Source organism: Oncorhynchus tshawytscha, linkage group LG08, assembly GCF_018296145.1.
Source record: "Oncorhynchus tshawytscha isolate Ot180627B linkage group LG08, Otsh_v2.0, whole genome shotgun sequence".
NCBI classification, from domain to species: Eukaryota; Metazoa; Chordata; class Actinopteri; order Salmoniformes; family Salmonidae; genus Oncorhynchus; species Oncorhynchus tshawytscha.
Window position 1 is genome coordinate 19705813 of NC_056436.1, and position 288358 is coordinate 19994170.

Below are 288358 nucleotides of genomic sequence, written 5' to 3' on the forward strand. Positions count from 1 at the left end.
TTGTGTGGGAGAGAGAGGAGGCAGGTAAAAGAAACTGCAGGCTTTATCCTCATGTATCTCTCAGCCAAGCCAAACACATTGAAAGTGGTTATATAACAGAACATGTTTTGTTTGCTATACCCATTTCTGATTCGTTTCGAATGATGTCATTTCAAGGATATCATTCTGCCAATGTCACATGCATCACCTGTGTGAGCCGGGGATGATGAAGCTGTGACTGTCTTTCTTTTCACCACGTCTTTAGAGCCGTCTGATTTCCCCTGCTGATTCATGTCTGGGGAGGACATCAAAGCCCACAGAGGTCATACCTAAATGGATTGAAAAGAGGACGGAGAGAAAGAAAAAAAGAGAAAAAGTTTGTCTTTAATAGAAACCTCTGAAGCAGCCTTAGAAACATGGGGGAGGGGAATCTGTGTGAGGGCGAGAGATTGAGAGAGAAGAGGGGGGTGGCTTGCGTTGGTGTTCAAATAAGAGACCATTTGTCAAATAATCAGTGCCTCTGAGCAGACGGATGATTTACATGGTTTCTTAAACCTTTAGTTTCTTCATCTCAGAAATGATGTATTCTGGAGCGCAAGCAAAGAGATGGATTAATCAGCTGTCATGGCAATGACAAGTTTTTGACTCATTTATTGATGGGGACAGTTGAAATTGATGACAGCAGAGACTAGTATGAGGAGAAGGTGATGCGGAGATAGACAAAGGGAAATACTTTGGAGGTTCTGAATGAACCAACACAGAGAGAACAGTGAGTTATCCAGCATCATGTTGAAGTCGTGTGTTGTTTTTTTGAAGCTGCAACTCTATTCAACACCTTTGTGAATCTGTTTTTGTGTTGTTGGCTGCAGTTCTGTCAGAGCAAGCGAGCAAAATTGTTCTTGAATATGCCTCTATGACAAAAATAATTTCTCCAAGCTCCTGTACTGGTATTATTGAGCGGAGAGAGAGAGAGAGGCAGTTTTAATAGACTTTACAGATGGCACTCAATCTGAATATTATTTGTAATTGACTATTGCATGATGAAAAGGAATGAGCTGACATGCATTATACTCATTTTTAAGTTGTCTCACTGCACTTTTATATCTAGTATATTTCAATTTCCATCACTTTTTAGACTACTCTTTTTGGAACATTTACTGACAGTAATTTTTGCTGGTGGTGGGTAGAACACCATGGGGAAGCCTCTTAGTCGACCGGGTTGCTTCAGGCAGTGTCCCTGCTGCCTGGAGAAGAGTGTGGATGGGGATGGCTACAATGAGGACGGTTACATCCCCCAGCGCTCCATCTACGACACCATGTGTATCAATGAACAGATTGACCATGGCTCTGCTCAGAGCACCATAACCTCCAGGGGAGGCCAGGACAACAACTTCTCCAGCAACGGCAACCTAGGGGTAGGGGCAGGTGCCTGCGGGGACATGATCACGTTTGAGGCACGATCCACAACTCCCATACCTTCCATGGGTAGGAGGCTAGACGAAAGGGTGATATTTGACCAGCTGAAGCTGGTTGAAGCTGGCCAGAGCAGCCGTTCCCCAGGGGGGTTTGGGGGGAGGTCAGTGTCCCCCAGTGTCTCCTTGATTTCAGCCCCTGGGGGAAATTCCTCCTCCAGTGGCAAGAGACCTCAACACCAGCATGACAGCGGCAAGAGAGGGGACAACGGCCAGCGCTCCTGGAAAGTCCTAACACCCCCTAAACATCTTGAGCATCTAGAACTCTCATCTGGAGATGTAATGGAGAAGAATTTCTTAAATCCTTTCTACTCACAACACAACATGACCTCCCCTCTAATCTCACCCTTCTCTGGGTCACCCCTTTCCTCTGGCTGTCACACCCCTGTGTTCTGCTCCCCAGCCAAGCCCCTTCCGTTTCAGTATCAGAGCTTAGTCTTTGAAGAATCACCCCCCTCTCAGCCTTGTCACCCCCCTCCCAAACCCCCTCTCGCCCAGCTCTCTGTCACGGCCCTCCAATGTGTTCAAGAGGATCTCAGAAGGATAGGAGGAAGAGAAACAGAAAGAAATAATGTGAAAGGGGGAGAGATTGAGAAAAAAAGGGCGGTATCCCACTCAGTGGGCTCAATGTCTCAAGAGGAGAATGTTGGGGTTTTTGGTTTTGCGCCGAGAACGAAGGCACTGGACTCAGCCATTGACAATGATTCTCCCTTCTCCCCAGAGCCACCCCGTGACACTACCCCCCTCTTGCTCAATCAGATTTCCCCAGGACCTGCCCCTGCTCGTGCTGTGAGCCCCCAGCCTATGGAATCCACCTGGCCTCGCAGGCTGATTGTAAGGAAGAGAACTGTTAGACAAGGTGGTGCAATCCATAACTTTCCTATCCTTCCCCCTCTGCCCTCCCTGGTGGTGCTTAGTGCCATGGAGAAAAAAAATCTTCCCCACCTCACCCCTTTCTCTGAGCACCAGGGTAAATTGGTAGGGTTGATGGGTAGGGTGGGTTACTCCTTGAAGGAGCAACACTTGGAAAATTGGAGGGTCTTCTCTGCAAAAAAAACTCTCCAACAACCAGGGAAGGAAGGGGAAGGAGGGGAGGAGCCAGAATGTAAAAGCAGCGATGGCACTGAGTCAAGTATAAAGGAGGGAGATCCAGAAAGCAATGAGCAGGAGAGTGGAGCAAGAGGTGGCGGTGCTGAGGTGGAGGAGGTGGAGGAGTGGGACACAGTGCTCGGTATGGTGAACACACTGTGGGATGAAGGCTGGGGGGATGCAGAGTCTTACACTGGCTCACTGAGGCAGTGGCCTCTGCTCAAACCCCCTTCTGGGTTTGGAGGATCTCACCCACCCTCTAGTGCTGCTTCTGAACTCTCTCTCCTGGAGCTGGAGAGAAGGGCCAAGGATGTAGAAAGTGAGCTTGTAGCAGAACAATGTCTGACAGATTCTCTGAGAAAGAAAGCTTCACAGCTCACAGCAGGGCAGTCTGTTGTTTCTGGAAGTGTCTCTGAACCTGAGCAGATCAGTACCCAACCCAGACTGGAACTCCTCGCCATGGGGTGCTCAACAGGGACAAAAAATGTCAAGGAAGATGGTTCGCCTGATTTCAACCTGACCTTGGAGTCAGACTCAAGTGGAGTCTTCATGTCGAACCCCAGTCAGACAAGCCAGGAAGACAACGCCTCAGATGGTAGTGACAGACCCTTGACTGAGTCAGACTTGGGGAGCAACACATCTCTGGATGAGGATAAAGACGAGGTGGCATTTAAAGACTGGGGGAGGGAGGAGAGCACCGAGCTTCAGTGGTGCTACCCATCACTCTTAAAGAGCTCCTCTCACTGTGAGGGATATGGAATTGAGGAAGAAGCACCTTTGATGAAAGACACTGAAATGGGTGACATGCAATCCACCAACAATGAAGGGCCTGATAACCCAGATCTACATGAAGGTTTCACCCCTTTAAACCAGGCAGAATTGAAACCGAGGAACAAGAGTGTTAAGATCATATCTGGCACTGACTCCCCACTCCCCTTGTCCCCCTCCAGACATGAGATACCACGGAAGAAGTCAGGCCTGGACAGCAGTGACCTGGATCCGTTTGCCACTACAGATAGTTTTGTATACCTGGCTGTGTCTGTGCTCCCTGATGTCTCACTGGCACAGGAGGAGCCCCCCTCTCTCCCCACTGAGTCTACACCCCCAACCTCCCTTTCCAGACCCCTCTGCCCCAACGTTGAGGAGAGTGACTTCCTCTCAACAGATAGCTTTGTGTATCTGGCGGGTCCTGAGTGTCATCTGCTTGCCACAGAAGGCCACTCTTCCTTTATTCGTTGTTCCAAGGGGTCCGACTCCTCCGATGACAGCGGGTCCGGAGTGGACTTTGTGCTCGGCTCCATGGTTGGAGACAGTGACTGGGATTCTGATGAGTCCGAGTCTGGCTCTAAGTCTAAACCAATCAAACAACCGACATGGGATCTGTGGGAGGAATTAGAGCAGGAAGTGTTGTCTGATCTATTCTGTGAGGAAGTGAAACCAGTGACAGAGGAAATTACAGTCCCTGTAACCGATCAACCGAGGAAGGTTACCTGGCAGTTCAGGGCTGCTGAAGGTTCCACTCGTCAGACGAGTAAAAAAGATACGTCATCCTCTTCATCTTCCTCTTCATCCTCTTCATACTCCTCAACCCACACAGAGGTGTGAGGGGAGAGACACACTGACTGCGTCTCACATGGCACCCTATTCCCTATATAATTCACTGCTTTTGACCAGGACCCATTGGGAATAGGGTGCCATTTGGGACACAGACAAAGTTTGAGTCTGGTTCATAGTTGTTGATCTCACAGTGATTAAGGCAGCCCGTGACATTCTTTTCATTAAATTATACATTTGTTTTGAAGGTTTTAAACACCATAACCAATTGATTCAGTCATACGTTTTGGTATTCATGCTTCATTTAAGTAAAGATAGTCATAGTAAATACTACCTTAATAAGAGCTTCATTCTTCATAGATTTCTATTACCATATAAGCAAAATTGAAGAATTCTCCTTCTACAGTTGCTTTATTTAATGTATTTTCTGTTGCATCAAATAAGTTACATATCATTTGTCAAGTTGATTGATATTGAGATACTGTTGGCTTTTCATTTACAGTATTTATGTTTCATCTGATTGTTAGACATGCCTACACATTTGCTATATACACTGAGTGTACAAAACATTACAAACACCTTCCTAATATTGAGTTGCGCATCCAATTTTGACCTACAAGGTGTCGAAAGCGTTCCACAGGGATGCGGGCCCATGTTGATTCCATTGCTTCCCACAGTTGTGTCAAGTTGGCTGGATGTCCTTTGGGGGGTGGACCATTCTTGATACACATGGGAAACTGTTGAGTGTGAAAAACCCAGCAGCGATGCAGATCTTGATTATTTGTCTTGCCCATTCACTCTCTGAATGGCACACATACACAATCCATGTCTCAATTGTCTCATGGCTTAATTTAACAAGTGACACCCATAAGGGATCATAGCTTTATCCTGGATTCACCTGGTCAGTCTTTGTCATGGAAAGATCAGGTGTTACTGTTTTTCAGTATATTTAATTTATGAAAAGTGTTGATTGGGTCTTGTATAAATGAAAATCATGAGTGAATGTGGTGTATTTTATCATTGGTATATTTGATCATTTCCCAGCGTCGCCCGGGTTGGGGTTTGGCCGGGGTAGGCCGTCATTGTAAATAAGAATTTGTTCTTAACTGGCTTGCCTAGATAAATAAAGGTTAAATAAACATTTTTTGCCAAATATATAATAAAGTGCTCTGAAATAAATGTTGCATTGTAAAGCTATGAAGATTTCTTGCAGTTAACTATTGATCTACAGTAGCCTACCTTGCCTGGTTCTTGATGGTGTATAATACTAAGTGATACATATACATAAAGGGAGCTATTGTAAAGCTTTTATGTACAACTTGTTATTGAAATGCATAAATGTGCAAATAAATACCTTGACTTGGTGGCTCTAATGGGGATTCTGTGTCACCTGCATTTTGTCTGTTGGGAAAAGTAAGCCCCACATTTATTTTTTCTACATTTTTATTTTACCACTGCAAGTGAATACATCCAAGGGCAACACCCCTCTATTGCAGAAATGTAGGACTCTGTCGGTCTATTTCAGGCAAAATTAATTAGATCATTGTGAACCAGGCCAGTGAGGTGGCAGTGGATGTGATAATGGGGTGGGGGCTGTCGTAATTAATAGTTAATTTGTATGTCAGCTATAATTCACATGAGGATCAATACCCACATTATGTGAGGAGACTGACAGACAAACTGTTGTGTTTGTGTCTGAGTAGGAGTTCATTGGGTTTGTTTGTGCCATCTTGCCACTCCTTGTCATTCCAAACATTACAAGGAGTGGCAAGGAGTGGCATGATTGCACGAACAGACTAGTATGGAAAGAATTGAAGGCCGGAAAACACTCATCTTTAAACCTTGCTTGAATAAAACAATGCATTTTTAATGTTGAGCGAGCTTTGCACCTTTTCATTGAACAGACTAGTACCCAGGCTAATAGTATACGAATGGCCTTTCATCACAGCCACAGTGTTTGTCTGGGTGACTAACATCTCAATACCATTTTACTGTCACTCACTCATATGTGACACTGTTCTTTTTTGTGTGTCTTTTTGTTTGAAGAAGGAATCATTGTTACCCCAACCCAAATAAGTGGAACAGTTGACATTGAGCTCTGGCGCATTGAATGACAGAGATGACATCAACCTTTTGTTTGAGCATCTTGAGGAAGGAGACTTCTCCAGTAGGTTTGACAGGGCACCACATTAAAAAAATACACCTCACATGTTCAATATTGTGGCTTCGGGGTGCTTCAAACACACCAGACGTGGTTATTGCATAATTGATTGATTCTGTTAAAGATTATTGAGAATATCTATTCTACAGAGCCTTCAGAATGTATTCACACCCCTTTACTGTTTCTATTCTACAGAGCCTTCAGAATGTATTCACACCCCTTTACTGTTTCTATTCTACAGAGCCTTCAGAATGTATTCACACCCCTTTACTGTTTCTATTCTACAGAGCCTTCAGAATGTATTCACACCCCTTTACTGTTTCTATTCTACAGAGCCTTCAGAATGTATTCACACCCCTTTACTGTTTCTATTCTACAGAGCCTTCAGAATGTATTCACACCCCTTTACTGTTTCTATTCTACAGAGCCTTCAGAATGTATTCACACCCCTTTACTGTTTCTATTCTACAGAGCCTTCAGAATGTATTCACACCCCTTTACTGTTTCTATTCTACAGAGCCTTCAGAATGTATTCACACCCCTTTACTGTTTCTATTCTACAGAGCCTTCAGAATGTATTCACACCCCTTTACTGTTTCTATTCTACAGAGCCTTCAGAATGTATTCACACCCCTTTACTGTTTCCACATTTTGTTGTGCCTGAATTTAAAATTAATTTAATTGAGATTTTTTTGTCACTATACACAATACCCCATAATGTCAAAGTGAAATTATCTTTTTTCAAATTCAATTTAAATAAAAATGAAAAGCTGAAATGTCTTGAGTCAATAAGTATTCAAACCCTTTTTTATGGCAAGTGTAAATAAGTTCAGGAGTAAAAATTGCTTAACAAGTCACATAAGTTCCATGGACTCACGCCATGTGTTTAACATGATTTTTTTTATAACTACCTCATCTCTGTAACCCACACATACGATTATCTGTAAGGTCCCTCAGTTGAGCAGTAAATGTCTAACACAGATTTAGCCACAATGACCTGTTAGGTTTTCCAATGCCACGCAAAGAAGGGCACCTAGTGGTAGATTGTTTTTAAAGCAGACATTGAATATCCGTTTGAGCATGGTAAAGTTATTCATTGCACTTTCGATGGTGTATCAATACACCCAGTCACTACAAAGATATTTCTGTATTTCATTTAAAAAAGATCGCAAACATTTCTAAAAACATGTTTTTGCTTTTATTCAGGCTGTAACACAACAACACGTGGAATAAGTCAAGGGGTGTGAATACTTTCTCAAGGCACTCTATATTAGCCTGGTCCCAGATCTGTTTGTGCACTTGCCAAGTCCATTGGCATGACAACCCACATGAAAAAATACTATAGTATACTATGGTATACAGTGTATTCGGAATGTATTCAGACCCCTTGACTTTTCCCACATTTTGTTACATTACAGCCTTATTCTAAAATTGATTAAATTATCAATCTACATCAATCTACACATAATACCACATAATGAAAAAGCAAAAGCAGGTTTTTAGAAATGTTTCAAAATGTATTAAAAATAAAAAAACAAATACCTCATTTACATAAGTATTAAGACTCTTTGCTATGAGACTCAAAATTGAGCTCAGGTGAATCCTGTTTCCATTGATCATCCTTGAGATGTCTCTGCAACTTGATTGGAGTCCACCTGTCGTGCATTCAATTGATTGGACATGATTTGGAAAGGCACAGACTTGTCTATATAAGGTCCCACGGTTGACAGTGGATGTCAGAGCAAAAACCAAGCCATGAGGTCAAAGGAATTGTCTGTAAAGCGCCAAGACTGTATTGTGTCAAGGCACAGATCTGGGGAAGGGTACTAAAAAATGTCTGCAGCATTGAAGGTCCCCAAGAACACAGTGACCTCCATCCTTCTTAAATGGAAGAAGTTTGGAACCACCAAGACTCTTTCTAGAGCTGGCCGCCCGGCCAAACTGACCTATTAGGGAGGTGACCAAGAACCTGATGGTCACTCTGACAGAGCTCCAGAGTTCCTCGGTGAAGATGGGAGGACCTTCCAGAAGGACAACCATCTCTGCAGCACAATGGCTTCCGTCTGGCCACGGTGGAGTGGCCAGACGGAAGCCATTCCTCAATAAAAGGCACATGACAGCCCGCTTGGAGTTTGCCAAAAGGTCCCTAAAGGACTCTCAGACCATGAGAAGCAAGATTCTCTGGTCTGATGAAACCAAGATTGAACTCTTTGGCCTGAATGCCAAGCTTCACGTCTGGATGAAACCTGTCACGATCCCTGCGGTGATGCATAGTGGTGGCAGCATCATGCTGTTGGGATGTTTTTCAGCGGCAGGGACTTAGAGACTAGTCAGGATCGAAGGAAAGATGAATGGAGCAAGTACAGAGAGATCCTTGACGAAAACCTGCTCCAGAGTGCTCAGGACCTCAGACTGGGGTGAAGGTTCACCTTCCAACAGGACGACAACCCTAAGCACAAAGCAAGAGTGGCTTCGGGACAAGTCTCTGAATGTCCTTGAGTGGCCCAGCCAGAGCCCAGACTTGAACCCAATCGAACATCTCTGGATAGACCTGAAAATATCTGTGCAGCGACACTCCCCTACCAACCTGACAGAGCTTGAGAGGATCTGCAGAGAAGAATGGGAGAAACTCCCCAAATCCAGGTGTGCCAAGCCTTTAGGGTCATACCCAAGCAGTGGTGGAAAAAGTACCCAATTGTCATACTTGAGTAAAAGTAAAGAAACCTTAATTAATACACAATGACTCTAGTCAAAGTGAAAGTCCCCCAGTATTATCCTACTTGAGTAAAAGTATAAAAGTATTTGGTTTTAATTATACTTACATATCAAAAGTAAATGTAATTGCTCAAATATACTTAAGTATCAAAAGTATAAATCATTTCAAATTTTGGGCTCGAGGCTGTAATCACTGCCAATGGTGCGTCAAGAAAGTACTGAGTAAAGGATCTGAATACTTATGTAAATGGGTTTTTTTCTCCATTTTTTATTTGTAAAAAGCAAGAATTTCTAAAAACCTATTTTTGTGTTGTCATTATGGGGTATTGTGTGTATATTGATGAGAGGGGGACTATTTAATCAGTTTTAAAAGAAAGGCTGTAACAGAACAAAATGTGGAAAAAGTGAAGGTATCTGAATTACTTTCCAAATGCACTGAAAATACCACAGTTTTCACTGTAGTCTTTTTGCGGACTAGAGTACAGTTAATTCCTGCAGTATTTACTGTTATATACTGTAGTATTTACAGGTAACTATAGTATAACTACTGTGGTTATCACGGCTGTTGAAAGAACTGGACCAAGGTGCAGCGTGGTGAGTGTACATATTCTTTTATTTAGAAAAGACGCCGAACAAGTCAATAAACACAACAAAACAAACAGTGACGCTAAAGGCTATGTGCCATAAACAAAGTCAATCTCCCACAAAGACAGGTGGGAAAAGGGCTACCTAAGTATGGTTCTCAATCAGAGACAACGATAGACAGCTGTCCCTGATTGAGAAGCCTACAAGGACAAAACATAGAAATACAAATAATAGAACATAGAATACCCACCCCAAATCACACCCTGACCAAACCAAATAGATAATTTTTATGTCTCTAAGGTCAGGGTGTGATGGTACACCCCCCCCCAAAGGTGCGGCCTCTGGCCTCAAAACCTGAACCTATAGGGGAGGATCTGGGTGGGCATCTATCCGCGGTGGCGGCTCAGGTGCGGGACGCAGACCCCACTCCACCACTGGCTCACCCCACTTTGGTGGCACCTCTGGTGTGGGGACCCTCGTCTCCGACCCCGGACTGGGAACCCTCATAGCGGGCCCCGGACTGGAGGCCATCTCTGGGGGCCCAGGACTGGAGGACGTCGCTGGAGGCTTCGTGCCATGGATCATCACTGGAGGCTTCGTGCCATGGATCATCACTGGAGGCTTCGTGCCATGGATCATCACTGGAGGCTTCGTGCCATGGATCATCACTGGAGGCTTCTTGCCATGGATCATCACTGGAGGCTTCGTGCCATGGATCATCACTGGAGGCTTCGTGCCATGGATCATCACTGGAGGCTTCTTGCCATGGATCATCACTGGAGTGTAGAAGCACACAAGGAGGCCTTGCTCTGGGAGCAGGCACAGGACTCACCAGGCTGGGGAGACATACAGGAGGCTTAGTTCTTGGCAGAGACACCGGATATACTGGGCCGTGGAGGTGCACTGGCGGTCTCGAGCACAGAGCTGGCATAACCCGTTCTGGCTGGATGCCCACTTCCACCCGGCAAATGCGGGACGCTGGCACAGAGCACACCGGCCTGTGAATGCTCACTCGAGACACCGTGCGCATCACCCCATAGCACGGTGCCTGACCAGTCACATGCTCGCCACGGTAAGCACGGGGAGTTGACTCAGGTCTGAATCCTGACTCTGCCACACTCCCCGTGTGCCCCCAAAAAACATTTTGAGGAGTGGCCTCCCAGTTTTTGGTGCCAGCCGTAACCCTGTGTAAACCTGGGCCCTCTTTCTCGCTGCCTCCACCTTCCTCTCTGCTATCAGCTGCTCCCACGGCAGGAGATCCTTTCCCGCCAGGATCTCCTCCCATGTCCAGGATCCTTTGCCATTTAGGATGTCCTCCCATGTCCAGTCCTCCTGAACACGCTGCTCCTCCTTACCACGCTGCTTGGTCCGTTTGTGGTGGGAAGTTCTGTCACAGCCGTTGAAAGAACTGGACCAAGGTGTAGCGTGGTGAGCGTACATATTCTTTTATTTAGAAAAGACGCCGAACAAATCAATAAACACAACAAAACAAACAGTGACGCTAAAGGCTATGTGCCATAAACAAAGTCAATCTCCCACAAAGACAGGTGGGAAAAGGGCTACCTAAGTATGGTTCTCAATCAGAGACAACGATAGACAGCTGTCCCTGATTGAGAACCCTACCTGGCCAAAATATAGAAATACAAATAATAGAACATAGAATACCCACCCCAAATCACACCCTGACCAAACCAAATAGAGACATAAAAAGGATCTCTAAGGTCAGGGCGTGACAGTGGTAAAAGAAAACTGTAGTACACACCATGGTAATTAATGTAGTGTTTTTTTGTGGATTGTTGTATACTGCAGTAATCACTGTTTTGTGGACTGTACTATACTGTAGTATTTACTGTAGTGTTTTAGTGGACACTACTGTAGCATTTACTATAGTGTTTTTATTTTATTATAATTGACATAGAAGTGGAAGCTTTCTCCTTCTGGAAACCTATTGGAGAAATACTAAAAGAGCACATTTTCCATAACCTCTAGGTAGGTAGGCCTGAACAGATAGTTCAGAACTGATGTGGTTTTCTATAAACTTGTGGGTAGGTCTGAACAGATAGTTCAGAGCTTCTTCTCTTTCAATAAACTGTAGTTATGTAATTATATGGTCTATACTTGTAATTTAGGATTCTCAATTTTGTGTGGCAAAAATTGAGATTTGGAGCAGGGGAATGAATGGGTAGGGTATATGCAAATTAAATACTGTAGTATTTACTAATATCATTAGAGAATAAAGAAATGAACATTTTTCAGATTTAACATGTTCATTTTCTCACTCAATTTTTTTCAAGGAGTATGTGGGGGTGCATGCTGTGTGCTTGTTTCTACAGTGTGATACGTAGCCAGCTAGGACACTGCATGAGTGGGTGTAGCCGAGTGGGTGAATCATGCAGTAGAATATCTGCCAGGTGCTACACTTGTTGAATCGACATTGTTTCCAAGTCGTTTCAATGAAATAACGTTGAACCAACGTGTAATAGACGTCTGTGCCCAGTGGGATCAGACCATACTAGAATGAGGGACAATAAGCAGTGTGAGCCATGGCAACGAGAGAGCACTAAAGGAAATTGTTATTGTGGTTAGATGACAGAGGGAAGAATAGAGTGAGGGAGAGGGTGTGTTGATAATGGAGAAATGGAATTGTAGGAGGGAAGTACAAGTAAAAGGCTAACAGGTGTCACTTATGTAACGTTAAGGCAGGCAATGTGCTGTGCTGTGGATGGAGTGTGCTATTTTAAAAGGCGTTGTAGCTGAGAGAGAGAGACCGTGTGGGCTGAGGCTTTAGAACACAGACGGGGATAGAGTGAGAGAGAGTGAGAGAGAGAGAGAGAGAGAGAGAGAGAGACCGTGTGGGCTGAGGCTTTAGAACACAGAAAGGGATAGAGTGAGAGAGAGAGAGAGAGAGAGAGAGAGAGAGAGAGAGAGAGAGAGAGAGAGAGAGAGAGAGAGAGAGAGAGAGAGAGAGAGAGAGAGAGAGAGAGAGAGAGAGAGAGAGAGAGAGAGACCGTGTGGGCTGAGGCTTTAGAACACAGAAGGGGATAGAGTGAGAGAGAGAGAGAGAGAGGAGAGAGAGAGTGAGAGAGAGAGAGAGAGAGAGAGAGAGAGAGAGAGAGAGAGAGACCGTGTGGGCTGAGGCTTTAGAACACAGAAGGGGATAGAGTGAGAGAGAGAGAGAGAGAGAGAGGAGAGAGAGAGAGAGAGAGAGAGAGAGAGAGAGAGAGAGAGACCGTGTGGGCTGAGGCTTTAGAACACAGAAAGGGATAGAGTGAGAGAGAGAGAGAGAGAGAGAGAGAGAGAGAGAGAGAGAGAGAGAGAGAGAGAGAGAGAGAGAGAGAGAGAGAGAGAGAGAGAGAGAGAGAGAGAGAGAGAGAGAGAGAGAGAGAGAGGAGACAGAGAGAGAGAGAGAGAAGAGAGAGAGAGAGAGAGAGAGAGAGAGAGAGAGAGAGAGAGAGAGAGAGAGAGAGAGAGAGAGAGAGAGAGAGAGAGAGAGAGAGAGAGAGAGAGACCGTGTGGGCTGAGGCTTTAGAACACAGAAGGGGATAGAGTGAGAGAGAGAGAGAGAGAGAGAGAGAGAGAGAGAGAGAGAGAGAGAGAGAGAGAGAGAGAGAGAGAGAGAGAGAGAGAGAGAGAGACCGTGTGGGCTGAGGCTTTAGAACACAGAAGGGGATAGAGTGAGAGAGAGAGAGAGAGAGAGAGAGAGAGAGAGAGAGAGAGAGAGAGAGAGAGAGAGAGAGAGAGAGAGAGAGAGAGAGAGAGAGAGAGAGAGAGAGAGAGAGAGAGAGAGAGAGAGAGAGAGAGAGAGACCGTGTGGGCTGAGGCTTTAGAACACAGAAGGGGATAGAGTGAGAGAGAGAGAGAGAGAGAGGAGAGAGAGAGTGAGAGAGAGAGAGAGAGAGAGAGAGAGAGACCGTGTGGGCTGAGGCTTTAGAGCACAGAAAGGGATAGAGTGAGAGAGAGAGGAGAGAGAGAGAGAGAGAGAGAGAGAGAGAGAGAGAGAGAGAGAGAGGAGAGAGAGAGAGAGAGAGAGAGAGAGAGAGAGAGAGAGAGAGAGAGAGAGAGAGAGAGAGACAGGAGAGAGAGAGAGAGAAGAGAGAGAGAGAGAGAGAGAGAGAGAGAGAGAGAGAGAGAGAGACCGTGTGGGCTGAGGCTTTAGAACACAGAAGGGGATAGAGGAGAGAGAGAGAGAGAGAGAGAGAGAGAGAGAGAGAGAGAGAGAGAGAGAGAGAGAGAGAGAATTTCAGAAAAGGGAGAGCTTTTGAATTGATCTGTTTAATAATTTTTGTTGTAGCTTTTGAACCGTGCAAAGATTGTTGTGACCTTTTGAATTGTATAAAGGTTGTTGACTTTTTATTGTGTAAAGCATACTGCAGGAAAAGGGGTTTTGAATTGTCTGTGGTGGCGATGCAAATTCCCCTTTGTTGAAGAGTGAGAGGTGATTTCATTTGCATGGCTTTCTGAGTGAGTGAGGTGAACGTTGCACATTTGAGAAATGAAAGCACTTTATGTACCCACAGTAGTCCCCCCATTTGAAGATGTCATACGTATTTGGACAAATTCACTTAAAGTGTATTCAAGCAGTCAAAAGTTTAGAATTTGGTCCCATATTCATTGCACACTATATCTACATCAAGCTTGTGAAAAGAAACTTGTTGAATGCATTTGCAGGACCGGATTAAGAAATCATAGGCCCCGGGGTTACAAAACCTTCTATGGATTATATGTTTAGGGCCACCACGCAACAAGCTGTAGCCTATATTTGGCGCACATGCTGCCCAAACTGCAGCCTTCCTGACAATTTATATTGGTGTTTCCTTAATTTAATTCATTTTAATGAATTAAATTTATTTTGTGCTTGTGATAAAACATTTTTTATAAACTATTGATCGTCTGTGTCTAAATTATATTTTGAACATTTAGAGCGGGCTTCTGTGGTTGGAAAAAATATATTATAATAAAATCAAAAACGTAAGTCTATCAAATTTATTTATAAAGCCCTTCTTACATTAGCTGATGTCACAAAGTGCTGTACAGAAACCCAGCCTAAAACCTCAAGCAGCAAGCAATGCAGGTGTAGAAGCACAGTGGCTAGGAAAAACTACCTAGAAAGGCCAGAACCTAGGAAGAAACCTAGAGAGGAACCAGGCTTTGTGGGGTGGCCAGTCCTCTTCTGGCTGTGCCGGGTGGAGATTATAACAGAACATGGCCAAGATGTTCAAATGCTCATAGATGACCAGCAGGGTCAAATAATAATAATCACAGTGGTTGTAGAGGGTGCAACAGGTCAGTTAATGTCAGTGGACTTTTCATAGCCGATCATTCAGAGTATCTCTACCGCTCCTGCTCTAGAGAGTTGAAAACAGCATGTCTGGGATGGTGTCAGAGGAAGGCCCTATAAATCGTCAAAGACTCCAGCCACCCAAGTCATAGACTGTTCTCTCTGCTACCTCCATGGCAAGCGGTACCGATGCACCAAGTCTGGAACCAATAGGACCCTGAACAGCTTCTACCCCTAAGCCATAAGACTACCAAATAGCTACCCGGACTGCATTGACCCTCTTTGCACTAACTCTTTTGGGGAAAAAGTATTTGATCCCCTGTTGATTTTGTACGTTTGCCCACTGACAAAGAAATTATCAGTTTATAATTTTAATGGTAGGTTTATTTGAACAGTGAGAGACAGAATAACAACAACAAAATCCAGAAAAATGCATGTCAAAAATGTTATAAATTGATTAGCATTTTAATGAGGGAAATAAGTATTTGACCCCCTCTCAATCAGAAAGATTTCTGGCTCCCAGGTGTCTTTTATACGGGTAACGAGCTGAGATTCAGAGCACACTCTTAAAGGGAGTGCTCCTAATCTCAGCTTGTTACCTGTATAAAAGACACCTCTCCACAGAAGCAATCAATCAATCAGATTCCAAACTCTCCACCATGGCCAAGACCAAAGAGCTCTCCAAGGATGTCAGGGACAAGATTGTAGGCCTACACAAGGCTGGAATGGGCTACAAGACCATCGCCAAGCAGCTTGGTGAGAAGGTGACAACAGTTGGTGCGATTATTGACCTGGTGGCCAACTTCAAAAAACATCTGATCTCTGTGATTGCCAACAAGGGTTTTGCCACCAAGTACTATGTCATGTTTTGCAGAGGGGTCAAATACTTATTTCCCTCATTAAAATGCAAATCACTTTATAACATTTTTGACATGTTTTTCATGATTTTGTTGTTGTTATTCTGTCTCTCACTGTTCAAATAAACCTACCATTAAAATTATAAACGGATCATTTCTTTGTCAGTAGGCAAACGTACAAAATCAGTAGGGGATCAAAAACTTTTTTCCCTCACTGTATGCTGCTGCTACTGTTTATTATCTATCCTGTTGCCTAGTTACTTTACCCCTACCTATACAGTATGTACATATCTCCAACAATAACCCTGTACCCCTGCACATCGACTTGGTACTGGTACCCCGTGTATATAGTTATCGTTACTCATTGTATATTTATTCCTTGTGTTATTATTTTTTCCTCTGCATTGTTAGGAAGGGCCTGTAAGTAAGAATTTCACTGTTAGTCTACACCTGTTGTTTATGAAGCATGTGACAAATAATATTTGATTTGACTTCATCTTGGGAATGGTGAGTTGTTAGCATCTTTTGTATAGCCTCTGTAACTTTATCACCCATAATTTTTCATGATTCATTCATGATTTTTGTTAATCCTTGCCTTATCAGGATTCATTAAGAAGTGTTCAGAAACATCTCATTTACTCACTTAGAAATACAATTATCATTCATTATTAAGTTTCTATTGGGAAAAACATAACACACAACCAAAACAAACTGCAAATGCATCCAACAAGCTTGATGTATTCATTGCCTATACACTATAAGTCAATTTGTCCAAATAGTTATGACGTCTTCAAACGGAGAGACTAGATATATAAAGAGCGTTAATTTCTAAGCGGTACATTCTGTACTGTCGCTTCATATAAAAGACTTGATCTCAAATCCAAAATGCTCCAGTATAGAGTAAAATGTACAGTTAGTGCATTCATCTTAATATATCTAGGTGGGACAACCATATATCTCAGTCATAGTAGGTATATTTTTCCTCCATAAAGTAGCCACCCACAAAGTCAGTGCAATATGGATTTACATTTTAGTCATTTAGCAGACGCTCTTATCCAGAGCGATTTACAGTTAGTGCATTCATCTTTAGATAGCTAGGTGGGACAACCACATATCTAAGCAAATTTTTCCTCAATAAAGTAGCTCTCAGCAAAGTCAGTGCTATAATGCACCAAAATCAAACAGATCAGGACTACAGACTTGTGGCAGCAGCCTCCTTTGCCTTCTTCTGTCTGCTGATGTTCTGCTGGCTCCCAATAGTTGGATCTACCCTGATATACGATGACCTCGGCAGAGCGATGTTGGTCACCTCATGGCACTCAGCGAAGAGAAGTCTCTTGTTGGCCTGCCGTACTTTAAGCACCTTCTGTAACCGCTTGCCCAACAGATAGAACATCTCCAGGATGCACATGAAGATGCAGATGGCTGAGGAGACCACCATGAAGATGGTGAAGATCTTCTTCTCCGTGGGCCTGGATATGTAGCAGTCCACTGTGTTTGGGCAAGGCTCCAGGGCACACTTGGAGAGACGTGGCATGTCATAGCCATGGTAGATGTAGTAGAGAATGTAAAGGAAGGCTGCGTCAACCACGGCCTTGAAGATCAGGCTGACCAGGTAGGTCCACCACAGGCCTCCACGTTTCTTCCCTGGGTTGGCGTACAGGTGAGAGCCCTGGTGCTGGGAAGCATACTTTGAATCCTTCCCCTCACGATACTTGACGTGAGCCATGACCATGAGAGATGGACAGGTGACGAAGATGAGCTGGAGGGCCCACAGGCGGATGTGTGAGATGGGGAAGATGCTGTCATAACAGACGTTGGTGCAGCCGGGCTGCCTGGTGTTGCACACAAAGTCCTTGCTCTCGTCTCCCCACACACGCTGGGCGGCAACCACGAACACCATGACACGGAACACAAACACCATGGACAGCCACACACGACCAAACACAGTGGAGTACTTGTTGACCCCGCTGAGTAGGCTCTCTAGTGCTGACCAGTTCATCCCTGTGGCCTGTAAAATACAGAAGTCAGTCACAAGGCAAAATGGTCTCACAAAGGGTTAAAACAAATCTGTCATAAATGAAATAAACACATAGAATTAAACCTGACCACAAAGACACTGACATGGCCAATCTTCAATCCTTTTCAGTGCAGTTAAACACATTATTTTCTGTGTGATGGCATTAGTTCTCGCTTGCTACTCTGTGAGTCTTCACAAAGCAGTGTAGGCATTGACATTACTAAATTCAACACTAAAATGTCCATGAAGAAACCACACCTAGTTTATTTACAATAGAGGAAGTCCATTTATTGTAAAACCAGCACAATTTCAATGAAGGGAAGTTAGATAATTAAATTCTTGACTCATCATTTCATGAATCTAACAAGACCTAAATGGCCTACAGTATGTGTATATGTTTTTGTGTTACGTCCTCTTTAATTGGTCCATGGAGATTAAACTAATTTACCTTCTGATAGGATTTATCCACTCTAAATGCTTTTAGAGATTCGAAGCACAGCAATCAATTTTCAAACTGTAGGCCTTACGGAAATAAAAAAATGGAACACATACTTTTCCATAATGTCAGTAATGACGCCATCATTTAAAATGATACCATTGTATTTATGTCTCCCACATCCACTCAGACTATTGATTATATATTTACTGTTAGAGCGTAGGCCTGTATTTGACAAGTATTCAGTATTCCAGATCGTGATTGTATTTTATTTATTGATTCATTATTACTAAAGTCTTTGCAACAACAGTACTTGCCAGTAAATGGTCATTTAAATGTGTACAGAGGTATTGCTATGTTGGTAGAAAGCAAAAGTGCGTCATCACTACATTCACATCACTGAACAAACAGACGGTGATTGATTTGATGTACTTATAATATAAAGTGTCTTTCAGCGTCCTAAAAGGCGTATGTCAAATAAAATGTATTATTATCATTATTATTAAAGACATGTTAAGCACCTTGAGTATAGAACACCTAATGTGTAGAGATAATAAACATACAGTAGGAAACAGGAACGTCTCTTTTGTACAGAGCCTCTACTGTGTCAGGCCTTTCGTAACCCTGGGTCTCTGAATTTTAAGTTAATTTCTCCTCAATTCCCTAAGACAACATAGTTAACACATGCATTCATTAAAGTTGGGTGAAAATGACCTTACTTGGGATATGAACTGGGATCAGAAAAATGTCAATATTCCAGCGAAACAAACAGAGCAGGAGTCTATCCTCGGGTATCTCTCTCTCCTTTCTCAGAAATCCTGCCTGTGTCACATGGAAAACTACCAGCCCCAGGTGTGTGAGAAGTGAGGACTGTATACTATTGGCAGTGGTGTAGTTGTTCTACCTGCTAAACAAAGGGTGTGTGGGTGTGTTTATCTATTCATGAGGACTCAAGGAAACCACACAAGAACAGACATGTGAATCCAAGCCCACTACCTGAGAGAGCGAGAGAGAGAGAGAGAGAGAGAGAGAAGAGAGAGATATGGCTGTGGACTGTGAGAGCGTCATAGGCCTACTGTAAGCAGTAAGACTAATATGCCATTTCACACATGTGGAATCCTAAGTTTCAGTGGAGGCTGATGGGAGAAGCTATAGGAGGATGAGCTCATTGTAATGGCTGGAATGGAATTAAATGGAACGGTATCAAACACATCAAACATACGGAAACCACATTTGTTCCATTCCAGCCATTACAATGAACATGTCCTGCTATCGCTCCTCCCACCAGCCTCCACTGTTAAGATTGGGTAACACAGAATGATGACCTCTATGGCATTTTTTTTATTTTTTAAATGCAATCTTTATTAAACTAGGCAAGTCAGTTAAGAACAAATTCTTATTTACAATGATGGCCTATGTAGGCCTATTTCATTATCGCAAATCGCTATGGCAATTAATGCATCTACTAGATTTCTTGTCAAGGCAGACTTTTTTTGGATAGTGTCTTTGCCGTCAGAATAGGTCAAACATGCAATATCCTCTATCACCATCAAGGTCTGTCATTGAATTAACATGGAATAATCCCCAAAACGATGTTGTATTCTTTCTCCAAATGACTGTGACTCCCTCTAGTGTTGAGAACCTGAATGAAAATGCTCACTGTATTTTTTCCCAACATACACGTAGACGTCACGTACGTCACGTGGTATAATACCAAGCCGCTAGCAAGCTAACGCTTTTTAGCACTGCTGTCAACAAACGGATATGTTGCTTCTTTCAACCAGTTTTTCATCGATTTTTCATTGAAGACGTCAATCATCAGCTTTTTGTAAGTAACTAGGCAGTTGCCTAAACATCCGGCACGTCTTTGTTAGCTAGCTAACGTTAGTTTTATCTGCTGCGTTGACAACGTGCTAGCTAACCTAGCTTGACTCCCAAATACTGTCGCCATCTATGGCAAATGGCTAATTTATTAGATTAACCTCAAGCAAGCAAATAACTAGCTCGCTATGATGGCTAAATGCAAGTGCTTCTGCAATAGCTACGTGTATAGCTATTATTGCATCATGTATAATATGTAATCATTGCATTTACTGTATTGAACTATTCTTGCCAGAGAGACAGACAGTGATAGGGACAAAGAGAGAGAGCTGTAATATTTGTAAATAGATGGTATTGTTCCTCTTCTATGAGCTGAATGAAACTTTAATGTAATGTAAAAAAATGTATTTTCTATTGTTACTAAAGTACGTTCAGGCTTCACAGCATTGTTCCTCAACGTGGCTTTAATGTATACGCTATGGTTTCGCCTAATGCTTTGTTTTACAGGTCAAGAGCTCTTTGTGAGCAGCAGGAGCCCTAGGCTGTGCCACTGTAGAGAGAAGAATCAATGGTGTGCAGAGTTGCCACACCGCCTTGTGCACGCTGGATGAACGCAACGTTACTCAGCACACAACGGTTGGTTTGTTTCACTCATTGATTTTCTCAGTGTTATTCAACATGTTAGGCCTATTTCATTATCGCAAATCAAAATTACATGAGACGTGTAATACAACGTGACAGACATTACTTCGTATGGACTCTTTTATATAGCCTGAATTGGTTCAGTGCTGTACCCTATCCTACTTTGCAGCTAGTCTATTACCTGTTAGTAATTGGGCTGTGTTGCTGATAAAACCATTCCTCCCTGTGACTGTTACCTTCCTGTGAATTATATGTTTTCAGGCAGCACATTTATGGCGTTTGCGAGGGTGCCACACTTTGGAGACTTTTGCCAGGCACAGCACCAGCACCTGTGAGCAGCCTGCAGCCAAACATATGAAGAAATACCCCACCAGAAGTCAACCAGTACTCCTGGAGAGAGAGAGGCTGATATTTCTCCAAGTATATGGCTTGGATTGAGCTAATCCAGCCACTAAACAACCACTAAATAATTCCTGAATGGGCTAGTTGGGATTTAAAATCTAAAGGGATACCCCTTTTCTTTCTTTTGTTTCCTTTTCATATTCCACTTTTTATTTACTTTCGCCCCATTCTCCGTAGCCTATATCTTTCAATAACCACCTTTATACCCAATCTAGCTACCATTTTGGAGTACTTTTCTCTACTACTCTACTGTACACCCTCTCCTGGAAGACTGCCTTCTCTGTCTGTCAAGATGAATCGCCCCGCCCCTGTTGAGATCTCCCATGACTGTATGAAGTTTCTGATCACCCACAATCCCACCAACTCCCAGCTGGTGAAGTTTATAGAGGTACGGTATCATTGACTCCTACTAATACATATCTCTTATGCTTTGCATTTACATGAAGCATTGTGTTATTTGGTTTATAGAGTTCTTATATGTTAAACCACATTTGGAATGAACTGAAAAACAAAGTGTGTTGAATGATTACTTACTAAACTAAAATCACTTATCTATTATAGGATCTGAAGGCTTTTGGAGTGCAGACACTGGTCAGAGTGTGTGATGCCACTTACGACAAAACCCCTGTGGAGCAGGAAGGCATAACTGTTGTGGTGAGACGACCGCTCTGTTCTGCCACTATCTTAACCTGTTAGACCTTAAAATTTGGTTGGAGTTGATTCAGCCATTTCTGTTGTATCTGCATGATATCTAGGCCTGTCCTTTTCCTAATGATGGAGGTAGCATGAAAGCATTAGGCCTATCAATTACCCTACCTAAACAATGAATCCTTTAACAGAGCCTAATTCCAACCATATGTTCTCTCCAAAAAGGATTGGCCCTTTGATGATGGTTCTTCACCCCCTGAACAAGTCGTTGATGACTGGCTCAACCTTCTGAAGTGTAAATTCAGAGAGGAACCCGGTTGTTGCATTGCAGTGCATTGTGTGGCGGGGTTGGGTCGGTGAGTTGTCTACATATTGTATCTTCTCCTTCCCTCGAATGTCTGCTAGCCACCAACTCAAAGCAGTGTTTAGTGAATGTGGTTATTTAGTGAAGGAGGGGTATTTTATATTACACCAACTTTCCCATCTCTACAGTACACTTGATGTGATTTGATATAATTTCTCCCCAGAGCCCCAGTCCTGGTAGCGTTGGCGTTGATTGAGTGTGGGATGGAGTATGAAGATGCTGTTCACTTTATAAGACAGTAAGTTATATAATAATTTGGGGGGTGCTTATAATTTGTTCTATTTCATACATGTTCAAGTGTGTATTATGCATGTGTGAATTGAAAATACGTTTTTAAGCATACCCCATTCCCCCTGAGACACCCTCGGTGAGTGGGGCCAGGGATCAGCCGCTATTGACAGCGACCCTGTAGCAATTAGGGTTGAGTGCCTGGCTCAAGGGCACATTGGCAGTTTTTCAAATCTAGTTGGATCTGGGATTCGAACCAGCAACCTTTCGTTTACTGGCCCAACACATTTAACTGGTAAACTACCTGCTGCCCACAAGTTCTCTACATTGATAATATTTGGATACTTCAACCATTTTTCTGAATACTAATAAATGAATAATAATTTTCATAAATTATCATATCTTCTCGCTACTGTGATTAAAAATGAAGATGATATAAGTTATGGTGAGGTGATTCCTGAATATGCCAGTGTGACATTTAAAATGCCATCAAAATGCCATCATTTTGTCTGTGTTTCTTCTCTCAGAAAGAGACGTGGAGCCTTCAACTCAAAACAACTAATGTACCTCGAAAACTACAAGCCCAAGATGCGTCTCCGCTTCAAAGATGCTAATGGACAAAATTGCTGCATTCAGTAAGAAGATAAGCGGTATTGTCAAGATTTACTCAACAAAGAAACTGACTACTATAAGAAAAGTTATTGATTATACTCAAATAAGAAAAAAATATACTGAAAGAAAAAAAAAGTTATTGATTACCAGTCTAAATAGTAACATTTAATTTGATCAAAGTAAACAATGTGAAAAGACCAGTTAGAGATTAATCTGAGTTGTTAGCACTGCTGTTTTCCTCAACTACTGTAGTGATTCATTAAAGCAAGATGTTTAAAATGGTTCCTTGTTGTTGGTGGTGTGATCATGTATGAGTTGTGCAAAGGCTGAAATCTGTTTTTGTTTAACAGCCTTTGATAGTATTACATATTTAAAAAAAAAAAAAAAAAAAAAAGATCATCAAGGATGAGCACAAATCTGCATAAATACTGTATTTACCTGGTATTTCCTACAAAATTCTGTGGTATAAATGAATTATAACTTCTCAACATATTTGGGTAACTGCCTGGTACCAAATGGGGATTGCTGTATTTGAATTACTCATGAATCAACATGTAATTTAGGCCTATAGGTATTACCATTTACCATGTAATTTCAGAGTAAATACCCTAATTTCATTTCAGTTTTTGTGCCGTAAATAAGAGTGTAACGTGATCATGTTTTGGATGATGAGCACCACCACTACAATATGTAGGCCTACACACATTAGAAAACCTCAAATAAATTAAGTTAATACAATTCATTTGAGGAATTCGTGTTTTTTTTTGTCAGACCTGAACGATCCAATGAATCGTTTCCCGTCCCCTGCAACTAAGTGTTTATAGAGATATAACAACTCATTTCACAGTATGGACACAAGATGACACTGACGTTCCATTTAAAACTGCATCATCCTTTTGAAACAGCTCATGTGAACAAAGTTGGCTTAGATGTGTTAAAACAACTGGACTGAAGGAAGAATGCTCTGGTAGCCTATTTTATTACATTCATCAGTATTTTAATTATAGTCCTAGTTAAGAATATAATTATCAGAAAATATAACCGAACTACAGTCGGGAGTTTCCTTTGCCTGTCATGGCGTTTGTAGCTGCGGTTGGAAAGTGCATTATCCTGTGAATTTAAAACGGATAGCCATATAAAAGCAGCCGTCTTTGCTACAACAGCATTTAGCGGATTTGTCCTGGCCTTTGATTATACTATTTATTCCAGCGCGCGGGCGGTCGAACCCTCTAAAGGCAATCGGCGAATTATTTGTGGCATGAACTTTCAGTCGCTCAGCAGCAAACTCACTGAAACAACATGCCTCCCAACTACGCTGAGTGATGTTCAGTGACTATTGCGTGCCGTGATCCACTTCGCCCTCAGCGTCTAGTTATGCCTGCATCGCTGTGGGACCAAGTGTCGTTACTTTAGGACCATTACATCCGATTCTGGAGAGGGACGCACTCGACCATACCGACCAGTTATTCGGACCAGCGAGAGAGAGTTTCTCCAAGAGATTGGCTGGGATAAACACGCATTGACTGACTAAAATCATGACGCCGGTAAGTACATTTTTAAAAATCGGATAGTTTTAGAAGTCTTGGAAAAATACCCGTTCATTTGAATAGAATTTACATATGGATTTGAGTGGTGGGTGAGCTAAGGTACTCCTATCAATGAGAGAGATGAATAGGAAGCGGAATAAGGCAGACTTTTAGGGTAGCCTAGGGAAGATCCCCACACAACAGTGACCGGCAATACTTGTGGTCACCCACCCAGTGACGCACATTCACCAAGACCTGTAACCTCCCTGTCAGTCCACCAGTAACTGTTGTCAGTGTAGGGAAGTACACACACACACGGCTCCAACATGGATCTCCTCATGCCTGTTAACTGGCTTTTGCTCATTATCCTAATTTCGACTTCTATAATTAGCGAGGCAGTGTAGTGGGTTGAAAGTTTCACGACTGCTTTATTCACACACATGCACATATTCCATTTGTATGTTCTTTATCATGTCTAGCAGGGCAGTCCTATTTCTCCCTCAAACCCCTCTTGTCGTCCCTGTACTACAGAAGCCTCTTTTCGATCCTTCACAGCACCCCCATTACCTTTATTTCCACCCAGATTTGATACAACCGCTTTCATAGCTATTTAACAGAGACCGGAGTTTAGAATTTGGGTGGAATAGTCAGGAAAGACACTGCTAATGGACTGTGTTGGACATTCATTATCATTGGGAGTGAGTGTTTTAAACATCACAGTTATTAGCATATACTCTACTGTAGTACAACTCTGGTGTTTACGAGCCAAAGATCAAGTTCAGAGCCCTCTATTCACTCAACTCCACTTGGTCTGAGCTAACTGACTGATATTGATTGTGAGCCATTTTGTACTCTCCCATCTCATGACTTGACCAGTAGCCAGTTGTAGGCTTACAAAGACTTAGCCTGTTTAATTGACTGACTCACTGTTGTTGTTATAGTGAGAGTCCTCCTCCTCAGCTCTCATTAGTGGAAGTGAAGCCTTGCATCACTGTGTAGTCGAGCTGCTGTTGTTGTTATGAATCCAGCCATACCATGTGCCATTTGTATTGATGTGCCTTTCGGTGTCAGAGTCAATTACATTTCAATTCAGTCAGTTCAGGGAAGTAAAGTGAAATTCCCATTACAACAGAGGAACATTTTGTTTTGAATTGGAATTTCAGTTTACCTACTGAATCGAAATGGAATTCAACCCAACCATGATCTCTCTAGACTAGAGGATAAAATTAGTGGCTGAACATGGATCAGACAGTGCTGGTCTCTGTGAGCTGCTCCATGGCAGGGTGCTGTCACATCTCAGAGCTACAAATCTGATCCAGAACATACTGGGTTCAGATCCTCCCATTCAACCTCTTGCCTTTATAGGAAACACTCCCACCCCGTTCCCCGTCTATGTGCAAACCCACTGGGCATGTATGTCAGCAGTGTGAATGGGAGGCTGTCAGCTCCATTGAATAGACTACAGATGAAGCGCAGTGTTTACAGCTATGTCCTGCGTTTAACTTCAACAATCTCTGGAAGAACAGGATTTTAGCTCTATTAGTGGTGCCAGGCAAGCCCGTTCCCCTACACAGTGGTTGCTATGGACAATTTATTGACTGTTCTGTGCTGCACAGGGAAGCCAGCTAGCCAGGACACTAAATCAGGTGGTCCAGAGTGTGTCGGACTCTGAAACATCAAACTGTCTGCATTCTGGTTTCTTATCTCTGTTGTCTGTCATGGAAGTATGGGCTCTGGTTAAAAGTGGCACATTATGTCTTCCACCCAACAGACACGTTGCAAATCCATCCAATGATAAAGAGATACTTTATCTGAAAAATCTCTTGAATGATTATTATAAAATACACTTTGTTTATAAATCACACAGAGAGAGAGCTGTCTTTCTCTGTCTGCCTGGTAGATGAGGTCTGAGTGACAGGTCTGTGCATCACAGGCTCTCCAGGCAGTGGCTCATCAGTCAGCCCAGCTCCAGGCCCACTGTGACAGCACCTGGTTTTGTTCCTTGTTTCCTCTTATTTAACTAGGCAAGTCCATTGAGAACAAATTCTTATTTTCAATGACAACCTACTGTTCCTAGGCCATCTGCCTTGGTCAGGGGCAGAATGACAAACCTTGTCAGCTCAGGGATTTGAACTTGCAACCTTGCGGTTACTAGTCCAACACTCTAACCACTAGGCTACCCTGCCGCCTATTGACAAGGCCCGGAGTGTTGCTGGCACAACCGTTAGATATGGGCTTCATTGGAATCAGTCAGCACAGATCCAACTCTTCACTCCTCAAACCGAATATCAAGTGAAATTGAAAAGATGGGATGGCATCATTTGTTTTCTACAATGGAATAATTTCCTATCAGCCTGTCTGAATGTTGTTTCTCCTCTCAGCAGGTTTTAGTTGTGTGGTTGCTAGGTTGTTTCTGTTTTGAATGGTACAGATGTGGGATCTTAACTTAATCTGTTTCTCACATCAGTAAATAGTTCTGCAGCAACAGGAAATGTGAATAATTGTGTGGATTATAATTAATGGACATTTTTGTAGGACAAATCCAGTCTGACATTTTATAGTAAAAATTACAAACTTTAGAAGCCTTTTTAAACCTTGAATGCACTACAAGTTTGCATTTCCTGGAAATTTCCTGCAACAACAGGGTGATCAAATTTAAGATTCTACACCTGTAGTTTGAACAAGAAGTGTGTGTGTCTGTGTGTTGTTTAGCTGGATGCTTATTTCCCATGGTCAGTGAGTGTCCTGTTCTTCCTATACGTGCCCTGTCACAGTGACATCCTGGTCTGCTTAGTGTCACCAGGTGCCACTTATCTCTCTCTGCCTCACACAGCCTGTTCCTTGGGAATCTAATTCATGATGTTACACCTGGTCTGGCTCTGGCTGCATTTACCAGCACACGCACCCTCACCCTGGCTACGATCCTCACCTTAACTCACTGACACCCCAACCCCTATCCTTCTACTGCCTGGTGTCACACACCCACAAGCAGTGAGTGAGTCTCTTAGCCATGCCTGCCCTCCTGTCTGTCTGTGCCTGTGAAAATCATCTCCCTCCAGATCTATGAAGAGGTTCTTCAGCATGGTGCAGCACAGCCTGGTCAGTGTGACCAAGGACAAGGCCTGGCTCCACCAGACGGTATGTCCCGGGCCACAGCCACAGGAGAAAGAGAACAGGAAGGCACAGGTGCCACGCAGGGCAGCTAAGGTGACTGCCCTTATGTACTACCCACCACTGTGACCTGTATGCCCTCGTTGGCTGGCCCTCGCTTTATATTCGTCGCCAAACCCACTGGCTCCATGTCATCTATAAGTCTTTGCTAGGTAAAGCCCCGCCTTATCTCAGTTCACTGGTCACCATAGCAGCATGTGCTCCAGCAGGTATATTTCCCTGGTCATCCCTAAAGCCAACTCCTCCTTTGACCGCCTTTCCATCCAGTTCTCTGCTGCCAATGACTGGAACAAATTGCAAAAATCACTGAAGTTGGAGACTTACATCTCCCTCACTAACTGTAAGCATCAGCTGTCAGAGCAGCTTACCGATCATTGCACCTGTACACAGCCCATCTGTAAATAGCCCACCCAACTACCTCATCCCTTTACTGTTATTTATTTTTTGCTCCTTTGCACCCCAGTATCTACTTGCACTTTCATCTTCTGCACATCTATCACTCCAGTGTTTAATTGCTAAATTGTAATTTTGCCACTATGGCATATTTATTGCCTTACCTCCCTTATCTTACCTAATTTGCACACACTGTATATAGACTTTTCTTTTGTGTTATTGACTGTATGTTTGTTTATCCCATGTGTAACTCTGTGTTTGTGTCGCACTGCTTTGCTTTATCTTGGCCAGGTCGCAGTTGTAAATGAGAACTTGTTCTCAACTGGCCTACCTGGTTAAATAAAGGTGATTTATTTATTATTTAAATAAATATGCTGTTGCTAAAAATAGCAAATGGCATCCAGAGCTGGCTAGGAATCATTTTGGGAAGCTGGACAGTGTGATTATATGTTTTTAAGGTGTTATGTGTTTGCACAAGTTTAAGAGTTTGGTGGGCTGTTGATGTTTTTTGTTATTTAATGAGTGTAGTTTGGGTGAGGACACCGGAGAGGCACAGTATGTATGTGGTTGAGGACAATGTTTCTGGTGCATATGATTGCGTATTGTATCTTGTTGTACTGTAGGCATGTGTGGTGTCTTTGTAGATTTGAAAAGTTACCTGACTGTGTGGGATTTTGTTATGAATGTTAACATGGAGTAGGCTGTTCAGTGTGACTGAGTGTTTAATACTATTAGGCAGAGGCTAGTTTAGCCACTCTAGCTCTTTGTGTATGGCTTCTGACCTTTCATTGAGAGGCAACAGCAGCTCTGAGCAGGTTAAGTGACGGAGGACAGAGGAGGTCAGAGATGCATGCTCACAAATTGTTGCTTTTTGGAAACAGAATCTGTAGCAGTGATGATGAATTCAGAACTGGTTTGGGTTTTATCACCCTTGGTTGGTTTTTGTTGGATTCTAAGCAGCCCCCATATAGTCAAGGCTACAGGCCAATCCATAAGGAGAAAAAAAATACATGATCCTTTTCCCTCACAGTGAGGGGACAATAACCTTACATTCCTGGATTTGTTTTTGCTCTCTCTCTCTCCTGGTGTATGTTTTCACTTGTCACACTGTGGACCCACGCACACGTTTACAACCGCCATAATCAGATTATTATAGCCTGCTCAGGGTTGTAAACTGAGACTTACAGAATTCCTCCTCTCAATCTGTCTATCCCCGTCCTTGCGTGTGGCAGGGAGAGATTACCTTACATTGTGGACGGGACATGCAGCTCCATTTCAGGGCTTGTCTCGGTTGGTGTGTCTGTGGTTTAGACATGCTTATGGGGCTGGGCTGAGCCTTCCGCAGAGGGCTCAGTGGTTTATACAGACCAAGGGACCAGTGTCAGGCAGCTGGGTATAAATAGCTGGGTATAAATGTTGGGTATAAATAGCTCTGTCTATGTATATCCTAGTGGATGATTCTGTTGGACAGGTAGGAGGGGGTGGTGACATTAAGAGAGAGACATTTTTTAAATTCTGCCACCCACATTTGCAGATTAACCCACATTTCCGTTTACAACAGATTGTCAATCTGGAAATGATGATGTCACTGCCTAGTTTAACTGCAAATCATATTTATAAATGTTTTTGTAAAAGCCCCATGAGCACCAACATGTAAAACCCCCCATGAGCACCAACATGTAAAACCCCCCATGAGCACCAACATGTAAAAAGCCCAAGGGCACCAACATGTAAAAAATCCCATGAGCACCAACATGTAAAAAATCCCATGAGCACCAACATGTAAAAAGCCCCATGAGCACCAACATGTAAAAATCCCATGAGCACCAACATGTAAAAATCCCATGAGCACCAACATGTAAAAAATCCCATGAGCACCAACATGTAAAAAAATCCCATGAGCACCAACATGTAAAAAAATCCCATGAGCACCAACATGTAAAAAGCCCCATGAGCACCAACATGTAAAAGACCCATGGACCCATGAGCACCAACCTGTAAAAGGACCCATGAGCACCAACATGTAAAAGGACCCATGAGCACCAACCTGTAAAAGGACCCATGAGCACCAACATGTAAAAGGACCCATGAGCACCAACATGTAAAAGGACCCATGAGCACCAACATGTAAAAGGACCCATGAGCACCAACATGTAAAAGGACCCATGAGCACCAACATGTAAAAGGACCCATGAGCACCAACATGTAAAAGGACCCATGAGCACCAACATGTAAAAGGACCCATGAGTACCAACATGTAAAAGGACCCATGAGCACCAACATGTAAAAGGACCCATGAGCACCAACATGTAAAAGGACCCATGAGTACCAACATGTGAAGTTCATAGAAGCATTTCAAATGTGATGTCAAATGGAAGATAGGAGGCTATATGTTTTTTAAAATGAAGGCATATATACATTTTTCAACCATTTTCCATCCTAAAAATGTTGAATAAGCAAAGGCTTTGATTTATTGTCTTACAGATGGAAAGGGAGTCTTCCAAAACATCTACCAGAAAAAGTCTTAAAAGGTATTAGAAACGCATCAAAGCAACCTATGAATAGGAGGAACAGGACACACTGACCATGGACACATAAACATCCAGCTAAACAATAGACATACAAAATCACTGTCTTACTCTAAGCATGTTGTCTTGGCGGTCTGTGCTTGTAATATCTCTCCTCTAATGTCTATCGCTCAGCTATGTCATCAATAGTCTCTCTCCCTCTTGACTACCTCTGACTTTGAGGCAAAGCATCTGATGGAAATGTATTTAGGCTAGAGGACAGCCAGAGTTAAGGGGACATTTCCTGTTACAAGAGCTTTCCTCTCTGGGTTACATGCATGAACATTTCTGCCATATGTATGTTGTATAGTTGCTAATCCGATATTACCAGTAGTCTGGTATTACTACAATAGAAGAGTTTTCTAGGGCAAATAAGTATGTGCCTAGGCGATACCTTGTCAGAGATGTATAGTATGCTTGACAAGCTATATCTCTGTCTCCCTTCTGTAGATGATCTTGACAGTGTACCTGAGCGACAGCCAGCAGATGCTGACAGAGGTGCCCATCACCCCAGAGACCACCTGTAAAGACGTGGTGGAGTTCTGTAAGGAGGCCGGAGAAGGTGGCTGTCACCTGACTGATGTCTGGAAGGGCAACGGTAAGTGACACTTTCGGCTTTAATCTCTGACTTTAAACCTCACCTTCAACCCCTAACCTTTGGGTTTAAGTCACTGGTTTAATGGTTCACTGACTGACTGGTGTTGAGCTGACAAGTTAAAAATCTTAGCTTTACAGATATTTAGGATAGCACTATTTTATAATTTGCCTCTGCTTCATGACTTTCTTATGGAAATTTTAGCGATCTCCTCCAAGTTTTAGATTCATCTATTGAACTGAATTTATTGATATTTATATACAGGCAAATAGACATCATTGACAGCCAGACATCATTGAGATCTCTTACTTGGGTAATCACCAACTCTCCTCCCGTGACAAATGTTTTCACATATTTCAAGTAACAGACACATCTCAACATCAACTGTTCAGAGGAGACTGCGTGAATCAGGCTTTCATGGTTGAGTTGCTGTAATGAAACCACTACTAAAGCACCCCAATAAGAAGAGACTTGCTTGGGCCAAGAAACACCAGCAATGGACATTAGACCGGTGTAAATCTCTCCTTTGGTCTGAGTCCAAATTTGAGATTTTTGGTTCCAACCTCCATGTCTTTGAGATGCAGAGTAGGTGAACTTTGAAGAATCTGAAATAACAAATGTATTTTGATTTGTTTAACATTTTTTTTGCTTAGTACATGATTCCATGTGTGTTATTTCATAGTTTTGATGTCATCACTATTATTCTACAATGTAGAAAATAGTCAAATTAAAGAAGAACCCTTGAATGAGTAGGTGTGTCCAAGCTTTTGACTCGTACTCTATATATTTTTTAAATAATCTTTGAGAACTAACCATCACCAAAATAAAAGCTAAATAGTCAGGGGGAATTGAAAAATCCCAAAACTATGAATTTAGCCGTATTGATTGTTATTATGTTTGAGCAAATAAAACACTATTACCCATGGCAAATACATAAAATTGCAGGAAATTTGCTTTCAAACTGAGAAATGTGTAGGATTAATATTAAAAGACCCCCCCCCCCAAACACATTTTTGATCCAGGAAAACCCAGGCCTGTACATCCCAGACAGACAGTGAATCATGTGTTCTAGTAATTCTATTTCAATGACTTCACAGGTGAGGGGAAAATATAGTAACTAGCTATTGGCAAGGTTGGCCTGACTGTCATGGGTTCTTTTCTCTTCATCACGACACAATACAGTGCTTCAGTACCAGAGTTTAGCCATGGGGGCTTATGTCATTTATCCATTCTGTTAATAGAATGTACTTAGTTCATCTCTAATGATGATCAGGGCTGAGGGGCAATCAACCCACCATGTCACTTTACAATCACCAATAGATAATCACCCAAGTCTATGTATCTAACAACAACTCCTGTTTTCTTTTACCGCCCAGAGAAAGTGAGACAATTGTTAGTATTGTATATAATATAACTATATTCTAATTCTGTTCCCCTTGTCCTCCACAGAGAGAGTAATCCCCTTATTAGTATTGTATATAATAGAACTATGTTATAACTCTGTTCTCCTTGTCCTCCACAGAGAGAGTGATCCCCTTTGACCACCTGATGTATGAGCACCTGCAGGAGTGGGGTCCCAGGAGGATGGAGGTCAGGTTCTACCTGAGACACGAAGACTCCCCCTCAGAGAGCAGCGACCAGGGTGGGTGACTTGGCCTTGGTAGACCTTGCCTGGTCCCAGATCTGGTTGTGCTCTTGCAAACTCCGTTACTGTCTCTTTCCAGGTTTTCATCCAATTTTTTTACGCAAGTAATGTTGTATAAAAAAAATGTCATGACAGGCCTGATGGAAACAGAACATTTGTCGGTAAATTTTCTAAATGTCGACAAAATACGCTAGACAAGGCGGGATTTTTTTGTGTCTGTAAAATGCATTATGCGAGAAATGTCAGTGGAAACACTTATGTGCAAATATTGATATAAAACCATCATATAGAAGTAAACTTGGAGTCACACGATAACATGTTGTGTGGTCCTCCCGCCTGACTGTGGCCCAATCATTGGTGGAGGGCAGGGAGACTGCGATCTGACTGGGGGTGTAAAAAAGGCCTGGGAAGTTGGAACTGGCCTCTGTGAATGAATTAGCCTGTAGTAAAGAGAGGAGTTTACCGCTGTTCACTATTTCCTATCACGTTAGCTATCTATACTATAGACCAGGTATTCCCAAACTGAGATACAAGCAATGCCGTCAGGGGTACGCCAAATATAAATGTGATTCATATTTTTACAAATATATATATATTCTGTTTCACAATTCCTGACATTTAATAAGAAAATCCCTGTCTTAGGTCAGTTAGGATCAACACTTTATTTAAGGATGTGAAATGTCATAATAATAATAGAGAGAAGGATTTATTTCAGCTTTTATTTCTTTCATCACATTCCTAGTGGGTCAGAAGTTTACATACACGCAATTAGTGTTTGGTAGCATTGCCTTTACATTCTTTAACTTGGGTCAAATGTTTCGGGTAGCCTTTCACAAGCTTCCTACAATAAGTTGGGTGAATTTTGGCCCATTCCTCCTGACAGAGCTGGTGTAACTGAGTCAGGAATGTAGGCCTACTTGCTCGCACATGCCTTTTCAGTTCTGCCCCCAAATTTTCTATAGGATTGAGGTCAGGGCTTTGTGATGGCCACTCCAATACCACAACTTTGTTGTCTTTAAGCCATTTTGCCAAAAACTTTGTAAGTATGCTTGGGATCATTGTCCATTTGGAAGACCCATTTGCAAACCAAGCTTTAACTTCCTGACTGATGTCTTGAGATGTTTCTTCAATATATCCACATAATTTTCCTCCCTCATGATGCCATCTATCATGCTTAACTGCCTTTGTATGGGTTATGGTAGTAGGTGCCAGGCTCACCTGTTTGTGTCAAGAACTGCAACGATGCTGGGTTGTTTACGCTCAATAGCTTGTATCAAGAATTGGCCACCACCCAAAGGATATCCAGCCAACTTGACACAACTGGGGGAAGCATTGGAGTCAACATGGGCCAGAATCCCTCTGGAACGGTTTTGAAACCTTATAGAGTCCGTGCACTGACGGATTTAGACTCTTCTGAGGCCAAAAGGGGGTGCAGCTCAATATTAGGAAGGTGTTCCTAATTTTTTGTACACTGTGTATATTGTTAATGCTGTACTACTATGTATCCATGCTGTGTTAGTGACTAGTTGTCTGCACAGTGTCTGATGTGTTTGTCCTTGTTTCCAATGCAGGGAGCCAGCTCTCTCAGGAACAGTCCAACAGAGGCAGTGGAGGGAGCTCAGACCAGTCATGTGAGGAAAGGGTAAGTCCTCACAACACAAACAAACAAAAAAAACACACACACTGCAGTAAATCACCTAGCCAAACACACTTCCTGGCATAATGCCTGACTGTGTGTGTGTGAATGGGAAGAAAGGCTGTATGACATCACGATTTGACATTTCAAGTCCTAATAATTCCTATCCATAGGGCCAAATAGGCACCAGAGAGTTTTTACTGTAATGCCAAGCACTTCCTTGGTCACTCACGCCTAGAGATTTCATAGTGGGTCACTAAAACTCTGTGTGTTTATGAGTGTTACACGTGTTCTGCGGTTGTGAGGCCAGTTGGATATATTGCCAAATTCTCTAAAACGACGTTGGTGGCTTATTGTAGAGAAATTAACATTCAATTCTTTGGCAATAGCTCAGGTGGACATTCCTGCAGTCAGCATGCCAATTACAGGCTCCTTCAACTTGAGACATCTGTGGTGTTGTGTGACATACAGTAACTGCACATTTTAGAGTGGCCCTATTGTCTCCAGCACAAGTTGCACCTGTGTAATGATCTTGATGTTTAATCAGCTTCTTGATATGCCACACCTGTCAGGTGGATAGATTATCTTGGCAAATGAGAAATGCTCACCAATAGGGTTGTAAACAAATTTGTGCACAACATTTAAGAAAAAAAGCTTTTTGTGCATATGGAACATTTCTGGGATCTTTTGTTTCAGCTCATGAAACATGGGACCAACACTTTACATGTTGTATTTATATTTTTGTTTAGTATATACAGAAAGTATTCAGACCCCTTGACTGTTTCCACATTTTGTTATGTTACAGCCTTATTCTAAAATTGATTCTGATGCTCAAGTCTCAGTCTTATCTAAGGGCCTCTCTTTTGTACCTACATGTACAGATAAACCATTCGATACGAAAGTAGATCTGTTTAAATTCTTTCGCAATATTCAATTTAAGCATGTGTTTTCGCAAAACATTGATCCGGGCCTAGTAACACATCAAAGAACTGGTACCCATTTAAAGCCCAAAATCAAATTCTGTCCCATGGTTAACAACTCCTCGATTAATACCTATTGTAGGTTAGTCGAACAAGAACCCATGTCAGTATATACGAGACAAACAAACCATATTCAGAAGAATCTCACTCGAACAGAAGAACTGGCACTCAATGAATTAATGAAAGATTTATCTTTGGTTACAAGGGGGTGCTGTGGTTGTTTTAGACTATTAAAAATATAAAGAAGAATTTCAGAGACAACTCAGCAATGAACGTTTCTATAGAAAACTGAGTGTTGATCCCACGCAGGTGATCCAAAGGGAAATATGCTCTAATCTGGAGCCCTATTAAATAACCTGATCTCAAAACCTGAATATGAATATCTTTGCTGCAAATGTGCCATACGTCCATGCTTATACATTTTACAGAAATTACACAAACCTAAAACACAACAAGGCAACTATCCAGGCAGACCAGTGGTTGCAGGAATAGGCTCAATGCTAGAGCCTTTGTTGAACTTTGTAGACTCTTTTACTAAAACTCATGTGCAATCATTGCCATCATATGTAAAAGACTCTATAAACAAGATCTCACCAATAACCGGTTTAACAGAAGACTGTATTTTGGTCACATTAGATGTCGAGAGTCTACATACCAGCATTCCCCATGTGGGGTGGCTGGCAGCACTAGCACACTATTTGGGAGACAGAGATACTAATGAATATCCACCAACAAATTTCATTCTAGAGCTGAATATGTTTTGACATATAACTATTTCAGGTTTGATGATGAATACTACCTCCAAACGAATGGAACATCGATGGGCTCCACATTTGCTCCGAGTTATGTTAACCTCTATATATGTCTTTTTGAAGAACGTTTTGTTAATAATGAAAACGAGAATCCATTTTTGAATAAAGTCCTGAAGTGGTATCGATATATTGACGACATGTTTTGTATATGGGAAGGAATTGAAGAAGAACTGTCAGATTTTATGGCACTACTCAATGACATTGACCCTAATCTCAAATTCACCATTGAATGTGACACTCAACGTGTTCATTATCTCGATATGTGGATTGAGAACCCCATCAAATGGAACCCTGTTTACAACTCTGTATAGAAAAGAAACGGACAGAAATACTCTATTACAGGGGGACAGCTTCCACCCGGAGCCATTAAAAAGACTGCGCCGTATATTTCAGACTGCGCCGTATAAACCACTCCACAGAGGATTATCTAGAAACAGCAGCGGAGATGCGCATTAGGTTTCTAAGAAGAGGCTATTCGTCACAATGTGTGGATGAAACTCATAATTTGGCATTGGAAAAACACGAGATGAACTGCTACAAAAAAGACCCGCTAAAGCCAAAGAATAGTCCGTAATGTTCACAACTACATATACTTTGAATTCGCGAAAAGTGGGAGGTGTGGTCAAGAAACACTGGCATAAATATCCACCACGAATCGGAGAGGTCGCAATTTACGCGATAAATTGGTTCATGCCAACTGCCAGCCACAAAAGAAAATCAGCCAAACTCTTTTACGCCCTCTATCAAATGGTAGCTAAAAATGCAGAGGATGCGCACAGTGCAACAATATGATGAAGTGTGAATATTTCTGGCACCCACACACAGGAAAACGGTTCCAAATAAATGACATTATTACATGTTCCACCACCCATGTTATTTACATTATTAAATGTCCATGTGGGCTCTGTTATGTCGGTAAAATCACCCGCTCTCTCAAACAGAGAATTAGTGAACATAAAAATTCAATCAGGAGAAACGACAGGGATTATCCAGTCGCTGTACATTTCAATGACCTGAAGCATGACATTTCCACCTTTTTAGATTTTGTGGCATAGAGAAAGTTAAGATATCAGACAGGGGAGGAGATATTAATAATACTCTGAGTAAAATATAATGTTTTTGGATTTTCACCCTCCAGACATTATTTCCTAAAGGACTTAATGATGAAATGCCTATGTATGTTATGTTGTGAATTTGAACATGAAATGTGTCTCTTGTAGATTATTCTGACGTTTTTCGTACGATGTACCCAGTGACTAATGGAAATTTACTATGTCCTCATTGAGATTTCACAGACGTGTTCAATACGTCTTATTTATACACTTTTGTAATATTTATGAAATGCATATTGTTATATTTGGTAGCACTTATTTGTTTTTTCTTTACCTCCAACCCCCTTTGATGTGTAGAACGGATGTGGGTGGGGCTAGGTCTACATCAAGGTGCAATTCTTTTTTTTTTATCACGAAAAGTCTGACGAAGGCCGTGTGGCGGATACGTAAGCTTATTAAATATCGGTGATACTATCAAGAGCAGTGTGTGGTTTCCTTTTTCCTTCATCTTGTTCAATTGTTGCCATGCACCTGCAAATAAGATTGCTCAGATGTGCTAGTGCAAATATCACATTTGCCTAAGTAATCAAACCCTTTACTCAGTACTTTGTTGAAGCACATTTGGCAGCGATTACAGCCTCGAGTCTTCTTGGGTATGATGCTACAAGCTTGGCGCACATGTATTTGGGGAGTTTCTCGTTCTACTCTGCAGATCCTCTCAAGCTCTGTCAGGTTGGATGGGGAGTGTCGCTGCACAGCGATTTTCAGGTGTCTCCGGAGATATTCGATCGGGTTCAAGTCCCGGCTCTTGCTGGGCCACTCAAGGACATTCAGAGACATGTCCCGAAGCCACTCCTGCTTTGTCTTGGCTGTGTACTTAGGGTCGTTGTCTTGTTGGAAGGTGAACCTTCGCCCCAGTCTGAGGTCCTGAGTGCTCTGGAGCAGGATTTCATCAAGGATCTCCCAGTACTTTGCACCATTCATCTTTCCCTCGATCCTGACTAGTCTCCCAATCCCTGATGGCAAATGTTTATTTTTTACATTTAAAAAAAATCATATCTTTTGTAGTGGAGGCAACGATTTGGTGTGTTAGAGTGCTCGAGTGAGTGTGTGTCTGTTTGTAGAGTGTAGAGGATTAGGAAAAGGCTTAGTGACAGGCATGATTACAGTTCCCTTAGAATTTGTCCATGTGTAAGCAGGAGATAAACTTACTACAGTCTGGCATCTCTGACCCATGCTGGAATTCCCACTGCTTTGTTTGGTATTATTTTTGTGTCAAATGTCAATCATTTCTGCTAGATACTGTCTCAAGGCAGTGCTCAAAAGCAATTCAATTTAGTTTCACAGTTTATGATCTGTTCCATTACAATTTACTATATAAGAACTACATGATTACTGCTGCTTGGAGACGTGATTTGTTTCTCCACTTTTGATGTAGTTTTATGCCTGTACTGTAGTTTCTTCCTGGTTGGGTTTTTCTGATTTATCGAATGACCTTTTGACCTGGTTTTATGTCCTAGTACATGCTAACTTCTGGTGTTCTTAAACTCTCATCTTCAGATTGAGTGTAATCTAAAGGTAGTTAAACACGCATATGTCCGAGTTCAGATTCAGCCATGAATGTTTTAAAAGAAGCAGATAACTTAGTATATAATTTAACATAGTAACTTTAGCACTTTTAGCAACAGTGCATCTACCTTTAGTTATGAGTGAGTGCTTTTATTCAGGATTGGTTATCTCAGTCAGTCAGTCCTCATGGATTACAATAGTCTTATGACATAACTGTGTTAAGAGGATTCTTGGTCTGTGTCCCAAATGGCACCCTATTCTCTGTGGTCCACTATGTAGGAAGGGAATAGGGAGCCATTTGGGATGAATTCTTTGGTCTCATTATTTGTGGGCTGTGGCCATGCAGCCAGACTCTCCTGGTCTGTCACTGAATTCACCTGTCAGTCTCAACAGTCAGTCCTCTTGTGGAATTGGCTTTGATTTTCCCTTCTGTTTATTGTCAAAGGAAGGAGTGCATTCATTCTAGGGGTAAGTTGTGTATCCGAGATATGACTTTGATTTCTGTGTGTGGGTGTGTATACGTGGATGTGTGTGTGTGGGTGGGTATGTGTGTGGGTGGGTATGTGTGTGTGTGGGTATGAGTGTGGGTGGGGGGGGGGACACCCATGAGCTTGTGTTGGAGGGCTATGTGTTAGTGGCACTGCTGTATTAATGTATACTCTACTGTACCGTCTTGATTCTTAGCACTTTCATATTTCTCTGCATCATCAGTTTCTCACAGGGTGGAGTAGTAAGTACACTGTCAGGAAAGTGTGTGTCTTGTCATTTATATGTAGGCCTACTTTGTGTTACTGGCCTCAGACTGTCAGCCTGCAGATCTTGCTGAAACTTCAGAAAGCGGTTAGAATAAATGTTTTTCACTGTCATAAGTCCATGTGAAGTTCAGCTAGTGGAGAAACAGGCTGGTGGAGAAACAGGCAGTGCCTACACCAGCACCTTTTTGCTCTTCTCATTGTTTCTCTTTTTCAGTGTCTCTCCCTTATCTTCTTTCTACCCCCTCTATCTCTCTCTCTCCATCTCTCTGGAATACAGAGTCTGTATGTCCAGTCCTACCTTCCTTAGACATAAAGTGTGGGAGCTTAGTTTGGTCATGGCAACCATTGGACCGTCTGGCTCTGTGTGTGTTCACAGCTGTGCTGGGTGGGATCTTGGGCTGTTCTGGGGATGAGTCTGATGATTGTTGGCGTGGTCAGAATTCCAGTGGATCTTGTTCATAAGGCCAGAAATGATAAAATAACAGGTGGTCTTACTAGACAGTGGACACTCCCTGCTTTTTCACATACAGTAAACTCCGATTTATAACTCCGATAAGATCAGCGTCAACTCACCATCAGTACGACCAAGAATATGTTTTTCGCGACGCGGATCCTGTGTTCTGCCTTACAAACAGGACAACGGAGTGGATTCCATGCAGCGACCCAAAAAAACGACTCCGAAAAAGAGGGAAACGAGGCGGTCTTCTGGTCAGACTCCGGAGACGGGCACACCGTGCACCACACCCTAGCATTCTTCTTGCCAATGTCCAGTCTCTTGACAACAAGGTTGATGAAATCCGAGCAAGGGTAGCATTCCAGAGGGACATCAGAGACTGTAACGTTCTATGCTTCACGGAAACATGGCTCACTGGAACGACGCTATCCGAGGTGGTGCAGCCAACGGGTTTCTCCACGCATCGCGCCGACAGAGACAAACATCTTTCTGGTAAGAAGAGGGGCGGGGGCGTATGCCTTATGACTAACGTGACATGGTGTGATGAAAGAAACATACAGGAACTCAAATCCTTCTGTTCACCTGATTTAGAATTCCTCACAATCAAATGTAGACCGCATTATCTACCAAGAGAATTCTCTTCGATTATAATCACAGCCGTATATATCCCCCAAGCAGACACATCGATGGCTCTGAACAAACTTTATTTAACTCTCTGCAAACTGGAAACGATTTATCCGGAGGCTGCATTCATTGTAGCTGGGGATTTTAACAAGGCTAATCTGAAAACAAGACTCCCTAAATTTTATCAGCATATCGATTGCGCAACCAGGGGTGGAAAGACCTTGGATCATTGTTACTCTAACTTCCGCAACGCATATAAGGCCCTGCCCCGCCCCCTTTCGGAAAAGCTGACCACGACTCCATTTTGTTGATCCCTGCCTACAGACAGAAACTAAAACAAGAAGCTCCCACGCTGAGGTCTGTCCAACGCTGGTCCGACCAAGCTGACTCCACACTCCAAGACTGCTTCCATCACGTGGACTGGGAGATGTTTCGTATTGCGTCAAACAACAACATTGACGAATACGCTGATTCGGTGTGCGAGTTCATTAGAACGTGCGTTGAAGATGTCGTTCCCATAGCAACGATTAAAACATTCCCTAACCAGAAACCGTGGATTGATGGCAGCATTCGTGTGAAACTGAAAGCGCGAACCACTGCTTTTAATCAGGGCAAGGTGTCTGGTGACATGACTGAATACAAACAGTGCAGCTACTCCCTCCGCAAGGCTATTAAACAAGCTAAGCGTCAGTACAGAGACAAAGTAGAATCTCAATTCAACGGCTCAGACACAAGAGGCATGTGGCAGGGTCTACAGTCAATCACGGACTACAGGAAGAAATCCAGCCCAGTCACGGACCAGGATGTCTTGCTCCCAGGCAGACTAAATAACTTTTTTGCCCGCTTTGAGGACAATACAGTGCCACTGACACGGCCTGCAACGAAAACATGCGGTCTCTCCTTCACTGCAGCCGAGGTGAGTAAGACATTTAAACGTGTTAACCCTCGCAAGGCTGCAGGCCCAGACGGCATCCCCAGCCGCGCCCTCAGAGCATGCGCAGACCAGCTGGCCGGTGTGTTTACGGACATATTCAATCAATCCCTATACCAGTCTGCTGTTCCCACATGCTTCAAGAGGGCCACCATTGTTCCTGTTCCCAAGAAAGCTAAGGTAACTGAGCTAAACGACTACCGCCCCGTAGCACTCACATCCGTCATCATGAAGTGCTTTGAGAGACTAGTCAAGGACCATATCACCTCCACCCTACCTGACACCCTAGACCCACTCCAATTTGCTTTACCGCCCCAATAGGTCCACAGACGATGCAATCTCAACCACACTGCACACTGCCCTAACCCATCTGGACAAGAGGAATACCTATGTGAGAATGCTGTTCATCGACTACAGCTCGGCATTCAACACCATAGTACCCTCCAAGCTCGTCATCAAGCTTGAGACCCTGGGTCTCGACCCCGCCCTGTGCAACTGGGTACTGGACTTCCTGACGGGCCGCCCCCAGGTGGTGAGGGTAGGCAACAACATCTCCTCCCCGCTGATCCTCAACACTGGGGCCCCACAAGGGTGCGTTCTGAGCCCTCTCCTGTACTACCTGTTCACCCACGACTGCGTGGCCACGCACGCCTCCAACTCAATCATCAAGTTTGCGGACGACACAACAGTGGTAGGCTTGATTACCAACAACGACGAGACGGCCTACAGGGAGGAGGTGAGGGCCCTCGGAGTGTGGTGTCAGGAAAATAACCTCACACTCAACGTCAACAAAACTAAGGAGATGATTGTGGACATCAGGAAACAGCAGAGGGAACACCCCCCATCCACATCGATGGAACAGTAGTGGAGAGGGTAGCAAGTTTTAAGTTCCTCGGCATACACATCACAGACAAACTGAATTGGTCCACTCACACAGACAGCATCGTGAAGAAGGCGCAGCAGCGCCTCTTCAACCTCAGGAGGCTGAAGAAATTTGGCTTGTCACCAAAAGCACTCACAAACTTCTACAGATGCACAATCGAGAGCGTCCTGTCGGGCTGTATCACCGCCTGGTATGGCAACTGCACCGCCCTCAACCGTAAGGCTCTCCAGAGGGTAGTGAGGTCTGCACAACGCATCACCGGGGGCAAACTACCTGCCCTCCAGGACACCTACACCACCCGATGCTACAGGAAGGCCATAAAGATCATCAAGGACATCAACCACCCGAGCCACTGCCTGTTCACCCCGCTGTCATCCAGAAGGCGAGGTCAGTACAGGTGCATCAAAGCTGGGACCGAGAGACTGAAAAACAGCTTCTATCTCAAGGCCATCAGACTGTTAAACAGCCACCACTAACATTGAGTGGCTGCTGCCAACACACTGTCAATGACACTGACTCAACTCCAGCCACTTTAATAATGGGAATTGATGGGAAATGATGTAAATATATCACTAGCCACTTTAAACAATGCTACCTTATATAATGTTACTTACCCTACATTATTCATCTCATATGCATACGTATATACTGTACTCTATATCATCGACTGCATCCTTATGTAATACATGTATCACTAGCCACTTTAACTATGCCACTTTGTTTACATACTCATCTCATATGTATATACTGTACTCGATATCATCTACTGTATCTTGCCTATGCTGCTCTGTACCATCACTCATTCATATATCCTTATGTACATATTCTTTATCCCCTTACACTGTGTATAAGACAGTAGTTTTTTGGAATTGTTAGTTAGATTACTTGTTCGTTATTACTGCATTGTCGGAACTAGAAGCACAAGCATTTCGCTACACTCGCATTAACATCTGCTAACCATGTGTATGTGACAAATAACATTTGATTTGGATTTGATTTAAGCCCCCACATGCACCTGCTAGTGGATGTATTCAAAAGCTTGCTGCAGTGTTCACAGCAGAGGAGACAAAATAGTTTGTGTTACATTGTAACATGTGTCCATGCCTCGATAAGTCAATCAACTGAGGTTTGAAAATGTCATAATGGGCCGCCTGGACTAGAGGTTGACCGATTTATGATTTTTCAACTCCGATAGCGATTATTGGAGGACCAAAAAAGCCAATACCGATTAATCGGCTGATTTTAAATAAATAATATTTGTAATAATGACAATTACAACAATACTGAATGAACACTTATTTTATCTTAATGTAATACATCAATATGATCAATTTAGCCTCAAATAAATAATGAAACATGTTCAATTTGGTTTAAATAATGCAAAAACAAAGTGTTGGAGAAGAAAGTAAAAGTGCAATATTTGCCATGTAAGAAAGCTAACGTTTAAGTTCCTTGCTCAGAACATGAGAACATATGAAAGCTGGTGGTTCCTTTTAACATGAGTCTTCAATATTCCCAAGTAATACATTTGAGGTTGTAGTTTTTATAGGAATTATAGGACTATTTCTCTCTACCATTTGTATTTCATTAACCTTTGACTATTGGATGTTCTTATAGGAACGTTAGTATTGCCAGTGTAACAGTATAGCTTCCGTCCCTCTCCTCGATCCTCCCTGGGCTCGAACCAGGAACACAACGACAACAGCCACCTCTCGAAGCTGCGTTACCCATGCAGAGCAAGGGAAACAACCACTCCAAGGCTCAGTGAGAGCGAGTGACGATTGAAACGCTATTAGCACGCGCTAACTAGCTAGCCATTTCACTTCGGTTACATCAGCCTCATCTCGGGAGTTGATAGGCTTGAAGTCATAAACAGCGCAATGCTTGACGCACAACGAAGAGCTGCTGGCAAAACGCACGAAAGTGCTGTTTGAATGAATGTTTATGCGCCTGCTTCTGCCTACCACCGCTCAGTCAGATACTTAGATACTTGTATGCTCAGTCAGATTATATGCAACGCAGGACACGCTAGATAATATCTAGTAATATCATCAACCATGTTTAGTTAACTCGTGATTATAATTGATTGATTGTTTTTTATAAGTTACGTTTAATGCTAGCTAGCAATTTACCTTGGCTTACTGCATTCGCGTAACAGGCAGTGACCTTGTGGAGTGCAACAAGAGGCAGGTCGTTATTGCGTTGGACTAGTTAACTGTAAAGTTGCAAGATTAGATACCCCGAGCTGACAAGGTGAAAATCTGTTGTTCTGCCCCTGAACGAGGCAGTTAACCCACCGCTCCTAGGCCGTCATTGAAAATAAGAATGTGTTCTAAACTGACTTGCCTAGTTAAATAAAGATTAAATAAAGGTGAAAAAAAGAAAGATTTTAAATCGGTGTCCAAAAATGACATGAAAACTTATGAAAACTTGAAATCAGCCCTAATTCATCGGCCAACCCGATTAATCGGTCGACCTCTAGCCTGGACTTTAATGGCTCTCTGGCTCTGAACGCTGAATTTAGCTTTATGGTCATTACTCCTGCTGCCTCCAAATACACCTGCTACTGGATGTGCTGTGTTGTAAGGGAGTGAGCTGTGGCTACAACAGAGCAGGGCTCAGGCAGGGGTGGCCAGATGGATGGACCCTTATGGCTGACTGGGTGCTGTGTGTAATTATAGAAATTATAGCTGGGTTTGTGACAACAGCAAAGAACCTTGTGAAGATGCTGGAGGAAACAGGTACAAAAGTATCTATATCCACAGTAAAATGAGTCCTATGTAGACATAACCTGAAAGGTCTCTCAGCAAGGAAGAAGCCACTACTCTAAAACCACCATAAAAAAGCCAGACTACGGTTTGCAACTGCACATGGGGACAAAGATCGTACTTTTTGGAGAAATGTCCTCTGGTCTGATGAAACAAAACTAAAACTGTTTGGCCATAATGACCATCGTTATGTTTGGAGGAAAAAAAGGGGTGGCTTGCAAGCCAAAGAACACCATCCCAACTGTGACGCAAGGGGGTGGCAGCATCATGTTATGGGGGTACTTTGCTGCAGGAGGGACTTGTGCACTTCACAAAATAGATGGCATCATGAGGAGGATACTGTATATTGAAGCAACATCAGTCAGGAAGTTAAAGCTTGGTTAGAAATGGGTCTTCCTAATGGACAATGACCCCAAGCATACTTCCAAAGTTCAATCCTATAGAACATTTTGTTGGAGGAACTGAAAAGGCGTGTGCGTGCTAGGAGGCCTACAAACCTGACTCAGTTACACCAGTTCCGTCATGAGGAATGGGCCAAAATTCACCCAACTTATTGTGGGAAGCTACCCAAAACCCTTGGGAGCAATTTCCAAACACCTGAAGGTACCGCGTTCATCTGTACAAACAACAGTACGCAAGTATAAACACCATGGGAGCACGCAGCCGCCATACCGCTCAGGAAGGAGATGCGTTCTGTCTCCTCGAGATTAACGTACTTTGGTGCAAAAAGTGCAAATCAATCCCAGAACAACAGCATAGGACCTTGTGAAGATGCTGGAGGAAACAGGTACAAAAGTATCTATATCCACAGTAATACGAGTCCTATGTAGACATAACCTGAAAGGCCGCTCAGCAAGGAAGAAGCCACTGCTCCAAAACCGCCATTAAAAAAGCCAGACTACGGTTTGAAACTACACATGCGGACAAAGATCGTACTTTTTGGAGAAATGTCCTCTGGTCTGATGAAACAAAAATAGAACTGTTTGGCCGTAATGACCATCGTTATGTTTGGAGGAAAAAGGGGGAGGTTTGCAAGCCGAAGAACACCATCCCAACCGTGAAGCACGGGGGTGGCATTATCATGTTGTGGGCGTGCTTTGCTGCAGGAGGGACTGGTGCACTTCACAAAATAGATGGCATCATGAGGTAGGAAAATTATGTAGATATATTGAAGCAACATCTCAAGACATCAGTCAGGAAGTTAAATCTTGGTCGTAAATGGGTCTTCCAAATGGACAATGAACCCAAGCAGACTTTCAAAGTTGTGGCAAAATGGCTTAAGGACAACAAAGTCAAGGTATTGGAGTGGCCATCATAAAGCCCTGACCTCAATCCTACAGAAAATGTGTGGGCACAACTGAAAAAGCATGTGCGAGCAAGTAGGCCTCCAAACCTGACTCCGTTACACCAGCTCTGTCAGGAGGAATGGGTCAGAATTCACCCAACTTATTGTGGGAAGCTTGTGGAAGGCTACCTTGAAACGTTTGACCCAAGTAAAGCAATGTAAAGGCAATGCTACCAAATGCTAATTGAGTGTATGTAATCTTCTGACCCACCACAAAATACAGTATATCACAAAAGTGAGTACACCCGTCATATTTTTGTAAATATTTGAGTATATCTTTTCATGTGACAACACTGAAGAAATGACACTTTGCTATAATGTAAAGTAGTGAGTGTACAGCTTGTATAACAGTGTAAATTTGCTGTCCCCTCAAAATAACTCAACACACAGCCATTAATATCTAAACCGCTGGCAACAAAAGTGTGTACACCCCTAAGTGAAAATGTCCAAATTGTGCCCAATGAGCCATTTTCCCTCCCCGGTGTCATGTGACTTGTTAGTGTTACAAGGTCTCAGGTGTGAATGGGGAGCAGGTGTGTTAAATTTGGTGTCATCGTTCTCACACTCCCTCATACTGACTGGTCACTGGAAGTTCAGCATGGCACCTCATGGCAAATAACTCTGAGGATCTGAAAAAAATAATTGTTGCTCTACATAAAGATGGCCTGGGCTATAAGAAAATTGCCAAGACCCTGAAACTGAGCTGCAGCACGGTGGCCAAGACCATACAGCAGTTTAACTGGACAGGTTCCACTCAGAACAGGCCTCGCCATGGTCGACCAAAGAAGTTGAGTGCACGTGCTCAGCGTCATATCCAGAGGTTGCCTTTGGGAAATAGATGTATGAGTGCTGCCAGCATTGCTGCAGAGGTTGAAGGAGTGGGGTGGGGGGTCAGCCTGTCAGTGCTCAGACCATACGCCATACACTGCATCAAATTGGTCTGCTTGGCTGTCGTCCCAGAAGGAAGCCTCTTCTAAAGATGATGCACAAGAAATCCCGCAAACAGTTTGCTGAAGACAAGCAGACTAAGGATATGGATTACTGGAACCATGACCTGCGGTCTGATGAGACCAAGATAAACTTATTTGGTTCAGATGGTGTCAAGCGTGTGTGGCGGCAACCAGGTGAGGAGTACAAAGACAAGTGTGTCTTGCCTACAGTCAAGCATGGTGGTGGGAGTGTCATGGTCTGGGGCTGCATGAGTGCTGCCGGCACTGGGGAGCTACAGTTCATTGAGGGAACCATGAATGCCAAAATGTACTGTGACATACCGAAGCAGAGCCAGATCCCCTCCCTTCGGCGACTGGGCCGCAGGGCAGTATTCCAACATGATAACGACCCCAAACACATCTCCAAGACGACCATTGCCTTGCTAAAGAATCTGAGGGTAAAGGTGATGGACTGGCCAAGCATGTCTCCAGACCTAAACCCTATTGAGCATCTGTGGGGCATCCTCAAATGGAAGGTAGAGGAGTGCAAGGTCTCTAACAACCACCAGCTCTGTGGTATCGTCAAGGAGGAGTGGAAGAGGACTCCAGTGGCAACCTGTGAAGCTCTGGTGAACTCCATGCCCAAGAGGGTTAAGGCAGTGCTGGAAAATTATGGTGGCCACACAAGATATTGACACTTCGGGCCCAATTTGGACATTTTCACTTAGGGGTGTACTCAATTTTGTTGCCAGCGGTTTAGACATTAATGGCTAATGGCTGTGTGTTGTTATTTTGAGGGGACAACAAATGTACACTGTTATACAAGCTGTTCACTCACTACTTTACATTGTAGCAAAGTGTCATTTCTTCAGTGTTGTCACATGAAAAGATATACTCAAATATTTACAAAAATGTGAGGGGTGTACTCACTTTTGTGATACGGTATATTTAAAGTATACTTTCAAAAACGCACCAACTTTCACGACTTCCACCGAAGTCGGTTCCTCTCCTTGTTCGGAGGGCATTCGGCGGCCGACGTCACCGGTCTTATAGCCATTGCCGATCCACTTTGCACGTTTCCGGCTGGTTTGCTCCAGGTTTGGTTTTATACCCCGTGCTTTGTGGCAGCCGGTACTTTGTACTTGGGTTTTGTACTTTGTGCTGCCTCACTTGTTCTTTGGGCATTTGTGTTGTGATGCAGTTGCGTTCTGTATTATGATTGCCTAAGTAAAGTGCTCGTCCATTAATCTCTGCTCTCCTGCGCCTGACTTCCATGCACCAGCTACACCCACCATTGACACCAACATTTGCATATTACCCAGCATCCTTTTCTGCAGCTAAAGTTTTGATTTTATAATATATTGTTTCTGACATCTAACTTATTCAAATGTTTTCATTTTCAAACTGAATGTTTTACTTTTTAATTACATATGACACATTGCACATTTGATTGAAATGTTCATTTATTACCTTCATGTGAACAACTAAATTTTGAAATCCCAATGCTACACAGTTCTCAAAAGTGTTACTTGTATATTGCTGCTCCAGCAACAACTGCCATGTACTGGAAATAGCATGTTAACATTGGCTGAGAAGATTCCTTGGTCAGTCAAGGTAACCTGTATATTGCTAATTACAATAGCTGATGTGGTTAATTTTTAAAGTGTATTTGTAAAAGTATACTTGAAACACAAACACACTTTTTTTTAAGGCCCCGGTGCATGACTGAGTAAGAGGACAAGTACATTTAGAGTGTCTAGTTTGATAAACAGCGCCTCGCAAGTCCTCAACTGGCAGCTTCATTAAATAATACCCGCAAAACACCAGTCTCAACGTCAACAGTGAAGAGGTGACTCCGGGATACTGTCCTTCTAGGCAGAGTTGCAAAGAAAAAGCCATAGCTCCGACTAGCCAATAAAAATTAAATATTAAGATGGGCAAAAGAACACAGACACTGGACAGAGGAACTCTGCCTAGAAGGCCAGCATCCCGGAGTCGCCTCTTCACTGTTAACATTGAGACTGGTGTTTTGCAGGTACTATTTAATGAAGCTGCCAGTTGATGACTTGTGAGGCGTCTGTTTATTAAACTAGACACTCTAATGTACTTGTCTTCTTGCTCAGTTGTGCACCGGGGCCTCCAACTCCGCTTTCTATTCTGGTTAGAGACAGTTGTGCTGTTCTGTGAAGTGAGTAGTACACAGCGTTGTACGAGATCTTCAGTTTCTTGGCAATTTCTCTAATGGAATAGACTGAGTTTCAGCAGAAAGTTATTTTCTGGCCATTTGGAGCCTGTAATAGAACCCACAAATGCTGATGCTCCATACACTCAACTAGACTAAAGGACAGTTTTATTGCTTCTTTAATCAGCACGACAGCTTTCAGCTGTGCTAACATAATTGCAAAAGGGTTTTCTAATGATCAATTAGCTAACATGACCTGCCATTGGAACACATGAGTGATTGTTGCTGATAATGGGCCTCTGTAGGCCTTTGTAGATATTCCATAAAAAATCAGCAGTTTCCAGCTACAATGTCTACACTGTATTTCGGTTCAATTTAATGTTATTTTAATGGACAAAAATGTGCTTTTCTTTCAAAAACAAGGACATTTCTAAGTGACCACAAATTTTTGAACGGTAGTGTACATCAAATGTGCTTTAAGTGTTTTCAAACTATATTTTCAAACTTTATATAATATACTAAAAATATACTTAAGTACAAATTTAGATCATTTTAAGTGTATTTAATATATTTAAATGCTAAAATAATTTTATTTATTTTTTTACATTAAATGCATTTTGAAATGATGCCAATTTACATTTAATATGTTTATAAAGACTTATTTAAGTATACAGTTGAAGTTGGAAGTTTACACACACACCTTAGCCAGATACATTTAAACTCAGTATTTCACAATTCCTGACATTTAATACTAGTAAAAATTCCCTTTCTTAGGTCAGTTAGGATCACCACTTTTATTTCAATAATGTCAAATGTTAGAATAATAGTAGAGAGAATGATTTCAGCTTTTATTTAATTCATCACATTCCCAGTGGGTAAGAAGTTTACATACACTCAATTAGTATTTGGTAGCATTGCCTTTAAATAGCTTAACTTGGGTCAAACGTTTCAGGTAGCCTTCCACAAGCTTCCCACAATAAGTTGGGTGAATTTTGACCCATTCCTCCTGACAGAGCTGGTGTAACTGAGTCAGGTTTGGAGGCCTCCTTGCTCACACACGCTTTTTCAGTTCTGCCCACAAATTTTCTGTAGGAGTGAGGTCAGGGCTTTGAGATAGCCAATCCAATAACTTGACTTTGTTGTCCTTAAGCCATTTTGCCACAAATTTGGAAGTCTGCTTGGGGTCATTGTCCATTTGGAAGACCCATTTGCGACCAAGCTTTAACTTCCTGACTGATGTCTTGAGATGTTGCTTCAATATATCTACATAATTTTCCTTTTCATGATGCCATTTATTTTGTGAAGTGCACCAGTCCCTCCTCCAGCAAAACACACCCACAACATGATAATGCCACCCCCGTGCTTCACGGTTGGGATGGTGTTCTTCGGCTTGCAAACCTCCCCCTTTTTCCTCCAAACATAATGATAGTCATTATGGCCAAACAGTTCTATTTTTGTTTTACAGGCCAGAGGACATTTTTCCAAAAAGTACGATCTTTTCCATGGTTTTGGAGCAGTGGCTTCTTCCTTGCTGAGCGGCCTTTCAGGGTATGTCTACATAGGACTCATTTGACTGTGGATATAGATACTTTTGTACCTGTTTCCTCCAGCATCTTCACAAGGTCCTTTGCTGCTGTTCTGGGATTGATTTGCACTTTTCGCACCAAAGTTCGTTCATCTCTAGGAGACAGAACGCGTCTCCTTCCTGAGCAGTATGGCGGCTGCGTTGTCCCATGGTGTTTATACTTGCGTACTGTTGTTTGTACAGATGAATGTGGTACCTTCAGGTGTTTTGAAATTGCTCCCAAGGGTGAACCAGACTTGTGGAGGTCCAGAATTATTTTCTGAGGTCTTGGCTGATTTCTTTTGATTTTCCCATGATGTCAAGCAAAAAGGCACTGAGTTTGAAGGTAGGCCTTGAAATACATCCACAGGTATACCTCCAATTGACTCAAATTTTGTCAATTAGCCTATCAGAAGCATCATTTTCTGGAATGTTCCAAGCTGTTTAAAGGCACAGTCAATTTAGTGTATGTAAACTTCTGATAAGTGAAATAATCTGTCTGTAAACAATTGTTGGAACAATGACTTGTGTCATGCACAAAGTAGATGTCTTAACCGACTTGCCACATCTATAGTTTGTTAATTAACAAGAAATTTGTGGAGTGGTTGAAAAACGAGTTTTAATGACTCCAACCTAAGTGTATGTAAACTTCCGACTTCAACTGTATTTAAATATATATTTTTCCAGCTTTGGTAACCAGGTTGTTGGCCTGTTACAATACATACATCATGATGGATTTGACAAGTATCCACTTTGTTCGATCAGATTTGTTCAATGTGCGCTAGTCTGGTCAATGGTTCCATTGATTGCTATACTGCCAAGATCCTTTAAACGTGTAAATTCGGAAAGTTACGTTTGCTTCGCCTTCAAGCAACCTAGGTAGTGCTAGGTATCAACAGGCAAGCCAGTCGGGTCTGGAGACTATAGTGAGCGTCGATTGGTTATTCATAACTGGATGTCGCTGAGTATTTGAATAGTTTATTCCAATTTTGGTCCCTCGCCCAACGCCCGAACGCGCATCTCCTGGCAGTTGGATAAATTGCTTTTTGGACTATGATAAAGCCTTGACTCTGATGCTCTATTGAGAATTATATTTACATGCTAGAAGTGTAATCAGTGTGCCTACTCCTGAGATCACAGCAATTTTAGAATATGATGCATGAAAGCTTGTGAATGATACAAGGTTTCCCCTAAATCCCTGTGCGCATCCGGAGGGTCCCGAATTCTGTCAGCCAGACAGCTGTGGCGCAGGGACTTTATGGCAGCAGGATCTTGGAATAGGGAGGGTGGTGTACTTGTCCTGCAGTCTGGCTCCAGCAGCGGAGATGGGGAGTAGTGGAAAGAACTGCTGGCACGTCAAAATTGGAACAAAACCCTCACAGGGGTGAAAAATGTATGCTGTCACAAAGTCACGTCAGCGACGAAGAATGGGCGCTTTTGATCGGCTACGTGTTTTTAGATATTCTTAGCCTACGTACATTTTTTTATATTGAGATAGGAGTATTTGTTGTAGAAACATTTGGGACATACAGAGAAAGACAAATACGATCCGTTATCGGACATGCCTAAATAGATGTGACAACTATCCGGTTGATTCTCGCCCCCTCTGTTTACTGATTTGTAGATTGGCGTGCGAACACTTGTAACGGGGACAGCAGGGGACTAACCAACCGCGCTCCTCGAGCCAGAGGAAGAGACTCGTAAATCAACGCATCGGACAAGTGCGAAAGTTCTGATAGGAATCAGTGCACTGTCATTCAGTGGCGCCGTAATCGGCTACATTTTCTGGATTAGCAGAGGAACTATTTGCTAGAAAAAATGGAGTGGAAACATGTTGAGGCTGTACAGGAATTTACAGTTGAAGGACAATGCAGCAAAATTAAGGTGCGATCTTGCAGAATTACATGGGACGCCCACCAGGTAATAAAACCTATTTAAATGAAATAGCTTTGATGTTTTGTCATGGTGTGAAGTTTCTCCGTGCAGGTCAGTCACATCGTTGTCTCTGCCTATAAGGCTTTCCATGTGGTTATTGATTTGTATAGCATTTCATTGTATATATCCTGAGCGTAGAAAATGATATGTTATGTAACATAAGGCTTGAATAAAAAGCAAATAAGAGAATAGTTTGAATATCAGCATTTTTCATGATTTTAATGATCATGCATGTCATAATTGCATATGTATTCTTAGGTTCCTCATTCATGTGTAATGTGATTTAAACTTAGTGCTATAGTCGGCAGCTATGTCTATTCCCATAGATGAAACATTGTAGGTACAGTACAGTGGCATGGTCCTTCATATGGAATGAGGGGTGATGCAGCATTCTGATCTTACACTTGTTTTCTAATATCAGCAGTTATGTCATGGTTTGACGTGATGGAAATGCACTGTAGCATTTTTTTTGACCATTTCCCTAACCTTGCAGTAGACCCTGACTGACTCCTGCTTTCCTGTTGTTTAACTGACATTGACAGACCCATTAAAAGACTGACAGCAAGTACTTAGAACAGCAGTACTGATATCGTCAAAGCCTAACGTCTGTTTGCAGCTATGTCAGTTAAAGCTACTCTACAGCTCTGTTAAAATGCAACCAAGCCTGCTTTCAGTGGTCTTTTCAAACCCCAATTGACTGATGAGGAGAATTTGTTTCTGAATGAGGTCAACTCTGCCCATAGGCCCACTAGTCTATAATGTTCAGTGTAGTACTCATTCTATCCTTCTGGGGATGGATACAACGTTCCACTGTTGAATTGTATTGTCATGTATTCCAGGAACTCTTGATGTGACAGGCAACACTTGACAGTTCCGTTGACTGATGCATGACTGAATGGACCACTTAGAGGAACCTCTCATTTTTACAGACACACACACACATACACACACACACACACCGAGTATTGTGTTTGTTAATCAGTGACTACACACAATCACAGGACATGGCAGGACTAAAAGCTTCCTGTTCAGGCAAACAGACATTTCCTAGTGGTCCAATGAAGATTGTTGGTGTGTGAGCACCGTGTGATGTGAGCATGCTTGCGTGCGCTGAGAATTATTATGATTTTTTCTTTAAAAAAAAACAGCATTATTCGGCGATTACACAGCAAGACAGCCCAAAAATAGTTTTGGTATCTCTGATTATTCTGTCAATATTCACATAGAAACTTCATTGAGGGGGGCAGGTAGCCTAGTGGTTAGAGCTTTGAACTAGTAATCGGAAGGTTGCAAGATCGAACTCCGAGCTGACAAGGTAAAAATATGTTGTTCTGCCCCTGAACAAGGCAGTTAACCCATTATTCCTAGGCTGTCATTGAAAATAAGAATTTGTTCTTAACTGACTTGCCTAGTTAGATAAAGGTTAAAAAAAGGATGGGAAGGATGTTTTAAATTATTTTAACATTTCTATGACAAATATTTGTTATGTACATGCCTCCTATAGACATCATCTTGGTGTCATTATGCTCCTTATAGTGTGCTCTCAAATATGTACTATGTCTAGATTCTGTCTAGATTCTGAAATAAAACAAAATAAATATTTATTCAACACACAGTACCAGTCAAAATTTTGGACACACCTACTCATTCAAGTTTTTAAAATGTTATTATTATTATTATTTTAAACTATTTTCTATATTGTAGAATAATAGTGAAGACATCAAAACTATAAAATAACACATGGAATCATGTAGTAACCAAAAATATGTTTTATATTTGAGATTCTACAAAGTAGCCACCCTTTGCCTTGATGACAGCTTTGCACACTCTTGGCATTCTCTCAACCAGCTTCACCTATAATCCTTTTCCAACAGTCTTGAAGGAGTTCCCACATATGCTGAGCACTTGTTGGCTGCTTTTCCTTAACTCTGTGGTCCAACTCATCCCAAACCATCTCAATTGAGTTGAGGTCGGGTGATTGTGGAGACCAGGTCATCTGATGCAGCACTCCATCACTCTCCTTCTTGGTCAAATAGCCCTTACACTGTCTGGAGGTGTGTTTTGGATCATTGTCCTGTTGAAAAACAAATGATAGTCCCACAAACCAGATGGGATGGCGTATCAATGCAGAATGCTGTGGTAGTCTTCACTATTATTCTACAATGTAAAAATAAAGAAAAATCCTTAAATGAGTAGGTTTGTCCAAACTTTTGACTGTTACTGTAAATCTAAATATCTCAAAAGTACCCTTTTTGTTAATTTTAAAGTTGAAACCCGATGTGGTCAAACTGCCACATCTGTTTGGTGAAATTACAACAACAAAGATGTTTTTACCTCGGACGTCATTGCACGTGCGATAGAACAGAGAACTGCAATATTGTTTTATTACGTTGCTGGATGCTCATCTCCTACTTTTCAAAAAACAACAACAAATGCACCTGGGGTGACCAGTGGTGCTGTTTCACCTTTCATGGATCTCAGCTTTAAGACCTATTGTTTGGAACAATATACTCTACAAGTTCATCACATTTACAGAGTGTGTTCTGCTAATTATGAGCAATTTTAGGAGAACCACCAACACAGTGAATGGGAAAATGAATTAAAAGGGAACTCCCTCTGCTTGCAATTTGCTGAATGTGCAATCCTAAATGAGGGCTGTGATTGGTTAATGACCTAACAACCGTGATCATCAACTAGATTCAGCCATGGGCCGATGTGACCGCAAGAAGCTCAAACATGTATAATATTTGACTAAAGCATAATCATTTCAAACCTTCCTTACATTTGTATACGATCACATACACTGAGTGTATAAACATTAGGCTCGTAAATCAACATTTTCTTAATATTGAGTTGCACCCCCTTTTGCCCTCAGAACAGCCTTAATTCGTCTGGGCATTACAAGGTGTCATGAGTTCCACAGGGATGCTGGCCCATGCTGACTCTAATGCTTCCCACAGGTTGGCTGAATCTCCTTTGAGTGGTGGACCATTCTTGATACACATGGGAAACTGTTGAGCATGAAAAACCCATCAGTGTTGCAGTTCTTGACACAAACAGGTGCGCCTGGCACCTACTACTACCATATCCCATTCAAAGGCAGTTAAATCTTTTGTCATTCCCATTCATGCTATGAATGTCAAACATACACAATCCAAGTCTCAATTGTCTCAAGGCTTAAAGTCTATGTCATGGAAAGAGCAGGTGTTCTTAATGTTATATCGCTCTATTATGTGTGGAAATACTTTAACAGATTTCCAAAAAATAACATCACTTGGAGCTAATTTGTTGGTGTTTTTACAATAATTATTATTGTATTTTTTTTAGCTCTGAAAACTTGGGGGTGCAAATGTAATCACTGCTGGACCAAATTCGGCCCACGGGACGCCAGTTAGTGAACCCTGACCTATAACGTAAATTGCTATGTATGAAATGGATAATGTAATTAAAAATATATTGTTCCAAACAATATGTCTAAAAATAAGCTAAATCAAAAAGGGTACTTTTGAGATATTCTTATTAATATTTGTAATGTTGAATAAATGTGATTTGATTTTATTATTTAAAAATCTATATGTTATATGTCTATATGTTATATATCTATATGTTAGAGCACACTACAAGGAGTATAATGACACCAAGCTGATGTCTGTATCATGTACAGATCACAGGGTCTTACAGGAGACATGTATACAGTAGGTCTAAAAAGGGCCAAAAATGGCCACTTTCATTGTAATTTTCTCCTAAATTGTTTGTGATACAAATGGAAAAAGCATGTGAAACATCCTTCCTCCCAATGAATATTTTATGTGAACATTGCCAGAACAAATCATTTTTACCCTGTCCTGGCGTGGAATAGCCTTATTGTTTTTGATAGCTTTGTGTGGCACATACCCTGCACTCAGCATCATGGGTCAGCAGAAAACCTTTAAATGTCATGAGCATACTGTTTGATATTAAAATGTATATGATATTCTGTTTGATATTCATTTTTTATGTCACTACTGTATGGACTACTGTGTGAGTCCTCTAACTTTACATCCAAGAGGACAGTTCTGCTTTTGCTTTTTTGATGTTATAGAGACTTGTCTTCCATAAGACAGGTATGTTCTCTTTGTTGAATGTTGTTATTTAGATCTCCTGCTGCCTACACCAGTCTCTTTAACTCTATTGCCTAATGTTTTATGTGCGTGTTGGTTGAGATAGAACACGCTCAAAATGTGGGCCATCTCTCTGTTTGTCTCGTGTGTGTAGGTGGGGAACCCTTGCGTGGAGCTGACTCTGTCGGAGCTGCAGGAGATGGCCACACGGCAACAGCAACAGATCGAGACCCAACAGCAGATGCTGGTTGCCAAGGTACTAGAACACAGACAATAATATAAACCATTAACATCATTATTGACCTCTCTGTGATAAACCTCCTTTCCAACCGCAATACCGCAAACCATATTGACCTCGCATTCAGAAAACCCACTGGTGTCTACACCTCTGAGATTTCTGGCCAAGCTCAAAGTTTTTACCCTCTGAGTTGAGTGGCTATGTTGTCAATTAGAGCACACAGTAGCAAAAGGTTTTAAAGCTTTTCTCATTGGACAAGTCCGGGGTAGTCCCTTTTTTATTTCAGTCCCTTTTTCATCCAATTGGTGCCTACTGAACGTGGCCCCGTTGTGTTATGGGATCGGTGCCGTTTGAGTGTCCAGAGTGTAAATCATTCTGATTGGTCACAGACAGTTTTTCTGGATTGGCTCAGGTTTCAGCCTCTCTCTGTGGGCTCCAGCCAGTCAACATGTGGGTCAGAAGGCTCATCTATATATTTTTGTATTTAACTAGGCAAGTCAGTTAAGAACAAATTGTTATTTACAATGACGGCCTAGGAACAGTGGGTTAACTGCCTTGTTCAGGGGTCAGAACGACAGATCTTTACCTTGTCAGCTTGGGGATTTCGATCTTGCAACCTTTCGGTTACTGGCCCAACGCTCTAACCACTAGGCTTCCTGCCGCCCAATAGTTATATAGTTATGTAATATATAGATCCTCAGCTTTCAGTGGGCTGGGGGACAGGCACCGGGTCAGAGAGCAAGTCTATATGTTATAGATCTATAGATGGATCCTCAGCTTCCACTGTCTGGGCTGGGCCATATAGCTGGCTCCTATATGTCACCAGGGATCCATTTGACCTGGCACTCTATTCCCTCTATAGGTAACCGGCCAGAATGGGGAGGACTGGGGAGATGATTTACTGGGGTCTCAGACAGGGGGAAGAGTGGATGAACCTGGTTCCTCTAGGTTTCCTCCTTCTAAGGAGGTTTTACTGGCCACTATGTATCTGCTTCTGCTTGCTCTTTGATTGGTTGATGGAATGGGATATAGTTCACACGGTCTGTGGTTGATCTGGTCACATAGTCTGTGGTTGATCTGGTCACATGTGCTGTGGTCAGCTTGTTGTGGTCTCTGTGGTCATTTAAACACAACAAGCAGTTCCTAGATCAGCTTGTATGTGAGGATGGGTTCAGTCATGATCTAGGTACAAGGTCATGGTTACTAAGGTTAGTGCGGTCATTGTGGGAGTTGGCAGCGTGCGTTGCCAGGGACAACAACAGGAAGGGACTAGATGTCCGGCAGGAAATTAGGTCAGCAGTGAGCAGCCAGCAGCTGAGAAGGAAATGTGTTGTCTCAAGGAGGGGAGAAGACTGAGAGGAACCTAGAGGGTTGAACAGTATTTTACCACACCCAGCGCACTGGTCACTTCCCAGGAATATCTAAGTCAGAACATACTGGAAACGCTAATTTAGCACCAGGAAAGCATTTATGTGTCTCATGACATCAAGGGGACATCTTGTCACGTATTCTTTTGTGTTTCATTGATCATCACATTTCCTTTACAAGGAGTTTGGATCCAGTTGTGGGTTAGGTTTTGACTGATACTTCTCATTCTGAAGGTAAATATGATTTTATGATGGGGCTGAAAGAACACTGCAAATGTTCCAATGTTTTCTGGTCTTTGAGAAGCCATGATGCCTTACTCTGTGGATGATTGTAATGATTAGGGTAATAATGGTGATGAAGTGGACTCCTAGAGGCTCAGTGTAGATTGACTGTTTAAGCTACACAGCGTTTAAGTGAGTCATATTTGTTCAGTGTATTAGCGGTGTGTATTAATGTGCGTGATTAGCTGTGAGTTTGTATTGAGGGGTTACCTCTCTCCTTCTATTAACAGTATATTGTGTTTAGTCAACACTCCCTGTCCTACTCTCTCTGTCTGAGCCTGTACTGTGTTTGCTCATTCTAGAGCAGAACTGAAAATGCTTGTCAGCACCACATAGTCTTGCGATCCCTTTCATTCACTCTCATTCACATTCTGATTCCTTTTTCCTTCATTCTCTTACTCCACCACTTGTGTGTATTTGATATGTATGGATTCACTTCTGCTTATTTAGATTGTCTATGTATGTGAGTATTATTTGCAAGGCTGGTATTTTTTTGTGATGTAAAAAACATGTATTGGCAAAGCCCTTTTCCTATTGTGATAAGATACTTTTTTGGGGTGTATTCGCTCTTCTCTGCGAGCTGGTGTGTTGAGGCCCACTGTGTTAGCTGAATAGGATTGTATTTAATGTGTGTCTCTTGCTCCCTCTTTTCTCAATCCTTTTTATTACCTTCTTTTTCCTTTAACTTCTCATTCCTCTTCATCTTTTGTTCCTTTCAACTCTCTTCTGTCGAACTGAGGGGTGTGTGTGTGTGTGTGTGTGTGTGTGTGTGTGTGTGTGTGTCAGTTTGTGTAATTTTATCCGTCATTGCACTGTGCTTGAATGAAGTGGAGGAATGCTTTTCCCTCCCCACATCTGTAACTCATTGTTCCCTTCTGTTCCTCCAACCCAACCCAACCCTCTGCTCTCCTGTCCTCTTTCTTCTCTCTCCTGTCCTCTTTCTCTGTCCTCTCTCTGTCCCCTCTCTCTGTCCTGTCCTCTCTCTGTCCTCTCCTCCTTTCCCCTCCTCTCCTTTTAGGAGCAGCGTCTGAGGTACCTGCAGCAGCAGGACCACAGACAGGGCCAGACAGTGTCAGAGGCTGAGAAGCTACAGAGGTTGATGGAGCGAGTGGAGAGTCAGGAGGCCAAACTAAAGAAGATCCGCGCCATGAGGGGCCAGGTGGACTACAGCAAGCTCATCAATGGCAACCTGTGTAAGCCATGTGATGCAGGATGCAAACGCACACTCCTCCTGGTGGGAGGAGCTATAGGAGAACAGGCTCATTGTAATGGCTGGAATGGAATAGATGGAACGGAGTTTGATACCGGTCCATTCATTCCATTCCAGCCGTTATAATGAGCCTGTTCTCCTATAGCTCCTCTCACCAGCCTCTTCTGACGGAGAACCCCAGCATAGTGGAATCTAGGCCCCATTCAGCTGTCCATGATGTCATCTCTTTCCCTAGTTCTGTCAGTGAGCCTGGAATCTGACCCTCCCCATGTTGTGGTCTGGAACTGGGTGTGTCTGGGTGCCTTAAAGTCTATGTTCATACTGTAGCAGGGTGCAGTCCTGTCCTGTATAACGTCCAATGCTGCACCCTGTCTGACACATTCTGATACTGGTACTCAGGAGAAAGGGGAGTTGTCCATCCAGTCCACAACTTTCCAATACACTCTATTCACTCTTCTCTCATACACCATCAGACTTGAAACATCTATGTTTTGATTTCTCCCAACACACTCAAACACACAGGTAGTCCGTATCTCAGTCTACTGCGTCTCCTCTCCTCTCCTCATGCAGCGGCTGAGATCCAGCATGTGAGTGGGCAGTTCCAGGAGAAGCAGGCAGAGCTGCAGTCAGCTGTGGTGAAGGTGGACCAACTCAACCAGCAGCTTGAGGACCTGAGGAGGGGACGTCTCAACGGCCTGCAGCCCCTAGGAGGACCTCTCACTGGCACCGCCGCTCTGGAGCTACGCAAACTCTACCAGGAACTACAGGTACATTTCCTGAAGAAAATGCGTGCTTGCTTCGGCTGTTCTAAAACTATGTTTTGGGTACTACTGCATAATGTACACTGTATAATATACACTGTCTGCTCAGAACGACTGTACATGTCATCAGAGAGAAAGCTTGATGTGACATTTATTTTTACGTAATACAACAAGCAATGACACTATAAAATGGCACTTCAGATTCACATTTTGTTAGGAAGTTCCAGATGATGTCATCCAGCTGCAGAGCAGATGTGAAGGAGAGGAGATTAGATGAGTCAGGCTGACATTTTCATTCTGAAGGATATTTGCGACGCTGACATAATAGATGTGCAGCTTTGTCTCTCCATTCCTCATCCTGCTAGGGCATGGTTAAACAGAGACAGGACAGGGCGCACGTTGCCCATCCATCTGCCTCCTGGTGTGACTCACAGCCATTCTGTTCCATGTTCCCTCTGTGTTTCGGTCAGGTGCGTAACAAGCTGAACACGGAGCATAGTGGCAGGCTGCAGCAGAACAAGGAGCTGCTGAATAAGCGCAACACGGAGGTGACTATGATGGACAAGCGCATTGGGGACCTTCGCGAGCGCCTGCACAAGAAAAAAACAGAGGCACGTCAAAAAGAGATCAACCCCACAGGAAGAAACTCTCAGATTGAGTATCTCTGGGAAGCTTCTATCTTTGATTTCACCTTTATTTAACCAGGTAGGCCAGTTAAGAAAAAGTTCTCATTTACAACTGCGACCTGGCCAAGATAAAGCAAAGCAGTGTGGCAAAAACAACAACAGAGAGTTACACATGGGATAAACAAACAGTCAATAACACAATAGAAAAATCTGTATACAGTGTGTGCAAATGAAGTAAGGAGGTAAGACAATAAATAGGCCAATAATGGCGAAGTGATTACAATTTAGCAATTTACACTGGAGTGATATATGTGCAAATGAGGATGTGCAAGTAGAAATACTGATGTGCAAAAGAGCAGAAAAACAAAAACAAATATGGGGATGAGGTAGGTAGTTGATTGGATGGGCTATTTACAGATTTGCTGTGTACAGCTGCAGTGATCAGTAAGCTTCTCTGACAGCTAAAGCTTAAAGTTAGTGAGGGAGATATAAGTCTCCAACTTCAGTGATTTTTGCAATTTGTTCCAGTCATTGGCAGCAAAGAACTGGAAGGAAAAGCGGCCAAAGGAGGTGTTGGCTTTGGGGATGACCGGTGAAATATACTGTACCTGCTGGAGTGCGTGCTACGGGTGGGTGTTGCTATGGTAACCAGTGAGCTGAGATAAGGCGGAGCTTTACCTAGCAAAGACTTATAGATGACCTGGAGCCAGTGGGTTTGGTGATGAATATGTAGCGAGGACCAGCCAACGAGAGCATACAGGTCGCAGTGGTGGGTAGTATATGGGGCTTTGGTGACAAAAAGGATGGCACTGTGATAGACTGCATTCAATTTGCTTTGTGTTCCCACTCACTCTCATACACACAGACCGCCAGCGTATACAGTAGCATAGCATGCCTAAATACTGTGTAGTGAGAGTACACAAAGTTTTCACATTTTGCTGCCTTAAAAAATAGCGTTTTAATTTTCCAAATTTAAGGCAACAAAATGCTGATAATTTCACTAGGCACTGTTAACACGTATTTAGGTAGTTGACTTTGCTCTCTGTCTCTTAACAATTCTCTCTAATCAATGTGATTTGAACCACTGCTGCTTTGGCTGTGGAAGTATAGCTGACATTGTATTTTGCACTCTCTCTCTCCACTCCACAGCTTAACAGGATAAACGGTCCTCCCTTCCCCCAGCCCACTCCCAGCAGCTCAGGCCGCGTAGCCGCGGTATGTCCGTACATCCAGGTGCCCGTCCCAGGCAGACAAGAGGTGGGCTATGCTCTGCCCCCAGACCCCGTCAAACCACCGTTTGTCCCTGGGACTGGCACCATCAGCCATGGCCGCTCCAAATCAGGTCAGTCCCTGTGCCACACTGCAGCTTTACCTACTTTATCTGTCTCAGACTACTTACTGTCAGACTATATCTGTTTATTTGGGACACCTTGGTTTATCTGATCTGGACAGTCCTGAGATTGCTCTGGCATAGCTGGTAACTTCTCTGAAATTTCAGATCTAAATTAGTTATATTTTTTCAGATAAAAAAAAACAAATCTGGCTCAGCGTTCTCTAACTTCCTGTCCTTTGTATTTTGTGATGTCTGTCTGTGGACCTCTTCTTCTCCTGCCCTTATTCGTATCGTCTGTTCTGTTGGTGTTGTTGATGTTGTGGTGCCACGCTGTGCGTGGTTTCGGGCTCAGCAGAGGAGGAAGGGTGCGGTGTGAGGAAGCCCTTCGTCCAATGGAAGGTCTCAGATTTAGACATCATAGTGGACCCCGTGGAGATGAGAGAGGTGCCCCGGTCCCCCTCAGGGGCCTGCAGTGCCGACACAGTCTGGAGCCAGGGGCTAGGGCAGCAGAAGCAGAGGGGCCTAAGTAACAGGGCTCAATATCAACAACATAAATGTAGATAGTTCTGCACTTGCATGTATAACATAGTTACAACTTTTACCTAAAACCAATACCACAGCCTTCCCTTATTTTATACATATTAAATATATTTATAACATTAAATATACACATTGAGTGGGATCTCCGTAACAAGGCCTCAGTAACATACTATAATAAAATAAACATTGCAAGTTTTATTAGTCGTATGTACACGATACACATGGTAAACACCATAAAACAAAATGCTTACTTGCAGGTTCCTATATCAACAACATAGCATAGGATAACAGCTACATAAAACTAATGCCACGCCCTTGTCATCCCTCCTTATATAAAATATGTACAGGTTGAAATCATTATGTAACTATTGTGTTCATCTTCAGTAGGCCTATGTGAGGTTCCATTTCTTTTGGACCTAGAAAATATATTTATTTACAGTACTAGTCAAAAGTATGGACACACCTACACATTCCAAGAGTATTAGACATCCAAACTGTGAAATAATGGCATATGGCATCATGTAGTAACCGAAAAAGTGTTAAACAAATCAAAATGTATTTCAGATTATTGATCATTCAAATGTAGCCACCCTTTTCCTTAATGACAGCTTTACACACTCGTGACATTCTCTCTACCAGCTTCACCTGGAATGCTTTTCCAACAGTCTTGAAGGAGTTCCCACATATGCTGGGCACTTGTTGGCTGCTTTTCCTTCACTCATCCCAAACCATCACAATTGGGTTGAGGTCAGGTGATTGTGGAGGCCAGGTCATCTGATGCAGCCCTCCATCACTCCCCTTCCTTCTTGGTCAAATAGCCCTTACACGGCCTGGAGGTGTGTTGGGTCATTGTCCTGTTAAAAAGCAAATGATAGTCCCACTAAGCGCAAATCAGATGGGATGGGGTTTCCTGCAGAATGCTGTGGTAGACATGCTGGTTAAGTGTGCCTTGAATTCTAAATAAATCACAGACAGTGTCACAAGCAACGCACCATCACACCACCTCCTCCATGCTTCATGGTGGGAACCACACATGCATAGATCGTCCGTTCACCTACTCTGCATCTCACAAAGACACTGCGGTTGGACCCAAAAATCTCAAATTTGGACTCATCAGACCAAAGGACAGATTTCCACCGGTATAATGTCCATTGCTTGTGCTTCTTGTCCATTGCGTGTGCTTCTAATAAAAATTAAGAAAACCCCTTGAATGAGTAGGTGTGTCCAAACTTTTGACTGGTACTTTATATTGGAAAGAATTGTCATTGTGTGCCCAGAATACCACTGTCAGTATGAGCAGCCTCAATTGAATAAAGGGAAATGGTTAGGTAACATGGTTTATTTGTATGGACAAAAATGGACGTATGACGTTAGAGAAGGGGTTACTGCAGCATTGTTCTCCACCTCTTTGAATGTAACAAGCCAAACATGTCTCACAAATAGAACTCCGGTACAGTAGAGAGTGAAATGAGGGGTTGTCTTTGATGGACTTGAGCTGTGCCCCAAATGGCACCCTGTTCCATATACAGTACCAGTCAAAAGTTTGGACTCATCTACTCATTCCAGGGTTTTATTTATTTTTACAATTTTTTACATTGTGAAATAACAAATATGGAATCATGTAGTAACCAAAAAAGTGTTAAACAAATCCAAATACATTTTATTTTTGAGATTCTTCAAAGTAGCCACCCTTTGCCTTGGACAGCTTTGCACACTCTTGGCATTCTCTCAACCAGCTTCATGACGTAATCACCTGGAATGCATTTCAATTGAACCAAGATGGCGTAGCAGTCGGACGTATGTTTGTCTTGTCCCATGTAAATAGTCGTTTTCCTCTCGTTTTTTTGTATATATTTTAATCTCACTTTCCTTCTACGGACTGAATATAAATTGCTGCATCCTGCCTCACCCAATGTGGTATGGATCTGCTATTTTTATACTTTAGAACCAGAACCCCATCAGCAGCTAACTAGCTAGTAGTCAGTTAGCCACTGCTAGCGGTCTTCACTGTTAACTCGGACACCAGCCAGCTTCAGCTCAGTCAATACCTGCCAGTCTGCACAGCGTGATATCAACCCAGAGCATATCGGACTGCTTTTTCTCTACTACATCTCCGCATTCTCTCAACCAGCTTCATGACGTAATCACCTGGAATGCATTTCAATTGAACCAAGATGGCGTAGCAGTCGGACGTATGTTTGTCTTGTCGCATGTAAATAGTTGTTTTTCCTCTCGTTTTTTTGTATATATTTTAATCTCACTTTTCCTTCTACGGACTGAATATAAATTGCTGTATTCTGCCTCACCCAATGTTGTACGGATCTGCTATTTTTATACTTTAGAACCAGAACCCCATCAGCAGCTAACTAGCTAGTAGTCAGTTAGCCACTGCTAGCTGTCTTCACTGTTAACTCGGACACCAGCCAGCTTCAGCTCGGTCAATACCTGACAGTCTGCACAGCGCGATATCAACCCAGAGCATATCGGACTGCTTTTTCTCTACCACATCTCCGGATTCTCTGGACCATTACACCAGACCATCGTAGCTAGCTAGCAACAACCTGAGTGGCTACTGCTGGCTAACACCTCTGTCCCAAAGCAAGCACCAGTTAGCCTTGAGCTAGCCTTGAGCTAGGCCCATCTCCCAGCTAGCCAAAGAGGTTTACCAGCTCATTTTTGGGCTACAATACCTCTTTAGCCAATTGGCCTGGACCCTTTATTGCTGACACGGAGCCCCGCCGATCCATCACCACTGGTCTGCTGACTTAATTGTCCGAGGAGGTTTCAACAGGCTTTTCCGTTGCGACGTTGCTGAAGACCCATCTGCTAGCCCCGGCCTGCTAGCTTTCTGAATCGCCTTGTCTCCAGCTTGCCTAGTATAGTAGCGACTACCGAACGTCTCCTTGACTCACCAATTGCTGCTCATTGGACCCTATGATCACTCTGCTACACATGCCTCTCCCTAATGTCAATATGCCTTGTCTGCCTTGCTGTTTATGTTAGTTATTATTGTTTTATTTCACTGTAGAGCCCCCAGCCCCGCCCAACATGCCTTAGATAGCTCTTTTGTCCCACACCCCACACATTCGGAGACCTCACATGGCTTAACTGGTGCCTCCAGAGACACAACTGCTCTCATCGTCACTCAATGCCTAGGTTTACCTCCACTGTACTCACATCCTACCATACCTTGTCTGTACATTATGCCCTGAATCTCTTCTATCACGCCCAGAAATCTGCTCCTTTTATTCTCTGTTCCCAACACACTAGACGACCAGCTCTTATAGCCTTTAGCCGTACCCTTATACTTTCTTTTGTGTTATTGACTCTACGTTTGTTTATCCCATGTGTAACTCTTTGTTGTTGTTTCCGTCACACTGCTTTGCTTTATCTTTGCCAGGTCGCAGTTGTAAATGAGAACTTGTTCTCAACTGGCCTACCTGGTTAAATAAAGGTGAAATAAAAAAAATTAACAGGTGTGCCTTGTTAAGTTAATTTCTGGAATTTCTTTCTTTAATGCGTTCGAGTCAATCAGTTGTGCTGTGACAAGGTAGGGGTGGTATGCAGAAGATAGCTCTATTTGGTAAAAGATCAAGTCCATATTATGGCAGCTCAAATAAGCAAAGAGAAATGACTTTCCATCATTACTTTAAGACTGAGGTGCAGTTAATCCAGAAAATGTCAAGAACTTTGAAAGTTCCTTCAAGTGCTGCCGCAAAAACAATCAAGTGCTATGATGAAACTGGCTCTCATGAGGACCATCACAGGAAAGGAATACCCAGAGTTACCTCTGCTGCAGAGGATAAATTCATTAGAATAACTGCACCTCAGATTGTAGCCCAAATAAATGCTTCACAGAGTAAAAGTATCAGACACATCTCAACATCAACTGTTCAGAGGAGACTGCGTGAATCAGGCCTTCATGGTCGATTTGCTGCAAAGAAACCACTACTAAAGGACACCAATAAGAAGAAGAGACTTGCTTGGACCAAGAAACACAAGGAATGGACATTAGACCGGAGAAAATCTGTCCTTTGGTCTTATGAGTCCAAATGTGAGAGTTTTTGTTCCAACCGCCATGTCTTTGAGTAGGTGATGCTCTCCACACGTGTGGTTCCCACTGTGAAGCATGGAGGAAGAGGTGTGATAGTGTGGGGGTGCTTTGCTGGTGACACTGTCAGTGATTTATTAGAATTCAAGGCACACTTAACCAGCATGGCTACCACAGCATTCTGCAACGATACGCCATCCCATCTGGTTTGCGCTTATCATTTGTTTTTCAACAGGACAATGACCCAACACACCTCCAGGCTGTGTAAGGGCTATTTGACCAAGAAGGAGAGTGAAGGAGTGAAGAACAAGCAGCCAACAAGTGCTCAGAATATGTGGGAACTCCTTCAAGACTGTTGGAAAAGCATTCCAGGTGAAGCTGGTTGAGAGAATACCAAGAGTGTGCAAAGCTGTCATCAAAGCAAAGGGTGGCTACTTTGAAGAATAAAAAATAAAAAAATAAATATATATATATATATATATATAACACTTGTTTGGTTACTTCGTGATTCTATGTGTGTTATTTCATAGTTTTGATGTCTTCACTATTATTTGACAATGTAGAAAATAGTAAAATAAAGAAAAACTCTTGAATGAGTAGGTGTGTCCAAACGACTGGTACTGTCTAAGCCCTACTTTTCACCAGAGCCCTATTTCAGATGCAGCCTTAGATCGTGTAGTCCTTCTAGAAGTACCTTTTAAATAGTGCTGGGCAGTTGTAATGTTTGAAAGGGAGAGTAGGCAAGGATTAGTTGGCACAGACACTGCAAAAGGTTTAATAGGAAGTCTGGCAGACAGACAGGGAATAGTTTACCTCCAGACAGACTATGTCTCAAAGAGAGAGAGAGAGAGAGAGAGAGAGAGATAGACATTCTAATCTCTTTAACCCGATCAGAATCGGGGACCAAAATACACCCAGCACATACACCTTGTATTAGACCTGACCCTGTGTCCCTCAGGTCAGTCTGTAGGAATGGAGGGCAAGCTGTTCCTGTATTGTATCAGTTTGTAGGTATGGAGGGCAAGCTGTTCCTGTATTGTGTCAGTCTGTAGGTATGGAGGGCAAGCTGTTCCTGTATTGTGTCAGTCTGTAGGTATGGAGGGCAAGCTGTTCCTGTATTGTGTCAGTCTGTAGGTATGGAGGGCAAGCTGTTCCTGTACTGTGTCAGTCTGTAGGTATGGAGGGCAAGCTGTTCCTGTACTGTGTCAGTCTGTAGGTATGGAGGGCAAGCTGTTCCTGTACTGTGTCAGTCTGTAGGTATGGAGGGCAAGCTGTTCCTGTACTGTGTCAGTCTGTAGGTATGGAGGGCAAGCTGTTCCTGTACTGTGTCAGTCTGTAGGTATGGAGGGCATGCTGTTCCTGTACTGTGTCAGTCTGTAGGTATGGAGGGCAAGCTGTTCCTGTACTGTGTCAGTTTGTAGGTATGGAGGGCAAGCTGTTCCTGTATTGTGTCAGTCTGTAGGTATGGAGGGCAAGCTGTTCCTGTACTGTGTCAGTCTGTAGGTATGGAGGGCAAGCTGTTCCTGTACTGTGTCAGTCTGTAGGTATGGAGGGCAAGCTGTTCCTGTACTGTGTCAGTTTGTAGGTATGGAGGGCAAGCTGTTCCTGTATTGTGTCAGTCTGTAGGTATGGAGGGCAAGCTGTTCCTGTACTGTGTCAGTCTGTAGGTATGGAGGGCAAGCTGTTCCTGTACTGTGTCAGTCTGTAGGTATGGAGGGCAAGCTGTTCCTGTATTGTGTCAGTCTGTAGGTATGGAGGGCAAGCTGTTCCTGTACTGTGTCAGTCTGTAGGTATGGAGGGCAAGCTGTTCCTGTATTGTGTCAGTCTGTAGGTATGGAGGGCAAGCTGTTCCTGTACTGTGTCAGTCTGTAGGTATGGAGGGCAAGCTGTTCCTGTACTGTGTCAGTCTGTAGGTATGGAGGGCAAGCTGTTCCTGTACTGTGTCAGTCTGTAGGTATGGAGGGCAAGCTGTTCCTGTATTGTGTCAGTCTGTAGGTATGGAGGGCAAGCTGTTCCTGTACTGTGTCAGTCTGTAGGTATGGAGGGCAAGCTGTTCCTGTACTGTGTCAGTCTGTAGGTATGGAGGGCAAGCTGTTCCTGTATTGTGTCAGTGTCAGTCTGTAGGTATGGAGGGCAAGCTGTTCCTGTACTGTGTCAGTCTGTAGGTATGGAGGGCAAGCTGTTCCTGTACTGTGTCAGTCTGTAGGTATGGAGGGCAAGCTGTTCCTGTACTGTGTCAGTCTGTAGGTATGGAGGGCAAGCTGTTCCTGTATTGTGTCAGTCTGTAGGTATGGAGGGCAAGCTGTTCCTGTACTGTAGGTATCAGCTGTCTGTCAGGTATGGAGGGCAAGCTGTTCCTGTATTGTGTCAGTCTGTAGGTATGGAGGGCAAGCTGTTCCTGTACTGTGTCAGTCTGTAGGTATGGAGGGCACAAGGCAAAGAGAGCAAAGTGATCTAGAAATTGAAACGTATTAGCTACAGGGACTAGTTCTTCAAATAGACAGTGTGTTGTGTGTGTGTGTAACTATATTTTCCGTTGCTCATTTGGACTAGCATCAACATTCTGTCGATCATTTCTCGAGACAACTAGAATATCACAGCTCTTCTTTCTTAACCGTTATCCTGGAACACAGACTATCTACCTCCTGTCTTCTTTTACCACTTTCTCTGTCTTTCTCACCCTATCCCTCTCTCTCTCTCTCTGTGTACCCCTCCTGTAGCCAATGAAGCAGTGTGGCCCACCCTTAGTAAAAGTGTCTCCTCGATGCAACCTTCAGATTGGAGAAACACCAGCCCAGACCAGGTGAGATCCCTGCTCCACCTCCCACTACTAGTCATTGGGTACATCATAATAGTCTAAAGTGGCTTACTCTCATCATCTCCTCTCTCATCTGCAAGGATATTAAATAACTAACCATTAAAAGCAATTCCTGGTTGGTTTTCTACACCATATTGGTTTCACAGACCCAGTATTTTTTAGATTAATACAGACGGAGAGGACACAAGTAGAAGCCACTTAAGACTATTGAGATGCAGCCATTCACTTTTGGCTCTTTCACACACTCCTTGGACTCTCCTTCCTACTGTCCTATAATGAATCTAACTGGTTTATGGTGTTTCCCTCCACAGAGCCTTGACTTCAGTAAGCTACCAGGAGGATCCGTGTCCAAACCACTATCCATCTATGGGACCTATCCTGCACCTACTGGCCACCCGTCTATAGTCTGCTCTACCAGCTCCCTGACCAGGTCTGCCCCTGCCACTTTAGCCTGGCAGCGTTCAGCCCCAGCACCTCCTGGTTACTCCTCCCAGCAGCGTATCTCTGTCCCCCCTAGCCCCACACCCCAGTCAGGCCTGGGGGAGGGGGAGAGTCCTGACCCCCTGCCGGCTGTGGCTGTGAGACCCTACGTTCCAGACCGGTCCTCCTCCAGGCCTAAGTCCCCCAGGAAGGGCCCTGCCACTATGAACTCCTCCTCCATCTACCACATGTACCTGCAGCAGCCTGCAGCAGCCAAGAGCTACCCAGCAGGAGGCAGGTCTGCTGTCAAAGCAGGTAAACGCCTCAATCGATGGACATGATATTTTTTAAAGAGTCAGTCATACCTGGGTTCTAACAGTATTTGATTTCCTTCAAATAATTAAGCTTCACTTAATTGAGCATGCCTTGCACAGTGGGACCAATGTAATAGTTCCAAAAGTGCAAAGGCACTCCAGGGAGTCTCAATCAAACTCTCAAAGTATTTGAAGAAAACAAATAGTATTTCAACCCCGGCCAATGCTAGACTTTCCTGTTGGGTCTCAATCTGTATGGTCCTATATTAATATCTCCATCTCCTTTTGTTCATAGTGTATGGGAAACCTGTGCTTCCCTCCAGCACCTCTCCCTCCCCTGTGCCCTTCCAGCATGAGGCCCTGTCCCCAGGAGGACAGAGTGTAGGGGACATGGTGGACAGGGAAGGGGACACCACAGAGGGTAGGCTCCTACCCCCTCCCAGCGTGGAGAACATCCCGCGGCCCCTGAGCCCCACCAAGCTGACCCCCGTGGCCCACTCCCCGCTGCGCTACCAGAGCGACGCCGACCTGGAGGTCCTGCGCCGGCGGCTGACCAATGCACCGCGCCCGCTGAAGAAACGCAGCTCCATCACAGAGCCAGAGGGCCCCACCGGACCCAACATCCAGAAGCTCCTGTACCAGCGCTTCAACACCCTGGCCGGAGGCATGGAGGGCAGTAACAGCACCCCATTCTACCAGCCCGTCTTCATGGGTGGTGTCCTGGGATGTCCGGACATGGACAACATCAACACTTCTAATGGAAACCTGATCGGGACAGCTTCCCTGGTCGTCACTGCCGCAGACGGTACCAACTCAGACCATCGCCTGTCCTCTTCCATGTCCCCTTCCTCTGACTCCAATGAGAGGAGGACACTCCCACCCAGTGAGACCACTCCCCGCATGCCCACCCCACAGCCCAGCTTGGAAGACAACAACAACCAACCTGGTCCTTCTAGCACCACCTCCACTCCCAGGCCTATCCCCATCCATGAGGCCTCGTCTCCCCAGCCGAAAGAAACCTCTCCCCGGACTGTCACACCCCCGGCATTGCCTAAGGTCAACCTGCGGAGCCACAGCTCCATAATGCAACAGCATGCCTCCATTTTGTGTGCCATAATAAATAAGGTCTAGAGATTCTTCTGGTCAGGTCACATGGTCTGCAAAAAATCTGACTTATGCTAGAGTTGCCATCTGAGTTGCAGACATTGCTTTCTTCACAGGAAAAATTCCCTGCCCCAGTCATGACATTAGACCACAGGAGGCTGCTGAGGGGAAGACAACTCATAATAATGACTGGAATGAAGTAAAGGGAATGGTATCAAACACATGGAAACCACTTGTTTGATAGCATTCCATTCCATTCCATTCATTCCGTTCCAGCCATTACTGTGAGTCCGTCCCAGGGTAGCCTAGTGGTTAGAGCGTTGGACTAGTAACCGAAAGGTTGCAAGTTCGAATCCCCGAGCTGACAAGGTACAAATCTGTCGTTCTGCCCCTGAACAGGCAGTTAACCCACTGTTCCTAGGCCATCATTGAAAATAAGAATTTGTTCTTAACTGACTTGCCTAGTAAAATAAAAATTAAGGTGCCACCAACACCTGTGCATTAGCCAGAGAGTAACTCCACTTTCTCTGTCTCAGCAGATCAAGAGGACTAACCTGAAGAAACCTGAGTCAGAGAGGACAGGCCATGGGCTGCGGGTCAAGTTCAACCCTCTTGCCCTGCTACTGGATGCCTCTCTGGAGGGAGAGTTTGACTTGGTGCAGCGGATCATCTATGAGGTAATCATAGGCTCTTCAATTCAAACTTTATTGTCCCAGAAGAGAAATTCCTTGTGTTGAGTCTTCTCATTTTACGTACCATTCTGTCAGCTTGTAAGAGATTTCAAACTGACTTCTAAATCAGCTTTAAAAATGTTAATGGCTTTTGTGACTGTTTATATAAAAAGGGCTTTATCAACACATTTCTATTTGATTCATGAAATAAATGTGACTGATTGATCCTTTCCCCCATGCAGGTTGAGAACCCCAGCACGGCCAATGACGAGGGCATCACCCCCCTTCACAACGCCGTATGTGCTGGACGCCACCACATCGTCAAGTTCCTGCTCGACTTTGGAGTTAACGTCAATGCTGCTGACAGCGATGGATGGTGAGGACGTACACTGTGACCATTTTTCATTTACCTTTTCTTTCTCTTTCTCTCCTCTCTTTCTCTTTGACCTTACCTTAGCTTTGTTCAGCTGCATTTAAAACGGTCAAGACTTCACAATGTCTCCATGAACGTCTCTCCTTTTGTGTCTGTCATGTGCTCAGGACCCCACTACACTGTGCGGCCTCCTGTAACAGTGTGCATCTCTGTAAGCTGCTGGTGGAGTCAGGGGCAGCCATCTTTGCCACCACCATCAGTGATGTGGAGACAGCGGCTGATAAATGTGAGGAGATGGAGGACGGATACACACAGTGTTCCCAGTTCCTCTTCGGTGAGTGGTGTTGTATAGAGAGACATGCGGCTCCTGTCTACAAAACAACCCCTAGCCCCTACACCCTTACACACTTTTGTAGATCTGTGGAGCTCAAAGGAGAGCTATGGGCCATGTCCCCAAAACAACACTTATCCCTACACACACGTGCTTGGATATGTAGAATTGGATCGGTATAAGCTATATGTCATCTAATCTTTATGAAGGCAAGGCAAAGCATCAACCTTATTGATGGTAACCATCCAATCCTTTACTAGAGGCAAGGAGATGCCCCTCAATCACGGCCGGTTGTGATACAGCCTGGAATCGAACCAGGGTCTGTAGTGACGCCTCTGGCACTGAGATGCAGTGCCTTAGACCGCTGTGCCACTGGAAGCCCCTGAGAACTGTGAAGTGACCCTCTTACTCTCTGTCCATCCACCAGGGCTGCAGGAGAAGCTGGGGGTGATGAATAAAGGGTCTGTGTATGCGCTGTGGGACTATGAGGCACAGAGCTCAGATGAGCTGTCCTTCCACGAGGGAGACGCCATCACCACCCTGAGTCGCAGGGACCAGGCTGAGACAGAGTGGTGGTGGGCTAGGCTACATGACAAGGAGGGCTACGTACCACGCAACCTGCTCGGGGTAAAGCCAGTCACCATGATGAATACAACTATGGTCTGAATCACTAGGAAGTAAATATCATAGAGATCCTATAATTTTGTTTAGTTATATGGTTAATGTGTTGTATCTAGGTATATAGATTTCAAAAATAGTGTATGAAATTAGATACTAATTAAATGTTAGTTGAATTGATGAGGATCCCAAATGACCGAAGCGGCATCTCAAAATATTTGGTAATAAATCCTAAGTTGTGACATGGCACCCCCTGCTGTACCTGTCTGTAGAATACGAATTTCCATGATCAGAAAATACAATTAATAGTAACATTTTCTTCTTACAGTTGTATCCAAGGATCAAGCCTAGACAACGTTCTCTGGCATAGAGAAGACGGTGCACGTTGTTGTGCTCTGACTGGACTCAGAGCTGGGTCTGACTGGATCTGCAGACAGTGGCTGTGCCCGGACAGTGCCCTCTCTTTGTGCCAGTCTGTGCCTCCCCAGAACAAAGGACAAGGGCCAGGGCATGGACAGAGAGGGGCCATATCCGGACAGACAGACATGCTTGGAATTGGTGGTCACTTACCTAAGAGGAAGTAGAGGCAGTATCCACGGCCCAGAGATCATTCAGAGAATACTCTGAGCAGAGTTCCCCTCTTTCCCTTCTCACTCAGTGTTTGTCTCCTGTGTGTCAGTCAGAGTAAGGCCTAAATGTGATGATCTCAGAAAAGGGAGCAGAGAACAGGGGCAGTCATGAGTTATTGAATATGGGTTTTGCAGTAAGTGCTGTTTGAAGGCGATCAGAGTTCAAACTCTGGAGGTCATATCTTCAGGGTTCAGCAGAGGAAAGAAAGGAACAGGTTTTTACAAGATGAGAAAAGGAAGGAAAGTGACGGAAGGTGTAATTGAAAGACTTTGAAGGCCAGTTAAAACTACTAAAAGATGTGTGGAATGTTCTAAACAGTCATACAATGTTGTGTTATTTATGCAAACCAAAACGTGTTCTGAAGGAATGAGTGGAAGATGTAATGCTGGGATGGGAAAGTGAAAGGGGCTGCATTCTCTTCTACAGATGCAATAACTATGAAGCTAACTATGGGTGTGAATTTGAACTAAACTCATCATAAGCCTACAGTATATAAATGCTTTATCACCTAAAAAGGCCTATAGTTGGATCTCTCTTTGGAGTTTTTCATTTTTAGTTAGATTTTAGCAGATGTTTGTACATTGTATTGTTCTCCCTATTTTTGTTTCAAGTTGGTTGTTGTCTTTTTAATACCTATCATGCAAAGTGATACACATTTTGATCACTGAGTATAGCCATACCACAGGAGGTTGGTGGCACCTTAATTGGGGAGGATGGGCTTGTGGTAATGGCTGGAGCGGAATAGTGGAATGCTATCAAATACAGCAAACATATGGTTTCCATGAGTTTGATGCCATTCCATTGGCTCCGTTCCAGCCATTATTATGAGACGTCCTCCCCTCAGCTGCCTCCAATGAGCCATACTGTACTATCTTTGGTATAGCCTACCTGTTGACTGATGCTGGCTTGATCTATAGGTTGTGTATAACCATCGGTTCTATGGGATGGTTTATGTGACAAAACGAACACCAAACAATATGCATAATGAAATGTAAATGTACACAATACATAATGATTTCCCTTAAATGGGAATAAAACATGTTTTAACATATACTGAACAAAAATATGAATGCAACATGTAAAGTGTTGGTCCCATGTTTCATAAACTAAAATAAAAGATTCCAGAAATGTTCTATATGCACGAAAAGCTTATTTCTCTAAAATGTTGTGCACAAATTAGTTTACATCTCTGTTAGTTAGCATTTATCTTTTGCCAATATAACCCATATACCTGACAGGTGTGGCATATTAAAAGGCTGATTAAACAGCATGATCTTTACACAGGTGCACCTTGTGCTGGGGACAATAAAATGCCACTCTAAAATGTACAGTTTTGTCACACAACACAATGCCACAGATGTCTCAAGTTTTGAGGGAGCATGCAATTGGCATGCTGACTGCAGGAATGTCATTTTCTCTATGTCATTTTAGAAAATTTGGCAGTACATCCAACCAGCCTCACAACCTCAGACCACGTATAACCACACCAGCCCAGGACCTCCATGTACAGCTTCTTCATCTGCAGGATTGGCTGAGACCAGCCACCCTGACAGCTGATGAAAATTTGGGTTTGTACAACCAAAGAATTGCTGCACAAACTGTCAGAAACTGTCTCAAGGAGCTCATCTGCATGCTCCTCATCCTCACCAGGGTCTTGGTCTGACTGCAGTTCGGCGTCGTAACTGACTTCAGTGGGCAAATGCTCACCTTCGATGGCCATTGGCACGATGGAGGAGTGTGCTCTTTACGGATGAATCCTGTACCAGGCAGATGGCAGACGGTGTGTATGGCGTCGTGTTGGCAAGCTGTTTGCTGATGTCAACGTTGTGAATAGAGTGCCTCATGGTGGGGTTATGGTATAGGCAGGCATAAGCTATGGACAATGAACACAATTGCATTTTATCGAGGGAAATTTGAATGCACAGAGATACCGTGAGGAGATCCTGAGGACCATTGTCGTGCCATTCATCCGCCGCCATCACCCAATGTTTCAGCATGATAATGCATGGCTCCGTGTCTCAAGGATCTGTACACAATTCCTGGAAGCTGAAAATGTCTCAGTTCTTCCATGGCATGTATAATCACCAGACATGTCAACTGTTGATCATGTTTGGGATGCTCTGGATCGACGTGTACGACAGTGTGTTCCAGTTCCCGCCAATATCCATAAACTTCGCACAGCCATTGAAGAGGAGTGGGACGACATTGCACAGGCCACAATCAACAGCCTGATCAACTCTATGTGAAGGAGATGTGTTGCACTTCATGATCTTTGAAATTGTTGCATGTTGCGGTTATATTTTAGTTCAGTATAGAATGTTATACTTTACGTTTTGCAATGCTGACATTGGCTACAGTCTTCATACAGTCCACCAAACAAGAGTTAATAATTGATTTATGATCTATCCCACCTCTGGGCTAAACATTGACCAGTATCTGCCTGACAGGTGCAGTTTTCTGTGAAGGTCAAGGAGCAATCACGTACTGAGAGCCGCAGTAAGTTATGGTTGTCATAAAGTTGCACCATTACAAAATGAATTGTACTATAGTAGCCTACTTTTTGCCTACTGTCTTTTCTGTGGACTGGGCACAAAGGTGTGAAAATAAAACCCTGCATTTGCGCATGTGCACTACCATTCAAGAGGAGATCAAAGACTTTCATAGTTGTTGACTAATCATCTATCAAGGCACTTGAGCCATCATGACAAATCCAGAAGCCTTTCACATAAATAGTCTTTTTGGAGAGCATAGACATGTAAAAACAGGCGGGGACCACTGAGTATTTAAAAATGGAAAGTTCCTAACCCTCTGGTTCATTCAACATCTGCGGTATTGAACATGTGTCAAAAGGTAAGCATGTTCAAAAGGGTTGAAGTTAAGTTTCCATAAATCATTTCACATCTATAGGCCTAATTGAATACACAGTTAGAATACTACTTTAGTAACATTTCAATGATTAGTGTTTCACACAAGTGATGGGTCTATATGAATCCACTTGAAACAGACTCCACATAAACCTTTAAATTACGCACATCTTGGAATATGGGAAATGGACACCGTTATAACTGGTTTGTTTACTACGGTTGAAACACTTGTTCGACAGCACCTCCTAGTGTTGACCAAATTAGATGTGATTCAATGCTGCCTTGAGTTCATGATGATACAGAGGACAGCCTTATAATTGACGACTGATTTGCTTGTGGACATTGTAGACTATGCCTGTTACCCCATGTGTGTGTGTTGCCATTTTTGTCTCATTTTGCCTGTTCAGGTGTGGGATGATGCTAATGATGAGGCCCTGCATCTGACCCAGACTGATGGCCTGACATATTGTATGTTCCACCCTTTGACCATCCTCTGCTCTGGTGAGAAGATATTTAAGTCAGACAAATCCTTAACCGAGCCTGTAGTAAAGGGCATGACTTCAAGAATGACTGACTTAGATCACAAATGATAAACTAGGTGATTCGAGCCCTGAATGCTGATGGGCTGACAGCCGTGGTATATCAGACCATATACCACAGGTTTTTACTGCTCTAAATACGTTGGTAACCAGTTTATAATTGTAATAAGGCACCTCTGGGGTTTGTGATATATGGCCAATATGTAAGGAGGTGGGCTGGGGCAGTGTGCACATCATCTGTGGAGACTGAGGGAGCAGACTGTTTTAACGCAGCAGTAAAGGCTGCCAGGATGGTCACCCTCCCTGACATCACCAGGTGAGAAGAGAACAGAGATTAAACTGAGATTTTCATTTAGCATTGTGTTGTATTCAAATCTATTCCATTCCATTCTAATGATCTGCAATGGTTGTATTGTCAGAGGCCAAGTGTCTGAGTTCGAAGACGGTGTGAAGGCAGGCCTTTGAGTGCAGTAAGGGGGGCAACATGAACATCATATCAGAGCTGGTCACTGACCAGCAGGCTCTGCAAGCAGTGGAGACCTTCCTGGGTGAGCGTTGTACCAGCCGTCACTGTTCTGATCCCTATACTTTACTCTGCTTTATATGAGGTATAGTTGTATTCTAAAAGAAACATAGCTACAGGTCACAAACAAATATTTTCTGTTTGTGTGTGTGTGTGTATACATGTGTGCTTGCTTGTGTGTGTGTGTGTGTCCAGACGAGGAGCGTGTGCTGGTGGAGCTGGCCTGTGGGGCTGCATTAGCAGCTGTGTACTGTGGGGTCATCCAGAGTCTGCAGGGTGAGGGCCGGCTGCCCGTTCCCCTAGCAGGGCCCCTGGTGATGATCGTCTGTGGAGGCAGCAGCGTCAATCAAGCACAGCTGGAACATCTCAGGAAGGTCCTCAATAGATGAACACAGAAAATGGAACCATAGAATTAGATAAACCTTAGAAGAACACAGTTTGGAAAACCATACAGTATTTAAAAGGCTATTGGACTCCCACCAGCTTATGGCTCCAGACTGTGTTATTGAAAGATTATGAGGATGAATTCTTAATAGTTTTTGATTACAGCTTTTTAACCCGTTGTATACATTATTCACAATGTTGACCAATACTGCCCCAAATTTCTCTGCTTTGTAATCTGTGCCAAATTTGGAAAATCTCTGACATCCTTTTATTCATGGAATGAAATCTGAAATATTAGCAGTAGTGCTTATTATTAGTGTACATTTGATGCAGCATTCAAATGCAGTTACTAGTTATGACCAACAGGTGGTACTCCTTGTCACTGAGAAGATACAGTCAGAGACTCAAGAGAATGCTAGACATTTCATAGGCTACTTTTTATCTGCTTGGTGCCTGGCAAATTAACTAAGTAGACCAGACCCAGCTGCTATTGCATTGTTGCCTATGGGAGAGCCACCCCTAAAGTAGACAGGAACTGTGCCATTTTTTTCAATGTTTTTGCCTCATCTTTATAATCCGCCATCTTTGATGCAGAATCTCTGCAGACTAACTAAAAACCAGTGGAACTGTTAGGCTATACTAAGACACCCCTAGATTGCTTTCCTTCTGATACCAATCTGCTTATATCAGCTATAAGCATGAATGATCTAGTATTCCATTGTTTATATATAGTACCAGTCAAAAGTTTGGACACACCTCGTCAATCAAGGGTTTTTCTTAATTTTTTACTATTTTCTATATTGTAGAATAATAGTGCAGACATCAAAACTATGAAATAACACATATGGAATCATGTAGTAAACAGTGTTAAACAAATTAAAAAATATTTTACATTTGAGATTCTTCAAAGTAGCCACCTTTTGCCTTGATGACAGCATTGCACACTCTTAACCAGCTTCACGAGGGATGCTTTTCCAACAGTCTTGAAGGAGTTCCCACATATGCTGAACACTTTTTTGCTGATTTTCCTTCACTCTGCAGTCCAACTCATCCCAAACCATCTCAATTGGGTTCAGGTTGGGTGATTGTGGAGGCCAGCTCACCTGATGCAGCCCTCCATCACTCTCCTTCTTGGTCAAATAGCCCTTACACAGCCTGGAGGTGTGTTTTGGGTCATTGTCCTGTTGGAAAAACTAATGATAGTCCCACTAACTGCTAACCAAATGGAATGGTGTATCACTGCAGAATGCTGTGGTAGCCATGCTGGTTAAGTGTGCCTTGAATTCTAAATAAATCAAAGTGTTGTCAGTAAAGCACCAACATACCTCCTCCTTCATGCTTCATGGTGGGAACCACACATGTGGAGATCATCCGTTAACCTACTCTGTATCTCACAAAGACATGGCGGTTGGAACCAAAAATCTATCAATTTTCAGACCAAAAGACAGATTTACACCGGTCTAATGTCCATTGCTCATGTTTCTTGGCCCAAGCAAGTCTCTTCTTATTATTGGTGTCCTTTAGTAGTCATTTCTTTACAGCAATTGGACCATGAAGGCCTGATTCATGCAGTCTCTTCTGAACAGTTGATGTTGATGTTGAGATGTGTCTTTTACTTGAACTCTGTGAAGCATTTATTTGGGCTGCAATTCAGCAGGTAGTGTAAGCAGCAGGTAGCCTAGTGGTTAGAGTGTTGGACTAGTAACCGAAAGGTTGCAAGATCGAATCCCTGAAAGGACAGACAAGTTAAAAATGTATTTATTTATTTATTTTTTATTTTACCTTTATTTTACTAGGCAAGTCAGTTAAGAACAAATTCTTATTTTCAATGACAGCCTAGGAACAGTGGGTTAACTGCCTGTTCAGGGGCAGAACGACAGATTTGTACCTTGTCAGCTCGGGGATTTGAACTTGCAACCTTTCGGTTACTAGTCCAAAAAATCTGTTGTTCTGCCCCTGAACAAGGCAGTTAACCCACTGTTCCTAGGCCATCATTGAAATTAAGAATTTGTTCTTAACTGACTTGCCTAGTTAAATAAAGGTCAAATAAATAACAAATTCTGAGGCTGGTAACTCTAATGAACTTATCCTCTGCAGTAGAGTTAACCTTGTGTCTTCCTTTCCTGTGGCAGTCCTCATGAGAGCCAGATTCATCATAGCTCTTGATGGTTTTTGCGACTGCACTTGAAGTTCTTGAAATTTGCCAGATTAATGTCTTAGAGTAATGATGGACTGTCATTTCTCTTTGCCATAATGTTCTTGCCATAATATGGAATTGGTATTTTACCAATTAGGGCTATCTTCTGTATACCACTCTTACCTTGTCACAACACAACTGATTGGCTTTAAAAAGGAAAGAAATTCCACAAATGAACTTTTAACAAGGCACAGCCAAGGCACAGTAAATTGAATACATTCCAGGTGACTACCTCATGAAGCTGGTTGAGAGAATGCCAAGAGTGTGCAAAGCTGTCATCAAGGCAAAGGGTGGCTACTTTGAAGAATCCCAATCTTGTTTAACACTTTTTTGATTACTACATGAGTCCATATGTGTTATTTCATAGTTTTGATGTCTTCACTATTATTCTACAATGTAGAAAATCGTACAAATAAAGAAAATCCCTTGAATGAGTAGGTGTGTCCAAACTTTTGTCTGGTACTGTACATGTAGGCTACGCTATTGTTTAAGCTGTCATGGTTGATGAGACATAGCCAAGTTTGTTAAGACTATGTTAAACAGATATCAGTAGCAGCTTCATATAAAACCGATTTATAAAATAATTTAAAATAGTAATGGAAAAGCTCATGCTCGCTTTCAATTTGTTTAACTACCTCTATTTTGACAAGCTGTGTTGAATTGAAGAATGTCTACTATTGGGATCGGCTAATCACAAGCTATGAGGTCTCTAAAGGTAAATATTTAATGATCAAAAGCCCCTTGGCCTTGAGCTATCTCCTGAAGAGCCGAGCGTGTGGAGGATAGATCCTGTATCTGGAAAGCTAAGGACTGGAATGCCAAGTCTTACTCTTCCACACCCATGATTCTGCCCATCCATAATATAAACACATATGCCATGTGTGAGCATATACTGTATGTATATAAAGATGTAATATATCTCTGCTTCTACCTATAGTAGCCTGATGTGTTTCACTGTCTGAAAGTACAGTATGTATTAGACACTCTCTTTATAGTCTCCCAAGCTACAGTGTCATAACAAGCACCATTTAATGGAATGGCATGGCTGCTGAGTTTATTGAATGTTTACTGCACACTTAGGAAGCAGTTCACCAAGGCCCTATGTCAGTCACAGCTCTAACAGGCCTTTATGTTGCTTCATGAGTGGAACAATTGAAGATGATATAGTAAAAAATATATAGTGAGCTACGAGTTATCATTTTGATATAAGCTGTAGAAATGGAAATTAGGGTGCTTCTTTTTTTGGGAGAGGGGGTCACTGGTATTTTGGAAAGGACAGTCATTGAGAACCACTAATGCTGCATCAACACAGGCAGACCAATTCAGATATTTTTTCCACTTATTGGTCTTTTGACCAATCACATCAGATCTTTTCACACCAGATAATTTTCACATCTGATTGGTCAATTATCCCTCCCCCAGGAGACAGAGTATTAAGGGTTAATCTGAGATCAGATCAGAGGCATTAGAGGATTGATCCCTCACCTCCCATAAGTGGACATCCCAGAGATGGCACCCCATTCAATGTATACTACTTTTCTGGTCAAATGTAGTGCACTATGTAAGGAATAGGGTGTTCAGCCTCAGGTATCAATGACAATACCTTCTAGACAAGGAAAGGACAGGGTGGTACAACAATATACTGTACAATAATTGGCATACTATATTCTATGTTACTGTAATGGAGTTATAGGAAGAACGTAACACTGTACGCTGTTTTCATTGAAAACTATCACACGTTTGGAAATACACAATGTTTTGGTAATATTCAGTGTGGATGAAAGAAATGAAAAAGCACAGTTCTATATGTTTGAGATATGAACGATTTGAGAGAGGGTGCAGACAGCTGTATAGTGTGCCTGTCTGCTGACTAATGTTTCATTTGTTCTGTTAGCTATAGGTCTAATACAGTACAGTTTATAGAAATAGTCTTGTGGTCCAACTACAATCCTCTCAGGCATTTCTATACAAAGCGTGACATACTATCGTACCAATCATTAATCCTCCATCAATCACAACCTTTGATGTCTAGATGTAGTGTGTGTGTGTGTGTGTGTGTGTGTGTGTGTGTGGACAAGGCTTGGTGGATTTCTCCTTTTGTTTAAAACTATAAATCAAGCTGGAAATCAAAACTTTTTAAGGTAATCTTTTGTTTCAGTGATGTTCTATCTACATTATAAAGAGCTCTTACACATCTTCACGGTAAAGTTCTAGGATGTAGAAGCATTGTCTGGTTGGATTTGCTGCACAGAGGTGGGCAATTCTCCTTACAAATGTGTTGGTCTCAGGAATAGCAACAAAAGATCACTATGAAGTCAACAAGTCTGCATATTTGACCTTAAGGTGAAACAAATGAAAGTGAACAAACACATCATAACAAATTAATCTGGTTGAGTTACAGTACAGCCAAGTCAGAAAGAGAACAGAACAGACCTGCGAAGAGAAAGACAGAGAGAAAAAAAGTAATGTAAACCAGAGAGAGAAACCTTAGTTTGAACTCCTTACAGTCCTGCCTGCCCTGCCTGACGACAACGACCAGTCTGTCTGTACAGGGGGCTTATCCCTAGAGCAGCTTTACTGTGCTTTACTGACTGTACACGACACTTACATACCTCCATTAGCCCCCCAGCTGGGAACAATAAGCAGGCCTGGACAATTTAAATATTTACGCACCACTAATACACCCAGTTCAACCTTTGGAAGTGCTGCCTTATGCACATAAAGCAGACCAACCAGCCCCTGACGTCACCCCCTGCATGCCTCACTCCCTTCACTGGCTATGGCTCTGGGACAGCAAACAGTGTAGCTTGGCCTCTAAGAGAAGCCATCAATTCTATAGGGATGATAAGGAAAAGTATGATGCTGGTGATGATGATGGTTTGCCAAAGTGATGATCTCTTGAACCACTGTAAAGAATGAGGCTGATGAAGAAAAAGCAAGGGTGAGTAAACGATAAGGACAAGGTGTTTAAGTAGACTGTTGAACCAAAATAAATCCACCTTGGATATATAAACCAGATCGGAGGCGTGAGGAACTAAAACTAGTAGTCACCCCTGTAGGTCGAGCTATGTTACACAGTTTCCAGTTACAACATACATAAAAGGAACAAAAACAACTTTTAGGACTAAAATCAGTAGTAAATCTCTGTATTCCAAAATGGACCATAATCCTGGAGCTATGGTCTGCTCTGCACTGCATGCATCACCAGCTGCTGTCATGGCTGTAATTCCACCATACAGCTCTCATTCCACCATTATTCCTATAATCCCCCGTAATTCTGTCTGTGCCCTGTTTTTGGCTAAATAAATCCCATGTTACCCCTCCACCATCAGCTCCCCATCAGCTCTGCAAAAGGATAGGACTTTTAAATTCAACTTTGACATAGTTCATAATGCGTAGGTTTCAAAGACTTTTCACATTGCCTTTTTATTACTTACTGGTTAAAACTACTGTGATGTATTTATTATTTTATTCTGTTATGTTATATCTATTATGTTAAATTCCAGAAAGATGCCTGTCAGATGAAGATACAGTATGGTGTCATGTTGATTTGCCACATTGTCTTGTAGTCTTTAAAGGCTCTCAATAAGCTACTTACACATACAGGGCCTTCAGAAAAGTATTTATACCCCTTAACTTATTCCACATTGTCTTGTTACAGCCTGAATTCAAAATGGATGAAATATATTTATTTTCTCACCCATCTACACACAATATCCCATAATGACAAAGCAAAAACATGTTTTGAGACATTTTTAGCAGTCTCCAAGAGCTTTGCACACCTGGATTGTACAATATTTGCACATTATTCTTTTAATTTATTCACTGTCTGTGAAGTTTGTTGTTAATCATTGCTAGACAGACATGTTCATGTCTTGCCATATATTTTATAAGACGGTTTAATTAAAACAATAACTAGGCCACTCAGGAACATTCAATGTTGTCTTGGTAAGCAACTCCAGTGTATATTTGGCATTGTGTTTTAGGTTATTTTCCTGCTGAAAGGTGAATTTGTCTCCCAGTGTCTGATGGAAAGCAGACTGAGTCAAGTTTTCCTCTTGCCTGTGCTTAGCTCTATTCCGTTTCTTTTTATCCTGAAAAACTCCTTAGTCCTTTCCGATGAGAAGCGTACCCATAACATGATGCAGCCTAACCTCGCTTATTAACACACGCCTGCCAGCTGCACCAATGTGTCAGAGGAAACACAGTTCACCTGACAACCGAGGTCAGCCTGCAGGTGCACGGCCCACCAAAAATCAAATCAAATCAAATGTATTGATCACATACACGTGATTAGCAGATGTTATTGCGGGTGTAGCGAAATGCTTGTGCTTCTAGCTCCAACAGTACACTAATATATAACAAATGACACAACATATACCCAATACACACAAATCTAAGTAGGAATGAATTAAGACTATATACATATATGGATGAGCGATGTCAGAGCGGAACGGACTAAGATACAGTAGAATAGTATAGAATACAGTATATATAAATTAAATGAGTAATGCAAGATATGTAAACATTATTAAGTGACTAAAATACCGTAGAATAGTATAGATTACAGTATATACATATGAGATAATGCCAGATATGTAAACATTATTAAAGTGACTAGTGTTCCATTCCTTAAAGTGGTCAGTGATTTCTAGTCTATGCCTATAGGCAGCAGCCTCTAATGTGCTAGTGATGGCTGTTTAACAGTCTGATGGCCTTGAGAAGCTGTTTTTCAGTCTCTCAACCCCAGTTTTGATGCACCTGTACTGACCTCGCCTTCTGGATGATAACGGAGTGAACAGGCAGTGGCTCGGGTGGTTGATGTCCTTGATGATCTTTTTGGCCTTCCTGTGACCGCAAGTGCTGTAGGTGTCCTGGAGGGCGGGTAGTTTGCCCCCGGTAATGTGTTGGGCATACCGCACCACCCTCTGGAGAGCCCTGCAGTTGCTGGCGGTGCAGTTGCCATGCCAGGCGGTGATACAGCCCTACAGGATGCTTTCAATTGTGCATCTGTAAAGGTTTGTGAGGGTTTTAGGTGAGAAGCCAAATTTCTTTAGCCTCCTGAGGTTGAAGAGGCTCTGTTACGTATTCGTCACCACTCTGTCTGTGTGGGTTGTCCATTTCAGTTTGTCAGTGATATGTACGCCAAGGAACTTGAAGCTTCCCACCTCTCCTCTGCGGTCCCGTCGATGTAGATAGGGGGGTGCACCCTCTGCTGTTTCCTGAAGTCCACGATCATCGCCTTTGTTTTGTTGACGTTGAGTGAGAGGTTGTTTTCCAGGCACCACACATCGCTAGAGCGCGATGAGCCAAGTAAAGCCCGTCCGGCCAAACCCTCCCCTAACCCGGACAGCGCTGGGCCAATTGTGTGGTGCCCTATGGGACTCCCGATCATGGCCAGTTGTGATACAGCCCGGGATCAAACCCGGTCTGTAGTGACGCCTCTAACACGGCGATGCACTGCGATGCAGTGCTTAGACCGCTGCGCCACTCAGGAGGCCCCTTTGCCACGTTTTTGCTGTTTTACTTTAATGCCTTATCGCAAACAAGATGTGTGTAGGTTAGTATTGTGGAGTAACTACAATGTTGTTGATCCATCCTCAGTTTTCTCCTGTCAAATCATATCAAATTGTATTTGTCACATGCACCGAATACAACAGGTGTAGACCTTACCGTGAAATTTTTACTCCTCAACTTATTTAGGCTTGCCATAACAAAGGGGTTGAATACTTATTGACCCAAGACATTTCAGCTTTTCATTTTTAATTAATTTGTAAAAAGAATAAAAAGCATAATTCCACTTAGACATTATGGGGTATTGTGTGTAGACAAGTGACACACAGTCTCAATTTAATTAATTTTAAATTCAGGCTGTTAATACAACAAAATTTGGAAAAAGTCAAGGTGTGTGAATACTTTCTGAAGGTACTATAAACTTTTTTACAAGGGCTGATCATAGTTCTCCATTGGAGCGCCATTCCTATGGAACTACATTTCCCATACAAACATTGCTTTGTTATCCTTGGTCAGTTCGCGCTAACTTGAGCAGAGAGGAAGAGGAGAAGCGAGAGGGTTTACTCCGCCCAATATCTGTCCACGAAAAATAAGACCACGAATTTTATAAGAGTGTCGAATTTGGTAAACAAAAATGTAATTTCTAATTTGTTACGTGAGGCTAATTTGATCGAAAATAAGTTTGTTTTGGAGTTTATATATACTTTCATTGGCTAGAATGGTCCGAGCTGATCTCGCGATCCTCCCGCCTGCCTTCCAACTTTGAGGACATGTAATTCCATTGTAAAACCGGTCACTCAACTATCTTGTCAATATTATAGATCATATTTGCATGAGCGCAAAAGGGATGATCTCACCTACAACAGCCCAATAACTATTGTGTTAAAGGGGAATACACAAGCGTAAAGCGTCGAACTGCTTCGATGATGGATTTGTTTACGAGGTGAGCTAAAACGATATTAGATAACTAACATTATGACAGTAGTGTATTTTTTTCCACAGTGGAATATATTCCAGATAAATTATTTGAAATGATTTATGGCGACACGGATGAGATACGATGACTGAGGATAGGCTGTATGGGTGGGACGAAGGGATAACATGTCAATAGAATAGCAAATTAAAGATCCCTGTGACCGCCGCCGACACTTTTTGTCAGCAACATTTTACACAGTAAAGGTGATTTGATCACCTTGGTATGTGAAGAATGTCTTTACGCGGTTGCGCTTGCGAGTTTCGTGTGTCTTTTGTCTCAGTTAGTGTATTTATGAGGGCTATGTGGCGAAAGAACCTGTGTTCTACCCATAGAACTGGTGTGCATGCATTACAAACCGCCATAGTATTCAAGTTACATTGAGATTCGACCTGCTTTTTGAATACGCTTTGATCTGTAGTAATTTTATGAGTGCAGTATAGCCTAATTAGGCCTACTGTGTAGGCTAATTATGGTATGAATGATGGAAACAATGCGAGATGGATATGTTTATAGGCTACATCAGTGTTGATTGACTGCATTCACAACATGTGTATTACTCTACTGTGGCAACAGTAGGCTTTGCCATTCAATGTAATCCCCCTTGAACCGCAGTTAGAAGCTATGCCAGTATGTCTGCCAAGACTCTCAGGGGAGAAAGTGATTACGTTATACTATCAACAAGCAAACAAGTTTCTCTTTATGATGTAGGGGTGTTGGTAAACTGTCTACGGTTTGTATTCTATTTCTATTCAATTATACTCTTCCCTGGGGGTCAGAATAGCAGTGATACCTATTCATGAAGAGGTTTCATGTTGGGGACATACATCATTTCAGATGTTTTGGTCTTTTTAGATTGGTGGACCACACCTGGAACTCATGGGTGGAGTCTGAGACAGGTGCTTTATACTGGCATCAGTCACCTGGTGCTTTTCTGAATTGTTTTGTTTTGTCTGCTAGGCTACCTCTTCAGTCTGCTACAGGAACTTACTTCTTCATAGGCATTATACTAATACTAGAGGTTTGAGACCTATAGCTAGACTTGGCTGGCTAAAGATGTAAGACATCCCCATTCTCAGATTAGTCATTTAATACTATTAGATTCTCCAGGAATCAGACTTATCCAAGTCATTAAACCAGTTAAGTCCCAATGAGTTGTTTTTAATCAATTAGAAAAGGGCATAGAGGACATTACAACTAGAGGTCGACTGATTATGATTTCTCAACGCCGATACCGATACCGATTATTGGAGGACCAAAAAAGCCGATACCGATTAATCGGCCGATTTTTAAACTTTATTTGTAATAATGACAATTACTACAATACTGAATTAACACTTATTTTAACTTAATATAATACATCAATAAAATCAATTTAGCCTCAAGTAAATAATGAAACATGTTCAATTTGGTTTAAATAATGCAAAAACAAAGTGTTGGAGTAGAAAGTAAAAGTGAAATATGTGCTATATAAGAAAGCTAACGTTTCAGTTCCTTGCTCAGAACATGAGAACATATGAAAGCTGGTGGTTCCTTTTCACATGAGTCTTCAATATTCCCAGGAAAGAAGTTTTAGGTTGTAGTTATTATAGGAATTATAGGACTATTTCTCTCTATACCATTTGTATTTCATTAACCTTTGACTATTGGATGTTCTTATAGGCACTTTAGTATTGCCAGTGTAACAGTATAGCTTCCGTCCCTCTCCTCGCTCCTCCCTGGGCTCGAACAAGCAACACAATAACAACAGCCACCATCGAAGCAGCATTACCCATGCAGAGCAAGGGGAACAACTACTCCAAGTCTCGGAGCGAGAGACGTTTGAAACGCTATTAGCGCGCGCTAACTAGCTAGCCATTTCACTTCGGTTACACCAGCCTCATCTCGGGAGTTGATAGGCTTGAAGTCATAAACAGCGCAATGCTTGACGCACAACGAAGAGCTGCTGGCAAAACGCACGAAAGTGCTGTTTGAATGAATGTTTACGCGGCTGCTTCTGCCTACCACCGCTCAGTCAGATACTTAGATACTTGTATGCTTGTATGCTCAGTCAGATTATATGCAACGCAGGACACGTTAGATAATATCTAGTAATATCATCAATCATGTGTAGTTAACTAGTGATTATGATTGATTGTTTTTATAAGATAAGTTTAATGCTAGCTAGCAACTTACCTTGGCTTACTGCATTCGCGTAACAGGCAGCCTCCTTGTGGAGTGCAACGAGAGAGAGGCAGGTCGTTATTGTGTTGGACTAGTTAACTGTAAGGTTGCAAGATTGAATCCCCGAGCTGACAAGGTGAAAATCTGTCGTTCTGCCCCTGAACAAGGCAGTTAACCCACCGTTCCTAGGCCGTCATTGAAAATAAGAATGTGTTCTTAACTGACTGGCCTAGTTAAATAAAGGTATATAAAAAAATAAATTTAAAAAAATTAAAAAAATTTAATCGGCAAATCGGCACCCAAAAATACCGATTTCCGATTGTTGTGAAAACTTGAAATCGGCCCTAATTAATCGGCCATTCCGATTAATCGGCCGACCTCTAATTACAACTCTTGTACATGTACCAGTTTTGCCCCTCTCCTCCTGGCATCAGGTGAGGCATTTAAAAGAATGATAACATCAATGTTTGCTGAACTGTCTGCACTCAGCACGCATCTATCCCTAATTGCTGTGTGTAATGATGCAGAAGATGGGTAATGTCTTGGTTATCTCCCTGCACTGCAATGACTTCCGTGATGTTAGACATGCATAATAGCATGCTGCCTGGAGGCCTCTGATCAAGCCCAAGTCATGCTAATGAGAACATCCCCAGTAGCAAAGTGTTAACCTGTTCTCATTCTGAAATATGATGGGCTTTTTGAAGGGCTGACGCAAATCACATGCCTGAGTCAGTCTCACAATCACTTATATTATTACAGTGCTGTTAATCATCCAGACCAGACCCCCCAGAGTTTCATCCAGACCTCTAATATCTAACACGCCAGGCATGGTTCAGCAGACATTTCCCCATGGTTCACCAGCCCTGAATCACAGGTTCCTACAGTACTACTGACCTCTCTGCATTCCCCTGTCTGGGACCCCCTCCCCTTGTGTGTGTATGTGTGGGAGGAGAAGTCTTCAATTAAAACCAGTGAGGTCATGCTGATACAGTACCGTACAGTATGTACTGTAGGAGCTATCTCAACGTAAGGGAATGTCAGAGCTGTGCCAAGACTTGATACCGGGACTTATTTCCACTCGAGGAACCGATACCGAGCGAGGAGGAGTCCTGAGAGGGATGTTAGTATTCCTCTGTGATGTTCACACCGCCCTCAAATTCATCTAAAGCTCTGCTCACAGCAGCTCCAGTCCCAGACTTAGTCATGCACAATGACACCATGACGTATTGGTAAAGAAATTTGTCCCGCTTTATTTGAAGTACATCTTATAAAGGCTTCATAAAGCATTCATATATGCTTCATAAGCACTGCATACATGGATCACAAATAATCATCTGTAACTGTATTTCATTCTCTATAAAAAGATGAATAAATGTGAACAAATAAACTGTTGCTTATGTCACACTGTCATGCCACATTATGAATCTTTATAGGACATGATTTACGCTTATAGATGATTTGTGAAGCATCTATGTAGGGCTTTATGAAGCCTTCATAAGATGAACTTCAAATAAAGTGGGACTAAGTAATGGAGTAATTAATCCCATTGAAAACATATAAATATAATATCAGTAATAAATGAGAATGAATGACTGACATCTGCTCTACCCCTGTGACATCTGAAGATGTAGCCGTAGAGGGGACGTACAGAAGGGGTAGACGGTTGTAGAGAAAGGAGGTAGAGCATTCTACTCTAACTAGGCTAGTTGTTCATAAAACGTTCCAGTGTTGATCTAACTCTATGACAATTGGGAAAGCCTTGCAAAAGAGAAACATTGTAGCTCTTCCACTAAATGTGTAGAGGAGCTACCAATACCATTTGGCACAGTTCTGGTTGGTTCTATTTTTCTTCATAATGAAGTCATGATGTACTGTTTTTAGAATAGTTTTGTTGCTATGTCAAGATATTGATGAGGATAGATGAGCTATCTCACTCAGTGAAACCAAGCCAGTTGTTTTTCCTTCAGTGGTCGCTCAGCTTCTGCCTTTCCCTGTGAACTGCTGTGGAGAATGATTTACCAGAGTACTGTATGCTCTCTGCTGGACTTTAGTATGTGTGTTTCACTCTCTGATTGTGTGTCTGTTCAAGACTTGCATATTTGCATGTGGTGGAGACAGACATTGCGTAATACCACAAGGTTGGTAGCAACACACCCCTTCCACCACCCACAGTAAAATCAGGCAGATAGGAGGAGCAACAGCCTGTGCGGTGGTTGCATCAGCCACCATTTAGTTTCTTTGTAGGACTAGTATGAAATGGATGGGACTACCCCAGAGGCCGCTATAGCCCTGCTTTGCCTGCGTTGCCCCACCCATTGAGCCCAGCCCTGTCGGCCCGGTGAGGCTCAACAATGGCCCAGTGTAGCTGTTTGAACTTCCCATTCTCTGTCTTTGTGCTTCAGTGGGGCTGGACAATGGTGTGATCTGGTGCTATTCATTTTCAGGCAGAGGCGCAGCCTATCAGTCAGTTCCCCCCAACTTAAACCCTCTAGACCAGAGGACTGCCTCAGTGAACCCTGCTCTCTCCCCTCTCTGCTCCCCTAACCCCCCAGACGAGGTTGTCAGTACTCACACTGCATACATAAACATACATAAACATACAGAGATAGAGGCACTACCGACTGTTTTATAGGACTTTACACACAACAGTGTAGCTGGGAAGTGTCCCTATTGCATACAAGGTGCTTCATCGCTCTCTTTCTTCACTGTCTTATGCTCTGCGTCTTTGAGTAGGCGTGAGGAGCAGGCAGCTTGGAAATGTTTTGAATAATCTTCCATTGTTGGCAAGTGTGTTACAGTGCTATGCTTTGAATCATTAAACTCTCTTATTTGTTAATAGGGCAGAGAAAGTGTGAACAGGCATTCCGCTTAGAGGGACACACTACATCACCATACTCAGAAACAATGTCAGCCTCACATACAAACTAAGCCGGTTCCTACTCTGATCCCGAACTATGAAGTTGTAACGGAATTACGCTGAGACTGTATGCCAAACAAAAACCATTTAAAGTTTAACAAACAACTCTATGCACAATGACTCATTTGAACAATTTACACAGTTAAAAAAAAACACTTTTACTGGAAAACTGTGCAGTTGCAAAGTTTGGTAACAGAATTACAGTGAAATCTCCCTCCATTTTGTTCTGTTACCAGACTTTGTATCTGCACAATTCTTCCTGTAAATGTGCTTTTGTAACATTTTCTGTGGAAATCGTGAAAAGTAATCATTCATATGCGTAGAGTTGTGTGGCTTGTTAAACTTTTAAATCAATGGTTTTTGTTTGGTATACATTTAAAGTAAGTCTCGTTAATCTGTCACCATGGAATTGCCCTTGGGGCAAGAGTGAAACTATCAAACTCTGAGCCAAAATGGTTTCCCACAAGGCCAGGCCTAAATAGATGAATGTCTGATTGTGACATGCTAACATAGAGCCCAGGTGGCATTCTACTGTGAATCACATTGGAAATCCTTAGTTGTTTGTCACCAACATTCCAAGTAGGACGTCTCACAGACACTGTTGTTCCAAATGTCTGGGAGTGTTACAAAAGTTGAAGCAATGTGACTTGCCATGTTGCAATGATGCTTGATCGGTATGAATGATTGCTACAGTGTTGCTACAGACATGCACAGAATACCCCACATTTGCGTTGATGTTTTATAGTTATCTGTAGCTATCTGTCTATCAGTCCTGCTGCTCCTCGCTCCATGGTTGCTGTTTTCACTGACAACAACTACAGTATTTGCTTGCTTGTCAATGTCATTGCGAGTGGGGCAGTTGCTCACAGTGTGTGAGTTATTGTACTCTAAATATTGATGGGGTTTCCAAATAAAGCAAACCAATGGGGTTGTTTTTGTAATGTTCATAATAAGAATTGATTTCCCATGGCACATCACTTTTGATCAAAGTTTTAGTCTTTTGTTAACCATCTGAACTTAGGCCTATATGGGCTGCAGGTGATTTATGTTTGATAGGACTCCTGATCTTGTGTAAGTTCCCCCAAATTGACAATAGGCCTCTATCATTCAATATGGACATGCTGTGCTTCCTATACCTGTGTCTCGTCCTCACTGTTCTCTTCATAAGATCATTTATAGGAAATGTTTTCTGTCATATTGGTACTTTCTGTGTAACTCCTTTGGTCAGAGGTAAAGCAGATGGGTGGGCTGACCTCCGATACAGCATATGTCCTCCTCAAAGAATATCATATTCTGCTGAGGTCTGAGACATCCAGGTCCGGGTATCTTTCCAACATAAAACTTGATGTGGTTATAAATGTTCATATCCTGGATCGGTGAGGAGGATGTCAGGTAGCTCTGATCCTTTCAACAGATGGGAGGTGAATTGATGGCTACTGTCTGGTCTCTGACTCAATTCGAAGAACTGTCTTATGTTGGTCATGCATATCAAAATGTTCCAAACAAACTCTGACCTCTTAGAATTGTATTTTTAACTACCTCAAGTAGGAAGGAAGCTCTGTCTGATCTGTCCGATGTGAACCAGGATTCTGAATTTGTTGTTGGTGCTACCATACATCATCTGTTTGCACTTTGTATCCTCAATGACTCAATGACACTGATTTCACCCTGAGTCTATACCTTGAGTAACTTACAGTAAGCAGATAAGGGATCTTCTGAACAATAACAACAAGTTTCAAGTTTTAATGCACAAGTTGAAATGCCTTTCTTTCAAACTCAAAACCCAACAAAAATATGAAGAACACAATAAGTAAGTTAGCATACTATAAACAGGGTTAGTTCAAATACCATATTTACAATGTGCAGGGATACTGGAGTAATGAAGGTGTATATGTACAGGAGTAAGGTGACTTAGCATCAAGATATAAGATAAGCAGAGTAGAAGCAGCTTGTATGTGAGTGGGTGTCCATGTGTGCAGAGGCAGTATAAATGTATGTGCATGTTATGTGTGAGTGGGCAGATGATGGCGTGAGTGTGTGAGTGTGTAGGGCTCTGGGAGTGTGTAGGGCTCTGTGAGTGTGCATAGAGACAAAAATAAAAAATAAAAAGGTCAATGAGGATACAAGGTTAACTCAGATGGTCTGTGTAGCTATTGTTAGCTATTTATCAGCCTTATGGCTTGGCGATTGAAGCTATTCAAGAGCCTGTTGGCTCTGGTACCGCTTGCCATGCAGAAGCAGGAGAAATAGTCTATGGCTTGGGTGGTTGGAGTCTTTTTTTCCCCCGGGCCTTCTTACCACACCGCCTGATATAGATGTCCTGGATGGCAGGGAGCTTGGCCTCTGTGATGTACTGGGTTGTCTGCACCACCCTCTGTAGTGCCATGCGATCGAGGGCACTGCAGTTGACATACCAGGCAGTGATGCAGCCAGTCAAAATCCTCTCAACGGTACAGCTGTAGAACTTTTTGAAGATTTGGTGGCCCATGCCAAATGTGTTTGGACCATTTTAAGTCCTTAGTTATTTGCACACCGAGGAACTTGAAGCTCTCAACCTGCTACACTATGGCCCCGTCAATGTGGCGTACTAGCCCCCCGTTTCCTGTAGTCCACGATCAGCTCCTTGTTCTTGCTGACGTTGAGGGAGAGGTTGTTGCTCCGGCACCACACTGCCAGCTCCCTGTCGGCTGACTCATCATCTCCTGTGATCAGGCCTAGCACAGCTGTGTTGTCAGCAAACTTGATAATGGTGTTGGAGTCATGCGTGGCTACGTTGTCGTGGGTGAATAGGGAGTACAGGAGGGGACTAAGCACATATCCCTGTGAGGCCCCTGTGTTGAGGGTTAGTGTGGCGGAGGTGATGTTGCCTACCCTCACCATCTGGGATCAGCCCGTCAGGAAGTCCAGGGTCCAGTTGCAGAGGTAGGTCCTTCAGACCTAAGTCCTAAGCTTGGTGACGAGCTTGGAGGGCACACTGGTATTGAACGTTGAGCTGTAGTCAATGAACAGCATTCTCATATAGGTATTCCTCTTATCTAGGTGGGTGAGGACCGTGTGGAGAGCAATTGAGATTGTGTAATCTATGGATCTGTTGGGGCGGTATACAAATTGGAGTGGGTAAAGGGTGTCTGGGATGAGTTGATGTGTGCCATAATCAGCCTCTCAATGCACTTCATGATTACAGATGTGAGTGCTACAGGGTGGTAGTTATTGTGGCATGAAAACTTATGAGTTCTTGAGAACAGGAATGATGGTGGTCATCTTAAACCATGTGGGGATTACAGACTGGGACAAGGAGAGGCTGAAAATGACTGTGAATACGCCTGCCAGCTGTTTTGCTCATGCTGAGAACACGCCCTGGAATACAGTCGGGCAACATGGGGAGGTACATAGGGATGAAACCAGACGGCCTCTTGCTGACTATCTCCAGTCAGCCGAGGGATTGTGTGATTGGATGATATATACATTCTTTTGAATGTTGTTAGTATCCTGCATACAAACAGGGTCTGTGTCCCAATTCTTTATCCTTCTTGTGCACTTGCCCACTTCCCATTAAAAGGAAATGACAGATGTGAAGAAATATGATGGAAACACTCTATGCTTATGCGTATATCAAATGCTATTTACTGTAGATCTGTTCAGAGGCGTGCACAAGTGTACACTTCCCAGAAAATTGGGATGCAGGCAGGGTAAATATGTTTCTCACAGTGAACAGTGTTATGGCTATCTAAGATAAGTGTCTGACAGCTCACTTCACTGTGCTAATGAGGCCGCAGCTAACTGACTAAAGTGCCCTGCTCATGACAGCGACAGGACACAGCTTGTTCCACAGTACGACTGGGACCCGAGCAAAGCAGTGCCATGTGTTTCAGCAAAGCAGTGCCATGTGTTTCAGCCAACTGTAATTCTCACAGTGGGATGGTCATCATGTTTGGATGTTTCATGAAACTTTTGATGATTAGTGTTTACATCCTGGTGAAGTTCTAACTACGTCCTGTAACTAACCAAGCCCTATTCATCACAGCAGACGTCTGTCATAATGTTGGATTCAGCTGGAAATGTGTATGTGTGATTGAGACATTGTGTTATTGATTGTGTCAGATTATGAGCCATTGTGAGATTTGTCTCCAGGGCTTGCTGATATTCCAGGTCGGGTTACTGAGGTCTGTGTGTCACTCCTTCGATGGATCAGCTTATCCTGTTGAGGCACGCCCAGAGGGAAAAACAAGACTCTCCCTTCACGGAACTGTTTACTGAAACACAGTTTAGGAGATTCCAAACGTCTGTGAACATAGCATGCATGAAACATGCACAGGCTGTTTTATTTCCCAGGCTTTTCAACCACTGTCATAAGAAATGGCTTGAATATCCCATATATCCCATTAAAAGGCAGTATGTCTGTAATCAGAGGAGTGTTTTTGCAGCGGCGTGATATGATGACTGTGTGTGTGCGTGCGTGTGTGTTCGTCCATCTGTGGCATTCCTCTACAGTCTTCACAGACAGACGCTGACAGTGAGTCAGTTAGTCCGTCCCAGAGAGGGAATGCATCATGACCAGTTTGTTTCATTACAACAGTGATGGTGGCCATGTTATTTACTAGGAGCCTGGCAGGCTTCAGGCTGTGTGAATGAGACTGAGGGAGAGCTGTCCTCAGCTGTCTGGCCCCACAGGGGAATGTCAGTCTGTCTGACTGCTCACCAGTTGGTATCAGCTAGCCACTGAGCCTCTGCAGACTGGGCAGGCATCCGTAGACAGCCAGGCCAGCCCAGGGTGCTGACTGCTGGCAAACACTGGTTCTCTCTCTGAGGGCAGCCAGGTCCTGCTCTGTGTGACTCTGTGACATGGACAAAGTCTTCTTTCTAGAGGGGAGGAGGATTGCTGAGTCCATTGAATAGCTTGTAACGGGCTCCATTAGATTGGCTCCTGGGTTTTTGATACCATGGGATACTTTTCAATGACTTGTGTCCACATACTAGTCGACTCTAGACCACCAGTTGTCGGAGCATTGTGTCCCAGTATCTCTGTGTGTCATTCATTTCACAGCATGGTGAGATTATAGATAAGTTGCTCTCTGCTTGTTAATTGTCATCGATACACTGTGTGTCGTGAATGATGCTGTATTTTCCAACAGCCTAGTGAATGAGACTTTGTACACCAGAGGGCTTTGCACTGAGAGAAAGAGGGCTGAGGCATGTGCCGAGTTAATAAAATCAAAAAATCAGAGCAAGCCTTTATCCATTGGCTCATAAAGAGGATTCTGGCAGCAGGGGAAACCCCCTTTTATTCCTCTACTTAGCAACTATCTGAGAACACCAACATGAGAGCGAATGCTGCTGGGTATTATTTGGGCAAAGGTCAGTCATCCACAGGAACACTAGCATGCTGTTTACGGACTGCAGTGGACAGAGGACGCAGCCCAAATGGCACCCTATTCCCTATTTAGTGCACTACTTTTGACCAGGGCCCATAGGGTCCATAAGGTGCCATTTGGGATCAACAGAGTTACTTGCTGTAACCTTTTAAGCTCAACATTGCATTACTGCTATGTTTTTATCAGCTCCAACGTTGGGCAACTGTTGCAGATGTATTCCTCAGGGAAGTTTCAGTGTGTTTTGCAAATCTAAAATGCTTGAAATCATACCCCCACCTTACATTGGGTGTAGTATTGCAGTGTGTATAGTAGAGTATTGGTATAGTAGAGTATTGGTATAGTAGAGTATTGGTATAGTAGACTATTGTGTTCCTTTTTTATTGATATGAGTCAAATGGGTGGGGAAAACATCTAGAATGATCCCAAAGGTGATTATCCACTTGAATCACAATCGTAAGTCAAAACACTGGGAAAGGGAACTGAATGCATTCAACTAAAATGTGTCTTCCGTGTTTAACCTAACCCCTCTGAATCAGAGAGGTGCAGGGGGCTGCCTTAATCGACTTAGATTTTTCCACCTTGCTGGTTCGGGGATTCAAGCCAGCGACCTTTCCGGTTACTGGCCCAACACTCTTAACTGCTAGGTTACCTGCTGTACATACTGGTGGTGGTTGGTGGGAAATTGAGTCTTAAAGCAGATTGAAAGGTTTGCCTCAGAGGCAGATACAGTATGTGTGTGTGTGTGTGTGTCTATCGTGTGTGTGTGTGTGTGTGTGTGTGTGTGTGTCTCTGGTCTGTCTGTCTGTCTGTCTGTCGTGTGTGTCAAACAGTAGTGTGATATGTTCTTGGTGAGGAAAGCCCTCATCACTCCCTTAATAGCTTAGGACATGAACTCTGTCTGTCTGGTGGATGGAAGGCAGGATGACAGATCCATCCATTGTAGCACAATGTAAGTTACGTTGGCCTAGTCTGTGAAGTGATTGATTGTCAGTGATAGATAATATGTTAGGGTGTGTGATGAGTCGATCTTCTACAATAGAGCTCCTGCTAGTGTAACCCAATCTGGATACAGATGGTCCATGTCACTAAGAGTATTGATCTTTCAATATGGCAGGAAACACACACAAACACACACACACACACACACACACACACACACACACACACACACACACACACACACACACACACACACACACACACACACACACACACACACACACACACACACACACACACACACACACACACACACACACACACACACACACACACACACACACACACACACACACTTCTCTAAGTGGAACAGAAAGAAAGCTGAGAGCAGTGGGAGGAGCCCAGCTCTGACTCCCTCCAATAGAAACACGCTGGGCACTGGGGGGTGTGGCATGGCATAGGGATGAGGGCTGGCTGACTGCAGCAGCAGCAGAAGCCAACATCAGTGGGTTTGTGTGTCTCTGTCCATAGGCTCAGAGCAGTGTGGACTGACGGCCTGTGTGCTGTCTCAGTGTAGTCACTTCCAGAGATCGTTTAAGTGGGGAGACTTTACTGGATTACAGTGAGTTAGACTTGGATAGATTGATAGGTCCAAGTGTTACTGTAGAATAGAGAAGCAGTTCTGTGTGATAGATAGTTTGCGACTGACTGTGAGCTGTGTATTTATGTGCAGACAGAGGAGTTGGCTCGACTACAGCTACAGTTCAGTGACCACGCTTCACTGACTCAACCCGTGGATGTCACAATGCTATGTCCATGCTGAGGAGGTCTTTCTGTTCCGAGCTGTTCTGCTGTATGAGGCTGGAGCTGGATGTGTTTCTCTCCTTTCCTGGACTGTGATTGTGGTGATCTCACTGCTGGAGACATAGGAAGCTCTGTCTTCAGCTCTTCTCACATTCTCGGTCATCTGGTCTCTAGTAGCGCTGGCTGCCTGCCTGTAGAAAGCAGAGAGCAGAACAGAGAGCAGAGCAGGACTCACTCTGTTCTGTGGAGCTTGTTTCGCTGCCTGGACTGGACTTTATAACGAGGATGTTTACCCATATAAGAGGATCTATTGCTGTTGTGTAAAAAGGTAAGATTGTTTAAAAATGTTTCAATGAAAGCATTACAAGACTTCTGGCTGTATGTTATTCAACAGGTGAACAACAACATTCGCACAGTAATGGATCTTAGTGGAAATCTGTGGCTGCTTCTGTTTCTCTATGGACAACTAACTGTAAGGGAAGCATAAGTAGTGTGCTACTGGCACAGTGGAATTCTACTCCCTTTTACTCCCTCTGTATTTAGGCAGCTATGTACTCAGAATGTGTCTGTCATAATTCAAGGGAAAACAACACTCCGTCTGTCTATGTGTGGTGTGAGCTGGGAATGCAGGGAGCCCTGAACAAAAAAAAACTATAATGAGACTCGTATGCATTTCTTCCTAGGGTGAGCCACACACACACACACACACACACACACACACACACACACACACACACACACACACACACACACACACACACACACACACACACACACACACAGACAGCACGTCAGATTGTTTATCATAAGTCCACCGCTGCACCGTTTGAGGATCTCTGGGTGTTACTGTGGGTGTTAGCATGGTTCTGTTTGTGACTGGAACTCTAGTCTGGCATTCACCATGACTCTGTGTGTTTGAGTTGGAGGTGGAGTTTTTCTAACAGTACTAGAGCTAGGCTGTGAGAAAGGTCAATGGGTCTAAGAACTTTGGCCTTGTGTTAATACCCCTGACTGTTCTGAGTTAGTAGTTTCCCTATCGCTATTTTTCTATGAAGAGTGAGGGCATGGGGCAGTTGGTTTTTGGCTGTGTCCTGATTTGAATATACTGTCACCTCCTTATCTGCTCAATATTGCATCCGTTTCCAAGGGGATGGATGGCTGAATGGATGTTGTTAGATGCTTAGCCCCTGTATGAAGCAGCTCGGTCACTACTGTTTGCCCACACACACACACACACACACACACACACACACACACACACACACACACACACACACACACACACACACACACACACACACACACACACACACACACACACACACACACACGCACACTGCCCAGAGACTCCCACCCATCTTTGATTGGCAGCTGGGGGACCCATGCAGCCGAAGCTTAGCCTATAAAAACTCATTACTCACACTGGTCCTTGTTCAATCCCAGCGACTCATCCCGCTGGATTAGCACATGTAATGCAGGCAGGGCTCTGAATCAGAAACAGCCCTGGCAACAAGGGAGGAGAGCAGTGGGTATCCAGGGTCCTGGGGAAAAGGATGAGTTTAGAAAATTGGGAGTTAGCTCAGATATGGCTGAATGAGAGGGAGGGATCAAGTCTGGGATGGTGAAGAGTGTGTATATGTGTGGTTGGTTTTCATCAGAGGCATCTAAACCAGCCGTGTGTGTGTGTGTGTGTGTGTGTGTGTGTGTGTGTAACTGCATTCCTGCATGGACCAGGGACTGTATGCCTCTGGTTATTTCATGAGTGGGATGGAAGAGGGCTGGAGGCATCCCCTATTGGCTTGACATTTGACCCTTCTATCAGAGCCCAGGGGAACTAAGAGCCGATTGGCTTGTCAGCACCCTGCTAATATTGATCTTAGCAACTCTCTAGACCCTGAGTGCTCCACTCTGCTCCACTCTGCAGTCTGAGTGATCTGATCCCAATGGCATTCTGTCAGGAGAGCACCAAAACAGCTCAGACCGACCAAAATCAATTCCAAATGTTCCCGACTCTAACCAAAATGTAACACACATGTCGCTAGCTAGGCTATATGACCTGGTCTGCGTCCCAAATGGTACGCAATTCCCTATGGGCCCTGATCGAAAGTAGTACACTATATAGGGAAAATGCTCCCATTTGGGATGCAGCCCTGGGTGGTTTTCAGATCCAGCGAATAGGAAATTGCCCCCCTATTACCTCCGACACACATGCCTGTCTATTTCTGTCCTTGCTTCCTTTCCTCACCAAGTGGTTCCAATGATGGTGTCCAGATCATCTCCATTATAATGTGATCTGACAATAAGATGAGCTAGTTTTCCATCCATGCAGTGAGTGAATAGGTCACATGGTAAAATGTGTGTGTTTTATAAATCTAGTATCTACTGTTGCGCCGACCGATGAGTTCTAAATAGACACACTTAGCCTCCTTTTGATGACATATTGACAGAGATTAAATCGATCAAGGGACTTGCGGGGTTCATTACGTAAAACGCATCCCATGGTCTGATTGACTGACCTCGTTGAACTGGACAGGTTAGCCTGCGCTGACTTCTCTCTCTTATGTAATACTCTAAATGGGTTGTCCTGGGTTTCGCAATATCGTTTGATCACTTAAAAGGTCTGGCTTCTAAGGCGAGGTCTGTGCTGTGCTCAATGCACTATGCAACAGGCTTCCTCAGTACCCGGGTTATCATTCCATTCATGTTGATGGTGTCGACATCACAGGGGTCTGAGCTTCAGATATATTCACCCACATTATTTAAAATGACTGATAAATGCATTAGTTTTTTCGGGTAGGATCGATTGATTAGATTACCTGCAGTGCAAATGTAAATCATTCACATGTATGAATCACCATCAATCAGAACATAGATGAAGATTGTTTAGGTGATGATAGCTAAGCACATCTTACATTTCTCTACCGGTGCTGGCCACATAAATAAGTAAATAAATATATATATACACTACCATTCAAACGTCTGGGGTCCTTAGAAATGTCCTTGTTTTTGAAAGAAAAGCTATTTTTTTGTCTATTAAAATAACAACACATTGATCAGAAATACAGTGTAGACATTGTTAATGTTGTAAAGGACTCTTGTAGCTGGAAACTCCTGATTTAAAAAAATGAATATCTACATAGGTGTACATCACTCCTGTGTTCCAATGGCACGTCGTGTTAGCTAATCCAAGTTGATCATTTTAAAAGTCTAATTGATCATTAGAAAACCCTTTTGCAATTATGTTAGCACAGTTGAAAACTGTTGTTTAAACCGATTAAAGAAGCAATAAAACTGTCCTTAGACTAGTTGAGTGTCTGGAGCATCAGTATTTGTGGGTTCGATTACAGGCTCCAAATGGCCAGAAACAAAGAACTTTCTTTTGAAACGCGTCAGTCTATTCTTGTTCTGAGAAATGAAGGCTATTCCATGCGAGAAATTGCCAAGAAACTGAAGATCTCGTACAACGCCGTGTAATACTCCCTTCACAGAACAGCGCAAACTGGCTCCAACCAGAATTGAAAGAGGAGTGGGAGGCCCCGGTGCACAACTGAGCAAGAGGACAGAGTACATTAGAGTGTCTAGTTTGAGAAACAGACGCCTCACAAGTCCACAACTGGCAGCTTCATTAAATAGTACCCGCAAAACACCAGTCTCAATGTCAACAGGGGAGATGCAACTCCGGGATGCTGGCCTTCTAGGCAGAGTTGCAAAGAAAAAGTCATATCTCAGACTGGCCAATAAAAATAAAAGATTAAGATGGGCAAAAGAACACAGACACTAGACAGAGGAAGATTGGAAAAACATGTTATGGACAGACAAATCTAAGTTTGAGGTGTTCGGAACACAAAGAAGAACATTCGTGAGATGCAGAAAAAATGAAAAGATGCTGGAGGAGAGCTTGACGCCATCTGTCAAGCATGGTGGAGGCAATGTGATGGTCTGGGGTTTCTTTGGTTGTGGTAAAGTGGGAGATTTGTACAGGGTTAAATGGATCTTGAAAAAGGACGGCTATTACTTAATTGGAGTCAATATCCTCCTACAACACGACAATGGCCCAAAGCACAGCTCCAAACTATGCAATAACTATTTAGGGAAGAAGGAGTCAGCTGGCATTCTGTCTATAATGGAGTGGCCAGCACAGTCACCGGATCTCAATCCTATTGAGCTGTTGTGGGAGCAGCTTGACCGTATGGTACGTAAAAGTGCCCATCAAGACAATCCAACTTGTGGGAGGTGCTTCAGGAAGCATGGGGTGACAACTCTTCAGATTACCTCAACAAATTGACAACTAGAATGCCAAAGGTCGGCAAGGCTGTAATTGCTGCAAATGGAGAATTCTTTGATGATAGCAAAGTTTGAAGGACACAATTATTATTTCAATTAAGAATCATTATTTATAACTTTGTCAACTTCTTGACTATATTTCCTATTCATTTTGCTCGTTTCATGTATGTTTTCAAGGAAAACAAGGACATTTCTAAGTGACCCCAAACTTTTGAACGGTAGTGTACAGTTGACGTCGGAAGTTAACATACACTTAGGTTGGAGTCATTAAAACTTGTTTTTCAATCAATCCACACATTTCTTGTTAACAAACTATAGTTTTGCCAAGTCGGTTAGGACATCTACTTTGTGCATGACACAAGTCATTTTTCCAACAATTGTTTACAGACAGATTATTTCACTTATAATTCACTGTATCACAATTCCAGTGGGTCAGAAGTTTACATACACTAAAGTTGACTGTGCCTTTAAACAGCTTGGAAAATTCCAGAAAATTATGTCATGGCTTTAGAAGCTTCTGATAGGATAATTGACATAATTTGAGTCAATTGGAGGTGTACCTGGATATATTTCAAGGCCTACCTTCAAACTCAGTGCCTCTTTGCTTGACATCATGGGAAAATTTAAAAAAATCAGCCAAGACCTCAGAAAAAAGATTGTAGACCTCCACAAGTCTGGTTCATCCTTGGGAGCAATTTCCAAATGCCTGAAGGTACCATGTTCATCTGTACAAGCAATAGTATGCAAGTATAAACCCTATGGGACCATGCAGCCATCATACCGCTCAGGAAGGAGACGCGCTCTGTCTCCTAGAGATTAATGTACTTTGGTGCGAAAAGTGCAAATTAATCCCAGAACAACAGCAAAGGACCTTGTGAAGATGCTGGAGGAAACAGGTACAAAAGTATCAGTATCCACAGTAAAACGAGTTCTACATCGACATAACCTGAAAGGCCGCTCAGCAAGGAAGAAGCCACTGCTCCAAAACCACCATAAAAAAAGCCAGACTACGGTTTGCAACTGCACATGGGGACAAAGATTGTACTTTTTTAAGAAATGTCCTCTGGTCTGATGAAACAAAAATAGAAGTTATTGGCCATAATGACCATCGTTATGTTTGGAGGAAAAAGGGGGAGGCTTGCAAGCCGAAGAACACAATCCCAACCGTGAAGCATGGGGGTGGCAGCATAATTTTGTGGGGGTGCTTTGCTGCAGGAGGGACTGGTGCACTTCAAAAAAATAGATGGCATCATGAGGTAGGAAAATTATGTAGATCTATTGAAGCAACATCTCAAGACATCAGTCAGGAAGTTAAAGCTTGGTCGCAAATGAGTCTTCCAAATGGACAATGACCCCCAAGCATGCTTCCAAAGTTGTGGCAAAATGGCTTAAGGACAACAAAGTCAAGGTATTGGAGTGGCCTTCACAAAGCCCTGACCTCACTCCTATAGAAAATGTGAGGGCAGAACTGAAAAAGCGTGTGCGAGTAAGGAGGCCTACAAACCTGACTCAGTTACACCAGCTCTGCCTGGAGGAATGGGCCAAAATTCACCTAACTTATTGTGGGAAGCGTGTGGAAGGCTACCCTAAACATTTGACCCAAGTTAAACAATTATATATCACACACACACACACACACACACACACACACACACACACACACACACACACACACACACACACACACACACACACACACACACACACACACACACACACACACACACACAGTACTAGTCAAAAGTTTGAACACACCTACTTATTCAAGGGTTTTTCTTCATATTTACTATTTTCTACATTGTGGAGTAATAGTGAAGACATCAAATCTATGAAATAACACATATGGAATCATGTAGTAACCAAAAAAGTGTTAAACCTATCGAAATATATTATATATTTGAGATTCTTCAGTTGCCACCCTTTGCCTTGATGACAGCTTTGCACACTCTTGGCATTCTCTCAACCAGCTTCATGAGGTAGTTACCTGGAATGCATTTCAGTTAACAGCTGTGCCTTGTTAAATACATTTGTGGAATTTCCTTCTTAATGCATTTGAGCCAATCAGTTGTGTTGTGACAAGGTAGGAGTGGTATACAGAAGATAGACATATTTTGTAAAATACCAAGTCCATATTAGGCCGTGAACAGCTCAAATAAGCAAAGAGAAAGGACATTCCATTATTCCTTTAAGACATGAAGGTCAATCAAGTGTTTAACAAATCAAAATATTAATGTTTAGAGCCTGGAATGAGTAGGTGTGTCCAAACTTTTGACTGAACCTGTATATTTTTTTTTATTTTAGTAATTTAGCAGATGCTCTTATCCAGAGTGACTTACAGTTAGTGCATTCATCTTAAGATAGCTATGTGAGAACCACATATCACAGTCCTAGTAAGTACATTTTTCCTCAATCAAAATCAAATCAAATGTTATTTGTCACATGCTTTGTAAAAAACAGGTGTAGACTAATAGTGAATTGCATAATTACAGGCCATTTCCAACAATGCAGAAAGAAAAATAGAGAAATAATAGAAAATTAAAACACATCATAATAGATATACAATGAGTAACGATAATTTGGCTATATACTGTACACGGGGTACCAGTACTGAGTCGATGTGCAAGAGTACAAGGTAATTGTGGTAGAAATGTGTATATACATGGATAACGAAGAATAAAGTGACTGGGCAACAGGATAGATAATATACAGTAGCAGCAGCGTATTTGGTGAGTCAAAAAACAGTGAGTGCAAAAAGGGTCAATGGAGATACCCAAATATCTGGCCAGACTAACTGTTTAACTAACTATTTATCAGTCTTACGGCTTGGGGGTAGAAGCTGTTCAGTGTCCTGTTAGTTCCAGACTTCGGTACCACTTGCCGTGTGGTAGCAGAGAGAACAGTCTATGACTTGGGTGGCTGGCAATTTTTAGGGCCTTCCTCTGACACAGCCTGGTATAGAGGTCCTGTATGGCAGGGAGCTCGGGCCCAGTGATGTACTGGGCCGTCCACACTACACTCTGTAGCGCCTTTGCAGTCGGATGCCAAGCAGTTGCAATAGCTATCAGTAAAGTCAGAGGTAGTAAGGGGGGGACAAAATTCAAGTGGAAGTATTCAACATTCAAAGATACTAATAAAAGAAAGGCCCACAAAAAGTATAGTGCTCTTGTGTTTTATTCGTGCACCCAATCTCAACCCTTGGCATGGGCTTCTGGCAGTGAAATGCCTATGGTGGATAGAGTTCAGTACATCATGAGGCTGGGAGTGGGAGCTTGGCTCTGGCTGTGGTTCGCCTGTCATTAGCAGACAGAGACAGGCATGTGATGGGGAAACCTCAGGGGATAGCAAGTCTGCTCTCTCTATGGGTTTGCCCAGCCTAGTGAACCCAGTCTTTCCTGTTAGAACCCTGCTTCACGTATTCTGTGTCCCAAAATGGCACCCTTTTCCCTATATAGGGCACTACTTTAGACCAGGGCCCATAGGCAGTGCACTATGTAGGGAGTAGGGTGCTACTTGGGATTCAGACACCAGTACATGTTCATAGTAGTATAATGGGGAATTTAAAACATGAATAAATAAACACACTGACTGGAGGTGAATTAGGACTTGTTTCTACATTCCACATCATTGTAATAAAGGTTCATCTCCATGGCTGTAATCACAGTGTCTGCTGTCTGGCTGTCTTAACTTCAGCTCTTTGGTATCTCAACTTGGACATCCCGTGCAAAGCGGAGAGGAGAGCACGGGTGGAACTCATGTCTTGCTATCTGTAGAACACGCTGAACAACTCCGCTATGCTGGGGTAACATTTTTCAGATGGTTGTGCAACTTGTTGATGACACTGAGAAGGCAGCTTGATGCATGTTCATTCCCTGTCATTATTCATCAGCTTGTTATGCATATTGTACATGAATCATACTGCATGGGTTCAGATTATAACCTCTTCTACGCGACAGTTAAGTTGTAGAGACTGATTGTTCTATAGCTTTGTTTATCTACAGGACGGTCAAACATGAATGTCATTGTGGCAGAACATTGTTATTGTATTATTGTCCTGAGTCTGACAGCCCTGGACTAAGTGGAGATCTATCCATGAGTTTAGAATATTGTTTTGTTGCAGACTTTGTTTTGGGTATTGGCAAAATGGATGCTCAGACCAAATGGTTTTACACACTTGATGAACAGACATTCTTACTGGATACCATGCAGTGTGCCTGTCTATATCAATTCAATTTCAATTCAAGGGGTTTTATTGGCATGGGAAACATGTGCTAACATTGCCAAAGCAAGTGAGGCAGATAATAGAGGTCGACAGATTAATCGGAATTTAATTAGGGCCGATTTCAAGTTTTCATAACAATCGGAAATCTGTATTTTTGGACACCGATTTGGCCAGTGTTTTTTAAAAAGTTTTTTTTTTTTACACCTTTATTTAATCTTTATTTAACTAGGCAAGTCAGTTAAGAACACATTCTTATTTTCAATGACAGCCTAGGAACGGTGGGTTAACTGCCTCGTTCAGGGGCAGAACGACAGATTTTTACCTTGTCAGCTCGGGGATTCAATCTTGCAACCTTACAGTTAACTAGTCCAACGCTCTAAACACCTGCCTCTCATTGCACTGCCTGCCTGTTACACGAATGCAGTAAGAAGCCAAGGTAAGTTGCTAGCTAGCATTAAAACAATCAATCAATCAATCATAATCACTAGTTAACTATACATGGTTGATGATATTACTAGTTTATCTAGCGTGTCCTGCGTTGCATATAATCGATGTGGTGCGTATCGTTGCTCCAATGTGTACCTAACCATAAACATCAATGCCTTTCTTAAAATCAATACACAGAAGTATATATTTTTAAACCTGCATATTTAGCTAAAAGAAATCCAGGTTAGCAGGCAATATTAACCAGGTGAAATTGTCACTTCTCTTGCGTTCATTGCACACAGAGTCAGTGTATATGCAACCGTTTGGGCCGCCTAATTTGCCAGAATTATGTAATTATGACATAACATTGAAGGTTGTGCAATGTAACAAGAATATTTAGACTTATGGATGCCACCCGTTAGATAAAATACAGAACGGTTCTGCATTTCACTGAAAGAATAAATGTCTTGTTTTCGAGATGATAGTTTACGGATTCGACTATATTAATGACCAAAGGCTCATATTTCTGTGTGTTATTATGTTATTACTAAGTCTATGATTTGATAGAGCAGTCTGCATGAGCGGTGGTAGGGCACCAGCAGGCTCGTAAGCATTCATTCAAACAGCATTTTCGTGTGTTTGCCAGCAGCTGTTTATGACTTCAAGCCTATCAACTCCCGAGATTAGGCTGGTGTAACCGATGTGAAATGGCTAGCTAGTTAGCAGGGTGCGCACTAATAGCGTTTCAAACGTCACTCGCTCTGAGACTTGGAGTGGTTGTTCCCCTTGCTCTGCAAGGGCCACGGCTTTTGTGGAGCGATGGGTAACGCTGCGTCGAGGGTGGCTGTTGTCGTTGTGTTCCTGGTTCAAGCCCAGATAGGAGGGAGGAGAGGGATGGAAGCTATACTGTTACACTGGCAATACTAAAGTGCCTATAAGAACATCCAATAGTCAAAGGTTAATGAAATACAAATGGTATAGAGAGAAATAGTTCTATAATTCCTATAATAACTACAACCTAAAACTTCTTACCTGGGCATATTGAAGACTCATGTTAAAACGAACCACCAGCTTTCATATGTTCTCGTGTTCTGAGCAAGGAACTGAAACGTTAGCTTTCTTACATGGCACATATTGCACTTTTACTTTCTTCTCCAACACTTTGGTTTTGCATTATTTAAACCAAATTGAACATGTTTCATTATTTACTTGAGGCTAAATGGATTTTTATTGATGTATTATATTAAGTTAAAATAAGCGTTCATTCAGTATTGTTGTAATTGTCATAATGACAACCAAATAAAATAAAAATCTGCCGATTTAATCGGCAGCAACTCTTTTGGCCCTCCAATAATCGGTATCATTATCGGCATTGAAAAATCATAATCGGTCGACCTCTACTTCAGAGTGTTTTCTATCCAATACTAATAATAATATGCATATATTAGCATCTGGGACAGAGTAGGAGGCAGTTCACTCTGGGCACGCTATTCATCCAAAAGTGAAAATGCTGCCCCCTGTCCCAAAAAGGTTAAAGAGTTTTAGTATAGCCAATTGGAATTTTTTGTCTGTATATTTGATCATTTCATTGAGAATACCATCAAAACCACATGCCTTTTTAGGTTGGAGGGTTTTTATTTTGTCCTGTTGATCATTCAAGGTAATTGGAAAATCCAGTGGGTTCTGGTTGTCTTTAATAGTTGATTCCAAGATTTGTATTTGATCATGTATATGTTTTTGCTCTTTGTTCTTTGTTATAGAGACAAAAAGATTGGAGAAGTGGTTTAACCATACATCTCCATTTGGATAGGTAATTCTTTGTGTTGTTGTTTGTTTAGTGTTTTCCAATTTTCCCAGAAGTGGTTAGTCTATGGATTCTTCAATTACATTGAGCTGATTTCTGACGTGCTGTTCCTTCTTTTTCCGTTGTGTAATTCTGTATTGTTTTAGTGATTCACCATAGTGAAGCCGTAGACTCATGTTTTCCGGGTCTCTATGTTTTTGGTTGGACAGGTTTCTCAATTTCTTTCTTAGATTTTTGCATTCTTCATCAAACCATTTGTCATTGTTGTTCATTTTCTTTGGTTTTCTATTTGAGATTTTTTAGATTTGATAGGGATACTGTTAAGATTTTCTACTGCCAAGTTTACACCTTCACTATTACAGTGGAACGTTTTACCCAGGAAATTGTCTAAAAGGGATTGAATTTGTTGTTGCCTAATTGTTTTTTGGTAGGTTTCCACACTACTTTCCTTCCATCTACAGCATTTCTTAATGTTACTCAGTTCCGTTGGCTTTGATGCCTCATGATTGAGTATTGCTCTGTTCAAGTAGACTGTGATTTCGCTGTGGTCTGATAGGGGTGTCAGTGGGCTGACTGAGAAAGCTCTGAGAGACTCTGGGTTGAGGTCAGTGATAAAGTAGTCTACAGTACTACTGCCAAGAGATGAGCTATAGGTGTACCTACCATAGGAGTCCCCTCGAAGCCTACCATTGACTATGTACATACCGAGCGTGCGACAGAGCTGCAGGAGTTGTGACCCGTTTTTGTTGGTTATGTTGTCATAATTGTGCCTAGGGGGGCTTATGGGGGAGGGAATGCTGTCACCTGCAGGCAGGTGTTTATCCCCCTGTGTGCTGAGGGTGTCGGGTTCTTGTCCGGTTCTGGCATTTAGGTCGCCACAGACTAGTACATGTCCCTGGGCCTGGAAATGACTGATTTCCCCGTCCAGGAAGGAGAAGCTGTCTTCATTAAAGTATGGGGATTCTAGTGGGGGGATATAGGTAGCACACAGGAGGACATTATTCTCTGTTAAGATCATTTCCTTTTGAATTTCTAGCCAAATGTAAAATGTTCCTGTTTTGATTCATTTAATGGAGTGGGTTAGGTCTGCTCTATACCAAATTAGCATACCCCCTGAGTACCTTCCCTTTTTCACACCTGGTAGTTTGGTGGATGGGACTACCAGCTCTCTGTAACCTATATCTGACGGTATCTGTATCTATAGGTTTGGCCCAGCGGATGGACAAGCAGCAGCAGGTTGTTCAACATCTGTTCTAAAGTCAGTCTCTAATGACTGGACTAAACTACATCATCTCTGACTGACCACTGGGTTGTCTTTCCTTTCTCCTCTTCATTGTCTGTAGGCCTCCCATGTTGCTGCTCATTTCCCTGTCTCTCTGTAGCCCTATTCTGCTGTTCATGGAGCATTGCATTTGTCTTCGAGCTGCCATCAAAAGCCAGTTTCCTGGTTCAAGTTTAATGGCAAATCAACTCCCTTGAAAGTGCTTGTTAGAACAGTAATAGGCTTCATCTTGGTCCAGGAAACCAGCCCCATACTGCCAGTGCACAATGCAATCCAATCATTCAGCTAAAAACATTTAAAATAATCAGATAGGGGAACTACTGTGAACAGTATGTTTCCCTAAGTGTCTGCTTTTATCAGAATCCCCAATGGTGAGCAATAACAGAGAGAGAGAGAGTGAGTCATCTTTACTGTTGTGTGTTCAGCAATCAGACGTTTGTCTCAGCTGAGCTCTGGAGACAATATCAAACTGTACTGCCTGTCAGTAGACCAATAAAGACCACGAACATCCTGCGATTGTTCAGGTCTTTTAATTGCCAGATGTTCTCAGATTCATGTGAGGGGTTGCAGCGCAACTCATGGCCCTTCTGGACATCTGGATCCAATATGTGTAAAAAGCTCTAGCTACGTAGAATCCAACAATTACTTCTTGAACATGTTGAGCGTATCGGGTTTTGCTTTAAGGGCAACAATCAGCCTGGTATGTTGTCTAAAGTTGAAGTACACTTTGGGTTCTCAAGATTATCACTTAATCTGATTCTGCACATCGTGAGTTGTATTTGTTCTAACATTGTTTTAGGTTTTCTCTCAAACTTCCTTTCAGTAATCCATGCAATACTACACTATAATAGCCTAGTAATAATGTTTGTTATAGTCATTGTTAATTAGAGATCTGTCATAGGCATCAGCAATACCAGTCAAATGACAAGACACATTTGGATCAGGTTTGGGACCAATACCATTTCAATTCAATTTCTTAGAATTGCTCAAATTGCAATGGACTCTCTCAGGTCAGCTCAGTGGCCGTGTGTTTTGCAGCTGGTACTGGATAATCACCTGGACTGTTACAGTAGGAACATGTGTGGGTGTGAATGAGCAAAGCCACGTGAAACAACCTGGGGCACTGCACACACCCTGTTTTCCCCTGCTGACTCACCTCGGTACAACAACCAGAACAGGTGTGGCTCCGAGGCTCACTGTCTCAGTGTTTCGGAGGGAGTGAGGCACACCACATGTTGATGGAGTGTGTAATGTACTGTATGTGCCTGTGTGTGTTAGAGGAGGAGTGGGGGGGGAATTAAAAAGTAGTGCATCATGGGTAAAGGGAATTAATGTAAAGCTCAGCATGCAAAATCTCTCTCAATCTCACTCTCCCAGTATATGTATGCAGTACAGTATATGTATGCACAGTATATTCCCTCTGTCATGTCTCGACTAAAGAGAAACCTAAAGAAATTAGATAATAAACAGAAGAACATCAGTTAGTATTGCTAACAGCATCCTGATTATTACAAGCTGCTCTTTGAAATGGAAGATATTAAATATCCCGTCTGGCTCTTTGTTCTTTGTCTTTGATAAAAGGAGAGGAAAAACACACTGTCTGATGCTTCAGAGAGTATTGCTTTACTGACGCTGACCTGTGTGTCTTTACTGACGATGACCTGTGTGTCTTTACTGACGATGACCTGTGTGTCTTTACTGACGATGACCTGTGTGTATTTACTGACGCTGACCTGTGTGTCTTTACTGACGATTACCTGTGTCTTTACTGACGATGACCTGTGTGTCTTTACTGACGATGACCTGTGTGTCTTTATTGACGATGACCTGTGTGTCTTTACTGACGATTACCTGTGTGTCTTTACTGACGATGACCTGTGTGTCTTTACTGACGATTACCTGTGTCTTTACTGACGATGACCTGTGTGTCTTTACTGACGATGACCTGTGTGTCTTTACTGACGATGACCTGTGTGCCTTTACTGACGATGACCTGTGTCTTTACTGACGATGACCTGTGTGTCTTTACTGACGCTGACCTGTGTGTCTTTACTGATGCTGACCTGTGTGTCTTTACTACGCTGACCTGTGTGTCTTTACTGATGCTGACCTGTGTGTCTTTACTGACGATGACCTGTGTGTCTTTACTGACGCTGACCTGTGTGTCTTTACTGATGCTGACCTGTGTGTCTTTACTGACGATGACCTGTGTGTCTTTACTGACGATGACCTGTGTGTCTTTATTGACGTTGACCTGTGTCTTTACTGCCGCTGACCTGTGTGTCTTTACTGACGATGACCTGTGTGTCTTTACTGATGATGACCTGTGTGTCTTTATTGACGATGACCTGTGTGTCTTTACTGACGATGACCTGTGTGTCTTTACTGACGATGACCTGTGTGTCTTTACTGACGATTACCTGTGTCTTTACTGACGATTACCTGTGTGTCTTTATTGACGTTGACCTGTGTGTATTTACTGACGATGACCTGTGTGTCTTTACTGACGATTACCTGTGTCTTTACTGACGATGACCTGTGTGTCTTTACTGACGATGACCTGTGTGTCTTTATTGACGATGACCTGTGTGTCTTTACTGACACTGACCTGTGTGTATTTACTGACGCTGAACGGTGTGTCTTTATTGACGATGACCTGTGTGTCTTTACTGACGCTGACCTGTGTGTCTTTACTGATGCTGACCTGTGTGTCTTTATTGACGCTGACCTGTGTGTATTTACTGATGCTGACCTGTGTGTCTTTATTGACGCTGACCTGTGTGTCTTTATTGACGCTGACCTGTGTGTCTTTACTGACGCTGACCTGTGTGTCTTTACTGACGCTGACCTGTGTGTGTGTCTTTACTGACGCTGACCTGTGTGTCTTTACTGACGCTGACCTGTGTGTCTTTACTGACGATGACCTGTGTGTCTTTACTGACGATGACCTGTGTGTCTTTACTGACGCTGACCTGTGTGTGTGTCTTTACTGACCCTGACCTGTGTGTATTTACTGATGCTGACCTGTGTGTCTTTATTGACGCTGACCTGTGTGTCTTTACTGACGCTGACCTGTGTGTCTTTACTGACGATGACCTGTGTGTCTTTACTGACGATGACCTGTGTGTCTTTACTGACGCTGACGCTGACCTGTGTGTCTTTACTGATGATGACCTGTGTGTCTTTACTGACGATGACCTGTGTGTGTGTCTTTACTGACGCTGACCTGTGTGTCTTTACTGACGCTGACCTGTGTGTGTGTCTTTACTGACGCTGACCTGTGTGTCTTTACTGACCCTGACCTGTGTGTCTTTACTGACGCTGACCTGTGTGTGTGTCTTTACTGACCCTGACCTGTGTGTATTTACTGCCGCTGACCTATGTGTCTTTACTGACGCTGACCTGTGTGTCTTTACTGACCCTGACCTGTGTGTCTTTACTGACGCTGACCTGTGTGTGTGTCTTTACTGACGCTGACCTGTGTGTCTTTACTGACCCTGACCTGTGTGTCTTTACTGACGCTGACCTGTGTGTCTTTACTGACGCTGACCTGTGTGTCTTTACTGACGATGACCTGTGTGTCTTTACTGACGATGACCTGTGTGTCTTTACTGACGCTGACCTGTGTGTCTTTACTGATGATGACCTGTGTGTCTTTACTGACGATGACCTGTGTGTCTTTACTGACGCTGACCTGTGTGTGTGTCTTTACTGACGCTGACCTGTGTGTCTTTACTGACCCTGACCTGTGTGTGTCTTTACTGCCGCTGACCTATGTGTCTTTACTGACGCTGACCTGTGTGTCTTTACTGACCCTGACCTGTGTGTCTTTACTGACGCTGACCTGTGTGTGTGTCTTTACTGACCCTGACCTGTGTGTATTTACTGCCGCTGACCTATGTGTCTTTACTGACGCTGACCTGTGTGTCTTTACTGACCCTGACCTGTGTGTCTTTACTGACGCTGACCTGTGTGTGTGTCTTTACTGACCCTGACCTGTGTGTCTTTACTGACGCTGACCTGTGTGTGTGTCTTTACTGACGCTGACCTGTGTGTCTTTACTGACCCTGACCTGTGTGTCTTTACTGACGCTGACCTGTGTCTTTACTGACGCTGACCTGTGGGTCTCTACTGACGCTGACCTGTGTGTGTGTCTTTACTGACAATGACCTGTGTGTGTGTCTTTACTGACGATCACCTGTGTGTATTTACTGACGCTGACCTGTGTGTCTTTACTGATGATGACCTGTGTGTCTTTACTGACAATGACCTGTGTGTCTTTACTGACGCTGACCTGTGTGTGTCTTTACTGACAATGACCTGTGTGTCTTTACTGACGCTGACCTGTGTGTGTGTCTTTACTGACGATGACCTGTGTGTCTTTACTGACGATGACCTGTGTGTGTGTCTTTACTGACGATGACCTGTGTGTCTTTACTGATGCTGACCTGTGTGTGTGTCCTTACTGACGATGACCTGTGTGTCTTTACTGACGATGACCTGTGTGTGTGTCTTTACTGACGATGACCTGTGTGTATTTACTGACAATGACCTGTGTGTCTTTACTGACGCTGACCTTTGTGTCTGTGTCTTTACTGACGCTGACATGTGTGTGTCTTTACTGACGCTGACATGTGTGTGTGTCTTTACTGACGCTGACCTGTGTGTGTGTCTTTATTGACCCTGACCTGTGTGTCTTTACTGACCCTGACCTGTGTGTCTTTACTGACGCTGACCTGTGTGTCTTTACTGACGCTGACCTGTGTGCCTTTACTAACCCTGACCTGTGTGTGTGTCTTTACTGACGCTGACCTGTGTGTATTTACTGATGCTGACCTGTGTGTGTGTCTTTACTGATGCTGACCTGTGTATCTTTACTGACGCTGACCTGTGTGTGTGTCTTTACTGACGCTGACCTGTGTATCTTTACTGACGCTGACCTGTGTGTCTTTACTGACGATGACCTGTGTGTCTTTACTGACGATGACCTGTGTGTCTTTACTGACCCTGACCTGTGTGTCTTTACTGACGATGACCTGTGTGTCTTTACTGACGATGACCTGTGTGTATTTACTGACGATGACCTGTGTGTCTTTACTGACGATGACCTGTGTGTCTTTACTGACGATGACCTGTGTGTCTTTACTGACGATGACCTGTGTGTATTTACTGACGATGACCTGTGTGTCTTTACTGACGATGACCTGTGTGTATTTACTGACGATGACCTGTGTGTCTTTACTGACGATGACCTGTGTGTCTTTACTGACGATGACCTGTGTGTCTTTACTGACGCTGACCTGTGTGTCTTTACTGACGCTGACCTGTGTGTCTTTACTGACGATGACCTGTGTGTCTTTACTGATGACCTGTGTGTCTTTACTGACGATGACCTGTGTGTCTTTATTGACGATGACCTGTGTGTCTTTACTGACGATGACCTGTGTGTCTTTACTGACGATGACCTGTGTGTCTTTACTGACGCTGACCTGTGTGTCTTTACTGACGATGACCTGTGTGTCTTTACTGACGCTGACCTGTGTGTCTTTACTGACGATGACCTGTGTGTCTTTACTGACGATGACCTGTGTGTCTTTACTGACACTGACCTGTGTGTATTTACTGACGCTGACCTGTGTGTCTTTATTGACGATGACCTGTGTGTCTTTACTGACGATGACCTGTGTGTCTTTACTGACTGATGACCTGTGTGTCTTTACTGACGCTGACCTGTGTGTCTTTACTGACGATGACCTGTGTGTCTTTACTGACGATGACCTGTGTGTCTTTACTGACACTGACCTGTGTGTATTTACTGACGCTGTGTGTCTTTATTGACGATGACCTGTGTGTCTTTACTGACGCTGACCTGTGTGTCTTTACTGATGCTGACCTGTGTGTCTTTACTGACGCTGACCTGTGTGTCTTTACTGATGCTGACCTGTGTGTCTTTACTGACGCTGACCTGTGTGTCTTTACTGACGCTGACCTGTGTGTCTTTACTGACGCTGACCTGTGTGTCTTTACTGACGCTGACCTGTGTGTCTTTACTGACGCTGACCTGTGTGTCTTTACTGACGCTGACCTGTGTGTATTTACTGATGCTGACCTGTGTGTGTGTCTTTACTGACCCTGACCTGTGTGTCTTTACTGATGCTGACCTGTGTGTCTTTACTGACGCTGACCTGTGTGTCTTTACTGACGATGACCTGTGTGTCTTTACTGACCGATGACCTGTGTGTCTTTACTGACGATGACCTGTGTGTCTTTACTGACGATGACCTGTGTGTCTTTACTGTGCTGACCTGTGTGTCTTTACTGATGCTGACCTGTGTGTCTTTACTGACGCTGACCTGTGTGTGTCTTTTTACTGACGCTGACCTGTGTGTCTTTACTGACGCTGACCTGTGTGTGTGTCTTTACTGACGCTGACCTGTGTGTCTTTACTGACCCTGACCTGTGTGTCTTTACTGACGCTGACCTGTGTGTGTCTTTACTGACCCTGACCTGTGTGTATTTACTGACCGCTGACCTGTGTGTCTTTACTGACGCTGACCTGTGTGTCTTTACTGACCCTGACCTGTGTGTCTTTACTGACGCTGACCTGTGTGTGTGTCTTTACTGACGCTGACCTGTGTGTCTTTACTGACCCTGACCTGTGTGTCTTTACTGACGCTGACCTGTGTGTCTTTACTGACGCTGACCTGTGTGTCTTTACTGACGATGACCTGTGTGTCTTTACTGACGATGACCTGTGTGTCTTTACTGACGCTGACCTGTGTGTCTTTACTGATGACCTGTGTGTCTTTACTGACGATGACCTGTGTGTCTTTACTGACGCTGACCTGTGTGTGTGTCTTTACTGACGCTGACCTGTGTGTCTTTACTACGCTGACCTGTGTGTCTTTACTGACCCTGACCTGTGTGTCTTTACTGACGCTGACCTGTGTGTGTGTCTTTACTGACGCTGACCTGTGTGTCTTTACTGACGCTGACCTGTGTGTGTGTCTTTACTGACGCTGACCTGTGTGTCTTTACTGACCCTGACCTGTGTGTCTTTACTGACGCTGACCTGTGTGTGTGTCTTTACTGACCCTGACCTGTGTGTTTACTGACGCTGACCTATGTGTCTTTACTGACGCTGACCTGTGTGTCTTTACTGACCCTGACCTGTGTGTCTTTACTGACGCTGACCTGTGTGTGTGTCTTTACTGACCCTGACCTGTGTGTCTTTACTGACGCTGACCTGTGTGTGTCTTTACTGACGCTGACCTGTGTGTCTTTACTGACCCTGACCTGTGTGTCTTTACTGACGCTGACCTGTGTCTTTACTGACGCTGACCTGTGGGTCTTACTGACGCTGACCTGTGTGTGTGTCTTTACTGACAATGACCTGTGTGTGTGTCTTTACTGACGATCACCTGTGTGTATTTACTGACGCTGACCTGTGTGTCTTTACTGATGATGACCTGTGTGTCTTTACTGACAATGACCTGTGTGTCTTTACTGACGCTGACCTGTGTGTGTGTCTTTACTGACAATGACCTGTGTGTCTTTACTGACGCTGACCTGTGTGTGTGTCTTTACTGACGATGACCTGTGTGTCTTTACTGACGATGACCTGTGTGTGTGTCTTTACTGACGATGACCTGTGTGTCTTTACTGATGCTGACCTGTGTGGTTGTCCTTTACTGACGATGACCTGTGTGTCTTTACTGACGATGACCTGTGTGTGTGTCTTTACTGACGATGACCTGTGTGTATTTACTGACAATGACCTGTGTGTCTTTACTGACGCTGACCTGTGTGTCTTGTCTTTACTGACCTGTGCTGACCTGTGTGTGTCTTTACTGACGCTGACCTGTGTGTGTGTCTTTACTGACGCTGACCTGTGTGTGTGTCTTTACTGACCCTGACCTGTGTGTCTTTACTGACCCTGACCTGTGTGTCTTTACTGACGCTGACCTGTGTGTCTTTACTGACGCTGACCTGTGTGCCTTTACTAACCCTGACCTGTGTGTGTGTCTTTACTGACGCTGACCTGTGTGTATTTACTGATGCTGACCTGTGTGTGTGTCTTTACTGATGCTGACCTGTGTATCTTTACTGACGCTGACCTGTCTGTGTGTCTTTACTGACCCTGACCTGTGTGTCTTTACTGACCTGTGTGATGACCTGTGTGTATTTACTGACGATGACCTGTGTGTATTTACTGACGCTGACCTGTGTGTGTGTGTCTTTACTGACGCTGACCTGTGTGTGTGTCTTTACTGATGCTGACCTGTGTGTGTGTCTTTACTGACCCTGACCTGTGTGTCTTTACTGACGATGACCTGTGTGTCTTTACTGACGATGACCTGTGTGTGTCTTTACTGACGATGACCTGTGTGTATTTACTGACGATGACCTGTGTGTATTTACTGACGCTGACCTGTGTGTCTTTACTGACGCTGACCTGTGTGTGTGTCTTTACTGACGCTGACCTGTGTGTCTTTACTGACCCTGACCTGTGTGTCTTTACTGACGCTGACCTGTGTGTGTGTCTTTACTGACCCTGACCTGTGTGTATATACTGCCGCTGACCTGTGTGTCTTTACTGATGCTGACCTGTGTGTCTTTACTGACGATGACCTGTGTGTGTCTTTACTGACGATGACCTGTGTGTATTTACTGACGATGACCTGTGTGTCTTTACTGACGCTGACCTGTGTGTGTGTCTTTACTGACCTGACCTGTGTGTCTTTACTGACGCTGACCTGTGTGTGTGTGTCTTTACTGACGCTGACCTGTGTGTGTGTCTTTACTGACGCTGACCTGTGTGTGTGTCTTTACTGACCCTGACCTGTGTGTCTTTACTGACGCTGACCTGTGTGTCTTTACTGACGCTGACCTGTGTCTTTACTGACCCTGACCTGTGTGTGTGTCTTTACTGACGCTGACCTGTGTGTATTTACTGATGCTGACTGTGTGTATTTACTGACTGTGTGTGTCTTTACTGACGCTGACCTGTGTGTCTTTACTGACGCTGACCTGTCTGTGTGTCTTTACTGACCCTGACCTGTGTGTCTTTACTGACGATGACCTGTGTGTCTTTACTGACGATGACCTGTGTGTCTTTACTGACGATGACCTGTGTGTATTTACTGACGCTGACCTGTGTGTCTTTACTGACGATGACCTGTGTGTGTGTCTTTACTGACCTGTGTGTGTCTTTACTGACGCTGACCTGTGTGTCTTTACTGACCCTGACCTGTGTGTCTTTTTGACCTGTGTCTTTACTGACGCTGACCTGTGTGTCTTTACTGACGCTGACCTGTGTGTCTTTACTGACGTGTGTGTGTCTTTACTGACGACCTGACCTGTGTGTCTTTACTGACGCTGACCTGTGTGTCTTTACTGATGACCTGTGTGTCTTTACTGACGCTGACCTGTGTGTCTTTACTGACGCTGACCTGTGTGTGTGTCTTTACTGACGATGACCTGTGTGTCTTTACTGACGCTGACCTGTGTGTGTGTCTTTACTGACGATGACCTGTGTGTCTTTACTGACGCTGACCTGTGTGTCTTTACTGACGATGACCTGTGTGTGTGTCTTTACTGACGATGACCTGTGTGTCTTTACTGACGATGACCTGTGTGTGTGTCTTTACTGACGATGACTGTGTGTGTGTCTTTACTGACGATGACCTGTGTGTCTTTACTGACGATGACCTGTGTGTGTGTCTTTACTGACGATGACCTGTGTGTCTTTACTGACGATGACCTGTGTGTGTGTCTTTACTGACGATGACCTGTGTGTCTTTACCTGTGTGTCTTTACTGACGATGACCTGTGTGTCTTTACTGACGATGACCTGTGTGTGTGTCTTTACTGACGATGACCTGTGTGTCTTTACTGACAATGACCTGTGTGTCTTTACTGACCCTGACCTGTGTGTCTTTACTGTCGCTGACCTGTGTGTGTGTCTTTACTGACGCTGACCTGTGTGTCTTTACTGACGCTGACCTGTGTGTGTGTCTTTACTGACGCTGACCTGTGTGTCTTTACTGACCCTGACCTGTGTGTCTTTACTGACGCTGACCTGTGTCTTTACTGACGCTGACCTGTGGGTCTCTACTGACGCTGACCTGTGTGTGTGTCTTTACTGACAATGACCTGTGTGTGTGTGTCTTTACTGACGATGACCTGTGTGTCTTTACTGACGATCACCTGTGTGTATTTACTGACGCTGACCTGTGTGTCTTTACTGATGATGACCTGTGTGTCTTTACTGACGATGACCTGTGTGTCTTTACTGACGCTGACCTGTGTGTGTGTCTTTACTGACAATGACCTGTGTGTCTTTACTGACGCTGACCTGTGTGTGTGTCTTTACTGACGATGACCTGTGTGTCTTTACTGACGATGACCTGTGTGTGTGTCTTTACTGACGATGACCTGTGTGTCTTTACTGATGCTGACCTGTGTGGTTGTCCTTACTGACGATGACCTGTGTGTCTTTACTGACGATGACCTGTGTGTGTGTCTTTACTGACGATGACCTGTGTGTATTTACTGACAATGACCTGTGTGTCTTTACTGACGCTGACCTTTGTGTGTGTGTCTTTACTGACGCTGACATGTGTGTGTCTTTACTGACGCTGACATGTGTGTGTGTCTTTACTGACGCTGACCTGTGTGTGTGTCTTTATTGACCCTGACCTGTGTGTCTTTACTGACCCTGACCTGTGTGTCTTTACTGACGCTGACCTGTGTGTCTTTACTGACGCTGACCTGTGTGTCTTTACTGACGCTGACCTGTGTGCCTTTACTAACCCTGACCTGTGTGTGTGTCTTTACTGACGCTGACCTGTGTGTATTTACTGATGCTGACCTGTGTGTGTGTCTTTACTGATGCTGACCTGTGTATCTTTACTGACGCTGACCTGTCTGTGTGTCTTTACTGACCCTGACCTGTGTGTCTTTACTGACGCTGACCTGTGTGTGTGTCTTTACTGACGCTGACCTGTGTGTCTTTACTGACCCTGACCTGTGTGTCTTTACTGACGCTGACCTGTGTGTGTGTCTTTACTGACCCTGACCTGTGTGTATTTACTGCCGCTGACCTATGTGTCTTTACTGACGCTGACCTTTGTGTCTTTACTGACCCTGACCTGTGTGTCCTTACTGACGCTGACCTGTGTGTGTGTCTTTACTGACGCTGACCTGTGTGTATTTACTGACCCTGACCTGTGTGTCTTTACTGTCGCTGACCTGTGTGTGTGTCTTTACTGACGCTGACCTGTGTGTCTTTACTGACGCTGACCTGTGTGTGTGTCTTTACTGACGCTGACCTGTGTGTACTGACCCTGACCTGTGTGTCTTTACTGACGCTGACCTGTGTCTTTACTGACGCTGACCTGTGGGTCTCTACTGACGCTGACCTGTGTGTGTGTCTTTACTGACAATGACCTGTGTGTGTGTGTCTTTACTGACGATCACCTGTGTGTATTTACTGACGCTGACCTGTGTGTCTTTACTGATGATGACCTGTGTGTCTTTACTGACGATGACCTGTGTGTCTTTACTGACGCTGACCTGTGTGTGTGTCTTTACTGACAATGACCTGTGTGTCTTTACTGACGCTGACCTGTGTGTGTGTCTTTACTGACGATGACCTGTGTGTCTTTACTGACGATGACCTGTGTGTGTGTCTTTACTGACGATGACCTGTGTGTCTTTACTGATGCTGACCTGTGTGGTTGTCCTTACTGACGATGACCTGTGTGTCTTTACTGACGATGACCTGTGTGTGTGTCTTTACTGACGATGACCTGTGTGTATTTACTGACAATGACCTGTGTGTCTTTACTGACCCTGACCTGTGTGTCTTTACTGTCGCTGACCTGTGTGTGTGTCTTTACTGACGCTGACCTGTGTGTCTTTACTGACGCTGACCTGTGTGTGTGTCTTTACTGACGCTGACCTGTGTGTCTTTACTGACGCTGACCTGTGTGTGTGTCTTTATTGACCCTGACCTGTGTGTCTTTACTGACCCTGACCTGTGTGTCTTTACTGACGCTGACCTGTGTGTCTTTACTGACGCTGACCTGTGTGTCTTTACTGACGCTGACCTGTGTGCCTTTACTAACCCTGACCTGTGTGTGTGTCTTTACTGACGCTGACCTGTGTGTATTTACTGATGCTGACCTGTGTGTGTGTCTTTACTGATGCTGACCTGTGTATCTTTACTGACGCTGACCTGTCTGTGTGTCTTTACTGACCCTGACCTGTGTGTCTTTACTGACGATGACCTGTGTGTATTTACTGACGATGACCTGTGTGTATTTACTGACGCTGACCTGTGTGTGTGTGTCTTTACTGACGCTGACCTGTGTGTGTGTCTTTACTGATGCTGACCTGTGTGTGTGTCTTTACTGACCCTGACCTGTGTGTCTTTACTGACGATGACCTGTGTGTCTTTACTGACGATGACCTGTGTGTGTGTCTTTACTGACGATGACCTGTGTGTATTTACTGACGATGACCTGTGTGTATTTACTGACGCTGACCTGTGTGTCTTTACTGACGCTGACCTGTGTGTGTGTCTTTACTGACGCTGACCTGTGTGTCTTTACTGACCCTGACCTGTGTGTCTTTACTGACGCTGACCTGTGTGTGTGTCTTTACTGACCCTGACCTGTGTGTATATACTGCCGCTGACCTATGTGTCTTTACTGATGCTGACCTTTGTGTCTTTACTGACCCTGACCTGTGTGTCCTTACTGACGCTGACCTGTGTGTGTGTCTTTACTGACCCTGACCTGTGTGTGTGTCTTTACTGACGCTGACCTGTGTGTCTTTACTGACGCTGACCTGTGTGTGTGTCTTTACTGACGCTGACCTGTGTGTCTTTACTGACCCTGACCTGTGTGTCTTTACTGACGCTGACCTGTGTGTCTTTACTGACGCTGACCTGTGTGTCTTTACTGACCCTGACCTGTGTGTGTGTCTTTACTGACCCTGACCTGTGTGTGTGTCTTTACTGACCCTGACCTGTGTGTCTTTACTGACGCTGACCTGTGTCTTTACTGACGCTGACCTGTGTGTCTTTACTGACGCTGACCTGTGTGTGTGTCTTTACTGACGATGACCTGTGTGTGTGTCTTTACTGACCCTGACCTGTGTGTCTTTACTGACGCTGACCTGTGTCTTTACTGACGCTGACCTGTGTCTTTACTGACGCTGACCTGTGTGTCTTTACTGACGCTGACCTGTGTGTCTTTACTGACGCTGACCTGTGTGTGTGTCTTTACTGACCCTGACCTGTGTGTCTTTACTGACGCTGACCTGTGTCTTTACTGACGCTGACCTGTGTGTCTTTACTGACGCTGACCTGTGTGTGTGTCTTTACTGACGATGACCTGTGTGTCTTTACTGACGATGACCTGTGTGTGTGTCTTTACTGACGATGACCTGTGTGTATTTACTGACAATGACCTGTGTGTCTTTACTGACGCTGACCTGTGTGTGTGTGTCTTTACTGATGCTGACATGTGTGTGTGTCTTTACTGACGCTGACCTGTGTGTGTGTCTTTATTGACCCTGACCTGTGTGTCTTTACTGACCTGACCTGTGTGTCTTTACTGTTGCTGACCTGTGTGCCTTTACTGACGCTGACCTGTGTGTGTGTGTCTTTACTGACGCTGACCTGTGTGTGTGTCTTTACTGACCCTGACCTGTGTGTCTTTACTGACGCTGACCTGTGTGTCTTTACTGTTGCTGACCTGTGTGCCTTTACTGACGCTGACCTGTGTGTGTGTGTCTTTACTGACGCTGACCTGTGTGTGTGTCTTTACTGACCCTGACCTGTGTGTCTTTACTGACGCTGACCTGTGTGTCTTTACTGATGCTGACCTGTGTGTCTTTACTGACGCTGACCTGTGTGTGTGTCTTTACTGACCCTGACCTGTGTGTCTTTACTGACGCTGACCTGTGTGTGTGTCTTTACTGACCCTGACCTGTGTGTCTTTACTGACGCTGACCTGTGTGTGTGTCTTTACTGACCCTGACCTGTGTGTCTTTACTGACGCTGACCTGTGTGTCTTTACTGACGCTGACCTGTGTGTCTTTACTGTTGCTGACCTGTGTGCCTTTACTAACCCTGACCTGTGTGTGTGTCTTTACTGACGCTGACCTGTGTGTATTTACTGATGCTGACCTGTGTGTATTTACTGACGCTGACCTGTGTGTATTTACTGACGCTGACCTGTGTGTGTGTGTCTTTACTGACGCTGACCTGTGTGTGTGTCTTTACTGACCCTGACCTGTGTGTCTTTACTGACGCTGACCTGTCTGTGTGTCTTTACTGACCCTGACCTGTGTGTCTTTACTGACGATGACCTGTGTGTATTTACTGACGATGACCTGTGTGTATTTACTGACTGACCTGACCTGTATTTACTGACGCTGACCTGTGTGTGTGTCTTTACTGACGCTGACCTGTGTGTGTGTCTTTACTGACCCTGACCTGTGTGTCTTTACTGACCTGACCTGTGTCTTTACTGACGCTGACCTGTGTGTCTTTACTGACGCTGACCTGTGTGTGTGTCTTTACTGACGATGACCTGTGTGTGTGTCTTTACTGACGATGACCTGTGTGTATTTACTGACAATGACCTGTGTGTCTTTACTGACGCTGACCTGTGTGTGTCTTTACTGCCAATGACCTGTGTGTCTTTTGACGCTGACTGTGTGTGTGTGTGTCTTTACTGACCTGTGTGTGTGTCTTTACTGACCCTGACCTGTGTGTGTGTCTTTACTGACCCTGATCTGTGTGTCTTTACTGACGCTGACCTGTGTGTGTGTCTTTACTGACGCTGACCTGTGTGCCTTTACTAACCCTGACCCGTGTGTGTGTCTTTACTGACGCTGACCTGTGTGTATTTACTGATGCTGACCTGTGTGTGTGTCTTTACTGACGCTGACCTGTGTATCTTTACTGACGCTGACCTGTCTGTGTGTCTTTACTGACCCTGGCCTGTGTGTCTTTACTGACGATGACCTGTGTGTCTTTACTGACGATGACCTGTGTGTGTGTCTTTACTGACGATGACCTGTGTGTCTTTACTGATGCTGACCTGTGTCTTTACTGACCCTGACCTGTGTGTCTTTACTGACGATGACCTGTGTGTCTTTACTGACGATGACCTGTGTGTGTGTCTTTACTGACGATGACCTGTGTGTATTTACTGACGCTGACCTGTGTGTGTGTCTTTACTGACCCTGACCTGTGTGTCTTTACTGACGCTGACCTGTGTGTCTCTACTGACGCTGAACTGTGTGTGTGTATTTACTGATAATGACCTGTGTGTCTTTACTGACGCTGACCTGTGTGTGTGTCTTTACTGACGATGACCTGTGTGTCTTTACTGACGATGACCTGTGTGTCTTTACTGACGATGACCTGTGTGTGTCTTTACTGACGATGACCTGTGTGTATTTACTGACGATGACCTGTGTGTGTGTCTTTACTGACGATGACCTGTGTGTCTTTACTGACGATGACCTGTGTGTCTTTACTGACGATGACCTGTGTGTGTGTCTTTACTGACGATGACCTGTGTGTATTTACTGACAATGACCTGTGTGTCTTTACTGACACTGACCTGTGTGTGTGTCTTTACTGACACTGACCTGTGTGTGTGTCTTTACTGACACTGACCTGTGTGTGTGTCTTTACTGACCCTGAGCTGTGTGTCTTTACTGACCCTGACCTATGTGTCTTTACTGATGCTGACCTGTGTGTATTTACTGATGCTGACCTGTGTTTGTGTCTTTACTGATGCTGACCTGTGTATCTTTACTGACGCTGACCTGCCTGTGTCTTTACTGACCCTGACCTGTGTGTCTTTACTGACGATGACCTGTGTGTGTGTCTTTACTGACGATGACCTGTGTGTGTGTCTTTACTGACGATGACCTGTGTGTATTTACTGACGCTGACCTGTGTGTATTTACTGACGCTGACCTGTGTGTGTGTCTTTACTGACGCTGACCTGTGTGTCTTTACTGACGCTGACCTGTGTGTATTTACTGACGCTGACCTGTGTGTGTGTGTCTTTACTGAAGCTGACCTGTGTGTGTGTCTTTACTGACGCTGACCTGTGTGTGTGTCTTTACTGACCCTGACCTGTGTGTCTTTACTGACGCTGACCTGTGTGTATTTACTGACGCTGACCTGTGTGTGTGTCTTTACTGACGCTGACCTGTGTGTCTTTACTGACGATGACCTGTGTGTCTTTACTGACCCTGACCTGTGTCTTAGTTGACGCTGACCTGTGTGTCTTTACTGACGCTGACCTGTGTGTCTTTACTGACGATGACCTGTGTGTCTTTACTGACGCTGACCTGTGTGTCTTTACTGACGCTGACCTGTGTGTCTTTACTGACACTGACCTGTGTGTCTTTACTGACGCTGACCTGTGTGTCTTTACTGACGCTGACCTGTGTGTGTGTCTTTACTGACGCTGACCTGTGTGTGTGTCTTTACTGACGCTGACCTGTGTGTCTTTACTGACGATGACCTGTGTGTCTTTACTGACGATGACCTGTGTGTCTTTACTGACGATGACCTGTGTGTCTTTACTGACGCTGACCTGTGTGTCTTTACTGACGCTGACCTGTGTGCCTTTACTAACGCTGACCTGTGTGTGTGTCTTTACTGACGCTGACATGTGTGTGTGTCTTTACTGACGCTGACCTGTGTGTGTGTCTTTACTGACCCTGACCTGTGTGTCTTTACTGACCTGACCTGTGTGTCTTTACTGACGCTGACCTGTGTGTCTTTACTGACGCTGACCTGTGTGTGTGTCTTTACTGATGCTGACATGTGTGTGTGTCTTTACTGACCTGACCTGTGTGTCTTTACTGACGCTGACCATGTGTGTGTGTCTTTACTGACGCTGACCTGTGTGTCTTTACTGACCCTGACCTGTGTGTCTTTACTGACCTGACCTGTGTCTTTACTGACGCTGACCTGTGTGTCTTTACTGACGCTGACCTGTGTGTCTTTACTGACCCTGTGTGTGTCTTTACTGACCTGACCTGTGTGTCTTTACTGACGCTGACCTGTGTGTGTCTTTTACTGACCTGTGTGTGTGTCTTTACTGACCTGACCTGTGTGTCTTTACTGACGATGACCTGTGTGTCTTTACTGACGCTGACCTGTGTGTCTTTACTGACGCTGACCTGTGTGTCTTTACTGACGCTGCTGACCTGTGTGTGTGTCTTTACTGACGCTGACCTGTGTGTCTTTACTGACGCTGACCTGTGTGTCTTTACTGACGCTGACCTGTGTGTCTTTACTGACGCTGACCTGTGTGTCTTTACTGACGCTGTGTGTCTTTACTGACGCTGACCTGTGTGTGTGTCTTTACTGACGCTGACCTGTGTGTATTTACTGACGCTGACCTGTGTGTGTGTCTTTTACTGACGCTGACCTGTGTGTCTTTACTGACCCTGACCTGTGTGTCTTTACTGACGATGACCTGTGTGTCTTTACTGACGATGACCTGTGTGTGTGTCTTTACTGACGATGACCTGTGTGTGTGTCTTTACTGACCTGACCTGTGTGTCTTTACTGACGCTGACCTGTGTGTGTGTCTTTACTGACGCTGACCTGTGTGTCTTTACTGACGCTGACCTGTGTGTCTTTACTGACGCTGACCTGTGTGTCTTTACTGACGCTGACCTGTGTGTCTTTACTGACGCTGACCTGTGTGTGTCTTTACTGACGCTGACCTGTGTGTGTGTCTTTACTGACGCTGACCTGTGTGTCTTTACTGACTGACCTGTCTTTACATGACCTGTGTGTCTTTACTGACGCTGACCTGTGTGTCTTTACTGACGCTGACCTGTGTGTCTTTACTGACGATGACCTGTGTGTGTGTCTTTACTGACGCTGACCTGTGTGTGTGTCTTTACTGACCCTGACCTGTGTGTCTTTACTGACGCTGACCTGTGTGTATTTACTGACGCTGACCTGACTGACGCTGACCTGTGTGTCTTTACTGACGCTGACCTGTGTGTGTGTCTTTACTGACTGACCTGTGTGTCTTTACTGACGCTGACCTGTGTGTGTGTCTTTACTGACGCTGACCTGTGTCTTTACTGCTGACCTGTGTGTCTTTACTGACGCTGACCTGTGTGTCTTTACTGACGCTGACCTGTGTGTCTTTACTGACGCTGACCTGTGTGTCTTTACTGACCTGTGTGTGTGTCTTTACTGACGCTGACCTGTGTGTCTTTACTGACGATGACCTGTGTGTGTCTTTACTGACGATGACCTGTGTGTCTTTACTGACGATGACCTGTGTGTCTTTACTGACGCTGACCTGTGTGTGTCTTTACTGACGCTGACCTGTGTGTGTGTCTTTACTGACGCTGACCTGTGTGTCTTTACTGACGCTGACCTGTGTGTCTTTACTGACGCTGACCTGTGTGACTTTACTGACCCTGACCTGTGTGTCTTTACTGACCTGACCTGTGTGTCTTTACTGACCTGACCTGTGTGTCTTTACTGACGCTGACCTGTGTGTCTTTACTGACGCTTTACTGACGCTGACCTGTGTGTCTTTACTGACCCTGACCTGTGTGTCTTTACTGACCCTGACCTGTGTGTCTTTACTGACGCTGACCTGTGTGTGTGTCTTTACTGACGCTGACCTGTGTGTGTGTCTTTACTGACGCTGACCTGTGTGTCTTTACTGATGCTGACCTGTGTGTGTGTCTTTACTGACGCTGACCTGTGTGTGTCTTTACTGACCCTGACCTGTGTGTCTTTACTGACGCTGACCTGTGTGTCTTTACTGACGCTGACCTGTGTGTCTTTACTGACTGACCTGTGTGTCTTTACTGACCCTGACCTGTGTGTCTTTACTGACCCTGACCTGTGTGTCTTTACTGACCCTGACCTGTGTGTCTTTACTGACGCTGACCTGTGTGTCTTTACTGACGCTGACCTGTGTGTCTTTACTAACCCTGACCTGTGTGTCTTTACTGACGCTGACCTGTGTGTCTTTACTGACCCTGACCTGTGTGTCTTTACTGACGCTGACCTGTGTGTCTTTACTGACGCTGACCTGTGTGTCTTTACTGACCTGTGTGTATTTACTGATGACCTGTGTGTCTTTACTGACGATGACCTGTGTGTCTTTACTGACCTGACCTGTGTGTCTTTACTGACGCTGACCTGTGTGTCTTTACCTGACCTGTGTGTCTTTACTGACGCTGACCTGTGTGTCTTTACTGACTGACCTGTGTGTGTCTTTACTGACCTGACCTGTGTGTCTTTACTGACGCTGACCTGTGTGTCTTTACTGACCCTGACCTGTGTGTCTTTACTGACGCTGACCTGTGTGTCTTTACTGACCCTGACCTGTGTGTCTTTACTGACGCTGACCTGTGTGTGTTTACTGACGCTGACCTGTGTGTGCTGACCTGTGTGTCTTTACTGACGCTGACCTGACCCTGACCTGTGTGTCTTTACTGACGCTGACCTGTGTGTGTGTGTCTTTACTGACCCTGACCTGTGTGTCTTTACTGACGCTGACCTGTGTGTCTTTACTGACCTGACCTGTGTGTCTTTACTGACGCTGACCTGTGTGTCTTTACTGACGCTGACCTGTGTGTCTTTACTGACTGACCCCTGTCTTTACTGTGACCTGTGTGTCTTTACTGACGCTGACCTGTGTGTCTTTACTGACCCTGACCTGTGTGTCTTTACTGACGCTGACCTGTGTGTGTGTCTTTACTGACGCTGACCTGTGTGTCTTTACTGACCTGACCTGTGTGTCTTTACTGACCCTGACCTGTGTGTGTGTCTTTACTGACGCTGACCTGTGTGTCTTTACTGACCCTGACCTGTGTGTGTGTCTTTACTGACGCTGACCTGTGTGTCTTTACTGACCCTGACCTGTGTGTCTTTACTGACGATGACCTGTGTGTCTTTACTGACGCTGACCTGTGTGTGTGTGTCTTTACTGACTGACCTGACCTGTGTGTCTTTACTGACCTGACCTGTGTGTCTTTACTGACGCTGACCTGTGTGTCTTTACTGACGCTGACCTGTGTGTCTTTACTGACGCTGACCTGTGTGTGTGTCTTTACTGATAATGACCTGTGTGTGTGTCTTTACTGACCTGACCTGTGTGTCTTTACTGACGATGACCTGTGTGTCTTTACTGACGCTGACCTGTGTGTCTTTACTGACGATGACCTGTGTGTCTTTACTGACGCTGACCTGTGTGTGTGTCTTTACTGACCCTGACCTGTGTGTCTTTACTGACGCTGACCTGTGTGTCTTTACTGTCTGACCTGTGTGTGTGTCTTTACTGACGCTGACCTGTGTGTCTTTACTGACCCTGACCTGTGTGTGTCTTTACTGACGCTGACCTGTGTCTTTACTGACGCTGACCTGTGTGTCTTTACTGACGTCTGACCTGTGTGTGTCTTTACTGACTGACCTGTGTGTCTTTACTGACCTGACCTGTGTGTATTTACTGACCCTGACCTGTGTGTGTGTCTTTACTGACGCTGACCTGTGTGTCTTTACTGACGCTGACCTGTGTGTGTCTTTACTGACCCTGACCTGTGTGTCTTTACTGACACTGACCTGTGTGTGTGTCTTTACTGACGCTGACCTGTGTGTCTTTACTGACCCTGACCTGTGTGTCTTTACTGACGCTGACCTGTGTGTGTGTCTTTACTGACGCTGACCTGTGTGTGTGTCTTTACTGACCCTGACCTGTGTGTCTTTACTGACACTGACCTGTGTGTCTTTACTGACCCTGACCTGTGTGTCTTTACTGATGCTGACCTGTGTGTATTTACTGATGCTGACCTGTGTTTGTGTCTTTACTGATGCTGACCTGTGTATCTTTACTGACGCTGACCTGCCTGTGTGTCTTTACTGACGATGACCTGTGTGTCTTTACTGACGATGACCTGTGTGTGTGTCTTTACTGACGATGACCTGTGTGTGTGTCTTTACTGACGATGACCTGTGTGTATTTACTGACGATGACCTGTGTGTCTTTACTGACCTGACCTGTGTATCTTTACTGACGCTGACCTGTGTGTGTGTCTTTACTGACGCTGACCTGTGTGTCTTTACTGACGCTGACCTGTGTGTCTTTACTGACCCTGACCTGTGTGTCTTTACTGACGCTGACCTGTGTGTGTCTTTACTGACGATGACCTGTGTGTCTTTACTGACCCTGACCTGTGTGTCTTTAGTTGACGCTGACCTGTGTGTCTTTACTGACGCTGACCTGTGTGTCTTTACTTGACCTGTGTGTCTTTACTGACGCTGACCTGTGTGTCTTTGTGACGATGACCTGTGTGTATTTACTGACGCTGACCTGTGTGTCTTTACTGACGCTGACCTGTGTGTGTGTCTTTACTGACGCTGACATGTGTGTGTGTCTTTACTGACGCTGACCTGTGTGTGTGTCTTTACTGACCCTGACCTGTGTGTCTTTACTGACCCTGACCTGTGTGTCTTTACTGACCGCTGACCTGTGTGTCTTTACTGTTGCTGACCTGTGTGCCTTTACTAACCCTGACCTGTGTGTGTGTCTTTACTGACGCTGACCTGTGTGTCTTTACTGATGCTGACCTGTGTGTCTTTACTGACGCTGACCTGTCTGACCTGTGTCTTTACCTGACCCTGACCTGTGTGTCTTTACTGACGATGACCTGTGTGTATTTACTGACGATGACCTGTGTGTATTTACTGACGCTGACCTGTGTCTTTACTGACGCTGACCTGCTGTGTGTGTGTGTCTTTACTGACGCTGACCTGTGTGTGTGTCTTTACTGACGCTGACCTGTGTGTGTGTCTTTACTGACTGACCTGTGTGTCTTTACTGACGCTGACCTGTGTGTCTTTACTGACGCTGACCTGTGTGTGTGTCTTTACTGACGCTGACCTGTGTGTCTTTACTGACGCTGACCTGTGTGTCTTTACTGACCCTGACCTGTGTGTCTTTACTGACGCTGACCTGTGTGTCTTTACTGACGCTGACCTGTGTGTCTTTACTGACGATGACCTGTGTGTCTTTACTGCTGACCTGTGTGTCTTTACTGACGATGACCTGTGTGTATTTACTGACAATGACCTGTGTGTCTTTACTGACGCTGACCTGTGTGTCTTTACTGACGCTGACCTGTGTGTCTTTACTGACCCTGACCTGTGTGTCTTTACTGACCCTGACCTGTGTGTCTTTACTGACGCTGACCTGTGTGTCTTTACTGTTGCTGACCTGTGTGCCTTTACTAACCCTGACCTGTGTGTGTGTCTTTACTGACGCTGACCTGTGTGTATTTACTGATGCTAACCTGTGTGTGTATCTTTACTGACGCTGACCTGTCTGTGTGTCTTTACCCACCCTGACCTGTGTGTCTTTACTGACGATGACCTGTGTGTATTTACTGACGATGACCTGTGTGTATTTACTGACGCTGACCTGTGTGTATTTACTGACGCTGACCTGTGTGTGTGTGTGTCTTTACTGACGCTGACCTGTGTGTGTGTCTTTACTGACCCTGACCTGTGTGTCTTTACTGACGCTGACCTGTGTCTTTACTGACGCTGACCTGTGTGTCTCTACTGACGCTGACCTGTGTGTGTGTCTTTACTGACGATGACCTGTGTGTGTGTCTTTACTGACGATGACCTGTGTGTATTTACTGACAATGACCTGTGTGTCTTTACTGACGCTGACCTGTGTGTGTGTCTTTACTGACGATGACCTGTGTGTCTTTACTGACGCTGACCTGTGTGTGTGTCTTTACTGACAATGACCTGTGTGTCTTTACTGACGCTGACCTGTGTGTGTGTGTCTTTACTGACGCTGACCTGTGTGTGTGTCTTTACTGACCCTGACCTGTGTGTGTGTCTTTACTGACCTGACCTGTGTGTCTTTACTGACGCTGACCTGTGTGTCTTTACTGACGCTGACCTGTGTGTGTGTGTCTTTACTGACGCTGACCTGTGTGTATTTACTGACCTGTGTGTGTGTCTTTACTGACGCTGACCTGTGTGTCTTTACTGACGCTGACCCTGTGTGTCTTTACTGACGCCTGTGTGTCTTTACCTTGTGTGTCTTTACTGACGATGACCTGTGTGTGTGTCTTTACTGACGATGACCTGTGTGTATTTACTGATGCTGACCTGTGTGTATTTACTGACGCTGACCTGTGTGTGTGTGTCTTTACTGACGCTGACCTGTGTGTGTGTCTTTACTGACGCTGACCTGTGTGTCTTTACTGACCCTGACCTGTGTGTCTTTACTGACGCTGAACTGTGTCTTTACTGACGCTGACCTGTGTGTCTCTACTGACGCTGAACTGTGTGTGTGTATTTACTGATAATGACCTGTGTGTCTTTACTGACGATGACCTGTGTGTGTGTCTTTACTGACGATGACCTGTGTGTCTTTACTGACGATGACCTGTGTGTGTGTCTTTACTGACGATGACCTGTGTGTCTTTACTGACGCTGACCTGTGTGTGTGTCTTTACTGACGATGACCTGTGTGTCTTTACTGACGATGACCTGTGTGTGTGTCTTTACTGACGATGACCTGTGTGTGTGTCTTTACTGACACTGACCTGTGTGTGTCTTTACTGACCCTGACCTGTGTGTCTTTACTGACCTGACCTGTGTGTCTTTACTGACGCTGACCTGTGTGTCTTTACTGACGCTGACCTGTGTGTGTCTTTACTGACGCTGACCTGTGTGTCTTTACTGACGCTGACCTGTGTGTCTTTACTGACGATGACCTGTGTGTCTTTACTGACCCTGACCTGTGTGTCTTTACTGACGATGACCTGTGTGTCTTTACTGACGATGACCTGTGTGTCTTTACTGACGATGACCTGTGTGTCTTTACTGACCTGACCTGTGTGTCTTTACTGACGATGACCTGTGTGTCTTTACTGACGATGACCTGTGTGTGTGTCTTTACTGACCTGACCTGTGTGTCTTTACTGACGATGACCTGTGTGTGTGTCTTTACTGACGATGACCTGTGTGTATTTACTGACGCTGACCTGTGTGTATTTACTGACGCTGACCTGTGTGTGTGTCTTTACTGACGCTGACCTGTGTGTGTGTCTTTTGACTGACCTGTGTGTCTTTACTGACGCTGACCTGTGTGTCTTTACTGACGCTGACCTGTGTGTCTTTACTGACGATGACCTGTGTGTCTTTACTGACCCTGACCTGTGTGCCTTTACTAACCCTGACCTGTGTGCCTTTACTAACCCTGACCTGTGTGTCTTTATTGACGATGACCTGTGTGTCTTTACTGACCCTGACCTGTGTGCCTTTACTAACCCTGACCTGTGTGTCTTTATTGACGATGACCTGTGTGTCTTTACTGACCCTGACCTGTGTGTCTTTACTGACGCTGACCTGTGTGTCTTTACTGACGCTGACCTGTGTGTCTGACCTGTGTGTCTTTACTGACGATGACCTGTGTGTCTTTACTGACGCTGACCTGTGTGTCTTTACTGACGCTGACCTGTGTGTCTTTACTGACGCTGACCTGTGTGTCTTTACTGACGCTGACCTGTGTGTCTTTACTGACCTGTGTGTCTTTACTGACGCTGACCTGTGTGTCTTTACTGACGATGACCTGTGTGTCTTTACTGACGATGACCTGTGTGTGTGTCTTTACTGACGCTGACCTGTGTGTCTTTACTGGACCTGACCTGTGTGTCTTTACTACTGACCTGTGTGTCTTTACTGACGCTGACCTGTGTGTCTTTACTGACCTGTGTGTCTTTACTGACGATGACCTGTGTGTCTTTACTGACGCTGACCTGTGTGTCTTTACTGACGATGACCTGTGTGTGTGACCTGTGTTACTGACGATGACCTGTGTGTCTTTACTGTGACCTGTGTGTCTTTACTGACGCTGACCTGTGTGTCTTTACTGACGCTGACCTGTGTGTCTTTACTGACGATGACCTGTGTGTCTTTACTGACGATGACCTGTGTGTGTGTCTTTACTGACGCTGACCTGTGTGTCTTTACTGACCTGACCTGTGTGTGTGTCTTTACTGACGCTGACCTGTGTGTGTGTCTTTACTGACGCTGACCTGTGTGTCTTTACTGACGCTGACCTGTGTGTGTGTCTTTACTGACGATGACCTGTGTGTCTTTACTGACGCTGACCTGTGTGTATTTACTGACGCTGACCTGTGTGTCTTTTTACTGTCTTTACTGACGATGACCTGTGTGTCTTTACTGACGATGACCTGTGTGTATTTACTGACGATGACCTGTGTCGCTGACCTGTGTGTGTGTATTTACTGACGCTGACCTGTGTGTCTTTACTGACGATGACCTGTGTGTCTTTACTGACGATGACCTGTGTGTCTTTACTGACCCTGACCTGTGTGTCTTTACTGACGATGACCTGTGTGTCTTTACTGACGATGACCTGTGTGTCTTTACTGACGATGACCTGTGTGTCTTTACTGACGATGACCTGTGTGTCTTTACTGACGCTGACCTGTGTGTGTGTCTTTACTGACGCTGACCTGTGTGTGTGTCTTTACTGACGCTGAACTGTGTGTGTGTCTTTACTGACGATGACCTGTGTGTGTGTCTTTACTGACGCTGACCTGTGTGTGTGTATTTACTGACGCTGACCTGTGTGTCTTTACTGACGCAGACCTGTGTGTCTTTACTGACGCTGACCTGTGTGTCTTTACTGACGCTGACCTGTGTGTGTGTCTTTACTGACGATGACCTGTGTGTGTGTCTTTACTGACGCTGACCTGTGTGTGTGTATTTACTGACGCTGACCTGTGTGTCTTTACTGACGCTGACCTGTGTGTCTTTACTGACGCTGACCTGTGTGTCTTTACTGACGATGACCTGTGTGTCTTTACTGACGATGACCTGTGTGTCTTTACTGACCCTGACCTGTGTGTCTTTACTGACGATGACCTGTGTGTCTTTACTGACGATGACCTGTGTGTCTTTACTGACGATGACCTGTGTGTCTTTACTGACGATGACCTGTGTGTCTTTACTGACGCTGACCTGTGTGTGTGTCTTTACTGACGCTGACCTGTGTGTGTGTCTTTACTGACGCTGAACTGTGTGTGTGTCTTTACTGACGATGACCTGTGTGTGTGTCTTTACTGACGCTGACCTGTGTGTGTGTATTTACTGACGCTGACCTGTGTGTCTTTACTGACGCAGACCTGTGTGTGTGTATTTACTGACGCTGACCTGTGTGTCTTTACTGACGCTGACCTGTGTGTGTGTCTTTACTGACGATGACCTGTGTGTGTGTCTTTACTGACGCTGACCTGTGTGTGTGTATTTACTGACGCTGACCTGTGTGTCTTTACTGACGCTGACCTGTGTGTCTTTACTGACGCTGACCTGTGTGTCTTTACTGACGATGACCTGTGTGTCTTTACTGACGATGACCTGTGTGTCTTTACTGACCCTGACCTGTGTGTCTTTACTGACGATGACCTGTGTGTCTTTACTGACGATCACCTGTGTGTATTTACTGACGCTGACCTGTGTGTGTGTCTTTACTGACGTTGACCTGTGTGTGTGTATTTACTGACGCTGACCTGTGTGTGTGTCTTTACTGACGCTGACCTGTGTGTCTTTTCTGACCCTGACCTGTGTGTCTTTACTGACGATGACCTGTGTGTCTTTACTGACCCTGACCTGTGTGTCTTTACTGACCCTGACCTGTGTGTCTTTACTGACGATGACCTGTGTGTCTTTACTGACTGACCTGATGATCACCTGTGTGTATTTACTGACGCTGACCTGTGTTTGTGTCTTTACTGACGCTGACCTGTGTGTGTCTTTACTGACGCTGACCTGTGTGTGTGTCTTTACTGACGCTGACCTGTGTGTCTTTACAGACGCTGACCTGTGTGTCTTTACTGACGCTGACCTGTGTGTCTTTACTGACGCTGACCTGTGTGTCTTTACTGACGCTGACCTGTGTGTCTTTACTGATGCTGACCTGTGTGCATTTACTGACGCTGACCTGTGTGTGTGTCTTTACTGACGCTGACCTGTGTGTGTGTCTTTACTGACGATGACCTGTGTGTCTTTACTGACCCTGACCTGTGTGTCTTTACTGACGATAACCTGTGTGTCTTTACTGACACTGACCTGTGTGTGTGTCTTTACTGACCCTGACCTGTGTTTTCTTTTTCTGACGATGACCTGTGTGTATTTACTGACGCTGACCTGTGTGTATTTATTGACGCTGACCTGTGTGTATTTACTGACGCTGACCTGTGTGTCTTTACTGACGCTGACCTGTGTGTATTTACTGACGCTGACCTGTGTGTCTTTACTGACAATGACCTGTGTGTCTTTACTGACCCTGACCTGTGTGTCTTTACTGATGACCTGTGTGTCTTTACTGACACTGACCTGTGTGTGTGTTTTTCCTGACCCTGACCTTTGTGTCTTTTTCTGACGATGACCTGTGTGTCTTTACTGACGATGACCTGTGTGTCTTTACTGACGATGACCTGTGTGTCTTTACTGACGATGACCTGTGTGTCTTTACTGACGCTGACCTGTGTGTGTGTCTTTACTGACGCTGACCTGTGTGTGTGTCTTTACTGACGCTGAACTGTGTGTGTGTCTTTACTGACGATGACCTGTGTGTGTGTCTTTACTGACGCTGACCTGTGTGTGTGTATTTACTGACGCTGACCTGTGTGTCTTTACTGACGCAGACCTGTGTGTCTTTACTGACGCTGACCTGTGTGTCTTTACTGACGCTGACCTGTGTGTGTGTCTTTACTGACGATGACCTGTGTGTGTGTCTTTACTGACGCTGACCTGTGTGTGTGTATTTACTGACGCTGACCTGTGTGTCTTTACTGACGCTGACCTGTGTGTCTTTACTGACGCTGACCTGTGTGTCTTTACTGACGATGACCTGTGTGTCTTTACTGACGATGACCTGTGTGTCTTTAATGACCCTGACCTGTGTGTCTTTACTGACGATGACCTGTGTGTCTTTACTGACGATGACCTGTGTGTCTTTACTGACGATGACCTGTGTGTCTTTACTGACGATGACCTGTGTGTCTTTACTGACGCTGACCTGTGTGTGTGTCTTTACTGACGCTGACCTGTGTGTGTGTCTTTACTGACGCTGAACTGTGTGTGTGTCTTTACTGACGATGACCTGTGTGTGTGTCTTTACTGACGCTGACCTGTGTGTGTGTATTTACTGACGCTGACCTGTGTGTCTTTACTGACGCAGACCTGTGTGTCTTTACTGACGCTGACCTGTGTGTCTTTACTGACGCTGACCTGTGTGTGTGTCTTTACTGACGATGACCTGTGTGTGTGTCTTTACTGACGCTGACCTGTGTGTGTGTATTTACTGACGCTGACCTGTGTGTCTTTACTGACGCTGACCTGTGTGTCTTTACTGACGCTGACCTGTGTGTCTTTACTGACGATGACCTGTGTGTCTTTACTGACGATGACCTGTGTGTCTTTACTGACCCTGACCTGTGTGTCTTTACTAATGATGACCTGTGTGTCTTTACTGACGATCACCTGTGTGTCTTTACTGACGATCTGACCTGTGTGTTTTTACTGACGCTGACCTGTGTGTGTGTCTTTACTGACGTTGACCTGTGTGTGTGTATTTACTGACGCTGACCTGTGTGTGTGTCTTTACTGACGCTGACCTGTGTGTGTGTCTTTACTGACGCTGACCTGTGTGTCTTTACTGATGCTGACCTGTGTGTCTTTTCTGACCCTGACCTGTGTGTCTTTACAGACGCTGACCTGTGTGTCTTTACTGACGCTGACCTTTGTGTCTTTACTGACGCTGACCTTTGTGTCTTTACTGACGCTGACCTGTGTGTGTGTCTTTACTGACGCTGACCTGTGTGCATTTACTGACGCTGACCTGTGTGTGTGTCTTTACTGACGATGACCTGTGTGTCTTTACTGACCCTGACCTGTGTGTCTTTACTGACGATAACCTGTGTGTCTTTACTGACACTGACCTGTGTGTGTGTCTTTACTGACCCTGACCTGTGTGTCTTTTTCTGACGATGACCTGTGTGTATTTACTGACGCTGACCTGTGTGTATTTACTGACGCTGACCTGTGTGTATTTATTGACGCTGACCTGTGTGTATTTACTGAATTCTGACCTGTGTGTCTTTACTGACGCTGACCTGTGTGTATTTACTGACGCTGACCTGTGTGTCTTTACTGACAATGACCTGTGTGTCTTTACTGACCCTGACCTGTGTGTCTTTACTGACGAAGACCTGTGTGTCTTTACTGACACTGACCTGTGTGTGTGTTTTTACTGACCCTGACCTTTGTGTCTTTTTCTGACGATGACCTGTGTGTATTTACTGACGCTGACCTGTGTGTCTTTTAGAGGTCGACCGATTAATCGGAATGGCCGATTAATTAGGGCCGATTTCAAGTTTCCATAATAATCTTCATTTTTGGACACCGATTGTGGTCGATTACATTGCACTTCACCGGGAGACTGCGTGGCAGGCTGGCTACCTGTTATGCGAGTGCAGCAAGGAGCCAAGGTAAGGTGCTAGCTAGCATTAAACATATCTCATAAAAAACAATCAATCTTAACATAATCACTAGTTAACTACACATGGTTGATGATATTACTAGTTTATCTAGCTTGTCCTGCGTTGCATATAATCGATGCGGTGCCTGTTAATTTATCATTGAATCACAGCCTACTTCACCATACGGTTATTTAACAAGCGCATTCACAAAAAAAGCACAGTCGTTGCACCAATCTGTACCTAACCATAAACAACGTCTTTCTAAAAATCCATACACAAGTATATGTTTTTAAACCTGCATATTTAGTTAATATTGCCTGCTAACATGAATTTCTTTTAACTAGGGAAATTGTGTCTCTTCTCTTGCGTTCTGTGCAACAGAGTCAGGCTATATGCAGCAGTTTGGGCCGCCTGGATCGTTGCGAACTGTGTGAAGACCAACTTCGCCAAACAGGGAATGATTCAACAAAAGCGCATTTGCAAAAAAAGTACAATCGTTACACGAAGTACCTAACCATAAACATCAATGCCTTTCTAGAATATCAATACACAGAGGTATATTTTTTTAAACCTGCATATTTAGTTAAAAGAAATCCAAGTTAGCAGGCAATATTAAACAAGGAAAATGGTGTCACTTCTCTTGCGTTAATTGCACGCAGAGTCAGGGTATATGCAACAGTTTGGGCCGCCTGGCTTGTTGCGAACTAATTATTTATTTGCCAGAATTTTACGTAATTGTGACATAACATTGAAGGTTGTGCAATGTAACAGGAATATTTATATTTAGATTTACGGTTCCGTATTTACTGTTTAATAAACATTCAAAAAAACTCAGAAAACCAAAGTACACAAAAAGAACATAATAGAGTGCAAAACCCGTCGCGCATCAGAACAAATAACACGCCTACAATGGGGAGAGCAAGAATTTGATACACTTCCGATTTTGCAGGTTTTCCTACTTACAAAGCATGTAGAGGTCTGTAATTCAACTGTGAGAGACGGAATCTAAAACAAAACTCCAGAAAATCACGTTGTATAATTTTTAAGTAATTCATTTTAATTTGCATTTGCAATTTGCAGAAGTGTACCTATGATAAAAATTACAGACCTCTACATGCTTCGTAAGTAGGAAAACCTGCAAAATCGGCAGTGTATCAAATACTTGTTCTCCCCACTGTACATACAACAAACAATCTCTGACAAGAACATGATGGGAAACAGAGGGTTAAATACACAATATGTAATGCATGGGATTGGAACCAGGTGTGTTGGAAGACAAGACAAAACCAATGGAAAATGAAAAATGTATTAATGATGGCTAGAAGGTTGGTGACGGTCTCCCTGCGCACCGCCCCTCCCAGCTCCATGGGTATCTGAGAGGGGGTGCGGGAGGATGGAATTACCAGACCCGGATCTGGACGTCCTCGAGTAGCCAGCAGGTTGTCCAGCCGGATGGACAGGTCCACCAGCTGGTCGAAAGTGAAGGTGGTGTCTCTGCAGGCCAGCTCCCGACGGACGTCCTCACATAGACTACAACGATAATGGTCGATCAGGGTCCTGTCTTTCCATCCCGCGCCGGCAGCCAGGGTCCTAAACTCCAGGGCAAACTCCTGGGCGCTCCTTGTCCCCTGCCTCAGATGGTAGAGTCGCTCACCCGCCGCTCTACCCTCCGGCGGGTGGTCGAAGACTGCCCGGAAACGGCAGGTGAACTCCTCAAACTGGTCCAACGCTGCATCTCCCTCTCTCCACACGGCGTTGGCACATTCCAGGGCTCTCCCGGTGAGGCACGAGACGAGGGTGGACACCCTCTCCCGGTCCGATGGAGACGGGTGGACGGTAGCCAGATAAAGGTTCAACTGCAACAAAAAACCCTGGCAGTTCGCAGCCCTCCCATCGTACTGCTGGGGTAAGGAGAGACGGATTCCACTTGGTTCATGCGGGAAAGGGGCGCTCAAGAGAGACCCCGGTTGGGCTTGTTGATGACGCTGGAAAAACTCCCTGTCTCTCCCTCTCTGACCTGTGTGTGTGTGTGTGTGTGTGTATGTTTGTCTTTACTGACACTTAGCTGTGTCTGTGTCTGTGTCTGTCTTTCCTGACGCTGACCTGTGTGAGAAAGGGGAGAATGGTTTCTCTACAGGCTCTGTTCCAGGTCTTACTACAGCTGTTATACATGCAGTACCTGTCCACCTTTTGGTTCCCTCTTTAGTTCCCTGTCACAGAAAATCCCCTTGGTTTCTCTACAGGCTCTGTTCCAGGTCTTACTACAGCTGTTATACATGCAGTACCTGTCCACCTTTTGGTTCCCTCTTTAGTTCCCTGTCACAGAAAATCCCCCTTTCCAAGGATACATGTCATGTGAAGTTCACAAGGACATCATCTGCTATGGTAGGGACAGTCGAGCAGTCCAGCACGTAGAACACATTCAGTATGCCTCCCATATGGGCCCTGGTAAAAAAAGTTGTGCACTAAAAGGGAATAGGGTGCCATTTGAGACATGCCCTCTGTGCTGATCATGGTAGTCCATTCAGGAAGGACACGTTTGGTCATAAACAAACAGACCGTTTCACATGTTTTTACAATGATAGCTGGGGAGAGAGATCTGACACTAATTTCAATTTGAGGTCCTGGAAAGACATCTTGGTTTTACTGGCTCTCCAACCATGTTCCTTGAGAGCTACCCTCCTGTAGATTACAATCCAACCATGTTCCTTGAGAGCTACCCTCCTGTAGATTACAATCCAACCATGTTCCTTGAGAGCTACCCTCCTGTAGATTACAATCCAACCATGTTCCTGGAGAGCTACCCTCCTGTAGATTACAATCCAACCATGTTCCTTGAGAGCTACCCTCCTGTAGATTACAATCCAACCATGTTCCTTGAGAGCTACCCTCCTGTAGATTACAATCCAACCATGTTCCTTGAGAGCTACCCTCCTGTAGATTACAATCCAACCATGTTCCTGGAGAGCTACCCTCCAGTAGATTACAATCCAACCATGTTCCTTGAGAGCTACCCTCCTGTAGATTACAATCCAACCATGTTCCTGGAGAGCTACCCTCCTGTAGATTACAATCCAACCATGTTCCTGGAGAGCTACCCTCCTGTAGATTACAATCCAACCATGTTCCTGGAGAGCTACCCTCCTGTAGATTACAATCTAACCATGTTCCTGGAGAGCTACCCTCCTGTAGATTACAATCCAACCATGTTCCTTGAGAGCTACCCTCCTGTAGATTACAATCCAACCATGTTCCTTGAGAGCTACCCTCCTGTATATTACAATCCAACCATGTTCCTTGAGAGCTACCCTCCTATAGATTATAATCCGACCATGTTCCTTGAAAGCTACCCTCCTGTAGATTACAATCTAACCATGTTCCTGGAGAGCTATCCTCCTGTAGGTTTTCAATCCAACCCTGTAGGTTTTCAATCCAACCATGTTCCTGAAGACCTACCGTCCTGTAGGTTTTCAATCCAACCATGTTCTTGGAGAGCCACCCTCCTGTAGGTTTTCAATCCAACCCTGTTCCTGGAGACCTACCGTCCTGAAGGTTTTCAATCCAACCATGTTCTTGGAGACCTACCATCCTGTAGGTTTTCAATTCAACCATGTTTCTGGAGAGCTACCCTCCTGTAGGTTTTACTTTAGCTTAGACGTGGTCTACTGGCCATATACCACACCCCCTCGGGCCTTATTGCTTGATTATGTGACATAAACTGGATGCGTCTGGTGCAAAGAGTGGTCAATCACGTTTCCATTCTTGTTTGGTCTGTTCTCATTTGTACATCCCTACTATTGTAACAAAATGGTAAAGTTGTTCTCTAATACAAGATGTCAATGTTGTGGATTGTATGGGTTCTGTGTCTGCCACGACCACATGATTTAACCTACCTAAACGCCCACAGGATTTAACCTGCCTAAACACCCATAGGATTTAACCTGCCTAAACACCCACAGGATTTAACCTGCCTAAACACCCACAGGATTTAACCTGCCTAAACACCCACAGGATTTAACATGCCTAAACACCTACAGGATTTAGCCTGCCTAAACACCCACAGGATTTAGCCTGCCTAAACACCCACAGGATTTAACCTACCTAAACGCCCACAGGATATAACCTGCCTAAACACCCACAGGATTTAGCCTGCCTAAACACCCACAGGATTTAACCTGCCTAAACACCCACAGGATTTAGCCTGCTTAAACACCCCCAGGATTTAACCTGCCTAAACACCCACACCCACACATCCATAGTTCAAGACAAATCTTTATAGTAACTGAAGAGGTTGAATTATACTGTTTGCTTAGAGCTTTGTGGAACGTCAGAGTAGTGCTTGCTTGCGTGTTTGGGAAGCTGATCTCTTTCGCTGTGGCCTTATGTGTGCCTTGTGTATATGACCTTTCCCAGGAGGAAAACTGACAGCAAGGGAAGACCCTCTCATCTCAGTTTGTGTAAATTATTCACTGAGAGATTTTTGTGCATGAACCCAAAATAAAGTACTGGTCGCTGTCTGACCCTAACCCGACTGGGGGCTGCACCGTCTGCTACCACAGATGGCTGGGTTTCATTTTTCTCTCCTGCGGTTCTTAGATTGGCTTTTGGGCCAACCCTGGTTTGCGTCTGAAATGGGACCCTATTCCCTATATAGTGCACTACTTTTGACAAGGGCCCATGGTATTTGTATTTGATTTGAGACCTGAATGGTATTTATCTTGTGATTTTGGGATTGGAGTTGCATCATATTCCCCCCTCAGTTAGTTTGACACTACTTTTGGGACGATATTCTACCGATACTATGACTCCAAGTATCGATAAAAATATAATATGTATATTATTATAATTGTTAATATTTTTGCTAGGTAGCGTTAGCTAGCGCAGTCAGCTGTACCTGCACCAAAACTCTGGTATTTGTCTTCCTATAGCTTTTTAAATAGTGAGCCAACATGTTTTCAGCACTTTTATTTCTGTCTCTTCTCCCTCTACAGCAGACACATAGTGAGCAAGTATTGAATCGCAATACATATTGTATAAGTATTGTGATAATATTGTATCGTGCAGTCCCTGGCAATTTCCAGCTCTAAAACCCAGAAACCTCAAATATTATTACTATTAACTTAATATTCATGTAACTTTTTGGTTTAAGCAATAGCAAAATGCTGTGATATAATTTTATTTTGTTTTTCTCCTTTCATTGTGATTCTCTCTTTCTTTCTCAAATCTTTTATCTTTCTCTCCTCTCTCTCTCTCAGCAGAAACAGTGGGAGTTGAGTCTCTGGCTCCTGCTTAATGAAAGCTCACAGATATGAGTCACATGATTTACTCTCACAACATCAGAATCGCTCCCTCTTCAAAGACTAACATCCTGCAATTTGTTTTGACTAGCCCAGTCTGGATTATAGAAATCACTTTGCTTCTGCTCAGACTCACCGTCTTGTGGGCCAGAGAGATAGAGAGGAGGATAGAAGCAGCCTGCACACTGTTTGAAGACATTTAACCTTTTATGAGACAGTGTCGTTACCGTATGAGGAAGTATATTTCCAGTTAGGTAGTGGGATGCAGGATGAAGAGAATGACTAGAAGGGACAGTAGATGAAGGATGTTTCAAATGCAGATCACATTTACGTGCACCACAGAAAGCTGTGTTTCTGTGTGTGTGTGTGTGTGTGTGTGTGTGTGTGTGTGTGTGTGTGTGTGTGTGTGTGTGTGTGTGTGTGTGTGTGTGTGTGTGTGTGTGTGTGTGTGTGTGTGTGTGTGTGTGTGTGTGTGTGTGTGTGTGTGTGTGTGTGTGTGTGTGTGTGTGTGTGTGTGTGTGTGTGTGTGTGTGTGTGTGTGTGTGTGTGTGTGTGTTTCTGTGTGTGTGTGTGTGTGTGTGTGTGTGTGTGTGTGTGTGTGTGTGTGTGTGTGTGTGTGTATTTAGGCATGTACAGGCAGGGGGAATTACAATATGTTTCATGGTGAGCTTAATGAATACAACGTTTCTTTAACACTCTCATAAGGATTATTATGTGCATTTTATTTTTGCAGAAGTGCCTGCTGTACAGTAACATATAAAGACCTTTTAGAAACTGGCTGGTTCGAACCTTGAATGCTGATTGGCTTACAGCCATGGTGTAACAGACCGTATACCACGGGTATGATAAAACATTTATTTTGACATATTATGTTAGTAACCAGTTTATAATAGCAATTAGACACCTCAGGGGTTTGTGGTATATGGCCAATATACCATGGCTAAGGGCTGTATCCAGGCACTCCGTGTTGCGTCGTGCAGAAGAACAGCCCGTAGCCGTGTTAATATTGGCCATATACCACACCCCCCTGGGCCTTATTGCTTATGTAACCTCGTCACCACAGTGAGCTGAGAAGCAGACAGTGATTCTACCCAGTCAGTGCAATTATCACCACAGTGTCTGTGTTTGAATGTACAGTGAGCTCCAAAAGTATTGGGACAGTGACACATTTGTTGTTGTTTTGACTGTGATTTGAAATGAAACAATGACTATGAGGTTAAAGTGCAGACTATCAGCTTTAATTTGAGGGTGTTTTCATCCATACCGGGTGAAGAGTTAAGAAATTACAGCACTTTTTGTACATAGTCCCCTGATTTTAAGTATTGGTATAAATTCACTTATGTGTATTAAAGTAGTAAAATGTGGTCCCATATTCATAGCACACAATGACTCCATCAAGCTTGTGACTCTACAGATTTGTAGATTTAGGTTGTTTCAGATTATTTGGTGCCCAACAGAAATGAATGGTAAATAATGTATTGTGTCATTTTGGAGTCACTTCTATTTGTAAATAAGAATATAATATGTTTCTAAACATTTCTACATTATGTGGATGCTACCATGAAAATACGGATAACCCTGAATGAATCTTGAATAATGATGAGTGAGACTAGGAACAGGCATAAATATAATTTGGTCCCCTAAAATGCGGACGACGACGATGGCACTATGTACAAAAAGTGCTATAATCTCTAAACGGTTCATCCGATATGAATGAAAATACCCTCAAATTAAATCTGACTGTCTGCACTTTAACCCCATAGTCATTGTATCATTTCAAATCCAAAGTGCTGGACTACAGAGCCAAAACAACAACAATTGTGTCACTGTCCCAATACTTTTGGAGCTCACACTGTAAATCCTAGTCCTGCCGTGTAGGGTCACAGAGAGGAATAGAGCAGGTTGGGGTCCCTCAGTATAACTCTACCCTCGTTCTCTCTGTCTCTCTTTTTCTCTCTCTTTTTCGGTCTTTCTTTCTCTCTTCATTTTTTTCTTTATTTTGTTCTTTTCTTTCTGTCGCTCTCTCTCTGTCTGTCTCTCTCTCGGTTTATGTGTTGGGTGGTTTACACTACTGCCCCTGGAACCTGGTCAACTGTGCACATCCACATGACCAAATATGGTGATGCTATACTGGATGGGGGTACAGACACCTCTACATGGTCATCATACATGGTGTGTGTATCACAGTATCAGAGAATCTTTCACCATTTAGTCTACAGTGGGGGAGAATGGAGACAGGAGCCCTGCAATGTGAAGCACATGATGATGAAGGGTTGGCTTGTTACTAAACATCAAACCACTTTGCTTTTATCTAGTTATTTGAATCAATCAGACTCTGGCATATTATGTGTAGTGTAGCACTGTGTTTTCTCTATAGAGAAGCCAACAGTCCAGTGATGACTCTCTCCCGTTGACATGGGACTCTGTGTCTCTTTACCTCTACTCATTGTTGGATCGGGTTGTGTAGCTGTACATTTAGGCCTGTGTTTTGGAACTCAGCCACCCACATTTGAGTGACATACACCACGCCCTGGGGATGACATTACCACAACTTTGGAGGGTGATATAGACCACACCCTCGTTGTTAGAAGTGACGTACATCACGCCCTTGGGGTGACAAATACCTGGTGAAACCACTCCGATCATGTATTCCACTAACAGTTTCCCCTTGTCTCCTTCTATAGGGAGCCGTTGTGAGAGACGGTAACTTTCCCTAGAAAGTGCCCAGACCCCGCCACTGCCAAGCCATGGCCCCTCGCAAGCGTCCAGGGCGGGGCTTTTCTGATATATTCTGCTGTTTTAAAGGGAGTGATCACCCGGAGATCACCTACCGCCTCCGTCATGACAGTAACTTCACCCTACAGACCATGGCGCCTTCCCTGCCCATGCCGCCTGAGGAGGAGCTGGATGCCATGTTCTCTGAGCTTGTGGTACGTACTGTTCCAGGGCTGGGCTTGGCCCACTGCCATGCTGACATGCTTACTCTTGCTCTCTGTCTCTCTCTCTGTCTGTTTTTCTGTTGTCTGTCTCTCTGTCTCCCTCTACTCTGCCTCTCTTCCCCCATACAGAGCTGCTGGTTGGTACTTGGTTCAGCTCGACACTATAAATAGATGACTAGTAAAGGGATCTTGCCATAAAAAGAACTGTTGTCCACGATGACTTTTAAACAAAATGATTGCGTTGGACGTAAATGTTTTCGTTTGGCTTTCATTTATTACATGATTACAATCGAATCAGAAGCTTTCAGGACTGTGAAGTATTTAACTAGCTTAATCACATGTGAGGGATATGTGGACGGCTGCCATGTTGGAAGGCGAAGCAGCCAGGTCTGCACTTGCTTTTCTTCAACTCTGTTTCCAGGTCCTGACTGTGTTATTGACTCATAAATACTCACTAAGGGATGGGCTCGTTTTTGATATACTTTATGTCCTCTGATATACTCTATCTTTGCTTGTTTCCAGCAAAGTCAATGTTTCTTGACTGTAATATAAAGGTGCTTTACTAATAGCTTGAGTACACTGAAATACACGTAGACTGCCCTCTGCACAGCAACCATACAGTATTTCAGATAAAGGAACGTTCAGAAAGCTTAGATGCCCATGGTTTCCTGTTTGTATGGTCATCACAGTGTTAACTAAGGGCCAGTGCTCATGCCTCTATGAAGATAGAAAATGGCTTGTTCCTAGTCCTCATTCTCATAATCCCAGCCTCTCTGTGACCAAACCTCTCTGTGATCTTCTGGTTCCTCTCACTACTGATCCATTGCAGGGTTAACTGCCGTGAGTGAGACCATACAGCTCATCTTCATTTAGCTCTGCAAACTCCATTGAGCAGGGGGCCAGTGAGCGTCTGTGCAGGCAGGGGCCACCAGCGCGTGACAGTGCCTGTCCCCTCCCAGCAGCAGCCGGCAGAGCAGCCAGTGGTACGGTTGGACTCCTCGCCTCGCAGGGCTGCACGCGCTCTGCCGAGTCACTCGTCCCTGGCACTGGCCAAACAGGCCTCCTGCAGAGAACCCATCTGCAGCCATTGTGTCCTGACGGGACCTCTCACAATGGGCCAAAACAGATATGTCAAACAGTGTCAGCCTAAACCCTAGTCTGGTAAACAGCCTGGCTCAATGCCTCAGGACGAGGGAAATATGGCTTGGGCCATGTTCAGTGGGCACGAAACGGAAGAAAATAGTCCAAAACACTGATGGACGAGGGGTTGTTGCCAACCATCTTCGAAAGAAGAAGAGGAATAAAGGATACATAGTGAGACCTGTGTTTGTTCTTCTCTTTGAAGTTATTTATATTACCTCAAAGGTTGGCAGCTAAACGATGGAGGAAATGCTCTAGTTATCTCTGTTATTTCAGTCCTCCATTTTGTCCCTCCGTCCGTTGATGCACCAGCCAGTTGTGTCTCTGACTTGGGGTTCCATAGGGCTTGTCTGGATAAGATCAGGCCTGTAGCTTGGCAGACCTGGAGAAGAGCTGTGGCATCTGGCAGTGGCGTTTTCTCTCTGGTATGCCTGTTGTTCACACTGGACTCTGCTCTGCTAGAGCTGCTCTGTTTAGATTGGTTTTATGTTTGCCACATTTCATGATGTCTGTTGGTCAAAACAGTTTTGCATGTATTTTTTCCCCTCCTCCTCCAGTCATCACAGTGCTGTTATGGAGATAGATACTTGACCTGGCTGTGCATAATAACTTGCATAATATTTGCACCCAAACATATCATTTGAGAATGATCCAGTCCAGCCAGGAATGCTGATGCATTATGGTTGTTGTCATTGAAATAGGGTGTTATTGGGTCACTCTTAATTTAAGAATTGATATCCCACTTGGCAGCCGTCCTGTCCGGAATCTGTCCAATGGACTTCTATGGGATGTCAATATTAATCTGATATTGGAGGGACAATGGATGTTTGGATGTAAGTGGTCATGATTGGGAACAGACCTACAGAGAGGAGATAGGGGACCAATCACAATGCAGGCTGGTTTAGATGCAGGGAACAGCAGACACACCCACATGGAGCATTTGTGTTCTTAATGTATCTTTCTTTTATCAGCACATCTTCTCATATCTTTAGCTTGATCAATCCGCTTCCTGTCTTACTCACAAAACCAGATTGAAGTCAGAAAGCGAAAACAGAATATTGTGAGAAATCACAAAGCCAGGATCACTCAGGAACACTGGATCAGCTTAAAATTAGCATAATACGAGTTTTCCATGGTACAGGAAATATTAGATAGTCCCTCTTACCACAAGTTCATGAAAGTGTGTTAGACATGGAGGTGCCTAATATCCCACTAACACAGTACTCTGTTCCTCTCGCTCGCTGCAGGAGGAGCTGGACCTGTCAGGGAAACACAGGGAAGTCATGTTCGCCCTGCCAGCTGAAAAGAAATGGCAGATGTACTGCAGCAAGAAGAAGGTAAGTTTAAGGCCACTTGACTAGTAGTTTGTATGCATGTAACCTCCATGTGTTGTTTTGTTTCTGTCTGTACTGTGTTTGCTTGAGATAGTGTGTGTGTGTGTGTGTGTGTGTGTGTGTGTGTGTGTGTGTGTGTGTGTGTGTGTGTGTGTGTGTGCGCATCTCTCTCTCTGTGTACATTAGCTACAGGATCTAGAGGGAATGTCTGCTGAGCTCTGCTAGTGTTTGGAAAATATTTTCATTGCAATTTAAACAAATGAGCTGGTTTTGCAGCTGGACTGTGAGAGAGTGAGAGAAGAGGGAGGGAGAAAGTGGGGGGAGGGAGGGAGGGGAAGAGAGAGTGGGAGGGAGAGTGGGATGGAAAGATGGAAGGAGAGAGCAGTGTGATAGAGAGAGAGAGAGATGGTGAGAGAGAGGGTTAGTGAGTGGTCAGGCAGCGAGAGAGAGAGACGGTGAGAGAGAGGGTGAGTGAGTGGTCAGGCAGCGAGAGAGAGCAGATCTACTGTATCCTCTCAGTCTCGGTGAAAGAGCTCTTTTATCATTGCTGCCAGACAAAACATGGGGCCAACACAGCCCCAGTCCCCCTCCATTCCCCACCTCCGTGCCCTAACCCCAATTCAGCCTAGTCAACACATCAAAGCCCTCCGCTGGTGTTGCAGCGCTCGAACAGGAACTTATCCCCAGCATTGGGGAGTTGTGCTGTTGCCTTTTAATGGATTGGATACATTTCCTGGAAGGACGTTCTCATCTGTCATGACCGACTGTAGCTCATAAATCTCACTAGTGAATATATGAATATAGACGGCCGTATTAAAGTACATTCATACTGAGGTCATGCCTCCAACACACAGACCTAACCTAAACGATAAAGTTTTATCCAGTGAGGTATTTCATGGGATTGACTTCATAAAGGATAGGGTTTGGCTGAATGTGAGGAACCCCTTGGTCTGTAAAAGCTCTGTAATTGGTGGGTTTCTGTTGTCTGGCATGTCCTGCCCTGTAAGACCACGTTGAGAGAGAGCGAGAGAGTACTGCAGTGCTGCCATAGAAACGCCAGTGCAGCTGCTGTTTGTTCGAGCAGTAGGCAGCTGTCTTTCCATGTTGTGTGCTGAGTGGCATTGCCAGTAGCCAATAGCAGGTGTTGGGCTCCCTGAGCCAAGGTAGCACTTATTCACTTCCTGTCATATTACATAACATTTCATGTCCAGCGTACACTCTAGTAAGTTCCCTTACTGGGGTCAACCCCTTACTGGGGCCAACCCCTTACTGGGGTTAACATCATGGTTCTCACCTAGACTGATATCCAAACTGCTCTGTTTCACTATTGCTGATCGGTGAAGTGACACAATAGTGAAATCAAGCAATATTCATTTTGGATTGTAGACTAGATCTCACCCCCTATTTACCTGAATCTACCAGCCCCAACCGCCAAGGTGGTCAATGTGGGGTTCTTTTTAGCGTTCTCTGAGATGTCTTACTGACCTACAAAGAGAGCCCCAGCTTTACCAGTCTTCCAGTAAGTACTGGAGATATAGCAGCATAGTGGTCACTACTACTGACCTCCTTCTAGCTGACCCACTCCTTCTCTTGGACAACTCATGAGCACTGTCTGGCCTCCGTCTGTGAGTGTATCCCTGGCTTGTATCTATGGTTCTGCACTGGACTTTCTGTGGTTCATGATGGATGCTAATCAATGTATGCCTTGCTACCACACAGCTGTGACCTTCATGGTGTCCAACTGGACCCTCACACATCAGGGAATTGGTGATTGGAGCATAGTGATTGGTTAAAGGCCCTCTCTTTCCCTTAAGGGATATTATTTTTGAATGAAGATCTACTCAACCATTTAATAAATCCATCTGCCTGAAATATAGCCTTGTTTCATCCTTATAATCTCATTGGTCATGTGATGAGGATGGATGGGAGTCTGAGTTACTATCCCCTCATCAGGGTGAGATAGATCCAGCTCCTTTGTTTTCACAGAGGATGTGTCTGCTTTATGGACCCCTTTAATGGGATATTGTGTTGACCTTTCCTAAGCCTGCGAGAAAAGCCACTCTGTGGAGAGATAGATCAGCTGGGTGGTTAAATGAAGAGGCCTCAGCTCAAGTGCCTAACCACACCTGTGGGGGCTTCAATTACAAGGGGACTGCACAATAAGGGAACTAGAAAACTGAATTTAGCTGCCTGAAATATAGCCTGGTTCCATCCTTATAATCTCATTGCTCATGTGATGAGGATGGATGGGAATCTGAATTACTATCCCCTCATCAGGAAGAAAGAAATGGCATCTGGAAGAGTTTTCTCTTTTGAAATGATTGTGGAAGAATGTTTGAGAACATATGGAAGGAAGGCTGGTCTCAATAGATGTCTTGTCCTGGTCATTGCAATGAATGTACGATGGCATTGTTTCAGAACATCAGCCTTTATAGAAAGCAAATGCTACCATCTGTTGAGAACCCATAACTAAGGAGGGAGAAGGCATGTACTGGACATCACTCTAGACTGTTCATGCTCAGCCAAAAACTTCAGACAAAATGGACCACTTGAGCCTAATTCCTCTCCAGCGATACATAGGGGATTTATGAGAATCTCTGAGCTGAGCTGAGGCTACACAGAAACCTTATACAGTATATGTGAGACAGAGAGCCAGGTGAGAGCCTGAGAGTACATATATGGTGTGGTTGTGGTCTCAAAGGGAGACTGGGCTGGAAATAACTGCGGGCAGTCCAGTTCACACACTTCCATTGTCACTGGAAGGAGTTCTGTAGCAATTACACACTAGTGGGTTGGGTCATATGGGGGTTATTAGGCCTTGAAGCACTGCTCTGTTCTCAGGATTTGTGCTGTACTGGTCAATACATGGTTTGGATGTCAGGATAGTATGATGATATGATGGAAAAGGGACATTTAGGAGTTCATGTGGTGGTGGAGGAAGGTGCGTGTGCGTGTGTGTGTGTGTGTGTGCGTGAATGTGTGTTGTATCTAACCTTTGACTGTCTGTTTTCAGGAGGGAGAAGAGAGCAAGGGTGCGACTAGCTGGCCAGAGTTCTACATCGACCAGTTGAATTCCATGGCTGCTGTAAGTGTCCTTCTCCCCTCATCAAATACCCAATATGCACTTGACAATCAAAGCTAACCATGCAGATGCAAAACAATAATGCACAACAACCAGCCAACCATGAATACATGCTGTAGTCATGTGATTTTGGTGTCCCACTAGCCACTACGGGTATCTCTCTAAAAGCTTATGGTCTGATGCTAAATCTTTGGGAAATTGGAGTAAATTAGGGGGGTAATATCAATTAGTTTTATAGGTTTGCCTGGAGAGGGATCTCTGTGTGTGTCTTTTTTTAAACGCTAGATATGTCTCACATCTGTAAACAACTATGAAAATCCTCACAGTGTATATAAGTGAAAGCTACCTTTATTTAGTATTACCTTTATTTAACCTGGTAAGGTATTGATAATGATGACGGCCTGAGAAGGCTTGTCCACCTGAAGATGCACTATTTGACAAGCTGGTGAAGTTCATCTATGTTTCCTCAATGGGTTCTCACACCCTGGAGGTGTGGTGTTAAATCTCCACACATTTCCTCTGGAGCTGGGGCAGTAGCCCTGGGAGGGGGAACCCTGTGGGCTAATTTATTATATTTTCCCAGGGCAGTAGAATAGCACTAGTGCTGGCAGGTGAGAGGTTCTAGTTGGATCCCTAACCTCTAACTGTTACCACAGCGTGTAGCCTGCTCCAGACCCTGTAGAGGAAATGAACACCAGTCATGTATCCCATGAAGGAACTACTGGTTGGCCACTAGGATAATGGGATAAGAGCCGCCTGCTGTTGGTCTACAGCCAGGGATACTAGCTTACTGAGCAGGTTCCTTCCCAGCACCGTGAATCATAGGTCAAAGTTAATCTGGCCTGGGAACAAAGAGAGAACCGTAATGGTCCTAGAACAGAGCCTTGCAGGACATCCTTTGAGTTTGATAAGTGAGCACATTGTCATTGAGTCTTCTCAATGTTTTCATCAACAGAGGAAGACTCTTATTGCGCTGGAAAAGGAGGATGAGGAAGAGAGGAACAAGACCATAGAGAGCTTGAAGACCGCTCTAAGGACTCAACCAATGAGGTACACCAGTTACACTGACACACTCATGCTCCTTTTCATGCATACTTGTTCTCATATGAATGCATTCAGTTATGATGTGCGCTATGTACAGTATGTGTTTGTGGAACCAAAGGCAGAAAACTAAAGAATTGCAGTGCGACGTTACTGCACTAGATAGCCTTCTTGCGAGATGGACCTATTGTTATAATATCCATGTAGATCACATGATATAGAGTTTCCTTTTCTTTTTTGAGTCATTAATTATGATAAACTCATATTCTATTTTCTGTAAGTCATAATAGAAGATGACAAATCAAATCAAATGTTATTTGTCACATGCTTCGTAAACAACAGGTGTAGACTAACTGTGAAATGTGTACTTACGGGCCCTTCCCAACAATGAGTGCCTTAGTGAGTCTGCTATGTGCACAAAGGAGGATGGGTTAATTAACTGTGCTCAGAGTCTCCCAGAGTCCAATTATTGTCATTAGAGTGATAGAATATGATTCATCACTAAGCCTAGTGTGTTGAGAACCATTCAACAGCCCCAGCTCACTCATCTGCTGTCACTTCCCTCTCCAGTCCAAAACCACTGCATTATTATGATATTACAGCCCTGTAGCCCACACTTAGTAGACTAGCCTGACACACGTCTTCTCCTTAAGGTTCTCCAGAGGTTAGGTCAACACTGCCCTTCTCACCCTTGACCTCTAACCCCTAGTAGTCTATCACCAATGAGCTTTCTCTGTTTTCCTCCATCCTGTGTTATTGTGCTAAATGGTGCTTGACTGCTGGCTAAAGATGTTTATTTTGCCACTGTTCAATTCTGCTGGCTTATATTGAACACGCATACGAACAGATGCACACACACACCCATACACCTGTCAAGCCCCTCCCCAGCACAGCAGTTTCACTAATGTATATAGCTTGTTTGATATTGCCATCTCCCCATTTTCTAATGAAACCCAGTCAACTATGAAATTAGTTTCTCGTCAAAGTAAAAGAGGAGAGTAGTAGGCACTGATTGTGTATTGTTCAGGAACAGAATGGGATTTATAGTAAACGTTATCTGTTTCTGGGTGCATTCAAAATTGCACCCTATTCTCTACATAGTGCACTACATTTGACCAGGGCCTATACGGCTCTGGTCAAAAATAGTGTACTACATAGGGAATAGGGTGCCATTTCGATGCCGCCTCTGTCTCTGACCTTTTTTACCTCAATCCTCCTCTTACTCTAAAGGTTTGTGACGCGGTTCATCGACCTGGATGGCCTAACCTGCATCCTGAACTTCCTGAAGAGCATGGACTACGACACCACCGAGTCCCAGATCCACACGTCGCTGATCGGCTGCATCAAGGCCCTGATGAACAACTCCCAGGGCCGCTCCCACGTGCTCTCCCACACAGAGAGCATCAACATCATCGCCCAGAGCCTGGCCACTGAGAACGTCAAGACCAAGGTGGCGGTGCTGGAGATCATGGGTGCTGTCTGTCTGGTGCCAGGAGGCCACAGGAAGATCCTGGAGGCCATGCTGCATTACCAGAAGTTTGCCTGCGAGAGGACTCGCTTCCAGGTGGAGGGACAGACTCCTATACCACATAGACAACATTGTAGCCATGCATTCACTTGGGATTTTCACACTGTAATGTGTTACCCCAAGGCTTTCCTTAACCCTGTGTTAAGACTGACCCAGAGTTGTGTTTCATGGTCTCATTCACTCAACATATTGAACTTTCAGGCGTTATTCTAAATAGGTTTGTGTTTTCGACCACAGCAAAGTTTTTCTCGTGTCCATACACCTAGAATAACAATGTCTTTACTGATACTTATTCCTTCTTTCTGTCCTTTTCTCCTGTCTTAGACTCTGTTGAATGACCTGGATAGGAGTACGGGGCGCTACAGGGACGAGGTCAACCTGAAAACAGCCATCATGTCCTTCATCAATGCAGTGCTCAGTCAGGGAGCAGGGGAGGTGAGTGCTCCTCTTCCTCTGTAAGTCTTTACCCTCTTGTAGTCGTGTTGGTTGTCTTCAGAGAGTCTAACTGCTATGTGTACTGTACTCCGCAGTCAAGCTTTGAGTTCAGAATTCACCTGAGGTACGAGTTCCTTATGTTGGGCATCCAGCCAGTCATCGATAAACTGAGGTCCCACGACAACTCAACGTTAGACAGGTGAGTGAAGTCAAGACTGGTATACTACATTTCAGATCTAGACCACACTGTCATACCCAACTGCAGTAGATTGTGTCTGACCGTGAGGTGTTTGTTGTCTTCTAGGCATTTAGACTTCTTTGAGATGCTGAGAAACGAGGATGAACTGTCGTTGGCAAAACGCTTTGACACCGTGAGTAACGATTGACCTGTACAGTACATGTAGTTTACAATGGTCACTTCTCTGTCCACTAGTTCTAATATCACATTGTTGTTGTTGTTGCAGGTGCACATTGACACAAAAAGTGCCACGCAAGTGTTTGAACTCATAAAGAAGAAGATGAGCCACACAGATGCACACCCGCACTTTATATCTGTCTTACAGCACTGTCTCCTTATGCCTTGTAAGTGCTGCCTGCCTGCCGGTCACCATTTCTCTAAAGTTGTTTGAGTTCACCAAGAGTCTACAGGCCTCTCCTCATTTTAAATATTTGAGAACTGGACTGTTTTTTTTTCTCTGAGGGATCCGAAGTGGGAATAAATCTGTGTTTTTAGTGCCTTTTTAGGATGGCAGTTAACATGATGTCCTCTCTAGGTAGTTCTAAATATCTGGAAATGATTGTTGGAATTCTGCCCATGTGAGGTATTTCTATCTAGAAGGTGTTCTATCTGTCCATAAGAACTTTCTACATTATAGCGGTAATGTTGTTCTTCCACATTGCATTAACTGTGGGTATGTTGGCCTGAGGGAGCTGACTTCAGACTGATCTCTCCACTTAGACTATCCCCTAATGTGTTGCTATGTGTATGTTTCCCAGACATGGATTTAGCCTAGTACTGGACTAAGAAGCACTCTCAATGGACAATCTCCATTGAACATGCTTTTTACTCCACGACTAGACTTAGTTTGTGTTCAGGAACCCGGCCCTAGATGTTTATTGTTGCATATGCATTGGCTGGTGCAATCAAATTTCCCTTTTGTGTATTAATAAATGAATTAATAAAGTGCTCTCCTCTTTTCTCTCAGACAAGCGTAGTGGGAACACGGTGCAGTACTGGCTCCTCCTGGACCGCATCGTCCAGCAGATCGTCCTTCAGAACGACAAAGGTCACGACCCTGACGTCACCCCTCTGGAGAACTTCAACGTGAAGAACGTGGTGCGAATGTGAGTGAGAGGAGAGGAACGAGAGGGGGATAAATGTTTTGACATGTCTGAGTCGGTTTGACGTCCTCCCCACCTCGCACGGCAGAGCACCGACTGTCATCATCGTAAATCTCCATGTGTTATTTAACATGCTTCGTTCTAGAAATGGCTTTAAACCCAAATATGGGGATCAAGACAAAAATCTGTACTGTATATTTACTCATGAGTTCATCTTATCCTAGGCTTAATACAGTGGCCATAATCATAATCACTCTTGATCAAGGTACTGTACATCATAAATGCTAAATGTAAATCAACATTTCTATGTATCTATATTTCCCATGATCTCCTTCATTTTACAATCCTTTTCAATACTTTCTGCTGGTCTAGCATGAATTCCCTGATCCCTTAATACTTGCCACAAATGAGCAAGTCATTTTGTGGATTTTACAGGGATTTTCATAATTTGTTTTTGGAAATATAATCCCGAACTCTTAATCCATAATGAAAGTGCTTTGATCTGTTTTTTTGGATGAGGAAGTCAGTGAGATGTAAATTTCCAAACACACATAGACAGAAACATCAGTCAACCCCCTGCAGCTTCTTCTTGCAAATCTCAATCAGACTCTGGGTATAAAGTCTGACTGTCTCTGGTTAGGTTTAGAAGAAGCTTTCAGGTTCCCTGTTGTTAACTCTGATCACCAATGACTTGTCTACTGAATCTGTTTTTATAACTGAGCCTCTGCCTAACCTCAGTGGGATGTAATGCCTAGTGGGATTGTGCAGTGGTGTTGTGATGTCTTAAAACCTCAGATACCGAGCCTAACCTCCTGTGTTGTACTGCTCAGGCTGGTCAACGAGAATGAAGTCAAACAGTGGAAAGAACAGGCGGAGAAAATGAGAAAAGGTACAAACACTAATGCTCTCTGGTTTCTGTTAGCGATGGAACTATCTGAAGGCAGAACCTCCTGTACTGTGTATCATCACACTGCTGACTGATCTTGTCTGATCTGATCTGCTATGTTCTGGTTTGATCTCGTCTGATCTGGTTTCTCAGACCACCACGAGCTGCAGCAGAAGTTCGACAAGAAGGAACGCGAGTGTGACGCCAAGACCCAGGAGAAGGAGGACATGATGCAGACGCTGAATAAGATGAAGGAGAAGCTGGAGAAAGAGTCCAGCGAGCACAAACAGGTCAAGCAGCAAGTGGCCGACCTCTCCGCCCAGCTGCATGACCTCAGCACTGTACGTTTGTTTGTTTGTTTGTTTGTTTGTTTGCTTGTTTAGCTCACAATAGGGCTAATCTTCCAAGATTCCATGGAAAATACAATAGCATTAGAAATTGCATTGTAATTGTACATTACACAATCACATCTTTACATCCTCCTTTTCCCTATAGCTTTTCCAATCAGGAATAAATGCACAATGTTTTGGTTATGGCACAGTTGAACGTCAAACATGGCCTCTGTCCTCGTAGTCTGTTCCCAGATCTGTTTATACTGTCTGGCGAACTCCTATTGACATTGTCATGCTAAACAACAACCATAGGAGTTGGCTATACAGCACAACAGATTTGGGACCAGGCTAATGTTTTCCTTCGGATTTATTTGACAATTTAAAAACTCAAATACAACCACAAATGTGGATACAATGCAACAAAAACCTTTGAGGAGAACACGTTAAAAACATATTTGTATTGTGGTTCTCTTCAAACATCAAACAAACACATTCACAGCTAAAAGCTGAATGGATGTAAACAACACATGGCCTAAATAATTGAACTGTGCAAAGACCAAAATAATAACACATTTTGAATAGTCCTCCAGATGACAGTGGTTGCTGTCCTTGGTAAATAGCTTGCAAAACTAGCTAGCCAGCATCCTTCACTGTTCAAACCGCATGGTTTTCCCCTGAGCTCAGTTCAGTTTAGGAGTGGATACACAGGATGTTTGGTTAGAGCACAGTTAGACATGAACATCCACACAACAACATTGCCTTGTGATGTTCTTCCAAGTCAATATATGTTGATTGGAACAGTTGTAGTTAAGAACAGAGAGTTTCTAGGATTTCCATTACATAACATAGAAAATATTGCAGTACATCCATTGCTAATCGATTGTACATCCCAATGTCTCCCATCATTTTCAGAGGCCAAATCCAAGTGTTCCTGGTGGTCCTCCATTCATACCTGGGGCCCCTGGAGGTCCCACAGCACCCCCTCCCATGCAGGCTGGCATGATCCCAGCCCCTCTACCACTCACTCAGGGCATGCCTCCACCACCACCCCCTCCACCCGGTGGACCCCCACCTCCTCCGGGCATGGCTCCCTTCGGTCTCCCTCCTCCCCCTGGAGCTCCAATGGGACCTGGTCTGAAGAAAAAGAATATCCCCCAGCCTTCCAACCCACTCAAGTCATTCAACTGGGCTAAGCTGGCTGAGGTCAGTGAGTGCTGCTTAGTCAGGTACCCTATTCCCTATAAAGTGCACTACTTTTGACCAGAGCCCTATGGACTCTGGTCAAAATGAATGCACTTAATAGGGAATAGGGTGCCATTTGGGACATAGCCTGTAAATGAGGTGTTTTGTGTGTCTCTGTCTATAACAGAGAGAGTGATTGTTGTGCTGCTAAGGCAGACAGAAACTAGTGTTTTTGTAGCTACACCTCAGAGTGGCCAGGGGAAATGAAGGATAAGGATGGCCTAATGCTTTATCTCTTGCATTGTTTGCTCAATGGCATGAAATCAATATAGCAAACAAGCCCTGGGTGTGTTTTTATGTTGTTGTTGTAACCTCTAAAGTTTCAGGGGTGTGTGGCCTGTGTTCTAGTTGAATAAGCTTTTACAGTCTTAGTTATGGATGGGGGCTGTTTTGTTGCAGAATAAGCTGGAGGGCACTGTGTGGACGGACGTCGATGACATCAATGTTTTCAAAATCCTGGACCTTGAGGACATCGAGAAGACCTTCTCTGCATACCAGAGACAGCAGGTATAGTTTAACACCTAAATACCAAAGTATTACTATAGGGAAATGGCATTTCAGTACATAGCAATTCACCCTTAAGGACAGGACACAAGACCCCAAATCACTTCTTAACAATGTGCATATAACTATTCGGAGGGTTTCCAAGGCCACCGACCATGCTGTTCCAACAAACACTGCTTGCTAGTGATAAACACATGCATGCCATTGCACTCCATAACTGAATGCTTCCAGCAGCACTTCTCAACACTTTCTCTGGAACTGGCTCAGAAGGATATCAGGCTATTACAGTGCTTTTTTTTAAAGCCTGGTCTCAGATCGGTTTATGCTGTCTTGCCAACTCCTAGGATGACAATGACCATAAGGATTGGCAAGACAGCACAAACAGATCTGGGACCAGGCTATCCTTTTTAGGTCTGTTCAAATTAGTCCTCTACCTTGTGAGAACCAGACAGAACAGGAATGTTTACAACAGGAAGTAGCCATGCTGATAACGTGGTCCTTGGAAAGTTTACTAGTGCTGCATGAGAATATTTCACTTAGCCTCTATATGTCCACATTGACTACAGGGTTCAATTGAAATCCTCCAGATAGCTTTTCCCATAACCAACCTAATAAGACTGTGATTATAAAGGTTAGACTAGGGCCCTATTTCCATTACTAACTGCCCTTAATGGTACAAATAAAGTTGCATGGAATTCCTTTTGTCGTATAAGGACTTTATGAGTTTTAAGCCATGCTGTTCATGATGTGTCTGAACACAGTTATTTGCATCTCTGACTCACTCTGCTACTCAGGATTCTGCTTGTCCTCACAAACAAATGCATCACTGATCTGCTGAGCTGGCCCTTTTTTCTGTAATTCACCATACATAGCCTACTGCATCTTGTAATTAATAATAATGAATGCTGCATCTTCCTTGCTTCCTGCCCACCCGCCTGTTTAGGACTTCTTAACATTGAACAATAAGGTGAGTGACCTCTGACCTCTCTATGTGACCTTTACCCTGCTCTGCGACATGTCTGACTTAATGCTCATTACTGTCCTTCATCGCACGCTGCTCTCTCTCTCGCTCTCGCTCTCACTCGAATTTGTTCTCTTTATGTCTGCATGGGGATTGGTGGGCATGTGGGCATGTGTGTTTTTTATGTGTGTGTGTGTGTGTGTGTGTGTGTGTGGGTGTCTGTGTCTGTGTCTGTGTGTGTGTGTGTGTGTGTTTGTGTGTGTGTGTGTGTGTGTTTGTGTGTGTGTGTGGGTGTCTGTGTGTGTGTGTCTGTGTGTGTGTGTGTCTGTGTCCGTAGGTGAAATACTTGTGAAAGCCATGTCTTCCCGTAGCCTCTGTGTTTCTGTGGATTCATTCTTTCAGTCAAGTCTTTTTAGAATATACTTCTTAACACACCACCACGTTGTTTGAATGAACTATTTCAGTTTTATTGGTTACCATTTCAAGATGTTTCTGTGCATAATTAGCCAAATTGGTTTTGTGGCACGCAGTCAATTCTGCAAGCAGCTGGAGTCTTGCAACTATAAAAAGTGCCAGATATCCGTTTTCCAAAAACAAATCTCTCCTGTATTCTTTGAGTGAAGCCCCCCAAATAAAAACAAGCACTTATTCGCCAAACACACCATTTCACACAGCCTGTTTCCCAGCTGTCCTCCATTTGGCAGTTTCATATACTGACCCAGTCAGAGGAACAATTTTCTGTTTTATGTTCATACTGTGTGTCTCCTGTGCATCCTGGGCTTTTGTTAAGGTTGATGGTGCATGCATATGGGTATTGTGTCAAGTATTGTTATGTGTGTGTGTCACTATCTAGTGTCTATTTGCCTGTTGCTGACTGGTTACTATACCATCGTTTTTTATGAAGATAATATGAGACAGCAGGTGGGGAAATGGAAGAAGCCTTAATAAAAATACTTGTTCCTATTGCCGTTGTTCAACAGCTAAAATGAATGCAGGTGTGAGTCAGCCACAGCCCTCCACCAAACAGCCTTGGGGCACTGTTATTCATGGACTGTATTCATTAGGAACAAAATGAAAACTTACTGAAACAGGGAGGGATTACATGGACTTGTATCATAAAAAAACGCTCATTTTTGTTTTCCGTTGCAAAACATTTTGCTGAGTGTGCCCTAATGAATACAACCCTGGTGTACTGGGTGTGGCTCTTTCTCCCAGAGAGAGTATTATTAAGGTCATGTAGTCACAAGCTTTTGCTGCGTTCAGCAAATACTGCATCCAAAAGTGCTTAAGTGTGATGAATGATATACAATTGTGTGTTTATTAAACAGTAACGCAGTCAAACTCTGGCTCTGTTAGTGTGTCATTTAAGGTCATATACAGTAGTGCAACAAGACATTGTTGTGTTCTGCATGCTAGCCTTCATCCAAAAGTGCCTAAGTATGATAAATTATATAATACTGTGTGTTTATATGAACGCAACGTGAAGTTCAGCTGTTGGATGTTAGCCACTGAGTATTACTGTTCATGTTCCAACTCTTCCCTCCCCCCCAAATGTTCTCTGTCCAGAAAGAGTCTGAAGATGACACGGTGACCTCCAAGAAGGTCAAGGAGCTGTCAGTCATCGATGGTCGCAGAGCCCAGAACTGTAACATCCTCCTCTCTCGGTTAGTAATTGACAGTTTCTACCCCATGACATCATAGCAGAAGTATGTCCTACTTATATTAGTGGACATCACTTATTGTGATTGTATCCATCTAATGAGTGCTTTAAATGGCTCTCTCCACACACATGCATGTATGCAAGCACGCACGCACGCACGCACACAGACACAAACACACACACACACACACACACACACACACACACACACACACACACACACACACACACACACACACACACACACACACACACACACACACACACACACACAGAGACCTCTGTTACTGTACACAGCCAAGTTACATTAAATGCACATTTACTCTACCATTTGGGCAATTCTGTATTTACATCAACTTCGATTCGAGTTGAGGGAAACTGTTTCATAATTGACGATGTGTTTAAGCATCAAGTGCAGCCAAGAATGATATATGTATTTTTGTAATGGAATGATGTTGGTCAGGAACTACAGTACCAGTGAAAAGTTTGGACACACCTACTCATTCAAGGGTTTTTCTTTATTTTGAAAAATATTTACATTGTAGAATAATAGTGAAGACAACAAAACTATGAAATAACACATATGGAATCATGTAGTAACCAAAAAAGTGTTAAACAAATCAAATATATTTTATATTTCAGATTCTTCAAATTAGCCACCATTTGCCTTGACAGCTTTGCACACTCTTGGCATTATTTCAATCAGCTTCACATGGAAGCTGAGCACTTGTTGGCTGCTTTTCCTTCACTCTGCAGTCCAACTCATCCCAAATCACAATTGGGTTGAGGTCGGGTGATTTTTGAGGACAGGTCATCTGATGCAGCATTCCATCACTTCAAATAGCCCTTACACAGCCTGGAGGTGTGTTTTAGGTCATTGTTTTGTTGAAAAACAAATGATAGTCCCACTAAGTGTAAACCAGATGGGATGGCGCATCGCTGCAGTATGCTGTGGTAGCCATGCTGGTTAAGTGTACCTTTAATTAAATAAATCACCGACAGTGTCATCAGCAAAGCACCCCCACACCGTCGCACTTCCTCCTCCATGTTTCATGGTGCGAACCACACATCCAGAGATCATTCGCTCACCTACTCTCCGTCTCACAAAGACACTGCGGTTGGAACCAAAAATCGCAAATCTGGACCAAAGGACATGTTTCCACCGGTCTAATGTCCATTGCTCATGTTTCTTGGCCCAAGCGAGTCTCTTATTTGAGCTGCAATTTCTGAGGCTGGTAACTCTAATGAACTTATTCTCTGCAGCAGAGGTAACTCTAGGTCTTCCTGTCTTGTGGTGGTCCTCATGAGAGCCAGTTTCATCATAGCGCTGATGGTTTTTGCAACTACACTTGAAGAAACTTTCAAAGTTCTTGAAATTTTCCTGATTGACTGACCATGTCTTAAAGTAATGATGGACTAATGTTTCTCTTTGCTTATGTGAGCTGTTCTTGCCATAATATGGACTTGGTATTTTACCAAGCAGGGCTATCTTCTGTATACCAACCCTACCTTGTCACAACACAAATGGAAATAGAAATTCCACAAATGGAACTGTTAACAAGGCACACCTGTACATTGAAATTAATTCCAGATGACTACCTCTTGGTTGAGAGAATGCCAAGGGTGTGGGGTGAGAGAATGCCAAGAGTGTGCGAAGCTGTCATCAAGGCAAAGGGTGGCTACTTTGGAGAATCTAAAATCTAAAATATTTTGATATGTTTAACACTTTTTGTTTACTACATGATTGCACATGTGTTATTTCATAGTGTTGATGTCTTCATTACTATTAGACAATGCAGAAAATAGTTTAAAAAAAGAAAAGCTCTGGAATGAGTAGGTGTGTCCAAACTTTTGACTAGTACTGTATTTATTTATTATTTAATAACCTGGCAAGTCAGTTAAGAACAAATTCTTATTTTCAATGAAAGCCTAGGAACAGTGGGTGAACTGCCTGTTCAGGGGCAGAACGACAGATTTGTACATTGTCAGCTCGGGGGTTTGAACTTGCAACCTTCCGGTTACTAGTCCAACGCTTTAACCACTAGGCTACCCTGCCATCCCCTGTTTCATTACTGTCCTTCCTGGTCTCCATGGCAGCTACCACAAACAAAGAGGCCTTTTCTACTAAGTTAATTTCATGTTGCTACCATTCTCAATTTAACAACTGTGAATGAAACTTCAAAGTTTAAGGGATTCAGCTATTTCTATTTCTTCCTGTATCATTCAATTTTTCTGGTCACAAGTGGTGGTTCATTCCTGTTGTCAGCTTGCAGAACTGAAAATATTATCTTTTTGCAAAGTGGCATAAAGGATGCATTTAATGTGCCTTTTCACTCTTAGCCAAAACATTGAATAAGGGATATATGTATTTAATAATATTGACACGACTGAACCTTAATTGCTCTGTCATTCGTGTGTGTCTAAATCATGCATGCTGACTGTGAGACATCCAAAGTCCTGTCAGAAAGCCCCGTGGTTGCGGTGGTAGGCTAGGGCTTCAGGCCTAGCTCTTTTAGAGCCTGGTGTGTGTGTCTGTTTGTGTGTGTGTGTGGAGAGCTACCCTGTGTTTCTGCCCAAGTCTTTTAGAACTGTGTGTTCATTGGTTTCCTGGCACATTATGATTGTGTTGGTGTGCCAGTGGAGCCTCAGTGTTCAGGCTGTCTGCCACCTGCTATCTCTGGCTGGCTGGGGGCTAGTAGCTGGGACTTAAAACACCTGCTATCTCTGGCTGGCTGGGGGCTAGTAGCTGGGACTTAAAACACTTGCTATCTCTGGCTGGCTAGGGGCTAGTAGCTGGGACTTCCAGTTGAAGTTGGAAGTTTACATACACTTAGGTTAGAGTCATTAAAACTCGTTTTTCAACCACTCCACAAATTTCTTGTTAAAAACTATAGTTTTGGCAAGTCGGTTAGGACATCTACTTTGTGCATGACACAAGTCATTTTTCCAACAATTGTTTACAGACAGAATATTTCACTTATAATTCACAGTATCACAATTCCAGTGGGTCAAACGTTTTTATACACTAAGTTTACTGTGCCTTTAAACAGCTTGGAAAATTCCAGAAAATGAAGTCATGGCTTTATAAGCTTCTGGTAGGCTAATTTTAAATTATTTTAGTCAATTGGAGGTGTACCTGTGGATGTATGTCAAGGCCTACCTTCAAACTCAGTTGCTCTTTGCTTGACATCATGGGAAAATCAAAAGAAATCAACCAAGACCTCAGAAAACGAATTGTAGTCTGGTTCATCCTTGGGAGCAATGCTACCAAATACTAATTTAGCGTATGTAAACTTCTGACCCACTGGGAATGTGATGAAAGAAATAAAAGCAGAAATAAATTATTTTCTCTACTATTATTCTGACATTTCACATTCTTAAAATAAAGTGGTGATCCTAACTGAACTAAAACAGGGATTTTTATTTGGATATCAGGAATTGTGAAAAACTGAGTTTAAATGTATTTGGCTAAAATGTATGTAAACTTCTGACTTCAAATGTAAAACACTAACTCTTTGTTTCTGCAACTGCTAAAGGTTTGGGACAGGTTCGTTAGCTTGTGACTCTCTCTTTATGACTGATACTCATAGTGCTTTTCAAAATGGATACTACAACTCTAAATTGACTAACTGATTTTTGTGTGAGGCGACACAAATTAAACAGGATATAACATGGATGCACCGTACATTACTGTTAAAACAAACTGTTAACACATCAATAACAAGACATTAACTGGTAAAACTGATGTCCTCTGCTATTGACCATTTTAGATGTAATGTACAGTAGTCCTCTGTGGTAATGATAATGCTGTTGTGTTGCAGGCTGAAGTTGACCAATGAGGAGATCAAGAGGGCCATCCTGACTATGGACGAACACGAGGATCTGCCCAAGGACATGCTGGAGCAGGTGGGCCCCCCTCTCACTCTCTGATACAGCATGTAGCCCCCCTCTCACTCTCTGATACAGCATGTAGCCCTCCTCTCACTCTCTGATACAGCATGTAGCCCCCTCTCACTCTCTGATACAGCATGTAGCCCCCTCTCACTCTTTGATACAGCATGTAGCCCCCTCTCACTCTCTGATACAGCATGTAGCCCTCCTCTCACTTTCTGATATAGCATGTAGCCCCCTCTCACTCTCTGATACAGCATGTAGCCCTCCCCTCACTCTCTGATACAGCATGTAGCCCTCCTCTCACTTTCTGATATAGCATGTAGCCCCCTCTCACTCTCTGATACAGCATGTAGCCCTCCCCTCACTCTCTGATACAGCATGTAGCCCCCTCTCACTCTCTGATACAGCATGTAGCCCCACTCTCACTCTGATACAGCATGTAGCCCCCTCTCACTCTCTGATATAGCAAGTAGGTCTCCTCTCACTCTCTGATATAGCAAGTAGGTCCTCTCACTCTCTCACTCTCTGATACAGCATGTAGCCCCCTCTCACTCTCGGATACAGCATGTAGCCCTCCTCTCACTCTCTGATACAGCATGTAGCCCCCTCTCACTCTCTGATATAGCAAGTAGGTCTCCTCTCACTCTCTGATATATAGCATGTAGTAGCCCCCTCTCACTCTCTGATACAGCAAGTAGGTCTCTCTCTCTCTGATATAGCATGTAGCCCCCTCTCACTCTCTGATACAGCATGTAGCCCTCCTCTCACTCTCTGATACAGCAAGTAGGTCTCCTCTCTCTCTCTGATATAGCATGTTTCCCCCTCTCACTCTCTGATACAGCATTTAGCCCTCCTCTCACTCTCTGATACAGCAAGTAGGTCTCTCCTCTCTCTCTCTGATACAGCATGTAGCCCCCTCTCTCTCTCTCCTCTCACTCTCTGATACAGCAAGTAGGTCTCCTCTCATGTAGCCCCTCTCACTCTCTCTGATACAGCATGTAGCCCCCCCCCCTCTCACTCTCTGATACAGCATGTAGCCCCCTCTCACTCTCTGATACAGCATAGCCCCCTCTCACTCTCTGAGCATGTAGCCCCCTCTCACTCTCTGATACAGCATGTAGTCTCCTCTCTCACTCTCTGATACAGCATGTAGCCCCCTCTCACTCTCTGATACAGCATGTAGCCCCCTCTCACTCTCTGATACAGCCTCTCACTCTCTGATACAGCATGTAGGTCTCCTCTCTCTCTCTCTGATATAGCATGTAGCCCCCTCTCACTCTCTGATATAGCATGTAGCCCCCTCTCACTCTCTGATACAGCATGTAGCCCCCTCTCACTCTGATACAGCACTCTCTGATACAGCAAGTAGCCCTCCTCTCACTCTCTGATATAGCATGTAGCCCCCTCTCACTCTCTGATACAGCATGTAGCCCCCTCTCACTCTCTGATACAGCATGTAGCCCCCTCTCACTCTCTGATATAGCACTCTCTGTAGCATGTAGCCCCCTCTCACTCTCTGATACAGCATGTAGCCCCCCCCTCTCACTCTTTGATATAGCATGTAGCCTCCCTCTCACTCTCTGATACAGCATGTAGCCCTCCTCTCACTCTCTGATACAGCATGTAGCCTCCTCTCACTCTCTGATACAGCATGTAGCCCCCTCTCACTCTCTGATACAGCATGTAGCCCCCTCTCACTCTCTGATACAGCATGTAGCCCCCTCTCACTCTCTGATACAGCATGTAGCCCCCTCTCACTCTCTGATACAGCATGTAGCCCTCCTCTCTCTGATATAGCATGTAGCCCCCTCTCACTCTCTGATACAGCATGTAGCCTCTCCTCTCACTCTCTGATACAGCATGTAGCCCCCCTCTCACTCTCTGATACAGCATGTAGCCCCCTCTCACTCTCTGATAGCAGCCCCCTCTCACTCTCTGTAGCATGTAGCCCCCTCTCACTCTCTGATACAGCATGTAGCCCCCTCTCACTCTCTGATACAGCATGTAGCCCTCCTCTCACTCTCTGATACAGCATGTAGCCCCCTCTCACTCTCTGATACAGCATGTAGCCCCCTCTCACTCTCTGATACAGCATGTAGCCCCCTCTCACTCTCTGATACAGCATGTAGCCCTCCTCTCTCTCTGATATAGCATGTAGCCCCCTCTCACTCTCTGATACAGCATGTAGCCCCCTCTCACTCTCTCTGATACAGCATGTACTCTCTGATACAGCATGTAGCCCCCTCTCACTCTCTGATACAGCATGTAGCCCTCTCACTCTCTGATACAGCATGTAGCCCCCTCTCACTCTCTGATATAGCAAGTAGGTCTCTCTCTCACTCTCTGATATAGCAAGTAGGTCTCCTCTCACTCTCTGATACAGCATGTAGCCCCCTCTCACTCTCTGATACAGCATGTAGCCCTCCTCTCACTCTCTGATACAGCATGTAGCCCCCCCCTCTCTGATCACTCTCTGATATAGCATGTAGTCTCCTCTCACTCTCTGATACAGCATGTAGCCCCCCCCCCTCTCACTCTCTGATACAGCATGTAGCCCTCCTCTCACTCTCTGATACAGCATGTAGCCCCCTCTCACTCTCTGATATAGCAAGTAGGTCTCCCTCTCACTCTCTGATATAGCATGTAGCCCCCTCTGATACAGCAGCCCCCTCTCACTCTCTGATACAGCAAGTAGGTCTCCTCTCTCTCTCTGATATAGCATGTAGCCCCCTCTCACTCTCTGATACAGCATGTAGCCCTCCTCTCACTCTCTGATACAGCAAGTAGGTCTCCTCTCTCTCTCTGATATAGCATGTTTCCCCCCTCTCACTCTCTGATACAGCATTTAGCCCTCCTCTCACTCTCTGATACAGCAAGTAGGTCTCCTCTCTCTCTCTGATACAGCATGTAGCCCTCCTCTCTCTCTCCTCTCACTCTCTGATACAGCAAGTAGGTCTCCTCTCACTCTCTGATATAGCAAGTAGGTCCCCTCCTCTCTACAGCATGTAGCCCCCTCTCACTCTGATATAGCATGTAGTAGCCCCCTCTCACTCTCTGATACAGCAAGTAGGCCCCCTCTCTCTCTCTCTCTCTCTGATATAGCATGTAGCCCCCTCTCACTCTCTGATACAGCATGTAGCCCCCCTCACCTCTCATGTACTCTCTGATATAGCATGTAGCCCCCTCTCACTCTCTGCCCCCTCTCACTCTCTGATACAGCATGTCTCCTCTCACTCTCTGTAGTAGCCCCCCTCTCACTCTCTGATACAGCCCCCTCTCACTCTCTGATACAGCATGTAGCCCTCCTCTCACTCTCTGATATAGCATGTAGCCCCCTCTACTCTCTGATACAGCATGTAGCCCCCTCTCACTCTCTGATACAGCATGTAGCCCCCTCTCACTCTCTGATACAGCATGTAGCCCCCCTACAGCCTCTCACTCTCTGTATCACTCTCAGCATGTAGCCCCCTCTCACTCTCTGATACAGCAGCCCCCTCTCACTCTCTGATACAGCATGTAGCCCCCCTCTCACTCTCTGATACAGCATGTAGCCCCCTCTCACTCTCTGATATAGCATGTAGGTCCCCTCTCACTCTCTGATACAGCATGTAGCCCCCTCTCACTCTCTGATACAGCATGTAGCCCCCTCTCACTCTGATACAGCATGTAGCCCCCTCTCACTCTCTGATACCCCTCTCACTCTCTGATACAGCATGTAGCCCTCCTCTCACTCTCTGATATAGCATGTAGCCCCCTCTCACTCTGCATACAGCATGTAGCCCCCTCTCACTCTCTGATATAGCAAGTAGGTCTCCTCTCACTCTCTGATATAGCAAGTAGGTCTCCTCTCACTCTCTGATACAGCATGTAGCCCCCCTCTCACTCTCGGATACAGCATGTAGCCCTCCTCTCACTCTCTGATACAGCATGTAGCCCCCCTCTCACTCTCTGATATAGCAAGTAGGTCTCCTCTCACTCTCTGATATAGCATGTAGCCCCCCTCTCACTCTCTGATACAGCAAGTAGGTCTCCTCTCTCTCTCTGATATAGCATGTAGCCCCCCTCTCACTCTCTGATACAGCATGTAGCCCTCCTCTCACTCTCTGATACAGCAAGTAGGTCTCCTCTCTCTCTCTGATATAGCATGTAGCCCCCTCTCACTCTCTGATACAGCATTTAGCCCTCCTCTCACTCTCTGATACAGCAAGTAGGTCTCCTCTCTCTCTCTGATACAGCATGTAGCCCTCCTCTCTCTCTCCTCTCACTCTCTGATACAGCAAGTAGGTCTCCTCTCACTCTCTGATATAGCACGTAGCCCCCCTCTCACTCTCTGATACAGCATGTAGCCCCCCTCTCACTCTCTGATATAGCAAGTAGGTCTCCTCTCTCTCTCTGATATAGCATGTAGCCCCCCTCTCACTCTCTGATACAGCATGTAGCCCTCCTCTCACTCTCTGATACAGCAAGTAGGTCTCTCTCTCTCTCTAGCATGTAGCCCCCCTCTCTCTCTGATATAGCATGTAGCCCCCTCTCACTCTCTGATACAGCATGTAGCCCCCCTCTCACTCTCTGATACAGCATGTAGCCCTCCTCTCACTCTCTGATACAGCATGTAGCCCCCTCTCACTCTCTGATACAGCCCCCTCTCACTCTCTGATACAGCATGTAGCCCTCCTCTCACTCTCTGATACAGCATGTAGCCCCTCTCACTCTCTGATACAGCATGTAGCCCCCTCTCACTCTCTGATACAGCATGCCCCCTCTCACCCAGCCCCCCTCACTCTCTGATACAGCATGTAGCCCCCTCTCACTCTCTGATACAGCTCTCCTCTCACTCTCTGATACAGCATGTAGCCCCCTCTCACTCTCTGATACAGCATGTAGCCCCCTCTCACTCTCTGATACAGCAAGTAGGTCTCCTCTCACTCTCTGATACAGCATGTAGCCCCCTCTCACTCTCTGATACAGCATGTAGCCCCCCTCTCACTCTCTGATATAGCAAGTAGGTCTCCTCTCACTCTCTGATATAGCAAGTAGGTCTCCTCTCACTCTCTGATACAGCATGTAACCCCCCTCTCACTCTCTGATACAGCATGTAGCCCTCCTCTCACTCTCTGATACAGCATGTAGCCCCCCTCTCACTCTCTGATATAGCAAGTAGCTGATATAGCATGTTCCCCCTCTCACTCTCTGATACAGCATGTAGCCCCCTCTCACTCTCTGATATAGCATGTAGCCCTCCTCTCACTCTCTGATACAGCATGTAGCCCTCCCTCACTCTCTGATACAGCAAGTAGGTCTCCTCTCACTCTCTGATATAGCAAGTAGGTCTCCTCTCACTCTCTGATATAGCATGTAGCCCCCTCTCACTCTCCCTCTCACTCTCTGATACAGCAAGTAGCTCTCACTCTGATATAGCCCCCCTCTCACTCTCTGATACAGCATGTAGCCCTCCTCTCACTCTCTGATACAGCAAGTAGGTCCTCTCTCTCTCTCTGATATAGCATGTAGCCCCCTCTCACTCTCTGATATAGCATGTAGCCCCCCTCTCACTCTCTGATACAGCATGTAGCCCTCCTCTCACTCTCTGATACAGCATGTACTCTCTGATACAGCATGTAGCCCCCTCTCACTCTCTGATACAGCATGTAGCCCCCTCTCACTCTCTGATATAGCATGTAGCCCCCTCTCACTCTCTGATACAGCATGTAGCCCCCTCTCACTCTCTGATACAGCAAGTAGGTCTCTCTCTCTCTCTCTGATATATAGCATGTAGCCCCCTCTCACTCTCTGATACAGCATGTAGCCCCCTCTCACTCTCTGATACAGCATGTAGCCCTCCTCTCACTCTCTGATATAGCATGTAGCCCCCTCTCACTCTCTGATATAGCATGTAGGTCCCCTCCCTCTCATGTAGCCCTCTCTCTCTGATACAGCATGTAGCCCCCCTCACTCTGATATAGCAGCCCCCTCTCACTCTCTGATACAGCATGTAGCCCCCTCTCACTCTCTGATACAGCATGTAGCCCCCTCTCACTCTCTGATATAGCATGTAGCCCCCTCTCACTCTCTGATACAGCATGTAGCCCCCTCTCACTCTCTGATACAGCATGTAGCCCCCTCCCCTCTCACTCTCTGATACAGCATGTAGCCCCCCTCACTCTCTGATACAGCATGTACTCTCTGATACAGCATGTAGCCCCCTCTCACTCTCTGATATAGCAGTAGGTCCCTCTCACTCTCTGATATAGCATGTAGCCCCCTCTCACTCTCTGATACAGCATGTAGCCCCCTCTCACTCTCTGATATACAGCTGATATAGCATGTAGCCCCCTCTCACTCTCTGATACAGCATGTAGCCCTCCTCTCACTCTCTGATATAGCATGTAGCCCCCCTCTCACTCTCTGATACAGCATGTAGCCCTCCTCTCACTCTCTGATACAGCATGTAGCCCCCTCTCACTCTCTGATATAGCAAGTAGGTCTCCTCTCACTCTCTGATACAGCATGTAGCCCCTCTCTCACTCTCTGATACAGCAAGTAGGTCTCCTCTCACTCTCTGATACAGCATGTAGCCATGTAGCCCCCTCTCACTCTCTGATACAGCAAGTAGCCCTCCTCTCTCTCTGATATAGCATGTCTCTCTCTGATATAGCATGTAGCCCCCCTCACTCCTCTCACTCTCTGATATAGCATGTAGCCCCCCTCTCACTCTCTGATACAGCATGTAGCCCCCTCTCACTCTCTGATATAGCCCCCTCTCACTCTCTGATACAGCATGTAGGTCCCCTCTCACTCTCTGATATAGCATGTTTCCCTCCTCTCACTCTCTGATACAGCATGTAGCCCTCCTCTCACTCTCTGATACAGCAAGTAGGTCTCCTCTCTCTCTCTGATACAGCATGTAGCCCTCTCTCTCTCATGTCTCCTCTCACTCTCTGATACAGCAACTCTCTGTAGGTCTCCTCTCTCTCTCTGATATAGCATGTAGCCCCCTCTCACTCTCTGATATAGCATGGTCCCCCTCTCACTCTCTGATATAGCATGTAGCCCCCTCTCACTCTCTGATACAGCCCTCTCACTCTCTGATACAGCATGTAGCCCCCTCTCACTCTCTGATATATCAGATACAGCATGTAGCCCTCCTCTCACTCTCTGATACAGTAGCCCCCTCTCACTCTCTGATACAGCAAGTAGGTCTCCTCTCTCTCTGATATAGCATGTAGCCCCCTCTCACTCTCTGATACAGCATGTAGCCCTCCTCTCACTCTCTGATACAGCAAGTAGGTCCCCCTCTCTCTCTCTGATATAGCATGTAGCCCCCTCTCACTCTCTGATACAGCATTTAGCCCTCCTCTCACTCTCTGATACAGCAAGTAGGTCTCCTCTCTCTCTCTGATACAGCATGTAGCCCTCCCCTCTCTCTCTCTCACTCTCTACAGCTCCTCTCTCTCTCTGATACAGCTCTCTCTCTCTCTGATACAGCATTTAGTCCTCTCTCTCTCTCTCTCTCCCTCCCTCTCTCCCTTCCCCTCTCTCTCTCTCTTTCACTCTCTCTCTCTTTCACTCTCTCTGATACAGCATGTAGCCCCCTCTCACTCTCTCTCTCTCTCTCTCTCTCTCTCTCTCTCTCTGATACAGCATGTAGCCCTCCCGTCTCTCTCTCTCTCTGATACAGCATGTAGCCTTCTCTCTCTCTCTCTGATACAGCATGTATCTCTCTCTCTCTCTCTCTCTGATACAGCATGTAGTCCTCTCTCTCTCTCTCTCTCTCTGATACAGCATGTAGTCCTCTTCTCTCTCTCTCTCTGATACAGCATGTAGCCTTCCTCTCTCTCTCTCTGATACAGCATGTATCTCTCACTCTGTCTCTCTCTTTCACTCTCTCTGATACAGCATGTAGCCCTTCTCTCTCTCTCTCTCTCTCTCTCTCTCTCTCTCTCTCTCTCTCTCTCTCTCCCTCCCTCCCTCCCTCCCTCCCTCCCTCCCTCCCCCTCCCTCCCTCCCTCCCTCCCTCCCTCCCCTCCCTCCCTCTCTCCCTCTCTCTCTCTCTCTCTCGCTCTCTCTCTCTCTTTCACTCTCTCTGATACAGCATGTAGCCCTCCTCTCTCTCTCTCTCTCTCTCTCTCTCTCTCTCTCTCTCTCTCTCTCTCTCTCTCTCACGCCTCACTCATACAGCATGGAGACCTTCTCTCTATTGTAGTGGCTGAATGGCTTTATGCCGTATTGCAGGTCCCAATTCCCATCATATCCATCCCCCTAACCCTTCGATATTCACAGATCTGAAGGGTCTGGATAGGTGTAAGGAGTGGTGTGGTGGAGCTTCCACCATATTGCTGCCACCTTACAGATCTGTTAGACTCTGATGACAGTCTTTACCAAGATCAGATCAGTGTTGATAACTTATTGCCTGTGTAAAAATATATTTTTTAGGGAGCCCTTTTCTGTTTCTACTCTGATTGAAGTACAACACACAGGCCAAATGTATCACCATATTGCAGAGAATTCTGTAAGCCAATGATTGCTTTGATGATGACTAACTGATGACATGTAATCGTAAAACTCCTCGTCCCCTTTTAACCTGCCCTCAAAACCACTGAGCCTTCATGTTCTTTATCGCCCCATAACTATGACGATGACTAGGTGAAAAAGTATAGTATTTTCAAATAGATGTGAGTAATTGAAGGCTAATCGAGTTTTATAAGACTTTTCATTGCTATTGCTTTAATCTAGGGCCCTAATTAAAGAAAGTCTGCAGTGTTCATAGGGAGTGCGCTAGTGACGGAATGGAGCATTTGTAGTGGTGGGGCCCGGCCCGGCCGGCCTGGATGGCGGGGGTTATTTAGCAAGGTTTTAAAGCATCTGAATACTGTTAGTGGGAATACTGCCTGACTGCCATGTCTGTTCTGAGTTCTGAAGAAAAATGTGTCCAGCTGCCAACCTAATCCATCTGTTCAATGGAACATGATCAAAGTTCTACGAGTTCTAGGTCTGAGTCATTTAAACATAATTTACATTCAGAGCACAGAGGCCATTTATTTCCAGCAGAAGATTACCACTTCTCAGTGATAACTCTGCATGTCTTTTAAATGATCATAATTCATAATTGATTTGATTTCTATAGCGCTTTTCCAGATTGTCAAAGCTCTTTAGTTAGTAAGGGGTGAAACTCCCCATACCTGACATTTTGTGCCAGAAAGCTCATCACACATCAGCTATCACAGTGGAGAGAAGGGTATTAGTGTGTGGCTGTACAAGTTCTCTCTTGATAATTGTCCTGTTCCTGTCCAGCTGCTGAAGTTTGTCCCAGAGAAGAGTGACGTGGATCTCCTGGAGGAGCACAAGCATGAGCTGGACCGCATGGCCAAGGCTGACCGCTTCCTCTACGAGATGAGCAGGTACGCACTTTGGTTCGGTATAATGACTTTTGGTACTGCCACATTCCCAATAATAACAATACATTTGACTTGTAATGCGCTTTTCAAAACCCCAAATTGCTAAAACCCTGCAGTGCTAGACACTATCCTCAGCATGTTATTTGTTGGTATACTGTGGAAAATATTCAGCTGCTCTCGGATGACAATGGATGTTGACTTTAAAACTGCTTCTTCATTGTTAACATGTAGTCTTCATCAGGGCTTTTACTATAACAACACGTTCTGTGTTAGTCTTGAATCAATGTTACTGTTAACAGGAATTGACACAGATCATTGCAGTACCACCAGCAGCATATGTAAACAGCATGACACTCAGTGACACGTGCTAGCTGGATGTCAATGTCTTTTAACACAAATCACTTTGGTATATCTACTGTAACTGCTGAGGGACATCACTACCAGTCATGAAGCTGTGACCCAGATCTCCCAGTGAAGGCCATTGGTCCTGACTGTGAGGGCTTGGGGAGAGTAGAACGATTGGTATTGTTCTTTTGTGAATAAAATATACAGCACTTCCCTGCATTTTGCCCTGTGTAGGTCAAACAAATGTATTACCTTTTGGAGTGCTGTCCATGTAATTCACTATGGACTATAAATATGAGAATTCATCCCCAAACTAGTTTTAGAAGTATAATATGTGAGTGAGCAAATAGATTATTATTTCTTTAGATTATTCTTTACCATGAGTCATGCTATCTGAGCTGAGGGGGAGCCTGTGGCTGAGGGGTAGGGGAGCCTGTGGCTGAGGGGAGGGGAGCCTGTGGCTGAGGGGTAGGGGAGCCTGTGGCTGAGGGGTAGGGGAGCCTGTGGCTGAGGGGTAGAGGAGCCTGTGGCTGAGGGGTAGGAGAGCCTGTGGCTGTGGCTGCTGAGGGGTAGGGGGAGCCTGTGGCTGAGGGGTAGGGGAGCCTGTGGCTGAGGGGTAGGGGAGCCTGTGGCTGAGGGGTAGGGGAGCCTGTGGCTGAGGGGTAGGAGAGCCTGTGGCTGAGGGGTAGGGGAGCCTGTGGCTGAGGGGTAGGGCAGCCTGTGGCTGAGGGGTAGGGCAGCCTGTGGCTGAGGGGTAGGGGAGGCTGTGGCTGAGGGGGGAGGCCGTGGCTGAGGGGGAGTCCGTGGCTGAGGGGGAGTCCGTGGCTGAGGGGGAGGCCGTGGCTGAGGGGGAGGCTGTGGTTGAGTGGGAGGCTGAGGCTGTGGTTGAGGTGGAGGCTGTGGCTGAGGCTGTGGTTGAGGTGGAGGCTGTGGTTGAGACTGTGGCTGAGGGGTAGGGGAGGCCGTGGCTGAGGGGGGGAGGCTGAGGGGAGGCGTGGGAGGCTGAGGCTGTGGTTGAGGTGGAGGCTGTGGTGGCTGAGGCTGTGGGAGGCTGAGGCTGTGGTTGAGGAGGGAGGCTGTGGTTGAGACTGTGGTTGAGGGGGAGGCTGTGGTTGAGACTGTGGTTGAGTGGGAGGCTGTGGTTGAGACTGTGGTTGAGGAGGAGGCTGGTGCAAAGGTGGCAGCAAGCAGCTGAACTCTCCATGTAACTGTTGTTAATGAGTGAATATGAAACCTCCCTGGGGAGACATCCTCGGCTAGGGCAGGAAAATAAACCCCAGGGCTAGGGCTCTCTGCAGTCCTTTAATGGGCATTCCTCTACTGCGTTACAAATGAAGGTTGGATTACTAGATTATAGGAAAGGAAACGTATGACCAGGTGCCATTGTGAGTGTAGCACCAGCACCATTTTTTCCATGATGTATCAAGCCATTTACTATGGGAATAGAGACTTCCTTACAGGATCTGGAGTCGTTTCTCCTTTTGTGTTTTGCCTTCCTGAAAACATTGAAGCTGTGGTAACAGAGTTTGGGCAGGGTGCAGGAATGGAGCTTCTTTATTCAATGTGTTTTTCATGTTGAATATTTAATCCAGTAAGATCATTTGTGAAAGATGTATGTAAACTCCGCAAAAAAATAAACGTCCTGTCACTGTCAACTGTGTTTATTTTCAGCAAACTTAACATGTGTAAATATTTGTATGAACATAACAAGATTCAACAACTGAGACATAAACTGAACAAGTTCCACAGACATGTGACTAACAGAAATAGAATAATATGTCCCTGAACAAAGGGGGGTCAAAAGTAACAGTCAGTATCTGGTGTGGCCACCAGCTGCATTAAGCACTGCAGTGCATCTCCTCCTCATGTACTGCACCAGATTGGCCAGTTCTTGCTGTGAGATGTTGCCCCACACTTCCGCCGAGGCACCTGCAAGTTCCCAGACATTTCTGGGGGGAATGGCCATAGCCCTCACTCTCCGATCCAACAGGTCCCAGACGTGCTCAATGGGATTGAGATCCAGGCTCTTCACTGGCTATGGCAGAATACTGACATTCCTGTCTTGCAGGAAATCACGCACAGAATGAGAAGTATGGCTGGTGGCATTGTCATGCTGGAGGGTCATGTCAGGATGAGCCTGCAGGAAGGGTACCACATGAGGGAGGAAGATGTCTTTCCTGTAACACACAGCGTTGAGATTGCCTGCAATGACAACAAGCTCAGTCCGATGATGCTGTGACACATCGCCCCAGACCATGACGGACCCTCCACCTCCAAATCGATCCCGCTACAGAGTACAGGCCTCGGTGTAACGATCATTCCTTTGACGATAAATGCGAATCTGACCATCACCCCTGGTGAGACAAAATCGTGACTCGTCAGTGAATAGCACTTTTTGCCAGTCCTGTCTGGTCCAGCGACGGTGGGTTTGTGCCCATAGGCGACGTTGTTGCCGGTGATGTCTGGTGAGGACCTGCCTTACAATAGGCCTACAAGCCCTCAGTCCAGCCTCTCTCAGCCTATTGCGGACAGTCTGAGCACTGATGGAGGGATTGTGCGTTCCTGGTGTAACTCAGGCAGTTGTTGCCATCCTGTACCTGTCTCGCAGGTGTGATGTTCGGATGTACCGATCCTGTGCAGGTGTTACACTGCGAGGATGATCAGCTGTCCGTCCTGTCTCCCTGTAGCGCTGTCTTAGGCGTCTCACAGTATTGACATTGCAATTTATTGCCCTGGCCACATCTGCAGTCCTCATGGCTCCTTGCAGCATGTCTAAGGCCCGTACACGCAGATGAGCAGGGACCCTGGGAATCTTTCTTTTGGTGTTTTTCAGAGTCAGTAGAGCCAGTGTCTTAACGACTGTTCCACAGGTGCATGTTCCTTAATTGTTTATGGTTCATTGAACAAGAATGGGAAACAGTGTTTAAACCCTTTACAATGAAGATATGTGAAGTTATTTAGATTTTTACGAATTATCTTTGAAAGACAGGGTCCTGAAAAAGGGACGTTTCTTTTTTTGCTGATTTTTTGTTGTTGTTGTCTGGTCACGAAACCTCTGTGTTGATCAAATGTCTGAACAAAACCACAAAACAAGTGTATTTCTATTCAAAGTTCATAGCCTTCATTTAGGAAAGGTCATATCAAATAGACAGGTGGGACTTTGGAGGAAGAAAATTATTCCTCAAAAAGAAAGGAGGACCAAGGCACTCTTCATATAATTAATTAAAATGCCTTTATTAGTATGGCATGTTCAATAGAAACAACGTTTTTTTTAAACCGACGCGTTTCGGCTGCATGGCCTTCGTCAGGGAGCACAAAAAAAGGAATACAAGGTCCTCTTTTAAACAACTTATCAATTAGCCCTAATTGGAAGAGGGAGAGGTTACACAATTGATTAGACACACCTAGTAAGCAATACTATACACATTAAAAAGTGAAATACTGTCGCTATGTAATCATAAAAATACAACTCCAAGCTAGAAGTATCAGAAGATTAAAGGTAGTTCTAACCTTAAATATGACTGGGAGAAGTGTCAAGAATAAGAAAGCAATATTTTCCATAGTCCACTAGAACAACAAAACTTGAACAACAGTCTAACCACAGCTGAGGGCAAATTAATGTTGTAACCACTCCCTCTTCCAATTAGGAATTTACAATGAATTACTTTTGAGGATTTAGGACACATCACAGCTGAGATAATGATGGAAAGCCTGAGGGACAAGGAGAGTGGCAAAGAGCACCTTCTATCTACCAAAATGTACTATTGTGTACCTTAGTAGCGCTTCCCTTCCTCCTCTTTCTACTAGTGAAGAAAATTATTATTGAAAACATGTCAACTATATTTAGTCCAACTGTTTATTGAAAACAAATACATTTTCACAGTAAGCACGTGTTGTCTATCAAACACATTGTTACAGTTGTTGGTTATTTTGAATTTGAGTCATATTAGCATGAATCAAAACACCTTAAAACAAGACATAGAATCAAGAACAATATACAACTACCTGAAACAAGCGCCCTACGATTTTCCACATGGCAGCTTCTTGTCATTGTTGCTAGCTATCTGACTGTTCAGAATCATAACACACGGCCTTATGCCTCATCGATGCGTGCGCATCATTTCCGTGACGTCGTCAGGCAACCCGTCTATTACACAACAGTTTCAGTGAAGGGTAATGTCCATGTAAATTCTGATTGAAACATAATATGTGGACCTCTTTCTACAATACAGAATCAACCACTACCAGCCAAGGCTGCAGTCTCTCTACTTCAAAAAGAAATTTGCTGAAAGAATCGTCGAAGTCAAACCTAAAGTTGAAGGTAGGATTTTCCTACAATGTTCCATGCTCAAATGATCTACCTTTAAAAGAAGTAGTGCACTATATATAGAATAGTGTGCCATTTGGTGGTCCCTGGTCAAAGGTAATGCATTACATAGGAACTAGTGTGCCATTTGGTGGTCCCTGGTCAAAGGTAATGCATTACATAGGGACTAGGATGCCATTTGCTTGTCCCTGGTCAAAGGTAATGCATTACATAGGAACTAGGGTGCCATTTGGTGGTTCCTGGTCAAAGGTAATGCATTACATAGGAACTAGTGTGCCATTTGGTTGTCCCCGCTCAAAGGTAATGCATTACATAGGAACTAGTGTGCCATTTGCTTGTCCCTGGTCAAAGGTAATGCATTACATAGGAACTAGGGTGCCATTTGGTGGTCCCTGGTCAAAGGTAATGCATTACATAGGAACTAGGGTGCCATTTGGTTGTCCCTGGTCAAAGGTAATGCATTACATAGGAACTAGGGTGCCATTTGGTGGTTCCTGGTCAAAGGTAATGCATTACATAGGAACTAGTGTGCCATTTGGTGGTCCCTGGTCAAAGGTAATGCATTACATAGGAACTAGGGTGCCATTTGGTGGTCCCCGCTCAAAGGTAATGCATTACATAGGAACTAGGGTGCCATTTGGTGCTCCCTGGTCAAAGGTAATGCATTACATAGGAACTAGGGTGCCATTTGGTGGTCCCCGCTCAAAGGTAATGCATTACATAGGGACTAGGGTGCCATTTGGTGGACCCGCTCAAAGGTAATGCATTACATAGGGACTAGGGTGCCATTTGGTTGTCCCCGCTCAAAGGTAATACATTACATAGGGACTAGGGTGCCATTTAACCAATGTCTTATCCTCATAACAGTAGCGTCCTCTTCCTCTCCCCAGCACTGATCAGGGCATCTAAAGAGGTGCTGCAGAGTCGCAACCTCAAGCAGCTTCTGGAGGTGGTCCTGGCCTTTGGTAACTACATGAACAAGGGTCAGAGGGGGAACGCTTATGGCTTCAAAGTGTCCTCACTCAACAAGATTGCTGACACCAAGTCCAGCATTGACAAGTAAGAAATGTTCTGGCTTGAGCATTTATCCTTTATGTATACATGAAAAATACCATTGACATAAAACATTTTTGTTCATAGACCTGTCCAAATAGCACCGCACTAAGAGCATTGATGTGTGTCATGTGTGATGATGTGTGCGATATTAATTCTAAAGTGTGATATGAATTCTAATATGTGATATGAATTCTAATGTGTGATATGAATTCTAATGTGCGATATGAATTCTAATGTGCGATGTGAATTCTAATGTGTGATGTGAATTCTAATGTGTGATGTGAATTCTAATGTGTGATGTGAATTCTAATATGCGATGTGAATTCTAATGTGTGATGTGAATTCTGATATGCGATGTGAATTCTAATATGTGATGTGAATTCTAATGTATGATGTGAATTCTAATGTGTGATGTGAATTCTGATATGTGATGTGAATTCTAATGTGTGATGTGAATTCTAATGTGTGATGTGAATTCTAATGTGTGATGTGAATACTAATGTGTGTTGTGAATTCTAATGTGCGATGTGAATTCTAATATGTGATGTGAATTCTAATGTGTGATGTGAATTCTAATATGTGATGTGAATTCTAATGTGTGATGTGAATACTAATGCGTGATATGAATACTAATGTGTGGTATGTGTTTGTAGGAACATCACTCTGCTGCATTACCTGATCACCATCCTGGAGCATAAGTATCCCAAAGTGGCCGTGTTCCAGGAAGAGCTTCAGAGTGTTCCAGAGGCAGCCAAAGTCAAGTACGAGCTGCTGCTAAGGCTGACTGAATCAACAAACACACACACACACACACACACACAGAGATGCTGTTTCATGAACCTAAGTTGCTCTCATTTATGTGTAACTGTGTGTAATTACCCTTGCAAAAACATTGTAATTCTTGATTTTTCCTCTCTAAGCCAAATTGATGGTGCCTGCCTTTAAGTAGAAAGACTGTATTGCTGTTTGTATTACCTTACATGCCGTGTTTACAGAGAGGGTCAAAGATCATGTTTATATTGTCTGGATTTTTCAGAGGCACAGGTTGTCCTAATAGCCCATATTTCAGTGATCCTCTTGAAATGTGGAAAGTGTGAACTGTGAACCCTGCAATCCTCAAAATGTCAAGGTGTTTCCTATCGTACCACAACAAAGCAATAGTGTAACAGTCAGCATTAAAACAATTATAATAATTCAGGTCGCAAATAAAGATAATCTAAGTTAGAGTTTCTGTTAAACCTAGTGAACCCTGTATCCATGCCTTTCCTGACTGAGAAGGAAGGAAGTTGGGTTTTATCCTCACACATTTCCTGTCTCTAAGTTGTGGCTTGGTTGGAGCACAGATGGTTTGTAATTGTTTCACGTCAATAAACTCCTCTCTCCACTCCCTCCCTTTCCCTTCCCCTTTCCTCCTCTCCTCTCATCTTTCTTCACTCCCTTTCCTTCCCTTTCCTCTACCCTTATCCACAGTATGACAGAGCTGGAGAAAGACATCAACAACTTGCGTTCTGGACTGAAGAGTGTGGAAATGGTGAGTGGCCATTTCTATTGGTTTACCCTTAATGGAGCCACACATGGTATCAGAGGCAGTAGTTGGGCTTACACTCCTCTACCTCCTGTTCATGAGTCTCAATACGTTTCCACTGACAGAACTCCAAAGAGCCTGGAGTTTTGCCTTGTCATATCATATCGTACTCTTGTGTTGTGGGTTGTCTGATGACAGTCATATAATTATCCTGTAATGCTGTTCCCTACTGTATAGGAGCTGGAGTTTCAGAGAGGTCTTCCTCAGGTTTCGGGGGATAAGTTTGTGTCTGTGGTGAGCCAGTTCATCACCGTGGCCAGCTTCAGCTTCTCAGACGTGGAGGATTCTCTGACCGAGGCCAAGGAGCTGGTGAGAACCGGCGGGGGCCAGGGTCTGGGGACCGCATTGTCCGTCTGCCCCCTCCTCCTCATGCTTCTCTCCACTACTAGGAGCTCTGATGGAGCTATAAAACTCAAATATGGTCGCTTTAAAGACTTTATAAGGGCAGAGCAAATGGCAAATCCTGTAACTTTATACTTGGCCACAACCAAGTAGGTAGCACACATTAAGTGTTCTTACTGCAGCTTTGAAGTCACCTTTTCAAACAACCAATATACTTGGAAATAGTATGCCTTGTGTTTCACTGTATTTCAATGCGGAGGATGTAGTAACTCAGGTCTGTTCAAGGGTTACAGTCTACCTGCATAGACATTGGAACCTCTGAATATAAGCAGTTCATTTTTAACTGAGATGGGTCAAGGCTATCAGTTTCAAAGCCATGGTTTTCCCCCTGGGTCTCCCCTTCATGAAGTGCCATGTGGAATGTATTTGATACATGCGCAGTGGATGAGGGTTATTTATGTGTCAAGTTCAACTTTACAATGGCAGGGAGGAGGAAACCACCTGTTGGGAGCAGACCTGGGTTCAAATAATATTTGAAATATTTTAATTTCCGAATGTTTGCCCTACCCTGCCTGGAGTGCCAGGTGGGCAGAGTTTTCACTTTTACGACTATTCTGTTGGTTCCAATGTACCAGACAAGCACAATCAAGCCCAGATAAAGTATTAGTTATGATTTAAAATAGTATTTGAACCCAGATATGGTGGCATACCCACGTCTCACACATTCATCCCCAGTGTAACTGAAAGAAATCACCTGTGACTCATTGATTGCATTTTATTACATCTAGAGGAAAAGCTGTTTGAACATCTTAAAGTATTTGGTGTCTAACGTTGTTTTCTCTCCAGTTTCTGAAGGCAGTGCAGCATTTTGGTGAGGATGCAACTCGTATGCAGCCTGACGAGTTCTTTGGAATCTTCGACCAATTCCTGCAGGCGTTCGCAGAGGCCAAGCAGGAGAATGAGAACATGCGCAGACGCAAGGAGGAAGAGGAGCGACGGGCCCGCATGGAAGCACAGGTTAGATTAAGATTGTCTATCACTGACCAAAACACTAGAGATAGTCACCTATGGTCACCTTTTAACCACCTAGTCATTATGCAACATATATTACAAATGGGTATCAAACCAGAGTTTTTTTAAACTCTTGACCAACACACACTCAAATGCATGTGCTGTACTGTAGGTGTGTGTCATTTGGTCAATCCTGTTTTGTCTCCTCAGCTGAAGGAGCAGAGGGAGAAGGAGCGCAAGTCCAGGAAGGCTAAGGAGAACTGTGAGGAGGACGGTGAGTTCGACGACCTTGTTTCAGCCCTGCGCTCTGGGGAGGTGTTCGATAAAGACCTGTCCAAGATGAAACGCAACCGCAAACGCGTCAACTCATCAGCTGAGACCAGCAGGGAGCGGCCAGTCACCAAACTGAACCTCTAAAACAACTGATGACGGATCCTTTGTCCTACTAGAGCTAGGCTATGCTGCCCTCTGGTGGCTTGGAATGGGCCTAGCGCCCCTTCATTTTGGAGTGGACAGAACTCACTACTAAAACAGAACTGAAATGAGCATGAAAGGTGGTGGACAGACCTACTTACTCTTCTGCTACTCAAGCAACAATAACCCAGAGCTTGTGTCTGTCTGGAAACAGACATTACCTCCTAATGAAAACCATGAACTATGGATCAGGAGTGACTCTCTAAGCTATTTGTGTTAACCAACATTTTTTAAATGCTGTGGTCTGAATGACAGTTTTACTCATGTCGTGAATGGGGCACTTTAATAGCATAGGGCTGGTGCCCTAGAGTATGACCCTCTTCTTGACCCCCCTGTCTGCAAAGATAACCAGGAAGTGGAATGGAAAGCCTGGGATAACACACACACACACACGCAGTGACCCTGGCGGAGACACGTTTCCTGTTTTAATCGGGAGAATGTACTAGCCTTTGTGTAAAATCTTTCCTGCTATTGTGTTCAGTCAGACTCCCTTAAGGGTATAGTAAAAGATGTCAACCCCATGCATAGAAACAGTGTCTGTTGAAGCACAATCCAGTATGTATGAGTGATAATGTTTTTTTAGCTGAGCACAAAAGCATAACAACAAGATACACATTTTGATACTGTTTTTTTTATCACAGTTTTACAAAGACCTGATTTAGATATATTAAAAACCAAATCACAGATGCAATATTGCCATTTTATTAGAGCCCTAACTTTCACCTTTAGAAAATAATCTATTGAAACAGCAACAAAATATGGGTCGAAAAAATAATGTATATTTTACTGTATATACAGTATTGTAAAAGAGTATAGGACCTAGTTTGAAGTTTTGAAAGGATATTGTCTCCGATTTGATTTTAAGTGTTACCAAAAATGATTGCTCTACTTCTGGCCATCCTGACAAACAGTGTGGATATCAGTCTGGAAACTATGCATCCTATACATTTTTTATTTGTGTTCAATACTGTCATATATGTGTATATATTATGTATTGTGCCAATTCCCGTGTCACCTTCTCACTATGTTATGTACAGCAGAAACTTTTCAGTTATTTAGTCAGATCCAATTAGTAAAACCCTTCTAAAACCTTTGGTCACATTTCTACCAACACCCTCCTTAACTGTGTGATAGCATTTCTGATGGAGGTATGTGGGTTCTTTCAATACAGCTTTTTTATTATTTAAACAACTTTCTATTTCGAAACGGACTAAAGTAATAAACCTGGATGTCAATTATCTGTTGAATCTTTGTTATGTTTGCAAGCCAGTAAACCAGTAATTCCTCTCGGACTGTCTTCAATAAGTAGCTGTTGGTAATATCTTCCTAGGGCAATTGAATTGAAGTGCTGTCTTTTACCAAGTTTACCTTTGACCTTATTCATTGTCTGTCTGATTGCTTTGTACTCATTGTGGACTTGGAATAGTTTCAGGCCAATTTGTGTAAAAACCCTTGGTAACTGTTGGGTGTTTTAAGAGGGAGTGGCCTTACTTATCTTCCCTGACTATTTAAGGAGTATTACTTGCCCCCAGTCTTAGTGCGCCATCTATAGTTTAGAAGGACATCAGCTCCTACAAGAGCAGCAAGTATATTTTTTTATTCAATAAGTAGCTTTTGGTATTATCTTGCTAGAGCAATTGAAATTGAAGTGCTGTCTTTTTATCTAGTAGCCTACTTAATCATTTCTGTTTGAACTGTCTGATTTGCTCAGTACTTGTGACTGTTGTTGTGGACTTGGATTAGTTTCAGGCCTATTTGTCTAACAATTTTGCTAATATGTGGGTGTGTTTTATTGCAGGGGGTGTTTTTTCCCCACCTCTGCCAGGCAATCACTGCTGTTGTCTTTCACCTCTGCTAGGCAATTAGTGCTAGTACTTCAGTCTCCCCTGTTTCTTCAGCAGCAGCTGTAAGAGGCAGTATTGTCACCAAACCAGACTGTCTGCTGAGTTGTTTGAGGAAGGCTCCACATCAGTCTCTCACTTGAGTATCTTACCTAGTTATTTTCATATCTTATTTGGATCTTTTGTATTTTTGGCAAGTATGTGTGTCCCATTTTCAGTTCGCTCCTCTTCTGGTAGATTTTACATTCACTGCCCACTCAGTGGCTGTAACACTTCTAAGTTAATGTACCCTGTGAGCACAACCCATGTGGAATTCTTCGTCTCTGGCAGGGTTTGGTACTTCCGATCTACGGCCAATAAAGCTGAGTTCATCTCACCCTGATGGAGACATGGAATACCCTATAACACCGCTTCTGGTCGTGGTGATGGTAGCACAGGGCTAATCACTTCTAAGTGGAGTTTTTCTTTCCCCCTCTCACCTGTCTATTGGGTGACTTTAACTTCCTGACGCCTGACTTAAATACATTTCTTTCCTCTTTGTTTCCACTCCTTTTCACCTCACCCTTTCCCAGTCACCTCACACGCACAAGGCAGGTAATCAGCTTGACCTCAACTTCTCTAGAGGCTGTACGCCTACTGATCTCTGATCAATACTCTGTTTCCTTTTCTCCTCCAACCCTCAGACCCTACGCAGATGGTCATGCGCCTCACAATCTTTGCTCCCGCTACTCTTCTATCCGCTCTTCCTTCTGCTAAATTCTCCTGACTCTGCCTCTTCGACCCTACTCTCTTCCCTTTCCGCCTCATTTTGACTCCCACTGTCCCCTTTCCTCCTGGCCAGCCCAACCTTCACCTCTTGCTCCGTGGATGAGTCACTCAATGCGCACTAACAAAACAGGGCTGTGGGCAGTTGAGTGGAAATGGAGGAAAATTAAACCTCCGGAGGACCTATCCTCCTCCTTCCACTCCCTTCTATCTACCATCTCCGTCTTTATCTGCTGCTAAAACTGCCTTCTATCACTCTAAATTTGTATCTTCTGCCTCCAACCCTGGGAAACTCTTTTCCACTTTCTCATCTCTCCTTAATCATCCTCCCTCTCTGCAGACATTTGTCAACCGCTTTGAAAAAAAGATTGACTACATCCGCTCCTCATTCACTCAGCCTACTGAGTCAACTAGTTCCACTCCCACAGAACTACCCTACGCCTTGACCTCTTTCTCCCCTCTTTCCAGATGAAATCCTGCGACAAGTGATGTCCGGCCGCCCAACAACCTGCCCACTTGACCCCATTCACTTCTTCAGACCATCTCTGGAGACCTTCTCACTTCCCTCATTAATTCATCCCTGATCACTAGCTGCATCCCCTCTGACTTCAAGATGGCCAGAGACGCTCCCCGCAAGAAACCAACACTCGACAGCCTCTGACATCAAACTAGAGACCGGTATCCCTTTTCTTTCCAAAACACTTGAGCACGCTGTCTCTGACCAACTCTCTCGTTATCTCGCATAACAAGCTTCTTGACCCTAACCTTCAAGGCAGCTCACTCAACTGAGACCGCTCTCTGCTCTGCCAAAGCTGACTCTTTTCTCATCCTCCTAGATCTAACCATCAGATCCTCCTTTCCACCCTCTCAGGGTTGAGCGTCTCAGGCTCTGCACACTCTTGAATTGCATCATACCTGGCAGGTCGCACCGACCAGGTTGCGTGGAGAGGATCTGCATCTGCACCACATGCTCTCACTACTGGTGTCCCACAGGGCTTGGATCTAGGTCCACTTTTCTCTTTACACCAAGTCACTCGGCTCTGTCACATGGTCTCTCCTATCGTTTCTTTGCGGGTGGCACTCAGCTACTCTTCCCCCTTCTGACACCCAGGTGGCGACATGCATTTCTCCGTACCTTGCAGACATCTCAGCTTGTATGTCTACTCACCACCTCAAGCTCAACCACCTCAAGCTCAAATAACAGAGCTGCTATTCTTCCAAGGGAAGGCCTGCCCACTCCAAGACTTCTCCTTCATGGTTGACAACTCCACGATGTCCCTTTCCCAGAGTGCAAAGAACATTGGTGTGACCCTGGAAAACACCCTGTCATTCTCTACAAACATCAAAGCAGTGATGGAGGTTCATGCTCTACATCATCCCTAGAGTACGACCTTCACTCACACAGGAAGCGGTGCAGGTCATAATCCAGGCACTTGTCTCTAATCTAGACCACTGCAACTCTGTTGGCTGTGCTCACCATTTGTGCCATCAAACCCCTGAAACTTATCCAGAAGGCTGCAACCCGCATGGTGTTCAACCATTCCTAGTTTTCTCATGTCACCCCGTTCCTCTGCACACGCCACTGGCTTCCATTTGAAGCTTGCATAACCTTCAAGACTCTGTTTTTTGCCTTCGGAGCAGCAAGGGGAAATGCCCCACTTCAGGCTATGCTCAAACCCAACATTCCAACCCAAGCCCTCTGTTCCGCCACCTCTGGTCTCTTGGCCCTCCCACCCCTTAAGCTCTTTGTACTGGCACCCCAATGGCGGAACAAGCTTCCCCCTAAAGTCAGGACAGCGGAGTCTCTGCCCATCTTTCGAAAACATCTGAAACACTACCTCTTTGAAAAGTATCTTAACATGCTCACAACCCCCCCACCTTATTTTTCTCCACTAGCACTGATAAATACTTTGCAGGGAAAATGTACTTGATATGATTGTCTCACCTAGCTATTTTAAGATGAATGCACTAACTGTATGTCACTCTGGATAAGAGTATCTGCTGAATGACTAAAAAGTAATTTAACCCTGTTTTCCAAACTGTGCAACAAAGACAGGTATTCATCTGAGTTATAGTAAGTGAGTGGCCAATGCGCCCATGTCTCTATTCTACAGGTTCCATTTACTGTTGGTCTTGTCTGAAAGTGAAGGATTTCTGAAATGTTTTAAAGACATTCTGAGGAAACATCTGCTTCTATGAATTGCAATACTTTGGATACTATTCAGAAAGCATTGTGAATAATGACTTTGTCACTAATAAAACCTCTGGTAACAATTCATCTAGCTGCTGTTTCACCACTCCACCTGTCCTAGGTCAGGATCTGTATTTGGCAGTGTCACATATAAGGAACAATACATAAATATATGATGCTTCAAAACATTTATTTGATACATTTGAAGTTAAAATATGATTTAACAACTCACCAATAAAATCAAATTCTGAGAACTGGCAGCTTCTTATGGCAAGCAATACAATTATTACATTTTAAATGGACAAACTAATGAGTATGGTATTCAAAATACACCTTTTTTAATACAGGCACATTTAAATTTTGTTTTCATAGCATTGTTTCATGTTCTAGCAAATCGCTATGGCCAGCCATACATGACATCTTGAATATCAAATCATAGCGCGCGCACACTTTATGTAAATTACTGAATTCTTCACAGTATTTCATATTAAACCTCTACCCTGAATACAGTATAAATGAGGACAAATGCACTATCCCAAATCAAAAAGGAAATCAGCCTGAATTAAACAGCTATCGCCATTATCCAGTTTTTCCTTTGGGTTAGTTCAATGGGATTTAGTGGTTTGGGGTGCCACTTTTGACAGTTTAATACTATAGCAATAAACTATGCCTCAAATCAAAGTGGAATCGAAAGTCTGGCTCTTGTTGAATTCACATTACTTGACAACGCAACCACATGTAAATCAAAACTAGACGTTGAACTGACGTCTGCGCCCAGTGGTAAAGTATCTGATAAGGCATAAAGTAATACATATAATCAAATGAGATGTTTAATCATTTTGAGTATTTTATAAATCACACTGCTTTATTGGCCTGAAAATAAATTGGGCTTTTAAATGTGCACTCTGTTCCATCAGTGTGTAGAGCGCTTGGCACTGCATAAAGTGTTCAAACGCGGGTTGTCAATTCATAGGACTGACTTTTATATCCCTTATCACTAATTAACAGTTAGGTCTACTTTTCCTCTGATTTCTCCATTTGTTCAAAACTTTGGCATATTTAAATTACTTCAACATTTTGACATTCATCAAGTTTCTCGAAAATAAAAGGATGATCACAGACTTGTATCTGCAGTTTCAACTTTTGACACCGTGGGTTCGGACAGAGTATCGGGCTGAGCATCCCTACAGAAGAACACCGCGGGGTTTTTACAAGCCCACATCGCAACCTCTCCTCCGTTCGCTGGGCTGGAGGAAGACAGCCGGTTGTTTGCACCGTACCGGTCTCTGATTTGATCGGCCCTGGTTCTTACATCCCTGCTTTGGGTTTGTGTAGATAGGTAGGCAGAAATGTTTCTAGTCCTATATCCCTCTTCTCGGCTTCGGCCTAAAAGCATCGATATGTTTGGGTTTCTAATTGCGTAAATGAGCGGGTTTATGGCACCGTTTGCCCATGCCATCCACATTGCCACGGTGTCCATGACAGGGTTGAATGAGTAATCTCCCACGGCAGTGATGATACCCATCATACAGTAGGGGCCCCAGCAGAAGATGATAAACACTATCATAATCAGCACTGTCGTGGCCGTCCTCATCTCACTATAAAACCGGAGTAAATACGCGTAAGTGGTCACCGGCCGCACCCTTATTTCTGATAACCTAACCGTCTTACATATGTTATAATGACAGAAACACATGAGCGCAAACGGAAGGAGATAACACACCACTATTAAAGCTATACTGTAAGAGGTGCCCACCCTAGAAGTACCAGTGTGAAAGACATACATACAGTGGTAGAAGCCCCTTTTATGGACGACTAGATCCTTGGATGTTCGCATCACCAGGTACCATGGAATGGAGAAAAACACTGCTGTTAACCACACTGCCACCAACAGTGTTATGGCCTTCCTCCTGCCTATTTTCTCCTGAGGTTGCCTCACGATGGCATAATACCGGTCAAAGGAAATTAGAGTCATTGTCAGTGTGGAAATAATACCAAAGCATGCGTTGAAGAACCCGTTGGCGACGCAGAAACGGTCTCCAAACATCCACACACCATCTTTGCTGAAGAGCATCATGAACGAGAACGGTAAACAAAGAACGGCCGTCAAGAAATCAGACAGTGAAAGGGACATGATGAAAGCATTGGTAACGGTTCTCAGCTGTCGATGTTTTATTATGACAATCACCACCGCAGAATTCCCTAAACTAGAGAGGAGGAAGATAACCAGGAGCAACAAGGCTTGAGCTGCCACCGTGATGCCCTGGAGGACCGAGTTTCCCTCCGCGCTCTGCACGGGTATGTGTTGTTGGTTTTCGTCGCCTCCGCCCGTAAGGTTTCCATGACTGGCCTTCGTAAAAAAGCTGTATAACACCGGTGCTATGGTGACTATTTCCAGCGTTAAACCCGTGCCAGAGGTGTTGTCTGGAGCGGTGGAGTTGCTGGTGCCAAGCAATGCAATGTTCACGGGGAAATCCATCGGACACAAATGGGGGGCCTCCACAGAATGGAAGGAGATTCATCCCTCTACGAATATGTTGTCTCTGTGTTGATGCAGCAGCTTAGATATGTCGTATTAAAGACACGTAGATCCCCTTTGCAACCCCCTTTCTATGGGTTCCTCAAAATGTTCCTCATTATTCAAACTGGGGTCCATGCCACTGTTTGCAGTTCTCGCCTGGTCGCCTCAATCCCCGTATTCCTGAATCTCATATTGCCGAGTACGCGCCTTCCTTGCATACAATTTGTGTCTTTGCACCCCTTCGTGACGTTTAAAGCCGTTGCCATGGTATCAGTGATGGTTTTCTTCTGTGCAATTACGCACTTTCTGGATGATTAGTTATTTGGTCAGGTACCTATAGGCCTCCCAACGTAGGCTTTAAAACAGAAAGACTGACAAGTAGGTTTAATTTTCATATTGGGTATAGGCATTATAATTACATATAATTACAATTAATTGTATGATAGGCATTTGGATAGCTATTTGAATAGCTATCAAACTATTAAAGCAGCAATCAGTGATTGAAACAATAACAATTCCTTCCCTGCCACTGTTTCGCCAAAAAGCTGAGGGATGGGACTAGATAAATTAAACCACTCTCAAATTCATAGACAGAGCTACGGACTGACCATCCATGATATCACAATTATAGTTTTAACAATTTGTGAGGCTATACAGTGCTTGTTTACAAACATTGGAGTAAAACAAGCTTATGATGGTGTACGACAATTTGACTAAGCTCATGAGGCATTTCTCATGAGTTATATTTAAGTTATATTACTCAAGAATCAATGGGTACATATCATTAATTTATAAGCAGTCTTGTACTGGAGGTAGAACTGAGCTATTTCCCTTTAGATAGCCCAGCTGCAAAGTAAAAATTGTCTATATGGTAAAAATTCATGAATAGAAAAATGACCCTTTTGGTCTTAATTTAATAGGGTTAGGCATGAGGATAAGATGTGTGGTTAAGGTTTAAGGTGAGGGTTAGGGTTTAAAAACAGCCTAACCACCAGAAATGACATTGTGGCTGTGCCAGCTAGTGACCACACTGAAGAGGTGCCTCCAGAACAAGATTCATGATGGAAAAACACTAACCTGCAATTTATAAGTAAAACATTTAAAAATCAAATGAAATTGTATTAGTCACATGCGCTGAATAAAACAGGTGTAGACATTAGAGTGAAATGCTTACTTACAAGCCCCTAACCAATAATAATGTTTAAAAAATGCAACTAAGAATAAGAAATAAAAGGAACAAGTAATTAAAGAGCAGGAGTAAAATAACAATAGCGAGACTATATACAGGGGGTACCGGTACAGAGTCAATGTGTGGGGGCACCGGTTAGTCGAGGTAATATGTGCATGTAGGTGGAGTTAAAGTGGATATGCATAGATAATAACAGAGAGTAGCAGCAGTGTAAAAGGTGGGAGGGGGGGGCTGTTTAGAAGCCTCTTGGACCAGACTTGGCGCACCGGTACCGCTTGCCGTGCGGCAGCAAAGAGAACAGTCTATGACTTGGGTGGCTGGAGTCTATGACAATTTTTAGGGCCTTCCTCTGACACCGCCTGGTATAGAAGTCCTGGATGGCAGGAAGCTTGGCCTCAGTGATGAACTGGGCCGTAGGCACTACCCTCTGTAGTGCCTTGCGGTCAGAGGCAGAGCAGTTGCCATGCCAGGCAGTGATGCAACCGGTCAGGATGCTCTCAATGGTGCAGCTGTAGAACCTTTTGAGGATCTGAGGACCCATGCCAAATATTTCCAGTCTCCTAAGGGGAATAGGTTTTGTTATGCCCTCCTCAAATCAAATCAAATCAAAGTTTATTTTCTTAATTTTTTGGGTCAGTCACAGTGGTCAGGTGTTCTGCCACTGTGTACTCTGTTTAGGGCCAGATAGCATTGGAATTTGCTCATTTTTTTGTTTGATTATTTCCAGTGTGTCAAATAGTTATCTTTTTGCTTTCTCATTATTTGATTGGGTCTAATTGTGCTGCTGTGCTGGGGTCTGTTTGTGTTTGTGAACAGAGCCCCAGAACCAGCTGACTGAGTGGATTCTTCTTTAGGTCCATCGCTCTGTAGCACAGGGCTTTGTATTTCTTTCTTTCTTTCTTTCTTTCTTTCTTTCTTTCTTTCTTTCTTTCTTTCTTTCTTTCTTTCTTTCTTTCTTTCTTTCTTTCTTTCTTTCTTTCTTTCTTTCTTTCTTTCTTTGTCTGTCTGTCTGTCTGTCTGTCTGTCTGTCTGTCTGTCTGTCTGTCTGTCTGTCTGTCTGTCTGTCTGTCTGTCTGTCTGTCTGTCTGTCTGTCTGTCTGTCTGTCTGTCTGTCTGTCTGTCTGTCTGTCTGTCTGTCTGTCTGTCTGTCTGTCTGTCTGTCTGTCTGTCTGTCTGTCTGTCTGTGTCTTTCAGCCTCTATCTCTCTCTCTCTCTAGGGAGGCTGTTAGAGTTAATCAGTTAACTTGAGTTAACTTTGCTAACACTTTATTTTATGGGTACCTAATAAACCATTTATAAGGCATTTATAAATTGTGAGTTCACCATTTATGAATCATTATTCTCACATTTGTAAATGCTAGTAAGCTAGTTGAACGTGTGTTGTGTGCTTATTATTTTACCACGTACTGATGGAATGTCTACCAATGGCATGTCCATCTTTTTGTGAAAAATTACACTGGTCACTCAAAACATTTATAAAATGTTTATAAAGTATAAATAGCACTCACTTTAGATTAAGGACTGCACAAAGACTTAACTAATGATTCGTAAATGGTTTATAAATTTGGGACTAATGATAAAGAAATGGTGAACACACAATTTATAAATAGTTTATCAGGTACCTTTAAAATAAAGTCATACATTTTTTTGTGTGATTATGTGCATTGTCTGAAAGTGTTCAAAATATACTGAAAACATCAAAAATACTATATATACAGCTAAAAATACAACAATGTGAAGATCAAACCAAGTTGACGTTGAGGTTAAAGAAAAGCCCTACTTACATCTGGTGCTAACGTGTATTCTCTGTTCTGATCTTGTCCACATTCTGATTGGGCCAACATTTTTAGACAGGTGTAGATGATTAAGACACATTGTGATCAGATCTTCCTGACCACCTCTGGAGGTAGTCAGGGAGCCATCTGGAAATCAATCAAGTGCAGATTTTATTGGTCACATACTTGTGTTTAGCAGATGTTATTGCAGATGTAGCGAAATGCTTGTAAAAAAAATCTATACTTTTTTTTCATTGACAGCTAGTACCATTGACTTATGGCATCAATAATTGTCTTAAAATAAATACATTCACATTATATTGAAAATAATCTTCAAATATTTTGCATACAGGGAGGCACCAGGAAATCTGATCACAATGTGGACACAGTGGACGGATAAGAGAGACATTTTAACATCATGTGTAGACGCGACAAACTTTGATCAGATAGTAATTAGATAATATTGATCAGATGATCACAAAACTCCCATGTTAGCGCAAGGCGTAAACGAGGCTAAAGTGTGTACATGATCAATTTTGCTTATTTAGTTGATCTTACTTTGGACAAAATCAAGACGTCAATATTCTTGTGATGCTTTTTATATAAAAATAAATCAATTACAGCTGAATTTGAGCAGTATTTGTCATAATTTGATCAGTATTTGTCCACTGTGCTCAAATTGGGGTAGGCATTTTTTCGGAACCCAAGGTAGCGCAGTTGCGCGTATCTTTAGTCAGCTTGACGCATAGAAACCAAAAAGGGCGAAGAAGTAAATTGAAGACCTATTGGGTTTCCACTAGATACCACAGCAACAAAGTCAAAATTGGGTATATCGTAACAATTCATGAAATAAAAAATTACTTTATGGTTAGACATTAGGTTAGCAGTGGGGTTAAGGTTTGCTTTAAAATATAATTTTAAGAAGCTCAAATGCAGAAATAGGCGGGGTCTATGACTTTGTGCTTGTAGTAACTAGTGACGACCGAACCACTGTAGCAGGAGCTTCCGGTTTGTCGGTTGATGTAGCAGAAATTAAATCGTTTTTGGAAACATCATGTACCAAGTATTCATCTAAATCGTATGGATATTGAATAATAATATGGGTATGTAGCTACATTATACTTGGAAAGTGTCTGCTTAATGATGTGATGACTTTAATATTACGCTCTGTCGCCTAAACCGGGAAAGCTAGATAGCTAGTTAGCTATTTTAGCTAGCTAACCAACATACTTAATAGTTTTTAGGTGATAAGTAACGTTACACTATATATACAAAAGTATGTGGACACCCCTTCAAATGAGTGGATTCGGCTATTTCAGCCACACCTGTTGCTGACAGATGTATAAAATCGAGCACACAGCCATGCAATCTCCATAGACAAACATCGACAGTAGAATGGCATAACTGAAGAGCGCAGTGACTTTCAACGTGGCACCCGTCATAGGATGCCACCTTTCCAACAAGTCAGTTTGTCCAGTTTTTGCCCTGCTAGAGCTGGCCCGGTCAACTGTAAGTGCTGATATTGTGAAGTGTTAACGTCTAGGAGCAACAACAGCTCAGCCGTGAAGTGGTAGGCCACACAAGCTCACAGACCTGAACCACGGAGTGCTGAAATGCTTAGCGTATAAAAATAGTCTGTCCTCGGTTGCAACACTCACTACCGAGTTCCAAGCTGCCTCTGGAAGCAAAGTCAGCTTCATGAAATGGGTTTCCATGACTGAGCAGCTGCATACAAGCCTAAGATCACCATACGCATTGCCAAGCGAGTGGTGTAAAGCTTGCTGCCATTGGACTCTTCAGCAGTGGAAATGCTTTCTCTGGAGTGATGAATCACACTTCACCATCTAGGAGTCCGATGAACGAATCTGGGTTTGGTGGATGCCAGGAGAACGCGACCTGCCCCAATGCATAGTGCCAACTGTAAAGTTTGGTGGAGGAGGAATAATGGTCTGGGGTTCTTTTTCATGGTTAGGACTAGGCCCCTTAGTTCCAGTGAAGGGGAAATCTTAACGCTTCACCATACAATGACATTCTAGATGATTCTGTGCTTCCAACTTTGTGGCAACAGTTTGGGGAAGGCCTTGTACTGTTTCAGCATCACAATGCCCCTGTGCACAAAGCGAGGACCATACAGAAAGGGTTTGTTGAAATCGGCGTGGAAGAACTTGACTGGCCTGCACAGAGCCCTGACCTCAACCCCATCGAACACCTTTGGGATGAATTGGAACGCCAATTATGAGCCAGGCCTAATCGGCCAACATAATTTACCGGCTTCAGTAATGCGCTTGTGGCTGAATGGAAGCAAGTCCCTGCAGCAATGTTCAAACATTTAGTGGAAAGCCTTCCCAGAAGAGAGGAGGCTATTATAGCAGCAAAGGGAAGACCAACTCCATATTAATGCCAATGATTTTGCATTGAGATGTTCGACAAGCAGGTGTCCACATACTTTTGTTCATATAATGTAGCTACATTGTTAGATGTCCACAGTATTGTCAATAACTGACTTGTTGTATTACTGTTTCATTACAGCCGTAGCCATGAGTTCAACCTGTCCGGGACATTATTGTGGCAAGATGTTGATAAATGGCTCAGTTGATGGAGAATGTGGAGTGAGTATAGTTCCAGCTGAATTTTAACAAATCAACTGAGCTGTTGGAAGGCCATTCTAGCTACTAATGTAGCACTAAATTCTGTAACCGAGTATTAGGCTAAACCCATACCCTAAAATGTAGTTGAATTATCAGGTATGTCCCAGAGGAGAGAAGACAAACATGCAGAAGATCTGTGAGAAGTGTACAGAATCCCCTGAACTTTATGACTGGCTGTACCTGGGCTTCATGGCAATGCTGCCACTGGTTCTACACTGGTTCTTCATCGAGTGGTACTCTGGGAAGAAAAGGTAATGTCTCATTTTCAGCCCAAATTACAGCAGTCATAACCAATTGTGGCATGTAGGTTAAATCACTGGAGAAGCTAATCCAGAAAAAAAACATTACAACCTATCTGTTGTGATAATTGCGTCGTTTGCTCAATAACTTGTTAGTTCATAAGCCTTGGCACTGTGTGATAGGGCTAAAGGCCGAGATAATAAAAAGACAGTGGCAGAATAATCACGGAAGGACTGTTGTATGGCATTGAAGGTCATTTGGAGGTTTGTTAACACCGTGTCCAAGGAAGGGCCAGATGTATACAGAATGGTGTCGTCTGTATAGAGGTGGATCAAAGAATCACTAGCAGCAAGAGCGACATCATTGATATATACAGAGAAAAGAGTCGGCCGGAGAATTGAACACTGTGGCACCCCCATAGGGACTACCAGAGGTCTGGACAACAGGCCCTCCGATTTGACACCCTGAACTCTATCTGAGAAGTAGTTAGTGAACCAGGCGAGGCAGTCATTAGAGAAACCAAGGCTGTTGAGTCTGCCGATAAAAATACGGAGATTGGCAGAGTCGAAAGCCTTGGCCAGGTCGATGAATACGGCTGCACAGTAGTGTCTTTATCGATGGCGGTTATGATATCGTTTAGTACCTTGAGCGTGGCTGAGGTACGGTGGGATTCGAAATTGTCGGTGATCTGTTTGTTCACTTGTCTTTCGAAGACTTTAGAAAGGCAGGGCAGGATGGATATACAGTGGGGCAAAAAATATTTAGTCAGCCACCAATTGTGCAAGTTCTCCCACTTAAAAAGATGAGAGGCCTGTAATTCTCATCATAGGCACACTTCAACTATGACAGACAAAAGGAGAAAAAAAATCCAGAAAATCACATTGTTGATTTTTAATGAATTTATTTGCAAATTATGGTGGAAAATAAGTATTTGGTCACCTACAAACAAGCAAGATTTCTGGCTCTCACAGACCTGTAACTTCTTCTTTAAGAGGCTCCTCTGTCCTCCACTCGTTACCTGTGTTAATGGCACCTGTTTGAACTTGTTATCAGTATAAAAGACACCTGTCCATAACCTCAAACAGTCACACTCCAAACTCCACTATGGCCAAGACCAAAGAGCTGTCAAAGGACACCAGAAACAAAATTGTAGACCTGCACCAGGCTGGGAAGACTGAATCTGCAATAGGTAAGCAGCTTGGTTTGAATAAATCAACTGTAGGAGCAATTATTAGGAAATGGAAGACATTCAAGACCCCTGATGATCTCCCTCGATCTGGGGCTCCACGCAAGATCTCACCCCGTGGGGTCAAAATGATCACAAGAATGGTGAGAAAAAATCCCAGAACCACACGGGGGGACCTAGTGAATGACCTGCAGAGAGCTGGGACCAAAGTAACAAAGCCTACCATCAGTAACACACTACGCCGCCAGGGACTCAAATCCTGCAGTGCAGACGTGTCCCCCTGCTTAAGCCAGTACATGTCCAGGCCCGTCTGAAGTTTGCTAGAGAGCATTTGGATGATCCAGAATACGATTGGGAGAATGTCATATGGTCAGATGAAACCAAAATATCACTTTTTGGAGGACAAAGAATGCTGAGTTGCATCCAAAGAACACCATACCTACTGTGAAGCATGGGGGTGGAAACATCATGCTTTGGGGCTGTTTTTCTGCAAAGGGACCAGAATGACTGAAAGGAAAGAATGAATGGGGCCATGTATCGTGAGATTTTGAGTGAAAACCTCCTTCCATCAGCAAGGGCATTGAAGATGAAACGTGGCTGGGTCTTTCAGCATAACAATGATCCCAAACACACCGCCCGGGCAACGAAGGAGTGACTTCGTAAGAAGCATTTCAAGGTCCTGGAGTGGCCTAGCCAGTCTCCAGATCTCAACCCCATAGAAAATCTTTGGAGGGAGTTGAAAGTCTGTGTTGCCCAGCAAACAGGGGACCGTTCGGTAGTTGATTACTACGTTGAGTGAGCGGGAGACATGGTGTTCAGGGAGCTAGCAGGCCAGGGCTAGCAGATGGCTCATCACCAATGACGCAGAGGCCTGTTGAGAGCACATCGGCCGAGTTACTTCAGCAGACCAGTCGTGATGGATCGTCAGGGCTCCGTGTCGACAAAGGGTCCAGGCCAATTGGCAAGAGAAGTGTTGTAGTTGGTGTACTTCATTTGCTAGCCGGGAGATGGGCCTAGCTCGAGGCTAACTGGTGCATGCTTCTGGACAATTGCCACTCGCTATCAACTAGCTAGCTGCGAAGATCCAATCTCCTATGGTCAGTCTCATATAGTGACAACTAATGTTGCACATTTTGGGGAATATTCAGAGGTGGAAACTTTCCACTGGAGTTAACAGGAATATATGGGAATTAATGGAACTATATGGGAATTAATGATATCAAATTTATGTTAATACCATTTTAATGTTTTTTGCATTGGATATATTTACCCAATCATATGGAGACATAAACATTTTACCTTATCATTAGTAGACATTGTGAATGATTAAATCGAAGAACATTCATAAATCTCTTCCAATACACATGGCCTGTGAGCATCAGAGGTGAACCAGTTGCATACACAGCTTGAGCAAGACATTCATCAGCATTTCTCTGACTACGTTCCTCCATTGAGTTAACAAAAACTTCTGATTCCAGGAGGACCAAGAGCTGTTGCTATTGATGGTGTCAGATTCATCATTTTCACCTCAAATAGAAGTAGAGCGACTTTTGTCAGAGGTAGCTTGTTGTGAGCGCTGAGGGAATTGTATGCACTTGGCCAGATGATTCTGCATCTTTGTTGCATTCTTCACATATGATTTGGCACAGTATTTGCAAATGTACACAGCTTTTCCTTCTACATTAGCTACAGTGAAATGTCTCCACACATCAGATGCCTGTGGCATTTTCCTCTAAAGATTAGAAAAAAATGAGTAAAAATAAAACAATGTACAATTCCATGTGCAGATAAATAGTTAAGCAGTTATATTAAACAACTCCTTTGTAAGATAAATGTTTTAAAATGAAACCTGTAGGTGAATTAACACTCAGTTAGCAGGCTCAAGTAAGCTAAAACCCACATGGTAGCAAAAACTAACAAGCAGAAGTTGATTACAAGTTAGAAATACACTGCTCAAAAAAATAAAGGGAACACTAAAATAACACATCCTAGATCTGAATGAATGAAATATTCTTATTAAATACTTTTTTCTTTACATAGTTGAATGTGCTGACAACAAAATCACACACAAATTATCAATGGAAATCAAATTTATCAACCCATGGATGTCTGGATTTAGAGTCACACTCAAAATTAAAGTGGAAAACCACACTACAGGCTGATCCAATTTTGATGTAATGTCCTTAAAACAAGTCAAAATGAGGCTCAGTAGTGTGTGTGGTCTCCACGTGCCTGTAGGACCTCCCTACAACGCCTGGGCATGCTCCTGATGAGGTGGCGGGTGGTCTCCTGAGGGATCTCCTCCCACACCTGGACTAAAGCATCCGCCAACTCCTGGACAGTCTGTGGTGCAACGTGGCATTGGTGGATGGAGCGAGACATGATGTCCCAGATGTGCTCAATTGGATACAGGTCTGGGGAACGGGTGGGCCAGTCCATAGCATCAATGCCTTCCTCTTGCAGGAACTGCTGACACACTCCAGCCGCATTGTCTTGCATTAGGAGGAACCCAGGGCCAACCGCACCAGCATATGGTCTCACAAGGGGTCTGAGGATCTCATCTCGGTACCTAATGGCAGTCAGGCTACTTCTGGCGAGCACATGGAGGGCTGTGCGGCCCCCCAAAGAAATGCCACCCCACACCGTGACTGACCCACCGCCAAACCGGTCATTCTGGAGGATGTTCCAGGCAGCAGAACGTTCTCCACGGCGTCTCCAGACTCTGTGACATGTGCTCAGTGTGAACCTGCTTTCATCTGTGAAGAGCACAGGGCGCCAGTGGCGAATTTGCCAATCTTTGTGTTCGCTGGCAAATGCCAAACGTCCTGCACGGTGTTGGGCTGTAAGCACAACCCCCACCCCACCCTCATGGAGTCTGTTTCTGACTGTTTGAACAGACACATGCACATTTGTGGCCTGCTGGAGGTCATTTTGCAGGGCTCTGGCAGTGCTCCTCCTGCTCCTCCTTGCACAAAGGCGGAGGTAGCGGTTGTTGCCCTCCTACGGCCTCCTCCACGTCTCCTGATGTACTGGCCTGTCTCCTGGTAGCGCCTCCATGCTCTGGACACTACGCTGACAGACACAGCAAACCTTCTTGCCACAGCACGCATTGATGTGCCATCCTGGATGAGCTGCACTACCTGAGCCACTTGTGTGGGTTGTAGACTCCGTCTCACTCTACCACTAGAGTGAAAGCACCTTCAGCATTCAAAAGTGACCAAAACATCAGCCAGGAAGCATAGGAACTGAGAAGTGGTCTGTGGTCCCCACCTGCAGAACCACTCCTTTATTAGGGGTGTCTTGCTAATTGCCTATAATTTCCATCTGTTGTCTATTCCATTTGCACAACAGCATGTGAAATGTATTGTCAATCAGTGTTGCTTCCTAAGTGGACAGTTTGATTTCACAGAAGTGTAATTGACTTGGAGTTATATTGTGTTTAAGTGTTCCCTTTTATTTTTTTGAGCAGTGTAATTTCAACACACTTTGCTGTAGGCTACTATTTACTAGTTAACAAAAAATCATGTATGTCATATAAAATATATTTACCCCGTCCAGTATTGTAATCAAAACTTACCAGAAAGGATGTGGTCCTTGGCTCAGACATTGTAGTAGTGTGGGCTCAATAGCGTCTCATTAGTGTGCAAGATCTTGAGAATCAGCTGTACATGTGATGGAAGAGTGCACTGTGTATGCAGAGGGTTGCAATTCCATTGAATTGGGGATAGTTAAAAGCAAAATTCCCATGGACTTCCCATGGAAAAATTCAGGAAATGTATAGGAAAGTTTCCAACCCTATTGACAACTAAGACACCAAAAGTAGCTAGCTAGACACCGGAGGACAACCACACAATGATATGCAACAATTGAATTTTTTTCTGTCAATAATGACGTTTGGTTTGTGATGTGATTGGTCTAAAGCCAAATCCAAACTTGCTTTCCTTGACACTTTTTTTGTTTTGTTGGTTTTGTTCGCTCTGATTCTTTCTCTGGTGAGATACATTCAGCTTCTTAAGAATGTAAGGAAGTTTATGAAACTCAGAGAGATGAAAGAAATCATTTTGTAAGCCTTTTTTTTTTCTTGGTATTTTTTTGGGGGGGGGAAGCCTTGCATCCCATTGCATCCATGAACACGCTCCACTTGTCATACCCATGGCCAATAGGCTACATATTGTGACATTTACTGTAGAGCAGTGTTGGGGAAGCTATTCTGAAAATATAGTTGACCCAAGTTACCAATTACTTGTAAAAGAAGTAAAGTTGCATTAAAGCTTTTTAAAGAAAAAAACTGTTTACTTAACTAAAGTTACTTTGAAAAAGTAGTTCACTACATCCAAGTTACTTCGTTATAAATTATCATATCGAAATCTGAACTCTTAGACTACAAATTGCAAGACAGATCACTCGGGAGTCAGCTGTTAAGAATGTGTAATTTAGCCTATTAAACACAAAAACTATGTTTCAAGTGTGAATTAGGTATGTCTGATACTGAAAAAGAAAGGAAATTCTTGACTACTTCACCCATATTTTATTTTTGCTACATGACAAAAAGTAATTAACTACTTAAAACACAAGATTTTGAATTTAGTTAGTCTACCATCAAGCTACTGCAAAATGTAGTTGAATTACTGGTTGAACTACATGCAGTTCACTACTCCCCAACACTGCTGTAGAGGTTTTTTATGAAAGGAGTTTAACATTGGTCCTGTAGTAGGCTACTTGGTAACTCATGTTAATGTTACTGATATTATGTATATCTTTCTGAAGCTCCAGTGCCCTCTTCCAACACATCACAGCCCTGTTTGAGTGCAGCGCTGCGGCTATGGTGACTCTGCTGGTCAACGACCCAGTGGGTCTGCTGTCTATCAGGTCCTGCAGAGTCCAGATGCTTTCAGACTGGTACACCATGCTGTACAACCCCAGCCCAGACTACATCACCACTCTACACTGCACACAGGAAGCTGTCTTTCCCCTGTGAGTAGCCTATGGCTCGTCCACGTCATGAATGGGATCTATGCACTTTTAGGGCTCGTTTCTCAGTTAGTCCTGGACTCAAAGCATGCTGAAATAGCTTTTTAGTCCAAGATTAATTTCATTCTCTATCTGGAAACAGTCTCATCATCAACTGATATGAGCTGAACATATGGAATTGGTTGGCATGTTCAGCTTCAGAGCAGTGTGCGCACCATCAAGCACAGTGTGATGTGAGATGTTTTGTTCATTGAATAACATGACTTATTCTGTATCCGCAGGTACACTATAGTGTTGATCTACTACGCCTTCTGCCTGGTGTTTATGATGCTGCTGCGGCCACTCCTGGTCAAGAAGATCGCCTGTGGTCTGGGGAAATCTGACCGCTTCAAGAGCATCTACGCTGCTCTCTACTTCTTCCCCATCCTGACAGTCCTGCAAGCTGTGGGAGGCGGCCTGCTCTGTGAGTATGCTTTCAATTAAGGGTCCGGTCTGGTTCGGGCCAGCCCGGTTCAGTTTCCATTTATATAGTATTTATGGTTACATAATTGATTTATGTGAAATGCATTATTTTTAGGCCATAGGTCTTGTTGCCTCGGAAGCCTAGGCATCTCACGTTCTGTTCCAATGCCTGAAGTTCTCCTCAGGAAGACCAAAAATAAAATGTCCACCAGAAGTTGAGGTATGCAATTAGCATGCTGACTGCAGGAATGTCCACCAGAACTATTGCCAGAGATCACACAGGCCACAATATTTGATGGGTTTGTACAAAAAGTACAAATGTGTCACTAGTTTCCATGTAGACTCCATGACATTCCTGCAGTCAGCATGCTAATTGCATACCTCAACTTGAGACATCTGTGTTTTACCAAATAGGGGTATCTTCTGTATACCAACCCTACTTTGTCACAACACAACTGATTGGCTCAAATGCATTGAGAAGGAAATAAATGATATAGAATGGGCCAAAATACCAGCAAACATTGTGTGAAAACCTTGTGAAGACTTACAGAAAATGTTTGACCTCTGTCATTGCCAACAAAGGGTATATAACAAAGTATTGAGAGAAACTTTTGTTATTGACCAAATACTTATTTTCTACCATAATTTGCAAATAAATTCATTAAAAATCCTACAATGTGATTTTTCTGGATTTTTTTTTTTGCTCATTTTGTCTGTCATAGTTGAAGTGTACCTATGATGAAAATTACAGGCCTCATCTTTTTAAGTGGGAGAACTTGCACAATTGGTGGCTGACTAAATACTTTTTGCCCCCTGTATACCATATATATATATATATATATATATATATATATATATATATATATATATATATATATATATATATATATATATATATATATACACACCTACTCATTCAAGGGTTTTTATTCACCGCATATATATATATATATATATATATATATATATATATTTATAAATCGATACTTGGTGTCAAGGTAGCTATATAATATTGTACTAAATAATAGCACGTTATCTGACTGTATTGTTTCAACCCCCATCACTAGTAAACAGCCACCCTAAAAACTAAATCCAATACTGAAGACTTCCAGTAGTCGATGCAACGAGACAAGATTTGGCCTGGCGAGACTAAAGGTCTTGCCATGTGACTGTGGTATAAGCGTGATGCTTTCTGTTTTTCAGATTATGCTTTTCCATACATTATTTTGGTGTTGTCCCTGGTTACCCTGGCAGTGTACATGTCAGCCTCAGAAATACAGGCAAGAAACTGCTTATTTTATATTTTCCTAACCAACATTTTTTTATTTTGATATCAGCTCAGTCAATATAATTGTTTGAGCACATATCCCATTCCCTAAGTGTTTTCTCCCTTTACTCCTATCCATAGTCTTTCAAGAATCTCGCTGCCAAGAAGAAGAGGTTGGTGGTGCTCTTCAGCCATTGGCTACTTCACGCGTATGGCATCATCTCCATCTCCCGATTGGATAAACTGGAGCAGGACCTACCTCTATTGGCCCTGGTACCTGGACCCGCCCTTTTCTACCTGCTCACTGCCAGGTTCACTGAACCTAGCCGGATTCTGTCAGAAGGCGGCAACGGCCACTAGAACTATTATAGATGGATGTGGGTATTAAAGTTAGACTCAGGGAATTCATGTTGCCACGAGCAGCACCGCGGATATCCACCTGTCTTATCAATTCAGGAGGTGTTGTCCATGGAGATATATGGACGCTAGCCTTTACTGCCTTCTCTGTGTATGGTAGGAGGATGACTGCTGCATGCAGTGTTGATAGTTGATATTCCTCTCACAGTGAAAAGATTTTAGGATATTCCTAGAACTAAGCTGGGAATACAAACAACTTGTACATACTGTATGTCTAAACTACAAAGCTCCATATATTTCAAGTGTTAATTATTGAATGGTATCGTTTGTGTCCACATGAATGTTGTCTTTACAACCTAAGGCCTAAGATGTACTGTTCCTCATTGAGGCTGTTTTGAGACATGTTTTGTCATTAGACATTCACTCTGTGTCATATTATTTTGGGCTCCTCAGTGGCTCAGCGATCTACGTCACTGCATCTCCGTACTAGAGGCATCACTACAGACCCTGGTTCGATCCTGGGCTGTATCACAACCGGCCATGATTGAGAGTCCCATAGGGCGGCACAATTGGCCCAGCGTCGTTAGGGTTTGGCCGGGGTTAGGCCGTCATTGTAAATAAGAATTTATTTTAAACTGACTTGCCTAGTTAAATAAACAAATCATATATGCTCAACATCCTTGATTGCTGCAGTGAAATCAAAAATGGTCTCTGGATTGACCCATAGTTTAAGTTGTTAGATGTTCTTAAACTAAATCTAATGTGCCAAAAACTCTGAACACATGCATACATCCAGTGGCAGATAAAATAGTTTATTATAACCTAATATTATGTTACAAGCCAAGTGGGATATAGTTCCATTATTTTGCTTGATCAAAAATGGAATGAAAATTATCCTGCTGTTTCCCCGTAAATTATGTTGGGGAAATACGCTTGTTGGATAGTAAGGAAATTAAATTGTGAATGTATTTTATGCATGCTCATTGAATGCTTGTAAATAGATGACAATGGATGTGTTTATTAGAAATATATATTTTTATTGCAGTGTAAAACATGCAGAACGAGGACTTGACTAGCTACAATTTTGACTTGTAAAATGTATTGTTCAAAAAAACTTGTGAAATGCAGTGTTATAAAGTATGAATTTTCTGAAATAAAAATCAGAAGTGTGAGGACTCATCTACTTTCATCTCATATGACTTTCATTTGTGCTGAGTTTTTTTTATAACAAAACAATTGTGTTGATGTAATCCTTCTTGATGTCTCACTTTAGTTGCCCTGTTCTTTAAGTGCAATGTTTGATTTATTACTGGCTAACAGGGAACTCATGCCCTTCAGTTCCTCCTCTAGTCTACTGTTGATATCCCCCAGTTGGAACTTCCTGTCGTGGATCTTGGTCATGAGTCTGTAGATAGCCTCCAGAATCTTGTGGTCTCTCTCTGAAGATTCCTGAAGTGTTGAATGAGTCATGGATGGTTTAGTGTTGTCTCTTCATGACAGTTTACTATATACTTAAATCACTCAAGTGCTGCACTGTGGATTTGTCAAAATATGTTAACCAGAGAAATCTAGTCATGTACACAGTTGTCTGTCAGCATGTGGTCAGGCTATAAGTTAACATCACAGGTTGTAAAAAATGAAATGGCGTATGTACAGTGAGCTTCTGGACTGACCAGCCATGTTTTAAGAATCCTTACCTCAGTCACCACAGTGTCCTCTGCCCAAGCATCAAGCAGGCTCTCTAGCGGAAGATGCATTTATAAGTTATAATGATATTGAAACCTGATAGACTGAACTAAATGTTATGCACAACGTTTTACAATAGTTGGAGTCATTGAGCTCGGCTGATGCTCACCAAATAGAGAATGAACCTCCTCTTTCAGCCACCCAATCTCCTTTGTGTGTCTTTCCTGGTCTTTCCTGGTGTTCCATATGTCCTCCTTCATTTGTTCAATACGCTGAAAAACAATGTTTACATTGAGTTTTTGCTTGGTAGGTAAGTGAGTGGTGTAGTTCAGTATGGAGGGCCATTGTGAGTGACTCATATCTCTTACCACATGCAGTCTACTGTTCTCCATATTGACCTGCTCCAGCATCATCCCGTTGTCATAGATGCTCTTCTCCGTGGCAATGATGTCTGCAGTGTGAGACGTCAGCAGCTCCATGTGTTTCTCACGCAAACCCTCTAGACTCCTCTTCATGTCCTCCTGTCAGTCAGTTACAAGCATACTGTTTCAATGCTATTACACTTCACAGCTTGCCTTTTAGAGTGTGCGGTAACAAAGATGTACATACTAAATGTTTTTGTTATGAAACTCACCTTTGGTTTGAGAAGAGTACTAGTGCTCTCTTTCATATCCTGGATGACGAGCTCCAGATGATTATTCTTACTCTTTAACTCTGGTGGGGAAAATCATTTAAGTAATTATAAAATGCTGCACTACATGATTTTGAGCACATTCTTTGAGAAATCTGTATATTTGTGTATGTCTACTTGATATTGTCTACTAAATCGAATCAAATTGTATTTGTCAAGTGCCCCGAATACAACAGGTCTAGGCCTTACAGTGAAATGTTTACTTACAAGCACTTTACCACCAATGCAGTTTTAAGAAAAAAAATATTTACGAAATAAACTAAAGTAAAAAAATAAAAGCGCAACAATCAAATAACAATAATGAGGCTAATGTATATACAGGGGGTACTGAGTCAATGTGCGGGAGTACAGCTTAGTCGAGGTAATATGTACAGCACCAGTCAAAAGTTTGGACTCACCTACTCATTCAAGGGTTTTTCTTTATTTAAAAAAAATATTGTCTATATTGTAGAATAATAGTGAAGACATCAAAACTATGAAATAACATATTTGGAATCATGTACTGTAGTAACCAAAAAAGTGGTAAACAAATCAAAATATATTTTATATTTGAGATTCTTCAAAGTAGCCACCCTTTGCCTTGATGACAGCTTTGCACACTCTTGGCATTCTCCCAACCAGCTTCATGAGGTAGTCACCTGGAATGCATTTACATTAACAGGTGTGTCTTGTTAAAAGTTAATTTGAGGAATTTCTTTCCTTCTTAATGAGTTTGAGCCAATCAGTTGTGTTGTGACAAGGTAGGGGTGGTATACAGAAGATTTATTTAGTAAAAGACCAAGTCCATATTATGGCAAGAACAGCTCAAATAAGAAAAGAGAAACAACAGTCCATCATTACTGTTCAGCAGTCTTATGGCTTGGAGTAGAAGCTTTAAGAAGCCTTTTAGACCTAGACTTGGCGCTCCAGTACCGCTTGCCGTGCAGTAGCAGAGAGAACAGTCTATGACTAGGGTGGCCGGAGTCATTGCCAATTTTTAGGGCCTTCCTCTGACACCGCCTGGTATAGAGGTCCTTGATGGCAGGAAGCTTGGCCCCAGTGATGTACTGGGCCGTACGCACTACCCTCTGTTGCGCTTTGTGGTCTTAGGTCGAGCAGTTGCAATACCAGGCGGTGATGCAACCGGTCAGGATGCTTTTGATGGTGCAGCTGTAGAACTTTTTGAGGATCTGAGGATCTGTTGTGTCATCTGCAAACTTAATGATGGTGTTGGAGTTGTGCTTGGCCACGCAGTCATGGTTGAACAGGGAGTACAGGAGGGGACTAAGCACGTACCCTGAGGGGCCCCTGTGTTGAGGATCAGGGTGTTTAGTCCCAGGGTCCTTAGCTTAATGATGAGCTTTGAGGGCACTATGGTGTTGAACGCTGAGCTGTAGTCAATGAACAGCATTCTCACGTAGGTGTTCCTTTTGTCCAGGTGGAGAAGGGCGTTGTTGAGTGCAATACAGATTGCGTCATCTGTAGATCTGTTGGGTCGGTATGCAAATTGGAGTGGGTCTAGGGTTTCTGGGATGATGGTGTTGATGTGAGCCATGACCAGCCTTTCAAAGCACTTCATGGCCACAGACGTGAGTTCTACGGGTCAGTAGTCATTTAGGCAGGTTACCTTGGTGTTCTTGGGCACAGGGACTATGGTGGTCTGCTTGAAACATGTAGGTATTACAGACTCAGCCAAGGACAGGTTGAAAATATCAGTGACACTTGCCAGTTGGTCAGCACATGTTCGCAGTACACGTCCTGGTAATCCGCCTGGCCCTGCGGCCTGTATAAAGGTCTTACTTACATCAGCTACGGTGAGCGTGATCACACAGTCGTCCAGAACAGCTGGTGCTCTCATGTTGCCTGTAATCCATGGCTTCTGGTTGGTGCACATACGATCTCTGTGGGGACAATGTCATCTATGCACTTATTAATGAAGCCGGTGACTGATGTGGTATACTCCTCAATGCCATCCGATGAGTTCCGGAACATATTCCAGGTCAACATTCACAACAACCACCCAAGCCACTGCCTGTTCACCCCGCTACCATCCAGAAGGCGAAGTCAGTACAGGGGCATCAAAGCTGGGACCGAGAGACTGAAAAACAGCTTCTATCTCAATACCACGACTCCATTTTGTTGATCCCTGCCTACAGACAGAAACTAAAACAAGAAGCTCCCACGCTGAGGTCTGTCCAACGCTGGTCCGACCAAGCTGACTCCACACTCCAAGACTGCTTCCATCACGTGGACTGGGAGATGTTTCGTATTGCGTCAGACAACAACATTGACGAATACGCTGATACGGTGTGCGAGTTCATTAGAACGTGCGTTGAAGATGTCGTTCCCATAGCAACGATTAAAACATTCCCTAACCAGAAACCGTGGATTGATGGCAGCATTCGTGTGAAACTGAAGGCACGAACCACTGCTTTTAATCAGGGCAAGGTGTCTGGTAACATGACTGAATACAAACAGTGCAGCTATTCCCTCCGCAAGGCTATCAAACAAGCTAAGCGCCAGTACAGAGACAAAGTAGAATCTCAATTCAACGGCTCAGACACAAGAGGTATGTGGCAGGGTCTACAGTCAATCACGGACTACAGGAAGAAACCCAGCCCAGTCACGGACCAGGATGTCTTGCTCCCAGGCAGACTAAATAACTTTTTTGCCCGCTTTGAGGACAATACAGTGCCACTGACACGGCCTGCAACGGAAACATGCGGTCTCTCCTTCACTGCAGCCGAAGTGAGTAAGACATTTAAACGTGTTAACCCTCGCAAGGCTGCAGGCCCAGACGGCATCCCCAGCCGCGCCCTCAGAGCATGCGCAGACCAGCTGGCCAGTGTGTTTACGGACATATTCAATCAATCCCTATACCAGTCTGCTGTTCCCACATGCTTCAAGAGGGCCACCATTGTTCCTGTTCCCAAGAAAGCTAAGGTAACTGAGCTAAACGACTACCGCCCGTAGCACTCACATCCGTCATCATGAAGTGCTTTGAGAGACTAGTCAAGGACCATATCACCTCCACCCTACCTGACACCCTTGACCCACTCCAATTTGCTTACCGCCCAAATAGGTCCACAGACGATGCAATCTCAACCACACTGCACACTGCCCTAACCCATCTGGACAAGAGGAATACCTATGTGAGAATGCTGTTCATCGACTACAGCTCGGCATTCAACACCATAGTACCCTCCAAGCTCGTCATCAAGCTCGAGACCCTGGGTCTCGACCCCGCCCTGTGCAACTGGGTACTGGACTTCCTGACGGGCCGCCCCCAGGTGGTGAGGGTAGGCAACAACATCTCCTCCCCGCTGATCCTCAACACTGGGGCCCCACAAGGGTGCGTTCTGAGCCCTCTCCTGTACTCCCTGTTCACCCACGACTGCGTGGCCATCCACGCCTCCAACTCAATCATCAAGTTTGCGGACGACACAACAGTGGTAGGCTTGATTACCAACAACGACGAGACGGCCTACAGGGAGGAGGTGAGGGCCCTCGGAGTGTGGTGTCAGGAAAATAACCTCACACTCAACGTCAACAAAACTAAGGAGATGATTGTGGACTTCAGGAAACAGCAGAGGGAACACCCCCATCCACATCGATGGAACAGTAGTGGAGAGGGTAGCAAGTTTTAAGTTCCTCGGCATACACATCACAGACAAACTGAATTGGTCCACTCACACAGACAGCATCGTGAGGAAGGCGCAGCAGCGCCTCTTCAACCTCAGGAGGCTGAAGAAATTCGGCTTGTCACCAAAAGCACTCACAAACTTCTACAGATGCACAATCGAGAGCATCCTGGCGGGCTGTATCACCGCCTGGTATGGCAACTGCACCGCCCTCAACCGTAAGGCTCTCCAGAGGGTAGTGAGGTCTGCACAACGCATCACCGGGGGCAAACTACCTGCCCTCCAGGACACCTACACCACCTGATGCTACAGGAAGGCCATAAAGATCATCAAGGACATCAACCACCCGAGCCACTGCCTGTTCACCCCGCTGCCATCCAGAAGGCGAGGTCAGTACAGGTGCATCAAAGCTGGGACCGAGAGACTGAAAAACAGCTTCTATCTCAAGGCCATCAGACTGTTAAACAGCCACCACTAACATTGAGTGGCTACTGCCAATACACTGTCAATGACACTGACTCTACTCCAGCCACTTTAATCATGGGAATTGATGGGAAATGATGTAAATATATCACTAGCCACTTTAAACAATGCTACCTTATATAATGTTACTTACCCTACATTGTTCATCTCATATGCATACGTTGATACTGTACTCTATATCATCGACTGCATCCTTATGTAATACATGTATCACTAGCCACTTTAACTATGCCACTTGGTTTACATACATCTCATATGTATATACTGTACTCGATATCATCTACTGTATCTTGCCTATGCTGCTCTGTACCATCACTCATTCATATATCCTTATGTACATATTCTTTATCCCCTTACACTGTGTATGACAGTAGTTTTTTTTGGAATTGTTAGTTAGATTACTTGCTCGTTATTACTGCATTGTCGGAACTAGAAGCACAAGCATTTCGCTACACTCGCATTAACATCTGCTAACCATGTGTATGTGACAAATAAAATTTGATTTGATTTGATTTGATTTGATTTACCATCAGACTGTTAAACAACCATCACTAACACAGGGAGGCTGCTGCCTACATACAGACTTTGAAATCATTGGCCACTTTAATAAATGGATCACTAGTCACTTTAATAATGGCACTTAAATAATGTTTACATATCTTGCATTACTCATTTCATATGTATATACTGTATTTTATACCATCTATTGCATCTTGCCTATGCTGCTCGGTCATCGCTCATCCATATATTTATATGTGTATTCTTATTCCATCCCTTTACTTAGATTTGTGTGTATTAGGTAGCTGCACTGTCGGAACTAGAAGCACAAGCATTTCACTACAGTACACTCGCAATAACATCTGCATGTGTATGTGACCAATACAATTTGATTTGATCTATGCTAGCAAAACAGTCCTGTAGCTTAGCATCTGTGTCATCTGACCACTTCCGTATTGAGCGAGTCACTATTAATTCCTGCTTTAGTTTTTGATTGTAAGAAGAAATCAGGAGGATAGAATTATGATCAGATTTGCCAAATGGAGGGCGGGGGAGAGCTTTGTACGCTTGCGTCTCTGTGTTATTACAGTTGTTATTATAGATATATTAGCAGATTATTGGGTCAGTACCTGAGGTATGGTTTTTTAGTTTTTGGTGCCTGGACTGGTCAATATCAAACTGGGCCTCCACCTCCTCCAAGATAGACTCTTTACCCTTCAGGTCCTCCTCCTTCTCCAGTCGGCTCTGTATCACTGACTCGGCTTCAGTCTAATTTCACAGAAGAAGAAGACATTAAATACATGTTTTCTCAACAGCTTGTATTCGTGATGAGGCTTACTAATGTCCGCTAGCTGAGTTAGATGTAAAATGTAAATATATATATATACTTACGATGAACTGTTGGATCTCGGCATTGTAGGAAATGGTCATCTGTTCATTCCCCTCCTCTGCCTTAACAATCTTGTTACTGAGATGTTCAATCAACGCGCCCATGAATACATGCTCTCTGAGTTTCTTCTCCTGATTTAAATGTTTATGAAATATAAATTAATAAAACAAATATAAAGTGCATGTGCTATCTCAATAGATTCCTGGAGAATTAAGGAAAAATAAGCGAACCTCTTCAAGCAGTTCCTCATATCTCCTCCTGGTTAAACCGATATTAGAGTTGACCTCTTTCACATGCTGTACTTGATCTTTTTTTAGATTCTCCAGAGACTGGCACAGTACTTCTTTTTCAACTTCAAAGATTGCTCTGAAAAGAAAAGGTAAAAACCGTAGACTGCATCAAATCACCCAATTTATGAAGAGAAAGTCAAAGTCTGTAATGAAATGAAGAGATACTATTTGTTGCTTACATGTTCTTCTTTTCTTTATTGAGCTGTCCATGCAGTTCATCCACATTTCTTTCAAACAGGTCTGCATTAACTCTATGAGAAACAAAATGCTAACTAGGTAAGCAACTATTCTGACAATTCTGCATGACATTTACTTTATTTTTTAGTGCATAACTAAACAAGGAGATAAAAGCTCTATAGTTTGCAAGATAATTATTTAGAATTTTTATACATTATATTTCAAACTTGGTCAGATGGTTAATGCTGTCCTTAGTGAAATAGGTTACTTTGATACGACACAAAAGTGTCAAAACTCTTAGTGGAGATTATAGACTAATATTATACAATGGACCATATTACTTACATATTGGTTTCATGGAGTTGTTTGATCTCTTCATCCATTTCTCTGATCTCAATTTTATGTTTAGCGATCGATGCAATGCGCTCCTCAAGTCTAAGTCTGGACTTTTCTAAGCTGAAAATCAATCAAACAAACAAACAAACACATGATAAAATGCAGTGGTGTAAAGTACTAAAGTGAACATACTCTAAAGTACTACTTAAGTAGTTTTATGGGGTATCTGTACTTTACTATTTATATTTTTGACTACTTTTACTTTTACTTCACTACATTCCTTAAGAAAATATTGTACTTTTTACTCCATACATTTTCCTTGACATCCAAAAGTACTCATTACATTTTGAATGCTTAGCAGGACAGGAAAAAGTCAACTTCACCCACTTATCAACCGAACATCCCTGATCATCCCGACTGCCTCTGATCTGGTGGACTCACTAAACCAACATGCTTTGTTTGTAAATTATGTCTGAGTGTTGGAGTGTGCCCCTGGCCTTCCATAAATAAAAAAAACAAGAAAATGGTGCCATCTGGTTTGCTTAAAATAAGGAATTTGAAATTATTTATACTTTTACTTTTGATACTTAAGTATATTTTAAACCAAATATTTTTTTATATTTACTCAAGTAGAAGTTTACTGGGTGACTTTTACTTGAGTCATTTTCTATTGAATTATCTTTACTTTTACTCAAGTATGACAGTGGGTACTTTTTACACCACTGATAAAATGTAAGTAAAAATGACTGTCAGCCAAAGTAAAGGGAAAGCAGTGTTGCAGGTTGACTTGATCCTTCGTAGGTGCAGGATGCAAAGAGGTATAGATGGAATACCGTCTTGAGACATTGAGGTGTTCAGCCATGACGTCGTCCTCCTCTTTCCTTTGAGCTTTAAATCTGTCAGACATCTTAGCAATAGACTCCTTGCGGATGGCATTCACTATCTGGCCCTCCTCCATCTCACCATCCACCTGCACACATAACAGAACAGAGCCCATCTACACAGCGCCGATCTATAATGCATGAGAATTCTCTACAACAGAGATCATCAACTAGGGGGCCGGAGCATAATTACAAATCATTTGTAGACTGCAAATAGACCGCAAGTAGTCCAAACAGATATATTTGACTAAAACACAACTTTCAACCTTGCTTACATTTGTATACGATCACATATATCTCTCTATTATGTGTAGGAATAGTTTCAAACAAATTTCCAAAATGAAAATCCCTTGGAGCTGATTTGCTGGTGATTTTTACAGTCTTTTATGTTCAATAATAAAAATATTAAAATATAAAAAAATTGTTGTTGCTCAGAACACTTAGCGAACCCTGCTCTACAATCCCCCAATACTGGCTCCCCCAGACCACACGAGCCCCGCATATCATCCCAGGGGGGTGTTCAGTAGCGAGTAAACATTTTGAAACGGGGAGGTACTACCTGAAGTCAAAGCCAACCTTCAGCATCATAAATTTGTTTCACATACACTACATGGCCAAAGGTATGTGGACACCTGATCGTCCATCATATCATTCCAAAATCATGGTCATTAATATGGAGTTGGTCCCCCCTTTGCAACTATAACAGCCTCCACTCCTCTGGGAAGGCTTTCCCCTCGATATTGGAACATTGCTGCGGGGACTTGCTTCCATATATAGCCACAAACATTAGTGAGGTCGGCGTTTCAATTAATCCCAAAGGTGTTCAATGGGGTTGAGGTCAGGGCTCTGTGCAGGCCAGTCATGTTCTTCCACACCGATCTCGGAAAAAAACATTTGTGTATGGACCTCAATTGCGCACGAGGGCACTGTCATGCTGAAACAAGAAAGGGCCTTCCCAAACTGTTACCACAAAGTTGGAAGCACAGAATCGTCTAGAATGTCATTGTATACTGTAAAGTTAAGATTTCCCTTCACTGGAACTAAGGGGCCTAGCCCGAACCATGAAAAACAGCCCTAGACCATTATTCCACTATGAATAGGGGAAGGTAGCGTTCTCCTGGCATCCGCCAAACCCAGATTGGTCCGTCGGACTGCCAGATGGTGACGTGTGATTCATCACTCCAGAGAACGCATTTCCACATTTCCACTACAGTCCAATGATGGCAAGCTTTACACCACTCCAGCCGACGCTTGGCATTGCGCATGGTGATCTTAGGCTTATGTGCAGCTGCTCGGCCATGGGCAGCGTACGAACAGTTCTTGTACTGACATTGCTTCCAGAGGCAGTTTGAAACTAGGTAGTGAGTGTTACAACCGAGGAAAGATGATTTTATACGTGCTACGCACTTCAGCACTTGTCGTCCCATTCTGTGAGCTTGTATAGCCTACCACTTCTCCGCTGAGCCGTTGTTGCTCTTAGACGTTTCCACTTCACAATAACAGCACTTACAGTTGATCGGGGTATCTCTAGCAGGGCATAAATTTGACAAACTGACTCGTTGGCAAGGTGGCATTTAATGACGGTACCACATTGAAAGTCACTGAGCTCTTCAGTAAGGCCATTCTATTGCCAATGTTTGTTTATGGAGATTGCATGACTGTGTGTTCGATTTTGTTCACCTGTTAGCAACGGGTGTGGCTGAAATAGCCGAATCCACTAATTTGAAGGGATGTCCACATACTTTTGTATATATAGTGTATGATTCTGACTTTTGCCAGACACATACAAACACCCCAACTCCTCTACAAGGGGATACCAGGAGAGTAATTCTATTCAAAGGGCATTTTCTTCACGTTCAGTCAGCCTGTCATCGGATCATATGGCCACACACAGCTGCTATGCCCTTTGATGGACTGTGTGAACTCTAGCACATCAGAGGACACTCCAGTGAACTGTCTCTCTTAAAGGTCAGACTTAGCACAAAGTGCCTTTGAAGGAATACTTTCTAAAAATATCAATTTGACTACAGAACAGTAAGGCTGAGGCCTCTGGCAATGGCAGGAAATCGATGTCTCACATCTGACATCATGCAGGTGTTTATAATCCCTTCCACCATAGCAACACCAACAGAGAGAAGAGAAGTGAGAGGGAAGAGGAGAATGAAGCAACATGTTGCCCTGGAGCTGTACTGTAGTAGTAGCATCGCTTTGGAAGAATCTAACCATCTCTTACCTCTACAATCTTTTCCTGTAGTGCCTGAACTTTCAGTTCAAATACAATTCTCACTTCAGCCAACTCCTTTACATGAAATTCCCTGTGGAAACAATGGTTAATGAGTCGAAAAATATGGAATGATGGAAGCAGACATGATGTAACATACAGTATCCCTTGCATTCCATGTATGCTCCATGCTTACGCAACGTACAGTACCTGGATGAATGCAAATCTTACTTCTGAAGAACAAGTTCCTCAAATGTGTTGATCTCATCTGCCAGCTGCTCTTTGTATTGGATTTCAGACGCTGTCAGTTTGGCTATACTTTGCTCTAACTGGACAATGTGCTGCAATGAAGGAAGAGTGTTGGGTGAAATAACACAATTTATAAATATGTATTTAAATCCAGTGGTGGAGATAGTGCCAATTGTCAAGATACCTTAATATAAAATGACTGAAGTAAAAGTGAAAGTAACCCAGTAAAGTACTACTTGAGTAAAATTCTTAAACTATTTGGTTTTAAATATACTTAAGTATCAAAAGTAAATGTAAATAATTACTCAAATATACTTAAGAATCAAAAGTAAAAGTAAATGCTATAAATAATTTAAAATTCCTTATATTAAGCAAACAAGACAGTATGATTTTCTTGTTTTTTTTTATTAAAGGAGAGCCAGGGATACACTCCAACACTTAGATATAATTTAAAAACAAAGCATTTGTGTTTAGTGAGTGCCAGATCAGAGGCAGTAGGGATGACCACATGTCCTCTTGATAATGGCATGAATTGGACCATTTTCCTGTCCTGCCAAGCAGTCAAAATGTCACAAGTACTTTTGGGTGCCAGGGAAAATTTATGGGAGTGAAAAGTACATATTTTCTTTAGTTATGTAGTGGAGTAAAAGTAGTCAAAAATATATATTGTTAAGTAAAGTACAGATTCACCAAAAACTACTTAAGTAGTACAATTTTTACTTAGTTACTTTACACCACTGTCTATATCATACTATAAATTAATAAAAAAGGCAGTTATAGCAAGTGAAGAGCATTAGTGGAAAATGTAATTAATTTACTACTTCACTGAAATAATTCAGTTCACTTGCTTTTTTTTGCTCTGTGACTTTGTCCTCCTTATCCAACAGTTCTGCTAAAAAAATGTCCAGCTCCCTGCGTTTCTTCTCATTGTTCTTCTTCTGGTCCTGTATGTTATTGATGACTTCCTCACACTAGACCAGCAAGGAGGATAAGATTAAGACGGTGCCTCACAGCAGGGTATAGTATCTCAGATACTGTAAGCAGGTAGCGGTTAAGAGCATTGGGCCAGTAACCGAAAAGTTTCTGGTTTGAATCCAACAGCCGATTAGGTTAAAAATCTGCTGATGTGCCATTGAGCAAGGGACTTTTAAACCTAATTGCTCCTGTGCATCTGCTAAATAACAAACATTTAAGCATTTAAAATGTAGCTATAATAAGAGGTGACTGTGATGTACCTCTCTCTGAAGATTCTCATTTGTTTCAACAAACATCTTCCTCTCTTGAATCATGTCTTCCTCTAGCTCCACTTTAGTGTTCTCCACATCTGTGATCTTGGCTTTCCCTTCTTTGATCTCGTTCATTGTTTCATTGAGCAGAATCTGTTTATTGGCCTTCTCTGACAGCTGGTAGTTTAATTGGTTGATGACATTTTCATGGTCACCTTTTACCAACTCTCTCTCAGGACTGAAAAAGATTCCAAAACAAGTAATAACAAGTTATAACATCATGGATGTTATGTGACATGTTGCCAATTTTGTTATGATCTGTTACACCTATACATTGCTCAAATGACTTATATTACTTACTAAAGAATAGCATTTTGCTTTTCAAGGACTTCCTGTTTTTTCTCCATTAATTCTATTTCTTGCACTATACTGTTCAGTTCATCTTGGAGTTGAGTAATTTGACCCGCATTTATATTTCTTGCAGCCGCAACACCAGCTGAAAGGGACAATGACACATATCTGTGAGCAAAACATGACTGGATAGCTTTTTCATTCTAGCTTTAAGGCAAGAACAGGCAACAAGGCCGCTCTAGGCATAAGCGACATAAGCAGTCGCTTAGGAACTCAGTCGGGGTCTTAACTTACTGTTGAGAGTTAGAATAGTAGAACACACAAGGTGCAAGTTTGACATTATTCTCTTGTTATGTCAGTCACTGACAGTCACTCAGTTAGCCATGTCAGCTAACCATTTTTTATATTGGTAAGTTAGTCTAGCCAGCTATCTAAACTTGTAGTAATCATGTCCAAGTACCGACAGGTAACGCAGTGCACATGCCCAGGGACCCTGGCCTCCAGGGGGCCCCCACTGATTTTGTAAGTCACTCTCAGATATCATTAACATGGCATAAGTCATGGCAAAATGTTAGAATGGCAGGAAATTAGCTGTAAAACTGCAAATCTTTTCTCGCTGTCTCATGGCAAAATGAGAATTGCATGATATATTTTTTATAAAATTGCAACATTTTCTCTCAGCACAATGGAAAAATGTGTAGAATTGCAGGAAATGTACTTTAGAACTGCAACATTTTTCAAGATTGGGGCCACTAAAAAACAAATCTCGCTTAGGGCCCCCAAAGGGCTAGAGCCGGGCAATATTAATTTCTTTCCACTGGGCACAGACTTCAGTTCAATGTTTAGTTTTGATTTACATTTAGTTGTCAACTAAAGTGAATTAATTGTGAAATCCACAAAACATTTCCACCATGTCATTGGATATAGTTTAAAAGTTGGGTGAAAATAATATGAAATTCCCTTACGTTGATGACTTCCTTCCAATTCCAATCAGGTTTCCACGTTGATTCAACATCATCACACTTATATTTTGGGTTGAAATGATGTGGAAACAACATTGATCCAACCAGGTTTTGCCCAGTGGGTTGTATTCTATGAAATCACATCATTGGGGTATATAAGTTATTACCTGATATCTCATTCTGAACATCATCATGGATATTCTGGCATTGATGTCGGAGTTTGCTTGTTTCAATAGTTTCTACCTCCAGTTGTTCATGGACTACTCTTCTGGAAGTCTCCTGATTTATAGAAAATAGGGGTTTCAAAAGAGTGTGTAAAGCAAGTTTTCTGGCCTCTATGGCCATTGTGTCTATGGACTTATTTAATTTCAATGTTTTATTAGTCATATGTACAGGATACACATGGTATACACAGTCCAACGAAATGCTTACTTGCAGGTTCCTTCTCGACAATGCAACAACAATAAGAAATAAGAATAGATATGAATACGAACATAAAGTAAATGGCTCAGGATAATATACTTTATATTTACCTACCCACTGGGCACAGACGTAAATTCAACGTCTATTCCTCGTTGGTTCAGTGTGTGCCCAGTGGATAGGTTTACATTCCACTTTAGATAATCGATTAGTTTATTAGTCTATTTATTAAATCAATCATATTGGTCGCAACAATATTTAGACTACCCGATGTTCGATCTTCTCTTTCCCTATTGGCATATGCCTACCAGTTCAGTGATGGCAGCAGCTATTTCTTTCAGGTGATGACTGGCCTCAGGACTGAATGGAACTCCCTCATCCCTCAGCTGCTTGTCTATGTCAAGGCAAACGTTCAAACAGGCAAGTTGTGCTATTAGCGATGCAAATTTAGATGTGATACATTACTTATTTGAAACATTAAAATGATTCAACTTGGCAACTACAAATCAAAGTAATCGGTTGGGTTGCATCACGTCTGCGCTCATTCACAAGTGTAGGAGTTGTCAACACTGAAAAGTAGCAGTTTGTCGGATGCTTCTCTATACGTTTCGTTGACGATAGGTAGGGGCTAGCTAGCTATAGTCACTCATGACATGTGTAACAGTAGCAAGAGAGAGAGGCGCATTTTGTTTTCTTACCTAATTCGCCCAAATGCTCCAAAGCAACCAGAACAGCTGGAAAGTCAGGCACTAAGCAAGATGCCATGTCGAATGTAAAATATATGCAAATAGCTAGCTTCGTTGACATGTATCAGTGTTTGGCGTTTGCTTCCAAGTTTGAGCAGCGCGAACCGAATATGGGTTGGCATGGTAACCAACATGCAAGACACGAAAGTGAGAGTAGGCCTAGATCTTGCACTCAAAAAGATGAAGTACATGTGGAATGGGATTGGAATAACAATATTAATGAGTATCACTCTAGCATCTTGAAGATATTATATTTGGTATGTTATTACTAAAATGTTTTCTAAATAAAAATAACATTATCCTACCTTTATTTGGGGGTAATATAAAGCCTACCTCTCATTATATGTATTTTTGCCAGTATTAATCAACGTCGTTAAAGACAATGTCAGGGAAAGACCTCATTTACATGAAATTCCTTTGGAGAACTTGTGATGATGTACACTAGATGGCAGTGTAGGACCAGAGATAGACCAATTCCCAGAACAATACTTTCCAGTGTCCATCCAAAGTGACACTCATTGCAGTCTGCAATGCAGAGGTATTTCTTCTTGGATAAATTATTATCTGTCTTCTATGGACATGACATGGTCATTGTATAGGTCTATATGTGACATGCATGGACCAAGACAGATTATATATGTGTCAGTAGTCCTCAAGTGTGGCTGTTCCTTCTTTCCATTGTGCTTACTGATCTCAAAGTGTCTGACATGTGTGGAATACCCCTAGACAAACCCTAGTCCATGCATGGGCTTTCACCTAGATGTTTTTTTAAATGAAGTATACATGAACAACACAGTCCAGCTGATGACACAAAAGTAGTAGGCCTGGTCACCAACAACGATGAGACACCCTATAGGGAGGAGATCATAGACAACAACCTCTCTCTCAACGTGAGCAAGACAAAGGCGAATATCGTGCACTAAAGGAAAAGGAGGGCCGAACACACCCACATTCACTTAGACGCAGCTGTAGTGGAGCGGGTCGAGAGTTTCAAGTTCTTTGGGGTCCACATCACCAACAAAGTATCATGGTCCAAACACACCAAGACAGTCATGAAGAGGGCACGACAACACCTTTTCCCCCTCAGGAGACTGAAAAATTTGGCATGGGTCCCCAGATCCTCAAAAAGTTCTACACCATCGTGAGCATCCTGACCGGTTGCATCACCGCCTGGTATGGCAACTGCTCGGTCTCCGACTGTAAGACGCTACAGAGGGTAGTGCGTACGGCTCAGTACATCACTGGGGCCAAGCTTCCTGCCATCCAGGACCTCTATACTAGGCGGTGTCAGAGGAAGGCCCAAAACATTGTCAGGACTCCAGTCACCCAAGTCAGAGACTGTTCTCTCTGCTACTGCATGGCAAGCGGTACCGGAGTGCCAAGTCTAGGTCCAAAAGGCTCATTAACAGCTTCTACCCCCAAGCCATAAGACAGCTGAACAATTAATCAAATGGCCACCCGGACTATTTATACTGCTGCTACTCGCTGTTTATTATCTATGCATAGTCACTTTACCCCGACCTACATGTACAAATTTTCTCGACTAACCTGTACCCCCGCACATTAACTCGGTACCGGTGCACCCTGTATATTATTTTGTTATTTTATTGTGTTAATTTGTATTTTATTTTACATTTTATTTAGTAAATATTTTCTTAACTCTATTTCTTGAACTGCATTGTTGGTTAAACGCTTGTATGTAAGCATTTCATGGTAAGGTTGTATTCGGTGCATGTGAGAGAAAAAAGTGATTTGATTATAGAACTTCATGTCTAGCAGCAGCAACACACCTATTCAATTTCCATACGTATATTTACAAGCAGGGGGCACTGTTGATCTCTCTGCACCACTATGACCAATGACTCAGATCCAAAATGCTGGAGAGGAAATTAGATGGATTTGAGCTGCATTACATTGTTGGTATTGAGATTCCTTACCACAGAGCCTAGGAGGAAATATTGTTTATAGTTAGCTCCGCCCCTCCTAAATCCTACAACTGCAGACACGATGGCTTATAGCCAATGAGAGTGGAGAGCAGCGTCTTCTCAGTGTCAGTCTCTCAGTGCATATTCCCACTCAAGTTCAAAGTGTCTCATGTGTGGACTTCAAACCATCTTTGTGGTACCATTTAAAAGTTTCCATATTCTCATTTGAGTATATTTGAGTAAATATGACACCCACCTTGCATTCTAGAGTATGCTGGTTCTCTCAACCGATGGTGTGTACAACATAAACACCTCAGATTATGTCAAATAGGCTGTAAGCTTTTACGGGAGTTTACAGGTTTTTAGTTCAATTATCTTAAGGATACATAGAACAACTTCTTGTCGAAACGACATACAGTGCCTTCAGAAAGTATTCCTACCCTTATTCCACACCAGACAAAAGTTTGGACACACCTACTCATTCAAGGGTTTTTCTTTATTTGTACTATTTTCTACATTGTAGAATAATAGTGAAGACATCAAAACTATGAAATAACACATATGGAATCATGTAGTAAACAAAAAAGTGTTAAACAAAACCAAATATTATTTATATTTGAGATTATACAAATTAACCACCCTTTGCCTTGATGACATGATTCCATATGTGTTATTTCATAGTTTTGATTCAACAATGTAGAAAATAGTAAAAATAAAGAAAAACCCCGGAATGAGTAGGTGTGTCCAAACTTTTGACTGGTACTGTATGCCTCATCACAATTCTCTCTCTGAGATCAACGGACAGTTCCTTGGACTTCATGGTAGTTTCTGCTCTGACATGCACTGTCAACTGGGGGATCTTATATGGACAGGTGTGTTTCTTTCTAAATCATGTCCAAACAATTAAATTGGCCACAGGTGGACTTCAAGTCGTAGTGACATCTCAAGGATCATCAAAGTACATTGGATGCACCAGAGCTCAATTTGGAGTGTCATATGAATGGGGTGTGAATACTTACATAAATGAGATATTTCTTTATTTCATTTTCAATACATTTGCTAAGCATTTTAAAAACATATTTTCACTTCATCATTATGGGGTATTGTGTGTAGATGGGTCAAGGGGTATGAATACTTTCTGAATGCACTGTAGCAAGCTAGAGTACAGGCAACACTGGAGCTGTTTGACATTGAGGCGTCGCTGAATTGGAATCTCATACTTAACCCCCGGTCCTGTTGTACTTGACCTTGAATTAGGGATAAATTATGCACATGAGCCATTCACAGAACACAAGAGTGATCCTACGACCTGCCTGCCATGTGCTTAAACCTCCTTCCACCTGGCTGTTTCATTATGCACAATGATCAAGCCCCATAATGAACCTGTCTGACCTGTACTGCAAACAACACGCACGCGGCACATACACACACCGCAAACGACACAGGATACCTGCTACAGCCATGCCATGCTTGACACCGGACACCCCCGGTCCTCCAGACCTAAGTGGTGGGTTGTATCCAGGTTCCTGTAAACAAAGGAGGACAATACTGCCTGTCTTTTCATGACAGTGAGGGGTCAGAGGAACACAGGGCCGGTGACGGAGAGGCATCTGCTCTACTAGTGCTACACACCTACTGTAATTTCAGATGGTCAGGGAGTCAGTGAGAGCTGCAGGGCCAGGTGAAGAACACACACACAGACATCCACATCAACACATGCACGCACACACACACACACACACACACACACACACACACACACACACACACACACACACACACACACACACACACACACACGCACACACACACAGTCTGCATGTCAATGATTCACTCGCTCCAACAGAATTAAACCCCTCAAATTACACACACAGAGAGACCATGATTGTATAGTTGTTCTGTGTGAAATCATGGGTTTGAGACATCATCCTGACATCTTTTTCTCAGGTGTATCGCTCAGGTCTCCATCTCTCCATCTCTAGATAAGAGCTATGATTTGGGGTCTTGGCCTGTTTTTGTGAGTTGTGCTTAGCCTTCAGTGATCCCAGAGAAAATATGTCTGTGAGAAAGTCTTTGCCCTCAGAGAGAACTGTGAGTATAAGGGGCCAGGAAATAATAGCTTCTTCACAACCTCAACTAGAATACAACCACCCCTATCTTTCTCTCCACTGTGCTGGTGCCTGGTGCTTAGCCCAGATCTCTAGTGGGGAGTGGCTACTGGCCTATTTTATCACTGCTTTAAAAGGCTAACTACCCTCTGTAGACAAATAAATAGTCTTCTGAAGGTCAACTCCAGTGGTATGCTGTTACGTTGTACTATAAATGTGATTTCAACAGGGAAGTCATATTACAGTTTTTTTCGATTGCTAAACGACAGTGGACACAACTGAAGTCACATGTGCAAAACTCTAACTATAGTCTGCACAGCAGCAGTTCATGTGGACCAAACTCTAGTTCGTTTTTCATTGCTTGAACACAGTTTTCAAAACTCTACACACTTATCCCATGACTTTAACCACAACCTGCACAACACTGTGGATTTACAGCACTTTGTTCAAATGCTAACACACTGCTGTCAAAACTGTGAACCACACATTCAAAACGGAATAGATTTCAGCCTTGTGCCTTTCAAACACTGCTGATTGCAATTTCAGCTGAAAGGCTAAGCAGGTGTCTTGTTTTAGACTTGTTAGTGAACACACACACATATTACAGTATATATAGGTAGAGCTCAGAAAGACTCATTTTGGAAATGGAACAAGGAAGATGGGTTCGTGGAGGGAGAAGGGTGGCAGGGAGAGGGCGGATGTGTGGAGGAAGACAAAGAAGACAAAGAGCTGTTATTTCAGATGAAATAAGGGCTACACTTATAGACCATGTCGTGAACCATGGTCTCTCATTGAGAGAGGCAGGGTTGAGGGTGCAACCCAATCTGCAAAGATCCACAGTGGCATCTGTAATGCGAATTTTCCATCATGCAAACAGGTGAGAGTTACATCCTTACAGTAAATGAAAACATTACAGGAATCTATTTTGTATTGCAATTATAGAATATTTACACAGATATATATTACAGTAAGTTTGACTGTAAAATATATTTTTACAACAGGACCCAAAGGCTGCCCCCAACAGGGGGAAGAGGAAAAATATTTTCAGGTGCGCAGGAAAATGCTATTGTTGACATGGTTGTTGTCAACAATGCAATAAAACTGCGGGAGATTCAAGATAGAGTGCTGGCTGATAATGACATATTTGAAAATGTTAATTCTGTCAGCACAACAACTATTGCTCGAGTCCTAAAGAAACACCAAGTTACAATGAAACAGTTATACACTGTACCGTTCGAGAGAAACAGTGAACGGGTAAAAGAGCAAAGATACCAATATGTCCAGGTAAGACGTCTGAGGTTACGTACACAGCTATACAAAATATATACAGTAAAAAAAATAGCATTTCTACAGTAAAACTGTGTACTTACTGTTTTTCAGAGAGTAATGGAGGTGGAAGCACTGGAAAGACCACATTCATTTGTATTTATCGATGAAGCTGGATTTAACCTTGCCAAAACACGGCGCAGAGGAAGGAATGTTATAGGTCAAAGGGCCACTGTGGAGGTTCCAGGCCAAAGGGGGGGGAAATATCACCATGTGTGCTGCAATGGCCAATGATGGTTTGCTTCTCAACACACCACTCATTGGCCCATACAACACAGAAAGGCTTATAGCTTTCCTAGAACAGCTCTATGCTCAGCTAGTGCCAGCAGAACAGGGGGAGCCAGTAAGAAACCCCCAAGTTTTTGTCATAGTTTGTGATAACGTTGCTTTTCACCACTCTGCAGCTGTCACAGATTGGTTTGCAGCACATCACAGATTTATGGTTTTGTACCTGCCTGCATATTCACCCTTCCTCAACCCAATAGAGGAGTTTTTCTCTGCCTGGAGGTGGAAAGTGTTTGGTCACCACCCACATAACCAAATGTCTCTTTTGGAAGCCATGCGTGCCGGATGTGAGGACACGAGTCCAGAGGACTGCCAGGGATGGATAAGGCACTCCAGAAGGTTCTTCCCCAGGTGCATGGCAAGAGAAAACATTAGATGTGATGTTGAATAAAACCTGTGGCCTGATGCTAGAGAGAGGTAGGATTAGCCCCTCAATTATTTGTTCGAATTACAGTATGTACTTTTAGTTTCTACCTTTTTTTTCTCATTACTGTAATTCTGTAAATTACTACAGACTATTGAAGCAAACTGCTAATTTTCATTTACCTTAAAGAATTGTTATGTTCTAAAAAATTAAATAAATCATGTGAAAGAATGTCACTCTTTTCTTTGAAGAAAATATTACTTTGTATGAAGTCACTGAAATTGTTCAAACTGTAAATTTTCTGTATTGGTGTTTGATGCTAGTGTTTTTACTCTCAGTGTGTTCTGAGTGACAGTGTGTGTTATCTCAGTGAGGGTTGTGCATAGTGTTTGGCTGCACTGAGCGTGTTTTGAGCCATGTGTTAAGAGTTGTGTTGCTTGGAATGTGTTTTGCAGGTGATGTGAACTGTTTAGCTCAGGTGACTGTTGGTAGTGCAGACTGTAGTTAGAGTTTTGCACATGTGACTCCAGTTGTGCCCACTGTCGTTTAGCAATCGAAAAAAAACTGTAAGACTAAAGTTTCTTGCAAATGAGCGCTGCACAATACAAAAATGAACCCATCAATAGGCAAGCGATACCGGAGTGCCAAGTCTAGATCCAAGAGGCTTCTAAACAGCTTCTACCCCCAAGCCATAAGACTGCTGAACAGCTAATCAAATGGCTACCCGGACATTTTGGATTGCCCCCCCCTCCCCCTTTTTATACGCTGCTGCTACTCGCTGTTTATCTACGCATAGTCACTTTACCCCTACCGACATGTACATATTACCTCAATTACCTCGACTAACCTGAACCCCCGCACATTGACTCTGTACCAGTGCCCACTGTATATAGCCTCGTTATTGTTATTTGATTGTTGCTCTTGTATTTTACATTTTTTTAATTTAGTAAATATTTTCTTAATTGCATTGTTGGTTAATTAAGGGCTTGTAAGTAAGCATTTCACGGTAAGGTCTACCTACACCTGTTGTATTCGGCGCATGTGACACATTTTGGGGGATTTGATTTGAAACAGGGTTGTCAAACTATTTCATAATTTCTTGAAAAACATGATAAATGACCACTTTTTTTAACCTTTAAATATCACTGATGTGTTACAGTATATAAACCTTTTTTTGTTGTTGTAGAGTATGCGTCAGAATGCGTCAGAATTGTACGGTTGAAAGCCTCACTGGTTGGTGTTGACAACATTGTAGCTTTAAAACGGCCATGCTGTTACTTTTACGCAACTGACTTTGAATAAAGGACAAAAGTTGGCATTGTACATTTTATAATTTGTGATAGGTTCCTGCAGCCTTGTGATTGACTTCAACAGCTTATCTGAGGGAACATAAGCTGTTACTATGCTGCTATCAATGCCCAAGTCTTGAATATATGGTCCACTGGAGAGGAACCTTTTGAAATAAACTCACAGAAGATAATAGATTCTATATTCCAACATTTGGCACCTGTACTTCCTGCCTGTATGTCTAACAGCCCAGTTTGATGTACTCTACTGTGTTGTGAATGTGCACGGTGTCGCACCATCGACCCCTCTAGTCATTCATTTCCAGTGTGCATTGCAGCTGACATTCTATGGGTTTCTGTGTGATCGACCTGGGATCAGTGTACTATTTGAAATCTTTCAGACATTTTAAGCATTTGGCTTTAGCCTGTCTGGAGTGCCAGGTGAGCGAGTTTTGGGCTTGCGGGACTTTTGTGTTAGTTCCTTGCAGCAGGCAAGGTTAATAATCCATGACATCTAAAATATTTGAAATGTTTCCAAATAGCATTTGAACCCAGGTCGCTAGGTCTGAAGAAAATATTTTTTTAAAGGAGCATCTGTGAGGCAGGCAGTGGCAACCAGTTTGACAGTACAGCAGAGCCACAGTCAGTGTGACGTGTCTGGAGCCCAAGATGAACTGTTCCCCATCTGCTTTCGTACGCAATAAAATAAGCTCTAGACTAGCGACTACACCACACCACCACAGTCTACAATCATATTTGGAAATTCAAGCCTCTCTCTCTCTCTCTCTCTCTCTCTCTCTCTCTCTCTCTCTCTCTCTCTCTCTCTCTCTCTCTCTGTATATATCTCTCTCTCTCTCTCTCTCTCTCTCTGTCTGTCTCTCTCTCTCTGTATATAGATATCTCTCTCTGTATATAGATCTCTCTCTCTCTCTCTCTCTCTGTCTCTCTCTCTGTATATAGATATCTCTCTCTCTCTGTCTCTCTCTCTCTGTATATAGATTTCTCTCTCTCTCTCTCTCTCTCTCTCTCTCTCTCTCTCTCTCTCTGTAACTATACTGATCACTTGAGCGACTGAAACCTTTAAGTCTTTCTCCTCGTCACAGAGCTCCCAGTTAATGAGATCAATTGAAGCAAGGCTGAGCTGGAAACATTGATTATGAAAACATTAAGAATGAGCTAATGAGCATGGTCGCGAGGATTTAGATTATCATAACGCCATGAAGGAAAAGGTCAGTTTAGGAAGAAAAAATATTAAACCGGTAATATCATCTCTTATTGTAATATTTGCCTTTTGCCTGATCCTTTACAATTCTGATTTTTTTTTTCAGCAATGATAAATACCTATAGAACAATTAATGTTATTATCATATAGCTTTCTCAGAAAGAAACCATTACTTCTGGCTTTTAAATGTCCACAATCATTTCTAAAACGTTAAGGGTGCTGGAGCATGATTCTGTTGTTTGTTGCCACAAAATGTGTTTATTGGTATCTCACCTTAAACACATTTAATTGAAGGGTGTGGAGGTGCTTGATTGCTTATCATCTAGCAATAAACACAACAGATAGTCTGATGCCGCCACATTCTTGATGAACAATAGCGACAGGATGCTCTATTTTAAGGATATTAAAACTTTTCTATTTAATCTTATTGGCTATGTTGATCCAAGCTAGGTAATAGAATGTCAGAGTGATGCATGTTTTAAATCAAGCAAGATAAGACGAGGAAGAGGCAGCAGCCAAACTACAGTGATGTTAATTTTATATCCTGTTATGACATCTAATTCTGTGTGTAATAGTTATACCTCTGGTGATTGATATTATGGTTCTCATGGTTGTGTGTAGTTTAGTGGGTTGATACATCCAGAGGTGGATTAAAAACAACCTTATAATGTTAGAAGATGTTACATCCAATTGGAGTTGGAGTTGGTCCCTTCAAAAGCTGTCCCCCTCTCTTCCTATTGGATTGAGTTCCACTTCTGTACAGTATAGAGAGAATGAATAAATGCTAACACATCACAACATTCTCCTCTCCTTTCCTCCCCTCTCTTTAAATGAATACGTGTACTGTATATGGAGACCTTTCTTCTGTTTTGTATGAGCGCCGGCCCAGATAACTGTGTGGCTTTCCTTCCCCTGCTCCTAGCCACCACAGTGCTCTGCTCATAAAGTGATCCAACTTAAGCCTGGTCACTGGATATGGGCCCTGTGCTTAACATCAGATATCCTGTACATCTGATACATTATTGAACCTCTTACCAGGAGTGGACCTTGAATAATACATGACAGGGGGTGATAAATACTGCAGAACAGATAAATGACCGTTTCCTTGCTAGGGAATCACTGTGTTTGTGTGTGTATTGTATGTACGTACGTATGTGCCTGTTTGCAAACTTTGAGGCATTTCAATTACCTGTAATATTGAGGTAGTAAATGGCATCCCCCCCCGCTGGAGCCATCTGAGAACTATATCTAAGCTGTACTGTAATAGGTGGTGGAGGTGGTGTGTGAGTGTGTGTGGAGAGAGGCTTTAGATGGCTTCAGCCAATGAACTCCAGGCGAGAAGCCGTGGTACTGTATCAGAATGTCTCCTGCTTGGCCAGAGCGGCAGAGCTTATGTGGGTAAGGGCTCTCATCCGACAGCTCCTCTGACCAGTAACACAATGATTCCGGCCGCTTCCCCCCAGTTGACTCAGCTATAATACACATGTAAGTACTGTCTCACTCTCTCCATTGCCACCCCCCCCAGAGGGTTGTGATATATACCACAAAATCACAACTCAATTCCCTGTTTAACGAGTTTGTTTGAAGGCACTTTTCAGGGTTGAGAGAGAACAGGGCTGAGATTTATGGAGCAGCTTTCGGTAGGTAGGAGTGCTGACACAGAGGTTTGGGGGTCCCCCCTGTACTCTGGCAGGCAGCAGGGGCCTACATTTCTCAGTGTTTTTTTTCTGTCACGACATCCTGTCATATTTCTTGGCATTATAAATGACTGGCTCTAAGTTCTTGGGCGCTCTCGCCCCCTCCTCCTCGTTCTCCTTCTCCCTTTTGAACTTTGTGTGCAGGTGCCTCTGATCATGCCATCTCTCCTGCCTGCCAGGCTGCCTGTCTGTCTGCCTGTCTGCCTTTCCTTGACCGCTCACAGTTCCCAAACTGATTCGCTGACTCAGAGGGTACGGTTGTCTAGTGAGAGATTCATCACAACGAGGATCGACTTTGCACCCTGTCTGCCATCTCCATTACTCATGTCCATTCAGATCCATCTCTCAGGCTCTGGCATCCTTAGGAGGCTTGTCTGCATGGCTGGCAGGCTCAGTGATCTACAAACCTCTACAAACCCTCTGATGGTCTTTAGATAACCTGCACCTTGGTTTATTTCTTTCATTAAATTCCCTTGTTATGGCCTTGGGTGTTGGTGGATGTAGAGCAGCACTTAAACACATCCGAAATGGAACAGTTCATGTCTGTTGACCGATGACCTTTCAGAAAAGACCCACTCTAATTACTCATAAAAAACTCTGACAAGGATGGCACAAAATCAGATCGCATCGATTTTTCTGAGAGATAGTAGACAGAGAGAATAAGGCAGCTTGTCAGCTGTGAACTGACAATGGGTGAATGATTGGAGAGAGAGGGCTCACAGGCCATAATGGATGTCTTACCAGCAGGACTGAAAGCCTGTTAAAAGCAAACAAAAGCACTCTCCAACCGAGAGGCTGGCCTGTCAGAAGTGAACTGTCAGAATGCCCTGCCCTCAGGAGGATAGGAGGCCTCAGCAGCTGTGTCATCCATCTTTAATCCTGTTTGGGTTTACCTGCATACAGTGGGGAGAACAAGTATTTGATACACTGCCGATTTTGCAGGTTTTCCCACTTACAAAGCATGTAGAGGTCTGTAATTTTTTATCATGGGTACACTTCAACTGTGAGAGACGGAATCTAAAACACAAATCCAGAAAATCACATTGTATGACTTTTCAGTAATTAATTTGCATTTTATTGCGTGATATAAGTATTTGATCACTGTAACGGTTCTCTTTAGTTGAAGGAGAGGCGGAACCAAAATGCGGCGTGATGATGATTCATGTTTGTTTAATAAAGGAAAACTATACATGAATAAACTACAAAACAATGAAATGTGAAAACTCAAAACAGCCCTATCTGGTGCAAAACACAAAGACAGGAACAATCACCCACAAACACACAGTGAAACCCAGGCTACCTAAATATGGTTCCCAATCAGAGACAATGACGAACACCTGCCTCTGATTGAGAACCATATCAGGCCAAACATAGAACTAGACAAACTAGACAATTAACATAGAATGCCCAACCAGATCACACCCTGACCAACCAAAACATAGAAACATACAAAGCAAACTATGGTCAGGGTGTGACAGTACCCCCCAAGGTGCGGACTCCGGCCGCAAAACCTGAACCTATAGGGGAGGGTCTGGGTGGGCATCTGTCCGCGGTGGAGGCTCTGGTGCTGGACGTGGCCCCCACTTCACCGTAGTCTTAGTCCCCCATCTTGTCCGCTTCCGTGGCCTCCTAGCCACGGCGACCCTACTTAATGACCCCACTGGACAGAGGGCGGCAGCTCGGGACAGAGGGGCGGCAGCTCGGGACAGAGGGGCGGCAGCTCGGGACAGAGGGGCGGCAGCTCGGGACAGAGGGGCGGAAGCTCGGGACAGAGGGGCGGAAGCTCGGGACAGAGGGGCGGAAGCTCGGGACAGAGGGGCGGAAGCTCGGGACAGAGGGGCGGAAGCTCGGGACAGAGGGGCGGGCTCTGGCGCCTCTGGGCTGAGGGGCTCTGGCGCCTCTGGGCTGAGGGGGTCTGGCGCCTCTGGGCTGAGGGGGACTGGCGCCTCTGGGCTGAGGGGGACTGGCGCCTCTGGGCTGAGGGGGACTGGCGCCTCTGGGCTGAGGGGCTCTGGCGCCTCTGGGCTGAGGGGCTCTGGCGCCTCAGACTCCAGCAGCAGCGCCGGACAGGCGGGAGACTCCGGCAGCAGCGCCGGACAGGCGGGAGACTCCGGCAGCAGCGCCGGACAGGCGGGAGCCCCTGTAAGGATGAGCCGGAGAGACAGCCTGGTGCGGGGGGCTGCCACCGGAGGGCTGGTGCGTGGAGGTGGTGACGGATAGACCGGACCGTGCAGGCGCACTGGAGCTCTTGAGCACCGAGCCTGCCCAACCTTACCTGGTTGAATGGTCCCGGTCGCCCTGCCAGTGCGGCGAGGTGGAATAGCCCGCACTGGGCTATGCAGGCGAACCGGGGACACAGTGCGCAAGACTGGTGCCATGTAAGCCGGCCCAAGGAGACGCACTGGAGACCAGATGCGTAGAGCCGGCTTCATGGCACTTGGCTCGATGCCCACTCTAGCCCGGCCGATACGCGGAGCTGGAATGTACCGCACCGGGCTATGCACCCGCACTGGGGACACCGTGCGCTTCACAGCATAAGACGGTGCCTGCCCGGTCTCTCCAGCTCCCCGGTAAGCACAGGAAGTTGGTGCAGGTCTCCTACCTGGCTTTGCCACACTTCCTGTGTGCCCCCCCCAATACATTTTTGGGGCTGACTCTCGGGCTTCCATCCATGCCGCCGTGCTGCCTCCTCATACCAGCGCCTCTCCGCCTTCGCCGCCTCCAGCTGTTCTTTGCGGCGGCGATATTCTCCAGGCTGTGCCCAGGGTCCTTTTCCTTCCAATTCCTCCTCCCATGTCCAGAAGTCTCTCGCTCGCTGCTCCTGCTGCTGCCTGTTACCACGCCGCTTGGTCCTGTTGTGGTGGGTGATTCTGTAACGGTTCTCTTTAGTTGAAGGAGAGGCGGAACCAAAATGCGGCGTGATGATGATTCATGTTTGTTTAATAAAGGAAAACTATACATGAATAAACTACAAAACAATGAAATGTGAAAACTCAAAACAGCCCTATCTGGTGCAAAACACAGAGACAGGAACAATCACCCACAAACACACAGTGAAACCCAGGCTACCTAAATATGGTTCCCAATCAGAGACAATGACGAACACCTGCCTCTGATTGAGAACCATATCAGGCCAAACATAGAACTAGACAAACTAGACAATTAACATAGAATGCCCAACCAGATCACACCCTGACCAACCAAAACATAGAAACATACAAAGCAAACTATGGTCAGGGTGTGACAATCACCTACCAACCAGTAAGAACTCCGGCTCTCACAGACCTGTTAGTTTTTCTTTAAGAAGCCCTCCTGTTCTCCACTCATTACCTGTATTAACTAAATCTATTTGAACTCGTTACCTGTATAAAAGACACCTGTCCACACACTCAATCAAACAGACTCCAACCTCTCCACAATGGCCAAGACCAGAGAGCTGTGTAAAGGACATCATGGATGAAATTGTAGACCTGCACAAGGCTCGGATGGGTTACAGGACAATAGGCAAGCAGCTTGGTGAGAAGGCAACAACTGTTGGCGCAATTATTCGAAAATGGATGAAGTTCAAGATGACGGTCAATCACCCTCGGTCTGGGGCTCCATGCAAGATCTCACCTCGTGGGGAATCAATGATCATGAGGAAGGTGAGGGATCAGCCCAGAACTACATGGCAGGACCTGGTCAATGACCTGAAGAGAGCTGGGACCACAGTCTCAAAGAAAACCATTAGTAACACACACTGTCATGGATTAAAATCCTGCAGCGCATGCAAGGTCCCCCTGCTCAAGCCAGCGCATGTCCAGGGCCGTCTGAAGTTTGCCATTGACCATCTGGATGATCCAGAGGAGGAATGCGAGAAGGTCATGTGGTCTGATGAGACAAAAATAGAGCTTTTTGGTCTAAAATCCACTCGCCGTGTTTGGAGGAGGAAGATGGATGAGTACAACCCCAAGAACACCATCCCAACCGTGAAGCATGGAAGTGGAAACATCATTCTTTGGGGATGCTTTTCTGCAAAGGGGACAGGACGACTGCACCGTATTGAGGGGAGGATGGATGGGGCCATGGATCGCGAGATCTTGGCCAACAACCTCCTTCCCTCAGTAAGAGCATTGAAGATGGGTCATGGCTGGGTCTTCCAGCATGACAACGACCCGAAACACACAGCTAGGGCAACTAAGGAGTGGCTCTGTAAGAAGCATCTCAATGTCCTGGAGTGGCCTAGCCAGTCTCCAGACCTGAACCCAATAGAAAATCTTTGGAGGGAGCTGAAAATCTGTATTGCCCAGCGACAGCCCCGAAACGTGAAGGATCTGGCGAAGGTCTGTATGGAGGAGTGGGCCAAAATCCCTGCTGCAGTGTGTGCAAACCTGGTCAAGAACTACAGGAAATTTTTGTTTTAGATTCCGTCTCTCACAGTTGAAGTGTACCTATGATAAAAATGACAGACCTCTACATGCTTTGTAAGTAGGAAAACCTGCGAAATCGGCAGTGTATCAAGTACTTGTTCTCCCCACTGTACATTAATGGTACAATCTGTAATATTTACGGCTGTTCATGGTCAATTCAATTAATGATACATAACATACCAATTGATACTTTAATAATATAACTTGCAAATAAATGCAAATTAGAAAACAAATGACAGATTGTGTCTTTCATGTAAACCTAGACTCTGCTTCCTGATTGCAATATACTAGCTTATAGCCTGGGTACAGACTATGTTGTGGACCATCAACTAGATTCAGCCAAGGGCCAATTTTTTTCTTGAGCGGATGGTCAGGGGGCTGGAACAATGAAAAAAATATTTTTAGACTGCAAATTGACAGCAAGAAGCCTAAACAGAAAGAATATTTGACTAAAAAAATAATCATTTCAAACCTTGATTACATTTGGGAACATTGTCCTGCGTATGGTGCAGTCTATCTGATGAGACGTTAAAACGGTGTCCTGACTCTCTGTGGTCATTCAAATCCCATGGCGCTTATTGTAGGAGTGTTCACCCCGGTGTCATGGCTAAATTCCCAACATGGCCACATTCCATCATGGACACCTAATCATCCCCCTCATTCCCAATTGGCAAATATCACTCCTCACCTCTCCACCTGATAGCTGATGTGTGGTGAGCGTTCTGGCACATAAATGGTCGCCGTTCTTCAACCAGGTGGGTGCTACACATTTCCCCCTACTATGTAAAGTGCTTTGAGTACCCTCAGTTGGTAGAAAAGTGCTTTATAAATCCAATAGATTATTATTCATTATTATTATTATTTGAATACGATCACGTCTCTCTATTATGTGTGGGAATACTTCCAAAATTAAAATAATTTGGAGCTGATTTCAATTGAGACATGGATTGTGTAAATGCGCCATTCAGAGGGTGAATGGGAAAGACAAAAGATTTAAGTGCCTTTGAACAGGGTATGGTAGTAGGTGCCAGGTGCACCGGTTTGTGTCAAGAACTGCAACGTTGCTGGGTAATTCACGCTCAACAGTTTCCTGTGTGTATCAAGAATGGTCCACCACCCAAAAGACATCCAGCCAACTTGACACAACTGTGGAAAGCATTGGAGTCAACATGGGCCAGCATCCCTGTGGAACGCTTTTGAAACATTGTAGAGTCCATGCCCCGACAAATTGAGGCTGTTCTTAATGTTTGGTATTCTCAGTGTACATTGATATTGGCTACTGTTTGTTAAAAAAATGATAAAGGATTGTGGCTTTAATGCAAACCTGGACACTGCTTATTGGTTGTACTAGCTAACTAATAGCCTCTGAACGTCACAGTTGGCTGAGAGAGGACGTGAGAGAGAGAACAGAACAGGAGTCGGTAGAACAGCAGGGTGTGTGAAGTGTCCTTCCTCTAGCATGTTGCCTGATGTCTCGGTTCTGACGCGAGCCTCCAATCGCTATTCAATTATCATTGAAAACAGTCTATAGTCTCCACACTATGTTATTTATCATTCCCTGCTCTCTAAAAAACGGTCTGAATACAGAACAACAGTAGATTAAATGTTTCCACTAGGCTGTGTTTTTGAAATACTAGGCATTGTATGTTTCTGAAATACTACACTTCCTTGTAGGTATTGTACATTCTCAGCATAATACTTTGTAGTTTGCCTGTTTTTGTTTTTAAAACAGTTGGGTTACTTTTATCTTAAACAATTTATATTCAGGGATTGATTGGTTAGAAATCCCAATCAAGAAACACCATAGATATTGAATGGACATGTTTACATTGAAGGATATGGAGTATGTATATAACATTTTGGGTTTGACCATAAAAATGAATATATAATTTACCCATCACTCATCACAACACCACCTTTGATACCTGAAATATTATTTGGTAACAAAAAGTAAATGGGAATATTACTGTTTAGAGGACAACCTCTTAGTCTGAATCTTATCAGACAGATCACATTGAGCATAGATACTGTTGTCCAGAACACATCCCTTAGCATAGGTTGGAGCACATCTCTAGTTAAACATCTTAGATCAATGGAATTCTTTGAGGTTGAGTATAAATATGTTTCGACACATGGAATTCTTGAAGCTATTGTTCCATTTATTCCAAAATATTGATTTTTACTGCTCTAATTACATTGGTAACCAGTTTATAATAGCAATAAGGCACCTCGGGGGTTTGTGGTATATGGCCAATATAACACGGCTAAGGGCAGTGTCCATGCGCTCCGCTATGCATCGTGCCTAGGAACAGCCCTTAGCGGTGGTATATTGGCCATATACCACACCCCCTCGTGCCTTATTTCTTAAATATACTGATTATATAATAAGACTTTTTGAGATTTCCACACATAAATCCCCTGCAGTGCACTTCAAGAAAGATGAGTCTCTGGTAAGCAATGGATACGTCACAAATGGCACCGTATTCTCTATAGTCCACTACTTTTGACCAGAGCCATATGTTGCACTATAATGGGAATAGGGTGCCATTTGAGAAACATCCAATGTATTCTGTGTTCACTGGATTCATCTAAATTATTAATATTTTCGTACATGTTATATACCTGTGATAAATATAATCTCTTCCTGCATTCAGGACACGTAGTGTTTGCAGTTGTGCCATAATTTTGTTGTTACTGTTTGTATTACATAGCCTTTTATGTAAACCATTCACTGACAGATGTCTGTCAGGCTGTAGATCTTGTTAGGTCTGACAGATTGTATGACTTTCTGGCTGTGCCAGCTAGTGACTACCCTGAAGAGCTGCCTCTAGTACATGACTCAACCCAATAAATCCCAACCTGCACTTGATGTGGTCCTTGACAGAGATAACAACATAGCAGACAGAATGCTACCAGGAATCTAGACCAGGAAACATACCTATTAAGTTTCAACTGAGTTAAATAGAACACACATCTTTATGAGTTACCATTTCTCACATGATACCATTAGTGCCATGGTATTTTTGTTGTCAATGCTGTGGGCAGCGTGTGTGTGTACGCACACACATGCTTGTGACAGTAATAAGTACTGAGGGTCGGGACATGCTCTCTTTAAATGAACCAAAACATCCTATCTACTTACTGCCTATCTGCTGAAGTAATCTAAAGTTAGAGTCCATTTCTTTCCACGTACATTTGTGACACGTCCTGACACTACTGATCAGAGGCCTGGCTGCAGCTTCTAGCTTTCAAATCTTTCAGCCAAATCTAAGGTAGTTGAGAACCAAAGTGCCTCTAGTCTCTATGCCATAGGGCCTTAATTTGTTTCAAGCTACCCTGGTCGGTGGCACCATCTTGCGCTAACAAAAAAGTCAGGCGCTCTACAGAGATCCATTTCTCCCAGAAAAATATGTGCTCCTCTGTTTACCCAGAGATAACAATCTTATTTACAATGGTGCCCTGGGTACTAACTGGCAAGCTAACGCTCCACTTTCTCAATTGGATTTAAAACACTTAAATGAAAATAGTTTTTTCATCTCAGTGCCGAAAAACGAGAGAATACTCCTGCTGTTTTGAAAATGCCTTAAATGCCACTCAAAAACCAAGCCGGGAATGAAAATGGTCTAATTTACGATAAGAAAAGTCTGTCTTGGAAAATAGTCTCCTTTGACTGTATTTCTTATGTATTGTTGCAGTAAGACGGAAGCATTTGCATTTTGTTTGGCAGAAAGGCACATACAAACAGTATTGTTGTGATTGCTGTCTAATGTATCCAGACTTAACAGGAGTCACAAATCCATGTGCCTCTCCCCCACCTGTAATAAAGCAAAAAGAACAATCATCAGCATCAACACACATGGCATTTATAGCTATAGTGTAAGAATAGCAATGATGTCAAAGAGGCCATATACATATACCTTCCCATTTCAGGACCATTAGAATGAATAGAATATTCTGAAAAGAACTTTCTAAACAGAATGTTGAGGGGGAAAACATTCTGATTTATACCACCAGGTGGCAGAAAAAGATTGGAAGAATAGTCTGGTCAATGCATGGGGCAGAAGAGACCATGCTAGTAGAGATAGAGGTGATGGAGACCATTCAGGACTAGCTTGATACTGGAAGAACAGGTGGTGTTGGCTTATATTATACGAAAAGCATCTCTCTGTCATGGTATTCTCCTTGGAATGTGGATGATTCAAGTTTCAAAGTTGATTTATCTTACCTTGAGAGCTCTTTCTCAACAATTTAGATAATAATAGAACATTGAATTAAAAAAATACCACACAAGAACTACGATGTGAATGAAAGAAACACAAGAACACAAGTAGGGCCTATATACAGAACCTGGCATGGTTCTGCCAGAACCTTATTCAATGTGCAGGGGTACTGGAGTGGTTGAGGTGGGTTTATAATTAAAATGTGATAGTAGGATATACATGTAAACAGGGCTGAAATGTATAAATATTTATGGTAATATACTAATGGTAATATAGACATGAAAACAGGAGCAATATTGACCAGTAGCAGGATAAATACTAATTGTAATGGCAATCAATAATCAATGGACAGCAGCGTAATGGAGTAAAACATCTAATCAATAATATGCTTTGCAAAGGTTGCGTAGGTGGTGCCTGAGAGGGTAGAGACCTGTGGATGGTCATAGTCTGTGGATAGTCCGTGGGAGAGGGAGAGCAGTAGTTGTTAGCCATTTAACAGTCTTATGGCCAGGGGATAGAAGCTGTTTAGGAGTCTGTTGGTCTGAGCCTTGATGCACCGGTACCGCCTGTCGGACGGGAGCATGGAAAAAAGTCTGTGTCTGTTTCTTTTGGGGTTCCTTTGTAGGATGTGTAGTTGGTTGATTGAAGCTGCACTGCATCTGACAATTTTATTTATTTATTTACGCCAGTCAGGAGCAGAACATATTTTCCAAATATACTTTTGTGGAGAAACATTGTGTTCTTTCCAACTTAAGCCTGTGTAGAGTTTGATATATTTATGTTTAGTTTTCACATACATTGGATAGGTAGAGGGAAATGTGTTATTTTACAGGGTCAGCCTTAGTAGTATGGCAAATTAGGGTTAAGTGCCGCTCAAGGGCACATCAACAGATTTTTTTTACCTTGTGGGCTTGGTTATTCGAACCAAAAACCTTTTGGTTACCTACTGGCCAAACACTCTAGTGCTGCGTTTAGACGAGGGATGCAAAAAACGTCATACCTGTCGGCATAGCGGGATAAGAAAGCAAGACAGAAGGTGATGGCAAAAGCAAGCCAGCACGATGTTATGGGTTGCTATGGAGATTTTAGTTTACAAGCAGTGCAAATCAACATCTGGTAGAAGCAACACTACGGCAGATGGCAAAAGTAAAAAATATTGGAACTTTGGAGGCAAGACCCATCTACCTTGGCATCTGTCGGCACTCACCGCCAGCCTCAATAGCATTTACCTTCATGCTCTCATTGAAAACAAAGACATCCGGGTTGCCATCTACCGTCTACCTCGTACCATGCAAACGCATTATAAATACATTATAACGCATTATAAATTATAAATACCATGTAAACAAATTATAAATTATAAATGCTAGTTCAAACTATAATTGCTATTGGAATGGACCCTCATGCTAGCTAGTGGATTCAGACTTTGACACATGCAAAGACTCCTTGACCCATGAAATTACAACTCAGTGGTATTAGCATGTTGCATTCTGTGTAATGTACATACAGCATCAGATCACCACACCAAACAAGTCCTTGCTTAATTCAGATTAATGTTTTGTAAATACGTATTATTCCACAAATAATACTAATTAAAAAACATTATCCCATAATACTTTACCCTAATGCATAATGCATCCATTTTGTACACAATGCTGTTTGCATGCATACATTAAGTCATTACAAGCTCAACTGAACCCTAAATTACTTGAATGAATAGTCTGATTTCTGTTGTAATATACTGTATGTGAGACAAAGAGGAACTTGCTCTTTTGTACTTGCTGCCACATCTTCTCTCCATGCTCCATTTAGCAAACACCCCTTGTCTGAAAAATAGGCTTCAGAAGAAGCTGCCTGCAAACTCGGAAATAGAAGTGCCTACCTTGCAAGGTGTCTATAACTCAGACAAGACCTCTCCACAGAGAGACAAACATTTTCCAAATACTAAAACTGTTCACTTTCCCGCTGAATGGGAAAGAGGTAAACAAACGTATTACATAACGCTAGAGACATAGCACAGCCAGGCATTATCCTAACCATAATAGTTTGATTATGTTCAACAATGTACCATAACGGATGATGTCCCGATGTGAACAGAGTATGAATACAATCGTTAAGACATAGGAGCCAGCAGCAGAGCTGTCATCGTAATGTCTGCACTACTTTGCCGTGGCATCATTTCTTTTACAACTACTGTAAAGAAAGTGGGTTTCTCTGCCCATCAAGTCGGCAGTTTTTACACTTTATATTTATTTATCATAGAGCGATATTCTAGCTGTTGTTTCATTGCTGCCCAATGAAAGTGCAGATCTGTATCATCATATTGCCTTATTCATTCATTGCTTTTATCAGTGGTCTGTGGTATAATTATTGTGTTAGTATGTGTCTGTATGTTCATTGTTGTGTATGTATTTCCCCATTGCAAATTAATGAAGTACTATCTTATCCGATCTTATCTTATTCTCTGCATTTCGACGTGTATAGCTGGAGGGTTTGTGGTTTGTGCCGACACCATTTGGGAGAGGTTGGTTGTTAGATTATACAATCTATCAGAAACCATTCAGTGACCCTGTTCTTCCTCCTCCTCCTCCTCCTCCTCCTCACCTGGCAGGGTTCTCCAGCTGTGTCTTGTGTTGTTGGCCACGTCACCTTGGATGAAAGCATCAGCCGGCTAAGATGAATAATGAATGGTAGATCAGCTGTGCTCCCTGTCACTGAACACCTGTGTGCTGTCTGTGTTCTGTGATGGCACTGTCACTCTGAGAGAGATAGATACTGGCTCCCTCTCTGATCAGCTCTTACTGTGGTCAGGAGGGGGTAAAAGAGGCATCCGATGGGTCTGGCTGGGTGGCGGGATGTGTGTGTGCCTGCATTGCATGCATACGTGTGTGTTGGTGTGTGTGTGTGTGTGCAGCAAGTCTGTCACTACTCAGTAGAATGAAGGGATAACAGTAACTTTTACTCAGGCTTTGACAGCTTTTTAGTCCTGCCAACACTGTATTTTGCATTCTGATTGTAATACATTTGAATTCACATAGAAATAATTTGTATTTGATGCACTGTTCTGCACTTGCACAATGGATAAGTAGTAGGCCATTGTGCAGTCTTTTTGTTGGTGTTTTAATTGTTGCATTCCTCCATCCACGCCCAGAGAAACAAACAACAAAGTTATATAGTAATAGAGAAGCAGTGTGCGAGGACTATGGTGTCTCTAGACAACATGGTGAGCCAGTTAGCTTGATAACACTTAATGGATTTCTCCTGACCAACCATGTCTCAAATTACCACTCTTTTCAAGTGGAGGGGTTCCCCACCTGCAGCGGTTTGAGTTTTTAACAATGCAGCCTGCTGACAAAATGTCACTAATTTCTGCGCTGCTCCCCATGATGAATTAAGATGTTCAGAAATTATTAAAGGGATACAGGATTTTTTTTCTCTGTGTCCAATATGAAGGAAGTTAGAGGTAGTTTTGCCAGCCAATGCTAACTAACGTTAGCGCAATGACTCGAAGTCTATGGTAGACTTCCAGTTATTGTGCTAACGCTAGTTAGCAAATTGCTTCAAACTGCACGCAGAGACATAAAAATGGTATCCACGAGTTCATCTGACTCTGAGGAAGTAGATAAAGAGCTGACGCTTTATTGTCAAAATCATGAAGCATCCATTTAAGGGCTTGCTAATGTCCTCTCTGAATAATATCACATATTTGAGTATTCAGTCTGTTGCCTCACAATGGTCTGCTTTTCTCGAGAAACACAGACAGACAGATGCTTATAGCATCCCAGATGTCATCACAAACAATTTTACAATCATTGTGACATGATTGTAACCACTGGGAACAAACAGGAGCTTATGGTAATACCTATGAATTGATTACAATCCAAATGGGCCTGATAGAAATGGGCCTGATTATCTGCTGACTGTTTTTTTCTTACTGTTTATGATCAGTGCATTTAGGTGATGACAAGAAGCATAGATTCACACTCCTCGCTGGATATATATGTATATATATGTCTCTAATAAAATGTAACATATATTTTCATCTGAAAGTAAACGCCCACAATGAATGGGGTTTATGTGTTCCCATACGATGGTAGCGCCTCTCTACTTAAGGAGATTTTATAACCACTTAAAGGCTGAGTCTGTGGAAGAGAGCGGTGTAGTAATTTTTTATATTTTGGAGATTTTATTAAGATCCCCATTAGCTCTTGAGAAAGCAGCAGCTACTCTTCCTACACAAAACATGAAACATGACATAATACAGGACATGTCACACCCTGGCCATAGAGAGGCTTTTATTCTGTATTTTGGTGAGGCCAGGGTGTGACTAGGGTGGGCATTCTATGTTAATTTTCTATGTTTTGGATTTCTGTGTTGTTTGACCGGGTGTGCTTCTCAATCAGAGGCAGCTGTCTATCGTTGTCTCTGATTGAGAACCATACTTAGGTAGCCTTTTCCCACCTGTGTTTGTGGGTAGTTATTTTCTGTTTAGTGTGTTTTGCACCTGACGGAGCTGTTTGGTTGTTTCTTTTGTTACTTGTTGTATTTAGTGTTCAGTTTAATAAATAACATGAACATGTACCACGCTGCGCTTTGGACCTCACCTTCTTCCACCAACAGCCGTTACAGGACATTAATAGACAAGAACAACTCAAGGACAGAACTGCATCAATTTTAAAAAAGGCACACGTAGCCTACATATCAATACATACACACAAAATATCTATGTCAAATAGGGGAGAGGCGTTGTGCCTTGAGGTGTTGCTTTATCTGTTTTTTTTAAACCGGTTTGCTGTTCATTTGAGCAATATGAGATGCATAGGAGTTCTATACATGGCTCTATACAATACTGTACGCGGTCTTGAATTTGTTCTGGATTTGGGGACTGTGAAAAGACCCCTGGTGGCATGTCTGGTGGGGTAAGTGTGTGTGTCAGTGATGTGTGTACGTTGACTATGCAAACAATTTGGAATTTTCAACACAATGTTTCTTATAAAAAGTAGTGATGCAGTCAGTCTATCCTCAACTCTTAGCCAAGAGAGACTGGCAGCATATTATTATTATTATTATTATTAGCCCTCTGACAATGAAGAGCAAGTTGTATCGCTCTCTTCTGGACCAGCTGCAGCTTAGGTGTTTCCTTGCAGCACTCGACTACACGACTGGACAATAATCAAGATAAGACAACTAAAGCCTCCAGGACTTGCTTTTTTGGTGCGGTGTCAAAAAAGCAGAGCATATCTTTATTACAGACAGACCTCTCCCCATCTTTACAACCATTGAATCTATATGTTTTGACTGTGACAGTTTACATTCTAAGGTAACACCAAGTCATTTAGTCTCAACTTGTTTAACAGCCACACCATTCATTATCAGATTCAGCTGAGGTCTAGAACTTAAGGAATGATTTGTATCAAACAAAATGCTCTTAGTTTTAGATGTTCAGGACCAGTTTATTACTGGCCACCCATTCCGAAACAGACTGCAACTCTTTGTTAAGGGTTTCAGTGACTTCATTAGCTGTGGTTGCTGATGCGTATATGTGACCGACCGCCTTGATTCGGTCTTATATGTAGCAATAATTGAAATTGTTTTTTTTTTTACATTGGATAAAAGCAGAGACAAAGGTATACCATACACTGCATTTGAGGAACAATGGGAAAGTAATTCTGCTTTGAAAGTTGCTAAACTTGTAACCTCACTTTTTGTCACGACTTCCGCCGAAGTCGGTCCCTTTCCTTGTTCGGGCAGCGTTCAGCTGTCGACGTCACCGACTTTGTATATTTGTCACCGCCGATCCACTTCATTTTCCATTTGTTTTGTCTTACACACCTGGCGTCACTCAACCAATGACTTGTTTATTATTTAACCATCTGTTCCCCGTGTTGTGTTTGTGAGTGATTGTTTATTGTAATTCGGTCCGTCTTTGTGGGCTTGTGATGTTACCTTGTATATTTGTCTTTTTGTCACCATGACTCTCAAAAGCTGTGACAGCCGCTGTTTACTTCCGAAGATAACTTTAGCGCCGCCCTAAAAACCCAATTCAAATTCGACCCAATCCTTAAAATAGGTATGTAATAACACATGATATAAATTCTTTATAGTGTTTTATTTACATTTTAGAGGTGATAAGTTGGACAGATCGGGTGAAAAAAATGTTTCCCCACACGGCTTATCTCCCCCTTTCACTATCACGCAGTAGGTTTCGCTTCCCCACCTGCCATTTAAAAAAAAAACTCTGACGGAGCTCATTGCCATCTTCAGTCATGCAGAAACCGGCAGCATGAAGGTCTCGTCATTGATTTTGCTGGAAAGGGGAGAAGTTGTGCTTTATAATAGTATTCATATTACAGTTGACCTGGAAGTATTACGTTTGGGGTGTTGCTGTTTGATGAGAAGGATACTTGAAGCAATGTTGAGGGAATTATGTGGATGCCAACAGCTAGGACAAGGGGATAAGAGGGAGGAGGGGAGGGATGCAGAGAAGGATGAAAACCCACCTCACAGTGAGGAGGAAAAAACTTTAGTCAACTCACAGGGAGAAGAGGGGTGACCTTTAAAAAATGCCGACACTTTTGGATTCAGTACTGAAATCATATCCTCCTCTTCTTGAAGTGCCCTCTTCCTCCCGAATCCCCAACTTTCGTACCATAATCTCTGTCCAACAGCTTCAGTTGGTTTTCAAAAAGAAAAATGCTTCCTTAGACTTTAGAACTCCCAACATTTCCTTTAGTTTCCCTGATAGCCCTACTTCCCTAAAGGGAGAAAACTGTCCTTATAGTAAAGTGCACTGGGCTGCTAGTTAATTAAATAACGAGTTCTCTGGAGACCAAGTCAGAAGAAAGGCTAACTATTGTTTTTCATCTGGAGGTACAATGGGAGAATGTCTCGGGCTCCCCAGCCATACAGTAATTGATAACCTTATCTGATTGCCTTTTGATGGATGTCTTTTTCAAGGGAAACCTCCTGGGGACATATAGCACAATATAGATCCAGGATGGCTCATTGTGTAAGGGGCTGTGCCATGTCGTTCTGCCCCTGCTGTTCCCAGAGTCTAATCCCCTCAGTGCCATTACAGTACAGTACTCCTGGACAACACAGCACAGAGCCAACTCAGAATCAAAGCCTTTTAGCCCTCCAGGCATCTCAGCACAGGGAACAGGAAACTCATACTTCATACCCCAAAATGTCTTCCTTCTCCTAACATTAACCACTTTGTCAAGAGACTGAAACAGTAGTGTTGAGTGTTCCTTTAACACCCCTAGTTATATATGTGTGTTAAACTTGTACGTTTTTAATGGCTGACTAATTGTAGATTTAGGGTGGGTTGCACCAATATGGTTTAAATTAATCTAGGATTAGAGCAAATCTAGGTTTTGTAAATCTAGGTTTATAATTAATCAGAGATGTGCTGCACCACTTAATTTGAAATCTGGATCAGTAAATCTATGATTAATGGTTTTAAACTATGATTAGTGACATTTTTTGTGAGTTGAAACAAAGTAGTTAGCCTACTTGACAAATTAGGCCACAAAGTTGCTGTTCCTTGCTAAAATAATAACAATGTAACCTCAGAACTACTTCAACTCCATCGTGAAAGGTTCTCATGGGTTGGCTGATTTGATTTTTTTGTGTTATTTTCCAGTACTTGTCACGTCTGCTCCCGCTCTTCCCCCCTGGCGCTCGAGGGCGCCAGGCTGCCCTGCATCACACACTCCTACCATCATCAATTACGCACACCTGCCTTCCCTCGTCACGCACATCAGCGATATCGGATTCACCTGGACTCACCCAATCACCTGTTTATTACTTCCCCTATATTTGTCAGTTCCCCTGCTCTGAAGAGCTGCTGATGCATTAGTTGTTTTTGTCTTTGTTACTTGTGCTGACGCTGTTCCTGTCTCGTTCCATGTCCGTTCCTTATTAAATGTTTGACTCTCCGTACCTGCTTCGTCTCTCCAGCGTCAATTCATGTGACAATACTAGACAGAAAACTAATTTGTTAGCTAACGGTAGCTTCTGTAGCTAGCTAGTTTATAAGCAAAGCTAGCTCAGATATAATATTATTTATTATTGTCATTACTTAACATTATTTAGCCATTTTATTATTTGTCCGCGAGCCACCTGACCATGGCACGTCAAAGAAGTTCACATTTCTCTGCTCATGAAAAAAAAACTATTTTCAGAGCTGATGGAGGAATTTAGTAATGTACTGAAGGATAAAATGACAGACAACACAACTGTCAAAAAGAAAGAAGACTCCTGGACCATTTATGCGACAAATGTAATGGATCGACACAGATTAAAGAGAAGAGGGATGAATGGATGAAAGCTTGCTGAAATAAAAAAAAAGAAGCGAAAGCCAAAAAGGATGCGGCTGTCATGTCCTGACCTTAGTTCCTTTTTTATGTCTCTGTTTTAGTTTGGTCAGGGTGTGAGTTGGGGTGGGCATTCTACGTTGTGTCTTCTAGGTTTTGTATTTCTGTGTTTCTGTGTATGGTTCCCAATCAGAGGCAGCTGTCAATCGTTGTCTCTGATTGAGAACCATACTTAGGCAGCCTGTTTTCCCACTATGGGTGGTGGGTAGTTGTTTTCTGTGTCTGTGTTTTACCATACAGAACTGTTTCGGTTTTCATTTATTTATCTTTTTCTTTTGTATTCTGTGTTCTGTTATACAGTATTTAATTAAAATATGGACACTTACCACACTGCACATTGGTCCGATTTTTTCCTACTCCTCCTCAGAAGAGGAGGAAAACCGTTACAGCGGCAGAAGAGAGACGGGGGCTATTTCAGACCGGAGCTGGAGAGGGGGGGGGCCTCCATCCAAGGGAATAGATCCTGTCACCCAGAAGATATGCGAGACTATTCCCTATTCCCCCTCTCCATAACTCCTATGATGACGACAGACAACTTGACCCACCAATATTTAGTAAGCATAAATAACTGGTAAATATCAATGCCTATAATGCACGTTAAAACTAACGTTAATGCTTCTTCACTACAATGTTACCGTTATCAGGCCCGTTACAGCATGTTGCATAACATCATCATTCGTACCAAGGCTGGGCATATCATAAGCCCCAATTCAATTGTTGTACAACATGGGCACGTAAATTGCCTACTAATAATGAGTTAAGTATTATAAAACTCAACAGGATTCAACCTGTCTCTAATTATTCTCTGAGAAACACCTTTTGGTCTATCAACAGTAGATATGCTGCCATTTGATCAGTTAAATCACCTCAAGTGGCAGTTTAGAATTAATCTCCAGTCTAAGTTTATTTATATATTTTTTAATTCATTGAGCAACAGGCTTAAAATTAATCTATTTAAGTCTATCTATTTAAATATATTTAATTTAAGTAGGATGAATTTAAAACTAGGTTTTTTATTTATTTTTATTTTTATTTCACCTTTATTTAACCAGGTAGGCTAGTTGAGAACAAGTTCTCATTTACAACTGCGACCTGGCCAAGATAAAGCATAGCAGTGTGAGCAGACAACACAGAGTTACACATGGAATAAACAATTAACAAGTCAATAATACAGTAGAAAACAAAGGGGGAGTCTATATACAATGTGTGCAAAAGGCATGAGGAGGTAGACGAATAGTTACAATTTTGCAGATTAACACTGGAGTGATAAATGATCAGATGGTCATGTACAGGTAGAGATATTGGTGTGCAAAAGAGCAGAAAAGTAAATAAATAAAAACAGTATGGGGATGAGGTAGGTGAAAATGGGTGGGCTATTTACCAATAGACTATGTACAGCTGCAGCGATCGGTTAGCTGCTCAGATAGCTGATGTTTGAAGTTGGTGAGGGAGATAAAAGTCTCCAACTTCAGCGATTTTTGCAATTCGTTCCAGTCACAGGCAGCAGAGTACTGGAACGAAAGGCGGCCAAATGAGGTGTTGGCTTTAGGGATGATCAGTGAGATACACTTGCTGGAGCGCGTGCTACGGATGGGTGTTGCCATCGTGACCAGTGAACTGAGATAAGGCGGAGCTTTACCTAGCATGGACTTGTAGATGACCTGGAGCCAGTGGGTCTGGCGACGAATATGTAGCGAGGGCCAGCCGACTAGAGCATACAAGTCGCAGTGGTGGGTGGTATAAGGTGCTTTAGTGACAAAACGGATGGCACTGTGATATACTGCATCCAGTTTCCTGAGTAGAGTGTTGGAAGCCATTTTGTAGATGACATCGCCGAAGTCGAGGATTGGTAGGATAGTCAGTTTTACTAGGGTAAGCTTGGCGGCGTGAGTGAAGGAGGCTTTGTTGCGGAATAGAAAGCCGACTCTTGATTTGATTTTTGATTGGAGATGTTTGATATGAGTCTGGAAGGAGAGTTTGCAGTCTAGCCAGACACCTAGGTACTTATAGATGTCCACATATTCAAGGTCGGAACCATCCAGGGTGGTGATGCTAGTCGGGCATGCGGGTGCAGGCAGCGATCGGTTGAAAAGCATGCATTTGGTTTTACTAGCGTTTAAGAGCAGTTGGAGGCCACGGAAGGAGTGTTGTATGGCATTGAAGCTTGTTTGGAGGTTAGATAGCACAGTGTCCAATGACGGGCCGAAAGTATATAGAATGGTGTCGTCTGCGTAGAGGTGGATCAGGGAATCGCCCGCAGCAAGAGCAACATCATTGATATACACAGAGAAAAGAGTCGGCCCGAGAATTGAACCCTGTGGCACCCCCATAGAGACTGCCAGAGGACCGGACAGCATGCCCTCCGATTTGACACACTGAACTCTGTCTGCAAAGTAATTGGTGAACCAGGCAAGGCAGTCATCCGAAAAACCGAGGCTACTGAGTCTGCCGATGAGAATATGGTGATTGACAGAGTCGAAAGCCTTGGCAAGGTCGATGAAGACGGCTGCACAGTACTGTCTTTTATCGATGGCGGTTATGATATCGTTTAGTACCTTGAGTGTGGCTGAGGTGCACCCGTGACCGGCTCGGAAGCCAGATTGCACAGCGGAGAAGGTACGGTGGGATTCGAGATGGTCAGTGACCTGTTTGTTGACTTGGCTTTCGAAGACCTTAGATAGGCAGGGCAGGATGGATATAGGTCTGTAACAGTTTGGGTCCAGGGTGTCTCCCCCTTTGAAGAGGGGGATGACTGCGGCAGCTTTCCAATCCTTGGGGGATCTCAGACGATATGAAAGAGAGGTTGAACAGGCTGGTAATAGGGGTTGCGACAATGGCGGCGGATAGTTTCAGAAATAGGGGGTCCAGATTGTCAAGCCCAGCTGATTTGTACGGGTCCAGGTTTTGCAGCTCTTTCAGAACATCTGCTATCTGGATTTGGGTAAAGGAGAACTTGGAGAGGCTTGGGCGAGGAGCTGCCAGGGGGAGGAGCTGTTGGCCGAGGTTGGAGTAGCCAGGTGGAAGGCATGGCCAGCCGTTGAGAAATGCTTATTGAAGTTTTCGATAATCATGGATTTATCGGTGGTGACCGTGTTACCTAGCCTCAGTGCAGTGGGCAGCTGGGAGGAGGTGCTCTTGTTCTCCATGGACTTCACAGTGTCCCAGAACTTTTGGAGTTGGAGCTACAGGATGCAAACTTCTGCCTGAAGAAGCTGGCCTTAGCTTTCCTGACTGACTGCGTGTATTGGTTCCGGACTTCCCTGAACAGTTGCATATCACGGGGACTATTCGATGCTATTGCAGTCCGCCACAGGATGTTTTTGTGCTGGTCGAGGGCAGTCAGGTCTGGGGTGAACCAAGGACTGTATCTGTTCTTAGTTCTGCATGCTTATCTAAAATGGTGAGGAAGTTACTTTTAAAGAATGACCAGGCATCCTCAACTGACGGGATGAGGTCAATGTCCTTCCAGGATACCCGGGCCAGGTCGATTAGAAAGGCCTGCTCACAGAAGTGTTTTAGGGAGCGTTTGACCGTGATGAGGGGTGGTCGTTTGACTGCGGCTCCGTAGCGGATACAGGCAATGAGGCAGTGATCGCTGAGATCCTGGTTGAAGACAGCGGAGGTGTATTTGCAGGGCCAGTTGGTCAGGATGACGTCTATGAGGGTGCCCTTGTTTACAGAGTTAGGGTTGTACCTGGTGGGTTCCTTGATGATTTGTGTGAGATTGAGGGCATCTAGCTTAGATTGTAGGACTGGCGGGGTGTTAAGCATATCTCAGTTTAGGTCACCTAACAGAACAAACTCTGAGGCTAGATGGGGGCGATCAATTCACAAATGGTGTCCAGGGCACAGCTGGGAGCTGAGGGGGTCGGTAGCAGGCGGCAACAGTGAGAGACTTATTTCTGGAGAGAGTAATTTTCAAAATTAGTAGTTCGAACTGTTTGGGTATGGACCTGGAAAGTATGACATTACTTTGCAGGCTATCTCTGCAGTAGACTGCAACTCCTCCCCTTTGGCAGATCTATCTTGACAGAAGATGTTATAGTTGGGTATGGAAATCTCTGAATTTTTGGTGGCCTTCCTGAGCCAGGATTCAGACACAGCAAGGACATCAGGGTTAGCAGAGTGTGCTAGAGCAGTGAGTAAAACAAACTTAGGGAGGAGGCTTCTGATGTTGACATGCATGAAACCAAGGCTTTTACGATCACAGAAGTCAACAAATGAGGGTGCCTGGGGACATGCAGGGCCTGGGTTTACCTCCACATCACCCGCGGAACAGAGAAGGAGTAGTATGAGGGTGCGGCTAAAGGCTATCAAAACTGGTCGCCTAGAGCGTTGGGGACAGAGAATAAGAGGAGCAGGTTTCTGGGCATGGTAGAATATATTCAGGGCATAATGCGCAGACAGGGGTATGGTGGGGTGCGGGTACAGCGGAGGTAAGCCCAGGCACTGGGTGATGATGAGAGGTTGTATCTCTGGACATGCTGGTTGTAATGGGTGAGGTCACCGCATGTGTGGGAGGTGGGACAAAGGAGTTATCAGGGGTATGAAGAGTAGAACTAGGGGCTCCATTGTGAACTAAAACAATGATAACTAACCTGAGCAACAGTATACAAGGCATATTGACATTTGAGAGAGACATACAGCGAGGCATACAGTAATCACAGGTGTTGAATTGGGAAAGCTAGCTAAAACAGTAGGTGAGACAACAGCTAATCAGCTAGCACAACAACAGCAGGTAAAATGGCGTTGACTAGGCAACGGGGCCGACAGATAAAACATAAACAAGCAGAATGGAGTACCGTGATTAATGGACAGTCCAGCGTGCATCAGCTATGTAGCCAAGAGATCAGTGTCCAGGGGGCAGCGGTGGATGGGGCAGGGGAGCTGGACTGGCGAGTGTTATCCAGGTTGAAAAAAAGTTAACAATGACTAAATAGCTTGTAGCTAGTTAGCTGGTTGGCTTCTGGAGGTTCTTGAGTGTGTTCTAAAAATTAAAAATAATAGCGATTCCGTGTCACATTGGGTGAGGCAGGTTTCCGGAAAGGTATAAACAGATTAAAAATCAAAAAGAGATAGAAAGTGAGTATGGGTCCGGTGCGTGTTTGGGACGCGGCGATTCAGACGGTTAGCAGGCCTGTGCTAACAAGCTAACAGTTCGTAGGCCCGGGCTAAACAAGGTAGCAGTTAGCGGACCGGGGCTAAACAAGCTAGCAGTTAGCAGGCCGAATTAGCAAGCAGGGAGATAGCGAGGGCTAGAGAGTTAGCCTTTGGGGGACGTCACGATGGGGTGAGTCTGTTTATTCCTCTTCATGCGGTGACATCGATAGACCGGTCGTGGGCCCGGGTATTGTAGCCCAGGAGTATGCTACGGTGGTAGGACAGGTGCGCTGGCCGGGCTAGCTTCACGCTAAGTGGGTGGAAGCGCTAGCCAGGAGTAATCATCCGGGGTTGCGGTTTAGCTAGATAGCTAGTTGTGAAGATCCAGCTGAAAAATGTTCCGTTTGCGGTGGGAATCCGGGGATGAATCCGGGTGAAAAATAAATTGGTCCGTTATGCTCTGGTTAGAGTCGCGTTGTTCGAACTGGCAAGAGCTTTCCGAGCTAAAGGTTAGCTTAGCTGATGACCGGTTAGCTGAAGACCGCTAGCATAGCTGGTGGTTAGCTGGCTAGCTTCAGTTGAGGGGTTCCGGTTCCGAAGTAAATATAAATACTTTAGGAAAAATAGCTACATTGGGTGAGGCGGGTTGCAGGAGAGTATTTGGAAGCTTAGGTTTAGCAAAATGTTTTTAAAGAGATATGAATATGAGAGGAAAAATATGTAAAAAAACGAAAAAGAAACGATAAACGATATATACAGGGGACACGACGCGACAGGACGACTTACTGCTACGCCATCTTGAATTAACATTTGGTGCAACAAGATTAATAGATAAACCATAATTTAACCAGTTTAAGAGTTAATCCATGTTGGTGCAACTCACCGTTAATGCGGAAATAATTTGTTAGTGCAACTTCCTGCTCCCTTCCTTCCTGGCTGATTAATGATTGATACGTTACTCATGCGTAAACATAACTATATAAACACTTTACACCCACACACCTTACGTACCTTATGGCTTTACAGTAAAAGCAGTATACCTAGGTTCTGGAATTAGGTGCTTTGTAATTCTTCTGAGTAATCACTCTCTCTATTCATTTGTTTTCTTTAATGGACGATTCTCTAATGTCAGACATGTAAAGTGTGGTTTACCTCAGGGCAGCTCTCTATGCCCTCTACTCTTTTCTATTTTTACCAATGAATTGCCACTGGCATTAAACAAAGCATGTGTGTCCATGTATGCTGAGGATTCAACCATATACGCATCAGCAACCACAGCTAATGATGTCACTGAAACCCTTAACAAAGAGTTGCAGTCTGTTTTGGAATGGGTGGCCAGTAATAAACTGGTCCTGAACATCACTAAAACTAAGAGCATTGTATTTGGTACAAATCATTCTCTAAGTTCTAGACCTCAGATAAATCTGGTAATGAATGGTGTGGCTGTTGAACAAGTTGAGGAGACTAAATTACTTGGTGTTAACTTAGATTTAAGCTGTTGTGGTCAAAATAAATTGACCATGACAGTTTAGATTCAATGGTTGTAAAGATGGGGAGAGATCTGTTCGTAATAAAGAGATGCTCTGCACCACACTGCACAAAGCAAGTCCCGCAGGCTCTAGTTTTATCTTATCTGGATTATTTTCCAGTTATATGGTCAAATGCTGCAAAGAAAGACCTAGTTCAGCTGCAGCTGGTCCAGAACAAAGCGACACGTCTTACTCTTCATTGTAATCAGAGGGCTAGTAATAATACTATGCTTGCCAGTCTCTCTTGGCTAATAGTTGAGGGAAAACTGACTGCGTCACCTCTTGTTTTTATAAGAAACATTAATGTTTTGGAAATTCCAATTTGTTTGCATAGTCAACTTACACACAGCACTGGCACACACTTACCCCTCGAGACATGCCAAAAGGGATATTTTTACTGTTCCCAGGTACAGATCAAATTCAAGGAAACGTACAATATTATACAGAGCCATGAGTGCATGGAAGTCCCTTCCATCTCATATAGCGCAAGTGAACTGCAAACCTGGTTTCAAAAACAAATAAAACAACACCTCTACCCCATGTGGCCTACTTGTTGTGTGCATGTACTGACATGTATGTGTAACTAATAGATGCACACACACAAGATGTTAATGTTTTTAAATGTGTGTAAATTGTAAAGTCTTTTGTCTGTAATGTCTTTTTCGTTATATGTCGGACCCCAGTAAGACTAGCTGTCACCATAGCCATTTAAATTCCAGCTTAGCATTGAACCAGAGTTTTCAGTAATCAGCAGAAATAGACTAATATATATCCTATTTATTATTATATAGACAGAGGTGATATTTACAGTTCTTACAGGACAGTTATGACTCACAGTATATCTCTAGATGATATTTGGAATTCTTGAAATCACCATTGGTGAATGCTTAGCAGTGGAGGCAGATAAGAGGAGTATGGCTCACAATAATGGCTGGAATGGAGCCAATGGAATGGTATCAAATACATCAAAGATGTGGTTTCCATGTGGTTGATACCACTCCACTGACTCCATTCCAGCCATAATTTTTTGGAAAATGGCACTGGAGAGGAGGGCTGCCGTTTTATCGGCTTTTAACCAACCATGCTATTTTTTTTACATTTCTTTAGTTGTTCGTAACTTGTTTTGTACATAATGTTGCTTCTACCGTCTCTTATGACAGAAAAGAGCTTCTGGACATCAGAACTTAGATTACTCACCTCAAATTGGACGAAGAGTTCTTCTTCATTGATTCGGATGGGAGGGATATACTACTACAGACACCCAACCGGGCCCAGATCCCCGTGATATGCTCGAAAAGGAAACAAAGGTTCGCGGAAAGAGATCAAGGTGCCTTGGAAGGATCAACAATTGTTTACAGACAGATTATTTCACTGATAATTCACTGTATCACAATTCCAGTGGGTCAGAAGTTTACATACACTAAGTTGACTGTGACTTTAAACAGCTTGTAAAATTCAAAAAAATGACGTCATGGCTTTAGAAGTTTCTGATAGGCTAATTGACATCATTTGAGCCAATTGGAGGTGTACCTGTGGATGTATTTCAAGGCCTACTGTCAAACCCTGTGCCTCTTTGCTTGACATCATGGGGAAATCAAAAGAAATCAGCCAAGACCTCAGAAAATAATTCTAGACCTCCACAAGTCTGGTTCATCTTTGGGAGGAATTTCCAAATGCCTGAAGGTACCACATTCATCTGTACAAGCAACAGTATGAAAGTATAAACATTATGGGACCACACATCCCTCATACCGCTCAGGAAGAAGACGCGTTCTGTCACCTAGAGATGAACGTAGTTTGGTGCGTAAAGTGAAAATCAATTCCAGAACAACAACAAATGACCTTGTGAAGATGCTGGAGGAAACAGGTGCAAACGTATCTATATCCACAGTGAAACGAGTCCTATATCGACATAACCTGAAAGGCCGCTTAGTAAGGAAGAAGCCACTGCTCCAAAACCGCCATAAAAAAGACAGACTACGGTTTGGAACTGCACATGGGGACAAAGATCATACTTTTTGGAGAAATTTCCTCTGGTCTGATGAAACAAAAATAGAACTCTTTGACCATAATGACCATCATTATGTTTGGAGGAAAAAGGGGGGGGGGGGCTTGCAAGCCGAAGAACACCATTCCAACTGTGAAGCAATTGGGTGGCAGCATCACGTTGTGGGGGTGCTTTGCTGCAGGAGGGACTGGTGCACTTCACAAAATAGATGGCACCATGAGGGAGGAAAATTATGTGGATATATTGAAGCAACATCTCAAGACATCAGTCAGGAAGTTAAAGCTTGGTCGCAAATGGGTCTTCCAAATGGACAATGACCGCAAGCATACTTCTAAAGTTGTGGCAAAATGGCTTAAGGACAACAAAGTCAGGGTATTGGAGTGGCCTTCACAAAGCCCTGACCTCAATCCTATAGAAAATGTGTGGGCAGAACTGAAATGTGTGTGCGAGCAAGGAGGCCTACAAACTTGACTCAGTTACACCGGCTCTGTCAGGAGGAATGGGCCAAAATTCACCCAACTTATTGTGGGAAGCTTATGGAAGGCTACCTGAAATGTTTGACCCAAATTAAACAATGTAAAGGCAATGCTACCAAACACTAATTGAGTGTATGTAAACTTCTGACCCACTGGGAATGTGATGAAAGAATTTAAAGCTTAAATAAATAATTCTCTCTACTATTATTCTGACATTTCACGTTCATCAAATAAAGTGATGATCCTAACTGACCCAAGAAAGAGAATTTTTACTAGGATTAAATGTCAGGAGTTTTGAAAAACTGAGTTTAAATGTATTTGGCTAAGGTGTATGTAAACTTCTGACTTCAACTGTATATCCTACAAATAGAACATTAAAAACTGTAATATCTTATGTATCACCGAGTCGTGGCTGAAAGACGATGTTAAGAACATACAACTGGTGGGTTATACACTCTATTGGCAGGACAGAACATTAGCCACTGGTAAGACACAGGGTGAGCGGCCTTTGCATATTTTTAAACCATAGCTGGTGCACGATATCTAAGGAAGTCTCAAGGTTTTGCTCGCCGGAGGTAGAGTATCTCATGATAAGCTGTAGACCACCCTATCTACATAGGGAGTTTTCATCTGTATTTTTCATACCTGTCTACATACCACAACAGATCGGGCCTGGCACTAAATCCAAACTCAATGAGCTGTATTCTGCCATAAGCAAACAGGAAAACGCTAATCCAGAGGCGGCGCTCCTAGTGTCCGTGAACTTTAATGCAGGGAAACTTAAATCAGTTTGACCTAATTTCTATCAGCAAGGAAGAAGCCAATGTGCAACCAAAGGAAAACAATTATAGACCACCTTTACTCCACACACAGAGATGCGAACAAAGCTCTCCCTCACCCTCCATTTGACAAATCTGACCGTAGCTCTATCCTCCTGATTCCTGCTTAAAAGCAAAAATGTAAGCAGGAAGCACCAGTGACTCAGTCTATAAAAAAGTGGTCAGATAAAGCAGATGCTAAACTACAGGACTGTTTTGCTAGCACAGACTGGAACATGTTCCGGGATTCTTCTGATGGCATTGAGGAGTACACCACATCAGTCACTGGCTTTATCAATGAGTGCGTCGAGAACGTCATCCCCACAGTGACTGCACGTACATACCCAAACCAGAAGCCATGGATTACAGACAACATTCACACTGAGCTAAAGGGTAGAACTGCCGCTTTCAAGAAGCGGGACTCTAACCTGGAAGCTTATAATAAATCCCATGCCCCCTGACGAACTATCAAACAGGCAAAGCATCAATACAGGACTAAGATTGAATCATACTACACCGGCTCCGACACTCGTTGGAAGTGGCAGGGCTTGCAAACTATTATAGACTACAAAGGGAAGCACATCCGAGAGCTGACACGAGCCTACCAGATGAGCTAAATAACTTCTAAGTTCACTTCAAGGCAAGTAAAACTGAAACGTGCATGAGAGCATCAGCTGTTCCGGATGACTGTGTGATCACACCTCTCCGCTGCCGATGTGAGTAAGACCTTTAAACAGGTCAACATTCACAAGGCCGCTGGGCCAGACAGATTACCAGAACGTGTACTCCGAGCATGAGCTGACATGAGGTGTCGTCACTGACATTTACAACCTTCCTGACAGGCCACCCCCAGGTGGTAAGGGTATGTAACAACACATCCGCCACGCTGATCCTCAACACGGGGGACCCTCAGGGGTGCGTGCTCAGTCCCCTCCTGTACTCCATGTTCACTCATGACTGGATGCCCAACTCCAACACCATCATTAAGTTTGCTGCTGACACAACAGTAGGAGGCCTGATCACCCACGATGATGAGACAACCTATAGAGAGGAGGTCAGAGACTTGACTGTGTGGTGCAAGGACAACAACCTCTCGCTCAACGTGATCAAGACAAAGGAGATGATTGTGGACTACAGGAAAAGGAGGACCGAGCACTCCCCCATTCTCATTGACGGGGCTGAAGTGGAGCAGGTTGATAGCTTCAAGTTCCTTGGCATCCACATCAACAACAAACTAACATGGTCCAAGCACACCAAGACAGTCTACGAAACCTATTCCCCCTCAGGAGACTGAAAGGATTTGGCATGGGTCCTCAGATCCTCAAAAGGTTTTTGCCTGGTATGGCAACTGCTCGACCTCCGACCGCAAGGCACTACAGAGGGTAGTGCGTACGGCCCAGTACATCACTGGGCCAAGCTTCCTGCCATCCAGGACCTCTATACCAGGCGGTGTCAGAGGAAGGCCTTAAAAAATGTCAAAGACTCTGGCATGCTGCTACTCTCTGTTATTGTCTATGCATTGTCACTTTAATAACTCTATCTACATGTACTGTACATGTTACCTCAATTACCTCGACACCGGTGGAGGACTAACCATACGAAAGCAAACCTATAATTAAAAAGTAATGATGGGCTACTAAGTCAATTATTACAGTTACAACATTTTTAATTTTACAATTTTTTTACCTTTTTTTTTAACCTTTATATGGCTTTCTTCTTACTGGTACCGGTACCCCCTGTATATATTGCTCCGCTATTGTTATTTACTGCTGCTCTTTAATTTTTTTGTTATTCTTCTCTTACTTTATTTTTTAGGTATTTTAGGTATTAAGCATTTCACTGTAAGGTTTACACCTGTTGTATTTAGAGCTGTAATGCGATGCTACTGGCGGCAGAGAAGTCAGGCACAGGAGAGCGGAAACTGATTTACAACGATTGTGTTTAATAACCATAAACCACCGTCAACAGAATAATATAATTAATGGGTCAAACAAAACCCGGTAAATAACAGCATACCGTGCACAAGCACTACAACAAACAATTACAGACAAGGACATGGGGGGGAACAGAGGGTTAAATACACAACATGTAATTGATGGAATTGGAACCAGGTGTGATGGAAGACAAGACAAAACCAATGGAAAGTGAAAAGTGGATTGGCGATGGCTAGAATGTTGATGACGTCGACCGCCGAACTCCGCCCGAACAAGGAGAGGGACCAACTTCGGCGGAAGTCGTGACAGGAGCATGTGACAAATAAGATAAGATTTGATTTATTATGAGCCCTCCTCCCCTCAGCAGCCTCCACTGATTCTTAGTCTACTCTACAGTATGTGTAGTGCTATGCTGTTAAGGTAAAACATGTTTCTCCCATAGCCTTCCAGGTGTCTCTGTATGCTGTGTGTGGGCAGCATGTCTTTTGAGCCACGATATACAATGACTGATATTTGTCAATGTGGGTTTCGGTACAGCACCAATGCCGAAACCACATAGAACAATCTTATGGCACATATTATGTGGAACAAAACCCATTGTCCACACGCCATAGTGAACAAAGCTGAGATGAGATTCACGCTGGGCTGGGACTGGCTCTACTTAGTGCTTTGAGAAACACCTCTGCAACTTCTTGTGAAGAAGACTGTGAGGGAGATGATGAGGACAAACACACATTGTAATGGGGACATGTTGAACCTAATGTGCTAATTGGCCTAATGAAGTTATGGTAGGAATAAATATGTGAAAGTTGGCTCGTTCAGAAATCTCTCCCTTGCCAGAGCAGAACAGCATCCATCCACTCCTCCTGAGAGAGACATTTACAAACAACAACAGTACCCTTCAATACAAATAGCAAGCCACGCTTTGTCCCTGTTGCCAATTGTGTTTCAACAATGAATAAAATCCTCAAATTACCTTGGCATCTATACAGTAAATTTCACAATACAGTATGTATATGTTATTGTGGCAGTGTATATGTTAACATTTTCACCTCTAAGAAGGGTCATAAAGACTTGTCTGTTTAGTATGCAGCCGCACATACCTATTAGGGCAACCTCTATCACTTTGCTCATCTACATAGCCCTTTATCCATTGATTGACAAAGCTGCTCATCACCATTATTGGAGCTATAATTATGGGAGCTATAAGAGAGAGAAATTGAGTCAAGGGTTTCGTCCCAAATGACACACTATTCCCTATATAGTGCACTGCTTTTCACCAGAGCCATGTAGGTACTGGTCAAAAGTAGTAGATAATAGGCATTCACAGTGCCAATCTACTGCTACATTACCTAGCTACTGCCTGCCAGATCCCCCTGCATTCATTTGCAAATCAAGTCAACAGAAAGAAGAGAAAGAGCAAAACATGATTAAAAATTTTACCTGGAGGCCAAACCCATTTGACTGATGTGGGTGTTGGGGGAGGGGAGAGGAGGAAAGGAGAGAAGGAGGGGAGGAGAGGAGAGGAGGAAAAGAGAGGAGAAGGGGGGGGGAGGAGAGGAGGAAAGGAGAGGAGGAAAGGAGAAGAGAAGGGGAGGATTGGAGGAAAGGAGAGGAGAAAGGGAGGGGAAGAGAGGAGGAAAGGGGAGGGGGGGGAGGAGAGGAGGAGGGGAGGAGAGGCGGAAAGGAGAAGGGGGGGGAAGGAGAAGGGGAGGAGTGGAGGAAAGGTAAAGGGCAGGGGAGGTGAGGAGGAAAGGAGAGGAGAAGGGGAGGGCGAAAGCAGCATCTGATGCATATAGATGATGAATAAGCAAATGCATAAATGGATTAAATTATCCTCTCATTCCCTTTATGAAGTCTGTCGTAAAGCCATCATTTAGGATTTGTGTCGGCATAAACAACCTGTCTCTGCTTTTTTTATTGTGGGCCAGGGTAACTGAGATGGAGAGTTAGAGCAAGAGCGAGTGAGAGAGAGAGAAAGAAAAAGAGAGAGCAGAAGCAGCGTTATGCAGAGGGTCCTCAGCCTGTCGTATCCTTCTCAGTGATCCTACACAACAGGACCAGGACTTACATCCAAACACAGACACTGTGGGGATAAGTGCACTGACTGAGAGAGGGAGAGAACCGTATTGCAGAGAGAGGCGGTTTTGTGGGTGACCTTTAGTTTAGTGGCTGCCAATTTATCCCGAGGAGGAGAAAAAAAGTTAGTGCAAATGTACACTGACATGGGCAGTTCTCAGAGCAGCTCAGAATGTGTTTAGGTCATTTAGTTGAAGTAGCTGTTTCAGGCTATTACTGATAGACTGACCCCTTTCCACCTCCCCACGTCAAACTGCTGCTCTTCAGTACCACATCACGACTCGACATCAGGTTGGCCAGGCTAAAACACTGAGGGTAGCTTGCTGCCAGACTGGAGGAGAAAAGACAGAAGGAAAATAATAGAACAACCCTGCAATGTTAAAGTATTCTCCTCCAGTCTGTCTGTAAAGTAAAATATGTTTTTTAGCTGACGGATGGAGGCGCCAGAAAATATTGGTTTTACAAGACCTGGCTTCAACAGCTCCAGAAGCCGCACATCTCATAGGATACCTCCCAAATGGCACTATATTCTCTATACAGTGCAGTACTTTTTATGGGCCCTGGTAAAGAGTAATGAACTAAATATGGAATAGGGTGCTATTTGGGACACATTCATAGTTGTTGTGTGAGAGCACTGGACTGGTGGTGCATTAACTATATAGTTTATAAAAGTTAAACCAGGAAGGCTGGTCTGATGCTCGTTTAACTTAATCCAGTAAGCATACCATAATTCACTTTTGTTTCCTATTGTACGGGCATAGTGGGAATGTATCCTCATCAGCAGTGTCTAGTTTCTTCTCCTCTTTCCATGTGCGGAATGTCACCTATTACCTTATAGCCTATAACCACTGCACAATAATGCACATTCCTCAGTCTTGCTGTTTAACCTATGGGCTCACTTTTCCAACTGACAACCATTCACCTCCCCGCCACCACCAGCTATAACAACCTTAAAGTGGCAAGGGAGCGGTAGAAACCATAACAAAGCATTTCCCCGGCTCTGTTTCAGTAAAAGGCTGAGATAGGGCTTTAGAAATATAACCACTCTCAAATTCATAGACAGAGCTATGGATGCAAGGACTGACCATCCAAAATTATAATTTGAACCATGTTTTGAGGCTATATAGCGTTTCTTTACATTTGCTTTGTTTACAAACAATTAGAGTAAAATAAGCTTATATTTTGAGTTCTGATGGGGTGCGACAGTTGAACTAAGCTCATGAGGCATTTAGAAGTTATATTTTTCCGGAATTAATGGGTACATATCATTCATTTATAAGTTAAAAAAATGGATGCTGCAGCTGCTGATTGCCCCTTTAAGACCCGTCATTGGAACTCCTTTCCCCAGCAGGAGTTGATGCCAGCAGCCCCGCATAGGGCTACCTGCCATCACATCATCTGGCTCTGAGGATCTTCCCTCTGAGACAAGGCCATTCCACAAACTATTTAATAATATTTCATATTGCATTCTGTCTTTGTTTTTTATTCAGTTAAGCCTGTCCTCGATTGAAGTATGATTGGCTGCTTGTCCTGATAAAGCCTCCCTTCTCCATGGCTGACATTATGACTAGACAGACGGTTATAGAACCCGAGGTGGGTCACGGGGAGGATCTGGAGTTATGAAGGGCATAAAACAGGTCTTGACAGAAGCAGGCGGAGCCAGACAGACCAAATGAACACTGGGTCCTTGAGGCTGAGAAATGACCAAGCAGAGTTGAAGAAATGTCAGGCCAGACTTATGACATGATCAAAGGGGGCTTTGCTTGTGTAACCAAGGTGTCTTTAGAACTTTAAGACTCAGCATTGTTGTTGTTTACTGATGGCTTAGATTAGAATGTCCTGTACACCTATGGATTGAAGACACCTTAGACCAGTGCTATTCAAACTTTTTCAGCAGAACACTCTAACCGCTAGGCTACCTGCCGCCCTTACACAGTAACTATCTGTAGTATGCGACTGTAATATAGCAATGATATCCGGTGATACCTCTTTCACGTAATTTCCGGTCACAACTTGTAGACTTGTTTACATGCTGCTGTGTGTTTTGTTGCTAACCTTATTTTGCTACCTGACAACTTTACATTTTTTACTTTTTAATTACGTTTATATTTTTTGTTTTTCCCTCGTTCAACTTTTTTTCATTAAACTTTTTCACTCCGGACGCTTTATCTGGATGTGTTTCATCAGGACCTCGACCAGCCGAAGCTAAGTAGTAACATTAACATGATGCCTTCTAATTGCAGTTGCTGTACTCATAATATACAGGAGAATGATCGCCTTACGGCGAGGATAGCTGTGCTGCAATCCCAGCTTCAGACGCAATCGTTAGGCAAGTGTAATTTGAGTGTAGGAAAGGATGAAACAGCGTCTGTGCCACGAGTAAGTACACATAGTGATATAAATCCCCTCGCACAGTCCCTGCAGCCGGACAACTTTCTCATGGCTTCTGGAGGGAAACTCTGTAGGAATGCTGTTAGCCAGCCTGCCAGCTTCGTGGAGTCTGCCACTAGCACAGTCAGTGTAGTCAGCTCAGCTATCCCCATTGAGACCGTGTCTGTGCCTCGACCTACAGTAGGTTGGGCAAAACTAAACATAGCGGTGTTTGCCTTTGCAATCTTACTGGAATAATGACCTCCTCCATTCCTGCCATTATTGAAAGAGATTGTGATACCTCACATCTCAAAATAGGGCTACTTAATGTTAGATCCCTCACTTCTAAGGCAGTTATAGTCAATGAACTAATCACTGATCATAATCTTGATGTGATTGGCCTGACTGAAACATGGCTTAAGCCTGATTAATTTACTGTGTTAAACTAGTTCTCACCTCCTGGTTACACAAGTGACCATATCCCCCGCGCATCCCGCAAAGGCGGAGGTGTTGCTAACATTTCTGAATGCAAATTTCAATTTACAAAAAAACCCCAGACGTTTTCGTCTTTTGAGCTTCTCATCTTGAAATCTATGCAGCCTACTCAATCACTTTTGGCCTCCTGGGCCACATACAGCATTTCTCACTGAGTTCCCTGAATTCCTATCGGACCTTGTAGTCATGGTGACTTTCACATTTTTGGTGACTTTAATATTCACATGGAAAAGTCCACAGATCCACTCCAAAAGGATTTCAGAGCCATGAACTTCTTTGAGGAAAATATCATGATCATTAGAAAGCAAATTACGGACTCCTCTTTAAAACTGCATATTCCTCCAAAGCTCAGTTGTCCTGAGTCTGCACAACTCTGCCAGGACCTAGGATCAAGAGAGACACTCAAGTGTTTTAGTACTATGTCTCTTGACACAATGATGAAAATAATCATGGCCTCTAAACCTTCAAGCTGCATACTGGACCCTATTCCAACTAAACTACTGAAAGAGCTGCTTCCTGGGCTTGGCCCTCCTATGTTGAACATAATAAACAGCTCTTTATCCACCGGATGTGTGCCAAAATCACTAAAAGTTGCAGTAATAAAGCCTATCTTGAAAAAGCCAAACCTTGAACCAGAAAATATAAAAAACTATCGGCCTATATCAAATCTTCCATTCCTCTCAAACATTTTAGAAAAAGCTGTTGCACAGCAACTCACTTCCTTCCTGAAGACAAACAATGTATACGAAATGCTTCAGTCTGGTTTTAGACCACATTATAGCACTGAGACTGCACTTGTTAAATAAGGTGGTAAATGACCTTTTAATGGCGTCAGACCGAGGCTCTGTATCTGTCCTCGTGCTCCTAGACCTTAGTGCTGCTTTTGATACCATCGATCACCACATTCTTTTGGAGAGATTGGAAACCCAAATTGGTCTACACGGACAAGTTCTGGCCTGGTTTAGATCTTATCTGTCGGAAAGATATCAGTTGGTCTCTGTGGATGGTTTGTCCTCAACACTGTTGTTTTCACTATATATTTTACCTCTTGCTGAAGTCATTTGGGAAAATAATGTTAACTTTCACTGCTATGTGGATGACACACAGCTGTACATTTCAATGAAACATGGTGAAGCCCCAAGGCCTCCCGGGTGGAGCTTTGGTCTAAGACACTGCATCGTAGTTCTAGCTGTACCATCAGAGACTCTGGGTTCGAGCCCAGGCTCTGTCGCAGCTGGCCGCGACCGGGAGGTCCATGGGGCGACGCACATTTGGCCTAGCGTCGTCGTTCCGGTTTAGGGAGGGTTTGGCCGGTGTTGATATCCTTGTCTCATTGTGCACTAGTGACTCCTGTGGCGGGCCGGGTGCAGTGCACGCTGACCAGGTCGCTAGCTGTACGGCTGGCTTCTGGGTTGGATGCGCGCTGTGTTAACCTGTTTGTGGTAGGGGGCAGCATTTTCACTTTTGGATAAATAGCGTGCCCAAACTGAACTGCCTTCTACTCTGTCCCAGATCCTAATATATGCATATTATTAGTAGTATTCGATCGAAAACACTCTGAAGTTTCTAAAACTGTTTGAATCATGTCTGTGAGTATAACAGAACTTATTTAGCAGGCAAAACCCTGAGGACAAACCATTCAGAATTTTTTTTAAAGTCACTGTCTTTTCAATATGTTTTCATGGGGAATCCAGAATTCTAATCAACTTTCCAGGCAGTTCCTACTGCTTCCACTGGATGTCACCAGTTTGTAGACATTGGTTGAGGTTTTTCCTTTGTGTAATGAAGAAGTACCATAGCTCAGAACGAACGTCACTTCATGTGTACCTTTTGATAGAGGCGCGTAACCAGAAAATTAGAGTCAGTTTGTTTTGCCCCTGTATTGAACACAGATCATCCCGTCTTCAATTTGTTCGATTATATACGTTTAGAAATACCTAAAGTTGTATTACAAAAGTAGTGTGAAATGTTTTGGCACTATTTTATTTTGTAGCGACGTAGCGTAAGTTGGAAGCGGTGTTTTTCTGGATCAAACGCGCCAAATAAATGGACATTTTGGATATATATTGACAGAATTAATTGAACAAAATGACCATTTGTGATGTTTATGGGACATATAGGAGTGCCAACAAAAGAAGCTCGTCAAAGGTAAGGGATGATTTATATTTTATTTCTGCGTTTTGTGACGCGCCTGCAGAGTTGAAATATGCTATTCTCATTGTTTACTGTTGTGCTATCATAAAATAATAGCATCTTATGCTTTCGCCGAAAAGCCTTTTTGAAATCTGACATGTTGGCTGGATTCACAACGAGTGTTGCTATCTGGCATGTGTAATTTAATGAAAGTTTGACTTTTATAGAAATGTATTTGAATTTGGCGCTCTGCATTTTCCCTGACTATTAGCCATGTGGGACACACGCGTCCCGCCTACCCCAGAGAGGTTAAGAAGCAGTGCGGCAGGGTTGGGTTGTGTTTCAGAGGAGGCTATTCTCCATTAAAAAAAAACATTATTTTAAAAACATGGTGAAGCCCCAAAATTGCCCTCGCTGGAAGCCTGTTTCAGACATAAGGAATTGGATGGCTGCAAATGTTCTACTTTTAAACTTGGACAAAACAGAGAACCTTTTAAGTTTTTATTGAAGACTCATCTCTTCACTAGGCCCTATGATTGAGTGTAGTCTGGCCCAGGAGTGTGAAGGTGAACGGAAAGGCACTGGCGCAACAAACCGCCCTTGCTGTCTCTACCTGGCCGGTTCCCCTCTCTCCACTGGGATTCTCTGCCTCTAACCCTATTACAGGGCCTGAGTCACTGGCTTACTGGTGCCCTTCCATGCCGTCCCTCTTAAGTGGGTTTGAGTCACTGACGTGATCTTCCTGTCTGGGTTAGCGCCCCCCCTTGGGTTGTGCCGTGGAGGAGACCTTTGGCTCTCCAGAGGGTAGTGAGGTCTGCACAACGCATCACCGGGGGCAAACTACCTGCCCTCCAGGACACCCACACCACCCGATGCTACAGGAAGGCCATAAAGATCATCAAGGACATCAACCACCCGAGCCACTGCCTGTTCACCCCGCTGTCATCCAGAAGGCGAGGTCAGTACAGGTGCATCAAAGCTGGGACCGAGAGACTGAAAAACAGCTTCTATCTCAAGGCCATCAGACTGTTAAACAGCCACCACTAACATTGAGTGGCTACTGCCAACACACTGTCAATGACACTGACTCTACTCCAGCCACTTTAATAATGGGAATTGATGGGAAATGATGTAAATATATCACTAGCCACTTTAAACAATGCTACCTTATATAATGTTACTTACCCTACATTATTAATCTCATATGCATACGTAGATACTGTACTCTATATCATCGACTGCATCCTTATGTAATACATGTATCACTAGCCACTTTAACTATGCCACTTGGTTTACATACACATCTCATATGTATATACTGTACTCGATATCATCTACTGTATCTTGCCTATGCTGCTCTGTACCATCACTCATTCATATATCCTTATGTACATATTCTTTATCCCCTTACACTGTGTATAAGACAGTAGTTTTTTGGAATTGTTAGTTAGATTACTTGTTCGTTATTACTGCATTGTCGGAACTAGAAGCACAAGCATTTCGCTACACTCGCATTAACATCTGCTAACCATGTGTATGTGACAAATAAAATTTGATTTGATTTGATTTATACTCAACCCTGTCTCAGGATGGTAAGTTGGTGGTTGAAGATATCCCTGGGGCCACAGTGTTTCCGACCCCTCCTGTCTCAGCCTCCAGTTTTTATGCTGCAGTAGTTTATGTGTTGGGGGCTAGGTTCAGTCTGTTATATCTGATGTATTTCTCCTGTCTTATCCTGTGTCCTGTGTGAATTTAAATTTTATTTCTTTCTTTCTCTCTCTCAGAGGACCTGATCCCTAGGACCATGCCTCAGGACTACCTGGCCTGATGATTCCTTGCTGTCCCCAGTCCACCTGGCCATGCTGCTGCTCCAGTTTCCTAGGAACGCGAAGTGCTTTATAAATACATTTGATTTGATGTGATTTGATTTCTGGGGACCCCATTATTTTTGCATGAATTTCTCATGACTCCACCCCACTCCAAATATAGTGACACAACCTTAAAATCGGTTCATTTCGATTTATATCAACAAATCACTTTAAATTCAATACATTTCATCTCTTATCAAAATGAAAAGAAACCAATAAATACATTTTTTAAATTATCTTTCTCAAAAACATTTGTCCCATCAATAATCTGTACTCCCCCTCAAATGTGTATATATATTTTTTTAAACATATTTTGGTGACCCCACTGCTGTTCCCTGGGGTTGTGACACCGACTTCGAAAACCACTGCCTTAGACTGTACAGTAGATATTCCTCACACTCTTTCAGTACATGAACAGTTGTCTTTAAAGGTCCAATGCAACCGTTTTCATGTCAATATCAAATAATTTCTGGATAACAAATATGTACCTTATTGTGATGGCTTTCAATTAAAATATAAAAATAGATACAACAAATTGCTTCTGAGCAAAGAGCAATTTCTCAAGAAATGTTTTTGCTGGGACTGTCTGGGAGTGATCTGAGTGATGGGCCTAATTGGACTAGCCTAATAGCATACATTTGCAACCTGAAAACTAGCTGTTATTGGCAGAGAGGTTTGAAATGCTCTTTGTTATTGGTTAATTAACCTATACCACCTAGTGTTATCACCAAGCAGGCCAAAACTCCATCACACCAAAACAGGCTGAAATTTCGGGCAGTCTTTTCAAACATCACTTAAATAAAAAACACAGGAAATCACATTTTTGACTGCACTGGGCCTTTAAAGAATTGTATTTCTAGGAAAAAAATTGTGTAAGGAATTGGAGTCAAGCTGTGCATTGTTGAGATGAGAAGAGGGGTGTATTGTGTTTCTACAGTGGCTAGTTGGGGCCAAAAAGGCATTCATCTTTAACATTGCCCTTAGGAACATGACCATCAGGAAGCCCAATCATGCAGTTGGTGACTGTTTGACAGAGATAGTAGAAGCTTAGGGGCTAAACCTTGGGCAGAGTGTGTGTGTGTGCTTGTGTGTGTATCGATAGTGAGTTAAAGATACTTTTTTAACTACTGGTTGGAAGGCACTGAAGTCTTGGAGGAAAGGATGGGTTGTAAAATGCTGCTTGGGGACATGATAGAACTTTAGAGTTATGATTCTAACAGAACAACATTGCACTGATTGTGGCACTAACTGCAGTAGAATCAGACTGCTTGTTGATGAGAAATGTAGCAGACATTGCAATAGCTTGCCTCAGAGCTGATGCTTAACAAGATTAAAGGTTTTCGTGATCTGATCGGGAACAGAAAATACATTTCACCCTTTCATGTCCCTGATGGCGATGGTCATGATGATGGATAAAGGGGGTTCCATTGAAGTAGGAAAAAGGCCCGGTTTTCTGCGTAATTGAAGTTTTAATCGTGCGCTTGTGAACTTTCACAAATACAGTAGATCAAGGTAAACTCAGGAGAGAGAGGAAAATGTAAGAGCTGGGTGATATCTCCAATACTGAGAGAGAGAGAGAGAGAGAGAGAGAGGGAGAGAGAGAGAGAGAGAGAGAGAGAGAGAGAGAGAGAGAGAGAGAGAGCGAGAGAGAGAGAGAACAGAAGGAATCATTAAACCATCCGTCTGTTGAGGGAAGAAACAACCTGCGTAAAAACATTTAACGCTCTCACAAACTAGCCATTGACCAGCCACCCTTTATGAATTATATCTGATTTAATGTTACCTTTAATTGCTAAGAGAGAACATGAACTACAAAAGGCCATTGAGCCTTAGGTCATTTATTTTGTTTGGTCATATCTTTATTGATTTTCATTCTATTCATAGGGCATATTAGCCTGAAAACTCCATCCTGGCACGTTTTTGCAAAAAGGTAAAATGTCACAGTACAGCCCGTTCTCTGGTTTAGAAAATCTATACTAATTTGTTGCCGTTCAATAAATCTCATGGATATTTTGTTTCCCTATCTTATTGTACTCCTTGCTCAGATTTATTGAGTTAAGTTACAATCTATGGTTTGTCCCTATGAACTTGTCAGATGTAAATCAGAAACGTCACTTACACTGTAAAACTGCCCAGTTGTATGTGTCACTATATCAGTATTCAAGTATTATACACAGCATGAAAAATCTGATCATGGAATTAAAAGATAAAGTCCTGGGATTTCAACGCCTCACACAGGTAGGAGCATTGCAATTAAAAAATAAGGAAAACATCTCAAAGTGAATCACAGATAGAGAAAGTTTCATGTTTTTGTTTTATGCCTTTATTCCCCTTGGAACGTAAAATGGTACAAACATTGAAAGACAACAAAATTGGCAACATTTTGTAGTGCAAGAAAAGCTTTAATAGCTGAGAATATGTCTGAGCAGAGGAGCCTCCTTTGTGGGAGTAAAATAACATCAGAACATTTATTGGTATGACAGAACTGAAGGAGACAATCCTAAATGCCACAGATTCATAAGATTTGTTCACTGCAGGGATACTGTTGTATGAAAGCATTCCAGTCTTAAAAAGTTTGCATAGCAGCACTCTCAGTTCACTAGCTGTTTTTTCTTATTTTACCGTTAGGCTAATCAGTGGTGGAAAAATTACTCAATTGTCATACGTAAAGGCCCAGTGCAGTCAAAATGTTGATTTTCCTGTGTTTTATATACAGTACATTTCCACACTATGAAGTTGGAATGATACTGTGAAACTGTAAAAATTATGATAATGGCCTTTTACTGTATGAGCTGATTGAAAAGACCGCCTGTAATTTCAGCCTGTTTTGGTTGGAGACATTAGTTAATAGACCAGTAAGAAAGACAGTTTCAAAACTCTCTGCTAATAACAGCTAATTTTCAGTTTTCCCTTCCCCACTCAGACCACTCCCAGACAATCCTAGCAAAATTATTGCTTGAGAAATTGCTCTTTGCTAAGAAGCAATTTTTGTTTCTTTTTGACCATTTTTACTGAAAACAATCACAGTAAGGTACTTAAATTGTTACTCAGAAATTATTCAGATAATTATGGCTGCATTGGACCTTTACTTAAAGATACTTTAATATACTTTAAAAACACTGCATCCTTAGAGATTTACCCAAAAAGACTCACAACTGTAATCGCTGCCAAAGGTGATTCTAACATGTATTGACTTAGGGGTGTGAATACTTATGTAAATTAGATACGTCTGTATTTCTTTTTAAATAAATGTGCAACATTTTCTAAAAGCATGTTTTCCCAATGTCATTGTGGGGTATTGTGTGTAGATGGGTGAGAAATGTTTTTTTAATACATTTTATTTTGAATGTAGGCAGTAACACAAAATGTGGAATAAGTATGAATACTTTCTGAAGGCACTGTAAATACTTAAGTGAAGTACAGATAACCCCCCAAAACACTTTAAAGTATTTTACTTATTTACTTTACACCACTGCTGTTACTGGTTACAGTTCAACTGATTGTGATCATATTGTGTCTCTTTAAGATTGCAGTTGGTGGCTGGCAGTAGAAGATGATGAGCTTTTCTTCCTGTCTGTTGTTTTGTATTCTGACAGGCCAACCATTATGAGTCTGGTGCTATAGTGGTGTTTCTCCACTACTCAGTAGGAATGTGTTGTCCCCTGACTTCTGACTAGACCCATTTGGTCTCTCCTCAGCTCCTCAGCTATTTCAGGACTCTCTGAACTGCTTATTAATTCAGCACCTGGAGCCATAGGAGAGAGAGCTGCCGGTCAGGGTTAGCGCACCCTTTCTTTCATCCATTTTGTGGATTGTCCCAATTTCAAAGGGAGGTTCATGGGCTTTAAAAATGTATACCACTCTTGTATTAGAAGAGAAGTGCATCCATCTTTCCACGAAAGAAAAAATAACAACAACAAAGCAGAAAGGGAAATGGCCCTTTGTTTCTAAAAACGGCATTCAAGTATTAAGGTAATCTCGCCCACTTTACCAGAAGGTTACACAATCAAGTAGAATGATCTGGTGCATACAATAAGATTGTGTCCCAAATGGCACCCTATTCCCTACATTGTGCACTACTTTTAAACTATGATCAATGTTTCCCAACTCCTGGACAAAAACAGCTGATTCAACTTGTCAAGGGCTCAATGATTAGTTGACAGGTAGAATAAGGTGTCCTTGTCCGGGGCCACAACAAAATGATGTACTGTTGGGGGTATTCGAGGATCGAAGTTGGGAAACACTGATCAAATTCAAATCAAATCAAAATTGCTTCGTAAACAACAAGTGTAGACTAAAAGTGAAATGCTTACTTACGGGCCCTTCCCAACAATGAAAACAGAGAAATAATAGAAATGTTAAACACGTAATAATACAAGTAATAACAAATACAAAATTAGTAACGATAACTTGGCAATATACACAGTACCAAGTTGAGGTGCAAGGATATGAGGTAATTGAGGTAGATATGTACAGTTGAATTCAGAGAGATAGGCTAATTGACATCATTTGAGTCAATTGGAGGTGTACCTTCAGGCGTTTGGAAATTGCTCCCAAGAATGAACCCGACTTGTGGAGGTCTATACTTTCTTTCTGAAGTATTGACTGATTTCTTTTGATTTTCCAATGAGGTCATGCAAGGAGGCACTGAGTTTGAAGGTAGGCCTTGAAATACATCCACAGGTACACCTACAATAGACTCAAATGATGTCAATTAGTCTATCAGAAGCTTCTAAAGCAATGACATAATTTTCTGTAATTTTCCAAGCTGTTTAAAGGCACAGTCAACTAAGTGTATGTATACTTCCGACCAACTCTAACTGTGATACAGTGTGTTATAAGTGAAATAATCTCTCTGTAAACAATTGTTGGAAAAATGACTTGTGTCATGCACAAAGTAGATGTCCTTACCGACATGCCAAAACTCTAGTTTGTTAACAAGAAATTTGTGGAGTGGTTTACAAAACGAGTTTTAATGACTCCAACCTAAGTGTATGTAAACTTCCGACTTCAACTGTAACTAGGACTAAAGTGACTAAATATTTAACTAACTTTTAAAACGTTTTATAGCTTGCGGGTATAACCTTTTCAGTGTCCTATTGGTTCCAGACTTGGTACGTCGGTACTACAGTACTTTTGTATTTTCTCTTTTCTTGCAAATCCCAAAATATAGACTTTCTGATATGGTTGAATAATAAGTGAAGCAATTCCTTTCTCTGTCTGGCATTGAGGCTGGAGCAGCTTGCCTTTGACACATACCTTTTTAGAACTTGCCTCACATTCATGTGGGCTGGTAATTGTGGTCAAGGAAAGAGATATATTTTTCTCTCTCTATCACTTCAGGGTGTTGTGGAGAGGAGTGGAGGATGTTGCCTGTGGAGCAGAGCTACCCATCCAGCACAGCTACTAGCCCTAGCCCTAGCACCAGCTCCAAACCCTCAATACCACCCAGCCTAGCACCAGCTCCAACCTCTCCACCCTGTCCCGTACTGGGCCGTAGCCTGCCTGCACAAATGGCACTGTCCTCTGGCCCTCAGAAGGATAACTACTGTACTTGCTCAGCCTAGTTATGAATTTATCCTAAAAAATAACTGAAATTTGGAGGCCAGAGCTAGGCGTGGAAGCATCATGAAAAAGAAAGCTTCAGAACAGCAAGCGTGCAAATTCTGTGTTTTGTTCATTATCACCAGGAAGTGCTACTCACTCATGTAGCATACAACCCCACAGCAACATACTTGCACTGCCTGTACAGTCATTCCCATCTACTATGAGACTGGTTCAAATTATTGTCAAGAAAAACAGCCTAAAAAAAATCAACTCCACTTCTCCATGAAAAGTGTTCTTCTGATTTATGACAGTTTGTTGAGTGACTTAACCGGCCCCAAACAACTCCTACATTCATCACGCCTGCTAGATTTATTCCTCAATCCACACGCAGGTCTGGTCTGGTCTGGGGGGCTGCATTGATTTGTCTGTGTGTCCACACAATACTAGCCTATTGATCCCAGCCATGGAGCCTGTGATATAGGACTGGTGTGTTTCGCTTTGAAGCGGGACAAATAAAAGCTGCAGCAGTACAAGAGGAGTAAATGCTGTGTCCAGAGGAGTCTGGTCCTTTATACAATGAGAGAGAGAGAGAGAGAGAGAGAGAGAGAGAGAGAGAGAGAGAGAGAGAGAGCACACAGAGAGAGAGAGAGAGAGAGAGCACACAGAGAGAGAGAGAGAGAGAGAGAGAGAGCACACAGAGAGAGAGAGAGAGAGAGAGAGCACACAGAGAGAGAGAGAGAGACACAGAGAGAGAGAGCACACAGAGAGAGAGAGAGAGCACACAGAGAGAGAGAGAGAGAGAGAGAGCACACAGAGAGAGAGAGAGAGCACACAGAGAGAGAGAGAGAGAGAGAGAGAGAGAGAGAGAGAGAGAGAGAGAGAGCACACACAGAGAGAGAGAGAGAGAGCACAGAGACACAGAGAGAGAGAGAGCACACAGAGAGAGAGAGAGAGAGAGAGAGAGAGAGCACACAGAGAGAGGGAGAGAGAGAGAGAGAGAGAGCACACAGAGGGAGAGAGCGAGAGAGAGAGAGAGAGAGAGAGAGGGAATGCACTGACCTTTGATTTGTTCCGAGAAAAAAAACGAGTGTATTATTGCTGTGAAGTGCAATATAAGGGCCTCAGGTCCATCTGCAAAAACCCTGATTTCTAGCAAGGCAATGGTTTTGCTTTAGTGGCCTGTGAGTGTTAGGAAGAATCATAACCACAATACAGTAGGATGTGCAAATGAATGCAGATGTATCATTATAATACGTAAAAACATTCAACATGATAGTGTTGTCTAGTAAAAGGCATAAACTGACGCACACCCAGATTGTTTTTATAGAGGTGCTGACTAACGGGAGTAAACTGTAAAAAGAAAGAAAGCTGCACACTAATTATTCTACAAAACATTTCATGGGTGTAGACAGTGGAATCTATAGGGGATCTCCCTCAAACTAGGACTCTGTTTGTTGTCAGCTTTTATTCATGTTAAGACATAATCCTTCAGAGGAAATGAGAAGAAGAAGTAGTTTACGTGAGACAAGAGACATCGATTGCATTTAATTGAAGTGAAGGGATTGCATCAGGTCAGGCTGCAGCTAACGGAACGCACCACTAAATATTTACAGAGCGGCTTTAAGCTAGTTTCCTAAACCATGCATTATTCATGCCGATGCGAAAGCAAACATTGATTCAAGATGAAAATAGGGGAAAAGCAAAGCACTACACTCAGAGAGAGAGAGAGACAGAGAGCGAGAGAGCTCCTCTCCTTTCAATTTTTTGATTATTTGTTGTTACCCCAAATGACTTGAGAATACTTTGTTACCCCAAATGAGTTGGTGATCATTCTAACACCTTTAGAGCTCGGGCCTGGAGAGGTAAATTACTTTTGCCATGGTGCAAAATGACACGTTTTTTTTTTCACTATAATTTGGTGCCTCTGATCTTTGGTGGTTTTGCTTTTCTGTGGATCAGTCTGTATTGCTAAAGTAATTTTCACTCTAAAGGTTCTGTTATTGAATTTGAATGCCATTGTCAGCTGAATCAGGGTGTTGCGCCTGGAGTGTTTTACTCCAGTTTTGGGTCCCTGATACTGCACGTTTTGGGTTGTAATCTCTAAGTCTCAAATGCCTCGACTCTCAAAGCTGTTTTATAGTTACTGTTGGGGATTCTCTTACATCAGTCTTGTGTAACTAGAGTGATTCTCTGATGTGAAAATCACAGAGATAGAGAGACTGCAGTCAGTTATAGCCTCATAAGGGACTGTAGTCATTTCTCTGAGGGTTTTAGGATTTAATTGGGGAGTGGTCTTGATGTAGGAAGAGAAAGTTTAATGTTTGTCTTTGGGTTGAGTCTTCAACTGACACTTTGTGAGAGAAGATTGAGGGACAAATCATCAACTGAGAAAATACACATTTGAGATATTATTTTGTTCCTTTATCACCAGAAAGTGCTACTCACTCATGTAGCATACGACCCCACAGCAACACATGTACTGCCTGTACAGTCATTCCTATCTACTATGAGACAGGCTCAAGTTACTGTCAAAACAACAGAAGAACAGACAGATAAAAAATAAACTCCACTTCTCCATGAAACGTGATCTTCTTATATATGACAGAGTTTGTTGAGTGACTTAACCGGCCCTGAACAGCTTGTCAGTTAAGACTCTTAGCTCTGCTTTCGATTTTTCCTTTCTTATCTTGTCTCTGGAGACTTTGCAGGGTTTGTCTCTATTACATCCATCACAGAAAAATAATACTGCATGTTTTTCATACATAAAACAACAGATTACACAAGTGAAGGAGAGAGGAAGCTATAAAATGTTCCTTTGAAATAGTGTACAGGGATTTGTGCTAGTAAAGAATAGCTCACATTTAGCCTTGGTCTGCATTTCCTAACGCTGACTCTCCATTATGGATTTAGGACAGATCTCATTGCAGCATTGAATGTAAGGGATGAGTTTCATGGATTCATTCATCAATTAAATATTCTCAGACCACAGAAAGCAGTTTATCCGTAAATCTGCTAAATACTCACCACAAGAACAGTTTATACAAATGAGTTACAATGGTTCACACTTCACACAGACACACTAAGCTCTAGAACTTTCTCTTAACTTCTTATGGCTGCAGGGGCAGTATTGAGTAGCTTGGATGAAAGGTGCCCAGAGTAAACGGCCCTCTCCTCAGTCCCAGTTGCTAATGTATGTATATTATTATTAATATTGGATAGAACACACTGAAGTTTCTAAAACAGTTTGAATGATGTCTGTGAGTATAACCAAACTCATATGGCAGGCAAAAACCTGAGAAGAAATCCAAACAGGTAGTAGGAAATCTGAGGTTGGTCGATTTTCAACCCAGCCCCTATTGAATACACAGTGGGATATTGGTTATGTTGCACTTCCCAGGGCTTCCACTAGATGTCAATCGTCTTTAGAAACTTGAACTAGGCTTCTACTGTATTGTGGGGACGGATGAGAGCTCTTTGAGTCAGTGGTCTGGCAGAGAGCCAGGTCCTGGTCACGCGCATTTCACATGATGGTGACCTGCGTTTCATGGCATTTCTAGAGACAATGGAATTCTCCGGTTGGAACGTTATTGAAGATTTATGATAACAACATCCTAAAGATTGATTCTATACTTAGTTTGACAAGTTTCTTTGACCTGTAATATAACTTTTTGAAGTTTTCGTCCAACGTTCGGCTGGACCTGCACAAGCGTTTGGATTTGTGTACTAAACGCGCTACCAAAAGTAGCTACTTGGACATAAATAATGGACATTATCAAAAAAACAAACATTTATTGTGGAACTAGGATTCCTGGGAGTGCATTCTGATGAAGATCATCAAAGGTAAGGGAATATTTAAAATGTTATTTCTGATTTCTGTTGACTCCAACATGGCGGGATAATTTTTTTTCTTCTGATCGCCGTCCCAGATTATTGCATGGTTTGCTTTTTCCGTTAAAAAAAAAATCTGACACAGCGGTTACATTAAGGAGAGGTATATCTATATTTCCATGTCTAACAATTGTATTTATCGACATTTATAATGAGTATTTCTGTAAAATGATGTGGCTCTCTGCAATATCACCGGATGTTTTTGGAACAAGTGAACATAACACGCCAATCTATACTTATATATAAACATGAACTTTATCAAACAAAACATATATGTATTGTGTAACATGAAGTCCTATGAGTGTCATCTGATGAAGATCATCAAAGGTTAGTGATGAATTTTTATCTCTATTTGTGCTTTTTGTGACTCCTCTCTTTGGCTGGAAAAATGGCTGAATTTTTCTGTGAGTTGGTGGTGACCTAACATAATTGTTTGTGGTGCATTCGCTGTAAAGCCTATTTGAAATCTGACACTGTGGTGGGATTAACGACAAGATTACCTTTAAAACGGTATAAGATACATGTATGTTTGAGGAATTTTAATTATAACATTTCTGTTTTGAATTTGGTGCCCTGCACTTTCACTGGCTGTTGTCATATCGATCCCGTTAACGGGATTGCAGCCCTAATTGAGACAACTGACCTCTCAAGTTTCAAGGACTCAAATTCAAATAGCTTTACTTCTACAGCATAGAGGTTTCTAGTTTCCACCCAATGCTCACTTTTAATATATAAGTAGTGTCTTCTCAACCTCACGCAATGACAGGGGCTTAAATAACTACCCCACAAGGGAGAGTGTATAAGTTAGTACGTGTACATACAAGCATGTTTTGTGCGTGTTTCTGGTTTTTGGGGTCAGCAGTTGAAGATGATTTGCAGAAGCTCCTTTAGGAGACTGAGACAGAATGATAGAGGGCAGAGGCAATAACCCAGAAAATAATGTTGGGCAAAATACACAGATGGCAACCTTGCTCTTTAAAGAACATCAGTCTGGCTTTCAGAGAGGGAGAGAGCGAGAGAACATTACATTCTCTGAATAAAACTAAAACAGGGCAGTCAGTTCTGTTGTTCAGCGATAGACAGAATACTCTCAAACACTAATGTGTATCCATTATTTTCTTCCCTGCGACACAAATTGTTTGCTTATGTAAAGTAGCCGACAGTTCAAATACTGTTTATGTGTGTGTTTACACACCATTATCTGGTTTACCATGATCTGTTGACTCAATCTGGGGTCTCATGGAAACAATTAACACCATTTCCATCCACACAAATGCTAGCCTAGCGATTAAGAGTGTTGGGCCAGCAGCCGAAAGATTGCTGGTTCAAATCCTGAGCCGGCAAGATGGAAAAAGCTGCCGTTCTGCTCTTAAGCAAGGTAGTTAACCCCCAACAACTGTTCCCTGGGCGATGATTACCCTCGCGCCTCTCTGATTCACAGCGGTTTGGTTGAATGCATTCAACTGACTAGGTATCCCCTTTTGTCTTTGCTCTCTGCCAGGTTTTTCCGCTGTAGAACCAAAAGTTTACTAAGGTCTCTCCTCCCCCTTTCCATTGATTGCCAATCGGAGCCCTCTGTTTTCCTAGTTATAGATGCCCTAAAGACTTGGTAATCATCCAATCAATACTCACATAGATAGATACTCATCACCATCATTCTGAATGGGAGTGTCTGAGACATACTACTTTCACTATAATGTGGAGAGATGAGAACATCTGAATATCTGGCTGAAAAAGGGCTAGCACCAGTTTGTGAGTATGAAGCAGTGGTACCTCCAGCCTGGGGCATCCATTTTTTAAATATGTGTATTTATTTCACCTTGATTTATCCAGGTAGGCTAGTTGAGAACAAGTTCTCATTTACAACTGCGACCTGACCAAGATAAAGCAAAGCAGTGTGACACAAATAACAACACAGTTTCACATGGAATAAACAAACATACAGTCAATGACACAAAAGAAAAATAAGTCTTTATACAGTGTGTGCAAATGAGGTAAGATAAGGGAGGTAAGGCAATAAATAGGCCATAGTGGCGAAATAATTACAATTTAGCAATTAAACACCGGAGTGATAGATGTGCAGAAGATGAATGTGCAAGTAGAGATACTGGGGTGCAAAGGAGCAAAAAGAAGAACAGTATGTGGATGAGGTAGTTGGATGGGCTATTTACAGATGGGCTATTTACAGATGGGCTATGTACAGGTGCAGTGATCTGTGAGCTGCTCTGACAGCTGGTGCTTAAATTTAGTGAGGGAGATATGAGTCTCCAGCTTCAGTGATTTTTGCAATTTGTTCCAGTCATTAGCAGCAGAGAACTGGAAGGAAAGGCGGCCAAATGAGGAATTGGCTTTGGGGGTGACCAGTGAAATATACCTGCTGGAGCCCGTGCTGATATGGTGAACAGTGAGCTGAGATAAGGCAGGGCTTTACCTAGCACTGCTTACCTACCTTTACCATTAACCTGGTATGACCACGAAGGAGCTCCTCAGTGGGACCTCTCCTCCTCTTCCATCTCTCCTCCTCTACCCCCCTCTCTGATCCTATCCTTCTCTCCCCTTCTCTGCCTGGGTCCCCTGGGAAACAGAAGTTCATTATGCCTGAAAAATGAAGGGGTTTTGAGGCACCCTCCGTTGGTTTTCTGTGCTTATGTAGACCATGCAGTGAGGAAATAGGGGAGATGATTTGTCATCCTCAGCAGAGCAGACCACTAGATTCAGGCTTAGTTGTTGTTGTTGTTATCTCTCTTGTGTTAACACAGTGGAGTAGTAACTGCAGGCAGGGAAGTCAGACCATTCTGCATTGTTTCTCTAGCTAGCTGCTAGCTGTATTGACTGCAGCTGTGTAATGGTCTGTGTCCTTCCTCAGATGTATTTTCTTATATTTTTCTACCCCAAAGTTTCCAGCTGCTCCCTTTCACCAACTCAATCAAATTGATAGCGTTTGGATAGGAGAACTGTTTTTGCTACTCCTGTATCATGGTGATATGTAGAGTATGAGGACCTAAAAGGTAAGGGAGGGTCGTCGGGACACTGAAAACAATTCCAAATAATTATAAGACGGGGGAATATCAAATGATTGGATATTCACTTTTAGTCCAAATGGCTGCTTCTCCCACGGTATTAAAGATATATCCCTAGATTAGACTGGAAACTTGTCACGCCCCCTGTATTCAGACAGCCAGACAGGTCACCTCCTTTTTGACGAAGAGTAAGATGTGTTTTCTGATTTGTGAAAAGGATCGAGTGAGTGAGTTGCTGCATGCATGTGCCCGGCCCACGCCAGTCAAAGCAGCTCCTGGGAACATCTGCCAGGCACTGATAAATGAACACTCACTCCGAAACGCATGGCCAGATTCGTCTCAAGTTTCTCATGTGTCTTTATGCAAGCAGACACCCTGCTCTCACAGCAGAGTTGAAAATGAATGGGAGCGTCAGCCAGTTCACCCGCTATCCCCTTTATTTGCTGTAAATAATATCTCATGGTGGCAGGATATACATGTACATATGGGCCGATCCCACAGGGGAAACATGATAGACATGTAATTCATAATTATATGAAAACCTATTCTAGGGGAAACAAATCATGATGAGTGGTGTAATGACGGTCAAGTGTTTGCCATGTGTAGGAATGTCTGGCCTCATGCGTCTTCCATGACTAGATAAAACTCTTCATCTATGAGACAATCGCCTAGTGAACATCACATCCATGCACTTGAGAACCTTTCCTTTTTTTCTGACTAAGGATATAGTATGTTGGTCTGCTAGTAAATACATCCTCAGTTCAATATGCAAGGGTATTTTAAATTGAAGGAGGCATTAATATTCATTATTTGTTATTTAAATAGATAGGTTAATCTAAAATGCACTCTGTGTTTTTAGTGAAATGGACACCGATGAGACCTGCAAAACGAAACATTTGTCCTGAAAATAATAAACGTTACTTTTTCCCACTGCAAATATCTAAGAGCGGACCTTACCCATATCCTTCTTTAGTGAGATTAGCAACATAGCAAAGTAATCGAATAGACTGTGTTCGTCTTTCATGACTCATGGACTTAGTGTCACATTGCAGAACTTCAGGTTGTAACAGTGAAGAAGGACAGACAGGCCGTCTAGTCTCTGTGCCAGAAAGACAGAGAGGCCATCTCTGTGCCAGGTCTGTTGTGTCTGTAAACTATACACAATGTTCTGACGCTGAACACATGATTGCAGTAACTGGGCTGTGATCACTCTTCACAGAAAAAGACTAGGCCTAGTTCTATCAGCAACAATAGAGAGAGTGGGTGGAGGGCCCACCTCATCCATCCCAGATGTAATAAGCCAGATAATAAAGCAGAGCAAAGTGATTGATAAATAAGAAAGATAGAGGAGGTGGAGAAGAGAAACATCAACGCTAGTGTTGTATCAGGGAAGGTGCTGCCTATGGAACGCCATTTGGGTCTTTGGTGTCAAATAAGATACAGGTCAAACAGCATTATTCCTATTAGGGCCGATTCTGATTGAGTAAATTAGGCCTTTCCTATGCACTTCTCAGTAGTTGGTATTCAGACTTACCTAATGAAGGTGTGCAACGGGCTTTGCAAAGTGGTTCCCTTGCGCACGCTACATAAATGTAATTCAACCAATGAAAGCCCCCCTCCCTTACTGGCTAACAGATTTTCTGGTGGAGTTTTCATTCAAAACAACATAAGACAATTCCAATGGAAGCTATGGAAGAGCAGGGGGGGAGCTGAATTCTGATATTACACAGGTACTTAAGGAGTGGGGAAATGAGTTTACTAATTTGTTCTCAGGTAACGAAAATGTGACATATTTTGAGCAATAATTTTATAAAGACATATGTTCACTGAGAACTAAACTGGAAAATACAATGTTAGAACCCTCTTATACGTATATGTGGCCCATATTTACAGTAAATTATGAGCTGTCTATGGCAGAAGTTAAGAAGGTGATTGGCGCTGCAAAAAATGGGAAACCTTTTGGTATTGATGAATTGCCTAATGAGATTTGAAAATCCCCTAAATTATTTGACATCCTATATAATTTGCTCCAAATGTGTTTTGAGTACAGTATACTGCCATCCACTTGGTATTAGTCTATAGTGAATCCCATTCCCAAATCTTTACAAAATGACCCGAGAGTGCCACTGAACTATAGAGGCATACGTTTATTAAGTATGGTTTATAGATTATATTCATCCATCCTCAGCAATAGGCTAATTACATTTTTTGGAGGACCAAAACATTCTGGTGGAAGAACAAAATGGTTTTCGTAAATCCAGAGCTTGTATAGATCATATCTTCTCGGTCTGTACAATAATCAGAAAAAGATTATATGAAGAGAAGCCTACTTTTGAATGTTTCATTGATTTCCAGAAAGCTTTTGATTTTGTAAATAGGGATCTTTTAGCCTATCAGATGCCTTATCACTGGCTTTGTTTGCTTTGTTTATAAATTATTTGGCAAAAGAAATTAAACAGTTAAATGTTTGAGTAAGATATGATGATGACATGCTAAGAATCTTTTTACATGCTGATGATATTCCTTTGATGGCAGAAACTGAACAAGACCTGCAGAACATGTTATTATGTGCAGTCAATTGGTGTAAAAGTTGGAGACTCGATTAACCAGACAAAAACACAGATAATGCATTTTAGAAAACCAGCTACTAAGAGAAGTGTTTTTCAGTTTTGTTTTGGTGAAGACATTCTGGAGTTTACTAGCATTGATAAATATTTGGGTAATTTCTTGACAAACATATTGTCACGACTTCCACCGAAGTCGTTTCCTCTCCTTGTTCGGGTGATGTTCG

The 288358-nt window shown here is 43.4% G+C and overlaps 8 protein-coding genes and 1 pseudogene across 24 annotated transcripts; 5 read left to right on the forward strand and 4 right to left on the reverse strand.

Annotated features, from left to right (window-relative positions):
* Window positions 1-16303: 16303 nt before the first annotated feature.
* Window positions 16304-19031, reverse strand: gjb9a (gap junction protein beta 9a). The gene is made up of 2 exons (XM_024430340.2): window positions 18866-19031; window positions 16304-17701 (listed from the first exon to the last, which is right to left on the reverse strand). The coding sequence occupies exon 2, from the start codon at window positions 17690-17692 to the stop codon at window positions 16883-16885; it is 810 nt and encodes a 269-aa protein (XP_024286108.1). The 5' UTR covers window positions 17693-17701; window positions 18866-19031; the 3' UTR covers window positions 16304-16882.
* A 795-nt stretch (window positions 19032-19826) lies between these two features.
* Window positions 19827-23605, forward strand: ptp4a2a (protein tyrosine phosphatase 4A2a). The gene is made up of 7 exons (XM_024430338.2): window positions 19827-19974; window positions 20475-20603; window positions 20871-21399; window positions 21573-21665; window positions 21885-22015; window positions 22187-22261; window positions 22779-23605. The coding sequence occupies exons 3-7, from the start codon at window positions 21304-21306 to the stop codon at window positions 22888-22890; spliced, it is 507 nt and encodes a 168-aa protein (XP_024286106.1). The 5' UTR covers window positions 19827-19974; window positions 20475-20603; window positions 20871-21303; the 3' UTR covers window positions 22891-23605.
* Window positions 23606-23788: 183 nt separating this feature from the next.
* On the forward strand, window positions 23789-76086 carry LOC112256818 (apoptosis-stimulating of p53 protein 1-like). Of its 13 annotated transcripts, XM_042325308.1 has the most exons (19): window positions 23791-24407; window positions 30438-30484; window positions 30971-31118; window positions 32638-32757; window positions 34332-34402; window positions 57434-57535; window positions 60185-60359; window positions 60899-61143; window positions 61608-61748; window positions 62913-63105; window positions 63452-63652; window positions 70408-70490; window positions 70817-71240; window positions 71535-72295; window positions 72880-73020; window positions 73257-73390; window positions 73555-73721; window positions 74146-74345; window positions 74665-76086. In XM_042325308.1, the coding sequence occupies exons 3-19, from the start codon at window positions 30971-30973 to the stop codon at window positions 74704-74706; spliced, it is 3348 nt and encodes a 1115-aa protein (XP_042181242.1). In that variant the 5' UTR covers window positions 23791-24407; window positions 30438-30484; the 3' UTR covers window positions 74707-76086. The 13 variants fall into 13 exon arrangements, with proteins under 13 accessions (XP_042181241.1, XP_042181242.1, XP_042181239.1 ...); XM_042325307.1 differs by lacking the exon at window positions 30438-30484 and having other exon boundaries at window positions 23789-24407; window positions 74146-74395; XM_042325305.1 differs by lacking the exon at window positions 30438-30484.
* Window positions 76087-77804: 1718 nt separating this feature from the next.
* LOC112255776 lies at window positions 77805-79281 on the forward strand (annotated as a pseudogene).
* An 8489-nt stretch (window positions 79282-87770) lies between these two features.
* Window positions 87771-189181, forward strand: daam1a (dishevelled associated activator of morphogenesis 1a). Of its 4 annotated transcripts, XM_042325319.1 has the most exons (27): window positions 99826-100483; window positions 147823-147929; window positions 149774-150019; window positions 152416-152505; window positions 155516-155587; window positions 156540-156634; window positions 157856-158189; window positions 158478-158588; window positions 158684-158787; window positions 158893-158959; window positions 159053-159170; window positions 159794-159932; window positions 160760-160818; window positions 160969-161156; window positions 162060-162350; window positions 162789-162896; window positions 163837-163860; window positions 165421-165518; window positions 169336-169420; window positions 178700-178806; window positions 183381-183469; window positions 184366-184534; window positions 185185-185292; window positions 186002-186062; window positions 186294-186425; window positions 187305-187475; window positions 187680-189181. In XM_042325319.1, exons 3-27 carry the CDS (start codon window positions 149837-149839, stop codon window positions 187884-187886), a joined length of 3210 nt encoding a protein of 1069 aa, XP_042181253.1. In that variant the 5' UTR covers window positions 99826-100483; window positions 147823-147929; window positions 149774-149836; the 3' UTR covers window positions 187887-189181. The 4 variants fall into 4 exon arrangements, with proteins under 4 accessions (XP_042181252.1, XP_042181253.1, XP_042181251.1 ...); XM_042325318.1 differs by lacking the exons at window positions 99826-100483; window positions 147823-147929 and adding an exon at window positions 87771-87930; XM_042325317.1 differs by lacking the exon at window positions 147823-147929.
* A 3732-nt stretch (window positions 189182-192913) lies between these two features.
* LOC112256816 (G-protein coupled receptor 135) lies at window positions 192914-195517 on the reverse strand. The gene has a single exon (XM_024430337.1). The coding sequence runs from the start codon at window positions 195217-195219 to the stop codon at window positions 193855-193857; it is 1365 nt and encodes a 454-aa protein (XP_024286105.1). The 5' UTR covers window positions 195220-195517; the 3' UTR covers window positions 192914-193854.
* A 3668-nt stretch (window positions 195518-199185) lies between these two features.
* Window positions 199186-210555, forward strand: LOC112256814 (jnk1/mapk8 associated membrane protein). 2 transcript variants are annotated; one of them, XM_024430334.2, is made up of 7 exons: window positions 199186-199328; window positions 200755-200834; window positions 200958-201124; window positions 207067-207273; window positions 207552-207733; window positions 208936-209012; window positions 209141-210555. In XM_024430334.2, the coding sequence occupies exons 1-7, from the start codon at window positions 199325-199327 to the stop codon at window positions 209357-209359; spliced, it is 936 nt and encodes a 311-aa protein (XP_024286102.1). In that variant the 5' UTR covers window positions 199186-199324; the 3' UTR covers window positions 209360-210555. The 2 variants fall into 2 exon arrangements, with proteins under 2 accessions (XP_024286102.1, XP_024286103.1); XM_024430335.2 differs by having other exon boundaries at window positions 199188-199328; window positions 200970-201124.
* Window positions 210556-210624: 69 nt separating this feature from the next.
* LOC121846886 (spindle assembly abnormal protein 6 homolog) lies at window positions 210625-221537 on the reverse strand. Its single transcript, XM_042325321.1, has 13 exons — window positions 221360-221537; window positions 221141-221222; window positions 218860-218996; window positions 218036-218146; window positions 217693-217764; window positions 217454-217589; window positions 217226-217354; window positions 216964-217102; window positions 211677-211756; window positions 211411-211563; window positions 211212-211314; window positions 211054-211097; window positions 210625-210805 (listed from the first exon to the last, which is right to left on the reverse strand). Exons 3-13 carry the CDS (start codon window positions 218982-218984, stop codon window positions 210626-210628), a joined length of 1272 nt encoding a protein of 423 aa, XP_042181255.1. The 5' UTR covers window positions 218985-218996; window positions 221141-221222; window positions 221360-221537; the 3' UTR covers window position 210625.
* Window positions 221538-221921: 384 nt separating this feature from the next.
* Window positions 221922-225186, reverse strand: LOC121846995 (coiled-coil domain-containing protein 175-like). Its single transcript, XM_042326256.1, has 6 exons — window positions 225035-225186; window positions 224645-224730; window positions 224084-224195; window positions 222964-223099; window positions 222613-222841; window positions 221922-222348 (listed from the first exon to the last, which is right to left on the reverse strand). Exons 1-6 carry the CDS (start codon window positions 225141-225143, stop codon window positions 222187-222189), a joined length of 834 nt encoding a protein of 277 aa, XP_042182190.1. The 5' UTR covers window positions 225144-225186; the 3' UTR covers window positions 221922-222186.
* Between the last annotated feature and the right edge of the window lie 63172 nt (window positions 225187-288358).

Bases quoted from the DNA above. Each gene is read 5' to 3' on its own strand.
- gjb9a (XM_024430340.2), bottom strand. From the start codon at position 17,692: ATGAACTGGTCAGCACTAGAGAGCCTACTCAGCGGGGTCAACAAGTAC.
- ptp4a2a (XM_024430338.2), top strand. From the start codon at position 21,304: ATGAATCGCCCCGCCCCTGTTGAGATCTCCCATGACTGTATGAAGTTT. The intron at 21,666-21,884 runs GTGAGACGACCG...CTCTCCAAAAAG, and splicing joins AGGAAGGCATAACTGTTGTG to GATTGGCCCTTTGATGATGG. The intron at 22,016-22,186 runs GTGAGTTGTCTA...ATTTCTCCCCAG, and splicing joins TGTGTGGCGGGGTTGGGTCG to AGCCCCAGTCCTGGTAGCGT.
- LOC112256818 (XM_042325305.1), top strand. The intron at 61,144-61,607 runs GTACATTTCCTG...TGTTTCGGTCAG, and splicing joins AACTCTACCAGGAACTACAG to GTGCGTAACAAGCTGAACAC. The intron at 61,749-62,912 runs GCACGTCAAAAA...TCCACTCCACAG, and splicing joins TGCACAAGAAAAAAACAGAG to CTTAACAGGATAAACGGTCC.
- daam1a (XM_042325318.1), top strand. From the start codon at position 149,837: ATGGCCCCTCGCAAGCGTCCAGGGCGGGGCTTTTCTGATATATTCTGC. The intron at 152,506-155,515 runs GTAAGTTTAAGG...GTCTGTTTTCAG, and splicing joins TGTACTGCAGCAAGAAGAAG to GAGGGAGAAGAGAGCAAGGG. The intron at 186,426-187,304 runs GTGAGAACCGGC...TTTTCTCTCCAG, and splicing joins TGACCGAGGCCAAGGAGCTG to TTTCTGAAGGCAGTGCAGCA.
- LOC112256816 (XM_024430337.1), bottom strand. From the start codon at position 195,219: ATGGATTTCCCCGTGAACATTGCATTGCTTGGCACCAGCAACTCCACC.
- LOC112256814 (XM_024430334.2), top strand. The intron at 200,835-200,957 runs GTGAGTATAGTT...CCTAAAATGTAG, and splicing joins CAGTTGATGGAGAATGTGGA to TTGAATTATCAGGTATGTCC. The intron at 201,125-207,066 runs GTAATGTCTCAT...ATCTTTCTGAAG, and splicing joins TGGTACTCTGGGAAGAAAAG to CTCCAGTGCCCTCTTCCAAC.
- LOC121846886 (XM_042325321.1), bottom strand. From the start codon at position 218,984: ATGGAGGAGGGCCAGATAGTGAATGCCATCCGCAAGGAGTCTATTGCT. The intron at 217,765-218,035 runs GTAAGTAATATG...TGTTTCTCATAG, and splicing joins CAACTCCATGAAACCAATAT to AGTTAATGCAGACCTGTTTG. The intron at 211,564-211,676 runs GTGAGTTTCATA...ACTGACTGACAG, and splicing joins GTACTCTTCTCAAACCAAAG to GAGGACATGAAGAGGAGTCT.
- LOC121846995 (XM_042326256.1), bottom strand. From the start codon at position 225,143: ATGTCAACGAAGCTAGCTATTTGCATATATTTTACATTCGACATGGCA. The intron at 224,196-224,644 runs GTAGGCATATGC...TCTATAAATCAG, and splicing joins CTGCTGCCATCACTGAACTG to GAGACTTCCAGAAGAGTAGT. The intron at 222,349-222,612 runs GTACATCACAGT...TTGCTGGTCTAG, and splicing joins ATGAGAATCTTCAGAGAGAG to TGTGAGGAAGTCATCAATAA.